The 288,358-nt window shown below is 43.9% G+C and overlaps 5 protein-coding genes across 6 annotated transcripts in view; 1 reads left to right on the forward strand and 4 right to left on the reverse strand.

Annotated features, from left to right (window-relative positions):
• Window positions 1-47,639, reverse strand: part of LOC132591535 (uncharacterized protein K02A2.6-like) — a 54,017-nt gene extending 6,378 nt beyond the window's left edge. The window contains exon 1 of the mRNA XM_060270570.1: window positions 44,761-47,639. Coding sequence (XP_060126553.1) covers window positions 44,761-47,554 — 2,794 coding nt within the window. The 5' untranslated portion in view covers window positions 47,555-47,639. The remainder of the gene's footprint in view (window positions 1-44,760) is intronic.
• A 54-nt stretch (window positions 47,640-47,693) lies between these two features.
• On the reverse strand, window positions 47,694-48,461 carry LOC132591521 (uncharacterized; the record flags this gene model as incomplete). The annotated part of the gene is made up of 1 exon (XM_060270403.1): window positions 47,694-48,461. A coding segment is annotated over exon 1 (669 nt), but the record flags the coding sequence as incomplete, so codon positions are not given.
• A 14,360-nt stretch (window positions 48,462-62,821) lies between these two features.
• TRPC5 (transient receptor potential cation channel subfamily C member 5) lies at window positions 62,822-230,648 on the forward strand. Its single transcript, XM_035112475.2, has 11 exons — window positions 62,822-63,105; window positions 108,239-108,637; window positions 144,613-145,134; window positions 170,913-171,249; window positions 178,858-178,997; window positions 191,364-191,686; window positions 201,252-201,447; window positions 217,325-217,531; window positions 218,788-218,829; window positions 228,209-228,298; window positions 229,657-230,648. Exons 2-11 carry the CDS (start codon window positions 108,260-108,262, stop codon window positions 230,386-230,388), a joined length of 2,967 nt encoding a protein of 988 aa, XP_034968366.1. The 5' UTR covers window positions 62,822-63,105; window positions 108,239-108,259; the 3' UTR covers window positions 230,389-230,648.
• Window positions 230,649-242,426: 11,778 nt separating this feature from the next.
• On the reverse strand, window positions 242,427-252,889 carry ALG13 (ALG13 UDP-N-acetylglucosaminyltransferase subunit). 2 transcript variants are annotated; one of them, XM_035113906.2, is made up of 4 exons: window positions 252,753-252,889; window positions 250,809-250,971; window positions 249,582-249,720; window positions 242,427-247,877 (listed from the first exon to the last, which is right to left on the reverse strand). In XM_035113906.2, exons 1-4 carry the CDS (start codon window positions 252,831-252,833, stop codon window positions 247,769-247,771), a joined length of 492 nt encoding a protein of 163 aa, XP_034969797.2. In that variant the 5' UTR covers window positions 252,834-252,889; the 3' UTR covers window positions 242,427-247,768. The 2 variants fall into 2 exon arrangements, with proteins under 2 accessions (XP_034969797.2, XP_034969798.1); XM_035113907.2 differs by lacking the exon at window positions 252,753-252,889 and adding an exon at window positions 252,602-252,743.
• A 10,596-nt stretch (window positions 252,890-263,485) lies between these two features.
• On the reverse strand, window positions 263,486-275,171 carry SERTM2 (serine rich and transmembrane domain containing 2). The gene is made up of 2 exons (XM_035112456.2): window positions 274,436-275,171; window positions 263,486-268,601 (listed from the first exon to the last, which is right to left on the reverse strand). Exon 2 carries the CDS (start codon window positions 268,073-268,075, stop codon window positions 267,797-267,799), a length of 279 nt encoding a protein of 92 aa, XP_034968347.1. The 5' UTR covers window positions 268,076-268,601; window positions 274,436-275,171; the 3' UTR covers window positions 263,486-267,796.
• Window positions 275,172-288,358: the final 13,187 nt, after the last annotated feature.

Here is a 288,358-nt window from a genome sequence, read left to right on the forward strand (position 1 = left end):
CTAGCAAGAAGACATTCAACCAGAGATAGACAGGAAAAACTACATCAGAAGTATGCAACCAAATGGGGCACTGCCTACCTCCGTGAATGTCATGTCACTTTGACTGGTTGCTAAACAACATATTGACCCCTTTGGGTAGTTGGCAAACACTGGGAACAAAATTAACCTGTTACGTCACAAACTGAATGATCCCTGCTGTTGAACTTCAAACAACTGGGAGGCCTGCCATTCAATAAACCATTACACAGATTTTCCCAGAGACTGCGACAGAGACATCCCCAGGGATCTGCTTGTTGCGTGTTCACAACCTTACAAGTTGTGACGAATTGCTACACGGCAGGCAAAACCCAAATGGCAACAGCCAATCAGCCAAGTGGGTAAAATTCCTGCTGTGCCCCTGTCCCAACGACAGACAACACATGACAGCATAGCAAGGTCAAGTGCAAAAGCCCTAAATGTAGGGAGAGGTGGGCGGGTGTTCTGAATGTATGCACCAAAAGAGGAAGCTCTGGGTCACGTGCATGGGTTTATGTAGGTCCCTCGATCAGTTTAGACTGTGCCCCATTGGCCAGATTGAACCCAACATTGAGGGTTCTGTTTTCTAGTAGTTCTGGGAAATGCCATAACTGTGCCTCTAGGGGGGAAATGAGGCCAGAGGGGCAGGATATCTTTGGAGTTTTGTAACTTTAGCTAGGTGAGTACTGATGGATGTGCAACAGCGAGGATCTTCCAGTTTGTGGCTTAAGTGCTAATTCTGTTAAAGTCAACTAGTCAGAAGGGGGGTGGGGTAGGTGGAGGTGCTGCTCAGTAACCAGGCTGAACAGCATGATTTTCATTGAGGTTTCTTATTGGCTTTGTAGTTCTGATGAAGCTTTCCTCTGTATGTTTGGTATGATGTTTCTCTGCTATGTACAAGGCCTGCCCTGAGAAAGGCAAGATCTCCGCTTTCTCTTCTCAAATTATACCCTGTTGATTTTTGTCAGTAAAGTCAGGACTTTTCTCTGTGTTATTTAAGAAACTTTGCTCACAATTATGTATACACATTTTGCTTATAGCATCTGTAGCACTCTTCGGGCTGTGACATGTGAAAATTAATTTACAGTGTCCCTGCTGCTAATGCTAGTTATTGTACAACAGGCTAAATTTTGTTTCTTTTTCATCTGCTCAGACTTTTGCTCTATGTTGCGATGATGTTTCTGTTTGTTTCAGCACATTAAACTGAAATCACTTCATTGCATCTTGCACGGGAATGTACACAGTGCTAAGACTGTTGCTCATGAGCCTTTGATGCCTGGGAGGGGAGGAGAAAGAAATATGAATGGCAATAGGAGGGGGAAAGGTTATTTGTAGGCTAGAAATACACTGTGCAGACAGGGTTTTGGGTTTTTTTGCTTTCCCCTTCTTTTTGTGCTCATGAGAGAGAAAGGTTAGAGAGTGAAACTTTAAACAAATGACATTTTTGGAAAGCCATTAAGTGATCCAGCTCATAGGAATCTGATGCCCCCCCTGGAGCCTGAGACAGGTGCGATAAATTCAGAAGTCATGGAAACAACACATGAAGACAGTCGAGCATGATGAACAGCAACAGCTGCTGTCAGGGTTCAGCCTGCAGACAAGGATCAATAAGTCACTTGCTGAGCAACTGGCTCTTCGGTATAACCATAGCCACAATGGGGATAGTGCTGTAATTTGAACCTGCAAAAGAAAAGAAAACTCTCTAAATAAACTTCACCTTGCTTTTCTTCCTCCCTCCCTTCCTCCCACCCACCCTTCCTGTCATTTTTCTTCTCATTTTTAAAGGTGCCAAAATAAATCTCGACATTTTGCAGGGGCATCTAAATCCAGAGGCCTGCAAGGGATGGTGCAGAATTTCAGATCAGTTTACTTACCTGTTTCACACTTTCTGAAACAATACATGAACTGAAACAGAGCCATCATTTAATCTGAATTTTGCAATACACTTCTCCAGCCGAGCAATTGTAGAAAAATGCATCTACTAGCATAAAGTGTTCTCTCCCTCCCTCTCCCTCTCCCCCCCTCTCTCTGGCATTTATATGCTAAGATCTAAATTTAGGGCAGGTACAGACATGACCCGGCAGTGGAGCAACTGCAGCCGGGTGCGAGGCACCTTGCAGCCAAGGAGTGTGGGTGGCAGCATTGCCACTGACACTCTTGCTTTCCGCCACCGGGTCAGACCTGACCTGGTGACGGAGACACTGCAGTCAGGCATGCCTCGCCACAACCAAGGATGGCTTCTCTCCCCCACTAGATCAGACGAGACACAGTGGCAGAGCTGCTGCCACTGGGCATGAGGTGTGCGGCAGCCAAGAAGGGTGGGCAGCAGCGCTGCCACCCACTCACCTGCTCTCCTGCCCCAGGTCAGGCCTGACCCAGAGGGCAGAGCTGCACCACCAGGCATAAGCACCACAGCTAAAGTGTAGTTCCTTCTGGAGTGGAGCCAGGCTCCAATAGAGTCCTCCACTGCACCTGAAGCAACAGGCCAGGTTAGGTGACGTCCTTTGTTCCTAAGCATGCTTTTTAGAAAGCACAAATAACACAACACACAGTTTGGCCAAGCAGTAAAGAAGTGAGAAATAAACCAATTTCTCTTGGTTGCTTCAGAAAATATAAAGGATAAAAAAAAGCAGGCCCTGGACCCTTTCTTGTTATGTACAAGGTTTCCTGCATGGAAGTAAGAATTTGGCCACGGATGTTAGGATAAAATGATTTCCTCAATAGCTGTTGTATCTGGCTTTCAGCTGAGCACTACAGCTTTCAATAAGATTTTTTCCCCTTGAAGATAAGCAGATGATTGTGCTGATATGCTTCATTTTGCATTGGCTGTTGCAGGCTTCTAAATATGGGACCTGATCAAAAATCTCAGTGCAGAAACTGCATTCAGAGTTACTGCTTGCTAAATTGGTCAGAGGCTCTTGATGTACGCATGCAGCATGTAGGCTGTGAATACTGCAATAAGCAAAATGCTATTTTGTTACCTACTTGCTGCCATTCGTAAAAAAAAAAGCCTCTTAGCTGTCTGTTACTGAAGGCCATGAGCTGGTAGCCTTCAGTAGCCACATTAGTAGCCACATTAAAATGGAGCTAAAATGGATTTGCTGCTAACATTTCCCCTCAAAATGTTCATCCTACAGATTTTAAGATCATATACTTATGGATGCTCAAACATTTACTGAATAACCTCCAAATATTTGCCATTTGTATTTACAATCCTATTGTATTTGTTCTGAATATGCTATTTGACAGTTTTTGATTGTTGGCATGTAATGTTCAGCATATTTCACAATATTAATTCACTAACAAGCAGCAATAGACAGCATCCAGCAGTTATTAGTAACGGAAATACTGTGGTAGCTGAATTTGACAGTATTGTTCTCAGCCACCCCAATCTCTGAGCAGCGCAAGATCCCAGGGATCCCAGGGGATTACTCCAGGTTCATGTTTCCTTTGGGAATGAGGCATAACTGAGGTTGCAACCTTGGATTCAAATTGACACCAAATATTGCTCTGTCTCTCTGTCTTCTCCCATATTTCTGCTTTTACTTCTGGTGCACATCATTGCAACTTTCAACTCTCAGCCCTTCCTTTGTTCTCCTTACACCTCACTCTTCCAGGAATAGAAGACTTGATTAGATTTTAACACTTGCTGTATCCAGGGATTAGTGGGGTCTGGCATATAGTTTAAGAAACCAAACTCCTAAATGTATTTAGCTGCTGAGAGTATTTACTTGTTGCCTATTTCCCAGCATTTAATGGTTAGCATACAGCAGCATTTAGGTTATCTGAGACCATTTGATAACTGACAAGCAACAGTATACTCATTCTTTGACAGCATTTGATACCTGATATACAGGAGCATTTAGAATTGCTCAACATTCAATAGTAGTTGTTTTAGCATTTGACTGTATTGCAGTTGTAGCCAACATGGTGCGTTCCAGTCTTATATGCTTGCTGGGGCTAATAGGAATTGTAGCCCAAACCCATCTGAAGGTCATCACACTGGCTATCCCTGTTGAACTGGATAGTTGTTATACAGTGATGTTTAGCACCTGACATCTTACAGCTCATAATGTTTCCAACAGCCAAATCTAGGCAGGTACAGTCAGAAGAATATATGAGGCTTGAGATGTAGTCCAATGTTATGTTCCAGTATTGGAGAGATTACAAGCAGGACACAGAAGCAACAGCTGTCCCACTGTTTGTTCCTAGTATCTAGTATTCAAAGGTTCATTGCACCTGAACATGGAAGCTTCAATGGCTAAAGCACACAGGCCACATTTAGCCTGCATACCTTGTATATTTTTGTACAGGGTGGTGTACAAATGTAGAGTGTTGGACTACGACTTGGGAGTCCAGGGCTCAAATCCCCACTCAACCATGAAGCTCACCAGGTGACCATGGGGGCTAGTTTCCATCTCTTAGCCTAACCTACCTCACAGGGTTGTCGTGAGGATCACATGGGGCAAGGAAGAACCGTGTGAGCCCCCTTGAGTTTCTTGGAGGGAGAAAATGTGAGGTCCAAATGTAGCAAATGATAAGCCAGGTTATCACCAACATGGCATGTGCTAGTTGTTGCCATACACCCAGGAAAACCTGGACATCTCCGGGGGGGGGGCATGCCCATCTGGGTGGATTTTATCATTTTAAAGGAAGTGTCTGGGGTTTTTTTTGGGGGGGAGGGAGTCTTGGGCTGCTTTGCACACTGCGGCTCCTGCTAGCCCATGCGCCTCTTTCCCTGGCTCAGGCTGGCAGTGGCTTTGGCTATCCTCTTTTTTGCTCTTCAAGAAATGGCAACCCAGCATGTGCAGAGTTCCATTTGCTCACTTAAAGGGACTTCCTCTTCATCTCCTCTCCCCCTACACCCTCAAAATTTGCTCCCAATCCTCTGGGGCAGATTTTGAGGAGGGTTTGTGTGGAGAGGGCTATAAGGCAGAGGACGTGGGAGCTCTGTTGCGCAAATGGGCAGGTGTTGCACAAGCTGAAAGGCTGCATTGAATACAACCTAATAATCCTTATCATCAGCATCTGCATCACAACAATAATAGTTTCCCTCTGCACAGAAAGCTCTAGCGCATAATGGAATGGATCTGTTTCTGCTTTACAAGAATACATGGAGTGTGTCCTTGACCATCAAGTATGAAGCAAAATCTGGGCTTGATTGCCATCAGTTTGCTCAGGCCTTTTCTCGGGGAGTCAAGTTTAAAGCGGGGGAGGGTCAATTCCAAGCTCTTATCTCAATAGGCTCACATTTTAAAGGATTTAATCCTGACACCACCAGCACAACAAAAGGAATCCATGCATTCACACTTCTGAATACCAATGAGAACTTAATCTCCTCCACAGCAATGAAATACAGTGTAGACCGGCGAAAAGACAGAGGAACCAAAGCACTGTGGATTCCTGAGAAGTGAAAATAATATTCTGCGGCTGCTGTCAAAGAAGAAAGAAATCAGATTAGATTTCAGATGACTTTCCAAGGGAACATGATCAAGGGAAAGAGCAGTAGGAACAATAATATATCAAGATGCAGAATCCCGTTTTGATATCAGGCGGTATCTATGGAGGTCATGATTGTTATAGCCCTGATTAAATTACCAAAGTCCTGGTGTCTGTTCAAACCAATTACCTTCAATAATGCTGCGAATCATCCTGTGGCCTAAACAGGATTTGCAGCCTAAACAGATCATGGCAGTTGTTCAACAATATTCCTTTGTATAGCAACACCCAACATCCAGAGATAGTTCTAATACAGCACCTGGTATTTTTGGGTAGCTGTCAGGGGGACCCTAAATGACTCTTTAGAGTTAGACCCCCTTTAAAAATAAATAAATAACAATTTGGCACTGCCATATGGTGCAAAGGCAATATTGAGGTCAGCTGGCAGAATGGAAAGGGAAGGTGTGGGGTTTGGGGGGGGGGCAAGGGGGTGAGGGATGAGATGAACCCTCTCCCACCATAACAGTACCTTCTGTCCATCCAAATATTCATTTTAGTCACTATAAAAACCTCAAGGAGGAGGAGAAGAAGGGTGGTCTGAGCCCTGACAGAAAGAGGCTGGGGTGCGGGGGGCTGCATTTGGTCCCTTAGCCTGGTATTCCCTACCCATGCTATAACCCAGCACCCTTAACAAACTGAATTTCTGGGGGTGGTGGGGGTGGGGAGCATTTTCTGGGTTGGCTCAGGCTTGCCTTGGACTGCTTGGGCTGCATACACAACATACGGTACATTTAAAGCACCAAAGAATCTGAGAAGTTCTGTAGTTTCTTAAGGGTGCTGAGAATTGTGACTCTGTGAATGGTTAACTACATTTCCTAGGATTCTAAGAGGACTGTGTGACCTAAATCTGTATGCAGCCATTGTCACATTCTTGCTTATGTCACTGGGAGTGCATAAAGATCCAGAAGTCCTTACTTATCATTTAAAGGGGGCTGCCATATTTTGAAGAGCAAAATAGAGGATGCACTTGCTGACTTCATCAAATCATAGAATTGTGGAGTGGGAAGGGACCACAAGGCTCATCTAGTCCAACCCCTTGCAGTGCAGTTTAGGAATCTTCTGCCCAAGGCAGAGTCTTGTGCTCTACCAACTGAGCTAGCAGCCAGCGTGAAGAGGTGTGTCTCTGAAAGCTGTACAATGAAGGTGCCAGGCACATCTCTGTGGGGAGGGAGTTCCGCAGCTTAGGGTCTGCCAAAGAGAGTACCTTCTCAGAGAATACCCACCAACACTGACCAAGGGTTGAGGAACTACCAAGAGAGCACCATTTGCTGATTTCCCGGGAAGGGGTGGTTTTGCAGATATTTTGGGGCTGAGTTGTGAAACAAGCTGGGAGGATCATCCACATATCCACAAGCTTCTGGTCTGGGCTGAGCTGATGTCATATAATAAATTTAAGCCTGAAAAGTTGGTTTGGGATAGATTCTGAACATAGGCAGAGGGAGGAGAAAATACAATGACGCATCATTTTCAGCCATTACTTTTGATGTTGTCTTAGGGTGACCATGTGCCCTACATTACAAATGAGAATATTCTATTTCTGCTTGAAAGGCCACCTGGCCAGGGTCTTTCCCACTATGGAAAGATCTATTTATCCTAATATAGTAATTATATATTTATTACTGTATTAGTTATATGTATTGCTGTGTTCATCATAAAGCAGTAATTATGCAATTGCAGCTGTGCATATTCACATAGGCAAACATTATGCAATTCTGGGTCCTCTTTTATCCTCTTCTTTTGGTGATAATTTTTCTCTTTTTCTGGTGGCCACCCTCTGTGGTTCCTGGACACCAACCACATAAATACAATTTCCTCTACTATTTCCTAAGCACTCAGAGTTCTGTCCGACAAATAGGTATTTTTTTATCAGCAGGTTTAAAAAGAACACTTAATGGAATTCAGCAATCCTTTTGTGGTACATCCTTGCCAGAAAGATGGCTTTTTGACAGTACAAAAATGATTAATTGCCTTTTGCTTGCAGATAGCATTTGCTCGCATCAGTGACACACAGTGCTTGTGGCTCTGTATATTATGAAGGAGAAATGTAGATGAGTCGACGAAGATGCAATCTGGTTTTCAACACGGGGCAATGGGAAAGCCCTAAAGCCAGCAAAGGAAAATAAATAAGAGCTGGAATACATTTTCTGATGGCTAAAGGGCACCTGTTTTCCCTTCAATTAAGCTTTGTGGAATGTCCTCCAATCCCACATGCTTTTGTTTGTAGTCTTTTAAATAAAGCATCATTATCTGGAGCATCATTAACTGCCAGCATTCTGACATAAACATGACATGTTATCCATATCAAACGCACAAGCAGCCCTTGTTGAGACTCACCAGCCTGAATGAGATGAGAAGCAGGCAGTAACAAGGGGAGACACTAGCTAACACAGGCAACTAAAAGCCATGATCTGAAACCTTCAGCTGCCTTCTGTAGATTGGCATAAATAAGGTTGACATCTGACCAATTGTATTTTGCTTAAACAGTTTTTTATTTTAAAAAAGTCATCAAAAATTGCTTCCATTTATTGGTTTAATTTATATGCCACTTCATATCTGAACAGAAATCTTTAAATCCACATTCAAAACCAAACCATGCAACAACTATTACTACTAATTCTTCATGTTAAGTAACATAGGTAATCAATAAATATCTCTTATTTGCTTAAGTAAAAGAGCTGGTGAATTTTCATGGACACTTCAAAAAGAAAAGAACACACTGCAAACTTGAGATTATAAAAATGAGAAACCAAAATGGACAGATTCAACTTTCCTTAACAGGATTCTATAAATTAGTGGCTGAAGAGTCCCAAATTAAAATGTGGATTCAATATGCCTAGAATTGATATCTTAATATGTGCTGACCTATTTCCTGTTTCCTGGCAATGTTGTATTTTCATGAGGATCCCTGCAACTCCATCTAGCTGAACAGTGTTATGATGATTTGGAAAACCCTTGAGTGAGGAAGTGTGTCAGAACACCTCGGTGAAAAGGCTCATGGCACAGCATGCAATTTCATTCACAAACCAAATCTAATTAACAGCACGTTAAATTGCCAGCTGTCCCTTCAAGAAGGTTGCCAGGATGGCTTGACGATGGCTCAAAACTGAGTTGCCAGGGTCAATTCTAACACATCCAAACATTGCAGACAGCTGAACAGGCAGCCAGCATTTTCAATGGGTTTTGAACAATGATTGCCACTCTCCAAAGAATGCAGGACTAGTTAGTTTGGAGAGGGACGGGGGGGGGGAGGTGTACATGCACTCTGGTGCCATCTCATGATTTGCCACCAACTCTAGCAAGTGTTTGTGATATATACTTCATGCAACAATAAATTGTGACCTTTCTCTGCTTACAACTGCCCCAGTGGTCCTTCCCGGAAGCCCTAGTACTCCATCACCAGACCTGAATTTGTTGACCAGCTTTAACATGACTGGAATCACTGCCTTTTTCTGCTTTGGGTGTCTCTCTGTGTGTGTGTGTTTGTGTGTGTGTGTGTGTGTGTGTGTGTGTCATCGACTATAATGTTATTTTAGAGGTAAGTTTTATTTACTGGTTTTAATGCCATTTTAATCTTATGGAAAGCTTTAAGTAATTTGCAAGATCTGGTAAGAGAGCTGTTTTTGGTGGCTAAGTGACAGGATGTAAATAAGGGTTAGGGAAACTTTTTTTTAAAAAAAAACAAACCTCAAGGACCACATTAACTTCTGAGCAACTTTCCAAGGGCCAAATACCAGTTGTGTGTGTGTGGCCAGAGATAAAGGTGAATGGAACAATGAATGCAAATTTTATTTCAATAAGTAGGCTAGCTGCTACACATATCACTCTCTGGCCTCCACCCAGGGAAAAAGTTCAAGGGTACATTGCAGTCAGGCAAAAACAATGAGAAATGTGGCCTAGGGAGAGCTCTAAGGACCAAACAGATAAGCATAGAGGAATGCGCGCACACCCCCCCCCTAGGCCTAAGATTCACCACCTGTTGAGTAAGGAAATGCATAGTAAATACTGCATAGCAGGGTAGGCTATGAAACTGGTTTGCACATTCTGCCCTCAAGTACAATAAAAAGAGTCAGAACAGCATTTCAGTTTTCAAAAAATAAATGAATCTTTTAAAAAAAATAAAAATAAAAAATACCTCTTGAGTTTGGCTTGAGATAGTGATGGAATACAGTAGTTTCATTCAGTGTTCCTGAAGGCAGAATAAAAGTGCTGGACAGGCAACAGGGCACATACAGCTTTCTCTCCTCCAACATAAGGGAGTCCAGGTAGAAGAATTATGAGGGTGCTACCACTGCCTCCCAGCATCTGCTGCCTGAGGAGGTCACTTCACTCAGCCTAATAGTAGGACCAGCCCTTGTCTTAAGTAAGACTAATCAAGTCATTGCAGATTGGTGATATAATTATCTGTCTCTTTCAATTTGTTTGAAAAGCAGCTTTGGGGTGTGTGTGGGGGGGATAAATTGTATTAGGACCAAGGTGTTGAATGTGTGTGTGTGTGTGCCTCTTTCTAGAAATGGGCAAACTGTGGCCCCTATAAGTTGTTTGACTCCAGGTCTCATCATCCCTTATCATTGGCCACGCTAACTGGGGCTGATAGGAGTCCAACAGCATCTGGAAGATCACAGGTTCCCCCTCCCTGCCCTATACCATTGCCTCAGTTGAAATGCTTCACCCCTCCTAAACTTCTATCTGCTTTCTGAGGGCAGTGGAAGAACCAAGAGGGCCGCCTCTGCCAATCATAGCACCCAAAGGAGTCTGTAGGGAAAGAGGCAGTCTCTCTGATATTTGGGGCCTGAGTCATTTAGGGCATTAAACACCAACACAAGCACCTTAAATTTGGGGCAGAAACTGGCAGCAGATGCAACTGTTTTAGAAAAGGGGTTGTAAGAGTTCTAAAGGCAGCCCCAACTAGTCCCTAGCTCAGGCACGTCATTTCTCACCCAATATTCTGGGTGCCCGGCATGTGTGTGTGACTTCACACACACATATGACATATCACAAGTCAACACCGTGGTGGTGGGGGGCCTGATGGAGCACCTCATCACAGTGCATGACACGTTGGGTCACCCAACCAGCTATCCACAGCACCCCTCCGCCCGAGATGGCGTCTATGACCTGGCTGCTGCAGCCTCATGTAGAGTCCGTTGCGATAATCCAATCTGGAAGTTACCAGAGCATGGAATATTGTGGCCAAGCAATCTCTGCCAAATAGGGGCTGCAGCTGGTGACCAAGCCAGTGCTGTAAACAGGCACTCCTAGCCAGCAAGGCCACCTGGGTCTCAAGTGACAGTGTTGAATACTGGAGTACCTCCCCCCACCCCCACCCACCCCCAAGCACTGAACTTGCTCCTTCCTGGGATGTGCAATCCCTTCCAGAACAAGCTCTTTTTCTACCTCCTGTATTTGACAACTTGGAACACATAACACCTCTGTCTTTTCAGGCTTCAGTTTCAATGTGTTGGCTTACATCCAGCCCATCACTGCCTCCAAGCACCTGCCTAGCACTTCTGCTGCCTCACCTTGTTCAGATGGAACAGAGACAAAGAGCTGGGCGTCATCTTCACATTGCTGCCACTTCACTCCCAAACCCCTGATAACTCCAAGCGGTTTCATATAGTTGTTAAATAGCATGGGGGGGGGCAAGATGGGACCCTGAGGAACACCAGCCACCAGCTACCAAGAGGTCAAGAAGAATAAGCAGCGTCACACTCTCCCCATCTCCCTCCTGACAAATGTCATCAACCAAGGCTATCAAGGTGAGGTTGGCTTGGCTTTTCTTTTGGTATTCCTTTTTTAAAAGTTGTTTTAAGATTTTTAAAGCATGACATGAGTTTTGAACATTTGGGACTGGCAGCAACCCCTAACTGCTTGTGCCAGTTATATAGTCAAGTGCCGCATTAGTCATACTTAAATTGTCTTGTTTGGCAAACAAGAATACTAATGACTCTCCCTCTGCCAGTCTGCCATCCTGCTCTGGCTTAGCAATGTGCTCCTTGTAAAGAAGCCTAGCTGTTCATCTGTCCCTAGTCACTCCCATGGCATTAAGACATTTTGATAGCTGACACAACAGGGTGGAGGCTGTGCATGATGTGCTACTGCACATACGCTTGTGTTGGACTGCACCATTCAACAGCTCTTATCATGCTAGCAGCCATTGGTATGTTGATTTGGTATGCGCATCATTAGCTTTCCCCCAATGTGTAAAGGGATTACAGGATGCAACTCTTGAGCTGGAAATCTAAGCGATAGCAGGCAGGGATATTTATTTTATTCATTCTGCTCCATTCCCACGAAGCACCATAAATGAAAGTGATAAAAAACATCAAGAATAAAAATACACATAAAAACGATTTCAAATCCAGTACAGAGACAGACTGGGGTAAAAATCTCCACTTAAAGGGCTTGTTGAGATAGGCCAGACATAGGCAAACTCCAGTCCTCCAGACGTTTGGGACTACAATTCCCATCATCCCTGACCACTGGTCCTGTTAGCTAGGGATGATGGGAATTGTAGTCCCAAACATCTGGAGGGCTGGAGTTTGTCTATGCCTGAGATAGGCACTGAAAGCACATCTGATATGCCCCCTGTTTGATATGTAACAGGAGGGAGTTACAAAGGGTAGGTGTCAAAACACTAAAGACCTTTTTGCAGGAGTCCCTCTTTTTCAAAGGGCAGTGACTGGTTAGGTACCGGTACATAGCTAGTGAGACAAATTTTGGAGCAACGGTCCATCCACACTTCAGCTTAATGTATACCCTTTGCATAGGAACCAACTTCCAGGGGCTGAGGTCCCTTCAGCCCCCCCCCCCCAAATATTTGAACCTCCCCAGTTAATGGGCATTGAAATTTAAATGGTATGCATGTGCTGCATCTTGTGATTGATTATAGTAGTGTGAGTTGGGCTGATGCTGGAAGCTGGAGATAAACAGGGGGCAAGTCTTGATTTGTCCTGGACCCAAAGCTGAGTTTGGGACATCCTTGGAAATCTAATGGGGAAGCAAGTTCTATTGGGGTTTTAACACTGTGAGGCCCTCCATCCTATGCTCAGGTTGTGTGTGTGTGTGTGTGTGTGTGTGTGTGTGTGTGTGTGTAAATAAAACCATATATTCTAAAGACACCACAGTCTCCAATGACCTTCATTCCAAGGAAACTGAAGTCTGGGTAAGTACAGTCATCCCTGGAGTCTCTTGCCATGTGGACGCAGTGGCTGTGCACAACTATGCATCTTCATTACATAATTTTCTACTTGAAGTTGAGGGGAGGGAAACTATTTCAGCATCCACATCTATTTTTAAGGGGTGGGAATGAAAGTTGTAAGATACAGCTGTAATAGATGATAATGTGATGATATGAAGCACAGCTCCTTGAGCACTGTGGTTTGCTACTTATAGAATAAAGGAAGCAAAGATTGGAGGCAAAGTCTGTAACAGAATTATCACTTCCCACTCATGTTTCCCTGAAAATTTTTCATATGGAACGTAAGTGTGATTTACCTTTTTATCAAAGCTGCCATCACAGCTCTTGTAAATAAACAACAAAGGCACTCCAAGAGTAGGAAATAAAACTGGCTTTCCAAGTTTCTACATTAGAATCCCCAATGAACTTATCTTCCATTTATTCTCACCTGCTTAATCTCACATCTGGTGTCTGCTTTGCAAAACATCAATTCAAATCACACACACCTCTCTAAGCTGCTATTTGCTCCATTAGAGAAAGAATATAGGCACATGTACACCTTTTCAAATAGGCAGATACGTAGCAGTTTAGGAGGGGTGAAGCATTTCAACTGAGGCAATGGTATAGGGCAGCAATACTATGCATTTCCTTACTCAACAGGTGGTGAATCTTAGGCCTTGGGGAGATGCATTCTTCTATGCCTTTTTGGTCCTTAGAGCTCTCCCCAGGCCACACTTCTCATTGGCCATGCTTTGTATCCCAAATGTTTTTGCCTGGCTGCAATGTGCCCTTGAACTTCTTCCCTGGGTAGAGGCTAGAGAGTGATGTGTGTAGCATCTAGTCTACTTATGGAAATAAAATTTACATTCATTGTTCCATTCACTTTTATCTCTGGCCACACACACACACACACACACACACAACTGGTATGTGGCCCTTGAAAAGTTTTTTCCCCCAGAAGTTAATGTGGCCCTTGAGGTTTTTTTAAAGGGTTCCCTAACCCTGATTTACATCCTGTCACTTAGCCACCAAAAACAGCTCTCTTAGCAGATCTTGCAAATCACTTAAAGTTTTTCATAAGATTAAAAGGGAGAACAGGACTAGGGTTCCTTTTAACAAGCATAATGATTTTCAGAAATCAATTAAAATTGGCAGAACTATAGAGCAAAATAAATTGCACCATGCAATTAAGGTGGCGCTCCTGCCAAAACGCCAATGGCAACATCCTGCAAGAAGAAGGTACAAAAATGGGGGTCACGCTGTTAAGGGGGGGGGAGGTTCCCGGCCTGGTGAATTTCCTCACAGACCCCTGAAAAATAATTCAAAAAGGCAGCCGCTTGGATGGGGGACTCTCCCCAATTAATAAAAAATCAGCTTCAACAGGTGAAAGGTGTGAATGGCTGCACAAAGCCGTCCACCCAGTTAAAGGCAGTGGCAAGCTCCGAAAACTCAAGGGGCCGAAGCCCTGTGGGACAAAAGCCCCTCAGGGGAGGAAGGGGAAGGCAAGGGAAGGGGGAAATTAATTGGGATGGAGTAAACGACTAAAGGGGAAAACAAGGAAAAGAACGGGAATAATACAAACAGATCACCAAGCAGAATCATCAAAGGTAGATCGGATCTCTCTCAAAGCAGACACGTTGCTGGTGTTCCAATGCATGCACCAAAAGAGGAAGCTCTGTGTCAACTGCATGGGTATATACATTTAGCCTGTGTCCCATTCCTTGAATACATTTAGCCTGTGTCCCATTCCAAACCATTTTCAAAGGCAGCCCCTCATTAAGCATGTTGCAATGGTCCAACCTTGAGGTAACCAGAGCACAGATTACTGTAGCAACATTATCCTTGTCCAAATGGTGACAGCTGCATGGAGCCATGACTGAAAAGTTCCCCTTCTCTCTCAGTTTTGCTGCAGACAAAAGAAGATTGTGGAGCACAATCTGCTAGTACAGCGTTTCTCAACTGCTGTTCCGCGGCACACTACTGTGCCGCGAGACGGTGGCTGGTGTGCCGCGACGTGAGGCGACGAGAAGGGCGATTTGTGGCCGCCAGTTGGCAGTGCTGACCCGCCGGAAAGGAAGTCGGCCGGGTCCGTCTGGAGGGCGCGGGGGCGCGAAGGGTGTTTCTCCGTCATCTCCTCACGCTCGCTCCCTGAGCGAGGCAGCGCTTCATGGCCACGTGCCTGGGCTGAGGAGCCGGGCTTGGAAGCGGGAACATCGAGGGACGGGGCAGATCTCTCCGCCGCCGGACACAAAGCGCCGCCAACGCCGCTGCTTTCCGCAATCCCGGGAGAAGGAGGAGGCGGCGGCGGAGGCTGCCCCTCGGGTCTCTCTCTCCGGCCCTTCCTCTCTCCCTCCTTGCGTATGAGTCAGGTATTTCCCAGCCCGCCATCGGCGGCCAAGGCCGCCTCCTCGCGCTCTCCCCGCGTGCTCCATGGAGAAGGCAGCGGCGGCAGCGGCGCAGGGCGGCGGGGACTCCGGAGCAGCAGCAGCCCCGTCCAGCGGCGGCAGTAACAGCAGCAGCCGCAGCAGCAGCCGCCCCACCTCGGCGGGCTCCTCGCCGTCCTCCTCCGCCAGCCGGGGAGGGCTCTCGGGCTGCCAAGGAGCGGCGGCGGCTACACCAGCGGGGAGGACGGAGGGAGGCGGTGGTGGCGGCAGCAGCAGCAGCCCCAGCTCAGCCGCGGCCAGCCCAGGAGGGAGCGGGGGGCTGGCGGCAGGCAGGACGACGGAGGCGGTGCTCGAGGGCTCTCTCAGCAAGTACACCAACCTCATCCAGGGCTGGCAAAGCAGGTAAATGTTGTGGGAATGACCTCTCTCAGTCTCATTTTTTTGGGTGTGTGTGTGTGTGCGCCAGTGGGTCGACCTACTTCCTTTCCCCCTGTCTCCCCACCCTCCCTATTCCTCAGTCCCCCACCCATTCCCAACCCCCAGGATTTGCCCCGTCTTTTAATGGTGGTGTGCCGCATGATTTTTTTCACGGAACAAGTGTGCCGTGGCCCAAAAAAGGTTGAGAAACACTGTGCTAGTAAGCTTGCAAGTCCACTCAGTTCTATAACAGCGATTTCAATCAGAGGGCCCTACAGCAAAGGGGGAGAGGCTCAGCTTCCCCCCATTGACATAGCCCAATCCAAATCAGGTTCCTGTGCCATTACCTTTACAAAGGTGAAGTCACACTGGACGCTTGGGAGGGTTGCGATCATTTCCTTCTCCCATATTTTCCAATCTGGCTGGCAGAAGCTCTCCAGGGTTTCAGACAGGAGACATTGCTGCTGGGGATTGAACGTGGTACCTGCTGTATACAAAGCAGGGAATACACTGAGCTACAGTCCTTTCTCTATGAACTAGAAGCTCTCATTGAATTCTTTGCCCCAGGTTTCTTGAAGTCCAAACCTGCGAAGAGTACTAGGGCTTCAGGGAAGGACCACTGGGGCAGTTGTAAGCAGAGAAAGGTCACAATTTATTGTTGCATGAAGTATATATCACAAACACTTGCTAGAGTTGGTGGCAAATCATGAGGTGGCATCAGAGAGCATGTACACACACAGACACACCCATCCCTTCCCAAACTAAGACTTAATATTACCATGTTCTGATTTTGGAGACCCTTAGCAAAATTCCAGGATAGTCCTGCATTCTTTGGAGAGTGGCAATCATTGTTCAAAACCCATTGAAAATGCTGGCTGCTTGTTCAGCTGTCTACAATATTTGGATGTGTTAGAATTGACCCTGGCAACTCAGTTTTGAGCCATCGTCAAGCCATCCTGGCAACCTTCTTGAAGGGACAGCTGGCAATTTAAAGTGCTGTTAATTAGATTTGGTTTGTGAATGAAATTGCATGCTGTGCCATGAGCCTTTTCACCGAGGTGTTCTGACACACTTCCTCACTCAAGGGTTTTCCAAATCATCATAACACTGTTCAGCTAGATGGAGTTGCAGGGATCCTCATGAAAATACAACATTGCCAGGAAACAGGAAATAGGTCAGCACATATTAAGATATCAATTCTAGGCATATTGAATCCACATTTTAATTTGGGACTCTTCAGCCACTAATTTATAGAATCCTGTTAAGGACAGTTGAATCTGTCCATTTTGGTTTCTCATTTTTCTAATCTCAGGTTTTCCACATTTCCACACCAGTTTTCAGTATGTTCTTTTCTTTCCGAACTGTCCATGAAAATTCACCAGAATTTTAGTGCAGATTTCTTCTAATATAAACCTTTGCAGGCAATTTCCCCTCATACACACATTTTTGCAAATCAATGTTCCCTAATACATAGCAATCCTGTATGTTGTTTTTCACTGTAATATGCATTTCAATGAACACTTTACTGTAGTCTATGCATTTTTTGTGCACATTTCGTGAATGGAGCACTACAAATTTCAACGGTTGTCTGATGTTCGATTCATGTATTGTTTGGGAAAATGAGAATTAGGTAGACTTATCTTCAAAGGCAAACATAACCAATAACATAAGAAGAGCCTGCTGGATCAGGCCAATGGCCCATCTAGTCCAGCATCCTCTTTTCACTGCGGCCAACCAGATGCCCTATTGAGAAGCCCAAAAGCAGAACATGAAAAGTGTTGGTTGGTAAAATCAAAAATATGTTAGGAGATAATTTCCTAGCCCCACCCCCTGATGTTGACTGCCTAGAGGTCTGCAACCGTTACTCAAAGGGAAGTTGCTCCACCCACTTGATCACTTTGCTTGTTCTTTTCTCAAACCTTTCCAACTCTACAATATCTTTTTTTGAGGCAAGGGCACCAGAACTGCACACAGTATTCCAAAACGTGGTCTCTGATGCCCATTATGAGAATGACCTCTCTCCCCCCCCCGCCATTTTGCCCCTCTCAACTATTGCCTTTTCAAGCAATGTCACAAGATAGTAGACCACCTAACCCTAGTTAACTTAGTGGACTCCAGCTCCCATCAGCCTCAGTCATTATCAGTGGTCCCAACAACATCCAACATACCATCTCAGGACTATTTAATTGCTCATCCTCTAACATGGTCTAACGTGGTCTCTGATGCCCATTATGAGAATGACCTCTCTCCCCCCCCCGCCATTTTGCCCCTCTCAACTATTGCCTTTTCAAGCAATGTCACAAGATAGTAGACCACCTAACCCTAGTTAACTTAGTGGACTCCAGCTCCCATCAGCCTCAGTCATTATCAGTGGCCCCAACAACATCCAACATACCATCTCAGGACTATTTAATTGCTCATCCTCTAACATTGTGTATGCCATCAAATGCCAACAGTGCCCTTCAGCTCTCTATATTGGACAAACAGGCCAAACCCTACGCCAAAGGATAAATGGACATAAATCTGACATCAGGAACCAGAAGACAGAAAAACCAGTAGGAGAACACTTCAATCTCCCAGGACATTCTATACAAGATCTCAAAGTAGCTGTCTTACTACAAAAGAATTTCAGAAATAGACTGGAAAGAGAAGTTGCTGAATTGCAACTTATCACCAAGCTCAAAACCATGGAGGGACCTGGTTTGAACAGAGATATCGGGTTCTTATCTCATTATACATGATAAGCGATCTTCAGCCATCTCAACCCTTGCTTTTTCATGCAAAACCATTTGCAGTCGTTTGCGGTCATCAACAGCTATCAGTCAGTCAATCACCCATTTCCACCACCCTTCTGAGTGATCCCCCCTCCCCATCCCCACCCCTCCCCACCCCTTCTCTACATAAGTGCCTGGAAACTTCCATTTCACTGTATCTGAAGAAGTGTGCATGCACACGAAAGCTCATACCAAAATAAAAACTTAGTTGGTCTTTAAGGTGCTACTGAAGGAATTTTTTCATTATCAGTGGTTAGGGAACTCTGTATGTGTAGCTCTGATCGGATAGTTATAGCACCACCCCAGCTGTTGGGGTGGAACAGAAAGAGCTGGGAGAGGGCTGAATCCATTCTCCTGAACAGCTGGTTGCAGTATTGCCACATTTTTTTTCTTTCCCACTTTCCAATTATTTTTATTGAGAGATAAATAGTAATATAGCAAAACAAGTAACAAATAGCATATCAAATACAAGAAAACACCAACATTGCTTTTTGCAAAAGCAATTCACAGATACTTTTTGCAGGGAATGTTCATCTTTGGTGAAGGCATTACCCTTATGTTTTTACAATGTTCCCAATACAATGTTCAGTTCAGCATTTGTTTTTATTACAGTTTTATTACACCAGTACATAAAAAATGGTCATGATCGTTAATTTGTCTCCCTTCTCTTACTATCAGTGTCTTAGTTAATTTCCTCATTTGGGCACTGTCCCAGACCCTCATAATCCAACAGCCCATAACTAAAGCATTATTTTTTTTCTCTCCCCATGTGAAACTAATTGCCAAACTGGCTGCCTTCAGGAAGTGCCTTATCCTCTTTTGCATATAATAATAATAATAATAATAATAATAATAATAATAATAATAATAATACTAGTGCATTTACTGGTAGCACATATCCTATTATATACTCCATTTCTTTTAATACTGCAATCCAGAAAGGTTTTGTCTTGGGACATGACAATGTAGTATATCAGCTTTTGCAGTTTTGTGTTTAATTATGTGTGTATATTGTGTATAAATTATATGATTTTTAAGGATATTAAATTAAATCTTGCTGGGACTGTGTACCATCTGAAAAAGAGTTTGTAACATTTTTCTTTGTGATTTATGGTTTGATGGGGAAGATGTCTTCTTCTTCTTTGGCGATCACTTGTAGCCGAGTAAGATTGTCTTCCATAAACACGGTTTTAACAATGGGTCCGTAAGTGACTGTGGAGGCCAATTCTGGATCCACACGTTCTTCCACAGTGGGGACATTGGTTTCCAAGCGGGAGTTGATCATGGTGTGGATTTGCCAAGTGTGCCTTCCTCTTAGCACATTTCTCCCTTGCGTCCTGAGATGAGTTTCTTCAAAGCCCATGACACCTTTGTTCCCATTATACAAAGCACCTCACTCACTTTGTAGAGCATGAGACTCTTAATCTTGGGGTCATGGGTTTGAGCCACACACTGGGAAAAGGATTCTTGCATTTCAGGTTTGGACTAGATGATCCCTGTGGTACGTTCCAACTCGATAATTCTATGATTAGCTAGTCCAATTTTTCTTGTCTCTTTACCATCTGTTTTCTGACCATATTTATGCACTTGGAGCTCTGATAGCAGAGCTGGGGGAACACAGTACTGTTTTGCTAGTTACTGTAATAAATATATGGTTTTAGTGACTAACTGCATTCTACCAGGATGTACAGCAAGTTTGTGTGAAGTGCTGTTAGATAGATATATAGATAGATGTAATCCACACATGCATGCACACACATTTTTCACCATAACATATTTTATGTTTCAGTCACTATTCTTCCATATATTAGTCCTTCTAAGGAATTTATTCTTCCTTTTCTGTGTTAATAGAGGCCCAGCTCTTGACCCTGAACTAGGCCAGCAGCTCTGGTTTTCTGGTTATCTCCTGCTTAGACTACTGCAGTGCCCTCTAAGTGGGGCTACCTTTGAAGGTGACTTGGAAACAGCCAGCTGCCAGACTGGTGACTTGGAGCGGCTGCTGGGACCATATAACATTGGTCCTAAAGGATCTTCACTGGTTCCCAGTACATTTCCAAGCACAATTCAGTGTTGGTGCTGACCTTTAGAGTCATAGACAGCTTTGGTCCTACATACCTGAAAGAGAGCTTCCATCCCCATCGTTCAGCCGGGACACTGAGGTCCAGCTCCAAGGGTCTTCTTGCAGTTTCCTCATTGCGAGAGGTGAAGTTACAGGGAACCAGGCAGAGGGCCATCTCATTAGTTGCGCGCACCCTGTGGAACGCCATCCCATCTGATGTCAAGGAGAAATAATAATAATAATAATAATAATAATAATAATAATAATAATAATAATTTATTATTTATACCCCGCCCATCTGGCTGGGCTTCCCCTGCCAACAAACATTAAAATACATCAAATATCACAGATTAAAAACTTCCCTAAACAGGGCTGCCTTTAGGTATTTTCTAAATGTCAGGTAGTTGTTTATCTCTCTCACCTCTGATGGGAGGGTGTTCCACAGGGCGGGTGCCACTACCAAGAAGGCCCTCTGCCTGGTTCCCTGTAGCTTTACTTCTCGCAGTGAGGGAACTGCCAGAAGGCTCTCGGCGCTGGACCTCAGTGTCTGGGCAGAACGATGGGGGTGGAGACGCTCCTTCAGGTATACTGGACCGAGGCCGTTTAGGGCTTTAAAGATAAACAACCATATGACTTTTCGTAGCATCTGAAGGCAGTCCTGTTTTGGGAAGCTTTTAATATTTGATGTTTCGTTGTGTTCCTTATATTTTGTTGTCATTCATAGTAAATGGAGCAACACAGTAAGATGGGCAGGATACAATAAATTGTTGTTGTTGTTGTTGTTGTTGTTGTTGTTGTTGTTGTTGTTGTTGTAACAACAGTTTAGAAATTAGTCCCTGAGTTTTTATTGTTATTTTCTTCTTCCCTCCCTGTCCAATTTCCCTTGTGTGTCATGGTTATTGACAGTTCTTCTTTAATAGAAAAAGGGTGCCAGTACCATTGAGTACCACCAGAAAAAAGCACTGCTTATACATCCCATGTCTAGAATGGAAATCAGTCCAGGGAATACAATTCAGCCACCAGGGTATTTTAAGCTTACATCTGATTTTATAAACTTAGCTTAAGTGTAGCAGCCAAACTGGTTCATGCAATAGATTGTTGCTCTCCCAGAGAACATGACGATATGGAGCATGGAGAAAAAGCATCAGTTGTTGCTCAGGACCTGCTGATGGCTGAAGATTAGGGATGAGGGAGAAAGACCTCTAAATTCATATTTAAATGTGGATCCACTTAACTTGTACTCCTTGAACCAATAAACAACCAGAAACATAGTAATCCATCAAAAAATGGACTTTATGATTTGGCTAATCTACAAAAAAGCATCTACAGAAATGTGTATATGAGGGGAGCTTGTGCATGAAAAAATCAGCCAGTACAGCATGAGACTGTTAATCTCAGGGTCATAGGTTCAAGCTCCAGGTTGGGCAAAAGATTTCTGCATTACAGGGGTTTGGACTACAATGCTCCAATTCTAGGATTCTATTAGAGCAAGTAGCTTCCCCCCAAAAAAAAAACTGATGCAGAAATTCGGGCCAACTCAATTTAAGACTGGAAAAATGAGAAACTGAGAAACCAAAACTGAGAGATTCTTCTGTCCTTACTCGAGATGAGCAAATATGGCACAGCTTTCCTTAGACCGTGAACAATAGCCACTCTAAAAGGGCATGTGAAAGATGGGAACAGAATCTAAGACAAATATGGTGTGGGTCCGAAAGGAGGTGGTCGGCAAAGGGGAGAAGATAAAAGCAGCACCCAATGTTTTGATAAGGGGGTATGTTTCTTTCACACCATCTTCCGTGTGTGACCCACAGAGCCATATTGGCACATCCCTTGCTTCTCTGGTTGGCCACCAGCCATATTCAAGCAACAAATTGGGTAACTATAAGAGGTGATTAGGAATAAATAGAAGTGTCTGTGCAGCTTTTAATTAAGCACTTATTTCAGAAAACAGGAAACTTCTCTTTGCCCAAAGTCTATATTTCACCACAGGAAACCTTCTAGGTCAGCGTTATAATGGTAGGTAGAGTCAGAAGCAAAACGTGGGTAGGGCCAGAGGCAAAAAAAGTGGCCAGAGGAAAGGATTTAACTCTTACCTTTGTAAAGTAGGCAGGCCTGGCCTTACTATTTGGCAGAGTGAAGCAATTGCTTCAGGTAGCAGATACCGGGCTCAGCAACAACAGCCATTGATCCTGAGCCCCCTCATCATTCCCTTCTGTTTGAGATCAGAGCTCCATGTCCTATCACAGCCTGCCATGCTCCTCTACATTACTCTGCTGCCCCTGGGTACTGAGGGTCGAGGAGTGGAATGTTGTCCCATTGCCAGTGGTGAGATATGAGTCAATGACTGGTGTAGTCAACTTCTGTACATGGAGCAGAGGTGAGGAGGCCATGTTGTCCTTTCCTTGTTGACCAAAATGTCTTTGTTCAGCTCTGACAATAGGCTGCATTCCAGCCACCACACACCAGCCAAAGGCTTCTACAAAGCATCACCAGGCAAGGATGGATGGACTGTCACAGCTTAAGGGCAGATTACAGTCAGGCAGAAACATTTGACGAGGTTGAGCAGGACTAGTGAGGGACCTGGGGAAAGGACAAAGATGCTCAAAGGACCACAATCGGCCCCTGGGCCCATAGTGGACATCAGAAAGAAATAGCCACTACATTTCCCCAAGTCCAAAAATCAGTACAGATTTGCTTCTATAGAAATCTACCTCTCTCTTACCTTCCACTGCCTCTCGTGTGAGAAACAAAAAAAAACTTGACTCAATTACTCTAGCCTAGTGGTTCCCAAAGTGGATGGCATCACCCCTTGGGGGTTGGTGGGATTGCCTAGGGGTGCACTAAGAGCCAAGGGGGCAGCAAGGAGGACGTGACTAACAGACTTTGAAAAGCTGGTCTCACTGGATCAAGTTAATCACTTCTGTTGAATTAATTAAACTAAATAGTTTTAATTGGAGTTTGAAAAGATGTGCAATTAATTGTTACTGTTTGAATTTTATTGTGCTGTTATCTTCCTTAGTGGGTCATCCAAAACCGCTATTCTGAATAATGATTTTAATAGGGTGGGGGCACTAGGGATGAATTTATTGAACCAAGAGAGCAGTGGCACAATTTTTTGGGGAACTGCTCTAGCCCATTTCAGCTGCTCATGTTAATTAAAGCAGCCCTCATTAATCTTCTTTCCTAGCTGCAGGGCAGGTGGCTAAATTACAGGTGTCTTCACTGGCTCCCTGCAGAGGCAGCTCCTCTAATAGAATTCACCGCTAAGTATTCTCAGGCAGCCAATCATCTCTGCCCTACATGGTTCCCTCAATGAAAATCAGAGAGCTGAACTGACAACATTCTGAACTCAATAGATTAGCGTGGTATGGCACCGTTTTGAAGTCAATGTCTGATATGCATTCATTGGCATCCCTGCGGCTTGTTTGGCAGCTGTAAAAGCCACAGTACTTCAGTCCAGAAGCCACATTCTCTCTTAGGCAACTTTCCAGAGGCTGCACTCAAGTGGTGAGCAGGGCCAGTGGCAAAAGTTGGATGGAGCAACTGCCTTCAAACCCTGATGAAATATATTGTTTGGGTTATTTAAAGATTAGAGAAGCATCATGCAAACATTTGTATTCTTAAGGACGGCATGGAACCACCCTGAGACCTGTGGGCATAGGGCAGTATACACATTTAACAAATGATGTTGATGTTGTTGATGATGAGTACAATGCCAAGGAAGGCACATCTAGCAATGTTGCCCAAACTGGCAGTGCCTGGCTTGGAAATATGAACCTTGGGGGCTTGTATAACTGACTTCAAATATGAGACAACCTTTAAGACCACATTGTTCTTCTCCCATTCAAATTTTAGTCTGAACTGGGGCACAGATCAGTTGCTTTCTTACTCACATCCACCCTCCCTCCCAGCTTGCAGCCCCTTTCACGTTCACACACAACCCTCCAGGCCCCTTCTTCTTTCCTACTTTCCTTTTCCTCCTTTCCTAGCTGTTGCTCCAACACACCATGCCCTCCAACCTTTCTCCAATGAAAATAGGGACGTCCCATTCCATAATGATAATTCTACTATTTATACCCCACACATCTTACTGGGTTGCCCCAGCACTCTGGGCAGCTTCCAACATATTCCATAGCTGCCAAGTACCCCGTTTTCTCCGGGAAACCCCCGTTTTTACTTACCTTTTCCCAGTGGTCTCCCGTATCACTTCGTCTCCCGTTTTTCTCCGTTATTTTCTCCTGTCGGCGGCCATTTTTTTCTTTCCGATTTGTCCTTCTATGGGCACCAAAAATGGCCGCAGCTGGCTTCAAAAGTCGCATCTACACATGTCTGGAAGTGCATAGACGCGACTTCCGGTGCTGGCGACGGCCATTTTTGGTGACCATAGACGGGCGGACCGACACCGGAAGTTGCATCGACGCACTTCCTGACATGCATACAAGCGACTTTCGAAGCCAGCGGTGGCCATTTTGGGTGCCCATAGAAGGGCAAAGCGACACCGGAAGTTACGTTGATGCAACTTCTGGTGTCACACGGCTGCCGGTCCCGGATTCTGCAGTCCGGGACTTGGAAGGTAAGCATATTCCAACACAAGAAAACATTAAACATAAAAAACCCCTTCCCTATACAGGATTGTCTTCAGACAGCTCAGGGGTTGGATAATTCCTTACCATCCAGCATTTCTCCAATGAAAATAGGGACGTCCTGAGGAAAAGTGGGACATTTTGGGATCAAATCAGAAACCAGGATGGCTTCTCGAAATCAGAGACATCCTTGGAAAATTGGAGGGTCTGCAACATAAGCAAAAGGAAAGGAAGACAGGAGACCTTTCTACCTGAGTGTTCAGTGCATTGCAACGTTGGGTACACCACAGGCCATGACTTTGCGTGTATTTGGAATTTGCTTGATTTTCCAATCCTATTATTGTATGTATGTGTGTGTAATTCCCACCTTCATTAGGTCCTTGTTACAGTGGAGATTTTTTTTTACCAGGGGCCTAATCCGGCCTGAAGCAGACACATGCCTGATTTAGGAGCAAATGTGAAACTGCAAGAAAAACCCAATTGACCTTTGCTCCAATTCAGGTAAAGACAAGCAGGATGAGCCCTAAGGCTCAACAGAAGCAACAGCAATGGGTAATATACTGGAGCTTCAGGCTGCAGTATTTTCAACTAGCATCTTACAGAAATTAAAGCAACAAGGATTTCTTAGAAAACAGCCAGCAGGCACAATTAAGACTAGCGCTTAGTGAGATCTTACCCATTTTGCATGCAGCGTCTCTGGCTGTAATTATTTCACTTTCCTAGCACTCTTATGAAAAGCATTTAAAATTAAATGCCCACTTTTCTGATTAAAAATCCTGCTGCAACTCTCCCAGACTACAAGTGCTATTTATGGCCAGAAGCTTAATTTTTCCAAATTCTAGTCCCAAGACCCTAATGTTATCTCATGCAGAGAGGAAAAACAAAAAAACAGCTTGGCTTACTCAAAAGCAGGGTTTGGGGATTTCAAACTTCGCATCCTCACCAGAATCCCTTTCCCAGTTGATTGTCTGCAATTACCTCTTGCATAGTACTTGTGGCCTCACTCAGGGCCATAGCTGCCAAGTTATCCCTTTTTAAAAGGGATTTTCCCTTATGCTGAATAGGCTTCCTCGTGAGAAAAGGGAAAACTTGGCAGCTATGCTCAGGGCAGAACTGGACTGAGCAGGAGAGCAGGAATAGGAATCACTGACAAGGGGGCAACACTCAGTAGAAGAGCTTGTTTTGCATGCCAAAGATCCCAAATCAGTCCCCTGAGGTCTGTTAGCCTCCCCGTCACATTTTGTTGCTTTCCCGTTATTTCTGCACATCATTTGGAGCAGCGGTCTAAGTCAGGGCACACTTGCATTTGTGCCACCTTTTCTGGACAGAGGTCTGTGATTTCTGGGCACAGGTTCAAGCAGTTGTGTTTTGTAGTGCTGATAACACCAAGATCACAGATTGGATTCCCATGTGGGACAGTTATATACTCCTGCATTGCAGGGGGTTGGACTAGATGACCCTCGGGGCACCCTTCCAACTCTACAGTTCTAGGGTTCTGCCTGCCACTTTCCCCCAGGAAAACCCTCTGTTTACCACTCAGTCGGAACAGACATCAATCCACAGAAAACCCAACTGGCGTTTGTTCTGATTCAGCAGTAAACAGTGCCCCCCCCCAAGAGGAAAGTGGTGGTGATGGGTGGGAGAGAAACTCAACTCCTTGGACACATGCCTACACATCACAGACTTGCACCTAGGGAAAGCAACACAATGGTTCTTAACTTCGATTGGGTCTTAATCTTGTTTTGATCTAAGCTTGGTAGTTGACTATTATGTCTAATAGCCAGTGAGTAGGTGCATCCCCTCCCCACTTTGACACCCACTGCCCTGTCATGGGATTTTACTGGTAAGAAATGGCAGTTTGTGACTGCATCCACACCATGCATTTAAAACTCTGTGATACCACTTTAAACAGCCATGGCTTCCCCCAAAGAATCCTGGGAACTGTAATTTGTTAAGCATGCTGGGAGTTCCACCTGCAAAGCTACAATTCCCTCTGCACAATTCCCTCCGTAACTCTGAGAACTGTAGCTTTGTGAACTACAGTTCCCTGAATTCTTGGGGGGGCAGCCATGGCTGTTTAGAAAGTGGTACCAAAGTACTTTTAATGTATTGTGTGAATGTGGCCTGTGTGTGTGTGTGTCACTTGGAGATTTTAAAAAACAACAACATATATTAAGCTTAAATAAATAGTTTGAGCACACAGATGCATAAACACCTGTGTGTCTTTGTCGTAGCCTGGCTTCTCATTTAACCTAATTTAAAATCTCACCTAATATGGGTATCCCATCCTTCCACGATCTACACTTACCACCTTGTCCCTTATACACCATCCAGATCACTGCAATGATCAGGAGAAGCCTTCCTGCTTGCCCCACAGTTATCTTATATTTGTTTAGTTTCCATGTGAACTAAGGCTTTTAGTGTAGTGGCACCAGTCATCTGGAATGCTGCTCTTATTGAAATCAGGCAGGCACCTACATTCCTGATATTTCGTCACCTGCTGAAAACGTTTCTTCCACCAAACATTTTTAGACAGACAATTAATTTGATTCCGCGTTGATGATTTGTTCTGTATTTCACCATTTTATAAGTCCGTGAAGGTTGTTGTTTTTTTTTTCTTTTTAAAGAAAAGAATTATTGTACACAGCTGTGGCATTTCCCCCCCCCTTTAAAGGAGATGCCAGTTTATAAATATTCATGCAAATAAAATAAGATGGTTCACATACTCAGCAAGAAAATCCAGCCATACTAAAATCCAATTAACAGAGCAATGCAGTGCTCTAATTATATGAGAGGTGGTGGAAGGGCAGCAGTGAAAAAAGAGGGAGGGAGGGAGGGAGATGTTCCTGCTACTCTTGAAGAATGTGTCCTATGGGTGCTCATCCCAAGTGGTGAGGGAAAAACAGTGTATATGAACAGGTGAAGCTGCTTTAGACTGACAGGCTACTAATTCAATGCATTGCTATCTTTAGTGATGGGCAAAGTCTCCCAGGCTGAAATCAAATTGCCCCCCCCCCACCAATTCTATCCAATTCAACCCTGTCACAATACTGGTCAGGGTCATGATAGGGGTGCAGTTCTTACTTCACCTCCCTGTGCCTTTACCCTCTTGTGCCAACAATCTTCCACACACATCTGTTTTCTGGGTGCAGTTTCTATCTACAGCAGGCACCCCCAAACTCAGCCCTCCAGATTTTTTGGAACTACAATTCCCATCCTCCCTGACCACTGGTCCTGTTAGCTTGGGATTATGGGAGTTGTAGTCCCAAAACACCAGGAGGGCCGAATTTGGGGATGCCTGTCCTACAGTATTTGCACTTAAGCACCTGCTGTCAACAATGACATCGTAAGATGAAGCAATGTTTTGATACGAACTGTTTCTAGAATGTTTTATTTTAGAATGCTTTAAAAAAATAGTGGCTGTGTGTGCTACCCTGGACTCCTTCAGGAGGAAGGAAGGGATATAGATTTAAATGAAATCTATCTGTTCATTTAGTCTTTCCCTGAGAGGTGATTAGTATTGTTGATGTACTGTTCTGATGTTGTTCTGTGAATGTAATTTCATGTGTATAGTTTTTTTTTTGCAAAAGAATAAAATAAAAATTCAGAATCAAACTATCAAAATAAACAAATAAAAATAAATAAAACACTGAGCAGTATAATCTAAAAAGTAGCAGGAAGTGTTCACACGAACAAGTACATTTTTAATATGGTGGTACATCTGGTTACGAATTTAATTCGTTCCGGAGGTCCATTCTTAACCTGAAACCATTCTTAACCTGAGGCACCACTTTCTGTTCTCATCCTGGGGCAAAGTTCGTAACCTGAGGTGCTACTTCTGGGTTAGTGGAGTCTGTAACCTGAAGTGTTTGTAACCTGAGGTGTCTAAAACCCATCACAGTGCAGTGGGGAGGGTTGTTCCATATGCTTGTTGCCACTGCAAAAAATGAAAACCCTATTTCCGTATTATCACTAGATAGCAATCCACTAGCTAGAACACAAACAGCAGAGCCTCTTCCAATGATCATAAAAATCAATTAGATCTGTACAGATGAAGGCAGTCTTCCAGGTATCCTGATCCTAAATCGTTCAATAAGTTATGTCAGATTATGACTAACACCCTCCCCCCCACTGTATTTTACAGGGTTCCTGTGCGTGGCGCTGTGTGTTAAACCACAGAGCCTAGGGCTTGCCGATCAGAATCCCTGCGACGGGGTGAACTCCTGTTGCTCGGTCCCAGCTCCTGCCAACCTAGCAGTTCAAAAGCACAGCAAAGTGCAAGTAGATAAATAGGTACCACTACAGCGGGAAGGTAAATGGTGTTTCCGTGTGCTGCTATGGTTCACCAGAAGCGGCTTAGTCATGCTGGCCACATGACCCAGAAGCTGTACGCCGGCTCCCTCGGCCAATAACGTGAGATGAGCGCCGCAACCCCAGAGTCGGTCATGACTGGACCTAATGGTCAGGGGTCCCTTTACCTTTACTTATGCCTTCAGAAGTTTTATAACGGACAGAGATTCTGCAGGTGAAACTTCCCCCATCATGGAGCTCTAATGATGGGGCAAGCTTCACCTGCTGAACTTCTGCTTGTTGTGCAGCTAAAACCTCAAGAGCCCCACCAGAAATAGAAGTAGCTGCCTTCAGAATAGATGGTACTTTCAAGATGCATTTGTGAAGCGTCAATCATGTACCAAAGATAAATCAAACATGGTTCCAGCTGAGTGAACACCTGCAATCTAATAACACAAGCAGAAGTAAAGGGAGCAGTGATGTGATGAGAATCATGGTGTGGTGGTGGTGGGGAGGCAGGGGGACAGGGAAAATGTGGCCAGGTAATAGTATATTTATGGCACAGTCCAAATTCACAGCTAGCTTAGCTCCACTGACACCAGTAGAGTTAGCCAAGCTGATGACAACTTGACCTAATAAATTGCAGTAGCAATGATATAGTAAATTGCATTTATTCGCCCTTTGACCACATGCCCTGCCTGCTGCTCCCTAATCTATCTCTGCCAGGTCTCATCTGCGATTCTAATCTCTGAGCTGCTTCTGATAGCCATTAACATGGTCTCTCAGTTTGTTTGTTTGTTTGTGTATGTCTCCTCATGTTTTGCAGCCTAGAAAGGGATCTGCCAACCCCCATTCCCTAAATTACTGCTATGAGCTAGAGAACTCCTCAATGTAGTTATTGGCATGACCAGAGCTGACCCACTCATGAGGCAAGGTGAAAAACCACCTCAGGTAGTAGGATCCGCAGGGGTGGCAGATCTGCAGGAGTATCTCCAACCCCATTGTTCAGCCCAGACACAGAAGTCCAGCTCCTTCTGGCAGTTCTCTCATTGCAAAAAGTGAAGCTACAGGGAACCCGGCAGAGGCCTTCTCGGCAGTGGCACCCACCCTGTGGAGCATCCTCCTAACAGATGTCAAAGAAATAAACAAGTATACAACTTCCCATAGACATCTGAAGGCAGCCCTCTATTCTAGGGTTGTCACATGCCTGGAATTTCCCAGACTTAGCCAGCAATCGGCTGTCGAAAACAGTGTCTAGGTGTAAATCACTGAAATGTATGGGAAAATCTGGACGTATGGCAACCCAGGTTGAGATTTTGCTCAACAACTTTGGGAAAAACTTTTTAAAAGCTCAAGAACTATTCTGTCTGGATTTCCACCTTTTGAAATATGGCAACCCTACTGTATTGGGAAGTTTTGAGTGTCTTATGCTTCACTATGGTTTGTTTGTTTTTTTTTAAAAAAAAATCTGTTGGAAACCACCCATAATGGCTGCAGCAACCCAGTCAGATGGGCGTGGTACAAATAATAGATATTATTATTATTATTATTAGGCTGTCAAGCAATGCATCACCTACCATGGTGTCATTGGTAGCTGCAGCACACTCCTTGGGTGCTGGATCTGCTGCCTTTTCAGCAGCACTCCCTCCCCCAGTGCTGCCTCCACAGTGTCCTCTTGGTGAATAGGAGATACTGGTGGTCTCCTCCCACCTTGTTCACAGTGTTGAGCTTTATTCTCCCCCTCCTCTTGTTACTGATGTAGATCTTCACTCCCCTCTTCTTCCCTCAGGGGTGAGTGCACTCAGGTGCCAAAATATTTTGGGCCAGCCCTGGGCATGACCCAACTCTTCCTACATGCACACAACAGGAGATGGTCATTGTGCAGCTGCTATGTGGAAAGCAAAGGAGGAGGAGGAGGAGGAGAATAAAAAGAAGAAGCAAAATCCATGAAGAACAAGCCATGCTGGTTCTGTTTCAGCAACACATGCTCTTATATATCAGGGTACGGAACCTGTGGACCTTTAGATGTTACAGGACCGCAATTGCCATCATTGCCATCATTCCTGACAATTGGCCTTACTGCATGGGCCTGATGAGAGCTGGAGTTGAACAATATCTGGAGGGTCAAGGGTTCTCCCTCCCAGGTCTATATGCTTGGTTATTATAAATATAAATATATGAAAATTTTATTTTAAAAAGACCTTGGCTTGACTTCTGCAAAATCTTCTGACTAGTCCTGAAGAAAAATACAAACATAGATCGGAGGCAGGAGAACTGTGTGATGGAAATCGAAGAATGGAAACTAACTAAAGCTCAAACAGAAAGAAGCCAGCTCCAGCAATGATTCATGGGGTCAAAGCATCTTGAAAAAAGACAACTGTGTGTCATCCTTCTTGATGTGTCCTCCCAAAAAGCTGAACATCTGGGTTGCAGGAAAGGTTCAGTCATATAGGGAAGGGGCCTCTTAGCAGGTTTTAAGTGAAATCTGAAAGCAGATTTTGTTAATGTTTAGGATGGGCATACCATAGGAGTCATTTGATAAGAAAGCTCAGAGGTAGTGAGTTGTCCTAGCAATTAGCTTTCCTGTCATGGAATCACAGCAGAGTCAGGGAGGCATCTTCACGGACCAGAGTATGTTTTTAAAAGTATGACTTCTCAGGAAATGCAAACGAGGGTGCTCACTCTAATTAGGGTGGAATATGGTTGCTGGAAGGATTCCATTCCTCATAAGGGATAATTAATGGCCGAATTAGAGGCATTACTAGCACTAGTTTGGGGGGGATTAATTAGGCATGGACTTACTGTGTTAGTATGCATATTATTCACTGTGGAGAGATTTCCCCCTTACCAAAACCACTCCAGGGAGAAGCTATGCTGGGAACCACTTGAACTCCCTCTGCACTGGTCTTGTGCTCTTTACTCAGAGGGAAGCCAAATTAAACACACTTTGGCTGCATCCACATGGCAGTTTATTCCATTCACACAATGTTTCCTCAACTGTTATTTCCCACATGATATATGCACTTCCACATAATGTAAAGACCACTTTCTGAACTATAGTGGAATATAGCTCAGGTTTAGCACTCATTTCCATATGATTTGCAAATTAATTTTTTTTCTGGAAGCAAATAGCATGGAAATGGGCACTAAGTTGTGAAAAAAGGACATATACTGACTACTACTATATATGCCACCCACCTGGCACTAAATATGACTAATTCTGTATCCAACTAGTCACCTTTTAATTCTTGTCCCTTGGTACTCATGCATCCCACTGGAGTCCAACTACTATCTTGAATTTGCCCCTCTGCTGCAGGCATGTTCTCTTTAACCTACAATGCTTTTGTAAAGGAAGTTTTTGTATGCTGCATTAAGCCATCTAGCTCAGTATTGTTTACATTTTACTGGAAGCACATCTTCAGGGTTTCAGGCAGCAGATTTTCCCAGCCCTACCTGGAGACACCAGGGATTGAACCTGGGACCTTCCGAGGCAGATAATCATCCAGTTAGTGATGACCCTTCCTTTATGCAAAACTCAAAAACAGTGCACCTGTTGGAATTTGTAGTGCCCCAAGAATGAGGCAGAAAAACAGAAGCCTCTTTCACATGGGTGACTGAGTGGAAGCATATGCCCATCTTGATAAGAAAAGCAGCCATAACGTCTCACACAATTATTCTCTTAAATGTTACCGATTAGAATAATAAGGTTGTACCCAGTGTTTTTTTTTTAATAGAAAAAGAAAAATGAGACACCAGTCTTCATATACTGATAAAACTTGTGGGGCCTACCTCACAATCTTTTTGTTCCGAAATGCAATAATGACTCTTAAGCAATTCAACATTCCGTATGAAATTACAAACAGTGCAATTCTATACTTACCTCCTCAGAATGAAGTCTTACTGAATGCAGTAGGTCTTACTTCCAGGGGCAAGCCCCACTAAATTCAGCAGGTCTTACTTCTGAGAAGACATAGTTAGGGTTGCATTATAAGAATTGTTACTTCAAGGTGGAATGCAGTCCTTTCAGGGAGGGAAAGATAGAGGTTGGAGGGAGAGCGATCGTTGAAGAACTAATTTAATCATTTAATCATTTTGTTTGCTATTCTATCAGGTGATGATTTCATAGAAAACATCTTTAATATTTCATCTAGTTCAAAAACCCAGCCTTTGAAACCCTGCCTTACATTTACTGATGATTAGTACACTGAACTTTTATTAAGCCTCCAGACTGTTTAATTCATTTTTATTCCCTGTCCATCTGATATATCTTTTCTGCAGTCTTGTTTCTTCTTCTTATCTCTCACTGTCAGTAGGTACTTATCACAGATGCCTTTGGAAGAGAGGTCAGTTTGTGTGTGCATGAATCTCAGTCAGTTTAACTCTTTCCAGCCCAACACCATACATTCATAGGATGGCTTTATATTAGTGATGCCTCCAGAAAACAGATTTTGCCAGCAGATTCCCAATGGGCTGATTCTGGAAGGGGTTCTATAAGTCTCTTCACACACACACACAGGCTTCTTCTTAATTATATTATTAACCTATATAGGATTGAGCTGGGTCCACCTAGATCTAGCATTTGTATTCAGATATGACCAGAGTAAACAATCCAACAGGGCTCTTTATCATAATGACCCTTCACTCTAGTTGCAATGTTCAGAGTGTTGAGTCCCATTGCTTGTGAAGCCAAAACAGCTGCACTTGTGCACATAAGGTTTGGAGAACCTCTGAGGTTTGCAGAAGTACAACATTATTGAGGGGGAAATGCAAAACAGATTATTGAGGACCAAGTACATTCAGTGGCTATCAAATTCTGATGGACAGTTGAATGGCGGATAGAAAATTTATGAGTAGAATGGAATGGGTGGAATCCTGACCAGCAGCACACCACACTAACTCCAAGATTTTGTTGCAGATTCCATTTGTAGATCCCACTTTTCATTTCTTTTCTTTTTTCTTTACTTTTTGGATACTATTTTTTTCTTTCTGCTTTCATTTGTTAAGTTTCATAAACAGACAAGCATAAAGGAGTGATAACAGAGTACAGGTAAGTTAGAATACAGTTATTGCAAGTTCAAGAGCACAGTGTGAAGTTAGCAACAGGACAACCATGACAAAGAAGGGAAAACTAAAGGAAGAAGATACAGGATTCAAAGAAGAAATGGACATATTCACCAGCCAACAATTGTTATCTGTAAATCAGTATGAGTTTCAAGTGGTATAAAGTTCTTTTGTTAGAAACAAATTCAATAAAATGATAGCACCCCCCCCCCCCAAATCCTCTAATTATTTTGCTTTTCTCAATGCTTTCATTTTATGTGTTAATTTTTTATATCAGGGCAGTCAACCAGATTTCTTGGTACCAGACTCCCAGTAAATTAAAATGAGATGTTTTCCAATATTTTGCTAATTTTAAGACATCCAGTATTTCTGAACTGGATTTTGTGGTGATGAAGTGGTGGTTTATTTGTGTGTTTTCTAAAAATGGCAATTGAAATCATTAAAGTATTTTAAATTTTGCTCCAGTTACAGCCTAGTGCAGTGTTACGTTTCCTCAAACAATGTTAAATATGTATCAATGAGCAGGTTACATGAACCAGTTTTGTATCTTTTAACTACAGCAAGAGTCATATACAAAACTGTGGGAAGATGAACAGAAAGCATCAAAAAGGGGGTCTTTATTTAAAATCTGGGATACAATATCTTTGGATAAACTGACCAAAGATGCATTGTCTAAGTTTGGAGGCCAGTAATTACCTGAATGCCTTGTTCATCTTTAGTTACGGCTAATGAACATGAATTTGATAATTTGATTTGAATTAAATATAATACCTGCAATACTGAATGGAATTAAGTATTTAAATGTTCTTATGTATTATGAATTATGTATGATCAGCTAGTGTATTTAGTAACATTTTTTTCCTGAACGGAATGTGAAAAGTCTATGCACAAATGTTTCTAATATCTTCTTCTTCCATAAACACGGTTTTAACAATGGATCCGTAAGTGACTATGGAGGCCAATTCTGGATCCACAAGTCCTTCCATAGTGGGGACATTGGTTTCCGGGTGGGAGTTGATCACGGTATGGATTTGCCAAGCGTGCCTTCCTCTTAGCACATTTCTCCCTTGCATCCTGAGATCGAGTGTCTTCAAAGCCCATGACACCTTTTAACTCACTGCTTCCAAAACCAAGGGATAATTTTATTTCATGATCATGAGTTATGTCATCATGATGACCACTTTCAATATGGTAAATATCAAAGGCTCATGTCTGTAGATTTCAGAAATACAGTATTGGTGTGTGTGTTTAATTTATAGAGTCCCTTATACGCGAATGTAGTTTTCAGTTAGAAATTGCTCACGTATTTTGGATCTCCTGAATACCTATTTCTAAAGCTGCAACAGTAAGTAACATTGCAAGTCTGTCTGGTAAGGCTGGTTTCACACCTACATTGCAAATAAAGAAAATGGTTTGTGTAAATACAAGTGCTAAGAGAAATGAATACAATGGATTTAACTTGTGCCTACAGTTTGCTGTGTAAATTCCAAATTCCTTTTCACATGCTGGCTAGAGCTAGTGGGAACTGTGCACTAGGGTGGTGGAGACCAGTCTTGTTCCACATTTTACCACCAGTGGAATTTATTCTGAATTCACACCAATTTAAGCCACACTAGAATCCAACCCTTAACCATTTGATTCCTGAGAATATTGCATTTACACCACTCTTCCTCCAGATCACACTAAACACTATTTCTGCTTTAAGTCCTTGATATAAAACAAAAGGGTAGAGCTTGCAAGAAGATGCTCTGTTACGGGAATCTGAATTGCAGTTTCCATCTCCCAGAAAGAAAACGTAGCTTATTTTATGGTTTCTTAAGTGATGGGGGGAAATATCTTCCTGGGTGCTGCCTGATAGGTTTTGTCCTTTTTCTCTGCTCAAGATAAGGACACATTGTACTATGCTCAGGGTAGAGGAAAGAGATTGACAATTTCAGGAAAAGAAGTGCATAACCATGAAAAATTCTGTGGTTTGTGTATTTTGCTCTTACTTTTTTCTTTCATTACGTCCACTCCTGAAGAAGGTGGAAGAGAACATTATGATAAATGGGACCATTGGTCTATCTGCTCATACCTTGGTTAAATGTGGATTGTCTACGCCTGGTGTGTCCATTAATTCCTCCATGCCCAGGCATCCTTCACTGTATACAGCTCTTGTGCCATACTTTTTCTCAGGAAATCCAGAATTAGCTGGTGTTTGGAAAATCTGAAAAGAAATCTGACATGCTTAGCTTTGTGGCAGTGAAGGTAGGGTTGCACCCTGAAAAACCCCTAGGGAAAAAAATCTTATTGGATTGACTTGTCTAAGATCTAAGATTCACCAAGTCTGCCTTTGAAATCACAGTAATGGCAGCCCGAGTGAGGGTATAGTTACTAGAGAGGGGGACCACCAAGCTACACTTCCTAAAGTGCCATTTTTCCCTTGAGGCGGGCACTACTGGAAAAATGGAAATGTGGAAAGAGGACAAAATGAACCCAGTTTTCTAAACAGATTTCCAGAATATAAAGTGCTCAAGCATGGTCTTCCAGATGAGAAACCAATAAGAAAAATCTGAATTTTGCAGGTAAGTGTAGATGGGCCCCTAGAGATTTTTATTCTAAGCAGTTTAAAAATTGTATAAAGAAAGAAATGAATATGGTAGTTTTCAGTTGCACTCAGCTCCATTATAGAGAGGTAAGATGTTTGTCATTGAGTAAGGTGGGGCTACATATTTATAGTAAGACTGCAATTTACATGGAGGTTACATTCTGGAGATCATGCTTAAAGCTAAAATCACTATGGTCAAAACTCACTAGTTCAATGGTGGGTGGGGTTGCCAAAGTCGTTTTTCCCAGAACGTTGCTCATTTTCCACCCTATATATGCCACCTGCATAAAACTGAATATACACAAGTTAAATGCATGTTGTGGGCTTACTGTATTAACTTTTCCACAGGAATGGGAAACCTGTGGCCCTCCAGATCTTGATTGGTTACAACTCCCATCAGCCATGACCATCAGCCATGCTGCCTGGAGCTGATGAGAGTTACAGTCCAACAACATATGGAGGATTGAAAGTTCCTCATTCCTACTTTTAACATGTCAAGAAGATCTGCAATGATTCAGTCACTGTGTGGGAAGTGCAAACACTGCCTGGAAATAGGAGCCGCCTTGTGACCTCACAGTCTGAACTGAAAGAGCACGCCTGATCCATCCTTGCAGTGCATAAACTACTTCCACCCGACCTTGTTCCATCTCTCTTGGTACTGAAGGAAGCTGGGGACAGAGGAAGTGCCCTGCCATTGACTTCAATCCATAAGGTCCCTCCTCTTCCTCACAAGTAAAAAGGGGGAAAATATGTGTAAATATAGGGATATGCTCGTGATATTTGGATCGCACACATCTGTGCTAATAGCTGTTGTTCAACATGAAATGGAACAACTTTCATCTCTTTAGTGAGGCCAACCGTATATCCTGTTTTGCTTGCATCAGAGGGGCTACAGAAAAAGACCCCACTGTGAAAGACTCAGTAGGAGTACTAAGAGAGACCTAGCCGTATCCTTGAAAGGAAGTTCTGTGTGGAATGAGATAAAGAGTATAGAGCATGGAGAATGTGCTCCAAAAAGGAATGTATGCATGAATGTTGAATGCAGCACATCCACCACAAATGCATAGGAACTGGTACACACAGGCTTAGATTGGTAGCAGTAAATCATAAAATGCAAATGATTAATAGGCTCAAAAGTGGGGAGGGAGGACATAGGAACATAAGAAGAATCTGCTGGATCAAGCCAATAGCCCATCCAGTCCAGCGTCCTCTTCTCACAGTGGCCAACCAGATGCCTGAGGGACACCCACAAGCCAGACAGGAGCACAAGGACACTCTCCCCTGCCGCAGTTTCCAGCAGTTTCATAACCATACTGTTTCCAACCATGGAGGCAGAGTATAGTTTTGATAGCCTTCTCCTCCATGAATTTGTCTAATCCTCTTTTAAAGCAACCTAGGTTGGTGGCCATCGCTGCCCCCATACTTTGACTATGTGCTGTATGAAGTACTTTCTTTAGCCTGTCCTGTATCATCCAAACTTCAGTTTCATTGGATGTCCACACATTCTAGTGCTATGAGGCTTTTAATGTTTAATCAATTATTTTATTTTATTTTTCTGTTGGAAGCCGCCCAGAGTGGCTAGGGAAACCCAGCCAGATGGGCGGGGTATTAATAAATTATTATTATTATTATTATTATTATTATTATTATTATTATTATTATAGGGAGAAAAAACTCTCCTCTGTCCACTTTCATAAACTTCTATCATGTCACTTCTTACTCAAATTTTCTCTAAATGAAAAGGGCTCCAAATGCTACAACTTTTCCTCATAGAGAAGGAAGAAGGAAGAAGGAAGGAAGGAAGGTTGATGCTTCCTTTTTAAGGCAATGAAGAAAGGAGGAACAAGGAAAGTAATCCAGGGCTACTCTTTGAAAATTGTAAAGTACATAGGAGTGGAACCATAGTATCACCATGGTCTGAAACCACTGAGCTGTTCCACAAGGATACCATGCATTATGAAAAGCCACCAAGAGATAACAGAGAATTAACAGGGTCACACCTGTATACAGGAGAAATACATGCCATGAAACAGACCAGATGACACTTAGAGCACAGGTGGTGAAAGCTCCACTGTGAGGTCAACAAAATACAGGTTAGACATTAAAGTACATAATTGTAACGACCTTATGGCAGTGAAAGCACTGAGGGGGATCTACTTAGCTGCCTCTGTAGTGTTCTTGAATATTTGCCCAGTGAAGCACAGCTATTCTTTTAAATCTGCACTCCTGAACTCCTCTGAATTTTGTGGTGCAATTCTTACGCTGAAAAAGTACAAAAATGCATGTGTTAGGGGAAAGTGTGTATAACAAAAATGCATGTGTTTGGGGAAAGTGTGTATAACAAAAATGCATGTGTTAGGGGAAAGTGTGTAAAACAACATACAGAAATCCATTACACTGGCAAAATTGTTTTCCTAAATCTGTATGTTTGCATACAAAAAATGTAAACATACAGTAAATGAAAAGGCTGTAGCTTAGTGGTAGAGCATTTGATTGCATGCAGAAGATTTAGGTTCAATCCCTGGCATCTCCAGGTAGGGCTGGGAATGATGCCCCTTATCTGAAACCTTGGAGAGCTGCTTCCAGTCAGTGTAGACAATACTGAGCTAGATAGACCAGTGGCCTGATTCAGTATAAGGTAGCAGCCTCTATTCCTGTGAAAATGGACAGATCCATCCATCTCTTGCCTAGGCTCACATGAAGCCCCACAATGTTGTCCACTGGAATCCAGAGTGCTGTATATTTTGACACAGCTCAGGTTTGAAATTTGTTTGGAGCAATCATTGTACTTTGTTCCAGAGGAGTGGCTTGAAAGTAATGACCTGCTGAGAAGCATTAAGAGAAGAACATTTGGAAAACTCACCTCTGCGACAACCAACCTGGACCTTGTGTGGGTGGTGTGGGTGGGTGGGTGGGTGTGGGTGTTGTCCACTAGCTTCTCTCATAGGCAAAATGTATTAATCTTCAAATGCTCAGGAAATGTTCAGGGGAGTGGGGTGAAAGGGAGAGGGGAGCTTCTGGCAATTACTGAACTCTTACAGCATTTTAGAGTGGAGAAGGGTAATTATTGTCACTCCCCCCCCCCTTTCCTGCTCTCTCAGCGTGCGGACGGAACATTCAATTGAGTTTTGTTCCTTACTAAAAGCTCCCTTTATAATTTTAGTATTATGTTGATAAATGCCAGTAATGAGATGGTATGTGCTTTATTGCTGGTGTTAACGCTCAATTTCTGTCTGATGGTTTAATATCAAAGTATAATTTCTCCCCATTATTTAAAATGAGCATTTCAGAAGGGGGCTTTTGCAGCTCAGCTGTTCTTTTCAAAATGAAATGCACTCTTGGCATTGTCTGTCACCTTTGCCTTTTGTCCTGTGCTACAGAGTGGTTGGCGCTTGCATTCACCAAGAGGATGACTAATCAAGTCATTTCACAGCAGTGGCCCTTGGAAGGCTGACCCCCAAGGTGGCTCCACTCACAAAGCCTCAATGTTGACAACCAAATGTGCCGAATGAAAAGGGGGAGGGTAGGGGGAGAAGGAAAATTATCTCCTGTGACCCAGGAAGGCCCTTTCCTTTCACAGGAGTGAGCTGAATAAATGTTGTTTCTTTGCATTAGGAGAAATGCAAGTGGTTATTAGCATAGTTATCCACTATCAGTAGCCTTGGATCTGAAAGGGTTAGGTCAGGACTTGTTTTACAAGTCCATCTTCTGAGCCTTATATTGGTGTAAAAGCAGGCCTCTGAAGTCAAGTTCCACTCTTGATAGATGTCACTTAATTGTTTAGCTACTGAATCTGAATTGATGCTTTTGAATTATGCTTTTGAATTATGGTGCTGGAGGAGACTCTTGAGAGTCCCATGGACTGCAAGAAGATCAAACCTATCAATTCTTAAGGAAATCAGCCCTGAGTGCTCCCTGGAAGGACAGATCGTGAAGCTGAGGCTCCAATACTTTGGCCACCTCATGAGAAGAGAAGAATCCTTGGAAAAGACCCTGATGTTGGGAAAGATTGAGGGCACTAGGAGAAGGGGACGACAGAGGACAAGATGGTTGGACAGTGTTCTCGAAGCTACGAACATGAGTTTGACCAAACTACGGGAGGCAGTGCAAGACAGGAGTGCCTGGCGTGCTATGGTCCATGGGGTCACGAAGAGTCGGACACGACTAAACGACTAAACAACAACTGAATCTGATAGGGACTTGGAGAGCTCAGACCTACCTCTTGATTTACCTCCAAACCATCACCAACTTCAGTTTCTTTGCTGGTAGGTCCTGTCTGCCAGACTACAGTCAGAATTCCTGTCACCACTAACTCAACGGGTGTACCATTTGTGTGTGTGTGTGTGGGGGGGGGAGAGAGATAGAGAGAGAGATGTGGCAACATAATTTGTCAATGGCTTCTATATGGAAAAAAATAACTTGAAATGGGTTAAAGGTTTGATCTCTCAGTGGAGGTGGGTTTTTTCTGGGAGTGGGGGGATGTGAGGTGGGGAAATCCACTTCAGAACCTTTCTGTTTGCACCTGTCTATTTTACTTTTACTTCTTTTCTTTTACTTCATCAAACAGTGCATAATGGCCATCAACATAGATGAATTTAAAAGAAGACTAGACAGATTCATGGAGGAGGTGAGGGTTATTGATGGCTACTAGCCATGATATGCCTGTTGTCTTTGTCCATGGAGTTTTCCCAGTAGTGATGTATGGAAGTGAGAGCTGGACCATGAAGAAGGCTGATCGCCAAAGAATTGATGCTTTTGAATTATGGTGCTGGAGGAGACTCTTGAGAGTCCAATGGACTGCAAGAAGATCAAACCTATCCATTCGTAAGGAAATCAGCCCTGAGTGCTCCCTGGAAGGACAGATCGTGAAGCTGAGGCTCCAATACTTTGGCCACCTCATGAGAAGAGAAGAATCCTTGGAAAAGACCCTGATGTTGGGAAAGATTGAGGGCACTAGGAGAAGGGGACGACAGAGGACGAGATGGTTGGACAATGTTCTCAAAGCTACGAACATGAGTTTGACCAAACTGTGGGAGGCAGTGCAAGACAGGAGTGCCTGGCGTGCTATGGTCCATGGGGTCACGGAGAGTCGGACACGACTAAACGACTAAACAACAACTAGCCATGATGGCTCTGCTCTGCTTCCACAGTTGCTGGAAACCTCAGGAGGGGAGAGTTGTTCTTGTGCCTGAATCCTACTTGTGGGCTTCCCATAATGGAAATCTGGTTGACCACTGTGAGAACAAGATGCTGGACTAGATGGGACACTAGCCTGATCCAGCAGGGCCTGCTTATGTTTGTACTTCCACTTGTTTACTCTCTGTGCACTGTTTTTTTGTTAATTTGCACTGCAATCACATACAGAGGAGGGCATGAACTGTGAGGCATTGGACACTTGATCTTGAAAAGACATATTGATGAGCTGCTTCTCAAGGGGAAACCTGCTGATGTAGCAGGACCAATGGCTTCAAGTTACAAGAAAGGAAATTCTGACAAAACACCAGGAAGAACTTTCTGATGGAAAGAGCTGTTCGAAAGTGGAATGTTCTCCCTCTGAAGGTGGTGAACTCTCCTTCCTTGGTGGTTTTAAAGCAGGGGTTGGATGCCCATCTATCACTGATGCCTTAGTTGAGATTCCTGCATTGCAGGAGGTTGGACTAGTTGACCCTTGGGACCCTTTCAACTCTACACTTCTATGATTCTATAATTAACAGCTGAGTCAACTGACTTTAAAACTTTTAAAAATAAAAACAAATTAAAAACAGACCAAGGAGCTCAAAAGCAAACAGCCTTATTTGTTGACATCTTAAACTGGCAACATCAGAGGGCACTGCTTGTTTTACAATCCGGCTGGCTCTTGTTGGTAAGCCTCTATATCTAAGTTAACTCCATCCCTACAAGCTGAGACATTTTGTTTGTTCTTCTTCAGACAATATGTCTGCCGTTTCTTCCTCATCTCCATTAATCCTGTAAATAGTTCCTGCGTTAATAAAGCCATTGAACTCCAGAAACTGTAAGTTTCAACCTAATGCACCCAAGCTACAAGGTCTGTTAACATGCCTCTTTTGGTGCACCAACACAATTCTGCCCTGCCCATCACCTTGCTTCTCCCAGTTTCCCTTTGGTAAAACAGCAGTGATGGTGCTTCTGGGAAATTAGCACTGTGACTCTGCTTCATTGGGCAAGTCACTTCTGCTTACTTCTAAATTTCCTTCAAAGGCTAGAAAATGCCTTCTATCATGTTGTTGTTGTTGTTGCTGTTGTTGTTGTTGTTGTTGTTGTTGTTGTTGTTGTTGTTGTTGTAAATTGGTATAAGCATGTTTGGCATCTTACTCTCATGGAAAGATTACTGGTAACACAATATAAGTGGAAAGTGAGTGGTCAAACTACATCCAATCAATTTCACACAGTATTGTTTTTGTTCCTATCTTTTATAAATACTTTTCTTGAGAACTCAAGGCCTCTAGCTATCCAGGCACATAGTTGTTTTACTTGTTGTTTATCTGATCTTAATGTGTACCACTGTTTTCCCAATCATATTCTGTAGTAACATATGCAGCACATGAACTCTACCACAGCGCTTTCCTTCCCCTACACAACAGGTGTTTTGCTAGCATGTCTAGCCTAACAGTGTTAACACTTGGAAAATTAACTTTGCAAAGATTAAAAGGACTGCATATATCCACCCCTTCACCCAGATAGGTGCCCATTTATTTGTTCAGGTCTTGGGCCAATTTAATACCCTCTACTTATGGACATATCAATATTTTTGCAATGCAGTTAACTGAATGGCAGTTTTTTTTAGGCCCTGTGTGTGCACGGGGGAGAGTAGAGCATAGGAGATGATGGGTTACTCATTCACCACTTCCTCTCCCAATGGGAAATTTGTTCCCACGGCTAAGAGGCTATTCAGTTTGCACCTACTCTGTGTGAGAACTATGCAATTTATGGAATACGGTTTAGATAATGCAGCATACACCAACACACATCACACATGCACACACTGTCAGATGCCTTCATACTTTTAATGAAGTAATGAAAGGCAGGAATTCAAAGAAGGCAGTTTCCCCTATGCATAGTGAAATATACTCGGAGTCGAGAGTGAATTTCATGCTCTTTATTCAGCTCATATTCATCAAGGAGAAGAAGAGAAGACGAAAGGCTCTTTTCCCAAAACCATCTGCTTATATACATTATTTACACAATGGGCCTTGCGTGATTGGCTACTTCAGGGCTACACCTGTGGGCCAATTATATTGTGGATTGACTTCTGCCTGCAGCCTGATTGGCTGCTCCTACAGGCCAATCAGGTAGCAGATTCACTTCTGCCAGCCGCCTGATTGGCTGCTCCCGCAGGCCAATCAGGTTGCGGATTCACTTCCACCTGGAGTTGGATTGGGTAGCTCCCGCTGATTCTGAATCCTATTGTTCTAGGATTCAGCTCAGTACATAACACCCCTCCCCTCTAAGTTCCAGTCCTGCCCGGGAAGTTGCATTCGTAGTCCCCAAGGTCTGCTGGCCGCCTCCGTGTGCGTTGTGGCCTGGGGTGTTCCTTGGTCAGGGGTTCTGGTTCTGGCTCGTGTTCCGAGGCTGCTGGCTGTGCCAGGGCTGTCTGGTCTGGCGCCACTGAACCACTAGGTTGTGACTCTGGTTCCGGTGTCCTTCCAGCCTCGGGGCGCCCCTCTGTGCCTACTGCTTCTGCTTCCCCTGCCCACCCCTCTCGCTCTACAGGCCTCACTGCCCTGCTGTCCCCTTGGGACCCCTCTGTCCCGCTCTCCTCCCGGGTTCCTCCTGGGAATCATCGCCGTAGCTGGTCGCAGTGGCGGCGCCAACATTGCCCCCCTTCCGTTAGTACCTCGTACGACACGGGACCGGTCACCTTGGTGACTGTGGCGGGTTCCCATGCTGGGCCTGCCCCAAAATTCTTTGCATACACTGGGTCCTGGGCCACAAATGTCCGGGGGTTCCTGCCTTTCCCCACCACTACCTCATCCTGAGCTCTGTCGGGGTGAAGTCGGTCCAGTCTAGTTGCAAGGCGCCGGCCCATGAGTAGTTCAGCTGGGCTCCGGCCCGTCGTTGTGCTTGGGGTGCTGTGCTGTGCTAGAAGAAATGCGGCAAGGCGGTATTCCCAGTCCCCTTGTGTTATGCGGCGGAGGCTGTCCTTGGTGGTCCGCACCATGCGCTCCGCTTGGCCATTGGTGGCAGGGTGGAATGGTGCTGAGCGGATGTGGCGGATGGCGTTCTGCGCTGTGAAGGTCTGGAACTCCTCTGACGTGAATGCGGTTCCATTGTCCGAGACGAGGGTGTCAGGGAGCCCGTGGGTTGCAAACAGCTTACGTAGTACCCGGATGGCTGCCGCCGTAGAAGTGGACGGTACCAGTGCGACCTCCAGCCATTTGGTGTAGGAATCCACCACTATGAAGAATGTTTTTCCCTGGAAGGGGCCAGCGAAGTCCACGTGCAAGCGTGACCATGGATGTCGGGCGGACTCCCAGGGCTGGACTGGGGCCCTTGGGGGATCCGGGCGGGATTCTTGGCAGGTCTGGCAGTGTTGGACCCAGGCCTCTATCTCTCTGTCAATCCCCGGCCACCACACATAACTCCTGGCAAGGGCCTTCATCCTCACTACCCCTGGGTGTGTCTCGTGTAGGGCTGTGAGGACCCTTTTGCGGAGGGGCTGGGGAACAACAACCCTGCTTCCCCATAACAGGCACCCCTTGTGGGCCGACAGTTCATGTTTGCGGTTTGTGTAGCCAGCGAATTCTGGCCCGGGGCTGCTGCTGGGCCATCCTCGCCACACCCAGTCCAGGACCCGGGAGATGACCCTATCTTTTGTGGAATGGTGCGCAACTTCTTGTGCCTGAATGGGTCGGTCGGGAAGCAGCTCCAGGGTCATAACCTCTTGCGCAGGCGCTGGGTCGGGGCCTGTTTCTGGTAGTGGTAGCCTGCTGAGTGCGTCTGCGTGGCCCATCGCCTTCCCAGGGCGGTGGATTAGTGCATACTGGTAGCCGGCAAGGAAAATTGACCACCTGAGGACACGTGGAGACAACACTTGGGGGGTCTGCTTCTCGGGGGCAAACAGGCCAAGCAACGGCTTGTGGTCAGTCACTATGGTAAAGGGCCGCCCGTACAAGAAATCATGGAATTTTTTTACGCCCTTCACGATTGCCAGACCCTCCTTGTCAATCTGTGAGTAGTTTCGTTCGGCTGCAGCAAGCGTCTGGGAGAAGTATGCCACCGGCACCTCTCTTCCATCCGGGAGTTGGTGTCCCAGGACAGCGCCGATGCCATAGGGAGAGGCGTCGCATGCCAGCACCACTGGCAGCCTCTCGTCGAAGTGTGCCAAGACCGAGTTCGAGACGAGCAAGTCCTTGACTGCCTGGAATGCGGCCCTTTGTCGCTGGCCCCACACCCAAGGGGCCCTTTTATCTAGGAGTCTGTGTAGGGGCTCCGCTACCGCTGCCTTATGGGGAAGGAAGGCATGGTAAAAGTTCAATAGTCCCAAGAATGACTGAAGTTCGGGCTTGCTCTTGGGCGCTGGGGCCTCACAAATGGCCCGTACCTTGTCACCGGTTGGATGGACCCCTTCTGCGTCCACCTTAAATCCCAGAAAGTCCACCTGCGGCACTCCCAGTAAACACTTTTCCCGCTTCACCTTGAGGCCCGCCGTCTGGAAACGGTGCAGGACGGAGCGGAGGCGGTCCTCAAATTCCTCTGGTGTGGGCCCGGCGATCAGTACATCATCGAAGAAGGGGGTGACGCCAGGAATCCCTTTAAGGAGAGAGTCCATTAGATTCTGGAATATGCCTGGTGCCACGCTAACGCCAAATTGCAGCCGCTTTACTCTGAATGCCCCTCTGTGCGTCACAATCGTCTGAGCCTCTGCTGTGGCTTCGTCCACAGGCAACTGTTGATACGCTTGGGCCAAGTCCAGTTTGCCAAAGATTTTTGACCCAGCCAGGGTGGCGAGGACATGGCTGACCACTGGCACTGGGTATGCATGGGCCGTGAGAGCCTTGTTTATGGTGCATTTGTAGTCTGCACAGATGCGGACCGAACCGTTAGGCTTGACGGGTGTGACAATTGGAGTTTCCCAGGGGGCGTTGGGCACCGGCTCCAGCACTCCTTGCTCCACGAGCCGGTCCAATTCCTCGTCTATGCGGGGTTTCAGGGCGAACGGGACCCGGCGGGCCTTGTGCCTGATGGGTCGTACAGCGGGGTCTAGCTGTAGGGCAATGGGGGGTCCTGTATATCGTCCCAATGCCCCATCGAAAACCCCTGGAAACTCTTTGCATATGGCGTCCACGTCCACTTGTAAGCTAGTGCGGTTCACCCCGGTAACGGCTAGCCCCAGAGGTCCAAACCATGCCAGTCCCAGTAAGCTAACGTAGGGGCCCTTAACTACCAGCAAGTCCAATTGTTGCTTTCGCCCTCGATATTGCACCCTGAAGGTCCCCACCCCCATTGTAGGGACCTTACGTTTCTGGAAGTCCCGGAGGGTGAATGGGGCCGGCCTTAGTTTGGGACCCCCATTAGGGCACAGTTCCCTTAATGTTCGGGCCGAGATTATGGATAGAGTTGAACCCGTGTCCAGCTCCATGCGGCATGGGGCTCCCTCTATCTGTACCTCTATATAAATTTTCTCTGTGCTGGGATGGGGCAACTGGAATACCTGGTAGTCCGTGATCTCCGTCGAGTTGCCTTGGTGCATGGTGCCGTGTGACCTGGGGCTCCTGGGTCGGTCATCTGATGCTTGTCGACGGGTGAGTCGAGCCCGACACACCCGGGCGATGTGTCCCAATTTTCTGCACTGCCTGCACTCAGGTCCTCCTCTCGTGGTTCTCCCCGCAGCTTGCACAGTTCCCTCCTTCTCGTCGAGGCTGCTGTGGTGTGTGTGCTGCTTGAGTGCGCCGCTGTACTCGGTGTACTTCCTCCCTGTCAGATTCGGATTCGTCGGTGAGGTCTTCGTGGTAGACCCTCGGTTGGGATGGCGGGGCCGGTCGTGCCTCTTGCGTTGACCTCTCGGCGGCTTCGGTTGCCAGGGCTTCCTCCAGAGCAATCTGGAACGTGAGGTCTTTTTTGGCGTAGAGGCGTCGTTGCAACATCTCGTCCCTCAGGCCACCGACGAGGCGGTCACGAAGCATGTTCTCCAACTCTGAGAAGTTGCATAACCGGGCGGCTTGGCGGAGGGAGGTCACAAACCCAGTTATGGTTTCCCCCGGGGCTTGCCGCTTTGCGTAGAAGGCATTTCGGCAAGCTACCACCGAGGGCTGTGGTGAAAAGTGCTCCTTCAGCCGTTCCATTATTGTTTTGTAAGAGACGGTAGCGACATCTCTAGGTGCAAGGAGAGCCCGGGCGATTTCAAACGTCTCCTCTCCACAGACGCTGAAGAATGTCGCCCTCTTCATGGCATCGTTGGTGACTTCTTTCGCTTGCAGGAGGAAGTTGAAACGGGCGGCGTACCCTTCCCAGTCTCCTGATGCTGGTTTGAATGGCAAGAAGCTGCTGTCGGTTGCCATTCTGGGTTCCTTGGGTCCTGGAGCTGAAGCCTGGATGCACGGTGCGATGCAGCGGTGCAGCAGGTGGCGGTGCTGCGGTGCAGTGCGTGGTGGCGGTCAGCTCAGCAGGATCCCATCCTCGTCGCCAGTGAAATATACTCGGAGTCGAGAGTGAATTTCATGCTCTTTATTCAGCTCATATTCATCAAGGAGAAGAAGAGAAGACGAAAGGCTCTTTTCCCAAAACCATCTGCTTATATACATTATTTACACAATGGGCCTTGCGTGATTGGCTACTTCAGGGCTACACCTGTGGGCCAATTATATTGTGGATTGACTTCTGCCTGCAGCCTGATTGGCTGCTCCTACAGGCCAATCAGGTACCGTGTTTCTCATATTTTAAGGCATCCCCCAAAAATAAGCCATGACAGGATTTCTAAGGGTTGGTGAAAAATAAGACATACCCCGAAAATAAGCCATGTCGTGTAGCCCCGACCGAGCGAGAGGCGAAGGCGCGGGACCCAGCAGGAGCTCCCTGCCTGCTTCCCCGAGCCGTCGCGCATCGGGGGACAGAGCCGAAGATCGGCGGGCGCTCCTTGCTGGGCTTGACAAGCCTGGCAAACAGCGCCCACCGATCTTCGGACCTGTCCTGTGTGACAGGCAGGGGTGGGGGGAAGCGGAGATCGTTCTCCGCTCTCCCCCCACCCCCGCCTGTCACCAAAGATCGGCGGGCGCTCCTTGCTGGGCTTGACAAGCCCGGCAAACAGCGCCCGCCGATCTTCGGACCTGTCCTGTGTGACAGGCGGGGGTGGGGGGGAAGCGGAGATCGTTCTCCGCTCTCCCCCCATCCCCGCCTGTCACCGAAGATCGGCGGGCGCTCCTAGCTGGGCTTCACAAGCCCGGCAAACAGCGCCCGCCGACCTGTGCTGTGTGACAGGCGGGGGTGGGGGGGAAGCGGAGATCGTTCTCCGCTCTCCCCCCACCCCCGCCTGTCACCGAAGATCGGCGGGCGCTGTTTGCCGGGCTTGACAAGCCCGGCAAACAGCGCCCGCCGATCTTCGGACCTGTCCTGTGTGACAGGCGGGGGTGGGGGGGGAAGCGGAGATCGTTCTCCGCTCTCCCCCCACCCCCGCCTGTCACCAAAGATCGGCGGGCGCTCCTTGCTGGGCTTGACAAGCCCGGCAAACAGCGCCCGCCGATCTTCGGACCTGTCCTGTGTGACAGGCGGGGGTGGGGGGGAAGCGGAGATCGTTCTCCGCTCTCCGCCCACCCCCGCCTGTCACCGAAGATCGGCGGGCGCTGTTTGCTGGGCTTGACAAGCCCGGCAAACAGCGCCCGCCGACCTGTGCTGTGTGACAGGCGGGGGTGGGGGAGAAGCGGAGATCGTTCTCCGCTCTCCCCCCATCCCCGCCTGTCACCGAAGATCGGCGGGCGCTCCTAGCTGGGCTTGACAAGCCCGGCAAACAGCGCCCGCCGACCTGTGCTGTGTGACAGGCGGGGGTGGGGGGGAAGCGGAGATCGTTCTCCGCTCTCCCCCCACCCCCGCCTGTCACCGAAGATCGGCCGGCGCTGTTTGCTGGGCTTGACAAGCCCGGGAAACAGCGCCCGCCGATCTTCGGACCTGTCCTGTGTGACAGGCGGGGGTGGGGGGGGAAGCGGAGATCGTTCTCCGCTCTCCCCCCACCCCCGCCTGTCACCAAAGATCGGCGGGCGCTCCTTGCTGGGCTTGACAAGCCCGGCAAACAGCGCCCGCCGATCTTCGGACCTGTCCTGTGTGACAGGCGGGGGTGGGGGGGAAGCGGAGATAGTGCTCTGCTCTCCCCCCACCCCCGCCTGTCACCAAAGATCGGCGGGCGCTCCTTGCTGGGCTTGACAAGCCCGGCAAACAGCGCCCGCCGACCTGTGCTGTGTGACAGGCGGGGGTGGGGGAGAAGCGGAGATCGTTCTCCGCTCTCCCCCCATCCCCGCCTGTCACCGAAGATCGGCGGGCGCTCCTAGCTGGGCTTGACAAGCCCGGCAAACAGCGCCCGCCGACCTGTGCTGTGTGACAGCCGGGGGTGGGGGGGAAGCGGAGATCGTTCTCCGCTCTCCGCCCACCCCCGCCTGTCACCGAAGATCGGCGGGCGCTGTTTGCTGGGCTTGACAAGCCTGGCAAACAGCGCCCGCATGCACTTTATTAAAAAATAAGACATCCCTCAAAAATAAGCCATGTCGTGTTTTTTTGAAGAAAAAATTAATATAAGACATGACTTATAATATGAGAAACACGGTAGCAGATTCACTTCTGCCAGCCGCCTGATTGGCTGCTCCCGCAGGCCAATCAGGTTGCGGATTCACTTCCACCTGGAGTTGGATTGGGTAGCTCCCGCTGATTCTGAATCCTATTGTTCTAGGATTCAGCTCAGTACATAACACATAGAGATCCACTGATTGTGGAAACTACAATGGTTAAATTTCTGCCTGTGCACAACACAGGACCTCTGCTGTGGGCAGATGGGAAGGTGTAGGGAAGTGGGAAGCTTGGCTATTCTGGATATAATATGAACATAATAAACAGTGGCTAAAATGGAAGTACATAAGGGTTCCTGCCTAAGTGATTTCTTACATTTAGATGCCATGCAGCTTTTAGCCAAAATAAAAGTGGTTGCAATCGTATTATTATTATTATTATTATTATTATTATTATTATTATTATTATTATTATCACCATCATCAAAGTAGTTTAAGCAAGTGGACAATGTTTATTCAATGCTCAGCTCTGTTTCTTATTTGCCATTAAGTGATTCTGGAGTAATTTAGTCCTGAATGGCTGTATCTGAATGCAGATGAGATCCTTCCTAAATTTTGCTGTTGTAAGTCACCTTCCCTATCATTTGGTGCTATTGCATTAACAAGGTGCCTCTCTACTGATGTGAGGAGGAGGAGGAGGAGGAGGGATTTGTGTTTGCACTCTCTTCTCATTGAACATGCTGTCTCAGCTGTTTAATCAGGACAAATACAAACCATGTACACATATCTGGGTTTTCTCTTGTCTCATGTCTATGTTGTGCTTAAAAAGAATAGCAATTGATGGTTTAGACAGCTTCTATTGCAGAGAGAGAGGTGTCCTTATGTAACTGTACTTGAAATAAACTCTTATTTAAGGCAGCTTTATACTTATACAGTTGGTCAGTGCTTTGGGATTGGGAGAAGCCCAAGTGTATAATTCAGTACTGTTGTCTCTGGGCCTAACTAGATGTCACACTAAGGAGACATGGCACAAATCCACTCTTCTTTCCTTCTTTCATTTTATTTGTTTTGAATTTAATTTATTGATATTTAAAAATATACAGAAAAACATACCCATTACAAAGTATCTTTCTATAATATACTGAGATAAAAGAACCCCTTAATCTAAAAAAGAGAAAAGTCAGAAGGAAGAAATATACAAGAAAAGGAGAAATCTAAGGAAGCAGAAAGCCAGAGAAAAGGAAAAGAAAGAAAAAACTAAAGAAAGATAGAGTGAAATAAAAGGACTTCCAGTTCTCTATAGCTACGTATGATATTCATTCTTTAAGCCCCAACAATTCTAACTTCTATAAACCAATATTTTTTCAATCTTCTAATCCAGATATTACAAGTTCATTTTCTCTATCACACAAAAAGTTCATTAAAAATCTCCAATCCTTAACAAATGTTAGTACAGTCATACCTCTAGTTGCGTTAGGTTTGTGTTGCTGTCTTTCGTGTTGTGAAAGCAGCAAACCTGGCAGTGTATACTTCTGGTTTTCACAGCGCGCAGAATGCTTCACACATGTGCAGGAGCGCTCTATTGCATCACACACAGAAGTGGTGCTCTACTTGCGGACTTTTCAGGGTGCAAACGGCACCCCAGAATGGATTGCATCCGTAAGTAGAAGTACCACTGTACAGTCAAACCTTGGTTGTCGAACACAATCTGTTCCAGAAGCCCGTTCACCTTCCAAAATGTTTGACAACTTAGGCACAGCTTTCTGATTGGTTTCAGGAGCTTCCTACACTCAACGTTTGGCTTCCGAAAAACATTAGAAAACAGGAGCATTTACTTCCGGGTTTTCGGTGTTCGGGAGCCAAAACATTCCAAAACGGAGGTGTTTGGGAGCCGAGGTTTGACTGTAACGATTTTTCTCTTATTAAACATGTTAGCTTAGCCATCTTAGCCAAGTGCAATAATTTTATCAGTCATTCTTCTATAGTGGGTAAGGCTGTGTCTTTCCATCTTTGTGTACATAGCAGTCTCGCTGCAGTGATCATATTTTGGAGTAATCTTCCACAATCCTTTTCCATTAGCCCTAAAAGAAAGGTCCTTATTTTCCAGGTCATTGAGCGGTTTTTTGTTTTATTTTGTGGTCTACTGAGACTCCAATATCCTTTTCACATGTACTACTGGTAAGCCACGTGACCTCCATCTTATATTTGTGCAGCTAGTTCTTCCTGTCTAAGTGTAGATTATGATTTTGTTAGTTTGGGCCAGGTTTTGCAGTTTGTTAAGGTCTTCTTGAATCCCAATTCCGTCTTCAGCGGCATTAGCTACCCCTCGAAGTACCTCTCCATCTGCAAATCAGATGAGCATGCCATCAGCCCTTTCACCTAAGTTGGTGATAAAGATATTGAACAATGGTGGGCCTAGGACAAAGCCCTGTGGCACCCAACTTGTCCCTTTTTTCCCAGGATGACAAGGAACTGTTAGTTCCTCTTTAGGTTCAGTCAGTCAACCAGCTACAAATCCACCTAACAGTTAACTTACCCAGCCCATCTTTTACTAGCTTCTCCACAAGAATGAAGGATCACATTGTTGAATTATTAGCCAGACAAGGGTCATAATTGTTTCTAAGAATGAGCCCTTAGTATAAGAAAGGAAGCTGCTCTGTGCCACAGGGCAAATGGGTGGGCCCCCTCCTTCACTGGTTGGTAGTGAGAAATACATGGCCAGTGTTTGGGAATCCAAGGGTGTGGGTATGAGAGAAGCAAGACTCAGGAGATTGGGGTGGCATGCAAGAATAGCAAACCACTGTGCTGAAAGAGGCTAGTAGCATTACCTTATCTAACATGTTACTTAATGCGGCTGACCTCAATTTCCACAGCACTCTAATGATTATCACCAGACGATTCCACCTTATCCACCATCCATAGCTACATTAATTATGAACTTGCAGTAATTAAGCTATTACAGCTAATGTAGGCATGTTGGTACCATTAAATTAAAGCCTCGGCTGTAAATAAAGATGGAGTGATGGAATGGAAGAGGGTGCTGACAAGACTGGGATGCCATTAAAAAGGAGAGTAGGGGAGGGAAAGCACTACTGCATAAGCCAAAATCTTGGTATGAAACATTTGTCTAAAAGACGAGCTCTTGTTTTGCGGCTTCGCAGTTTCTAGAAGCCAGATATTCAAAGTGAAAGAAAGTGGGGGAAATCTGTAGTGAGAATACTGTTGTTTTTGCTAAAGTGCCTATTAGCCGTCATCACTTCCGCTAAAAGCAAACTCAGCTGGTGAATGCCAACAGAAAAAGAGCATTGTATGGGACCTCTGCAGGGATTAGACTTATTTTAAAAACTAAGGGAGTATCCCTCCCTGGGGAACCCCTCCTCCCCCCCCCAAAAAAAACAGTCCAAACAGGGCTGAGCACACTAAACATATAAAAATGTTGAGTGTCAACGGAAAAAGAAAACAGAAAACTGAAAAAAAATGGTTCTCTAAATAGGCTCACTTCTGCTAGCCGGATATGCAACAACAGTTTCTTGCAGGTCCCTCTTGTGGCAGCTAAAGAGGACCCTGGTTTTCAGTTGTGGCATTACAAGTGGATACAAGTTGCTGAGGATGGCTATTTCCTTCATGATCCCTCCTTTAGCTTTTCCTGTAGTGTGGACTCAGTAAAAATTTTTTACTTTTCAAAAGAAAATGGTTATGCTATGCTACTGTAACAAGATAGGTGCAAAGGGGAGGGACATTTTGTCCGTAATTTACTGTAATTGCTGCAGCCCAGAGGGACTTCCAGAAGCTGGTTATTTATGGCTCTTAATCAAATTTAGGATGTACAACTGATTAGTTTGAATCCCAAACTGAATTAGGCTGATTTGTACTGAATTTGGATCAGGTCAACACAGCTACAGATTACTACAGAATGGGTCAAGAGGACTCAAGTTGATTTGCAGTCCGTTCCAGAGCTCAAATTATAGCTGAAAAAGCCAGACAAACTGTCTCCTAAGTGTTGCAATTATTAATTACAACACCATATAAGGAAAATGTGAGACTGAGGAGGGGGGTGGGGGTGGAATTGTCTCACTGAGAGCTCTCCCTTTCAATCCAGTGCTAGAATCTCACCCAACAATCTCCATTCACAATGCTTGTGCGTTGAAGTTTTAAAATGCTCACACTGCCTTCACTCTAGCTATCTCTTAGAAAGTGTTAGGTGGCATTTGTTCAGCTGGTGTTTTGTTTCCTTCACAGTAGCTACCTAACTAATCCCAGTCCCACCCTTATACGGATAAAAAGTAGGTGTTGATTGTTTCTTATTATTAGTTATTTAATCAGTGTTACTCTCCTTAATCCTTCCACCAATTTTGCCCTTAGTTATTCAGGTTAGGTTTGTATTTTTAAATAGCTGTGTTCTGTTTTATTTGTCTGCCTTCATTACTGCTTCGTCTTGTGTCTGAAGGTCAATAAGTCAAGTGAGTACATTGAACACAGGTATATTATACATAGTCAGTACACAAGCAGCACACACAATGTAATATTACATATATCAGTGCTGTAGGCAACCTAAGGCCCGTGGGCCAGATGCAGCCCAATCACCTTCTAAATCCGTCCAGCGGACGGTCCGGGAATCAGCATGTTTTTACATGAGTAGAATGTGTCCTTTTATTTAAAATACATCTCTGGGTTATTTGTGGGGCATAGGAATTCATTCAACCCCCCCCCTCAAAATATAGTCCAGCCCCCCACAAGGTCTGAGGGATGGTGGACCGGCCCATGGCTGAAAAAGGTTGATGACTCCTGTTTTAAATAATTATTAAGAAAAAGGGATCTCTCTCCAGAACATAAGAAGAACCTGCTGGATCAAGTCAATGGTCCATCTGCTCCAAGATCCTGTTCCTAGACCCTGTTCCCCATGGCCAACTAGATATCTATGGAAAACCTAAAAGCAGCACCTCAGCACAAGAGCCCTCTCCCCTCCAGTTGTTTTCAACAACTGGTATTCAGAAGCATTTCTGCCTCCAACGTTGGAGGCAGAGCACAGCCATCATGGCCAGTAGCCTTCAATATGTTCAATATGTGGAAGAGGCCCAAACACAAGAGTCCCAGATTTCTCATTCTGTCCTCTCATCTACAATGATAAAACATCACAAAAAAGTCAAGCCCTGAAAACAGACTGAGGAGTCAATTGTGTCTGCAACAGAAGCTTTGGGAAATGTCTTTTATCTCCCTTGGAAAAAAAGAGAGTCCAGTCCTTCATTGTACAGAAGAGGAGATATTGTGTATTTTAATTAGATCACAAGAATCACTGGGGAAGGGAAACTGCTTGGCTGTCAGAAATATTTTAGTTTGGAATAAATTATTTAAACTTCAGGACAGGGGGAGTTCCATAAATCCAGTAGAACTCTAAAAAACAAACACAAACACAAACAAACCCCAACCTTTGTTTTATATCAATATATCAAGATAAAAGCTGGAAACCAAACATCAATATCTTTAAATACGGTAAACAAACAAACAAACAAACAAACAAAATATCCCTTACCTTTCTGGGGCTTGCTATCTTACCCTAGTTCTCATTGAGATAGTCAACCTGTTTCCTCTTTCTTATGCTCCCTGTTTTCATTGGAGAAATGTTGGACAGTATGGAGTTATCCAACCCCTGAGCCGTCTGAAGACAATCCTGTATAGGGAAGGTTGTTTTTTATTAAAGTTTAATGTTTTATTAAGTTCTATGTATGTTTGAAGCTGTCCAAAGTGCTGGGGCACCCCAGTAAGATGTGTGGGGCATAAATGGTAAAATTATCATTATGGAATGAAACGTCCTTATTTTCATCAGAGAAATGTCAGAGGGTATGCACTCTGTTTGTCCTGCGATTTCAAGTCACAAGCCTGAGAGGTTTTCCCCTTTTTCTGCCGCTTTCCCCAGGAAAACACAACTGTTTACTATTGAATCAGAACAAATATCAATCAGGTTTTCTACATATTGATGTTTGTTCTGATTCAGCAGTAAACAGAAGATTTCCCTTGAAAAGTGGCAGGGCAAACATTAAACTTCTCTGACCCAGTGAGTTGAAATCCCTTGAAGTGGATGGGCCCTCAGTATGGTTTGGTTTCTCAGGAAAAGAAAGAGAAATAAAAGCTTGTGAGATTAACTTTTTGGTAAGAATAAGGCAACAGAGCAAGTAAAAAGGCTGGGGCTCCCTGTTCAGTCTTGAGATTTGTTGGTTACACAAACCAACTTGGGAATGCCAGAGTCACTCTGATTTGTTATTTGGTGTAAGCACAGAGCCAATGCGTGCCTCCAATAGGTTCTGTTCAGCAGTCATAATTTTCTAAGTAGTCATAATTTTCTGTGAAGCTCCAAAATTTTCTATGAAGCTCCAAAAATGGGTGCTAATGCTGAGTGTTCAGTATATTTAAATGACCTGTATGCTTCCAATTCTATCATAGGAGGAAAATTCTGAAAAGGCTGACCTCTCAAGTTACTTTAGCTCAGCAAGGAAGGCTTTCCTCTTCCTTGCTATCCCTTCACTATTGACAAAATATTTTATTTTTGCAGTCAAGAGCCTGCAAACATCTGGAGGGCACTTCCTATAAAAGCACCATGTTGCTTACACCTGTTTGAAGAGGATAGGAATCAAACCAATGGAGTTCAAATTAGAAGACAGAAGATTTCAGCTAAACATTCAGGAGAACCTCCTGATAGCATGAGCAGTTTGATTGCATAACAGAGTACTTAAGAATAAGGAGAATTGTCCTTTATTAAATGTTTTTAACCAGAGATTGGATAGCTACCAGTCAGGGGGGCTGTAGCAGCAGGTTTTCTGTTTTGGCAGGGGCTTGGACTATATGGTTTTTGAGGTTCTTCTCACTTCTTTGTTTCTGTGATCCATTTTTGCTATCACTTTAGGTATGTTTCAATTTCTTATCTAGGGAACTGTCTTTCTTCCTTAGAATCTTACCTTAGTCAAAATCAAAGGTAGCCTTAACTTGAGAAAAGGTGAGTCATCCACCTCAAGCAACATATTTTGTATGGCATTAAGGGAAGCAGAGTGAGAGGCAGGCATATCATCCCTCTTGGGTTTAATTCACAGGACATCCTCCTGCACAATGGAACATTTCTCACCCAAGTTAATTTATTAACATGACAGAGGTAGAGGTTTGTTATTTATAAAGAAAATTCTTTTTAAAAAAAGTTTTTTTGGGGGGAGGGGCAAATGCTCCACTGATGTTTAATGATGAAAGAACTGATTTGGAAAGAGATAAGCTTCTGCCTGCTGTTCTTAAACTGACTCTTAAAATCACCTGCTCACATATATTTAGAATGAGCTTTGTACCTCAAAATAAAAGGATTAGACTTGCTAATCCCTAAAAGGTAAGAGAAAGAACAGCAAGCTTTGGAATTTTGTATATTAACATCAGCCTTAGCCTGTGTTAAATATAGAGGCACATGAAAACTTGTGTATAGCATGGCTAAAATATCCCACTTGGGATGGAACAATGATCTGAGCCATGGTAATTTTAATTCTGGTTGGTTCAGACATACTTTAAACTTCACTGGAGGGTGACTGAGTCAGAAATGATCCATCAAGCAGTGTTGGAGTAGACCAATGTTCTTCAACTTTGGACCCCAGAAAGTGGCAAATTACAACTCCCATCACACTCAACCATTTTAACTACTGGACAAGGATGGTGGTGATTGTAGTCCAGCATCAGGCGACCCTTGGTTGAAGAACATTCGTCTCCTCCAGCAGTGTTTCCATAGGGTCTGAGAGGGTCTTTCCAAAAACCTACTCCTTTTAACTGGAGACACCAGGGTTTGACACTGGGACCTTCTGCTTGCAAAACATATACTCAGCCACTGAACCATGTTTGCTTGCTCCTTTTTATATAAAGTAAGGGGTTGGGCTGGGTACATGTAGGTATCATGTTCCAACTTAGACCCTCCAGAAGGGATGTGGCCCTTCAGATGTTGTTGGGCTCCATCAGCCCCAGGGATGATGGGAGCTGTAGTCAAACATCCTCTAGAGGGCCACAGGTTCCCCATTCCTGGCCTACATGATAGGGTACTTCCAAGTTTTAACTGAGTCCAGGCTAATTCATGGGAGATCAGGACCATGGTCAGCTCACTGCCAAACTGGGTAAGGAGTCCTTCTGTATTCAAGGCACCAAAGATTGGCAAGCTTTAAATGTTGCTCCAGCATAGGAAACAGCCAGCTGAGAGCTTAAGTAGTCCTGCAGCCAAGTTCATGTTCCCCTCATAGTGAGCTAGAAATTTGTCCTGAAGTGCAGAGAGGTGTGTATGTGTGTGTATAGGGTTCTGTTACACCCACCCACATGTCCATTTTGGCATAAAAATAAGACACCCCCCACTTTCCCCTATATATATGAATGGGTCAGATATACAAATAAGCAAACATGGCTACCTACATCACATCCAATATGTTTCTGGGTATGTGTCTAAATGCATCTGGGCATATTTTCCCACCTCCTCTGACTTACTCTCCTATGCTAGTTTTGCTCCTCTAGAAACTAGATTTTAAAGAACAGCGCTGAACATTTTTTTCTGCCCCCCATATTCCATTAATTAATAAGAAAATATATTATGTTAAAATTAGGAAGGGGGGGGAGAGAAATTCGTTGGAATGTTCATGGGTGGAGTGTGGAGCTTGGTTATTTTTCAAGGTGAGAAGAGGGGTTGTGAATGTTCTTTCATTGCTGTTGTTTATTCAACAAATCATTGGGGGGGGGGTCTGCATTGTGCAGTCTTTTTTCTGTGTCTTTGCTCACCAAAAACCCCATGACTTCCTGTAACTGTGTGAATGAAAATAGGTTGTATACATTGAAGCCCTGACACAAACAATATCCTCAGCTGCCATAACGTAAACTCAACCCACTAACATCTGAAGTAAATTCTAAAGCACCATGTAACTGGGGGAGAAAAATAGAAGCTTATTTCAAAGGGGGCGGGATGGAGACAGATTTCAGCACAATACAACGTAACATCCAACTTAATAGTTATATGTTAAGATCTTCATGATAGGACAGAGAGCAATCTCTTGCTTATGGTATGTGCATTGATGGTGCAAGCATATGTGTGCGATTTTATTTTTTATCTTTTGTACAGGGTTGTGGCTACTTGGCAAGTAGGAAGGAAGATGTATTCATACAGGTGAGAAAGAGTCCCTGTCCTGCAACAACTGGGAGCAGATTTTCATTATTTCATACAGGAATAATGGAGATGCCAGGGATTGAACCTAGGACTTTCTGCATACAAATGGATGTTCTACTACTGAGCTACATCCCTATCCCCAATAAATCCTTGTTTCTCAGAGGCAAAGAGGGTACTATTCCCCTAATGATTTATGATGCCCTCTATAATTTCATGATTTTCACAGGAATAACAGGTCCACATTTTGCATTGCATTCATTTTCTTTTTGGTCATACCCAAGAGTTAAACCTTCATGAAATGGTTTTGCCTCAAAATTGTCAGCGGGGCTGATTCTTAGAACACTTAATCTGCATAGCTAAGTTGGGTTTAAAACTGATTACAAGGATACCTGGAGCCAATTTACACATTACATGGGAGACCCATGATTAGTGTTTAAAAACAACACACCCCTGAAAATGCAGTTTCGGAGTGGGGTGGATGACTGAAAAATTAATCAAAACAGTATTGTTATGAAGGGGGTGCTTAACGCTTCTCCCAAGGCCATATTTGTAATCAAAATGGCCCCATTTGCTTTCCCACCTGTAGGAAAAATAGGGCAAATCTGATTGCAAAAATGGCACTCAGGGAATGAACTCCACACACACACCCCAAACTGCTTCTGCAATCAAATTTCTTCCTCCTTGCGTTTCAGTGTTGTTGGGATATATGCAAAAGCATTTGGAGACCAATCAAGGTATCTAAGCATAATGTGGTCCTTGGCATGAAATCTATGCAGCTGAAATGTTCTAATTTTCTTGTTAGATGTAGAGAAATTTATTTTCCCAAAGTGTGGGGATAGTACAGTAAACCTTTGAGCCCAGCATGGTATTTGCCACATTGCATTTGTGTCTTGAGCCTCAGAGGGAGAAATTATATACTACTGGCACCACTCACCCAGACATCAAATGATACTGTGAATATGGAGCTTAAAGGTCCCAAATACCAAGTGATGCATGAAGCATGATGGCAGCTGTTGTGTGGCTCTTTGGTGTGAGGTTTGTTGCTGTCAGCTGCTAAAGTAGTGTGAGATGATTTTAAAAAATGAAGAAGAACCTATTGTGCTTATCTTCACTTATCATTTCTCTGAGCTGATGAGTTGACTTAGGGAAACATGGAAGAGCTACTGCATTCTTGCATGAGTTGAGTTCCTGAGTGGTTCTGTCCCTCGGCATCTTTGATGAGCTCACTTCCAGGGTGCCAAGATTTTGCTGAGCACGAAGCCTTGTTTGCCAGTTTAACTGCATCCTCCTGTCAAGAGCAAGTCTCTCAGCTCAGATGTGGCTTCAGAATTAAGGTGTACCAGACATCTGCCAGAAACTGCACCTAAGCAAAACTGTGAACAGAGGTTAGGAAAATGATTACCTGCCTGATATGGAGTCAGGTTGCTGGGCCATCTATATCAGTACTGTCTTCAAAGTGATGCACAGCAGCTCCTCAGGGTTTCAGCTGGAAAGTGGGCATTCCCAGCTCTTCCCTGAGATCACAGGGATCAAACCTGGGACCTTGTGCATAGAAAGCATGTCCTCTACCACTGCTCTAGGGTCCTTCTCAAACTTAAAAGATGTAGATTTTCAGCTGTGCTTTTGAGTCTCACCTTTGGTTCAAATGCAACCACTTTCTCAAGCCAGGAGGCAAGTTAAGCAGAACAGGAGCTTTTCCTTTGCTGCTTTCATCTATTTCCAGGAGCAGGTTAATGTCGTGGAGAACAGAGGTTTTTAGGAGAGGGCATAGGCCTCTAAACATAACATGCTGATTTTTCTGATTGCTACTTCTATCATAGACCTGCTTTGTTAAGACCAAGAGTGGTGTTTTGGTTAGAGTGCCAAACTAGCACCTGGGAGTCCAGGGTTCAAATTCTCACTCAGCCATGAGACACACTGATTGACTTTGGTCACCACTTCTCAATTTAAATTACCTTACAAGGTTGTTATAAGAATAAAATGGGGCCAAGGGACACCAGATAATATTGCGTTGAAATCCTTAGAGGAAAGGTGAGATATCATCACCACCTTGAGGCTTTGGGCATTCAGGTGCACCTTCCTGACTTCTTAGGAATTGACTTATATTTTCATTTGTGCAGCTGGCTTTGAATTGTTCTGATCTGCTGGTTTTCCCTCTGCTGCCTGTTTTCCCTTCTCTCTGTGTGTTGATTTTTTAAAAATTGCATTTTGATACTCTTGCTTCTGGTCACCTCTGACTTCTTAAAGAATGGAGGGATGGGGGATGTGGTACCCTCCAGATGTTGTTGGACTCCATGACCATTGGCCATGCTAGCTGGAGCTACTGAGTAATGAATGCCAACAACATCTGGATGGCCACAGGTTCCCCACCCCTAATATATGGTTTCCCTTACACAAACGCACGCCAAAACCAAATAACCACCCCCACCTGAATAACCCCTGCTATCCACATCAGGAACCTAACATGATCTTCCTTTTCTTTTTAAATGTTTTGGGCTGTGGTGGCTTTCTGGGGTGTGTGGGGAGTGCACTTTAAAAGGACTCTTAGCTAAGCGAGGTTGTGGATTTGGGCTGGAGCTTGCAAACAGTCTCTTCCTCCCCTCCTGCCCGAGCGCACCCCCACCCCCTCTGTCGATGGCGTTTTCCAGAACCCCGTGAGAAGCGAGCAAACGACCGAGAGGGCTGAATCCCAGTCCAGGCGGAGAAACGACTGGAGTGGCGGGTGGGGGTGGGGGCGGGGGTCGTCTCTGGTGGGGAAGAGGAGCCAGTGAGCAGCGTCTGCTGCTGCCGCTGCGGGCAAGACTGCTAGTCAGTTTCGCGCCTCTCTCCCCCACCTCTGCTAAGGTGGTGACACGGATCGCTCGTCTTCGTGCGGGAGGGAACGGGAGTCTCATCAGCAACCCTTTGCTGCTCTCTGCTCCCATCAAACCCGGAATTCAGGAGCAACAGCGAAGGTGGCGGTGGCTGTGGAGGAGGTTTGGGATTGTAGCCAATCCAGAGCGCAAAGAAGCGAAGACTGCGTCTGCCTGGCGCCCCCCCCCCCCCAATTCATTCTCTCCCCCCCCCCCACACCTTGTGCCCGCTTGGCTTGGGACCTGGCTTGGAAAAATGAAGATGCCTTGACGTCTAAAGGTTGGTTGCCCGATGGGCAAGTTTGGTGGGGCCAAGTAAAAGAGTCCGGTGGAAGAAGGAACCGCGGGACTCCTCTTCCCCCACCCCGCGCTCCTCCGTCTCCCCTACCCACGCCAACGGCCACGGGGGCTGGATTATTATTCCTGTTGTTGCATCCCTGCCAAAGAGGAGCGTGCCTCATCCACGAGGGAGCCTGAGGATCACAGTCCGGATCATGTAGAGCTCCAATTGTTTCTCGCTTAGGTGAGTCTGCTGGAGCTCGAGGGGTGCGGAGGAGGAGGAGGAGAGGGGTCGTGTGTGGAGGGAAGCGGTGGGCTTTGAACCCTTGACGGGGATCTGCTAATGCTTTGTCTGGCATGAATCTGATCTGTGCGTGTTCCATGGGCTGGAAAGGAGAACTAAATGTTGGGGTCATGGTGGGGGCCGTGTAGGGATGGTTCAGGGTTAGTTAGGGGTACAATATAGGGAGGGAGGGAGAAGCCCCCCATCGTCTCTCTCAGATTATGTGTCTTTCCTCGTGGAGCTCCAGAATCTTGTAAGGTCTGGGAGCAAAGTCAGCCACAGTCCAATGCTCTTTAAAGAGCAATGGTGCAGACAGGTGCAGATGGATTGCAGTTGTACCCCAAGAATAAGCTGTGGAACCTGGTGAAAAGTCCGCCCTCCGCAGCAACCTGATATCACATTTCTCTCTGCTCCCCCCCCCTCAAAATCGCACCTCTGAATATGGTGCACAACAACAACAAAAAAAGGCAGGAGGGAAGGGGTGGGTGACACTACCATTCCCAAGGTAGACAGACCTTGTAGGAAGCATGTTTCTGTTTTGTTTTCTTACTCCAAAGCAAATCCATCTTAATTCAACCGGGCTGACTCCCAAGCAAGTGTGCAGAGGATTTACAACTCCTTTAACAGCCCGATCCTATGCATGTCTTCTCAGAAGTGAGTCCATTTGAATTACTCCCAGGTAAGTGGGGATGGGATTGCAGACAACACCTGCCTTTATGGAGCAGCTATGTTTGACCTGGACAACACTTTGCTTTGTGGGGATGCACCTTGAAATAAAGGCTGCTGTTGTGGTCTCCAAAAGAGAGGAGGGGAGAGAATCAACCCGATGAAAGAGAAAAGATGTGTGCTGCTTCACATGTGATTTTGTTTTGGTGCACACTTACATCATTTATTTTGTAAGTGTGCATCCTAAAAATGTAATGTGTTGATGAGATAGAACATGTGTTTGGAGGAACAGGTGCCATAAGGATGCACCCCTCACAGGCAGAAGACTGGGTGCAGAGCCTTGCCAACTGGTCCAGCAGCAGCCCTCGATTTGCTTTTTTAGTGCTTGCAAAGGCCCTTGAGAAGAAGCCCTCTTTGCTGCTGAAGATCCCTGAAAGGCCATCTAGGGTAAAAGGGAAGATATTGGCTTGGTTTTATGATTTGCTCATAGCCTTGCAAGGACCCGGGCTTCAAAACCAGCCTCCCTCTCCCTTTCCCTTTTTAAAGACCTGGTATGATTGCTTTCTGGGCTTCCCCCGCCCCTTCTCCCAGGATACTGAGTGCCTCAAGTCTCCCTCTCAGACACTGTTTAGCCCTCAGAGAACTGTAAATCCAACACCTGTCACAGCAAAGAAAGCAGAATGGAGGGGATGCTGCAGGTCTCTTTCCCTCTCCCTTTGCTATGCATGTAATCAGAAAATATGTTGAAGCAGGGGATTCGGCAGGAAAGTGGATTTGACTTCTTCACCAGGGCACTCGCTATGCAGCAGTTAGAAAAACCAAAGTGGCCACGCATTGCCAAACTGGCCTCCATTCAGGACAGCTCAGGAGGCTGCGCAAACTTGCAAAGGTGCCAACTCCTTTGAATTTTATTACCAGAGAAGGGGCAGGGAATGGCGAGGTCTTAAATCTAAGTGACAGTCTTTAATTTACAGTAGGCTTAACTGTGTGCTCAATTTTTGTTTAATGTGGTGTGGATTTTATCCCTGGCACAGGTTAAATGCCAGTATAAATGCACACCTATATTTATACAAGTGAAGAATGAAGGGGTGTGTGTCTGCATTTTTAGTGTTTTGTCACACAAACAAACCATTGGAACCCAAAATGTAGACATGATGTATTTGGGAGGTATTCTGTGCTCTAAAGGTTGCACATCAGATGCAGTTCTCTTCTTCTCTACCCTCAGCTGCCAGCTGTTCGTCTATTTGTGAGCTCCCCTGATATTTTAAAATGCACACACTACTTCTTTAAGATTGCAATGACTGTTCACCTCTATTTGATTTCATGATACATGGGATTTAACTGCTGCCCTCTGATGCTTCAACAGTTTCCAAGCATTTGAACTCCTTGCTAGTGTTATTGACACAGATGATTCAAACACGTAGGCTCCTGCTACCAGTGCTCTTATCATAATTGGTGCTCTCTTGGGCCACCTAGAAACTACATGGACTTCCTTTTGTGTCCCAGGCTGAATCAAAGGGGACATTGGTCTGAACTTTATTTGCTGTTCTGCCTATTTCTACTGTTGCCATCAAATCTAGTTTTGTCTGAGAACCTTCCTGGAGCAGCAGGAGCCAAAGTAGGCTAAACATTGCATCAGGTGAAATTTAAATCAGGCATGTTTAGTGCAGTGTCCAAGTAGTGGTAATGGAGTAGGAAGTTTAGGGAGAAGGTCTAGGGGTCCTTTTCTGTAGATCTGTCAAGCCACAATATCTGTTTACTCTTTCCAGCAAAGATCAAGATTTCCCAAGTGACCTTTGGCAAATCTTTTGTTTTTTTCTGATGCTTTGCTATTTCTCCCCCTGCAAAAAAAAAATTGTTGCCGTACTTTGATGCTGGCTTTCTTAATCCTCTTTCAATAAAACTAAGAATTGGACATAGCCAGTTTTGTGGGATATTTTTCTAGCCCAAGTGATTTCCAGTGTAGTATGAAATTGATATGGAGTGGACCCAGGTGGCGCTGTGGGTGGTTCGAATCCCTGTGGGGTGAGCTCCCGTTGCTCGGTCCCAGCTCCTGCCCACCTAGCAGTTTGAAAGCACATCAAAGTGCAAGTAGATAAATAGGGTGGGAAGGTAAACGGCGTTTCTGTGCGCTGCTCTGGTTCGCCAGAAGCAGCTTTGTCATGCTGGCCACATGACCCGGAAGCTGTCTGCGGACAAACGCCAGCTCCCTCGGCCTATAGAGTGAGATGAGCACCGCAACCCCAGAGTTGGACACGACTGGACCTGATGTTCAGGGGCCCCTTTACCTTTACCTTTAGCATGAAACTGACACATGTAGTTTAGGAAGGGGGTTCTCTACCCCAAGCCAATTCAAATGTTCCCACCAAAGACATGTGTGTCATGTCAGATGAATAGCATTTATATCCTCCTTTGGACCAGATTTTGCTGGAAAAACTACATGGGGCTTTAAACAAAAAACACCTAAAATGGGCTGACATTATCTGGGGTAAAAAACAGATACGCTATGGTTAAGGTTCAGCTGGTTTTCTTATAATATTTTTTTTTTTGTAAAGTGGCTGAAATTCAGGGACATTGTGTATTCCTGTGCAGTTGACTAAACTAGGATGAATAGCATGGATTCCAAACTCATTTTCTTGGAAGAAGGTTTTAAGAGAAGTGCTGTATAAATGCAAAACATGCTTACTGCTGATATCAACCTGCAGCAGAAGCCACTGTGCTGTTGATTTCTTTCCCTAAAGCCTGAAATAAAAGAATCCAAAACTTGTACCATTTTTCTATATATGCGGATCAAAAAGGGCTTGGAAATCTAGCTTTATTATACTGAATAAAAAAGCACAGGGAAGAAAAGAGACACGTGCTCATTTGTTCTCTCTCTGAATATTCACATCCTGTTCTTTTAATTTGAAGTGCTTAACTGGGAGGTAAAGGAAACATCATTATTTTCCTTTCAGCTCACCTAATGAGCATTAACTGCATCTATATATGAGAGCAAGTACATGGTTCTGTTGACACAAACATGGGCTCTTCATGTCCCCTCTCTTCTCATATTTTGATTTGCAATTATTCTTAGTTATTGTTGTTCTTCTCACTATGCCAACAATAAATGGATGAGCAAGTTATCAGGGAAATGTAGCTCACATAATTTAAGATATTGGGTTGCACACACATTCCCTATAATGAAAGAGCCCAGGTGTTGGCTTGGTTTTGAGCTGTGAAAAAGTAAGACACATAATTGTTATAATGCACCCTGCTACTGCTTTTGATTTGATGTGCAGAAGATCTAGAAAATCTGGACTGCAGAATCTTGGTGTTTTCCCTAAACAATCACTTTGTTTCTATCTCAGGGGGTTATAAATTTGTTTTCCAAGTTGAGCTTCCCTTTGCCCTCTACTTGAAGCAGATGATCCTCCTCCCATCAGCTTGGAGCTGGGAGGGGTATTTTTGCTCCTGCATTTGTGATTAGTTTCGGATGCACCACGAAACCCTCCAAGCTGGCAAAGAGGGTAAGGGGTTCATCCCTGTTGTTTAAGCTTTGGAAGTAATCCAACTGCTTCCAGGTGTTCTACGCTTTCGAAGTGATATGGAGAGGTTTTAGCATGAGATCAGGGAGGAGACCCTACTCTTCACCCTCTTGGGAAAATTTGAGGAGACTTCTTGGATAGCTACTAAGAGTAATCCAAAATTGTGGGTCGTCACTTTAAATATATATTTGCCACACACATTAAAAATCGTAATAGGCTTAATATTGAGGGCATTGGGAATGCTTCCATTTTTTGGCCTTGGGGAGGAAGGGTGGGATATAAATTGAATTAATTACAATAACAACAACAGTAACCAACACCACTGCTTTCCACTTTGTTGGTTTTAAAATAAATTTCCAAATGGGGGCTCTTCCCCAAACGTATTAAACTATGTAAGAGAAGACAAAGATTACAAACCTTCCATACAAGCAAAGTTTCACCTTTATCCAAGTAATTAACATATTTAGTCACTATTTCTTGAGTTTTTTAAAAAATGAATTCCTCAATTCTATCAGAGTCAGTTGTCATGATTTAGTGATTTTTCCATGACTTTTAAAAACTGTTCCTCTACCAACATAGCATTTGAAGATCCCCAAGGCTTTGCTAGTTCTCTTTTAGAAGCTGTCAATAAATTTGCCACCAATTCCGTATCTCCATTTTCCTTGCAGCATAATTTAAAATATTGCATTTGATCCTTCAGGAGATACCAGTTCTTCCGAAGCAACATTTACTAAAAATAACAATGTGCGCACATTTATCCTTCATGAATGGCTTGTTTCACATATCCTGAAAAAGAACTAAAATGGAAATGAAATGAGAAAGAGGACTTTCCCCCCCAACCTAATATTTCTCAGAGTAAGGCTGAATATGATTTTGCAAGAATTTTTGTTATGTGCTCTTTTTCTTATACTTTAAGGTATGGATAAATCGGCCAGTCTATCAATTTTTAAAAATAGAATTCCATGTGCTTAAGCAAAACTAGAGTGCATATTTGAGCTCTTGGAACAGTTAAACATAGCTATTCTGTGTTCTTGAGTATATCCTCTTCCTTAAAAGCATTAATTAGTACATTTCTGGATAGGCTGGAGTGGGAGACCTAATCTAGCATTCTTCAGAAGAATGTCCTTGCAACCAGCAAGCATGTGGAGATCCATTGTGAACCTGACCATGATGAACACCACCTGTTTATTTATCTGCCAGGCCCCCACAAAAAAGTGCCCCAAATGGCTCACAACAAAACAAATGAACAAAAGTAAATAGAAAAATTAAAAACATATCAAGAACAATTAAAAATAATCACAATATCAACAAATGCAAACAATGTTAGCTTTACTCCAGAGTAGACCCATTGGAAGTTAATGAATATAACTAACTTGGTTTCATTAATTTCAAGGGGTCTGCTCTGGAGTGGGGCTAACATTGGATACAATCCTAAATCCACACAATGTTATATAAAACAATATAAACAAACCAATCTAATCCAACAGATTAAAACTGAATGGGAGAGAAAACTATGCCTGGCACACAAGTAAAATGATAGAATACAACAGCTAACCACACATCTCACTTGTGAAGTCCCTCCCAGGCTCTCACTTGGGTCTGCTCTCCTAAACACTTCCCCTTCTTTCACTTGTAGGGTTGCCAGACTCAATAGAGGACAGGACTCTGTGCCTTTAATTGCCCTGCTCTCTTTTGAGTCTGGAAACCTTAAAGAGAAACCAGCAGACCCTTTGTTTAATTTCCAAGCAATTGGAAATTGCTGGTTTCTCTTGAAGGTTTCCAGGCTCAAAAGAGAGCAGGGCAATTAAAGGCACAGAAGTCCTGTCCTCTATTGAGTGTGGCAACCCTATTCACTTGCAGAGGTAAATATTGCCAGTCCTCCTTCAAGTCACACATACCCTCACAGTTTTTATATTCTTCAATCCCTCTCTTGCTACAGCCCTTTCAGCACTATTCACAAGGCAGTTCCTTTGATGAGCCCCAACTCCATCTTGAAAATTAAAGCCCCAATACCACACTCTGATGAGCTGGTCCTATAGGGCTACTGTCTCTAGCCTTGTGGTTCAGCTTGAGACAGGGATGAGCAAATCATAGCTGCCAAAGTTATCCCTTTTTTACAGGGATTTTCCCTTATGCTGAATAGGCTTCCTCGCGAGAAAAGCGAAAACTTGGCAGCTATGGAGCAAATCTGTATTGGTTTCTCGTTTTGCCAATCTTCAGTTCGGTTTCCCATATATCTGTTTGAGAATCATTTTTATATATTAAAAAATGTCCAAGTGAAAATTCATTTTAGTATAAATGTCTCTTAATATGCACATTTTGCCTTTAAAAATGAGCAAAACAACTCCACATGGTATAATGCATTATTCTTTCTACTGCATGCATTCCATACGCACTCTTTACTTTAGCATTGGCATTATTACGTGGCTGGAGAAGTACATTGCAAAATTTGGAGAAGTGCACATTTCAGACGTTGGCAGTGTTTATGTTTGTGTATTGCTTCGGAAAGTGAGACTTAGGTGGGCTCACGTTTGAATGCAAACTGAGTTGAATTTCTCCCCATCCCTAATCCCCAACCCTACATGAAGGTAGCAGCAGTTCAACACGCTGTTTTTCAATCAGGATTAATTGATAAGGTATCAATGAATTCTGATTGACAAGCAGAATGTTGAACTGTCAGCTATCCAAAATATCATTGAAGATATCAAATAGAGAGCCAGCCTAAAAACCAGCAGGGAGACACAGCCAAGAAATTGAGATTCAGTCTAAAATATTCCAAGTGCCACAATATTCCCTCGCAGATACGCTACTTCAGAATTCATTGTAATGTGCTAGCGGGAGAGGGTGTTGAATGACTCAGATGAATGTAGCTCGGAGTAAACAAACATGTAAATCATTTTTGGCTACAGAGAAAGGGAGCCAGGGGAGGGTGTGTGTGCACCATATTCAGGGAGAAGGCACTTGTGGTGATATGATCTGCAAAGTGTCCCTCAGTTTCAGAGAAGCCGAAATAAAAATCATGCTCAAATATTCAGGAGCCAGTGTCCTTTTCATTTGCAGTTGGGATGTTGCTGCATCTTCTTCAAAAAGCTAGTCGTTGGAAATCGCACACTCCACATGATGCAAACAGATTCTGGTCCAGGTTTGAATTCCTGGATGCTGATAGTAATTGGTGGTAGATCAAGTCCGATCTCCAGGGCACCACAGGCCGGTGTCCCCCCCCCCACAAACAACCACCCAGAGGGCAGTACTGTAGATGATAGGGTCAGGAGCAAATGGGCTTGGCCTCAGCACCTGAGCCAGCGTAGACATGCTGAGGCCCACTGCGGCTATCACTACCTGCCACAGAATCCTTTCTTCTTATTTTGGAGCACACATACCTTAGAATGTACACTTTATAGATTTAGTGTGGTTTAGTGGTCAGGGTGTCAGACTAGGACCTGGGGGACCCAGATTCAAATCTCCACTCAGCTACTCAGCTCACTGGGTGACCTTATGCCAATCACTGCCTCTCAGGCTAACCTACCTCACAGGGTTGTTGTGGGGATGGCATGAGGTGGGAGAGAACCCTGTATGCCACTTTGAACAACTTGTGAGAAAAGGTGGAATATAAATGCAATAAATAAAATAAAAATAAATAATCGGGGTAGGCAGCCTGCATGTATGGCCATATATGCATTATTATTATTATTATTATTAGTAGTAGTATCCTTTTAAAACATCTTACCTTTTTCTACAACAACTATTGCTTTTTTGAGCACCAATGCATTTACCAACAGGGCAGCAGAAGCAAATCCCAATTTATTTCTATAGTCATGATAGTGCTATGTGTTAAGTAAGTTTATAATATGAAACTGCACATGCTCAGAGAAAAAAACAGTGCTGATGAGCTGCTCTTTCTGCTCTAATGTATCAGGGGTGTAAAAACAACTGTAAAGCATGATACAACCAGGAAAGTGGGCAGGAAATGAGAGAAATATGAATTGTGTGCTTCACAACTAAAGCAATTACACATGGCCATCTAAAGGATAAGGCAATTAGATTTCCTAGCTGCACCACTGATAGGAATGAACTCTTTCCCCTCCCACATTCAGACTTGGGCAGTCTTTGTTCCAGTCTTTGCTAGGTAGGAGAAAAACATAGCCAAAGTGGATCTCCAGGTCTTCCATCCCTTGAGGCCAGGCATGTCCAAAGTCCGTTTCAAGGGCCTAATTCAGCCCGCTGTTCTGTTTAATCTGACCCCTGTAGCAGTTTATCTCCTGGGGTAACCCCCCCAAAAAAACCTTAACAGCTCAACAACTTTGGTAAAATCCTTTAAAACAGCTCAACCAGGGGCGAAGGAAGGCATCATGACACCCGGGGCAGGTGTCACTACCTAGGGCGCCACACATGCCACTGAGCTCAACAACTTCAACCCTAAAAATAGGTCAACAACTTTGGTTGGCCCCCACGGCCCTTCACTTCATCAAATCTGGTCCTCTTTGAAAATAGTTTGGACACCAGTGAGGCAAGAAAGTGCATGCAGCATCATATCCTAGACTTGATTTCTTACACTGGGGTGGGAAACTTTTTCAGCCTGTGGGTCACATTCCCTTCTAGACAAGCTTCTGAGAGCAACCTATCAGTGGTAGGCAGGGCCAGAGGCAAAACGTGATTCTTTCTTTTTCTTTTTTCTTTTTAAAAGTTTTTTCACAGCGTTTTTTGTATATATCTAGATTCTACCACAGTCACGGTCAAGTTAGTAGTCAGATTTCAGATCAGGAAGGCAACCTGTTCACATTGAGGAACCAATCCTAGGACATCAGTTATATGTAGGTCAGGTAGGGCATTCCTTAGGGCATTTGTCTGGTGCGCTGAGACACATTCGTGGGTTGTGGCCTGATAGAAGGTGGGTCACAACAGGAACACTAACACTATGTAAATATATGGAAAAAGAATAAGAAATAAGACCTCAAATAAATGCTTGGGTTAAAAGTGGGCCCTGGGTCTGAAAAGGTTGAAGGTACCTGTCTTGAAGGGTTCCTGTCTTGGCCAAGCTGAGAAGCTGCAGTACCCTATCTGGCCACTATCAGGGTGGCACTGCGATCCAGTAAAAATTAGGCTAGTAATTCCTTTAGGCTGTGAGCTGCAGTGAGTAGGGTGCCCACAGTGGGTAGGGTGCATCACATAATCCCAAGTCTTGGCAATGGTGTACAAGAAACTGAGCCCAAGTCAGCTGCCAGACTCTGTTGGCAGAGTCCCTGGTTTGTGTTTCTTGGTGGCTTAACAATATAGCTACGGAAAAGATAGAGACTTGCTACCTCAACTGTTCCTCATAAGGCTTGGTTTCCAGAGCTGTAATCAACTTGGGTACGGTTGCCATATTTCAAAAAGTGAAAATCCTGTCACAAAAGTTGTTGAGGTTTTTTTTTTTATCTGCCCAGGCACTGTTTCCGACAGCTGAATCCCAGCTACGTTTAGGAAATTCTGGATGTATGGCAGCCCTAAACTTGGGTGCCTTCCTCTGCTCACCTTCCAACTTGTCAACATCCTTCTTAAATTGCAGCATCCAGAACTAGGCAAAGTGTTCCAGGTGTGGTCTGACCAAGGCAGAATAGAGTGGTACTATTACTTCACTTGATTGGGACACTATACTTCTGTTGATGCAACTTAGAATAGCATTAGCCTTTTTTGCTGCTGCATCACACTGTTGACTCAGGTTAAGCTTGTGGATCCTTTTCATATTTATACTACTGGTAAACCAGATGACCCCCATCTTATATTTGTGCAACTGGTTCTTCCTGCCTAAGTGTAGAACCTAACCTGTTTTCCTATTGAAATTCATTTTGTTAGTTTGGTCCCAGTTCTCCAATGTGTTAAGGTCACCTTTAATCTTGATCTTGTCTCCTGTGGCATTGACTATCCTTCCAGGTTTGGTGTCATCTGCAAATTGAATCAGCATCTCCTCAATTCTTTCATCCAAGTTGTTTATTAAAAAATTGAATGACAATGGGCCCAGGACAAAACCTTGCAGCACCCCACCCATCTTTAAGCTGTTAACAGGTTCACCCACCTAAAGGAATCAATATAATAAATATCTCTAAGCAATGTGCATAACTATTTGAGCCTGCCCAGGTGCAAAAATCCTCAGGTAAGCACCTTCTCACCAACAGACCTCACCACCTTTTGATAGCATGGATCCCTCTGGGTGGACCTATTCTGACCTGAAGTGATGTGCTGCCAAATCCCAGGTTGATCCAAATGGGCCCAGTTCAATTTAGGATTCAGAATCCAGCTGCATCAAGTGCCCCACCCTAACACCAAGAGGCTTCCCTGAGGTTATTTGTTGTTTATTACCGTATATAACTGAGATGTTGTCACTGTGTCAAACTTCTTTTTGGTAATTGTCCTATATATTAGGAAATCTGTGTACTGATTTCTGATCTGTTGACTGTAATGAATGGATGATGACAATGGTATGGAATGGGCTCAATTTGGGCTATGTCTGCAAGGAATGATTTTTCTTTGCTACGCAGGAGCATGGCTATAGGGGGCATGTGTATGAGACTTGCAACAAAGCGTGTCTGCACTTCAGAATTTACCACTGCATGATGGTTTGGATCGTCAGATGGGAGGGGGAAAGCAGAGAAAAATGCCATGGCAAAACAGAATCTATGTCTTTCCAAGACTCACATAGCTAGGTAGTTTTTTATTTTTTATTTATTTTAAAAACTGATTTGTTGGTACTAATATATAAACTACGATTAATTATCTGTTTAAAAGATGTAAGCCAAACACATGTTTTTACAATATGGCAAAGCAGTTGTCTTAGGAATTAAATCAGCTAAGAAACAAAAATGGAACGAACCCATTCATAGTTTCACAGCTGAGGCAACACTGTGCTGTAATGTTATAATGCAGCTATTCTTAAAACTGAATCGGGTACATGAATTGGCAGTAAGGACCTGATTTTTTTCCCCTCTAATTTGCTTTTCCGCAACAACATTATGATGTTAGATCCTGAAACTAAATCCTGTGCTGAAATTTTTCCTGTTGCTTTGGGGGACAGGATATGTAAACATTCATCTACCTATTAATGCAAAAACAAATTGCACTCAAGAATTATAAAAGGAGATAAAATTTCAGTGATATTTCTCAGGTTATATGCAAGGGTTTTCATGTACCTAACTTACATTTGAGGGGGGTGGGGGTAATTGTGAGTGTCCTTCTTTCCATTCTACAAATCATCTCACCAGTGGTCTGCACATTGCAGGCTTCCTGGGTACTTATGCTTTGATCAAAGCCCAGGGGAAAACCTAATGAGGCGACTCTTCCCATGGGACTTTTTCAGATCAGGGAGTTCAGGCAGCTTAGGAGGCTTTGGGGTGTTGGATAAATGTTTACTGGAAGGAAAAATATATAGTCTGCCCTTGCCCAGCCCATGAAACAAGGTGAGCTGAAAGCCACACACTGAGCAGAATTCTAAAGTGTCCTGAGATGCAGAAAAAATGAAGTTGCTTTTGCAGGGGAATAAAACCTTCAAGAAACCGGAGGACAGATTTCAGCAAAGCACTGAATGAAACAGCAGAGGAACAGCACTGCCCAAAACAGCCCTAGGGCAAGATGGCTAATGTGCATGCTTTTGCTAATGTGCATGCTTTGCAGGCTTTTTTTTTTTTTTGCTGGCCGTTCTTTATTGATCCCTAATAAGTCTGAAATGCATAGTGTAAAGCACTAGGATAGGGTTCAGCAACTGGAGGCTCCTAGGGAACAATCTGGCTCCCTGAGGATCACATGCTTGTTTTCCAGTTGTCAATGCAAATGCAACAGCTGCATGCAGGGAAGGAAAGCAACCATAAAACTGGCAAATACACAAAAGGCATGGGGTGGGGGTGTGCAAGAGAGAGAGAGAGAGAGAGAGAGAGAGAGAGAGAGAGAGAGAGAGAGAGAGAGAAACTAACTTCAGGTGCTTGCAGTAAAATTGACAGCGTCCCATTCATTTGGTGAGAATCGCTGCTTAAAATATACCTGCAAAGAAGACTTGTTGCAAAACATTCTGGGCCTGGAAAAATTCATTTGAAGCACCTGGAGATTTCCCCCCCTAATTTGTTATTTTTGTATGCAGGGGAGCTTTGGAAATATCACTTGTTTATTTACTTTTTTATTTATTTCTTTCGGTCAGTCGGTCCTGGGCCCTATGTTGTGCAACATCTTTAAAAACAATCCATGATCTCCCTGTGTAAAGCCCTCAAATTATTTAAATCAATGAGATCACACAAATACTGTATGTGAGATACAGAGGGGGCTATTCTTAAGAGCGAATATAAGTGTCATGGTGTGTTGAAAGCTTGGTTCTGCATTTTGCGTTGATGTTAGATGTGTGATGGTCAGCAATTAGCCTGAATCAGCTTTTCCAAGTTTCTGCATTTCAGAATGGTGTGTTTGTGTGTGTGTGATCTCCTTCTGCTTTCTGAGAAGTCCCACAGTGACTCTAGAATGATAATTTTATGTAGAGCAGAAGATGCTTCAGCTCCCATGACTCTATGAGCAACTGGTGCTTCCTGTTCCTCTTCCAAGAAGACATCTTGACTTGGTTGCTCCATCACAGCCAAACTACAGTTAGGAGCATACACGACTCCAACCTGATCTGAGGCCCCTGATTGGCCAGAACTGACCTGGGCTGATGCCAGAAACACCTGGTCCAACCTGGAACTAGTCTCAAATCAGTTCAAGGATGGGGCTAATCTGGGGCAGATCTTTAAAGCTTGGGCAGGTTCAAAAAAGACCTGTCACAATCACAGAGAAAGTGAAAGGTGGCATGGTCCAATTTTGAGGGGGGGGAGGTGACTGGTGGGTAAAGAGTGTAGAACTCTTCCCCTGCCTGATGCCCTGCAGCTCCTCTCTGCCAACCAAATGCACTTTTGATATCATGGGCTAAAATGAGCACTTGGCATCCTTTAGCAGTTGCCAGGGTTCCACTAAAAATCTGCTGATGCCTGCTCTGGCTCATTTAAAGTTTAGCTCCAATTTTTAATTCCCTATGGTGCCCCAGTGTAGCATTGCTCCATAAGTTGCAATGGGAACTAGATGCAACTATCTTGCACTACTCAGAAAAGTGTTGCTCTCCACTACCAAGTAAGCTCGACAAAGTCCACTGATGCAGAGGGGGGGGGGCACTGCATGACACTTTGCTTAGGACTCCTTCAAACCTGGAGTCAGTGCTGCTGGTATTGCTCTGGTTAAGCAAACACTACCCGCAAAGTGAGATCAGCCTGTGCGGAGGTGGGGGGGGGAATTCTTCACCCCTTTTGTTGTTGCTATAAAGCAGGGACGTCCAACTCCCAATAGACTGCAATCTACTCACAGTATAAAAAAACTGGCAGTGAGCTACCCAAAGATGTGGAGCTTTTTTGTAGGAAGCCAAAGTTGTTGAGCTTTTTTTTTAAGTAAGCCAAAATTGTTTTATTTTGTTTTTCTGCTTTTTTTGTAAGGAGATCGCTGAGGGGACAGAGGTCACCCAGGATCTACCAGGAACACCCCGCGATCTACCAGTAGATCACGATCTACCTGTTGGACATGCCTGCTATAAACCAAGCAACCCCCACCCCCTTCCATTGCTTCACTTGTTTATGCAACTGGGGCAAATCATTGCTTATATAAAAGGATCTGATGCCTTAACGTCCTGAGCCACATAAACAGTGAAGATTTCGATGTTAATTAATTAATTCAGAATTAAAACACAGTTCTACTAAGTGCTCAGTTATCTGAGGAGTTCTGGCATCGGGCAAAAGGAGGTGATAAATGGAATGCTTTGTCCCTATGACACTGAGATGGTATTAACACTGTTAGTCCCGGCTTAACTTTGCAACAGGTATCTGTAAAATCTGAGTTTGACGCAGATAGACAGGTGCTGGGCACATGGGTCCCAAGGCAGAAGGCATGGTCATGGATGTCCCAGAGGTTGGGTACCAAATCAAGCAAACGTGAATCAAGGGTCAGTGGCCGGAGGCATGGTGACAGATCAGCTCATGGTTAGACACCAGATTAAGCTGGTAAAGGCAAAAAAATGTCCAGAGCAAGCAGTTGGCTTGGAAAGAAAAGATTTTTATGGCTTAGCAAATCACCTTTGGTTTGTGAGGTCAGCTGAGCATCTGCACTGGGGGTAAGATAACAGGGATTGGTCATGGTTCAAAACATACAAACCCTTTACACTCTAAAAGCAGGATCTTTTAATTCCTCCAGAGGCACAATCAATCCTGCTCATTTTACCAACTGCATGTAGAATGTTTGTCTCAAGTTCCCCACCCAGCCCAAAAAAGATTCAAGATCTGTGGTCAGAAAAGGATTCATTGTCAGAAATTAAATTTTAAAAATACTTAAACATACTTGAAAAAGACCAGGGGGAATTTTTGTTCTTGCGGCAGGTAGAGTTTATTATGATTTGTTTCTTGTTGCTGGTTGTGGGAAATTGCAGGAAAAGGAATGCCCCCCCCCCCGGCAACTGCTTTACATTCACACAGGAAATTCAGAGGTCAGACAACAGAAAGTTAATAAACCATGAAAATACTCGTTGTCAGCACAAGATGTCAAAACATACCAGGTGAATATTTTTATAGCAACAACTTATACTGTACCTGTTTAGGCAAGGCTAGAAGTGTGCACAGGGGGAGGTTATGAAAATTCATTACCTTGGTTATCAGTAAATGCAAATGATTAGATGTGGCATAGATGAATTCAGTTTACAAAAATCAGCAGGACTTGCAAGCAAGGGGATTTTCACATGGTGCTGGAAATGGGGTGGGGCTTTGTTGTTATTGTTGTTCTTTGATTTGCATTTTCTTGTCTGCAATTTGAATAGAATGCCAACATATGCAAGAAGGCACGGCCAGATAGAAATTATTTCCCTTCTGGTCCATGTCCACAATGTTCATGCCAGTAATAAGAAGTGTGGGGCGTGTGTGTTTAACTTAGTTAATGGTTCTAACCATATGGCTTAAAAAAAAATTAAGAGCACTTGTACCCCTCTCTTCAGCCAAAAAGGCTTCTCGAGTGACTTACATGCAGTCAGTCATGTCAAGGCTTCCTGCAGGCTTACAACCTTAAACCCCACAACACACAAGGAAAAGGGGACAGGGAGAGAAGAGGAAAATAAAAACCAAAGCTCAGGCACCAGTCTCTAAACAGTTGCTCCTCTAATGCCCAGTTGGCCCAGGTGGCTGATGGAGCTGGGCTCTTCACCAATGGGATGGAGTGAGCCTCCTGCTTCCCGTCTCTCCCCCTGAGGCAGTCTTGGGGGGGGGGGAAATGAAGGCCTCCAGATGACACTTGAGGGGAGAGCAGGCCTAATGGGGCTGGCCTGTTACAGCAGAGCCAATGGAGGGGGCCGAGCTTTTCACCTCTCCCACTGATGAAGCTGATACTTACTTATTTAATGAAATGTTAGCCCTTCCCATATCGGGACCTTTTATTCTATAAAGAAGATAGTTTTAAGAAATGAGATTTAGGAATATTGATTCTATTCCCCTTTTAAAAAAACACTGAGGCTCAGACTTTGAGTGGCACGTTTCACTGATGCTGCACTTTAAAGTATTTGCTTAAATTATCTACCATCTTTATTTGTTTGTTTGTTTGTTCATTTCCCTTTTGAAAAATAAACCACAGGGCATTCAATCCAGATTAGGGCTGTGGTGCCTGGAGGACCCATGGGGGACTGACTACCTTCTTCTGCCCTCGGATTTTGCTCAAGTAGCTTCCCCTGCCCCCGCTTCAAAATTTGAGGTGCCAGTGAAATTATTCAGTGTTAGGTTCAGAAGAGAAAATCAGAGGCTTCTTTTAAAGCCCACCTCAAAGGAGAGGAAAGCTTTAGAAGTTTCTAAATCCTTCTCCATCTTAGATTAAAATCTGTTTTTTTTAAATTATTTTTTATTAGATTTTTCAAATAATAATAAAGAACAATCATGACAGTCATACTTCCAATTCCATATAACCACATCCAATGTATAACATAAAATGACAGCAAAAAAGGAAATACAAACACAGATAAGAAAAATAAAAAAAGAAATAACAATGACATATAACCTACAAAAAAGAATATTGTATTAAAATTTCATAATTGTAGATTTCATAGTTCCTTAATGGACCTCCTCGAGTCCCCTTTTTAACGGTTCCAATATCAGTTCCACTTTACAGGTCCCACTTTTTAAATCTCCTGTTTCATAATCTACAGCCTGTATGGTTGCTTAAAATCTCCCTCAAATGTCCAGTCTACAATACTTCTTAAAATATATTCTAAATTTCTTCCAATCTTCTTGCAACTTCTCTTCTCCCTGGTCGCGTAGTTTCCCGGTCAGGTCAGCAAGTTCCATATAGTCCAACATTTTCATCTGCCATTCCTCCACTGTAGGTAACTCGGATGTCTTCCAGTACTTTGCTAGTAAGACTCTTGCCGCAGTTGTGGCATACAACCATCTTAGATTAAAATCTGAGCAGGAAGAGAATTGCTGGTTTTCCTTGGACTTTTTAAAAATTTGACAAAGTAAGATAAAATTAAGAGGATGCAGGAGCAGCAGAAGAAGTTGTTGAGAGGAGGGAGCCTAGAGAACAGTGGATTCAACAAATCCCCAAATTTCTTAGCTGAATCTAGCAGTGGAAAACTTCACCAATATCCCTTTCTCCATTCTCCATTGTATTATTTCTTGGTGAGCAATTGGGTAGAATCCTGCCTGCAGGCTTTCAACTCACTCTTTTTTATTTTCCTCCACAAATTTGTATTTTGGTCAAATTAGAGGTGGGAGAGAAGCAGTTCCTAGGGGGATGTTTTTCCTGATTGCCATAAAGATGAATCTTTTCTGCAACCTCAAGCCTTCTGATCTCAGCAACTAAGCAGGCTGGATATATCCCAAGACACATACACCCCAAGAGCAGGGCCCTTCCCCTGTGGCTACAACCCTGAGGATGAGGAGAGAGTAATGAAGGGAACTACATGAAGAGGGAATTCAGTTCACATGGGAAGGCAACTCAGAGGCCACCAGTATTTTAATTTTTCATATTTCAAAACACATAGCTCATTATTAATCTAATGGAAACAAATTAGCATTGCAAATCACAGCAGTCTCTCGTGCAACAATCCCGTGATAAAGCTGAGGCAGGAAGATAAACGGCATTTCCGTGTGCTCTGGCACTCGTCATGGTCCTCCATGCACCAGTAGCAATTTAGTCATGCTGGCCACATGACCCAAAAAGCTGACTGTGGACAAACGCCGGCTCCCTTGGCTTGAAAAGCGAGATGAACCCCACACCCCATAGTCGCCTTTGACTGGAGTCCAGGGGGGGCCCTTACCTTTACTTTTACTGAATCAGACCACATGCCCTCCAGCTCAGTATCATTTCCACCAAGGGTGGGGAACCTCTGACCTATGTGCCAAGCTTGACCTCCCAGGCTTCCCCATTTGGCTGCAAGGACATTTTGGGCAAGCCATGCCCACCCACCATACAACAGAGGTCATGGGGGTAAGGGCAGGCCTTGGTTGAAAGTCTGGGGCTTACCCAAAGCCCACTTTGTGCAACTCCCTAAGCACCCAACAACCAGCTACACAAAATGGAGCATAAGCGTTAATCAGGATGGCTCTCCCTGCACATCAGCCAAGGCAAAAGGAGAATGATCTTCCTTAGCACTGGGCTCATTTGTGCAGAAGAGCTCTGTTCACTCACGTCCAGTGCTAAACAGTATTTTGCCCTCCTATTGGCAAACTCTACTCTATTGGCAAACTCTGTTCACTAGAGCTTGGGAGTGCTAGAAAGCTCCCTGCAGGAAGATCTCTGATTCTCCCCAATCTTGACAGGATTGCTCTCACAAAACCATAGAACTGTAGAGTTGGAAGGGACCCTGGACATCATCTAGTCCACCCCCTGCAATGCAGGAATATCATCTGCCAATATTGGGTGGAGTAGGGATCCTGCTGCGCCCTGGGCTCAGGCGTGCTTCCTTATCATTTACCATTGAGCATCTTAAGGCAGCCCTGTTTAGGGAAGCTTTTAATGTTTGATGGATTTCTGTATTTTAATATTTTGTTGGAAGCCGCCCAGAGTGGCTGGCGGAACCTGGCCAGATGGGTGGGGTATAAATAAAAAATTATTATTATTATTATTATTATTATTATTATTATTAAGTGGGAGGCAGTGCCACTGCTGCTGTCCATTCACTTAAATGAGAAGCAGAGCAAAGGCCTGCCTGAAATAAGTTCCTTCCAAGGGAAGGAAGAGCACTTTGTGTTCAGAGGGCACTTTGCAAAGCCTCAGAGGGAATTTTGGCAGATGGATGGTGCCACCCATTTGTGAGTCATGTGATATCATGATGGCATCATGTGATTGACAGGTGGATAGTCACACCACCTACCTGTCACATTTGGCCTGCAAGGTTGATTCTGTGAAGGAGCTGGTCTGTGGAGCCGAAAACAATTCCAGTTCTTGATCTATACTCACTGGCAGAAGCTCTCCAGGGTTTCAGGCATGGGGCATGATGGCAGAAGCAGACCCTGTGAAATGCAGAGCTTGTGCTCTGCCACTGAGCTATGACCCTTCCCCAAATAGGAAGTCCACTGATCCATGTAGCTCAGCAGCATCTAGAGTAACTGGCTGTAACTTCCATTGCTTTCAGACAGGCAGCCTGACCTAGACATGGCAGGCATTGAACCTGGAACCTCTACCATGCAAAGCAGATGCTCTGTCACTGAGCTGTGAGCTACAGCCACCCTTTCCCATTCTCATCCCCATGCATTCTGAATCCATTATGCACTGGACTGGACAACAAAAGTGTTCTCACTGTTCCTCCCTCTTTCTCTTTTCCTGCCTTATTTTTGAGGAAGGGGATTGCGGAACCAGGAGTGGGTATCAGTACTTCAGAAAATCACAGAAACACAGGGCCTTTGAAGGGTTCAGAAACGATCACATACAACCTTGCCAGGGTTCTTATTCATCAGTCCCTCCACAAGTTTAACTCACATAATCTCATACATTTCCAAGGGAGTTCCTCTTAACTCAGTACAGTTAACTGAGCAGAATTGGACCCCAGAGGCTCAGTTCTGCTTTCATTAGCATCAGTGCAAATTGGGAGTAACTGGTTAGATTTTAATGGGATTTCTACTTGCATTCGAGAAAATAGGACCCAATCTAGTGCAATTAAAGAGTTTAGCCTCTTTGTAGCTGGGCTGATGAAAAGAGCCTGCATTCATCTTGTGGTAGATTTTATGTGCAGCATTAAAAGGAAACTCCAAAGTGGAGGTGGGGGAATGGGAAGCCAAATTAACTTCAAAAGTTGTATTGAACAGAGTTATTTGCTAAATGTGTGTGGATTTGCAATTAGCAGCATTTTTGAAATGGAGTTGTTTGAAATCTAGCAAACAAGAATCCGAAAAGAAACAAAACAAAATGACTCCCACTTTTATTTTCCCCCACAAATTTGCATTTTGCTCCAATGGGAGGGGCAGCTCCTTAAAGGAATGTTTCATCTCATTGTGCAAAAGCCATTGAGATGAATCTTTTCTGCAGCCTCAAGCCTCTGATCATCTTGCTCATATATAACTAATCATAAAAATGATCAAATAGGAAAGTGCAACTGTATGTGTGTTAATGGACAACGTTTTCTAGAGTGGATTAATAATTCAATCTAATGAAGAAGCTAAAGAAGAAACCAGGGCTGGACTCCTGTTAATGGTGCTGCAAGCACCCCACTTCTAGTAATTTGGAAATTTAAGTAATTTTTATCCAGGTGCTATGTAAGGCAATTTTTCCCACTGACAATGCATTAGGACACAGATTAAAGGTAAGCAATAGGAAAAGGAACTCTGTTTTAAATTTATTATGTTTATTGTTGGAATAAAGCAAATGCCTTTCCTACGCTTAAGCTTCTAGTTAATGCACGTGTTCCTTTAAACCACACAAAGGCATTGTTTGTATAGCAATCTAGCCAGCACTTGTTCATATGTCTCTTTATCTAAGTTAACTCTACCCCTAAAAGCTGAGCCATTTTGTTTGCTGTTCTCTGCAGACAAGATGTTTGTTGTTTCTCTCCTGTCACCACTCACCCTGTAAATAGTTCCTGCATGAATAAATCCTTTGAACTCCAAAAACTGTAAGTTATTATTTAAATTTAATTCAGCCAAGTTGCAAGGCCTGTTAACAGCTGTGAGCATAAAATGAGACTGTTCCAATAATGATCTCCATTATTAATAATAGGGATGAGGTGGATCTAAGTAGTTAGGACATGCATGGAGATTTTAAAAGAAAATACAAATAGTTATTTTGCCTTCTAGTAGATGGCCAAGTCTGACAGGAACCCAACAGGGCTGCTACACATTAATGTCTGTTTTCAGTTTCTGTGCATTTCTTTGTAGTACACACATTTTCCTGGTGTCTGAATGCAATGCAGGAGTTGATTATGTAGCAAACCTAGACACATAAGCATGCCTGAAGGATTTGCAATTTCATGGTAATACATAACGCTTACAAGTAGAGTCACCTTGGTTTCACATTTATCAAGCTTATGCAAGCTCCAACCTTTCACCACCCTGCGACAGAAATGTCATCCTCATTTGTCTGAAGGTGACAAACAAATTGCTTGACAGTCTACAGTGGAAATTGTAGAGGCTAGCCAGAAAGAAGCCCAGTGAAAAAACAAACAAAACATCTTTGAGCATTGTGCAATGCCAGGTGATAGGACAATTCAAGGTGCACAGAGTTTGTTCAGAGAAAGGAATACTCTTTTTAAAGGGGAAAAAAAACTTACAGAGAAATTTCTCCACCCAAAGCTATGAAATCAGGATGCATATTCCAGTCAGCAGGGTACACTGTCCGTTTCCCAGGGAATAAAATTTGCAAACATATTCCATTTCTCCTTTGGGAATAACCTACCAATTTATTAACCTCAGTGATTTAAAAAAATGTTAATTTTTAAATCATCGTCATTATCCATTCCTTCAGAGAGCTCTCCTTTTTTAACAGTAGCCCTTGGATACAACTGGTATGTGCGTGCATGTGTGCCAAGCTGACATTATGAACTGAATCAGCTAATAGTGTACTTGCTAAATTTTGTGTATCATTAGGTTTGAACTATATTCAGGTCACAGTGCTCATGGTCTGAAAGTTTCATAGGAAGCTGTGCTATACTGAGTCTTATCAATGGTGCACCTATCTCAATATTGTCTACACTGACTGGCAGCAGCTCTCCAGGGTCTCAAGCAGGGAGTCTTTCTTGTCCCTACCCAGAGGTGTTCCTCTGCATACAAGGCAGATGAGCTATAAGCTTTTCTCTGAGCAATTCAGATGCAAGTGTAATTCTGTTAGAGTTCACAACATTGGGCTCTGAGTACAAAAACAATATCAGGTATTTTACTGATGAAAATACCAAGTCATCATCACTACCTAATACTGTATTTTTGCAAGGCAAAGACAATTCAGTTGATATTGCATGTTCAACAGTATCCCTAAAACACAGTTGCAGGAATGCTGAGGTAGCTCACAATTCCGATCATTAATGTGACCTCTATGTTTCCTGTTTATTGCAAGCTTTGTGTAGCAGGAAAAGGGAGTGTGGGAAGCTTTAAGTATCTTTAAGTAGGGTGGAAAACCTCCAGCCCATAGGTATCACCAGGCCTTGAGTCTATTTTGGTTAAGCCACACCCATTTGCCCTACCCTTGACATGGTATATGTTATCAGGTATGGATAGAAAGGTGCCCATTGGGGCTGGTAGGGTGAAAGGCAGAGAAGCCAACAGCAGGTGGTGTCAGAGCCAATGACAGACAGAGCCAACTCACTCTAGTTTTGTCCCCATTCTCTTCCTCCCTGCTGAATTATACAAAGGCAACACTAGTGAGGAGGAGGAGGAGGAGGCTGACAGGCAGTGCTGATACCCGGAACTGGTTGTTGTCAGAAAGATGGCAGGCGGGTGGGTGGTGGGTCAGTGCCCAATTCACAGTAATGGTCCAACCTTCACTGAATGTGGGGCAGCTTGGTCTAAAGGGGGCATCATGTATGAGACTATACAAGCTCTGACAATCAGCAGACCATCAGGGCTTCCATAACCTAAATGCAGCTTTGCTCAGGGTGGCTTTGCTAAATAAGTCTCCTGATGTCATTGTGCTTTCAGTTGATCAGCAGGGTCGGTGGCCCCACCTACCTGTCAAATTTTGGTCCACATGGGCTGGAGGAGGGAGAATTGATCTGGCTTGCCAGCAGGATTTAATTCCCCACCCCTACTCTTTAACCTTTCTCCCTGAAGTTATACAGGTTGCTTGGATACTAGCAATAAAATGAATTTCCATCAGTTAGCTTGAAAGCACGTTTCTTTTTTGGTTTCCGGTTTAATGTCATTTGCTCAAGACAAAAAACAAACAAACAATCAACGGAAGGAAAGGCAGCCTTTCTTTGATTCAATGATACCAAGTGCAACACAGAAAACAGTTATAGTAGTATAAATAACAAGGCAGAGCTGTAAGAGGTGATTTTTAAATTTGGATAACTTTTGCTTTATTAGTAATTGTCCCTCCTTTATTCTAAAAGGGATCAATGCAGGCGCCTTGGCCATAACTGTAGTAAGTAAGAGAGTGCTAACAGCAATTGCTTGTAAGTTTGTTTCCTGGTCCAACTCAAGATGCTCACATTGATGTTGAAAGTCCTAAACAACTTAGACCCCAAATATCTGAAAGACCACATCTTTCCCTCAGGACTCTCCCATTTACCTCAGTAATATCCACACTGACTGGCAGTGGCTTTGCAGGGCTTCAGGCAGAAGTTTCTCCCACCACTACTTGGAGATGCCGGGGATGGAATCTGGGGTCTTCCATGTGTCAAGCAAAGGCTCTACCACTGAGCTATAGACCTTCCTCTTATTTATCCTAGTGTGCTGGTGCTTATCTTTGGAGCCCTGCACGGGGCAGTGCCAGGTAACCCAAGGAATGCCAGCTGCCACATCAGCCTGCCCATTCACTGAGATAATCATCACAGGTCTACCACCACACCTGCTCCCCTCTCGCCTCTGGTGTGTGGTGACTGCCCTGTGTAGAGAATTCTCTGCTTAATAGGCTATTTGATGCCTAACTTTCCTCCATAATATATTCTGATACTGGAGCTCTTGCAAAGTGAGACAGTTAAGCTAGGGATTGGGATTAGATTCAGTTTACATTTATCTGATTCACACTTTTTGAAACAATGCATAAAGCACAGCTGTTCTTAAAAATTTGCACTTCTCTGGATTTTGCAATACAGTTCTGCAGCTAAGAAATGTGCACAAAAAGCATTCATCAGGGTAAAGTGTACAGATAAATGTATATATTAGTGAAAATAACTTATACAAATTCATTATACACCTTTAGGTGCCTGGTGAAAATGGTCCTCTTCAACCAAGCCTATATTCTTTTAAATGTGTTTCTGGGAGGTGTTGGCAGGTTATTGGTTTGTTTTCTTCTTGTTTTTATCATATATCTTGTGTGTTTTATCTTGTATTTTTATGCTGTGATCTGCCCTGAGATCTATGGACAGATCTATGGGTCTATGGACATGTCTATCTATGGTAGACATCAATTGCATTCACATGGCACTTTATCTTGTCTCCATGACTTTTCCCTGTTAAATTCTGCATCATATTTGAGACCGAACCTGCCTGCTGCTGGTTACATTAGCACATGTGGTTTCATTCACCATCTGGGCAAGACCTTACAAGCATGCAAAGGGAAAGACAAGCATCAAAACCACGCAAAGAACACAACTTCTCCCTGCTCTCCCTCCCCCACCAATGTCTGTTTAAGATAATTGGGCACATTTATACTTCCCAGATTCAATGCTCACTGTTTCTTTAATATACAATAAATCACCCTGTTGAGGCTCATTTCTGGCTTACATTTCTTGGGAAAAGCAGACACCAGAGCAAAGAAATGGTGTGCAAGTAGTGAAATAATGAACACCTTGAGCAGGCATGCTTTGAAACTTAAGCTTGTTTAGGCTATTGCCTAGTTTTCATTTTTTTCCTTCTTCCCTATAATAAAGGGCAGTTTCTCACATTTTAAAAATGTAGCCCAATAATAATTCTGTGTCAGAGGGTGGGGTTGTAGTTCAGGGATACAGCACCTGATTGCATGCAGAAGATCCCAGGTTTAATACCTGACATCCCTGACATCTGCATTTGAAGTTCAGGAGAGCAATTGCCAACCAGTGCCAACCAAACTGGGCAAAGTGATCTGACTTGGTAAGGGGCAGCTTCCTGTGTGGGACTGTTCCAGGTGGTGTCTCTTTCCAAGGTGTGGTGGATCATAGCTGGAGGTGGAGCTTTTTTAGGGTGACACCCTAGTTGTGGAATAATCTCCCCAGGAACACTTTGGTGGCACTTGCTTGATTGGCTTTTGTAGCCATGTGTAGGCAATTCTATCATACCAAGTTTTAAAGGGTTTGTGTATTTTATTCCAGTGTTGTAGGAATAACTCTAGAGGGGTATTTTTTTGCTTTGCTTTGTTCTTGTTTTTATTGTGTATTTTGTGTTTTTATCTTTTATTTTTATGCTGTAAACAGATCTATAAATGAAGGGTATACAAATAATAATAATAATAATAATAATAATAATAATAATAATAATTTTATTTGTACCCCACACATCTGACTGGGTTGCCCCAGCCACTCTGGGTAGCTTCCAACAACAACAACAACAACAAAACAACACAGGAAGACATCAAGCATTATAAAAAGAATTCCCTATAGAGGGCTGCCTGCAGATGTAAGAAGTTAGATAGGCGCCATTCCTGCTGAGTTTTATTTTAAAGATTTTAATTTCTTGAGGTTTTGAGTTTTGAGGGCTAAAACTGATGTTTTACATTTTTATATAGCGTAGGTCTCAAACCAGCTTACCAACATAAAACATACTATGTAAAATATAAAAATGTAAAACATCAATTTAGCACCCACAACTCAAAACCTCAAGAAATTAAAATCTAAAAAAAGGAAGTAAAATATCTGAAAAGCATTAAGGATAGAAAGACTTCGTGTTATAAAACAATTTTGACAAGGTATCTGAAACTCAGTGTTAGGGAGCATTTGGGAACATGTTTGGGTTCACTCACTCAAAACTTCTCTGTCCTGCACTGCAGTTAGGCTTGAAGTGAAAAGTGGAGAGCAGCACGCAGTGGAGGTTGGTCCATGAGAGTGAATAGGGCATTGCCCCAGCATCCACAGTCTGTTCTCCACCTGGCCCCACCTACCTGCCTTCTTCCTTGAAAGTAGCTTAGCAGGTGGCTCTGCCTGTCAGCTTCTTCAGTGCTTTTTTATCTTCTTAAAAAATGTTTAGGGGTACTCTTTTTTACCTACTCATATTGCCTCTCAATGAGGCCAAACTTAGATTCACAAAATGTTTAGGGGTATGCGTCCCCCTGTGTCCCCCCCAGAAAAAAAAGCACTGGTCCTCCTTATTAGTCTCAGTGCTGAAATTATTGAACTCAGCAGGCAGGAGGATGGGGATAAAACTAGAACCAGTCTCCCCCTGTCATTGGCTCTGGCTCTGCCTACTGTTTGGGCATCCTGCATTCTGCCCCACCAGTCTTGGGTCCAGCAACACGTAAAAGTTTTAACAGGGAGAGGTGGGTAATGGTAAGTACCCTTAGTACCCTTAAGAATACACAAGTGCCATTGAAAACAGAATCAGCAAGTTAGTGGGTGCAGGGATTTAGACATGAAGAGTTTTGAACAAGCATAGTGCTTTCATATATTTGCTGGATGTAATAAAGTGGAGAAACTGCAAAGCCCTATTTGTGTACAGGACACTAGTCTTGTTAACAATGCCTTTGTTAAGAGGGGAAAGGAAGGAAAGTAAGGCTGTGAAAATTTATTTAACTGAAGGTTATTTATTTTAGGGATTTATAACCTAATCCTTCAACATGTTTTCAGAGCATCTCATTTAAATCATTGATTGAATTCACCATGGGAGAAGGACCACTTTAAATCAATGATTTTAATCAAGCTTCCCCCTTTGTGATTCATAATGCTTTTCAACAAATTTGTATACCAGTTGGCTCTAGTAACAGGTTTTTTTGGTTTGTGCTAAATAGAGTTTTTCTGAATCATTATTTCGGAATCTCCGATCTTACATAATCATGCATATCTTGCATGCAAGAGGCTTGTGACTTCTATGAGACAAAGCGAAAGGTACTAAATTAAAATGCAATCTTATACCCACTTATCTAGGAGTAAGCCCTGTTGATCCTGGCAGGACTTACTTCTGAATAGATATTAGCATTAGTATTACCAAAGGTATTTATATACTGTTTTTTAGGTATCTCACAAAGCAGTTTGCGCAAGATTATTAAAATAAGCATCATTTTATTTTAAAATCACAATAATCTGGAGAAGACAATCTGTTTGTTTAGAAGAAGCTGCTACTGTGTCTTCTTCAATCCCTGCAAGACGGTTCTGCAGAGAAGCCCCTTGTTGAAAGTTGAAGGAAGGAAGGGCAGCTACTGGGAGCTGAATGGTGGCAGTTCACAAGGCTGTTTCTTTTTCTTCTCACCTCACCCCACAATATGGTTCTGCAATCACTGCAGCAACATGATTGTTGTTTAGTCGTTTAGTCGTGTCCGACTCTTCGTGACCCCATGGACCATAGCACGCCAGGCACTCCTGTCTTCCACTGCCTCCCGCAGTTTGGTCAAACTCATGTTGGTAGCTTCGAGAATACTGTCCAACCATCTTGTCCTCTGACGTCCCCTTCTCCTAGTGCCCTCAATCTTTCCCAACATCAGGGTCTTTTCCAAGGATTCTTCTCTTCTCATGAGGTGGCCAAAGTATTGGAGCCTCAGCTTCACGATCTGTCCTTCCAGGGAGCACTCAGGGCTGATTTCCTTAAGAATGGATAGGTTTGATCTTCTTGCAGTCCATGGGACTCTCAAGAGTCTCCTCCAGCACCATAATTCAAAAGCATCAATGATTAGAAAAGCAACATGATTAGAATTGTGCTAATTAGTGGTTGTCTCTGCACACATGCACTGAGCAAGATCCCAAGACTAACAGCACAACTTTATGCATGTTTCCTTGAAAGCTAGAGCCACTGTGTTCATTGATGCCTACTCTTAGATAAGTGTCTATAAGATTGCAACCTAATGGGTTGCAGTAGGGATGGGTTAATTTATAGATTTTTTGCATGCAAAATGAATCCTCTGTCACAGAGCTATGGCCCTTCTCCATCTGGAGAACCATAGATACCCTCCCTGTCTTTGCATTATGGGCAAAGTGTTTGTCCAAGTGTTTAAAGAATGGTGTGGATCCTGGAGTCACCAGAGACAGTTCACTAGGATAGTCTCTTTCACTGCTCATTGTAGTCCTTCATCAACCTGGTGGTCTTCAGCCACATTTGGACTACAATTCCCATCAGCTCCAGCTAGTACAACTGTGGGCTGATGGGAGTTGTAGTCCAAATGTGGCTGAAGACCACCAGGTTGGTAAAGGCTGCCATACTGAAATGAATGGGAGTTGCAGAAGAACACAGCAGTGCAGTGTCAGGTGTATTGTTCCTCTTTATCCTAGCAGAGTTCATGCTGGAGATTTCCTGGAGCATTATTTCATCTGTTTCCAGAAAAACGCATCTGAGATCCTGTTTCTCTCTCATTTTCTCCCATCACTTCAATGCAATGTGCTGGAATCTATAGGTGAAGGACTGTTATGAGGACTTAAGTCCTATGTTTGCGTTTTGTTTTCCTGAATGATTAGACAGAGGGTGTCATATGAATGTGTGATGTCAGATATTATTCTTGTCGTAAAGCTTAGTGGAATCTCCTGTTTCTTTTCCCCTGTACAAACATGTTATTTTGTTGGACTAACAGCGATATTGTTTGGGGTCTTTAGTAGGGTATTAATAAGAAGCAAATCCCACACCTTATCTATTTTCTTGTGTATAAGCAGCATTATTAAATGCAGGCCTTTCTGCATCTCTTGGCTGATGCATCTCTTGTGTGGCATTTATTTTGATTGCTAAATTCCTATCCTCAAGTCTTGAGATCATCATTTTATTATTTTATTATTCTACGTAGCTCTGTGATTTCCCTTTCTTTATACCTTTCTGTGAACCTTCAAAACCTCATAACTTTCTGATTTAAGCTTTTATCTACATTTCCATTTGAATTGTGGGTGATGAATTTTGGGCTTCTTTGATGCTGTTTTTTGGTGTGTGTGTGTGTGTGTGTGTGTGTGTGTGTTTTTAAAGCAAGAGCTCACTATGGCTTTGATACTGTTAGTTAAAGACAAATGGTGATCAGTGGAGGCTTGATTCTCTCTTGTGGTTTTTAAAGAAAGAGCAGCAGGGAAATCCAAGTTGTCCACTCGGAGCAACCAAGGCTATCATTTTGTGGAAACCCTTTCATGGGAGAACCAGTAAAGGTTGTCTGACTTGGGTCTAGGATAAATATTGGTTGTGCCAATCAAAACATTGTATTTTCAAAAATACAATGCCATGGTGGATGCGAGCTTGCAAGGGGTTTCATGATGGGAGCACTGTCATTTATCGGCATTTGCTGCATTCTAAATAACAGTGATGCTTCTGAAATGTTCTCATTCAAATTTCTCCCTGGATTTTAAGGTTCAGAATTACCTGGTCTTATTTCTGACTTAGAAATGATGCATTAGGAATTCCATTTTCCCCATTGTGTACATGTACACAATATAATTTACTCTATTCTATTCAATATAATATACTCTACTCTATTCGGCCCCTTATCCTTGTGTACACCTGCATTTGTTGTATAAACACTGCCAAAAAATAAGCAAACTTGATGCAGTTATATGCAACATTGCATGAAAATCATTTTTGTACAATCTTACCAATGCATATGGTCATTTGTTGTATGCATGATTGTAGCAATATTCTTTTTGTGCAATGTTTGCTAATGTGCGGGATTGCATGGACAATTCATTTTTTCCAAGGACCTCCTGTCCCCATTTGAACTGACCGGACCCTGCGATCATCATATGAGGCCCTTCTTTATTTGCCTCTTCCATGAGAGGTCTGGAGGGTGGCAACATGAAAACAGGCCTTTTCTGCAGTGGCTCCCCATTTGTGAAAGGCTCTCCCCAGAGAAGCCCACCTGATGCCTTCACCTGAGTCAGGTGAAATGTTCCTTTTCAGCTAGGCTTAAACATTCTTTTAAAATGTTTAAGGGAAAATGGAGTTGTGGGTTTGTTTTGTTCTTGCTCTTGTTTTTATTATGCATTTTGTGTTTCTATCTTGTATTTTTATGCTGTGAACTGCCCTGAGATCTATGGATGAACAGTGGTATTAAAATTTAATAAATGAATAAACAATTTTTTTCTGCAATAGAAATGTGTTGTGCAGGTAGATGATTAACAAAATCAATCCTCCTGTCAGACTGGGAATATCCCCTCACTCAACCAAGTTTAGGACATCCCACTCCTTTCCTCAGCAGAATTTCTCCTTCTTTGAGAAAAATAAGTGTCTCATGTAAATCTAAACTAAGCTTTAATAATAAAGAAAACTGTAAGAAAATAACATAATGAGAGAAACTAAATACAACCACATGGGGCAAGTCTGAGGCAAGAGGCAATAAGAGGCAGTTGGTCCCTCTTAACTGACATTCTTAAGGGAACACAGACTGAAGGGAGGGGCTGATTCTAGAGCAAAACACACAAGCCCCGCCCACCAGATACCAAACACTCTACTATTCAAATTAGGCCCCAGGGTTTTTCTTACAAAATGCATTTGCATGAAGAGTGTATTTTTTGTCAGAAGTTTGTCAGTGCACACATCCTTTGATAACACAGATTTGAAAGGGAAAGAGGCAAATGTCAATTATATTACATTACTGATGTGCTTGCTGTCCTAGGTTCTTTCAATGGGAAGGGCAGGAAAGAAAATGAATGAATGAACTGATCTGAAACCTCACAAGACTGTTCATGATTCATTTCTGGAAGATTAAAAATTTGCACCACCAAATTGCAGAAGACCATTGTGATTTTAAGGAGACTTAGACGGTATGCAGCAATACTCCTTTCATTTCTAGAAATCCTGCGGGCCTGGGACCTTCAAATGGTTCCGTCTTTCTCTTTTAGTATTCCATATGTAATATGTTGAGATGGCACCATGTGGGAGTTTAAGATAGGCTTCTGCCAATTCCATGCTGGCACCTGGAATAGGGAGCACTGGCTGGTTTTAGAAGTTATTTATGTGGGATGCCTGCCAAGTCTGAAGTAGTTTTTCACTTTGATGGGAATGGATGTGTCAACCAAACACCAGATGTAGCTTATACAGCCCAACAGTATACTGTATAAGCCTTGAGACCACCTCTGCTAGAAAAAAATCTCAGCATATGTCCTAAACTGCAGAAAATGCAGTCTTCTGGCCAAGCTCCAGCTCCTGCTTCTGGAGCCAAGTCCGTTGTTGATAGAGTTCCCAGCAATGGCAAGGTACCATTGTTTATTTCCTATAAAATCCTGTCTGTTTGATGTTTATTTACATTGCCCAGTTTGAAGTTGAAGGGCATGAACCTAGTGAGAAATGACTGACTGGTTGTCTTGTGTGCTTCATGAATCATGACTTTACTTTTGGAGAGAGATTATATTGCTGGTGCAGAACCCCTTCTTTCCTGGAGGTTGCAGTTTATCTTTGCTGATAACACAGGGTTATTTACCAACGATATTTACCAACGATAACTGCTTCTTCCAACAATCAATCCAGGAGCTGGCAGATTGGCCAGCTTCCTCCTCCTGAATCTCAGTATGATAATCACAGAATGCAGCAGAGATGAGGATCGGGGCAAAACTAGAATTAGTTGGCTCTACCTGTCATTGGCTCTGATTCCATTGGCTTTGGACCTTTCTGTTGCTCACCCTATCAGTATTAATGGGCATCAGCCACCATTGGATCATATGGGTAAAGTTTAGAGCATGTGGCGGGGCGTGATACCAGTCACTACTGGGGAGTTTTGTAACAAAAAACTTTCATATTTAAAAAACAAAGAGGGCTAATTGTGGTCCCCCAAATGTTGTTGGGTGCCCATTAGGCTCAATCAGAGATAGTGATGATGGGAGTGGATATTTAAATGGATACTGCACATTTGTAGTAACAAAGTGTCATCTGGGAGGGGGACAGAAAAATATAGTTGGGACAGGAAAATATAGTTGGCCCCTTGAGGACATGACAAAATGATTGTAACAGTACTTCTTATTTATTACAATTTTTAAAATTCAAAGATTTCAAAAACTATAAACTCTTCCAATAACTTATCCAATGAAGGATAAAAAAGGAAGCAAACCCATTAATATGACTAAAATTGACTAAAGTTCATGCAATTCTTTTTTCATCAATTCCCTTAGAGCAGTGGATCCCCAACCATTTTGCCCCCCCCCCCTGGTTCCATAAACATATCCCAGTATTCAGAATAGCAGTTTGCACAACCCACTAAGGAAGATAACACAATAAAATTGCATACAGTAAAAATTAATTGCACATTTATTCGAAATTCAGTCAAACCTATTTAGCTTAATTAATTCAACAAAGTTGATGAAAATTATCCAGTCATATCAGCTTTTCAAAGTCTAATAGGCATGTATATCCCCCGCACCCCCTTCCACCCCCTTAGCTCTTAGTGCCCCCTAGGTAATCCCACCACTCTGCAGCGAGCAGTACTGGCCACTTGGGAAGCTCTGAGCTAGAATGTAAATACATAAATATTTGCTATGAAATCTGGATTTATAGGATACTCTTTTAACTTAGATGTGGCTTCAGATATGGAGATATGGTTTCCATTAGAGTTTCCTTTAGCTTGTCTATTAAATTATGTTGATGGAGGAGTGCCATACCATTATAGGGAACAGCTATTACATTTTTTAACAGTAGCAAGACGAATGAATGCTAAGGCATGGAAAAATACCAACAACCTCAACAAACTGGACATAATCAGGAAGTAATGAGAAGAACTGAATGTAATAAAATGTATGACTGTGTTATGAAACAAAGATAATTATAATGAAATAGTGGACAAATGGAGGTTGACATCAGGGAAAGGACTGTCTCTCAGTGGGAAAGTGCATCCTTTGCATGCATAAGGTTCCAGGTTCAATCCCCAGCATCTCTAGGTATGGCTAGGAGAGAAGACCATAGCATAAGATCCTGGAGAGCTGCTGCCAGTGAGTGTGGACAATGCTGAGCTACATGTACCAATGATCTGACTCAGTATAAGGCAGATTGCCATATTTCTATGTTTGAGGAAGGACCATAGTTCACTGGTAGAGCATCTACTTTGCATGCCAGGTTCAACCCCCAGTGTTTCTAGTAGTGATGGACAAGTCCGCCGCCCGAAACTCTGGATAGTTGCTGGCAGTCAGTATAGACAGTACTGAGCTGGTTGGACCATGGCTCTGACTCTATGGCAACTTCCTCTATTCCTAGAGCAGCTGATTAAAAACAGAAGGTGGCATTGAACTGAGTTTTGCTCTGTAGGCAGGGTCGGGTTTTTTTTGTCCCAAAGCTGTCCTGAACAAAACTCATTGTTTTGCATGGAATTGGAACAAATGTCAAGTCTCAGAAAACATGATTGATGTTTGTTCCAATTCAGGAGCAAACAGTGGGTTTTCCAAAAAAAAAAAACCTTCTCAGACCCATGTCTACAAATCACAGATCTGTGCCTAGAAATCATAACACAAATGGAAGTGTTGATGAGCCCTGAAATGAATGAACCTATTAATTTCAATAGGTTTGTTGGCATACATCTGTCTCGAGAGGCAATGGAGTGTGCCTCTGGGGCTGTGTGAGTGGAGGTCCTGGGCTGCCCAGATGACAAGGCCCCCCTCTCGGCCATGCTGATGTGGTCCAAAGGAAAGCAGAGTGATACATTTGGTACCAGCTTAGCTGCAAGTTTGCCCTTAGTCCTAACTCTGGGTGGTATCAGCCAAGGTTTACTATCAGGAGAAGGGGTGGATTTTCCACTGCTAAAAGACATAGTGGCAGTCCTTAAAGATAGACACCCAGTTCTGCCAGCATCTTACCAAGTGCATTTACTGAAATAGCAAACAGCTCAACATGTTATTTGTGAACTGGCAGATGCTACATTTTGATGTCTGCTGCAGCCTGTATACTGCAGCTTGTCTGCTCACTCAATGTCCCAGTAGGCAAGGGGAGTTGGCAGGGGGGCTCTTGTGTATCGGATTCTGACTTTCCTTTGGTGAGGCAGATGGCTTTCATCATGTATGAGCAATGCATTTCTGAATCAAAACACATTATAAAGATGTTTCTTGTATGTTATCAAGAAGCGTTAGGGCTGATAGGCTCCACCAGCTATCAGTCATCAGCCGAAAGGAATCAATGAACAAGATAAAATTGGCTATGCTGCAGAATTTGATAAGGAATCGCACAGTGACACAGGTAGGTAGCCGTGTTGGTCTGGATCGAAGTAAAATAAAAAAAATTCCTTCAGTAGCACCTTAAAGACCAACTAAGTTTTTATTTTGGTATGAGCTTTCGTGTGCATGCACACTTCTTCAGATACAGTGAAATGGAAGTTTCCAGGCACTTATGTAGAGAAGGGGTGGGGAGGGGTGGGGATGGGGAGGGGGGATCACTCAGAAGGGTGGTGGAAATGGGTGATTGACCAAACAATCCATCGTATACAGCCAGGCCTTACGTTACAACCGCATCTGTTCCAACTCTACAGACAGAGAATCTCACCTAAGAGATCTACAGCAAACATTTTTAGAACTAAAATATCCACCTGATGAAGTTAAACAACAGATCAACAGAGCCAGACAGATACCTAGAGAGAACCTGCTGCAAGACAGACCCAAAAAAGAAAATAACAGAACACCACTAGTCATCACATACAGCTCCCAAGCTAAAACAGTACAACGCATCATCAGAGATCTACAGCCTCTCCTGGACAATGACAGCTCCCTTTCTCAAGCTCTGGGAGGAAGACCTTTCATTGCCTACAGACAGCCACCCAATCTTAAACAACTCCTCACCCACAATAATACACCACCAGACTTAACATGGACACTGGTACCAGAGCCTGCAATAAACCCAGATGCCAACTTTGCTGCCACATACACCCAGACAACACCATTACTGGCCCCAACAACATCCAACATACCATCTCAGGACTATTTAATTGCTCATCCTCTAACATTGTGTATGCCATCAAATGCCAACAGTGCCCTTCAGCTCTCTATATTGGACAAACAGGCCAAACCCTACGCCAAAGGATAAATGGACATAAATCTGACATCAGGAACCAGAAGACAGAAAAACCAGTAGGAGAACACTTCAATCTCCCAGGACATTCTATACAAGATCTCAAAGTAGCTGTCTTACTACAAAAGAATTTCAGAAATAGACTGGAAAGAGAAGTTGCTGAATTGCAACTTATCACCAAGCTCAAAACCATGGAGGGACCTGGTTTGAACAGAGATATCGGATTCTTATCTCATTATACATGATAAGCGATCTTCAGCCATCTCAACCCTTGCTTTTTCATGCATAACCATTTGCAGTCGTTTGCGGTCATCAACAGCTATCAGTCAGTCAATCACCCATTTCCACCACCCTTCTGAGTGATCCCCCCTCCCCATCCCCACCCCTCCCCACCCCTTCTCTACATAAGTGCCTGGAAACTTCCATTTCACTGTATCTGAAGAAGTGTGCATGCACACGAAAGCTCATACCAAAATAAAAACTTAGTTGGTCTTTAAGGTGCTACTGAAGGAATTTTTTTATTTTACAGTGACACAGGAATCTGTTTCAATGTCTCTGTTCTCTTCACCAGTAATATCAGTGATGGAAAATGTTTTGGCATTGTTGGTCAGGCTAGGGGGCTTTCATGCGTGCAGCTTGGGCTGCCACAGATTTGACACTTCTGCAAACTATGTTTTGTGCTCCAGAATATATTGCAGTGTTTCTGTCTTCTATGCTGCAGCTAATGATGGGATGCGCCATGGCACACTTTTAATGCTCCCCTCCGCGTGGTCAACATTCCCAAATGTGTAGTTGTTTCAATTCATTAAGTGATCATATAGAACAGGGATCACCAGCCTGGTGCCAGCGAAGGCCTTTGCTGGTGCTCATAGACACCATATTGCCCATGTGCACTGGGCTGGCTAGCTTCAATGTTTTATTTTTTTTTAAATGGCAGAGCAGCACAGAATAGTTGCTGGAGCTGCAATGGGTCCTTGCAGTGTGGTTGGTTTGGGAGGATGTTTGATGGTAGAGAGGGAGAAGTGGCAAGGGTGGATTGCCTGTTCACCGAGTGGCCCATGCTGTTTGCTTCTTGTTTGTTGCCTGCCTCCCATGTGGACTTGGTGGTGAGCACTTGTTTTACCCCATGAAGGAGCTCTGTATGTGTTTGGTTGAGAGAGATGCATGGCAGGAAGGGGAGCTATTTGTGTAGAAGGTCTGTTTGTGCAAAAGATGGGGGGGTGTATGAATGTGTGGCCTGTCAATATGTGTGGTCTGTGTGCAGGGGTGCAATCTTGAATTATCATTATATTTGGTGGCGGCCGGGTGTGTGTGTGTAAGTCCTGCCCTGCATAATTGATCCCAACATGCAGCACATATACACCATTTGAATGGCAATGCCCATTAACTTGGGTGGGGAGTGGCCCCCTCAAATATTTTATTGGGTGTAAAGGGATCTCAACCCCTAGTACTTGGCTCCTTTATGTGTTGGATGCAGAGGGGTGTGTGTGTGTGTGTGTGTGTGAGAGAGAGAGAGAGAGAGAGAGAGAGAGAGAGAGAGAGAGAGAGAGAGAGAGAGAGAGAGAGGCGGCATGTATATTTGTATGTGTGCAGTTATATATAGTGTGTGCTTTGTGAGATAGGGAGAGATGTATGACTAGCACCCACAGCACTTTCTCGAAATTCAAAATGTGTCCACAGGCCCCACAAAGTTGGCAACCTCTGATATAGAAACATCTTCAGCAGTGGAGTATCATGACCCCTGATTGTGCAAGGCCCACCTTTGTGCATCTCCCTCATTATTTGTTCTAAGGGTAGAATTTAAAGACACTCTTGTCCATCCCAGCTTTTGGTGGTTGAAGAAGGGTATTGTTTGGCAACTGTGAAGCTATTAGCTGTGAGGTGTTTTTTTTAAAAAAAATCTAATTGCCTTTTAAAAATGTAGTTTTTCTGTTATATCATGACATATTCTGGAGGAAGGAGGGGAAGTATATAAGTTCTGCCTGCACTGCATTGTCGGAGGCAGAGTGCTCTTGTGCTTGGATTCTGCTTGTGGATTTCCGCTTTTGGAATAGTGTGTGCAGTTCTGGTTGCCTCACTTCAATAAGGATATTGTGCAGTTGGAAAAGATCCAGAAAAAGGCAACCAAAATGATCAAAAGGATGGAGAGACTCTCCTATGAGGAAAGGTTGCAGCATTGGGGTTATTTTGCTTTAGAGAAAAGGCTATTAAGAGGTGACATGCTATAAATTTATAAAATTATGTCTGACACGGAGAAAGTGGATGGAGAAGTACTCTCTCATAACTCTAGAACTTGTGAATGTTGAATGAAGCTGAATATTGTTAAGATAAAAGAAGGTCCTTGTCAGGGTGCTGTCAGTGGCTCCTGGCTGGTTGACTAGGAAAGTTTAAAGGCAAGGAAAAGTTTCTTACAGTCCTTTTTTATTTCAAATTTTACAGAGAGAGGCTATAGAACCCAGCCTCTTGGATAATGTTATTGTTCCAAGTGAATCTCCACCCCCACCCCCCATCTCTCCCACTTCCTCATTCCTCATTCTCATCATCTCCTTTATGGGTGCTGCTATGTGGCCTCTGTCTTTGAGCTCTTTGCTCTCCAACTTTTGAGGCTCGCCGGGTTCCGGGAGATGGAGGGTCTGGAATGCTTTCTAATGACAACGTGTCAGTCAGCTGCTCTGGCTCTCCCATGATTTCCCAACTTTTCCCCTCCTCTGCCTCTGAGCTGCGACCTCCCTCAAAGCCCTGTTGCAAATCTATACTGTCTTCCTTTTCCTCCTCCCTGGAAGGGTCAGGCTAGGGAGGCAGTCTCCACCATCCCCCCTCTGCCCAGTCCCTGACAGTCCTTCACACAGCACATAGCTAAAACACGGAGCTCACATCCACAGGAAGCAGTGATGGCCACAAACTTGGATGGCTTTAAAAGAGGATTGGACACATTTACGGAGGATGAGGCTATTGATGGCTACTAGCAGCGATGGCTATGCTCTGCCTCTGCCATTGGATTCGTTAATGCATCTGAATACCAGTTGCTGGAAAATGCAGGAGAAGAGGGTGCTTTCATGCTTGAGCAGCTTCAGCAAGATCTTCTTACGTTCTTTCCATGGGTGTAGCCAGGATTTTTGTTAGAGGGACAAGCCTTTTGTAAGGGGGCTATAGGCCTTTTCTTAGGGGGCAGAATCTCAGTTAGCTATGTATTTTTATTTATTTATATTTATTTGGGGGGGGGAGCTGCCCCTCCCTGCTCCCTCCCTTGGCTACGCCCATGGTTCTTTGTATAAAAATCTAATAATCAGAGAAAAATCTTAATGCTTTAAAGTAAGCATTGAGGTTCACTAACCATGGCAAGGTGGAAAATAGTGGCTGCAGGGGGTTGGCACAGATTCAATTGATGTCTTGCAGAGGAGTCAATTTCCACTTGCACCCCATGAGCCACACACTGAGAAGTTGCATATAGAAGTGCAAATCTACATCTGAATTACTACGGTTCAAGAGTCCTAACACACAGCTCTAAAATTAACCCGCAGAGCTGAACAAAGGCATGCCATTAATACTCTTATTTTACAAATGAGGAACACTGAATCTGAAAGAGAGAAATGATTATCAAAAGGTCAACCATCCCAGAAAATAAACCAAATTAACATACTATTATTTAACTACTAAAGTAGGGAACCCTTGTAGCTCTACTACAAATCACCCAGGGACCTACCAATAGATCCCAATATATACTCCCCCACCTATGCTTTACAGCAGCGGCATAGCTAGCCCCGAGGCACCCCGCCGGGGGGCGGGGTGTCTGTTGCGTGCATGCATCGCGCGTCACAACACATGCACACACAGGAGGGATACGCCACGGTGCCACGGCGACACAGCAGGCAGCGGCAGGCGGTGTCCGGCAGGCCTCCCCCTCTCCCTCTGGCCCTCCCTCCGCCCGTCCTTACCACGCTCGAGGCAGTTCTCCTCACAGCCAGTTTGTGCTGGCTCCACAGGGGCTGGTCCTGCTCGTCCGCTGCCTGGCTTTCTTCAGGGCCATTGTGGAGGCGGGCAAGGGCTGCGCTGCCGGCGGAGGGCAGGGAGGAGGCGCAGTGGAGGAGCCGGGCTCGGAAGCCGCGGAGCTCTTTCTGCAGTGCCCCCCGGCCTCTTCTCCATGTGGGCAGCGAGGGGCGTTCGTAGCGGCGGCAGCCGTTGGAGGTGGTCACCCCCGCCCAGCCTGCTGCCCCCCGCACAGCCTGCCGCCCGGGGCGGCACCCCCCGACCCCCATCACTACACCACTGCTTTGCAGAAGAGTTTTCCAAGCTTTCGTCCTTCAATGAATCTTTTCCACATTGGCTGGTCTATGTTGTGGGACGGAGCTATGAGGCCTCCTACAACTGGCATTGCTGCAGCTTACCTGGACTGGGCTGGAGCAGGAGAGGACATTTGTGAGGTTGGGTTCACAGGCACATCAACTTGGAGTGCTGGATTGGCTCTGCTGGTGTGCTTGCGCATTCCAAACTTTACCACCTCCCTGCATTGTCTCAGCCCAATCCAAGAAAGCTGTAGCAATGCCATTGTCCAGAGGGCAGTTCTTTGCCTCCTCCCTACCACACAGGTTGCCACTGTAAAAACAACAACAACGATCCGTTTCTTGAAATAAATAAGAATACAGAAACCACATTCTGTGTAAAAATTCACTTGGCTGTGGTTCAATATGTGCCACTACAATCAAGGCAATTTCATAAGCTGCATAATTTGGGTTTATTTATTTCTTGAAATTTCCTTTTCAAGATTTATACTAGAAGCATCAAAGGTGGCTTGCAGGAAGACGCAACTGCAGAAAAAAAAGGGTTTGAAAAGCATAATTACAACAAATGAGAGAGTCCATAGAATAATTTGCAGCAAGTGTTTGGGGGTGGGGGTGGGTAGCATTTGCTCCTAATGGTCTTCAACCGCTTTGTATTTATTTGGCTTAACATATCCTAAATAAAATCAACCTATAAACTCCGGTTACACAGTTCTTTTTTATTTTTAAGAAGATTAAATCTTTTAAAAAGCTTTTTAAAAAGGATCAAGAGGGTGGAGTGAACCCCCTATTTAGAAAGTAGCAGCATTTGAGATTTTTTGTTTTAGTTTAGAGAAAATACAAGTAAGAGGTAAAATAATACTGTAGGAGTTTGTAAGATTATGCGTGGCCTGGAGAAGGTGTTTAGAGAAAAGTTTTTTTCTCCCTCTTTCATGACGTTGGAACTTGTAGACATCTGATGGAGCTGAATGCTGGGCCCACTATGGGTTGAAGCCCTGGATGGTATAAATGCATGCTGGCATTAACATGGAGATGTGGGCCAGAGTGCATATATTTTAAGAAACTCAGAAATGCAAACTATAAAATATGTAGATGCAACCCAATTAAAGTCAGCAAGGAGAATGTATCCACTCAGGGGCTTCTTAAGGTTACCTCTATGGCTAAGACACGCCTGTATCCACTGGGCATACAACCGAGAGAAATTGAGATAATTATACAATATGGATCCTTTCACTGTTGGTTCCCCCCTCCCCTTTATTGTAAAGCTGCTGAGTACCATTTTTCTTTCTGGATTTATTTGTTTGAAAATTTGAATAGTTTTAAACCACTTTGGTTGCATGCCTGGATTTTAGGGTAATGATGAAGAGGGGATGATGCCTCTTAATTTCCAATAGTCAAATGACATCTACAGACCAAATTCATCATTATTCTCTTTTCAACATGCTGGTGTTCATTTAAGTTAAAAAAAATAGGAGTCTGTATCTACAGCATTGTGTAAGATGCTTACTCTTTACAGGAATATTTTAGATGAAGGCTAAAGTTAGATTAAAATGTCTGTCTGCAAATCCCTCATTGTCTAGTCTAGAGCAGCCATTTCTGATCAGATATGTCAACTAGCAGCTTGCATAAGTTCCTTAATGTGAAGACTTTCAGGAAAGAGAGTATCTTGGACATTGCATGTGACTGTTTCCACCTAGCATCAGCGACTCGTAGGGGAGAGAGAGAGAGCAGCCGCAGGCTATTTTGCAGAGATGAATGAATAATTCACAGCAAAGAAATTCATTGGACAAATTGTGCCCCTTCTGATTCAGTGAGACTCCTCAAGTGCTTCTAGTTAAGCAAGAATGTATAAGCAGTGCTGTTTTTGTGGATTTAAGGAGAAGAGAAGAGCCCCATCAAATCAGATCATAGGCCTATCTTATCTACAGAAGTGGCCAGTTACATGCTTCAGGGAAGCTCACCTGAATTTGGTTAACATCTGACATTCAGAGATATGCCACCTGGAGGCTCTGTCTTCTTACTGCTAGACCTACCCTGCTCCATAGATTTGTCTGACTACTATTTAAAGCCATCAGTTACCACCACCACTTTTGGCAGAAAGCATTTGCCCTTCTAGATCAATTGGGCCAGACCACATGTGTGTGAGTGTGCAGTGGCAGAGTTGGGTATTATGGCATCCTGACCGAGCCCAAAATTTGCCGCCCCCCCCCTCATGCTCCCTTCCCAAAGCAGCATGGGAATGTGCTAACTAGGCTTTGGGAAGGAAGCGGGAGGACTCTATCATACCCTATCAGAGCCTCATACCTCCTTCCCAAAGCCCAGTGCCTCACTTTACTGGACTGTACCCAGTGCGTGCTCACACAGTCCTAAATCTGCCCCTGGTGTGTGTGTGTGAGTGAGTTTGCTTTAACTTGCATGAGGCTTGTCTTTTTTGCTGTGCCACCTGGGCCAAATATGCCCTTTGATATTGTCTGCCCTATGGTTGAGATTCACTGATGACTGCCTCAGGGGGAAGGTTGCATCTTACTCCTGTGAACCTGTGGCAAGTACCATAACTTTCCGTGTATAAGGATGTCCCCTATTTTGGGGGACATGACTTTAAGAAAATGGGGGGGGGAGAGATGGCACAAAGTTGTTGAGCTTTTTGTGAGAACAAAGGCTCACCCCTTTGAGTTCAGACTTTGGGAGGTTCATGTATCTCCAGCGGCATTCGAGTTGAACCTCCACATGATATCCTTTTATGATTGTGGTAATTTTAATCTGTTTCAATATTTCAGCTTTCGTATCTTTAAAAAGTAGGGTTGTTAATTGTTTTTTCATCTTTTTGTAAACTGCTTTGAGGTTTGTTTGTTTGTTTGTTTTTACAATCAAGTGGTGTATAAATTTATGAAATGAATGAATGAAGATATTATATCGAGTATCTCTAACAGGAAGTGTGTGTGTGTTTGTGTGTGTGTGTGTGTGTGTGTGTGTGTTCTGCAACACTATACAGTTTAGTTATGGTGCTTCATGGGGAGAAGCTGTTGCTTTAGTTCAGTTTCATTTCCCATTCCGTCTGTTAACAGGGTTGGACCAGGCAGACTGTCTATTACAGGGCTCCATAATATTGAAAAGAGTTTCCCAGACTTGGGACTCCAGTTGTTTTTGGACTACAACTGCCATCATCCTTAGCTAGCAGGACCAGTGGTCAGCAATGAGGGCAACTGTAGTCCCAAAACAGCTGGAGACCCAAGTTTGGGAAATGCTGATATAGAGCAAGGCAAGAGGACCTTTTTCTAGGGTTGCCATATATCCAAATTTTCCTGGATACATCTGGAATACTGCAGTCAGCAGGAGTGTCTGGGTGGAAAATTGGGGAAAGTCCAGGAAAATCCAGGTGTATGGCAGCCTACGTTGGTGAAATATACTCGGAGTCGAGAGTGAATTTCATGCTCTTTATTCAGCTCATATTCATCAAGGTGAAGAAGAGAAGACGAATGGCTCTTTTCCCAAAACCATCTGCTTATATACATTATTTACACAATGGGCCTTGCGTGATTGGCTACTTCAGGGCTACACCTGTGGGCCAATTATATTGTGGATTGACTTCTGCCTGCAGCCTGATTGGCTGCTCCAGCAGGCCAATCAGGTTGCGGATTCACTTCCACCTGGAGTAGGATTGGGTAGCTCCCGCTGATTCTGAATCCTATTGTTCTAGGATTCAGCTCAGTACATAACAGTTGGCAATGCCATTTCCCCACCCAAATAGCTCAAAAACAGCATTTTTTTTGCAATTTTGCCCAAAAACCTCAACAACTTTTCTGCCTGGATTTTCACTGTTTGAAATATGGCAATCCTACCTTTTTCATCCTAAGGGCCACAATCACTTCAAGGGGCGTATGCCACTGGTAATTGGGGCAATGGATGCAACTTATCTTTGGGTATACGTTGCAGTCATGTGAAAGTCAGTGTTTCCTATCACATGCACACACATGAAACACACTCACTCCCATCTCTGCATCTTGCATCTGGGCAAGCAAGAAGCATTATCACAGTTCAATGACACTTTTCAGTCAGGCAACTGCACTTAAGGAGAGCACAGAGCTCAGATGGCCTGCGGAGTGTTCTGAGGGCCAAATAGGGGAGCCCCCAGCCACATTCCTGAAACAGAGGACTGTCTGCAAAGTAGAGCTCATGGCCATCTCATGCCCTGCCTGAAATGGCAGTTTGTTTCTTCAGGAATTGGACTGGCTCTGCAGCAACTATCTTTATACAGTGCAGGATTGTGATAACATGGAACACTGATCTGATTTCAGATGTTGACTGGTGACAATGATCTCATTGGTGGCATGAATGTGAGAGAGTGGTCTCAACTTCAGTGTCCCTAGAGCCATTTTTCCTCTGTCATTTCTTCCTGCAAACACTTATCTTACCACCTAGTGGAAAACAAAAATGAGAAAGCATATTCCAAGGGCACCAGCAAAGAGCAATTCTGCTTTGCCACAGCTGGATTTGTTTAGAAGGATCTACCGGTATGATATTCCATTTGGTTTGGCCACAACTTAAAGGAAATAACCATGGTACTTAAGGACTTAACTCAATACTCCCTGGAGGTAATGATTCCCTCCACCCGTCTTCCTTCCATTGTACAGTCTATCTTGCTTGTTGGTTGGGGACCTTTCATTCCCCAGGGGACCTAATGGATACTTAGAATTGAAATTCAATTTTCAGCTTTTTGCTCAAGGGAAGAGCTTATTTCAGTAGGGAGGCCATGGGGAGCCAGTGAAGCTTTTCCTTTTCCTTTTTTTTTGTACACTCAAGCCATCTTCAGGTTTATTTATAAATTGAGAAAAGAGAGAAGGTTGCACTAAAAATAATTAAACGTGTCAGAATGCAAATAAAATGATTGCAAGGTCACACAGAGCACACTGGGGAAAAGTCAAATCCGGTTCTTCTGGGAAAAAGTAACAGAAGAAACGTTTGCTCATTAGAGGCGGACTGTGCCAGAACATGGAACTCTGAAGTCATTAGTGCCCATTACTGTGCACCTGTATCTGGCTTGCTCAGGAGGAGGATCTGCCCCAGCTGCTCTAAAACCAGAGGCACTGGGCTTATGCACAATTTACCCACATTACACTCATCATGGGAGTAGGAGTCTGCAGCACTCTGACTGCAAAGTTGGGCTCACTTGATTTGTTCTGAGCATATAATGAGCCAGATTGGATCAGGACTCTACATTAGTCATCTCTAGAAACAACAGTCCTGTGGATCCTGGGATGGCTAGCACAGGGGGCCTTCTTGCTACAGTGCACTTTGAATAGAAAGGAGCCCATCACCCAAAAGCAATAGGATTTGATGACATTCCATCAAGAATGAATCGTACCTCTGGGAGTAGGGCTGGGCTGTTCTCATGTAAAAACCAGCTGCCAATAAGCTACTGAGCCTGGTTTTGACTACTGCTTTTGACTTATTAAATCATCATCATCACCATCATCATCACCATCACCATCTACCTGGTCCCTGGAACAGCTAAAATAGTTACATAAGTGTCTATGTTAATATAATGTTAATCATATCATGTTGGTGTATGCATGGCCCCATAGCTCAGTGGCAGGGCACATGTTCTGTAAATAGAGGAGGGGTGGCTAGCCTGTAGACCTCCAAATGTTGTTGTGGGGCTATGGCTCCCATTCTTCCTGAACCTTGGCCCATGCTGTGGCTGATGGAGACTGGAGTCCAGCCATGTCTGGTGGGTCACAGTAGTTAGCCACACAGAGAGTCCCAGATTCAATGCCTTGCATCTCCATTTGACTTTTACCTGAGATCTTGGGGAGTGCTGCCAGTCAAAGTTGGTGGCACTGGGGCATATGTACCAATGTGCTGACTTACTATGGCCAATTATGGCCAATCGTATGCCTATTAGTTTTGTGGCTGAGCAGGAATTTTAACTTGGGTTCCCCCAAGTGATGCCCCAAACTCTAGCCCAGTGAAGGGAAACCTCTAACTCTCCAATGCTGTTGGACTTCATCTCTCATCCTCCCTGACCATTGGACATGCTAGTCGGGGGCTGGTGGGACTTGAGGTCCAACAATTTTTAGGGAGCCACAGATTTGCTACCCTTGCTTCAATCAATGTACCACACTGGCTCAGAATTATTAGTTGTACACACGAAGAACCTCCCCTCTCCTCTTCCACTGCAAATCAAGGGGGTGAATGTGCAGTATGGGGCACACACACATACTGAGTTGTAGCTCAGTGGTAAAGCATCTGATGTCATATTCAATCCCTGACATCTCCAGGTAGGGCTGGTAGTTGTAGGCGACATTGAGCTAGATGGACCAATGGTCTGACTCAGTATAATGCTGATCTCTTTGTTCCTGCACAAGATCATACCCAAGTAACAAATTTTGAAAGAACTGCTCTCTTTCTCTCCCCCCCCTCCCAGGTCACCCAGTTGCTATGAACTATGGCTCAGCTGTACTACAAAAAGGTGAACTACTCGCCCTACAGAGACCGGATCCCCTTGCAGATTGTGCGGGCAGAAGCAGAACTGTCATTGGAGGAGAAGGCCTACCTCAATGCTGTGGAAAAGGGGGATTATGCCAGTGTGAAGCATGCCTTGGAGGAGGCTGAAATCTACTACAACATCAACATTAACTGCATGGACCCTCTTGGACGCAGTGCCCTTTTAATAGCCATAGAGAATGAAAACCTGGAGATTATGGAGATGCTACTGAGCCACAGTGTCTACGTGGGTGATGCTCTCTTGTATGCAATAAGGAAAGAAGTGGTGGGGGCTGTGGAGCTTCTTCTGAACTATAGAAAGCCAAGTGGGGAGAAACAGGTATGTCAAGAATGAAAAGAGATGCTGCATACAATTGTTTGTCTAAATTGAATGGAGGAGAATCCTAAGATAATTCTATGAAAACTGGGCCAAGACCCATCACACCAGTTTCCTGAAAATATTGTTCCTTTGTGAAAATGGAGCCTTAATTTTCTGCAGCTTTATTGGGGTGGAGAAAGAAATTCTCCCCAAATATTAAGGCAGTTGTTTCTACTTAGTTTAAGTGAATTTAGGATCAGCACTGGATATTTTGAGTCAAGCGGTTTTCAACTATTCTTGAGGGAGGGGGAAAAATAAATTGTCCCAAAATCCAGGTAGAGAGAGGTTAAATTTATGATAGATTTAAGGATGTAGGGCTTGAAGCTGAGGGATCTCCTTTTAACTTTCTTTAGTGAAACATTTGTCTGGCTTCCTGTACCTCCTTTTAATGTGAAATAAAGCTGTCCAACTCTCAGGTATTGCAGATACAGCATTTCCAGGTGAAAGCAAATGAGGAGCATGGGAGGCTGCTTCTGGAGTGTTCAACAGCTGGGATGGTTTTCCTGATGTAATGTAAAAAGGACAGCATTAGAATTTTAGGTGGGGGTGGAATCACACTCTTCTTAGGCCACAGGTGGGGAAACCTCTGGTCCATGGACCAAATCAGGCCTTCAAGCCCCTTCCCCATTTAGGCCAAAACACACCCACCCTGTCCTTCATTTAATATCATATACAGTAGCAGATTGCACAGGAAGTATGAAGGTGGCTCAGCTGAAACAGAGCTTGCAGAGGCACTGCAAGATAGTCCAGCCTTGCTGAGCCCGTTTTCAAAGCACTATCTCCCAACTGCTGGGCCTTGCAAAATCCATTTAAAAGCAATATCTCGCACAGCACTTTGAAAGTGCTTCTCAAAAGAACCTGGAACCTTCTTCATGTAGCACTGATGTCTACGACCGAGCTGTGTCCCTCCCCCATGCAGTGGAGTGGAATTTAGCATCCTAGTATTTGCTGCCTAAGGGCTCACCAAGACTTTTGCTTGTCCCACCGCTTTCCCCTTGGGAAACCTTCTCTTTACCTCTGAACTGGAGTAAACATCAATCAGGTTTTCAGTGGACTGATGTTTGCTCCAATTCAGGGCTAAGGAGCAGGTTTTCTTAGGGAAAGTTGCAGGGCAAACAGAAAACCACTCAGACCAGTGCCTGGAGAGCACAAGGCAAGTGGGAAACCAATAAAAACATTATTAAGGGAAAGGAAAGGAAACCATTCAGACCCATGTTTCCAGGCATAGGACAAGTGGAAGTGTGGATTAGCCTTAAGACTGCAGTGTCAAGCCGCTTGATTGGATCGTAATAATACTGTTCACAATGCAGTACATGTGTTAGAAGAAAACTCCCACAGGCTTAGGGCTATCCCTTCTCCTATAGACCATGCCTCTGTGCCAGCAGCTGGCCTTGCAGAAAGTTAGGCCTTTTCCTGGCATGGACGTAAATATAAAGGAAACTGTCACCTGCTACATTTTTTTAATGCCAGAGATTTGGCACAGAAGCAGAGCCAAATGGAAAGAGGCACATTTATTTAGGCTTCACATTTTTTAAAGAAGAAGATAACAATGCTTTATTTTTCCAGTTGAATTACAATTCTGTTGCAGATCATCCAACTTACTGTTGAAAGGTAGTATTTGTAGGGGAAATGGATATGTGTAAATATTTAATGCAGTGTTTTACAAAAGCAGAGCAGGAAGATGTGCTTTAGTAAGTAACACATAAGCTTTTAAGATCCATTCCTCTATATGATTCTCGCTTTCCTTCTTCCACACTCTACCCTACCGGTTTACTACAACAATGGTGTGTGTGCAGTGATTTTTTTCCTCAGCTAGATAGCAAAATACCTTGAGCCAGCCCTGGGGAGAAATGCATTTCCTCATCATTTTAAGTGCCGAAAACCTGCCATTTCCTCACCACAGAATAACTTCCTTCAGGGAAGAAATCAGGATTCCTTGCAACAACTAGGCAATTGCAGCAGAGGTTGGTGGGAGCCTGGCATACAAATGTGAACAAGCAAATGGACTGAAGCATGTTTAAGTCTCTTGATATTGTTACAACAGTCGGGTGCCTGCCCTTCTCTATGTTGAGCAGTGGCATGAACCCATGGGATCCCAGACACCCACATGGGGTTTGTGTCCCTTTGGAGAATGAAATACACTGTGCCGAGACTGTTGTAGCTTTAAGAAATATGGTTTATTCATTTATTTACACCTTCAGTCAGCATGGAGGGAGTCCAGATCTTACAGCATGGCTTGTACCCCACAGCAGCGCAGGCAGCCTTCAGCCAGCCTGCCCAAGATGAATCTCAGCTCTTCCTACTCCTCTTTCTTCCACCTAGAAACCCTTTGTTCCCAGACTCCCTCAAGCACACAGTTACCCTGGCAACCTTTCAAACCCCTGTCTCTGTTCACACCTCAGGGCAGGGGGGAGGGGGTTCTCTTGTATTGCGAATGGCCCTCTGTTGTTCTTTGATGGCCCTAGCTCAGCCAGGTTGTTTTGCATAAGCTAGCCCAGGACTTCCTCTTCAGCTTGCATTCTCCCGTCATATCCCAAATAAACAGAATTCTAGAATTTACTAATTTCTAGGATTTATGGGAGTCTACCCCTTAAATCTGCCCACCTAGCAGTTTGAAAGCACGTCAAAGTGCAAGTAGATAAATAGGTACCGCTCCGGCGGCAAGGTAAACGGCGTTTCCTGGTTTGCCAGAAGCGGCTTAGTCATGCTGGCCACATGACCCGGAATCTGTACGCCGGCTCCCTTGGCCAATAAAGCAAGATGAGCGCCACAACCCCAGAGTTGTCCGTGACTGGACCTAATGGTCAGGGGTCCCTTTACCTTTTACCCCTTAGATCTATAACAACAATGAGCTGGATGGACCAAGTGTATTGGATAGCTCAGTTGATTAGAGCATGGTTCTGATAATGCCAGTAATGCAGGTTTGATCCCCTTATGGGACAGCTGTATATTCCTGCATTGTAGGGGGTTGGACTAGATGATCCTCAGGGTCCCTTCCAACTCCATGATTCTAAGATTCTATGACTTGGTATAAGGCAGCTTCTGATGTCCATGTAGTCAGGGCCCTCAGGCTAGATGACAAGTTTGGTGCAAGCCACAATGTCACTGAGCAGTGATGGATTTAGGGTGGTGTAGGCAGTTCCCCCACCTAGGGCATCGAGCCAAGGGGGTACAAAATTGAGAAGATACATAATCAATAAGATCCATTTGGGGCACAGGGTCCCAAATTGTAAAAGATTACAGAAGTCTGCCCCTGCATTGAACGATACAGCTGGGAAGCAATGTTGGGTCTTTTAGGTAATAACCTGCAACATAACTGAATGCTGGAAAAGGAGTCACAGCCAAACCACTCATTATCTCTTTGTGATAATGTGACTCAAAACACCTATTAGTCACATTCACATATTAACCCCCCCGCCAGTATGCAACATTGTTGTTGTTACAGTATTTAAAATCTGAGGTCTAAACCTATGGAGCACAGTTCCCTTAGGCACTTCCAAATGGGAACAATTTGTGAATGTCAAACTGTCCAAATCATTCAATATTCCTGACACCCAGAAGCCACCTAGTATTTGTCCCCAGCCCTGTGGTGATCAGACTGGCAAGATAAGCCTAGGAGACTGAGCAGCCATCATCACACTTAGGAGTGGGGGAGAAGTTGGATTTTGTTTGCGCTGTAATGAGAAACTATCTAATTTACACTTCTCGAACTATATGAGAACTCAAACACAGCTATCCTTCAAAATTCACACCTCTCAGAATGTTGCGGGGCAGTTCTCACACCAACCAATGTGTACAAAAGTATACATACTAGGGTAAATTGTGCAAAAAAAGGCATATATGAGTGAAAACAACATACAAATGTATTTATTAGGGAAGATTGCTTTGCAGAAAATTTGTATATTGCTCAAAACTGATACAAAAATGTGTGTTATGCTGACAAATTTTCATGAGGATTTTTATAAAATTAATAATAATTGCAAAAGGAGGTTAACTTAAGATTGGAGGTGGGAAATGAGAAATGGAGAGAACCAGAGCTGACAGCTTTCTTCATCCCTACCCCCAATGATGGATCCTTCAAAAGAAGAGTGTCTCATTTTATGTTATGTATTTTCATGTTTTTTTTGTTTTGTAAACTGTCCTGTGATCCTCTGATGAAGATCATTATGGAAATTTATTTAATAATAATAACAACCCTTCCTTGGAGGTTTTTAAGCAGAGGTTGGGATGGTCATCTGTCAGGGATGCTTTAGCTGTGTTTCTGCATTGCTAGGGGTTTGAGTGGAGTGCATTGCAGGGACCTGGCTCTTTCCATCTCTTCCATCTCTACACTTATGTGATCTAATGATTCTATAATCTGTGGAATGTTTGCATTCAGGTCAGTGCATTTTATTATGTATGTAAGTCCCCCACATCCTGCTCCCCAATTGCCAAAATGCACCCCAGTTTCAAATGGGACTAAAAATGTGGGAGAAGGGACATTGGGTGTCTTACATGAGCACAACATGACTAGGGGATGCAAATGTATGCTTGCCAATTTCTGCCCCTTCTGTCTATCAACCTGCTCATCATTTTGCCCCAAATTATTACCAGTAGTTTCCTTTCTTGGAATCAGCTGAAGCATGCTCACTTTTGTGCCAAAGAACTGAAGGATTAACTTTATTTAAACACAGAAGGCACATTTCTTTTTCATTAACAGGATCTGTGGTGTGTGACATTTTGATAATTGTAGTAAATAATCCAAAACAAGCAAAGGAAACATGTGCCAGTTCATCATAACAACCTTGAAGTAGGTTACATATCAAAAGCAACACCTTTCTACCTCACAGTGCAGCCTGTCTGAGGTCTCCTTTATGCTAACAAGGACTTGGTAGCAGGGAAAATCAGATTGCACACCCAGTAGGTGCTCATCGTTATTGCCATCTCTTGCAGGCTCTGTGAAAGCACACAGCTGTGAACCAGAGTAAAGTATTGCAAGGTTATGTGGGATAGCTTCACGAACTGAAAAATCCAGGGAGGGTTTTTTTTTTTTTTTTTTAAAAAGGGCTTCACCACAAAACCCAATTAAACTATGGAACTCTCTCCCATAGGAGATAGTTCTAGTATTACAAGAGGGAGAAAAACTTCTCACTGTCCACTTTCTTCACACTTGGAGAGCAATTATATGAGACTGAGGGAGGGAGAAGCTAACATGGAGCCAAGCTGCAAAAGCCAAGCTCATGAGAAGGAGGGGAATACATTTCTCTTATTATTATTTTTGGCCATTTAAATCCTCCCCTCATGGGAAGGAAAATAAGCATGCCACCTCCATGGCTGGTGCATTCCACCACCACCACCACCACCAACCCTTGTGAAAAAATGTTCAGAAAATGGGAGGATTTGAATCCAAAGCCTCTCCCGATCTGTATTCCACCTTTCCTTATTGCTGCTGTCTGGGTTCTAGAGAGCCAGTGTGGTGTAGTGGTTAGACTCATAATCTGGGGAACCGGGTCCGCGTCTCCGTTCCTCCACATGCAGCTGCTGGGTGACCTTGGGCTAGTCGCACTTCTTTGGAGTCTCTCAGCCCCACTCACCTCACAGAGTGTTTGTTGTGGGGGAGGAAGGGAAAGGAGAATGTTAGTCTCCCTTAGGGTAGTGATACAGCGGGATATCCAAACTCCTCTTCTTCTTCTTCTTCTTCTTCTTCTTCTTCTTCTTCTTCTTCTTCTTCTTCTTCTTCTTCTGGCAGAGAGGTTATTCGTTCCCACAACAGGGTGATTAGCAAGGGCAGACCCACCTGCCTGCTTGTTCACTCCTTTCTCTGGGAGCATAGAGGGAGCTCCACTCTGTCCCATGACTGCTAGGATGCCTTAGGTTTTTGCTGTAATTTACTCAGCCAGGGGTGGGGAACCTCAGGCCCAGTGGTCAAATGTGGCCATCAAGTCTTCTCCACCTTCTCCACCTCTACCTGAATTTTGCAATGCAGTTCTCCAGCCAAGTATTGCATGCAAAAAGGGGGGTATACTAGAGTAAAGTTTTCATAAAAACCAACGTGTTTATGAAAGTAACATACATTTTTTTATTAATTAAATTTATATACCGCCCTATACCCAGAGGTCTCAGGGCGGTTCATAGAATAAAATCAAAATATAAAACCACAAAAGACATAATCAAATAAAAACAACAACCCAATAACTACCCCTCCCCCCAAAAAGCCACATTGTAAATGAGCATAGGATGTTGATCAAATCAACCAAAGGCCTGGTTAAAAAGGAACGCTTTTGCCTGGTGCCTAAAGGTGTATAATGAAGGCACCAGGCGAACTTCCCTGGGGAGAGCATTCCACAAATGGGGAGCCACTGCAGAGAAGGCCCGTTATCATGTTGCCACCCTCCAGACCTCAAGGAGGAGGCATACAAAGAAGGTCCTAAGAAGATGATCTCAGGGTCCAGGTAGGTTCATATGGAAAGAGACAGTCCTTGAGTTATTGAGCTTCTGAGCTGTTTAAGGTTTTATAGGTCAAAACCAGCATTTTGAATTGGGCCCGGAAACTAATTGGTAGCCAGTGCAATTGGACCAGGATCAGTGTAATATGCTCAAACTGTCCTGCTCCAGTGAGCAACCTGGACATTGAATTCTGCACTAGCTGAAGTTTCTGAACCTTCTTCAGAGGCAGTCCTACATATAATATAATCTAACCTTGAGGTTACCAGAGCATAGACAACAGTACTGTAGTTAGGCTATCCCTACCCAGATAGGGGTGTAGCTGAGCCACCAGCTGAAGCTGATGGAAGCTCTGGACCACTGAAGCCACTTGAGCCTTGAGCGACAGCAAAGGATCCAGGAGGACCCCCCCCCGCTACAAATCTGTTCCTTCAGAGGAAGTGTAACCCCATCTAGGGTAAGCAACTTCCCACCCATCTGGTCTAGGGAACCACCCACAAGCAGTGCCTCAGTCTTATCTGGACTGAGCTTCAGTTTGTTGGCTCTCATCCAGTCCATTACTGAGGCAAGACAATGGTGGAGGACATTGACTGCCTCACCTGCAGTTATAAAGGAGAAATAGAGCTGAGTGTCATCAGCATACCACTGACAACATACTCCAAACCTCCAGATAACCCCATCCAGCAGTTTCATGTATTATAAATGCATTATATTACTGGAAATTGCATACAAAAATGTGTAAGTTAGGAGAAATCAGGGCTAAAACGCTGGTGAATTTTCATGAGGCTTTTTTTGCGGGAGAGGATTTAAACTGGTGTGGAAATGTGGAGAACTGATATTAAAATTGGGAAAAACATGAAACTGAGAGATAAACTTGGTGACTCTGGTGCTTGAGGCAACTCGTCCAAACATGTTATGATTGTTTTTGTACCATGTTGCCACTTGGGCACATTGAACGCAGTTCTCTGAAAAAGTTGCTGCAATAGCTATGATTCACATGAGAGTAACTATAACAACCTGGCGCACCACTTTGCTTGAATTAGAGGTGCTTGACAAGAAAAGGAAGAAGAAATTTTGTTTGTATCTGAAGCTCCATGAGTGAACAAAAGGCCATTTGAGGAGAGCTCCAGGGGTTCTTCATCAAAAATGTCCTCAGGGCTCACATTATGGTAGATTTCTTTTTTGGAGAGGGGACTTTTAATTTCCAATATCCTTGTGCACAAGGTCCCAGGTGCAACATCTCCAAGTAGGGCTGGGAGAGGCTTCTGCCTGAAACCTAGGAGAACAGATGTCAGTCAGGGTGGACAATAATGAGTTAGGGCTTACCCGCAGTTACCTTTCTTCTGCTCTTTCCAGACATGGACTGCGATTTAAAGTTCTGGGTGCCCTGGAGCAGTGTGCCCCAAACTTGGGTCTCCAGTTGCTTTTGGTCTACAACTCCCATCAACCCTGGCAAGCAGGTGCAGGGATGATGGGAACTGTAGTCCAAAAACAGCTGGAGACACAAGCTCTGGAGCTTCCCCTGTGAAAACCTGTGTGGAGCAAATAGCAACACACAGAAAACCAAAATTGATGTTTGCTCTGATTGAGCACTTAAGAGTGTGTTTCCACAGGGAAAGCTTGGGTCACAAAAAGCTACACAAGTGCTCAGACATGGCACTTTTAAGTGCAGACCTGTGCCTTGAAAGAGTGGAAGAAAGGTAAGTCTAGCACACAATGAGAATATGTCTATCTTCTGTGAATAGTGGAGAGGACTCTGTGAATAGTGGGGAGGACTTCAACTTTTGAGTCCTAGCCACCTCTCTCTCATCTCTCATGGGAAGGGCTGTGACTCAGTGGTAGAGAACATGTTTCAAATGCCAGAGGTCTCAGGTTCAATCCCTGGCATCTCCAGTTTGGGCTGGGAATGTTCCCTGTTTGAAACCATGGAGAACGGCTGCCAGTTAGTATGGACAATACTGAGCTAGATGGACAAATAGTCCAACTTGGTATAAGGCAGCTTCCTACATGGACCTGCTTCAAGCATGGTCACTTTTTGAGGGCAGGTGGATTGCTACTATCGGTGGGGCTTTTCCCCTGCTTGTGGAATATTCTTCCTAAAAGTGTTTTCCTGGCACTTACTTGATTCGATTGTTGCTGCCAAGTATAGACAGTTTCATCATACCAAGCTTTAAAGGGCTTATGTTATTTTATTCCTGCAATTTACTCTTTTTAGTCCTGCTTTTCCAGCTGCTTCACGTAGTTTGCATGCTAATGTTTTAGTGTATAAACGCTGAAGCTCATACTCTTACTTCTTCTGCCTTTGAAGTTGGCCAGTGTTCACCAACTTTCTGCACATACCTAATTTATAGAACAATCTTATACTGCAGGAGAGGATAATCTTTTTTCAGGCCATGAGCCACATTACTTTCTAGGCAAAAGCAGGTGGAGCAAAGAATCCAACTTGTATATTTGCACAGCAGGCTAGTTTGTACACACAGGGGTGGGGCCAGAGGTCCAAGGTTCAATCCCTAGCATTTCCAGGTATGCCTAGGGAAAACTGAAGCCCTGGAGAAGCACTGCCCACTTGTGTAGCAAATATTGATCTGGATAAACTCATGATCTATCCCAGCAGGTTCCTATACTTCCTAATTGGAAGGCCAGCAACGAGGCAGTGAGAGATCTGGGTGGTATCCCTTGAGTGGCCAGATATAGTTTCTAGTTTGCCAGTTGCTGAACCTGCCATAGACAGCACTCTCAACACTTGGATTCATAGCAAGTGGTATTTAAGAAGCATGCTGCCTCCGACAACTACTACTTGAATTTTAAGTTATCCACCCCCACCCCCCGCTTTAAGCCACAGAGTCTTTTCTAGCTCACGTTAATTTCAGCTGATAGCAAATGTCTTCATGGCGGTGCTATCAGCATCCTTTTATCTGTCATCAGCAGCAACTTGCCCATGGCAGATGGCTGCAAATTAATATTTGGCTCACAGATGGGTCTTGGATAAGCAGAGTGTCTCCTTCAGAAAATACCAAAAACAAGAATGAAATTCTTTCCAATATCATTTATGTGTGTGCATGCGCGTGCTTGAATTTTGCTTCAAAGGTCAATAGGTCCCTTGAGTGTGTCATCTGGAGCTCAGTAGAGAGGCCTGTCCATGTATGATCCGGTCTAGAGGATGCACAGTTCCAAGATAAATGGAGGGAGGATGTTTGTTTTGCAAAGGGTACTACAGGGAATCAAAAGGTGAACTTTGGCAGCCTTATTGCAGATAATCCTCTAGCACTTATTAAAAGGAGGGCTTCCATTCAGTCAGTAGTGCTGGGTAACTAAAACCCGACCTTTAGCTTCAAATAAGCTTATTTGTATTGAAAGTGAATCCATCTGTCTTCTACAAGAATATTCCACAAAGGTGTGTGTCTGTGTCTGCTTCTCCCTCCTAAGCTTCTTCACTGCCAGATGAAGAAGACCCTTGGCATTATTAGCTATAAGAATATGTGACTAAAGTTTTTAACAAATTGTATTCTGTACTATGCTGTACTCACAGTGGACCCACTGAAATTAATAGTCCTGTATTAGGCCACATTCACACCATACTGTTAAAGCACTATGATACTATTTTAAGCAGTGATGGCTCCCCAAACTATGGGAGCTGTAGTTTGTAAAGAGTGCTGTGAGTTGTTAGGTGGCCTCTGTTCACCTCCCAAGGTGGTTTACCAATCAATCGTTCTTCACAAGAAACTGCTCTGTGGGGTCCAGATCCTTAATAGCATTACATCCAGCAGACTCTTCTTATGCTCTTATGAAGAGGCATGGGGGGGGGGGGGGAGAAAGAGAGAGAGTTAGCCTGGTTGCTACCGCTCAGTTTCCAAACAGCCATGCCAACTTCATTTTTTAAAAAAATGATGCAATAATAACTCATGGCTACATATAATGATAGGCTGTTGTCACTAAACGCTGCCCTGGAAATGTATTTCATCCCATTAAGCCAACAGAAAAAATATATAGAAGATCACCTAATTTAATAATCACCGATGCAGCCAGGAAGCACAACTCATCAAGTGCGAGATAAGTTAGGAGAGCAAAGATACCGTAAGTTAAGAGAGCGTTTAGGGGTTTTTTGTGTGTGAAGCACCTGGTAAAAAGGTAAAGGTACCCCTGACCATTAGGTCCAGTCACAGAGGACTCTGTGGTAGGCCACAGTAAGTGTCTGATAGGCTATGATTAATTGGGTGAGTCACAGCTTGTGCAGGGCTATTTTATTGGATCTGGACAGTGCCAGTTAACAGTAGCTATGAACTAAGAAATTCCTGGTTCAGATCTTACCAGTGACATGATCTTAGCTTGCCAAATCAGTTACCCTTGGTCCCCACCCCATGGGATAATAACACTGACCTACCTTACAGCCTTGTTGCAAAGATAACTCAGATAATGCTAGTGCTGTATAAATGCTGTGTAGGATTATTTAGGGTTTGTCCACATTTACCTTTCCTCTGTGCTTTCCAGGCACAGTCCATACTTTAAAGCTTCATGTCCAAGTGATCTTCTTTCTTTCTTTCTTTGCTCTTGAGATTTCTATGCAAAAACTCGCTCTTTACCTCTGAACTGGAGAGAATTGGAGCAATACGCAGAAAACCTGGATTGCTGTTTGTCACTCGGACATGGAGTTTTAAAGTGTAGGCCTATGCCTGTAAAAAGTGGGGCAAGGGAAACACATCTTCTCTAACTCTGTATTTCATTTAGTTATGGTACTGCAGAGAATGGGGACAAAGCAAAGCTGCTCAACTTTCCTTCCACACACCTCTCATGTAAGAATTAATATAACTTATCAATGAGGAACTGATTTTGCATTTTTTGACATTGGCGTGTGCAACAGTTGCCAAGTTTTAGAAGGCTTTTGCTGCCAATAATCTGGATTATTGGTATTCCAAGATTTGGCAAAGAGCCCTTCGGGTTGTGGGGCAAGGGGGGGGGGGTGGAATCTTGCCTCAGCTAATAGTGTCCAGGGGCCAAAGTGCTTGAAGTTGCTTATTTTTCATTTGTTCTGATTTCATTTTATACACACAAACAGTTTGGTTCAAGAGCATTAAGTACCAGGGATCTTTGAGGGTGTCTGGGTTTAGTCCAGCCCAAGGTTATTTTTAAAAAAATCTTTTTTGAACTACAAATTTGCAAGTTTTAATTTAGAACATGGAATCATTTCTAATTATAGACGGCACATCCTTCCCCTCTTGGTATGTTTTATTATTGACTCTTTATTGGCAGTTGTGACAACCTTTATTTTAAGGTATTTTTTTCTTTATTTCATTTTTTTCTGAAACCTGTTTGTTGTTATTAAAATGCAATAAAAATATTCAGAAAATAAATAGGTATCAATCAGGTTTAGGGAACCTCTGCCGCCTCACAGTTTTGGTCAAGCCACATCCAGCTTTGTCCTACACCTGACATGATAAATTATGTCAGGTGTGGGGCAGGTAAGGATGGGGCTTGATTGAAAGCCCCTTGAACAGAGATGATCAGGCATTTGGAAAGTGCTGCAAAAAGAACTTGGCAACCCTGGGCTAAGGATTCCCAGGGGCAAAGCACGTAAGTTTAGGAAGCACTACAGAAGGAGCTTTGCAAGTTCATGTGGAATGAAGAAGAAAAAGCTACATTTCTTAAATGAACATTTTTTTTACTTTCTAAAAGAATCAGTGTGCATTCAGAACAGTTTCCCCAGTGCTTTGAATACAAACTGCTTTTTCTGCAGAGGGGGAAATGCTGCAGGTTTCAGAGCATTTTCACCTCTGCAGAGACTTCAAATTGGCTCCCTCTTACCCACCATCAACTGATGATTGGTTAAGGGAGCCTCTTTGACTGGAGATGGGAGCAAGTCTTCAAAGAAAGCTGCTCCACAGTGTCCTACTTTGAATGTTGACAGGTGTCAATCACCTAACACCATCAATGACATTATTAGATGATTGACAGGTAGGTAGTTCCACTGGTCTGTGTTGGCTGACAGCAGGCAGAGGAGAAAAATATTTGGCCCCCATTCCTGATATAATCATATAGTATTTATAATTTATATAAATGTGTATATAATGCAATATCATGTAAAATAATCAATGATTAATGCAGTGTTAGTTATTAGTTAATATAATGTAGGGATTAACATACATTGCCTTCAATTATTAGTACGCTGCAGAAATGAGCAAATATTTGGCATGGGTTGTTTAATTTTTTAATACAGTTTATCAGTGTTCTGCTCATACAAAAATGATTTCTAAGCAGCTTAGTGCTTTGCAAGCATGAAATAATATCAAAACTTCAAAAAGTAATCATCACAAGTACTGGAAAGGCAAGCTGTGCCAGCAGCAATTTATAGCATACACCTAAGCAGCAACATCAAACATTTATTACAGCAATATTTCATATGGCATCAGGGACAGCTTTTGATTATTTATTTTTAGCTGTCAGCAGAAAATGTAGACTGTCTTCTGGGCGTTACATTCAAGAAGTGGGTGGAGCCAAAGGCAAAAGTGGGTGGAGCAATGAATGTATGTATTTTCCCCTTTGTACAGTGGATGGGTTTCTACAGATGCTCACTCGCCCATCTTTATCCTCCATCCGGGCAAGCAAAAGTCATGGTCAGACATTCCATCCAGGCAAACGATACAAAGCAGAGCCAGATGAAGAGTGTGACCTGGGGAAAGTCCCGAAGGCCAGATAGACAGCCTTGGAGGATCCCCAACCCTGAAATATAGACAGATGCATCTCTATTCTTTGAGCCACAGCCACAATAAGTGCAACTAAGTTTGTAATACCTGTTGAGTGGGTAACTAAAGAAAACTGAATGCCCTTTGATCTTCTGATGGTAGCTTCTTTAACAGCCATTGAATCTCAACCATAGTGGTTGGGGAAACCCAGCCAGATGGGTGGGGTATAAATAATAAATTATTATTATTATTATTATTATTATTATTATTAGGCAGATGAGATCAAAGTGCATATGAATGTAACTTTTACTTTTACTTAATAGGCTGGATTCTACACCTCCTCTCTGTCCTAGGCAAGCAAAAGGCACCATCAGAGTTCAAGGACACATTCCAGCCTGGCAAAAACCTTTGGGGAGATTGTGAAGCAGGCTATGGCCTAGGGGGAGTCCGGGGACCACCAGATATAGAGGCCTGGAGGGCCAGATTCAGCTCCACACCCCTTCTGTGGAGGTTCACCTGCTGATCTTAGTAGATAGGCAAGAGACCTCAGAATAAGACCTGCCACAAGGGGTCAGTGCAAGAAGATTATAAAATACAGATCTGCAATGTGTAGTCAATTCAGTGTGTATACCAGGGTGGCGACCCTTCACACTGCCCTCATCTCCCATCATTGAACATGCTGGGTAGAACTGAGATTGACTGTTTGGAAGTGTATTGGTAGACTTCAAAAATGTCTTAATAGTTTATCGTGCATCTTTTAATTTTTTAAAATGATTTTAATACATTTGTACATAAGAGCTGCCCCATTTCAGAAGAGACTTCGTTTCCTGTGTCAAAGAGATGTCACCTAGAATTGTAGAGTTGGAAGGGACTCTGAGGATCATCTAGTTCAACCCCCTGCAGCTGTCCCATACGGAGATCGAATATGCAACCTTGGTGTTAGCACTACGCTTAAGCTCAAAGTGATTTCTGTGATTCTCCCCATCATAGGTAGGTTGGGCTGGGAGATGGTGAGTGGCCCAAAGCCACCCAGTAAGTTTCACAGATGTATTGGGATTTGATGCTTAATCTTTCAGGTCCAATGCTCCAATCACTACCACACACTGTTTTTTAATTTTTTTTCCATTTGATTCAATGGGAAGGGATTAACATTGTCTACATTGACTGGCCTTGGTCCATAGGCTGATTCCCCTCTTCTGGAGTACGGGATTTCTCCATAGATCAGGGATGGGCAAGAACATAGATCAGGACCCAGCAGTGGACAGCTGGCCAACTCCAAAAGGCAAGAGAGAGAGAGAGAGAGAGAGAGAGAGAGAGAGAGAGAGAGAGAGAGAGAGAGAGAGAGAGAGAGAGAGAGCTATTGAACTTGAACTTCAGCATATAAACACTAAATCATTAGTATACAAATGATGTAAAACACATGGAAAAGAGTAAAATAGCAACATGCAGGAATAACATAATAGCATAACATAAAGCATTTAAACTTTGGAAGCATAAAACTGTCCACACTTGGCAAGAAAAAAATCAATGAAGCAAGTCAATGAGACTATTCCACTAGCAGGGTGTCAAAAAAGCCCCACCTTTTCTCTACCACTTTCTCTGTGCCATGCAGCACTATTTTTCTAGAAATAGAGGTGCTGGAACTCACCATGAATGCCTCCCTTGTTCTCTTATACTGGCAATGACACCCACCTGAGAGCGGCCAGAACTGAGTTCTAGTAGGTTCTGGCTGAAAAAGAGCCCCAGTGCCATGCATAATTTTATAGACCTCTTATCATGTTGCCTCTTACTCACCTCTTCTCTAAACCAAGAAATCCCAAACACTGCAGCCTTTATTTTGATTGCCCCCCCCTACAAAACCTCCCATCACTTTGTAGTGAATAAACCACAATTATATTTTCCGTCTTTTCACCACAAATTCTGTAGATTGGCCCTTACCGGGGTATGTAGGTCAGAGAAATGGAAATGGCTTTAAGGAACTGAACTTTCTCCCCCTGCCCAGAATAAAACAATTCCTTAAGAAAGCTGAGTAAAACTTCTGCCCAATTGGATACATATTAATGATTACCACTGGTACTCATAAAATTGCTTTATTGAGCATGTTTTTCAATTTAAAAGCCGCTTATCTGTAAAATGTACATTGTGTAAAATACAGCTATGGAAAGCATTAAGGGAATCTGAGTGAGTAAGCTCTTTAGGAAGATTAATTTCCAGTCTTTTAATATTTATTTAAATGTACTGTTGGTTCTTTAGTCATTCTTACCAGCAAAATGCAAATTCCCAGCATTTAAATAGCTGTTAACATCATAACGAGCAAAAACAAATAAGGTTTTTTTAAAAAGCTACAACAAAGCACATACATTCTATTTTGTGGCTTTTTGATGAGAGACATCACATGTTCATCAATATTAAACATTTATAGGCTGTTTCACCCCCTTTATCATCAGTACCAACAATGTTTCTGAAAGGCTCCCCCCCCCCCAGGAAATTCTGCTCAAGAATTCTGCTCATATTGATCCAAAGCAGAACTCCAACGTACTGTATAGTTAAGAGTGAAAACTTAAGCACATTGCAGGATTCCGCCCCCCCCCCCTCAAATAGACCAGAGGCAATTGTATTTCATCCAGCAGAGTTTACTACTGCTACTGAAGGTAAATGAGCATAATGGTCACAAATCCATACATTCAGGATTGGCACTGTCCATGAGAAATCCAATTGCAGCAGACATAACCTAAACTTACAATAACTTATAATAAGACTAAAACTTTAACACGAAGGATACTATGTACAGAACACACCAGAAGGAAAGACAGAAAGAAAGTGAAACTCAGGCTTCATCTGGCCTATTATTATAGTCGGCATAACCCTGAGTGAAAGAGATAACAGAACCAGTTTAAACCAGCTGTTCAGCTTCTCTGAAGGAATAACCCAAAACATCAGTAACCTTCTGCTTGTTTCTAGGCAGAATAGAAACTTGCTTGTCAGCTAGAAATCTCCAGCTTGTATCACACAGAGAAGCTTCCAGAACCCTCCTGAATCAATAGGAAATATCTTTACACATCACCAAAAAATGCAAACTGACAGAAATGAGGCCAGGTGAGCTTTTGGCTAGATTTTCAAAACAAACCAGGTGTCCCAGTCTCCTGAGACAGGAAATGGAGCCTCTATGTTCACTGGGGCTGGGGGAGGCTGACACTATTTCCAGGGAAAGGGTTGCTGCTAGAAAAATGGGTGGAGACTAACATCGTGCAGCAGTTCAGGTTCGGAATACGACAGATAAGCCAGATGCCAGAAGTTAAAAAACTACCATCCCACCAACAGCTGTTGGAATTAGTTTTGGGCTGCGTCTTGTAGTGAACAACTGAAGTGCAGAAGGCAGGCTTCCGTTTACCTCAGAAAGTAAAGAACCTTCTGGAATGACTCCACCTACCCAGGCTCACCTTGTTATCAGTAGGTGCAGGGATGATATTATAAAGGGCTTCCTCTTACATCTTAGCCTTCCTCTAGCAATACATTTGACACCAGCTTTGCTGCAGGAGTTGCTGGGTGGAAGAGTACAAGCTGTCTTGAGGACTCTACTCCAGAGTTTAGCCTTTTCTTCTCATGAAGATATCCCAAAAGACAGTTGAGGTTTAGGGTCAGAATTTTCCTTCTAGACGGGCTACCTTCCCAGGTTGATAAGCCCCATTTGCCCCTCACTTCCCTCTACAGCATGTGCAGAAACCGCCTCCTTGATTGTTGGACCCACTACTCAATCTGAGTCTATCTTTGCATGAGGGTTTGAGACCCATTGGCTACCCCACCTGACATGAGAAGTAGATGTATAGAGTCAGTGTGATTGTGTGCTGGTGATGGGGAGTCACTTTTGCAGTATGTATCTGAATCATAGTTGCTGAGAGTCACAGGTGGGGAGAGTGCTGTTGCATGTAGGGCCTGCTTGCAGGCTTCCCATGCACATATGATTGTCGACTGTAAGAATGGGATGTTGGACTGAATGGGCCATTGGCCTGATCTAGCAGAACTTGAACTCCAGTAATCCTTCTTGGTTACTAGGATGAGGGATAGAGTGTGTGTGTGTGTGTGTGTGTGTGTGTGTGTGTGTGTTTAGAAACTACCCTATTGAACAAAGGTGAAATTTATATTCATTGCTCCACCTACTTTTCTCTCTGCCTCTGTCAACCACAGGCACTTGGCCTCCAGAAGGTTGCTGAGATCAGAATGTGACTCTCAGTCTGAAGACGTTTCCCCACCCCTACTCTAGCATGCCTCATGTCTCTAGTCATGCTGTTTGGTTCTGAATTGTGGCTTACCCTCTGATCTTAATTGCTCATCTGTTCTGACCACTGACCTATTTTACAGTTCTTGCTGGTGCTCAACTCATTATTACTCCCAAGAGACTGTTGCTCACAGCCCAACTCTGCAGCATCTGCACAATTTTCAAGTTGCAATCCTGGGCATATTTGGTGAGAATCAGCTTCACTGAAATAAGACTGTATATATCTCTTCAAGATTGATCTGAGACTGTCTTTATATTCTTAAAGCTTGCATTATTTTGAGTTATCGTACGTGTTACATTGAGATATTTGCTGTACAATATACTCTTATTTCATATACAGAGTTGTGCTTGATGAGGTTCTACTCCATGTATTCCTTCATTGTTTGATACTGAGCTACAGTTCTTAGCACCCTTAAGAAAGTACAGTTTCCAAGATTTTTGGGGAAGAAGTAATGTGCTTTAAAAGTGTAGTGTTATACAAAAGTGTGTTCCTATACAATAACTGTCCTTGGTTGCTTCAGATGACAGTGCAAAACCAATGGGTAGAGATTGTAAGGAAACATATTTCAACTAAGTATCTGGAGAAAAATTATAATGGTAGATGTTCAGCTGTGGAACAGACTGGTAATATTTAAGCAAAGCCTGGATGTCCATCTGTCTTTGATGCTGTACATAATGCACCGTTCATCTTCACTGCAGTGAGCACCAGGTTGAATTAGATGATCACCGTGATCCCTTCCAAATCTTTGCTTTTATGATACCATGAGTCTTAAGACTGTTGTAGAAAAGCAAATACATTTACTTCTCCTGAACTTCTGGCTAATGCATGTGTTACTTTAAACCACGAGAAGGTATTATTTGGCTAGTGATCTAGCCACTCCCTGTTTATAGCCACTTTGTCTAACTCTACCCCTAAAGACTGAGCCATTTTGTCTTTTTCTTCCCAAACTTGTTGAGACAAGTTGTCTGCTGTTGCTCTCTCCCTCATCACTATTCATCCTGTGAATAGTTTTTGCATGAATAAATCATTGGAACTCCAGAAGCTGTAAATGGTTGTTGTTGTTGTTTAGTTGTTTAGTTGTGTCCGACTCTTTGTGACCCCATGGACGTTTGTCTGCAGACAGTTTTTCCAGGTCATGTGGCCAGCATGACTAAGCCATTTCTTGTGAAACCAGAGCCGTGCACAGAAACATCGTTTACCTTCCCACCGGAGCAGTACCTATTTATCTACATGCACTTTGACGTGCTTTCGAACTGCTAGGTTGGCAGGAGCTGGAACCAAGCAACGGGAGCTCACCCGTTGTGGGCATTTTTATCGCCGACCTTCCAATCGGCAAGCCCTAGGCTCAGTGGTTTAGACCACAGCACCACCCGCATCCCTAATATAATTATAAGTGACCAAAAGTAAAGGATTTTTACTTCTCTCGATCTGATTCAGTGACAGCAAAGCAGATCGAAACAGTTTTCTGAATGTGTGACTTTCCCCTTCCCAGATCAAAAAGAAAAGAAAAGAAAGAGCCAGGATGCACAATACACATACACTTCTTTAGTCCTTGTTAGAGATGTGCTACCAGACACGTGCTCACCCCGAAAAGCATTTGCATCCCTAGTTCCCCTTCACCAGCAACTGTATTTTGTGGTACCTGTCCTTACTAAATCACTGACACTTTGGGAGAGGGCATTTATTCTGGGTTTGTTTTTGTGGGGAGCTTTTATACATGTTAATGTTCTTGAATGTTTGTTTCTACCTTCTTCCCCTGTTCCCTTCAAGTTAAATCTCTGAGTGGGGTGGGTGGCAAATGAATCTTGATTACAATACACATGCATGCGAAAGGATACACAGTAACCTAAAAATATCACCGCCTCTTCATACAACCACCTAGTATATAGATAGCAAATGCTACTGAATGTGTCTGAGTAGAAATTATTCTATAATAAGTAAGCCAGGTACATTTAACAGTCCATTAAATTTTCTTACTTAAAAAAAAAAGCCCTGTTATGGCTGGGTTGCTAATGCAGCATAAATGATGCAGCATTCAAGATACAGAATATTTAGCAAAGTGTGGGTGGGATGTGGGTGGTGCTGTGGGTTAAACCACAGAGCCTAGGGCTTGCCAATCAGAAGGTCGGTGGTTCAAATCCCTGCAACGGGGTGAGCTCCCGTTGCTCGGTCCCAGCTCCTGCCAACCTAGCAGTTCAAAAGCACGTCAAAGTGCAAGTAGATAAATAGGTACCACTCCGGCGGGAAGCTAAATGGCGTTTCCGTGGGCTGCTCTGGTTCGCCAGAAGCGGCTTTGCATGTGGAGACCCTCTATCCCAGGCCTAGAAATAAATTCAGACATGACTCATATTTTTGGTTTGGTTTTTGGTAGAATTTGGGCCATAACTTTATTGATTACAAATCAAATGAATGGTTGCATAGGCTCTGGTTCGACTAGCTACCTAGGGTAGCACTGACTCAGGGCACACCTTGAGTTAGCAGCCAGGTACACACCTGGGACGGGGTTACCTGACTGGCATGTACCAGCCAGGCCCTGATTCCCCCACATGTGCCCAGAACACTGGATTAGGGCAACCCCACTTGGGGGAATACCAACCATAGGTCCATGGATTCCCTTAAGAGGAATACCCGAATATATAAATATAGGGTGGTAAGGGATCATACCCTCCTATCAGCATGAACCATATCCGCTAACCTTACAAGTTGTGACGATTTGCTACGCGGCAGGCAAAACCCAAATGGCAACAGCCAATCAGCCAAGTGGGGAAAATTCCTGCCGTGCCCCTGCAACAACGACAGACGACACACGACGGCATAGCAAGGTCAAGTGAAAGCCCTAAAATTAGGGAGTGGTGGGCGGGTGTTCCGATGCAGCTCAACCAGAGAAGGAGGATCTCTACGGTGAGTCCAGCGTTTAAATACTGGTCCATCTGACTCTTTGATTGGCAAGCCCTCAGCCCAATTGCACCCTGTCAGATGGACCACCAATAAGGATTGTAGCTGCTCCAATTGTCCCGCCCCAACACCTAGACCTGGTCTGCTGGGACCCACTGCAACATGTGCCCTCTCTTGCAGGGAGTACCTGATTTGTCATGCTGGCCACATGACCTGGAAGCTGTACGCCGGCTCCCTCGGCCAATAATGCGAGATGAGCGCCGCAACCCCAGAGTTGTCCATGACTGGACCTAATGGTCAGGGGTCCCTTTACCTTTACCTTTAATAGTGTGTGTGTGTGTGTGTGTGTGTGTGTGTGTGTGACTGCTGGTATAAGAAAAAGGGTGCAACAATAATGCCCCTAATCTCTTACATGGCACATTGGATCTAACACTGGATCTCTTCTCTCTCTATAGCACTTGCGGTTAATTGATTTCTCCATTATTCCGAATCCTCTGGGGAAAGATTGTGGTTCACTGGCAGAGCACCTGCCTTGCATGCATGAGATCCCAGTTCCAATCCCCAGCATCCCTGGGCAAGGCCAGTACAGACACTGAAGGACCAATGGCTGCTTCCTGTGTTTTCTACTGAGATGAGCAAAATATAGCAACTGCACTACTGCGGTAGGCAGGAGAGCTGAAATGATAATTCTGATAGCTGAGGGCCCAATCTGTGATTGGTTGCCTGGGTGCCATTTTCTTCTAAGAGCATCCACCTACTTCCCTGATTTGGATTACAGCTCTGGAGCAAGGGGTGTGTATAGCAGCATAGCTCAGTGGCAAAGCACCTGCTTTGCATGCAAAAGGTCCCAGATTCAATCCTCTGCACTCCCAGGTAGGTCTGGGAACACCTGTTGCCTTGGAGAGAGATGCTATCAGTCAGGATAGACAGTTCTGAGCTAGATGGACCAATGGTCTGACCCACATTCTTACAGTATGTCCCTTATTGTGTGGGGAGGCTCATAGTGAAGCAAAGCCTTCTTGTTAAGAAAGCTACACTAGACAAGTGTGTGGGGAAGCTGGCCTGAGCTGCTCCATGGTGGGGCAAAGTTAAAGGCAGAGCCTTGCAACCCTTAATATTCATGCTGTCTCTTCGTGCCTGTGATGCCTGAAAGGGGGTTGACTTCGAAAGTTCAATAGCCTTCCATGTTGTGTAAGCTCACAGGCTCTTACATGAGCACATAAGAAAAGTCCTGCAGGGTCAGGCTAATGGCCCATCCAGTCCAGCCTCCTGTTCTCATAATGGCCAACCAGATGCCCATTATGGGAAACCTGCAAGGTGGACTTAAGTGCAATAGCAACTCTTCCTACCTGCAGTCTCCAGCAACTGGTATTCAGAGGTATACTGCCTCAGACATTGGTGGGAGAACATAACAGAAAATAACACTGTAGCATAACTTGGGTTATCCAAGTTGGTGGCCATCACCGCCTTCTGCTTTTTTGCTATACGCACAGCACCCACACTTCCACTTGTGCCATGCCTAGGAAGCAAAGGTCAGGGTATTCTTCTGCTTGACCCTCACTTTCTAGGCACGGGTCAAAGTGGTTTCCTCCTAACCCTCCTCCTTTTGCAGGAAAAACCGCTCTTTAGCAATTGTTGTTGTTGTTGTTTAGTCGTGTCCGGCTCTTCGTGACCCCATGGACCAGAGCACGTCAGGCACTCCTGTCTTCCACTGCCTCCCGCAGTTTGGTCAGACTCATGTTGGTAGCTTTGAGAACACTGACCAACCATCTTTCCCAACCACTGTCCAACCATCTTTCCCAACACTGGGTCTTTTCCAGGGAGTCTTCTCTTCTCATGAGGTGGCCAAAGTATTGGAACTCAGCTTCATGATCTGTCCTTCCAGTGAGCACTCAGGACTGATTTCCTTAAGAATGGATAGGTGTGATCTTCTTGCAGTCCATGGGACTCTCAAGAGCAGGCATCCCCAAACTCCGGCCCTCCAGATGTTTTGGCCTACAACTCCCATGATCCCTAGCTAACAGGACCAGTGGTCAGGGATGATGGGAATTGTAGTCCAAAACATCTGGAGGGCTGAAGTTTGAGGATGCCTGCTCAATAGTCTCCTCCAGCACCATAATTCAAAAGCATCAATTCTTTGGCGATCAGCCTTCTTTATGGTCCAGCTCTCACTTCTATACACCACTACACATCTTTAGCAATAGAGTGGAACAAATGGTAATTCCGGGGGAACCTAAATTGCCATTGGGTCCAGTTGAACACTAAAGAGTAGTTTTTCCCAGGGAGGAAGTAGCAGGACAAGAGGAAGTACAAATAAGCCTGAAGATCTGTCAGGTAACTGGAGTCCTGCCTGCCTACCCCCCCCCATCATTTTTATTTACAGACATTTGCACCTGTGTTCAAACTGAGAGGCTATCAAACAACATAATTTTCTGTTACAGCGAACAGCAATAATATCCAAACTATGCAACAGAGAAGTATATTTTAATAGGTGGCTGTTGCTGTTGTTGGCATATGTTAATAATCTGGTTTTGGGGCACTGAACTCTTTTTACAGTCTTAACAGTAAAATGGAGTACATACTGAAAAGCTATTTTCAGCTATCTGGATTTATTTGAACGTGGTCTCGTCTGCTGTTCCTATTTTTATGTTACCTCCCCCCGTGCAGCCTGCACCCCACTATCTCTACATTACATAAAGGAAATATAGCAGAGGGCTTTAATAACTGGAGGTGTGGTACTATAAAGCATGAAAATTGTCACTGTAATAAACTTCCCTAGTTTATTACAACCACTAAAATTAGAAATCATGAGCAGAAGAGAGGGTTTAGCTGTTCTGTTGCTTTAAAGCATAAGATGAGGTACCTGCTACTTTGTAAGCTATGGGCCCTGCAGTGAAATGGAATGAAATCCTGCAAGCCTTCCTCTTTATTGGTGAAGAACTTCCCAAGTAAGGCATAGAGGGAAGACACACAAACCTAATGGAAAATGTTAAACTAAAGTTTATTATGATTGGCCCCCTTTGGCAGTGGAGGCTGCTCCATCCGGGCAAATAGGGTGCCGTCCCACCAACTTCAATCTGCCCTCTGACAGCTCCACCTGTCCTGCCTTCTTCCTTGCAACCAGCCTAGGGAGCAGCACTGTCCATCAGACTTCTCATCCTGTTAATGTGTTCCTGGTAGCCTAGTTGCTGTGCTCTGAGCTTCCATACAAACCTCAAAGGCAACTTCACATAGAGCACATTACAGTACAGTAAGCCCACAATGAACAGACATTCAGCTTTACTGCTTGGCCAAAAAAATTAAAAGGAAAAGGGACGGGCACCTGGGGCATCACTTGCTATTGAACCCAATGGCTTTTTAGTGTATACATGATTTTGGCTTTAGACACAATCCCCGGACTGTAGCCCCTGCATAAATTGCAGGCTTACTGTAATTCAGTCTTGAGGTTATCAAAGCTTGGGCCACTGTGACCAGAGCATTCCTGTACAGAAATGACTGTGGCTGGACAAACCACCAAAGCAGACAACAAGGCCCTCCTAGTGCTAGAAGCCCCCTTTTGTGTTGTGTTGCAGTTAGCAAAGCCCCCCTTTTGCGCCCATCAGAAACTGCTGCACTCTGTCCCCAGGTCCTCCCCAGTGGTGGGAGGGAATGCTCAGATTAGAAGGTCCTTTCACGTGGCACTTCATTGCATGCATGAATTTAGAGCACCCCAAATGCTGAAAATGACTGCCATGTGTAGAATGGATCTTCTAGGTAATCAGACTTTCAAATCTGCCCTACTTTGCAGAGAAACACCCTCTATTTCAAGGGCTGTCCAGTGGTCTTTCATAAAATGTAGCTATGTACATGCAGGTGTATGAATGCAATTTTTTAAAAAAATCTTGTCAATTAAAAATAAATTCAATATATCTCACTGTACTGAGGAAGACAGTAGCCAGGCAGCTTCCATGCCTTCTCAATCTGCTGACCAGGTGCCAGCTACTTTGAAACTTCAATGCTATTTCTACCCTCTGTTCTTAGGGGTTCAGAATCTTTAAACTAGGCCATGCCTTACAATGAAAGCACAAGGGGTTCCCCCAATGAATCCTAAGAACTGCAGCTTGTTAAGGGTTGTGAGAATTATAGCTCTGTCAGAGGTAAACTGCAGATTCCAGGATTCTTTGGGGGGAGCCATATGCTTTCAATTCAATATGGTTTAAATGTGTGGTGTGGATGTTATCCTAGATTTGGATTGGGTAGCCGTTGAGGATGCCTTCAATATAGGACTGACCACTGGGAAGTAGAATAAATGAGCACCCTTGTTTCTTGTCAGATGTAATGGTGGACTGGTTTAAGTCTTTCATTACAACATGTGAGAAAAGAGAAGGAGGTGCAGAAGGGAGCATATGATCACAAAGTTCACTTTTAGTCCAATAAACCATGGTTTGTTGGACTGAGATTGCTATGTCTGATCTGGACTGAAGAGAAAGAGGGAACCAGACTTTAACTACATAACTCATTTAGATGCCACAGATGAGTACATAAAGCTACAGTTAACTCCCCAGTGTAAACCTTTCTTGACTTTTAAGACTCTGTATATACTGATAGATTAAGTGACAAGCATAGCTGCCAAGTTTTCCCTTTTCTCGCGAGGAAGCCTATTCAGCATAAGGGAAAATCCCTTTAAAAAGGGGGTAACTTGGCAGCTATGGTGACAAGATCCAGTTCTCAGAATAGTGATCCAAATGAGTACAGATGGCACTTGCTATTCCTTGATGGTGTAATGAATGGAGCAACCTTGCTTGTGAAAAGGCATAAAGAATCCCATTAGACCCATGGACTTGTTTCAAATGTAATGCCAAACCATGGTTAGGCACTACATATATGGACTTTGAATGGAACTTGGGCTCATACACATACCCCCTTAGAATGTAGACACTTAGAGATTGCTGTTGTTGAATGGTATGAAAATTGTTTAAATAAATATACAGTACAAAATTCAAATAAATGAGGTGCTTTCCTTGTTTTGAGGCAAACCATAGCATACCATTTTGTTTTATCCTGCAAGTCAGGAGTGGTCACCAGTGTTTGGTTTTGGTATCCAATCCTGCTTGACATAGCAAGCACAAACCATAGTTTGCTAGCATGGTTGAAACAGTAAACCATGAGTTGTCTCACAGCAGCAAAGTAGGGACAGAATTACCATGCATTAAGAGTGGGTGTGTGAGATCTCAAGGCTCCTTTAAGGCCCATTCTCAAATGCAAAGCTTTTTAGGGATTAAATCTGTACAGTTAAGGTATCTTTAGGTTTCAGTCATTAGGCTGTTACTCAGCACAAAACATCACAAATGTGAGTCTGAAACCTGCTTGGTGTCTAACAAGAAATGATGGTGTGATCACACCTTTAGCTTGCTATGATATCATTTTGAACCCCTCTGGACTGAGTCGTGTGATGTGTCAAACTACTTTAAGAGAATAAAGATGAGTGTGATAATAATAAACCACTTTGTGTACAGATGGCAAAAAATAATAATTGAATGCAGAGCTGCTAACATTTCTAAAAAAGGTTTGTCCTCTTTTTTTTAACATGAGATCTGACTGTGTCATTCTCTGAAGGTTCCTGCTCAACAGCTCATGTCAGGAGAACTGGCAAAAAGAAAAGAAAAGAAAATCTTATTCAGGTCATTCATTGAAAATAACCTTGGGAGAACTGTGCAGTTCTTGGAGTAAAATAATGTATTCCTCTGTCTCTGTAAAAAGAAAAAGAAAAGAAAAAACTAAAAAGGAAAATGAGCTGCCCTAAACACAAGCTAAACCTGTCAGAGCAGCATGGATCCATGCTCTGTTAAGAACTGAGAATTAGCAATTTACAAACCATGCTTTGTCAGATGTTGTGTTATCAGCAAAGGCTTTTTCTTTGTAATGATGGCTTTGCAACCAGGGGAGTCATTAACTGAAAATTGTGTTTGCAAACTGTCAAGGTACGACATAAAACCCTCAAAAACGCCAGAAGTGTTATAGTTTTTGACCTATATGCTGTCCTTACCTTGTTGTCATGGCCCCAACCATAGGATTTTACTGGGTGCGGTGGATGACGCTGCTGAGGGCAAGACTCAGGCTACTTCTTTGGAGTGAGAGTTGTCAGTATCTTATTTACTGTCCTACTGCCTAGATGCAGGAGATGTGCCCTGTGCAGTACTTGCATCTTGCCAGCCTTGCAGGTCAGAGACCTCAAAAGCTGGCAAAGTGCTTTTAACAACTCTACCTGCTCCTCCATGAAGGCAGAGTGAACTAAATTACAGATCTTGTCATCCCTTATAAAGCTTTAGCTCCATGCTGAGACAACATCTTCTGATAACTACCATAAGAGGAGAGAATTGCAGCCAGCAGGGCTCATTTGGAGCTGTCCAGCGTTCTGTTTTTGTTTGCCTTTGTTTAGGAAAGCATTTGTCAAGACTTCCCTTTCTTTGCCCAACTTTGCCTGCTTTAACTTGGCTTTGCCTGACTTGGCTAGGCTTTAGCTGCTGGATCTGACCTTTCCTACCTTATCCATTTACTCACCTTGACTTGTCTTCACCTACATGGTTCCCCTGTAAGTATCTGACTTACAGCACTTGGAAGACAAAAGAAAAGCAGACAAATATGCAGCCATACAATCACCTTAACTAACAGGGAAGGACTAACAGGAAGTGGGATGTGGGTAGCACTGTGATCTAAACCACTGAGCCTAGGGCTTGCTGATTGGAAGGTTGGTGGTTCGAATCCCCGCAACAGAGTGAGCTCCCATTGCTTGGTCCCAGCTCCTGCCAACCTAGCAGTTTGAAAGCACATCCAAGTGCAAGTAGATAAATAGGTACCGCTCCAGAGGGAAGATAAACAGTGTTTCCGTGCGCTGCTCTGGTTTCACCAGAAGCTGCTTAGTCATGCTGGCCACATGACCTGGAAAAACTGTCTGTGGACAAACGTCGGCTCCCTCGGCCAGTAAAGTGAGATGAGCACCGCAACCCCAGAGTCGTTCACGACTGGACTTAACTGTCAGGGGCCCTTTACCTTTTTAACAGGGAAGGAAGCTGCAAAAGGGAAATGGATTCCACTGAAGTCCAAGATTAATGTTGTAGTAAAGGAGTGCCATGTCTTTTCTGACCAAGTAGGGGTTTCATTTAGAGTGCACTTCTTCCCCCTCAGCCCCCAAATGTGTCTGATCATATACAATGGGGGTGCATCTGACTTTGCTGTACACATGGAATAACTGCTGTTATAAACAATTCATTATGCAATCTTATAAGCATCTGATCAAAAAGAAGCCCATTAAGTTCAAAAGGAGTTATTTCAGCATTGTGTGTATAGAACTGCAGTCTAAGGCTACAATCACATACCTACCTACTAGGGAGTGCGCACTACTGAACTCAGTGAGCTTACTTCTGCCTTGCATGCAAAAGGTGCCAGGTTCTATCTCTGCCATCTCTAGGTAAAACTGGGAGGGACTCCTGCCTGAAACTCTGGACAGCCACTGTCAGTCAGTGTAGACAATACTCAACTAGATGGACCAAAGGTCTGACTCATACATATCTATGTTGCTAGATATGTATAGGATCATGCTGCAAATGATCATCTTTATCAGGCTTGCACATACTCTGAAAGTGCACCAATGTATCACAACCTGATCCTGAACATAACTAGTCTTAGCATTTGGACTTTGCTGAATTACACATTTCTCCCACTGCTGTATTTTCCCTCTTCAAAATCTGAAATGACCCCTCTGCTGAGAAGTCTCTATCCCCACTCCCTGCCCCCATGCGTAGGCAGACAAGGTCAGTCTATTAGTTAAGCAGAAGCATGCTTAACATCAAACGGCAGGCTTGGACAACAGCCCGGATTGGAATGACTTAACAACATGGGAGTTGCTGCGTCATTAAACTCTAAACGATAGACTTGGACAACAGCCCGGATTGGAAGATTGGAATGAAGTCAGGAAAACCTGCACTGGCAAATAGTTGAAAAAATACATATTTACAAATAAAGCTGTATTCGATGGATGAAAGGATATATGATTTCTGACATGATTGAGAATCGCATAGCCAGGGACGGAGAACTTTAAAGTGTTGAGATCAGAATGTAGAAAATATGAGAACAACAAGAAGAAGGCAGGAATGAAGATATTGGAGATATACTTCAAGAGGTCCAGACTATGGGGAGCCTGGAAAAAGTAATAATTAATAATTTGAACTGTAATTTGGTTTTTTAAATTTTAGTTTATTGTTTTTAATTGGATTATGATTATGGATATGTTAATTGGATGTTTTTATTGGAAAATTAATAAAAATGATTTTTTTAAAAAAGGAGAACTTTTCAAAGGCTTGTGAACAAGGCAAGATTTGACTTATGAGCTTCTTGACCTTCAATTCATACCCTAAGCCACTATGCTTCAGAAGTTCTCAGTGGTCTTTTTGATGGGCCCTCCCTCCATCCCATCAGCTCCAAAGCAGTCACAAACAAGCTCTGTGTCAGAACACTTTTCCTGGACCTTTCTTTTTTTACCGTGTTCTACACATTGTGTGAAGACAACCCTGAGGTGTACCCTATGGGGTAATCCAGCTAATCCTGACTCTTTCATGAATGTAATTTAATTGTACGCATATTTCCAAACATGCTATTTAGTGTAGAAAAAAGGCAAGTAATGAGGGAAATTGAATATTGCACAGTGTGGGGAATGTGGATAGAGAGAGTTTTTTCTCTCACTCCCTCATAACATTAAGAACCTGGAGCCATTCAGTGAAGCTGAATGTTGGGAGATAGGTTTATTTTTATTTATTTAGTTTATTTATGTACGACTGTCTGCACAAGCCCCGGGGCAGTATACAACAAGTCAAAAAAGTAAAAATTCATTAAAATTGCACAACCCAAAACAGCATGTGCTGACAGATCAATGAATGACAATTACTAATAGTGGCAGCAATCAACTTTCTCTTCCCCCAAACACCACCTGAAAAAGGGGTGTCTTGACTAACTGCCTAAAACCATAGAGCACTGGGGCCAGGTATACCACAGTAGGGAGGAAGTTCCACGTATAAAGAGCCACCATTGAAAAACGTCATTTCTGGTTCTCCACACCACATACCTCAATATGTGGAGGGACCATCATGAGGGTTTCATCCACTAATCCTCAATTATGAGCAGGTTAATATGCAGAATATGTCCTTGCAAATATTGGTGTCCCAAACCATTTAGGTCTTTGAATGTCAAAGTAAGATTCAGTACAGACAAAAGGAATCACTTATTCTTGCAGCACATGGTTAAGCTATAGGATCCATTTTCACAATGTGTGGTAAAGGCCACCATCTTAGATGGCTTTGAAACAGAATGAGATAATTTCAGAGAGGGTGATGGGTCTGTCTGTGGCTACCAGTCATTGATGCAGAGGCCCCATCCAGGTGCTGTTGCGGAATGGCAAGATAAATGGCTCTTGGGGATTCTGCGGAAATGCCACGATTGTATTTGTTGTCATTTGGTTTTAATATTATTTGTAAGCAACCTTGGGAATTTTATACCAAAAGGTGGTGAAAACAGGTAGATTAAAGATCATCAGGTTTCCAAAGGGATTCCTATTATTATTATTATTATTATTATTATTGTTATTCCAATATTCATTAAAACAATACAAAGCATCTTCAAATCAATCCAAGTACATTCGTTTGCACTTTTTACATATTCCATTGCTTAACTATAGAAAATCAAAAATCAAAATTGCGAAACATCAAGAAAAAAGAAAAAAGAAAGAAAACAGAAAAAGTATAAAGAAAAAAAGAAGACAAAAGAAAAAAAGAAATAGAAAGAAAGAAAAGGGGGAAAAATTCAAGTAAAAATAGGTTAAGGTCCATACAGAAAAAAAGTTCATCTCAAAACATAAAGCTTCCACCGCTTTCAGCACAGTAATTCATATTACATCTTAATCCTCCTGTCAAGTAATGTTTTAATATGAATCCAACCTTTAAGCCTATCCGACAATCATAATCTTCATAAACTTCTCATCCTTACAAGGTTATTCTAAACATAGCCGTGTTTTAGTCCCCTTGTCTGTTTTCTTTAGATAGTCGTTTAAGCATTCCCATTGTTTTTTAATCCTGTCTTTTGGTTTTTGTCGTATTATATCTGTAAGTTTCGCCAGTTCCAGGTATTTGCATAGTTTATTTATCAATTCTCCTTTTGTTGGTGTAAGGGTTCCTTTCCAATTTTTGGCAATTAACATTCTAGCGGCTGTCGTCGCATATAAGAATATATTAGTTCTATCATGTGGTATATTGCTACCTAGGATGCCCAGGAGATAGGATTCTGCTTTTTTAGAGAAAGATATTTTTATTAGCTTTTGAATTTCTGTATGTAGCATTTGTCAGAACTTTTGCACCTCTGGGCATGTCCACCACATATGGAACAGAGATCCGACCGCACTTTGGCACCTCCAGCATTTGTTGTTCATATTTTTTATTCATTTTCGCTAGCCTGTCCGGTGCCAAGTACCATCTGTGATGGAGTTTCATAAAATTCTCTCTTAGAGAATAGCAGGCTGTAAACTTTATACTATTCATTCAAAATTTCTTCCAGTCATCTAATTCTATTTCATATCCTATATCCTGTTCCCATTTGCACATATTTTTATTTTTCACTTCATGTTTTATTTCTGATTCTTCTAGGAGCCTATACATTTTTGAAAGTAATTTTTCATTGCAATTCAAAATTTCTTTTTCAAATCATGTTATTTTGTTTTCGAATCCCCTTGTTTTGTTTTTTTCTTTCTCAAATGTTGCCTTAATTTGAACATATTCCAACCAGGATACTCCTTTATCTTTTAATTCCTCATAGTTTTTCAATGTAATATTTCCATTTTCATTTTCCGTTATGCTCATTTGTATCATTGATTTGGAGGGGATTAGACAAATTGATTGAGGGTAAAGCTATCAATGTCCACTAGCCCCAACGGTTATGTTCCACCTCCATTGTTGGGTGGCAAGATGCCTCTGGATGCCAGTTGCTGGGGATTGCAGGTAGGGAGGGTGCTGTTGTGCTCAGGCTCTGCCTATGGGCTTCTCTTAGGCATCTGTCTGGCCACTGTGAAAGCAGAATTTTCTACTGTGATGGGTCCATCATACTATGATGGATCTAGCAGGGTTCTACTTAGGTTCTTATATGTTGCATTTTTAGGTGTACAGCTAAAATGGGTGAGGAAACACAGGCACTTCTCTTCTCAGTGATTCAGGCACTGAGGTGGGATGTTCTGCAGAAGGCTCTCCATAGAATGCACACTGGGAGGTGCATCCAAATGAGTGCAATGGGAGTAGAACGGCAACACCTGAACATTCAAATATGCACCTGAATGTGGATCAAAATGTGAATCCAAACAAGCGTCCCATTAAGAGCAGTGGAGTAACTAGATGCAATCTTCACTTTACTGTGCATCCAATTTCCACCCCCTGGAAATCAATAATGTATCTGAGGAACCTTGAGTTTCAGCAGCTAGTCAAGGTTGTGGGGAAGCAGGAGGGGAAAGGAACAGATATTGCACATCCCAAGTCTCAGCGATTTATATATTTTTACAGATTAAATAGCACTCTGCTGCCACTGAGATCTTTTTGACAATGCTTCCCATGAAGTACTTTTGACAGTCACAAGGCAAATGTGTGCAGCATTCACCTGCAATTAGTCACACTTCAAGGAGATGTGGCTGTTTGGTTGGAGAGGTCAGGTGATGTGCAGAGCTCTGTGGATATTTGTCGATGCTGGCAGAAAACTGAACTTGCCAGGTTACAAAATGGAATTGCTTGGAAAGGTTGCTGTGCGCTTACGTTTCAGCATTCTGAGCACCAGATGTCGATAATAAGGCCACAACAGGGGATGCATTAAAGCCTCAGCCTTAGCTGCAAGGTACATTGATAGCTTAATAGCACAGCACTGTGGTGCCGGCAGCTTTTAGACTATTTACATCTCGTTCTCTTTCAAGCGTCCCTCCCTCTACCTTTTAAAGTGGAGGTGTTCAGGCAACAATTCCTTCTAAATAACAGCTTGAACTTAACACTAAGAGAACAATAAGAGTGTAAAAGGGCTGTGTAGACTTTTTGATTGGCCATTTCCCCAGGTATTGTGAAGCTTCCAGTCTGATAAATCCCAGATATATTTTTAACACTAGAACATGCAGACGTCCAGTGAAGCTGAATGTTGGGTGGTTCAGGACAGACAAAAGAAAATTCTTCTTCATGCTGAGCACGGTTAAACTCTGGAACTTGCTCCCAACTTGGAGGGTTTTAAAGGAGCATTAAACAAATTCACGGAGGAGGAGAAGGTTACTAGCCCTGGTGAATATGTTCCACCTCCACTGTTGGAGGCAGTATGCTTCTGAATACCAGTTGTTGGGAACTGCAGGATGGGAGAGACTTGGGTCACATCCACACCATGCATTTAAAGCACTCTTATACCATTTTAATAGTAATGGCTTTCTTAAAGAATTCCAGGAACTGTAGTTTGTTTAGGGTGCTGACAGTTGTTAGGAGACCTATCACAGGGATACAATTCCCTGCACCCTTATCAAAGTCCCAAGATTCTTTGGGGAAGCTGTGATTGTTGCAGTAGATAAGAGTGACATAAGAGTGATCTAAATGTAGAGTGTGGATGTGTCCTTGTTCTTTGCTGCCCTGGAGAGCAGGGCTAGATCTAAAGGGCTTAACGTACAAAAGGATAGGCTTTGAGTTGAACACTGGGAGAAAGTTATTGATGCTAAGACCTGTCCAAACAAAGCAGGGCTGGGGAACATGTGGCCCTAAATATGTTGCTTGGCTAAAACTCCCACCATTCCTGACTATTCACAACAACAATATTAATAGTGCATCCCATGGAAAAAATGGGTGTATAACCTAAACACCAATATAAGATAAAGCACCACCTCATGAACCCCTGCCAGGACTGGCATTTTGAACTCCAAACTCCATATCTTCTCTGTTCTACATCACACTGTCTCTGAACTTTGAGCTGCCTGGTAATGAAATGTCTCTTAATTTCATCAGCTACTCCAGACATTGCTTCTGCTTCTGTCAAATCAACTTAATATTGACTGAAGTGTTGAGTGAATATTCTGCAGTAATCCATTCAGGTCTTCGGGTGGCTTGGTGTTGAGATGGCTAGAGGCCCAGGCCATTGTTGGAAGGTGTTGAGAACTCAGTCCAACCTCTCTGGAGGCATATTATGTTGGTATAACATTAATGAAACTGGCGGAAGTGAGCAGTGACTGAAAGATGAGTCTTACTTACAGCAATACTTCAGTCTGGAGATTTTGTACTTCCTTGGCCTGTGTGAATGGCCTGTTAGTCTGCAGCGTACTTGGCACATTGGTCCCATTCTTTCAGTATCTGTTTTATTTTTATTTTTTTTAAACATAATTTTTATTGATTTTACAAATTACAAAAGATGGTACATACATATACACCTTTTCCACCTTCTTCCCACCCCCCTCCATGGGTCCTCCCCTGCCACAGAAGTATCCCACGCAGGTGAACAGTCAGAAGTGGTCCATTTTATGATTGGATTTCTGTCCTCCTCCCCCTCCCCTGCCCCCGAAGCCCCCCCTGCCACCAGGGAGCTCCAGTGAACCAGGGCAGTACGCAGGAGTTCATCCATCCAACCATCTATTGTCATACCAAAAAAAAAAGAAAATACAAAAAGAGAAAAAGAGAAAAAAGAGAAGAAAAAAAAAAGACAAAAAGGAAAAAAGACAAAAAAAAATTCATCATAATTGTTAAATTCATAATTGTTAAACCATATTTTGTGGGCTTCCCCACCCTCCCCCCTTCCCCGGTTTTCCTCCCTTATTTATCATCTTCAACAGTTTCATAATTCATATTTTATAACATACACCTTTATATCTTGTACCACTTTTAAACTAACTATTATCATTTTCGCCTATTGTCCAATCACTGAGAAATCAAACTCCCATTTTTTCTTCCCGTGCCTAATTTTTACCCCTCTATAGGCCTCCATATTTTCACCTTTTTCCAGAATCAATTCACTTTTTAAACCTATAATTATTCCCAAACTAACCTTACACCCCCCCCGAGTACCGGCTCCACCCCACCAATCCAGCAAGTTCCATAGTCAGCAGTCCAGTTATAGTCCTATTAACCCATCCTTACAATCACAACTTCACTTTCCCTTCACCCCACCCCCTGTTTACAGTCTTTTGCCATCCAGGCCTCCATATCAGACCCCTGAGCTTCTTCTCTTCTCTGCTTAATTTTTCCTTCTTCCCTGTGGTCATTCTGGAGTTCCAGTAAGTCCAATCGTGCCCCCCTCGAAGGGGAGGCACTCCATCCAACTTTTTGTAGAGTAAAATCATCATTTTTTTCGTGATGGGCTTCATTTTGTGTTAAGTCATCACAGTCCTCATCATTGTCATTCTCACATTCATCTTCTTCAGTTTCAAAAGCTTCATCTTCTAAGAAATCATATTCTGCCATAATCATCTGGAATTGTTGCTGTAACACTTGCCGTTGTGTCTCCTCTTGACATAGTTCTATTCTTGCTTCCCACATTAAGGTCAAAACAGTCCGCTGAAACTCAGGCGGGTACCTTTTTGTTGACATAGTTCAGTCCTGTCAAGGTCAAACCTTGTCACATGGGGTGGAATATAATCGCAGTCTATTTTCTCGACTCCATTTTAACAAGCTGGCTGCATTCTTAAAAATAAAGTTCGAACTCACATTTCAAAAGTATATAAACCAAAAAAGAATTTCCAAAAAGTCCAGAGATAAAGATAGAAATAGAATTTAACTATAAATCCTGATCAACTCACTGGATTGTCTGGGCTGCCGGCTCCCGAGGAACAGAAAGGTCTTTCTTAGTCTTAACTTCTTTCTGCAGGGCAATCACAGCCACAGTCTCTCTCCCCTTTTACCCTGCATTTAGGGGAGATTCTCTTTGATGCCTTTGAGGAATCCTTTTAAGTTGAAATCTTCTGTTTACGGCTTCGGGTTTCTGTTTACTGTCTCTTATGTTACCGTAGGGGGGGGTGGCTTCCTCTTTTCCCCTCTCTCCCAGGTCCAAATTGTTGCCTTAATTTACATTCCAAAGAATCCAAATTACTCACAGTCTATTCATTTGCTGAATGTTCTTTGAAGAATTGGCCACCTCCACTTCCCAGACTCGCAGCTTCGCACTCTCAGAGCAGCAATGTCAGCCTGTCCGCCGCGGTTCACCTCCTCGCTCTCGGGGGCTTAAACAAAGCCGATCCGGGGAGGAGATAGCCCGCTTTTGGCGCCGCCAGGCAAAATCTGTCCCCAAAAAGCTCGATTTGGGGCTTTTAAGGAGGTTTCGCTTCGCTGGAACGATTCCCTCCACCTCTGAAGCGCCGAGGTCCGCTCCGCTGTGCGGACCCCCGTCTGAGCAAGATGGCGTGGTCAACCGGAAGCCCCTTTCAGTATCTGTTTTAAACCCATGAATGAATGAATTAGTTATTCTAAATTTATTAGAGCTATTTCTCTCTGGGTGTCACACAGGAAAATACCGAGACATAAAATCACAAAACCCAGCACAATACTATATGTCCTTTATATCTTTTTGATGTCCTTTATTATGCATGTTCCTGATCTGCCATGATTTATACGGTTTCTGAAAGAAAGATCTTAACTCATTTATTCATTTTGTGCAGGTCCCCACATTGATGATGGACACTCAGTTTTCGGAGTTCACCCCTGATATAACCCCCATAATGCTGGCGGCTCACACCAACAACTATGAAATCATCAAGCTGCTAGTCCAAAGACGGGTCACGATCCCACGCCCACACCAGATCAGATGCAATTGTGTGGAATGCGTCTCCAGTTCTGAAGTAGACAGCCTGAGGCATTCCAGGTCAAGGCTGAATATTTACAAAGCTTTGGCCAGCCCTTCATTGATTGCCTTATCTAGTGAGGACCCAATCCTGACGGCCTTCCGGCTGGGTTGGGAGCTAAAGGAGCTCAGCAAAGTGGAGAATGAGTTCAAGGCTGAGTATGAGGAGCTTTCACAGCAGTGCAAGAGGTTTGCTAAAGACCTTCTGGACCAGGCACGGAGCTCCAGGGAGCTAGAAATCATCTTGAACCACAGGGATGACCAGAGCGAAGAATTAGACCCTCAGAAATGTCATGACTTGGCAAAGCTAAAGGTAGCAATAAAGTACCATCAGAAAGAGGTAAGGGCTGTTTTCCTACTTGGGGGTGGTCCAAAACTCTATGCATATGTCATGGGCTAGAAGAGCATTCCCCAAACCAATACCTCCACCCTGAAAAGTTCTTGCTAGACTCAAACTCCCATCAGCACCTGCAGCCTGCATGGCCAAGGTTAAGTAGTTATATGAGTTGTGGTCCAGTAACATCCGGAGGGCACCAGACTGGGGAAGGCTGGGACAGCATGTATTTCCAGGCGGGATGTAACATGCTCTTTACAATCAGTAAATGAAGAGAGTGGTGGTCTACCATCAATAAATATTCCCTGGGCAGATTATAACAAATGTAAATAAATTCATGATTTCGAAATTTACAATTTCTTTGGTTTATTGTAATGGTTCCTTAACTTGGGGTTCTTGGTGTGGTCTTCCTGAGGGAAAAGTCATAGTTAATTAGTCAAATTTATCCAGCAGCACAGTGTGGGTTGCTGGTGCCCAGGGTGGGATAAATGTTGTGCCCCCATGGTGGACTAGGCAGCTCGGGGGGGGGGGGCACATGGAGCCTGCACGGAGGGAAAATAGAGCCCTCCTCCATCCAACTCCTCACCCGCTGCCTCCATCCACCTTCCCTGCCACGCCTCTGAATTTACCACCTGTGTGGAAATCTACTGTGAGATTGCTGTAAGTCATAGTGACTACAAAAATCAACTCAACAGCTGAAGCTTACACCCTCTAATGCTGGGGGGAATTAGGCCCTGGGCGATTTAAGGAAAAATCTACCTTCTATCCATGCCTTTTGGCATTAAAAAAACCTGGCTTCTGACTTGGTCCTGGATAAAGTATCATGTTGCAGCAACCATGGATGCTTGGTGGGTCTGTGACTCTAATGGTTCATATGATAGTGAGGCAAGCTACTTTTGTTATCCCCCCCCCTCTGAAACAGAATTCCTTAAAGTGTCTTTTGCTTATTAAGCTGTATTTTCATATACAAAGGGTCCTATTTGGCTTTGTACTGGTAGTCTCTTAATAAAGGATTTGTCATTGTATATTGGTGTGGATTCTTAGGGCAGGCATCCCCAAACTGTTTTGGCCTACAACTCCCATGATCCCTAGCTAACAAGACCAGTGGTCAGGGATGATGGGAATTGTAGTCCAAAACATCTGGAAGGCCTGTCTTAGGGTAAGCTTTGTCTCCTTATCTGGCACCTGGCTGTTTGGTTGTTGTTACTGAGAAACTTGTGGGCTTGGGGCTCAGGGGACCTTATCTTGATTGCTTAGTGGGAATTTAAACCCTAGGTGAATATATTTTTATTCACCTAGGTCAGGCATCCCCAAACTTCGGCCCTCCAGATGCATAGCTGCCAAGTTCTCCCTTTTTTAAAGGGAAATTCCATTATGCTGAATAGGCTTCCTCGCGAGAAAAGGGAAAACTTGGCAGCTATGTCCAGATGTTTTGGACTACAATTCCCATAATCCCTCACCACTGGTCCTCTTAGCTAGGGATCATGGGAGTTGTAGGCCAAAACATCTGGAGGGCCGCAGTTTGGGGATGCTTGACCTAGGTCATATACATTGTTTTAGGCTATATCTGTTGCAATTTTGGGGTGGGGTGGGGGACAGAGTCTGTCTTATTGTTACATGTTAGTTTGAACTTTGCATTTTTTATATTGCTTTGTGTAGAGAGCTAGTGTGGGTAGTAGCTGGGAGTGTCAGACTAGGACCTGAGAGAGACTAGGGTTTAAATTCCCACTAGGCAATCAAGATGACCATGGCTCATCACTGCCCCTCAGTGACCATGGGCTCATCACTGCCCCTCAGACCAACCTACCTTACAGGGTTGTTGTGAGGAATCAATGAGGAGGGGGAGAACCATGTACACCACATTGCACTCCTTGGGGAAATGAGTAGGAATATAAATGAAATAAATAAATATAGGGAGGACAGGGCATGAATAAATTATTATTATTATTATTATTATTATTATTATTATTATTATTATTACTGAATCAGAGCAAATAACAATTTAGGTTTTCTGCAAGAAATGGAACTCTCTTTAAGGCTGAATCAGGAAGTGTGGATGCCCAGAAGAAGCCCATAGGCAGAGCCTGAGCACAACAGCACCCTCCCTCCCTCCCTGCAATCCCCAGCAACTGGCATCCAGAGGCATCTTGCCACCCAACAATGGAGGTGGAAATAACCATTGGGGCTAGTGGGCATTGATAGCTTTACCCTCAATCAATTTGTCTAATCCCCTACAAATCAATGATACAAATGAGCATTAGGAATCCCTTTGGGGACCTGATGATCTTTAATTTATCCGTTATCACCACCTTTTGATATAAAATCCCCAAGGTTGCTTACAAATAATATTAAAACCAAATGACAACAAATACAACCATGGCATTTCCGCAGAATCCCCAAGATCCATTTAATTAAAACCACTGCACACCAATTAAAAGCCATTAAAAGCCTGGGGAAACATAATTCTTTTTGACCTAGAGCCTAGTAGTAATTGATCATGGCATCACACAAGTGTGTTCCATAGCTAATGTGCTTTGACAACAGTCACATCCACTCTTATGGGCCATTTTAACAGTCATGGCTGCCCTCAAAGAATGCTAGTGCAGCCATGAGTTGTCCACAACTGAAATGGGTTTTGAACCGCAGGTAAACTGCTGCAGTCCATATCAAGATACTGAATGGCTTCACATACACTGTAGCTAGAGATACCCTCACAGGCTCAGATAGGAGCTTCATGGAAGAGGCATGCATTAGGAGTCTGAGTGCTCTTTCATTTCTGATTATAAAATGTTTGTTTGGTGCAGACCTTCTGTTTGTGTCTTCCCCAGCTGTTAAAGAGTATTGCACGCATCTCTCTCTCTCTCGCCTCCCTCTCCCCTCCCCCCCCATCTTTCTTGCACAGTGCATGGAGCACAGGAAAAATTGCTATCCCATCAGTTTACTCATAATCAGTAGTGGCTGGTGAGGTGGTTCAGGTGGGGCAAGGTGAGCTTGGCATGGTGCAGTGCATTGTGAAGGAACCACTGTGATGCTTCTGCTGCCATGCACTACACCACACTAACTGAGTCTCACTCCTTCCTCTCAGTAAGTACCAGTGCTCACTGTGCTGGGAAGCCAGCAGAGCAGCCATGCCCCCCACCCATGCCACCTCACCACCTGCTACTCTTCATAATAACAAATAAAATGAATATGCTTAATAGTGCAATTCTATAGGGTCTACTTAGAAGCAAGTCCTGTTAAATTAAATGGGAATTAATCCTGAGTAAATGCATATATGTTTGCAACCATGGTTAATTTATATAATTTATTATCTCAATAACTGGTGCCAGCCACTAACTTAGATGGCTTTTAAAAAGCATTAGACACTGTGTGAAGGTTGGTGTTTTAGTGCCCCACTTGAAGGCTCCCTGGATACATGGCTGTTGTGAGACACAGGATGCTGGACTAGATTGTTGCTCTGGTTTGAGCCAACAGGGCTCTTGCATTCTAGTGGAGGTGTAAATAAGCAGGAGAATTGCTATCTCTGGTACAAGGAAGTAGTTGGGGTTCAGAGCTTCTCAGAGAAAACAACATGCCCTGTGAATGATTCAAGTTATTTCAGCTGTAACCCTCTAGAATTCCTTCCTTGCCTGTGAGCAGATAAGAGAGTGTTGTCTCCAATGTGGGAACAATTCCCTTGGAGGTGCAAGATCTCTGTGTAGCTCCAGATCTACGATTAGTATCCAATTAGCATCAATTGTTTTGAACTTCAGTCAGCTCTAAGAATGTGTGAGAACATTGAAATGCACGTACAGAACATGGCCAGATGGCGCTTCCTGGTCACACTTACAGTTTATTCATGTCTGTGCAACTGTGAAAACAAAGAGTAATTATTCTGAAGTGCTTCTGAACTGTAGACCAGGTATTTAAGATCACGTTAAACATATGCTGTATGATTTCTCTGGGACTTCAGTGGAGCCTGACAGATAAAGTGTAGTGAATCAAAGTTCAGGATCTCATGGGGTGGGGCTTAGTGAAGCCTGGGGAAGTGGGGTCAAGGGGTGGAGCCAATAGGTCAAGGGACAGCTCCTGGCATCTCAGCATGAATATGGGAGCAGAGGTAATAATGAAGTTGTCAGTCAGGGCTCAGCCCTACCCAGACCTCATATCTAAGGCCAGCTGGATCCTCCACTGATCTCCACATTGCCAGTGATACTAAGAAGCCATTGGGTCTGGACATCCCTGCCCCAGGACTGGAGATCCTTACTCCGGTTGCCTGGGCAGCTCTCCTTTGAAATTTACACTTCTCCAATTTCTGCAACCCAAGAAGGCATATAAAAATGTGCTTATTAGTGAAAAGCACATGAGAACATATTTATATTAGTGAAATCTACTTTTTTTTTGGTGGGGGAGATTCTTACAGAAATGCAAGCTTAGGCAAAATGGTGTACAAAACTGCATATATTATGAGGCATGTGTACAGAAACGCAAATGAATTTTCACACAAACTTTTTTTAAAAAGGAAAGATCCACAAATGTATGTGGACATGGAGCAAACTGAGCTTGATTGGAAACATGAGAAACTGAACTGAAAGATTTGTTCACCACTATCCTCAGATCGGTTTCCCAATGGAACAGCCTTGGAATGAGGGCACAGGGACAGCTTTGAGGGGCAAAACTAATTCATGCCCTTAGAGTTAAATGGTTTGGGGGAGTTGATTTGGACATGAAGTGTGTAGTGATAGGACAGCGACAGGGACTTTATTGATTCTAGTCCAGAGTGAGGATGGGAGCTTGTCCAGAGACACTTGCCTCTTAATAGGAATGGTTGCCTGGTGAGAATAGTGATTAGCTTATCACTTGTTGCAGGTCTTGTTGAAGTTGTGATCTATGTCACCTGAGAGCTTGTGCCTCAACTCTTTTTTTTACCTTCGTCCCTGCAAAACACAATTGTCCAATTCTGCTGGTTCCTCCCCATTAGGCACCAGTCAATCTGCATCTATAGTATGGTGTTCAGCTCTGGGTGTCGTAGACCAGGATAGCAGAACTTCAAGCCTGGGGGCAAAACACAGCCCTCAGTCTAGGACTTTCTATATGGCCCTTGGGACTCTCCCTGGGCCACAGCCCTACCAGTCCTGCTTTGTGCCTTCCTTGAAAGTTCTTTTGCCAGGCTAGAATGTGTTTTTGAACTCTCATAATGCTTCTTCCATGCCCAGAAGAAGGGTGTGCGTCCAAGGGAGAGTCTGGGTATCCAGACTTTGTCTGAGTTGGGTGGAAACAGCCCCAGATTGTCCCAGGCTGCTTGGAGCAATCTAGGGCTATTAGGGATTGGGACCTCAGTGGGCAGGGAGATGTCCGCGGGAAGCAGTCACACTGCATTCCCCTGCAGGAATTGTGCTGGAAAAGCAAAGTGCAGAGTGCTCCTTTGGGGGGGGGCTGTGCATAGCAGACCCTTCAAATGTCCTTATTTTCCAGAGATGTCCCTGATTTAGAGAAGCTGTTCCAGTTTCTGATTTGATCCTGTAATGCTTTTCCTTAGGACATCCCTATTTTCATTGGAGAAATGTTGGATGGTATGGTAGGATGTCTCTATTTTCACTGGGAAAAATTTGGAGGGTATGGAGTTATCCAATTTCCGAGCCGTCTGAAGGCAATCCTGTATAGGGATGTTTTTTTAAAAAAAATGTTTAATTTTTTAAAATGTTCTTACATATATGGTGGAAGCTACCCAGAGTAGCTGGGCAACCCAGAAAGATATAAATAGTAAAATAGTATAAATAGTAAAATTGCATGCCCATTCTCCATGTCATTGGAGAAATGTTGGAGGGTATGGCATAGCCCTAGAACACATCCCCTTAAATATGCCTCCATTTCATTGGATGCCAGGATTGGACACTCACCCTTCCTTCCATTCTGAGGAGAGGTGAGGTACAAAAGATTCTTTCTGTGGGTGAGCACAGTGGTGCTTGATATAGGTGTCTTTCCTCCCTTGTATATCAGAGTACTTAATACAGAAGGGGTAGACTCAAAACATTTTGTGGTGCTTTCTATTTTTCTGCTCTGTTTCTGCCCTTTTCTGTTATGCCCCTCCCCACAGCAGCCATTTTGTGCTATGCCACACCCCACAGCAGCCATTTTGTGAGTGGTGACCATAACACTTCCTCAAAATTGCAGTGTGCCCACTGGCCCCAAAAGATTAGTGACTCATGCATTATCATATGCAGCATCCCTTGCAAGACTCAATGGGACAGGGATTCACTAGGGACAGGAATGAGGGACGGACCTTGCTACAAAGCAATATTTAGAGAAAAGGCTTTTGGGTTTTCTTTCTGCTGCTGCTGTTGTTGTTGCTGCTGCTGCTACTTAATTGAATGTTTTGAGTATCGTGCTTCTAATGGTTTGTTAGTTTTTATGCTGTTACCAGTCTTCTGGCACTTTAGATCCATAGGGAGGATACAAATGAACGAAAACATTTACGGTACACACATGGGTACAAAGGCACCACCATGTAGATCACAGCCTGCAGCTGGTGAAGTTCATTTTGATCTGTACAGCACGACAACCTATTATTACAGGGCAATTTATGTTATTATAACACATTTTCAACCAAAATAGCAAACACTTTCATTTGTTTTCCAATTGCAAGACCCAAACCAGTCTATGGCTAGGCTGGTTGTTGCCAGCTTGTCTGGGTACAAAATGGCAGCATGTCAGAATCCTTCTGCTCCCACCTCAGCACAAACATCTACTTAGGTAGTAAATGTTACAGGTAGGTAGCCGTGTTGCTTGAGTTTATCATTTTATTCTAACAAGACTCCTGTCTTGGGCCTCAGACAAGCTCTGCATGAGCCTGATTGGAGGTTGTATGGTTCTGAATACCAGTTGTCAGAAACTGGAAATGAGGAGAGTGCTGGGGCACTTACGGTACATCCTGCTTGTGAGCTTCTAATAGGCTATCCGGTTGAAACAACAAAAAAAAAATCCTTCCAGTAGCACCTTAGAGACCAACTAAGTTTGTCATAGGTATGAGCCTTCGTGTGCATGCACATGAAAGCTCATACCTAAGACAAACTTAATTGGTCTCTAAGGTGCTACTGGAAGGATTTTTTATTTTGTTTAGGTAGTAAATATTATTATTATTATTATTATTATTATTATTATTATTACCACCATTGTTTTTGTTTTATTAAAGCACCATCAATGCACACCAAGTTTTAAAAAGTTTTGTAAGTTGGAAAGACAGGTTCCCTATGCATGCTCTTTTCTTTATCATCTAAACTTCAGCAGTGATGGAAGAGTTGAGAAAGGAGACAAACAGAAAAGCTATGGGTACATATGGTCAGACTGCCCAAGGATTTCAGAATTCTGGGCCAATGAGATTTCTCTAATGACAAATCAAACTATCATGCCCTCTCCATATTTGATGGTTTTAAATTTATTCTCTGAATCTTATAAAGACCTTAAAAATAAGTTCTTTTCTATCTGCCTGTCTCATTTCTCTTCTCGTTTTCGCTTCTTACTTCTGTATGTTTTTAGCCTTGACCTACCTGCAAAATGCACTGAAATTCCTCTGCCCCCATGAAAGAGGTGGAAAAATGACTGCTTTTTTCATAAGCGTGAAGGGTTCGATGGAATTTGTCAGATGGAATTTAGCAGCACAGCACTTTCAGACCCTCTAAGTGTCCCTATTTTCCAGGGACACCCCTGATTTGGAGAAGCCGTCCCTGTTTGTGATTTGATCCCAGAATGTCTCACTTTTTCTTAGGATGTCCCTATTTTCATTGGAGAAATGTTGGAGGGTATGGAGTTATCTGACTCCTGAGCTGCCTGAAGGCAATCCTGTATAGGGAAGGTTTTTTTAAAAAAAATGTTTAATGTCTTATTATGTTTTTATATTTGTTGGAAGCTGCCCAGAGTGGCTGGGGCAACCCAGTAAGATGTGTGGGGTATAAATAGTAAAATTATCATTATGGAATGGGACATCCCTATTTTCATTGGAGAAATGTTGGAGGGAGAAATGTATAGCAGGATAATGTTTAGTGTGAGGATGGGAGCCTTACAAATGTAATGCCCCTATTTTTTTCTGTGAGCTTTTGAAGGATATATTAACGAACTGCTGTGTTTTACTACTACAGACCACAGCAAAATACATTTAAAAAGTGGGTTGCATCTTATTCCCTGGCTCAAAGCAATGACAAGTCCTTGACTTTCCATCAGTAAACCCGAGGGTTATTTTTGTGCATGAAAGACACAGTGTGTGCCAAAAGAGTTTCTATTTCCACATGCCCTGAACTTATTCTTCATGTGTCACTGGCATTTTTTAAAGCCCCCCCCCTTTTTTAAAAAGTGGACCAAAGTGTTCCATAGAAATTCTCCAGCTTCCCTCATGCTCTTTGGGGGATGCTGTACAGCCAGGAGTAGTGCCACACTTGACAGATTCAATGCACCACAGAGCATTGGAATAGCTGGTAAGACTGTCCATATACTGCTAGGGAATATATTTCTCTCTGGTGGTTTTTGTCTTCTTAAATGTCTCCAGCAAAAATTATGGCTCAGGTATTTTATCTTTGGAAGTAAGCCTTGAAATATGCTTTGAAGAGGGGAGGGAAGTAAACAGGGGGGGGGAATGAAAGCAGCAAAAATGTATAACAATCCAACAAAATTTAGTTGGTTTCAAACTGATGTTGTTGCTGTTCTGCCTCTTGAAGTCGGAAATGATATTTTACTCAGTAATCTAGCATCATTCCCCTCCCCCTCCCCAATCCCCATGAAGCACCAGAGAGGAAGCACAATTCAAGACTGGAAATAATGCAAGGCATATTTGTGCAGGATATGATAAAGATTTAGCTCAACTTTGAGGGAACAAATAAATACATTAAGGCAAAAGGGCTATCTTACTATATAATATTCTTGTAAGGGAAAAAATAGTTGTCATGCTGCAGTTAGTGTGGCTTCCACTGGGGGGCCACACCAACAGCAGCATGGCAGCACAACACAAACCGCACCTCAGCGGCACTGGAGGCAGAGGAGAAAGAAAGGGGCCACAAAGAAAGACAGTAGCTGTGGAACTGCCCAGGCCAGTGAGCAGCCTAGGAGACAAGGAGGAGGTATTTGGGAACAGGCAGGAAGATAGTGTGGGGCAGGTTTTTCAAGCCTTCCTGCTCTTCCCCTGTTGTTGTTGTTGTTGTTGTTGCTGCTGCTGCTGCTATAAAAATACTTTGTCTTCTTCATTGCCTTCTCACCTACAGATGGCAGTGGTCCTGCAGGAAGGGGGAAAGGAGAGAAAGGCTTTCTTCTCTTCACACCCACCTCCTGTCAGTGGTGACAGTGGCAGGGAGATATTAGTAAACTGTGGGGTTTGGGATTTGTAGTGGGGTGCATATTTAAACCATGGAACTCACTCCCCAAGGAGGCAGTGAAGGCCATCCACTTGGATGCCTTTAAAAGCAGTTTAGACAGATTCATGGAGGAGAGGCTATGGACAGCTTCTAGCCATGATTAAGACTGGGCGATATATTAATATATCATCCAAAAACTGGTTTGAAGTCTGTATCGTAATAGTATCAGTTTCATAGTGTTTGACCTGGCAATACATTGTGAATCATGATGTGTATATGTGTGTGCATGTGCTCGTGCATGTGTGTGCGCGCAATACAAAAATCAAATTGGGGGGGGGGCGACTTGGGAAGCCAGCCGATGCCTCTTCACAGCTCCATCCTTCTTTCAGACATTATCATATATTGTTATATCATGGTGTTTAGCTGGTGAAATATCACAATGTTGAAAACCAGATATCTCCCAGGCCTAGCCATGATAGCTATGCTCTACCTTGTTGGAGGAAGCAGTGCTTCTGAATTCCAGTTGCTGGAGGCCACATGAAGGGAGAGTACTCTCGTGCTTGGGTCCTGCACGCAGGTTCCCCATAGGCAGCTGCCTGGCCACTGTGAGAGCAGGATTCTGAACTACATGAACCATTGGTCTGATCCAGCAGGCTCTTTGTATGTTCTTAAGAGAGGAAAGGAAGGTCAAAAATCGGCTGGTCTAGAGAGAGGATCAATGAGGAAAGTGTGTGTTGATGCTCAGGGGCTGTTGAACATCTATTGGAAACCTAGAAGAGGGTCTTTTCTATCTATCTGTCCTTTGAAATCCAAATAAATAAGGCAGTTAATATGAATGCAAGATGTGCTTCAAACCTGTTTGCCTCTTTTAAGAATATTGTTATATGGCACCCCAATCTCCACAACCGTGATCAATTTCAGGGGTTTCAGGTACTTGCCTAGGTTTGTGTTTCCTTTGGAAATGAGGCGCAGCAGAGATTGTGGTGTCTTTATGATATATGGCTTATTTACACACACATATATACAACTTGAGACTATGATGCAGGGGCTTCCAACATTACACTCCCAGAGTGTTTTGTTTCTCCCATAGCTGCAGCCTTGGATTCAAACAGTCAGCCCACTTTGTGCTCTTCCTCTCTTCAGCTTGCTGTGTTTAAGAAGAGGAAGAAGAGTTTGGATTTGATATCCCGCTTTATCACTACCCGAAGGAGTCTCAAAGCGGCTAACATTCTCCTTTCCCTTCCTCCCCCACAACAAACACTCTGTGAGGTGAGTGGGGCTGAGAGACTTCAGAGAAGTGTGACTAGCCCAAGGTCACCCAGCAGCTGCATATGGAGGAGCAGAGACGCGAACCCGGTTCCCCAGATTACAAGTCTACACCACACTGTACTGCCACTCTTTTTCTTCCAGCCCATATCATCCACAACTGCAGTCCTAAAACAACTGCCCTCCTTCCAGCTCTACAAACTCTACTTCAAAGGCTTTGTCTTTCTGACAGCTAACGACCAATCTAAAGCAGGCCATCACTGGGCTGGCTCCTGTCTTTCATGTTAACATGCTGAATCCCGTGTCTGGCACCCAGGAATTAGAAAGGGGTTCCAGGAGTTAGAAGGGGACCCTAGGGACCCCACAACCTCATAACAACATGATCGCTTGATCTTATGGACTTTAACTAGTGGAGGAAATAAATATGTGTTCACAGATGCACAACCAACTGATGAAACAAAAGGTTTTGTACTGTGCTGAAATTGCCTTATTTTTATCCACAGCATGCATAAATATATCACAAGCAATTATGTCCCTCCCATCTTGTAAATAATTCATCAAATGCCCTTGGTATATTTGAAATTCATGGTGTGCATCCATCCTGCATAGGGACAGAGCTTCCAGGACCCGAAAGGCAGGGAGATACTGAGCGTTTCATTTTGAATTTTGACATTTATAAACAATATTCTACCAAAATCACTGTAGGGCATATTGTAATATTTCCTGTATAATTAATTCTCCGCCAGTTGCATGAAAAGACAATTTGCCTTCTATGATATATGGAAGCTTTTTTATTTAATGATAAGTATAAACATCTATAAATGTAATGCCTTGCCTTTCCCCTTCCTTGCAAGCTATCTTTTTACACCTGAGCTAAATAGTAGTACTGTATTAATGTATCACTTCGTAAAGGAGTTTATCACTTTGCAAAGTATGTATAGATTTAATACTGTACTAAAAGATCACTGTGGGCAGTATGCCTTTGTTAGGAATAAAATGCTAAAGGGGAGAGACATCCCTTGCAGGGAGTATGTATTGAGAAAGTCCCCAGAGTGCTGCTTCCAGTCAGAGTATGTAATATTGAGTTAGATGGGCAATCTGGCCTGGTATGCTGTAGCTCAGTGGTAGAGCATGTGCTCTGCATATGACAGGGAAATTCAGGAAATAAATAAATAAATAAATAATAAATAATAATGATTTATTTATACCCCGCCCATTTGGCTGGGTTTCCCCAGCCACTCTGGGCAGCTTCCAACAGAAAAATAAAATACAGTAATCTATTAAACATTTAAAGCCTCCCTAAATAGGGCTGCCTTCAAATGTCTTCTAAAAGTCTGGTAGTTGTAATTCTCTTTGACATCTGAAGGGAGCGTGTTCGACAAGGCGGGCGCCACTACCGAGAAGGCCCTCCGCCTAGTTCCCTGCAACTTGGCTTCTTTCAATGAGGGAACCGCCAGAAGGCCCTCGGTGCTGGACCTCAGTGTCCGGGCAAAACGATGGGGATGGAGATACTCCTTCAGGTATACTGGACTGAGGCCATTTAGGGCTTTAAACATTACATATGTTTATGTAATTATCATAATAGAATCACAGATTTGCAAGATACCACAAGGGCTAGTCTAACCCCCTGCAATGCAGGAATCACAACTAAAGAATCCAAGAGAGATGACCATCCAGTCTTTGCTTTAAAACATCCCATGAGGGAGAGTCCACCACTTTCCAAAGGAGTTTGTTCTACTGCATTGATAAACCTAAATTCAATTCCTTTGTGAGAAATCAAAATATGGGCTCCCAGGCCCAGCCATTGCTGAATAGGAGCTCCAGGGCAGGCTTCATTGCACTGGGTCCTTGGCAGTTACCCATGGTTGCCACCTGCTGACACCAGGCTTGTTTGCAAATGCAAAAGCATTTATTAAAATAAGCTTCAGTATGATAGGTTTCACACACACACACACAAAAATCAGTGTAAGTCCTTTCTTCTGCAGCCAAATTGGAATGGTGATCAGGATCATCATTTGCAAATGACAAGGAGACACAACGATCTCGTGGCTCATCTCTTTAGGAAAAGGGTGAGCCAAGGAGACTGATTCATCAGAAGCCCATTAGGGATTTCGGTCAGAGGAATTGTTACGATTCCTGGCTGCAGTGGTGGAGTTCTCATGGCTGCTGTGTTTTTTGTATTGTTTTGTGTGTGCCATAACCCCCTGTTGCTTCCGCACCCCACCACCCACACTGTCCTCTTGCAATAGCCATCAATCTGTCATTTCACAGTTATGATTCACCCAGGCCCAAAATGAGACAGCCTGGACCCCAGACATGGCGAGAACTGCTTACCCGTTTTCGGAGCCATGATATCATTAAGTGCTTTGTCCATGGGGGACAGAAAGGAGGAAGAAAACTAGGCTGCTGTCAACATGATTGCTGGTGTTAGTAATGGCAGGGAGGAAAGAGAAGAAGGTTGGGTTTTATTATATTCAACACACACACACACACACACACACACACACACACAAGTTTAATGCAAGTAGTGTCAAGAGGTGAGGCTGTAGGTCAGGGGCAGAGCACCCACATTGCATATAGAAGGCCCAGGTTCCATCACCAACAGCTCCAGGTAGGAGTGAAAATGCCCCGTGCCCAGAACCATGGAGAGTGACATGGACTGGCTGGATGCAGAGGAGGGGTGGGAGGCACTAACCAGGGGGTTGGTGGTGGGATGACGACGAGTTGTCAGAGGGAGAAGAGAGAGCAGACTGGGAGGAGGAGGTGCCAGAAGCTGAAGAGGTAACAGGGTTTAGTGAGCAGGAAGGGACTGTGGCAGAGTGGTCCCAGAAGCAGAAGCAGGGTGCGGGGGTCAAGAGGCAGTCTGCAGGCAGGTTGCTAAAGAATCCAGGGAGTCTTCCCTGCTCCAGTCTCCCAGATTACATAGAGCAAAGAGAGAGAATACAAAGGAGTCTCAGGTTGCTGGACCCAGGGGAGGAGTCTTAGGGGGCAGTGCAACTGCTTCCTTGGGGCAATACTTACTGGGAAGGGTAACTGTGACCACTAGAACTGAGTTGTTTATTTGAATATAGAGTTAACGTCACTGACATCAGGTGCTTTATTGTTTAATTTCTGACCTATGCCTGACTCCAACTCCTGACAGAGAGCCACTGCCAGTCAGTGTAGGTAATATGAGGTAAATGAACCAATAATCTGACTCGGAATAAGGCATCACCATATGTTCTTATGTTGTTCCTATAAAGTGGGACAAGATGGTAGAACAGGGCCGTCTCAAGCAGGTCGGGCACCCTGGCGCTGAGGCACGGAGATCGCTCCGACGCCCCCGCCCTCGCAGCGTGCAGCATGGCTTCCATGCGGCTTTGCCACGAGCGCCCACCGCCGGCCCGGCACCCTGGCGCCCCGCGCCACCGGGACCTTACCTAGAGCCGGGCCTGTGGTAGAACAACTGTTGGAAAATGGGATTGAACTAGAAACTCTTTTCTCTTTGCATCAGTACTTAGAGTTTTCTACTTGTAATCCAAAGTCCTCCGTCTACCACCCCAAGTCTTCTGGAGTCATAGCACCACATGCATTGACAAGGACTATTTTGAAACAGGGGTGGGGCAAGCTTGTGTGGCCCTGTGACACTGCTCTTACATTATTTCAGTCTGCAGGTTGGAAGATAATAATGTGATCCTCTATAACCTCAGGTGTGTGTGTGTGTGTGTGTGTGTGTGTGTGTGTGTGTGTGTGTGTGTGTGCATATGCCTTACAAACACATATAGCTTTAGTTGTGAAGCACACAGTCTTCTTTTCCTCCCCACTGCCCAACACCACTGCATGTGCTATATCTTTTACTACATTCCTACTGTTAGAGGCAAACAATAAACAAAAAAACCCCAGACAGAATCTTTAAATTAAAAATAATAGACCGAACATTTTAAAAACTCGCTTCAATTCTACCGTAGCAACAGCATAACTACAGGAATAACATTGGGTTTGTTTGCTTCTGTTGCCCTGATGCTAAGGACATTTACTTGGGAATCAGCACCATTTTGTTGCAGAATAAGATAATAAAATGAGCATCTGTAACCAGGCATGCGCCCAGCTGCTTATTCCCTGACTATAAAATGTTTTTAGAAATAGGAATAGGCCAGCTCCCATTGGGCCTCAACATGCAGCCCAGCTGCTTAAGCAGGGCCTATTTGCTGCTGGCCTCGTCATCTGTCCCATTTGAGTGGTGGTTTGGGGGCCTCGTGGGCTACAAGGCCCTGGACCTGAGAGGCACCCCTGTCTCTGCTAGGGATGGGTGAATCTGCCAGTTTGGGTTTCTCTGAGTTCCCTTTTTGGCAATCTTGCCCTCAGTTCCCCACATTTTTACATCAGCTTACAATTTTAAAAAAGTCCTCATGAAAAGACATCAGCATTTTAACACAAATTTACCCTAGTTTCTCCATTTTTGTGTGTAATTTTGCCTGATATACACATTTTTGCAAAGCAATTCTCCTAACATAATGCAGTTCCTATGTTAGTTCATGTGATATGTGCATTTCTATGCATACCTTACCACAGCATATGCACCTTTATACACACTACTTGTCTGCAGAACAGCACTGCAAAATCCAGAAAAGTGCCAGATTTCAAAGGGCAGCTGCATTTTGGTTTGCAGATTATTTCAGGAAGAAAAAATTAGATTTGCCTTTAAATGTCAACTGAATCAAAATTCTTCCCCATCTCTAGTCTTCACCTACCTTTTCTCTTTCCTCCTAAGATGAACCAGCATGAAATGGATATCGGCAATAAATTAAGGACATTTAAATGTAATCACAACTGTAGAAATTTAGGGCCTGCAAATCCCTATATTTGGCTCAAGATATTCATTGAGAGTGGAACCTTCCCAACCCTATAAAGATAAGATTCATTTACCTGCCAATAGTCTATATCAGGCACCCCCAAACTTCGGCCCTCCAGATGTTTTGGACTACAATTCCCATCTTCCCCGATCACTAGTCCTGTTAGCTAGGGATCATGAGAGTTGTAGGCCAAAACATTTGGAGGGCCGCAGTTTGGGGATGCCTGGTCTATACTATACTGGCTTTTGAAGCAGGTTGCGTTAAAAAAATTAAAAAGGGGAGAGAATGCATGATTATACAATGGACCAAGTTGAGCTTATTAAAAAACTGTTGCAATTGTAACACAAGACTAGATGGAACCTCCATGCCCAGGAGCAATATACCTCTGGATAATATTTTTAAAGCAGCAGACACAGGAGAAAACTATCATCTTCTTGTCCAACTTGTTGGCTTTGGGGAGATAGCTGGTTACAATGCTACTAGACATGATGCTGGAAGAGATGGGCCTTTGCTCTGAAGTGGCAGGGCTCTTTCTCATCCACCTATTAATAGTCAGCAAAAGTTACTATCTGGATAGTTGGCTACAGGAAAGATGGAAGTGGAGCAGCACTCTCAAAACCCATGAAGATGCAGGCACAATGGAATCCAGAACTACCTGCCCCCCCCAACCTGGTGCCCTCTAGATGTCATTTGACTCAACTCACACCAGCACTAGCCAGCATGGCAGGGATGAAGTTATACAGCAATAGTTCTGCAGCATCTCAAGGGCACCAGGTTGGGGGAAGGCAGATTCCCCTCACCTCATCTTCAGGATTCAGCTTTTTTCTCAGGTTCTCCAGGGAGGGACTGAATCTCAGTATCAGGTGCCATGAGGTATCCAACAACGACCATACTCGGATTAGACTCATGAAATTAATGGACATGGCTAATTTAGGGACATCAATTTCAGTGGGGCTACTCCTAAGTATAATTGAGTATAATTCAAGTATAATTGAATGCAACCTGGGCTTTTACCACTTGGCTGATAGCAATTTTACCATGCAGCATAGCTGCCAAGTCTCCTGTTTTTCACGGGAAACCCCCGTATTTTAAACAGTTTCCCGATGGCAGCCCGGATTGAAAAAAATCCTGTAAATCCCTCGGATTTCTTACGTGCCAGGGAGGCTCCATTTTGGGTCCTGGCGTCACCCAATTTTCGGTGCCCATACATGGGTAGCGCAGCACCGGAAGTCGCTTCTACGCATATCCGGACATGCGTAGAAGCGACCTCCAGTGCCACACTACCTATGTATGGGCACCGGAAATTGGGTGGCGCTGGCACCGGAAGTTGCTTCTACACATGTCCGGACATGCATAGAAGTGGCTTCCGGTGCCGCGCCGCTGCTGATCCCGCATTTTTCGGTGGGAGAGTTGGCAGCTATGCCATGCAGTCTTCCTGCCACTCTCCCTACCGATCATGCTCCACCCTGAAACTGGGAGAAGCAGTATGTGGGGAGCAGGGGGAAGGGGTGGAATCAGAAGCAGACTTCTACTGGGACAGGATATATGTCCATCAAGTCCATTATTGTCCACTCGGACAGCAGTTTTCCAGAGTCTCAGGTGCAGGTCTTTGCCATCAACTGCTCCCTCGTCCTTTTAACTGGAGGTGACCTCCTGCCTATAAAGCATATTCTCTTCCTCTGAGCTACACTTCCTTATCAACTCTAGTTCATCCCTGTGCATGTTAACACATACATGTGCATGCACCCCAAAGTATCATTTCAATGTACAAGAAAATAAGGACCATTTCCTTGGTATATAGGAACAATTGGAGCACATGCATTAGTAGAACATGTTGTTCAAATTCAGATTGGGTTAGCCTCTCTTTCCTGTTGGAAGGCTAATGCATAAGAGGCTGCCTGCTGTGATTTGTGAGTCAGTTCCAAGAAAACAGTGTTTTGAGAAAATATTACAGGAAACAACAAGGTATTGGGGCAGAAGTATTCGACGATGTTAGCCTTCATCTCATTTAAATAGCAAGCAAATGGGTTGTGCAGAGTTTTCAATAGCACTCATGATTCTTTGAGCAATGCTTCCAACTGTCATCTTCAGGAGTGAACAATGCTAATTTTGTTGATATTTATTTATTTATTTAGTAATTTGGTTAAAGAATAAAAGGAGAATTCCCTGGATGCTTAGATTCAAGTTTTGGAGCAGGCACTCTTTGGTGAGAGAGAGCACCTTAAGAAATTTAAAATCACAAAACATGCAACAAAGTAAAGTATGGAAATATAGGTTATTACACCTTTAAAATATCCTCTTCTAGGTTCTTTCCTAAGTTTCCAACTTTCCTTGGCAAAGAAAACATTTTTGGTAAGTTAAAAATGGTTTACTTACAAACTCTTCAAATGTCAGATTCATGTGCTTTTCCATACAGCACCAAGAAAAGACAGGCAGTACAAGTTTCAAAAATGGAAAGAGTTTCTAAATTATGTTTATAGAAACACAAAGATGGCTTGCTAATCTGGTTCTTTGAGAAACCAGTCCAGACATCCATACTGGTTGGTTCACATTGTGGAAAAAGGCTTTAGTAACCCTTCCTCCCAAGGTGAGGTTTGTTAGCTATGTAGGCCTGACAAGATAGCTTACACTATTGTCTTAACACCTTCATGTATTAATTTAAGCATGTTGAATAAATGAGGCTGGATATATCCCACATATTTTTGTTTTAAGCTTTAGGTTAGTACTCGGTCTTAGCTCTAAAGCTGTGAAATCAGGGAAGTCTTTACGGTCTTCATTATTCTTTGCAGTCTTTCCTCCTCCGAGGAGCCATTTTCACACGTTACAAAACACTGTGAGGCATGAAGGACTCTAAGGTAGATTAATACTTTCACAATTGATGTGTGTAATGCATCCTGATGGCCTCAGGGGCACACGAAACATTTGGCTTGTCTTGGAACAGTTTGAATAAGAGGAAAGGACCATTTATTATCCACAATTTCACTACCAGAACAGGGCATGGAAGGAAATGTTATAAGTTTCACATAATGAGGAGATTTTGAATAATGAAAGTTTAGGCTTATCACTTTTTATTTCATTTTAAAAGAAGTATATGCTGCCTCTAATTAAAATAATATCATGGGCAATGCACAATAAAACAATTTAATACAAAACAAAACAACATTTCAAAGACAATTCAATGTACAGTGAAAACAACACAATAAAAACAATATATAGCATTTACGGTAGACAGGAATCATTCATTAGTACCAGCGGGCAGAGAAAGCTTAAGGATGAGCAAATCTGTAAATTTTGTTTTTTCTCAGTTTTTACAATATTGTGTTCAGTTCTCTACATTTCCCCATTAGTTTGTGATTTTTTTTAAAGTCCTCCTGAAAATTCATAGCATTTCAGTAAGAATTTATCCTGTTGTGCTTGTTTTTTGCATGCAGTTGCACGTTTTAAAGAGCACCAATAATAAAAACATAATAAAAAGCAAAACTACAGACAGGGCCGGCTCTAGGTAGAGTCCCGGTGGCGCGGTGCACCAGGGGGCCGGGCTGGTAGGCGGGGCGCTTCGCTGCAAAGCCGCACGGAAACCATGCCGCGCCCTGCGAGGGCAGGGGCGCCAGAGCGATCTCCGCCCCTCAGCGCCAGGGCACCCGACCTGCTCGAGACTGCCCTGGCTACAGACAGTATAATAATAAAACAATCATAACAACACACACACACACACACAGAGAGAGAGAGAGAGAGAGAGAGAGAGAGAGAGAGAGAGAGAGAGAGAGAGAGAGAGAGAGAGAGAGAGAGAGCCTTAACAGGCCATATATTATTTAATGGCCAAAGGGCCTAGTAAAGAGGAATGTTTTTGCCTGGTGCCTAAAGACATGTGATGAAGGTGCCAGGTGAACCTCTCTGGAGAGAGCATTCCACAGTTAGGGAGCCACCACAAGAAAAAAAACACCGTTCTCATGTTGATACCCTACAAACCCCTCAGGGAGGAGGGACACAGAGAAGGGCCTCAGATGACAAGCACAGGGTCCATGACAGTTTGTATGGGGAGAGGCAGCCCTTAAAGTATTGAGGTCCTGAGCCATTTCAGATTATATACCCCTGATTTTCACTTCCCACTGTTCATAGCCCAGCATGCTAGATTTCCATTTAAAAGAATCACTCAATATCGTCACCCAAGTTCACAATTCTTAGGTCACAACTAAGAAAAGCTGCATATAAGCAAAAGTTTTACAGGCTCTGGATTCAAGATTCAAAACTTCCTCATTTCTGTGATTACCTAATTATTACCAACACCAGTTCTTACTACTCTCAGGACTTGTTCACACTTCACTTGCCCCATGCCTGGAAAGCATGGGTCCAAGTGGTTTTCCATTTGCCTCCCCACCCCCTATGATTTCCCCTGGAAAACACGCTTTTTACCACTGACCTCAGAACAAACATCAATCTGCGGAAAACGCAAAGGATGTTTGTTCCAATTCATTAGTAAAGAGTGGCTTTCTCCAGGGGAAAATGGCGGGGCAAGTAGAAATGTGAATGAGATCTCACAGATTTTCCTCTAATAAGTCTTATGCCATGCCCTGGCACCTAATTATTTGATCAGCATTACTCAGTTTATCTTAGCAACTGGTCTCTCAGGAACTTTCGCTTCCCTTTTTCTTCTCCTAGCCCTTCTAGTTTCACTTTGCATTTCAGCCTTCTCCTTTGTAAGCTGTCAGGGACTGGGCAGAGGAGGAATGGTGGAGACAGCCTCTCCATCCTGCCCCTTCCAGGGAGGAGGAAGAGGAAGACAGTTTAGATTTACAACAGGGGTTTGCTGGAGATCACAGCTCAGAGGCAGATGAGGGGGGAAGTTGGGGAATAATGGGAGAGGAGGAGGAGGAAGAACCAGAGCAGCAGCTGGCTGATACATTGTCATTAGAAAGTATCCCAGACCCTCCATTTCCCAGAACCCGGTGAGCCTTAAAAGTAGGAAAGCAAAGAGCTCAAAGACAGAGGGCATGTAGCAGCACCCGTAGAAGAGATGATGAGAATGAGGAATGAGGAAGTGGGAGAGACGGGGGTGGAGATTCACTGGGGACAGCACCATTCTCTAAAAGGCTGGGTTCTACAGCCTCTCTCTGTAAAGTTTGAAATAAAAAAGGACGGTAACAAACCTTTCCTTGTCTTTATACTTTCCTGGGCAACCAGGTGGGAGCCGCTGACAGCATCCTGACACAAGCACTTAAAGATGTAAGCAATTAAATCAATCTTGTAATAATCCAACAGTCCCCCTGAATAGTTCAATTAATAAAACCATTTCCCCCTCTCTGACTTTTCCGAAGTCTAAAGTACCTGTAATATTATCCCATGCCTCTATGAAATTGCTGTCCTATATGCTATGCAGAACATATATCCATCTGCCGAAGTATACTGCATACCACCTATAAAACGTTTAGCTCCAAGACTCCAACAATATCACCAGCGTACTGAAGAGTCTACCAAATTGCCCTTCTTGAAAAGATATCTCAAAAACTAAAAGTATCTGAAGGGTAGGGCTCCAATGATCATTGGTTGTTGTTTTTCTATATGACATGGTTTTATTTCTTATATGAATATTGAGGTACATAGTCTTTCTGTGCCAGCAGTATGTACAAACATTTGGCTTATCTAAAACTTTATAGAACCTTTAATCTTAATATTGATGGAGCTCAGAGGTGGAGAATGATTTCATTTTTATATAGCTTTATTATTTGTAATGGGGAGCTTTGTATGAGTTAATACATTATTGTTACTCCTTTGGTGATGCACTGCATCTTTGAACTTTTGTCATTCCAGGCTATGGTGCTTTATGGTTTACATTTTAAATTCTTTGCTTTCTTTCTCTTTGCACTTAAAAAAAAATACAAATCCATTTTAAATTAAACTGCATGCCTCCTACAAAATCATTAACCCCAAAATTCCAAAGGCATCATCAACATACAGAGGGTACCATTCTCTCAACTTCCTTTTGACCACTCTTAGTGGCTTCATATGGATGTTGAACAGCATTGTGGATAAGTTGGTTACCTTCAGCATCCCACAGCATAACTGCCAAGGGGTCATAAAAATCACCCATGGTTGCTCTCTGAAACCAGTTTTATAAAAAGGAGAGAAGGCACTGTAACACAGTGCTTCAATCTCTCATCCCACAACAGGTGGTCCAGGAGGATACCATCAAAAGCTGATGAGATAGCAAGAGTAACAGTTTTGAACTCCCCATGTCCCTCTCCCAGCAAAGGTCATCCATCAGGGAAACCAAGGCCCATCCCATCCCCAATCTGGGTATGAACCCAAAGAGAAATGGATCTCAATCAGAGATGGAAAACCTCTAGTCTGTAGGCCAGATTCAAGATGCCTTCCTGGCATCTTGATTTGTCCTGTCCTGCCCTACCTAACTGCACCTATGATATAATATGATGTCAGGTGTGGGGCAGGTAAAGTCACGTCTGTAGAAGAACAATCGGGAATCTGAGAATGCACTGAATTCTAAACCTCCCTATTCCCAATGATTCTGTTGCAGTCACCCACCATGGCTTTGCTTGCTTCACCCATTGTGTTTTCATAGTTTATAGATCAGGGAAGTAATACCCTGAGAAGTGTCACGGTCTGCCAAATGATAAGCAATATCTTGAGCTGTATATTACGAGGTCTGTGCCAAGACACCTGTGTTTGCAAAGATCTTCAGCAGCACCAGAAAATGCCTTGCCTCTTCCGTGATTTTTCAGCTCCCTTTAGCAGAGGATGCTCACTTATTCATAAAGATTCCCTAACTCTCAGTTGCCCTCAATTTTATCAAAGTGATGTCACCACATGGCCAAATATGATAGGCTGTGTGGTGTTCTGAAGTTACCCTGAAGGAACACGTGGGAAGAAAACTAATTGCAATAGAAGTAGGAGAAACCATGACACCAAGCGTGACCTTTTAAATCATGACTATTCGCACAGAAGAAGGACATTACTTGCAGTGGAGTAGTACAAAGCCACCTCCTAGACCAGTCTTACCTAAGTGAGTGTCTGCCATAAATTTTGCTCAACAATTTCCATGCACGGTAGCCAACATGGGCAATGACCAGGAATCATGGAGTCCACCCAGTTCTAAACACTTGGATTCTGAGTTCAGATTTGCATAACCACACAAATCTCACAATCTCTACAATGAACCTCTTTTTGTATGTACCTACAAGCATATGCCAAGGAGGGGACCTGCTTTCTAATGAGCCCTATGATGATCCTTCCATGTATGGTCATTGCATCTGCAGAAGGTTGGATCATAGCCTAAGGCTGGTGGTTTTCTGTTTTTCATTTGGGGAAAAGGGGGTTTAGGAATTTCTGGGTTACCAAAATTTTTGATTTCTACCCCAAATTCCTTTCAGTTAAACTATTGTGATGGACAGTGAAATATTATTTTCCTTATCCTTGATGTTTTTCTTTCCTTGTTGTAAAGTGTTGTTCGGGAAAATCAAAAAGATGTAAAGATAGGGAGATACAAACAAACATTACAAAACTATTACCGGATTATACACTTTAATATATTTTCCTTGATCTTGGTTCTTGAAATTGCAAGCATAAGAAAAGTGTTGTGGAGGGAGCTGAGTTTCCCTATAATTTTTTGCCCAAAATGTCATGGCTTAACAGATTTGCCTAGCCTTCTAACACAGCCTGATAATAAAGAAAAGATGGTGCTGGTAGCTGCTTTGATACAGGGTGAAAGTACATCATCTCCTCACTGCTGATTATTGAACATGTATAATTAATGCTTCATCATTTCATTGTCGCTTAAAAGAAAAAGAAGAAAGGGCTAGGGATGCAAATGTAACTGTGGCTATAACAAAATGCAGTTTGCCCAAAGCATGATTGATGGAGGAAATATAAAATGAAGTATGCTCAGCATTTTTTAGTGCTTACGCTATGTCCTCCTTATTTCCTCTGCGCAAAATATTCAGCTTATAGTGAAGCCTGACCCATATGGCAGATTCACGTGAAGAATAATAGATGTGATGTTTGCAGTCATTCTTCCTTTTCCACGGCAAATGAGGAAAAATTATAGAACAGTATGAAAATCATGTTCAGAACTGACAGTGTTGGGAATAACACCAAAAGCATCAGCAGCACATTGGCTTATGACCACAAGAGAAGAGGCAGACATGCAGGGTAGTGGGGTGATACCATAGTATTCTCAGGCCTGTGGCTCTGGGGCCAGCGCCAGGTTTTATCATTAACATGACATGCAAAGGCTTATTTCAAGAAAGAACTGTGTGTGGGATCATAGGTTTGTCTGCAAAACACACCCCAACTTTTCAAAGCTCTTTCCCTATAACCCAAAGGCACGTGGCTTTGATGTGGAACAGAGCAAGCTGTCTCAGACTAAGTCAGACCAAAGGTCCATCTAGCTTAGTATTGTATACTCTAACCAGCAGGAGCTCTCCAGGGTTTCTGAAATGGGACACACCCACTCCTACTTTGACACGAGTGCTCCAGTTGGAGAACATCCTTTATCAAAGGTGTCATGGGCTTTGAAGAAACTCGATCTCAAGACGCAAGGGAGAACTTGGCAAATCCACACCGTGATGAACTCCCGCCTGGAAACTAATGTCCCCATTGTGGAAGGACGTGTGGATCCAGAATTGGCCTCCACAGTCACTTACGGACCCATTGTTAAGATTGTCTTATGGAAGACAATCTTACTCGGCTACGAGTGATCGCCAAAGAAGAAGAAGAAGAAGCTCAGAGCCCCACATAATATCATAGAATTGTAGAGTTGGAAGGGACCATGTGGGTTATCTAGTTCAACCCCCTGCAATGCAGGAATCATTTGCCCAACATGAGGCTCAAACCCACAACCCTTGAGTTGTTGTTGTTGTTGTTGTTTAGTCGTGTCCGACTCTTCGTGACCCCATGGACCAGAGCACGCCAGGCACTCCTGTCTTTCACTGCCTCCCGCAGTTTGGTCAAACTCATGTTGGTAGCTTCGAGAACACTGTCCAACCATCTCGTCCTCTGTTGTCCCCTTCTCCTTGGGCCCTCAATCTTTCCCAGCAGCAGGGTCTTTTCCAGGGAGACTTCTCTTCTCATGAGGTGGGTTATGCTGTACCAACTGAGCTATCCCAGCAGTCTATGAGCTGAGTGTGGAGGAATATAAGCAGCCCCCTCCTAGGGGCCCGCTCTAGGTCAGCCCCCCCTCCCAAGGCACTGTGTCAATGACTCTGAGATTTTTAGTAGAAAATGCAAAACTTGGAAAGCTTCTCATATGGTTGAAATAACCCTGCTTAAGTTGCCTTTGTGATGGCTTTCATTTTATGGTGATTTCATGCACTCTTTTTTCCTTAATATTATGCCCTTTGGTTTAAAAACAATGTGTCATGATATTTAAATGAAAGCCTACTGCCAGTGACGGCCCAGAATCATGCAACTTAAGTCAATAGAGGGTGTCATTTAATGACTAGAGAGTAATTCAATTGCTTTCCTGCTGTGATGTGCATATTTAGTGACTACTGCTGTTCTTGGGAGTGGGGTGGGGCAATATCACTGTTGCTCATGGCACCTTTTGGTACATTTTCTCAGTAAGACCGAGATAAAAGTTTGATTAAAAGTTTAAGTAGCTATGGTTTGGTTTGGTTTTTTCCCCTAATGGCTCTTCCTCTGGGTTAGCACAAACTAGAAAAGGAAGCAAGATCTTGAAAGGATTTCCTGCTTGAAATATGAACCCCCTTAAGTTTTAGTAGCAAAGCCAAGTCTGTAAAATGAAATCATTTTACTGAGGACAGATGCAGGGAGAAGAATTGTAGAAGAGTCACATACACCTGCTGTTGCGGGTGACACAATCTATGTGGCCATGTGCCCTGCTTTACAGAGTACAGACCTCTATTTCAACAGCTGTCAAGCTCAGTCCTATATTGGAAAAGGGCTCTTTGGTTCCAGGAAAAGAACTCTAAGAAGGGAAACCCAAACCCCCGAAGCTGCCCATCTGTAATTAGCACTTGGACAACAGACTGAGCAGGCACTCAGTAGGTCATCATGGCATCCATACTGGAAAAAGGGTAGTGGGGAGGTGGGGGGAGAAGAAAACAGTGCAGGCTGGAGTCTCTGCCTACATGGGCATCTGTGTTGAAAACACATCCAACACATGGAGGAGAGGGCTATCAATGACTACTAGCCACAATGGCTATCCTCTGCTGCCACAGTTGGAGGAAGCAATGCTTCTGAGCACCAGTTGCTGGAAACCACAGGAGGGGAGAGTACTCTTGTGCTCATCATCCAGAAAATCTCTTCTTTCATTCTTGTGCTTATCCCTTGCTTTCCCTCTTTGCAATGTTTCTGTTTCAGATTCTCCCTTTCTCTTTCCTCTTTTTCTCTCCAGTTTGTTGCCCAGCCCAACTGCCAGCAGCTGCTAGCGACGCTTTGGTATGATGGCTTTCCCGGATGGCGGCGAAAGCATTGGGTGGTCAAGCTCTTGACATGCATCACCATTGGACTGCTGTTTCCCGTGCTTTCTGTGGCCTACTTGATTGCCCCTAAGAGCAGGCTGGGACTGTTCATCAAAAAGCCATTTATAAAGTTTATCTGCCACACTGGCTCCTACCTTACCTTTCTCTTCATGCTCCTACTGGCATCGCAGCACATTGTCAGGACTGACCTCCACATGCAGGGACCTCCTCCAACCATCGTTGAATGGATGATCCTCCCCTGGGTTCTAGGTAAACCACTGAATGCAAAAGCATGTGAGGGTTGATGGGATTTGAATGCAGATTAATTTGGTTTGGGGTGCTGTTTCCATGCAAATAGGTGTAGCACCATAATTTCCAAATCAGTAGCTGTTGTCTCTTCTGCAGGTGAAAAATGGTCAAATAGTCTCCTGGATTTAGCCTTTCCCCCCTGTTTTTGCTACCAGTTTGGGATGGGGATGAGGGAAGAAGATAGGTATAATTTTTCTTTTCTTTTCCTCATTTGTCATTAGTTTGTGCTTCTGATTAGGGTTAGCCAGATGGTACAAGTGAGTTAAAATATTTATAGGGGCAGCAGTGAAATGGTGTACACTACAGTTTGTGAGGCACACTCTTCACTGTCACACTTTGGGGAAGCACTGTGACAGAGCACATGTTTCACGTTCAAAAGGTCCCTGGTCCATTCCCTCACAGCTAATAACCATGAGTAATGAGTAAGATCTCTGGAGAGCTTCTGCCAGTCAGAGGAGCCAATGCTGGGCTAGATAGCTTATACCTGAAGGAAGGATTTAACGGTGAAGTCTCTAGGTGCAACAGAATGCCCTAGATCAAACCTGTCTTTGATTTCTGAGCCTGAACACATGGCTGCAATACAAGAGAAAATAGCTATTTACAATCTTTGAGTTATTTAGCTTATTCTCTATGTTTATTCAAATGTTATTCTCAATATTATATTTTTTGTCGGGAGTGGGAAATTTGTGGCCCTCCAGATGTTGCTGAAATACAGCTCCCATCATCCTTGACAACTGTCTAACAACACCTAGAAAACTATTGGAATCTGCTGATTTTTAAAGTGCCACCAGCCCGTTAAGTACGCTTCTGTATTTGGGAAAGGAAATGAGCTAAGGTATTTTGAACCTGGGATGGGAAACCTGCAGCCCTCCAGATGTTGCTGGGCAATCCCCCCTCAGTCCTAAGCTATTGGCCAGGCTGGCTGGGACTGATGGCAGATGGAGTCTAGCAACCTATAGAGCCCCACAGGCTCCCCATCCCTTCTTTAGGCAAACAGATACTGTATTTCACCGCATAATGATTGCATTTTTGTGCTGATTTTTCCTTTCCGGGGGGGGGGGGGGGGATGCGACTATTATGCAGTGAATTACGTGTTGGAGGCAGAGGGACAGATTGGGGATGGGTGGCAGAGGTGGTTGCTCAACCGCTGCTTCCCCCCTTCTTGGCTGGGTCCCAGAGCACAAGCCCAAGGTTAGCGGCAGCAGAGACAGCAGCAGCAACTTTCTCAGCCGCGCCTCCTCCTGCTACCTCTGCTCAGGCAGGCGGGCGTGAGCAGGCTTCTTGGCTGGGTCCAGGCCAAGGCCAGAGTGCACGGTGAGAGCCAAGGGCACTGGTTTAAAACAGGAGCCCCTCGGCCAAGCTGCCTCCTTGCCTCTCAACTCAGTGCGGCCCAAGGTGGCTGGCTGCAAGGGCAGCAGGAGCCCAGGCCTGGCATTGCCTTGCCTTGCCTCCTCCAGATACTGTACCTCCGCTCAGGACCCAGACTCCCAACCTCACTGCCTCGGGAGCCCCCATGCTGACCCCCATCTCACCTCACAATTTCCCCTGCGACTATTATGATGGGAAATGCCCTGGGACCGATTTCAGGGTCTGAAAAAGGGGTGTGTGACTATTACACGGTGGCGACCAGTATGCAGTGAAATAAGGTTGATACATTTGCACAGGTGCTGTTTCCAAGGGCTGCACCTAGAAAACCAGCAAAGAACATGCTGGGTTGGCACAGTGGCATTCTGTGCCTAACAGAAGCCTGCAAACAAACTGTAGGGGAAAGTTTACTCCCCTTTGTCTCAAGCTTTCCCTGTAGGAGATTTTTCCCTACAGGTGCATCCTTTGAAAACAGCTCCTCTGCAGATGGATGGAGACCATCACGCTCACTTAAAATAACTCATCATAATAATTCTGGCAAAGGTCAAATAATGGAATGATAATGGATGTTGTTTTAACTAAAGCTCTCAAAAACATTTTACTGGGTGAGCTGGATGATTCAAGTGGGCAAAGTGGGGAGGGTTTTTGTTTTGTTTTTCCTTTTCTTCCAATGATTTTTCTTATGTCCACTTCAACCTATATGAAGCACTCGTCAAATATTAAGAGTCAAAAGCTAAGCTTTCTCAGGGATGAAGTGCTAGATGGTGACACTGTCTCTTTTTGTCCTGCTGCTCTTTATCAGGGGATTAGCTTAATTGGGATGAGCTTGGCAAATAAGCATGCTTCCATAAACACACATATTTCTTCCCCTCTTTCAGGTTAAGCTGCCCTGACCTCAAAGCAGCTGTGGGCATATAGGAGAACTCAAGCTATGAGGAAAACATATCCAGTCATTAGCTCCTGGACTATTAGCATCATGGATGATTAGCAAGCTTTCAGCCTAAGAAAGAATGCTCTCCCAGCATTATTAGAATGTTCCAGCAGCGGCACTTTTATTTGGTGGACATAACAGTCAGCCACATATGGATTTCCAGCTTATTTCATGCACTTCATGAACCTTTACGCAGGAAACACAGAGGGTTGCTAGACAATTTGACAGATTCAGTCTCCTTGCTGCTACACTAAACTACATCAGTGAAGAAAATGTACTGTAGATTGTGGCTGCAATTTGATGTCACTGTAAGCCATAGTCTGTTGTGACAGGAACAAGCCTAGCCTTACCACGACTGCAAAAAGAGGTTAAGAATGCCTCTGAGTCTCTACCTCTGCTATGAAAAAAGCTGCCTGTGAATAAGAGTCAGGCTATCAGGAGCTTGTGAACAGGACTAGTAAACAGGGGTGTTTGCAAGGGCATTTAGTAGTGGAGTTGGAGAGGTGAGGCCCCAAGTGCTGCATCATGGTGTACGTAAGAACAAGAGGCATGAATGGTGAGGGAGCTGCTGCAGTGACCTGCAGCACCTGTGCCATGTTTCTTTTCTTGCCTGAGCATGTACGAAGCTATACCTGCTGCAGGTGTAAGTTGGTTGCCTGATCAGCTTTACAGGAAGCTACAAGGGGAACAACTATATTGAACCTGATCCTTACCAGTAAGGCAGAACTGGTTTATGAGGTAGAAGAGTCTGAAACCCAAGCCCTTTGACGGACAGTTGAGGGAGTTGGGTATGGAGAGAGGTGATATGATAGGCATCTTCAACAAGCTAAAGGGCTGCCACATGGAAGATGAAGCAAAGTTTGTTTTACACAGCTCCAGAGGGTAGGACCTGAACCAATGGATTCAGATTACAAAATAGTAGATTTGGATTAAACATAAGGAAGAGCTTTCTAAAGTTAAGAGCTGTTCAACCATGGAATGGACTGCTTCTGAAGGTGCTGGGATTTCCTTCCTTGCAGGTTTTAAAACAGATGTTGGATGACCATCTGTCCGGGATTCTTTGGCTGTGAATCATGCATTGTAGAGGGTTGGAATAGACCAGGGGTGGCCAACTCCCAAGAGACTGTGATCTACTCACAGAATTAAAAACTGGCAGTGATCTACCCCCTTTTGGGGGGGGGGGGTTTCAGGTCAAAGTTGTTTAGCTTTTCTTAGGGAGGAGGAAAGCCCCGGTTTTTGAGAATTCAAGCCTAAGCTCAAGGGAGAAAGGGGAACACACATTCACCAACAGATTGTTGGGGAAACAAACAGCCTCACTGAGTAAACTCAGTCTTCTGTTCTGCAGATCGTGCAGCAATGGAGGGTGGGACCAGATTTTTTTTTTACCAACACTAAGGAAAGGGACCCAGCGATTGACTGCGATCTACCAAAACCTCCCGGGGATCTACCAGTAGATCGCGATCGACCTGCTGGACATCCCTGGACTAGATGCCCCTTGGCGTCCCTCTAAGGGTCATCTAGTCCAATGCATTTGATGCATTATTTTTAAAACAGAGTTTTCCAGCTGAGTTGTATACAGAGTAGACCCACTGAAAGTAATGTATCTAATTACAGGTAGGTAGCCATGTTGGTCTGACGTAGTCGAAACAAAAAATAAAAAAAATTCCTTCCAGTAGCACCTTAGAGACCAATTAAGTTTGTCATACGTATGAGCTTTTGTGTGCATGCACACGAAAGCTCATACCTATGACAAAGTTAGTTGGTCTCTAAGGTGCTACTGGAAGGAATTCATGTATCTAAGTTAGACATGTCCATCAATTTCAGTGAATCTACTCTGAATAGGACTGATGTTGGCTGCTACCCAGAGTAATAGCATCGCATCATCCCTCAGATTTAGTGATGCAGCCAATCAGATATAGCCATGTGATGACACTACAAAGCCTGTTCAGAGTGAATACAAAACTTCACTCTGAATGGGAGAACATCTCTCTGTGTCAAAGCCCCCACATCCACACACACAATTATCCCTGAAAGGTTAATTCTCCTGACTGCAATTAATTTCACATAGCTCTCATGGGACCTAGAGGCAGGGGCGGACCTAGGGGTTAGTTAGGTTGGCCCCCATCAAGGGTGCAGGCCCAGTGGGGCACAAAAATCCTCTCACTCTGGATTGGAGTATCCAGGAGCCTTCCCATCCATGCACTCCCTGGGCCACTCTTATGCTGCTCTGGGCAGCTGGGCAAGGTGCACAGGCTCCTCTGGGTGCCTTGGCAGAGGAAACCAGTTGCTGTTATAGGACTTTACAGCAGTCCTGCAGGGGCCCCTCAGTGGGCCAGTGGCAAAATTCAAGTGTGAGCGGAGTGCCCTGTCAGGCTTGGAGCAAAGAAAGACAGAGAGAGCAGGATGAGGAAAAAGGGAGGGGGAAGGAAGCAAGCAGAAGGAACGGACCAAGCAGAGAGAGGCAGGCAGGCAGACCGATGGAAGAGGAAGAAGAGGAGGGGAGGAGCAGAGCTCAATGGCGCAGAGGAAGTCACTGTCATAATGTGAAAGGCAACAAAAAATAAACTCCTTTAGTTTCTTGTCCGTGGTCTCTCCCAGCTTTGGAGGCACCGATACATCTCCTTGTCAATGGTGCAAGGGAGCCTAGGTACGCATCTGCCTACAGGCAAGCTGAAATTATGAATAAAGAAGACAGGTTGATTTTAAAAAGAAAAAAAAGACAAATCATCCAATTGCAGCTTTGCATTGTATTCTTACAGCACAGCTACACAGCTTCTAAAAACGAAGGTGAGAGTGATTATCTGAGCTGAAACACCAGAACAGTGGGAACTAGTCATTGCGTAAAAGAACGTGCTCACAGCACATGCCAAGCAGGCTCCTAACTAGGTAGTATTTCTTAATGCCCCTCTCTCTGTTTCTGCCTTTGAGTTTAAATCGTGCAAAACACCTCTGGAGAAACAAAGGAGGTTTCAGGGGAACTAACAAGCAAAGGATGAATTGGTTATAAATGAAATGATGGTGCTTCTTTTGTTTCGGGTGTCTTTGTACTGTTGCAATCTTGTCTTTAATAGTCAAAATAAATTAAAATATTAAAAAATGGTCCAGTAGCACCTTAGAGACCAACTAAGTTTGTTCATGCACACGAAAGCTTATACCCAGAACAAACTTGGTTTCTAAGGTGCTACTCGACAATTATTTATTTATTTTATTTATTTCGACTGTGTCAGACCAACACGGCTGCCTACCGGAATCTTGTCTTTAACAGGTTGTGTTTGTCCCCAGAAAGCAAAGATATAGTAGGGCTATTGGTTAAACTGTGAAGGGAAGGCATTGTTTCATTGCAAAAAAAGTATTTCCTTATTTAAAGGGGGGGAGGGGGAGAAAATATGAAATGCCTCCTCCTAAAAAAGGAGGGAGACAAACGGAAAGAACAGTCACGTTCCATGCAGACAGCATGGCAGTAACTATAGTAACAATTCTAACAACGATTACTCAGAGTGAATGTAACATATGGGATTCTTCATCAGAATCCACTCCACTGATTTGTTTGAACAGGAAGAAGAAGAAGAAGAAGAAGAAGAAGAAGAAGAAGAAGAAGAAGAAGAAGAAGAAGAAGAAGAAGAAGAAGAAGAAGAAGAAGAAGAAGAAGAAGATTTTTGTAGAAAAATAAAACATTCCTTAACCTGCATGATGATGATACTGAAATCACAGTTCAAAAGAATCTGAAAGATAAGATTTTGTTAAGTTTTCATGAGGCCAGGATGCATCCAAAGAAGTTTCATTAGTACAAGGATCTACATTTGCACAATGAACCTTCCCACCTCCCTCTGCCCCACCACACGCTCCTCGGGTCTGTTCTGGGGGGCTCCCCCAACCCTCTGGAGCAGATCTGTAGAGGGCAAGGGATGCGCAGAGGGAGGAGAGAGTGGAAAGTTCAACTGGGCAAGCAAAAATCATTGCACAAATGGAACAAGTGCAATGGATGCCACTCATTGATTCGACTCTCTCCTTCCCTGTTGTTTAGTGACCATAAGGAAATGGAAGGGTCCAACATGGCTGGTTGCCTTTTCTTTTCTTTTTTTCCCATTTGCTTGTCTTGTTCGTTGTTTTTTCTTGCTAGACGACTGTAGATAGAATTGATATTATATTTCAATAAAGCTCAATTAATCCATAAACAGGCCTGTCAGTGATAGGATAAAAAACAAAAAAACTGGTATTGGCGCAGCATATTATCCCCTTTTTGGGTCTTCAAATTCTAGGCAGAATCAATGTTTGGATGGTGAGGTGACACTCAATTTAGGAACATAGGAGGCTGCCTATTTGGTCTATCCAGGCCGGGGACATTCCCAGTCCTTCCCGGAGATACCAGGAATTGAACCACGGACCTCCTGGATGCAAAGCAGATGCTCTACTACAGAGCTATATAATAATTTGCACAAAAAATGTTAATGCATGGAAATCAGGGAGACTGATGAGTACAGTCCCAGTCTCCCTCTTTGTATTGACTCTGCATGGAATTTGATGGGGATGAAAAGGGATATAAATGGACACACATATATGGATAATGTGTAAAGTTACCTTACACAGAGCTGGCTCACTGAACTGGCCTATCTCACCATCCACTGTCCTTCTTTAACTGGCAGAAGCTCTTCAAGGTCTCAGCTTGGCAGGGGTTTTACCAAGGGAAAGGACAATGACTCAGTTGCAGGAACCGAGCACCAAAGGCTCACTTCAGCATGGTCCACTGTCACGTCTCCAATGCGCAGCCTGAATGCCAAAATGGGGAAATCAAAAGCCACTATTATGCTCAGGTCAAGAGGGGTGGCATGAACAGTCTCTAATAACTTAGGAAAGAGACTGTTTCTATTACAAGAAAAAAGGAAAGAGACACTTTTCCCCCAAATAGCTTTTTTCAAAGTTAAACTGAAATTTCTCAAAGCAAACTGCACTTGCTGCACTTCCATCTTAATATAAAAATGGTTAAATGTACGCTTCATCCAGGGGCTTTTAAGCCTTTTCCATTTGAAGCGGCGGCTCAGCTACTTAGGGTTGTACTAGTCCTTCCACATCAAGCCATATTTCACATCCTGTCAGAGCAGACTACTTAAAAGCAGCATCATTATGTTTTTTTCAGAAACAAAGGAGTGGAAAGAGGGGATGGCTGAATCTTGCTTCTGAGCCACTGTTTTTAAATACTGTTTTCATAACATCCTGTTTACTCTGCTTTGGTGGCCAGTGAATGTGTCTCATGGAAATGAACTCTCTTTCCTTAGGTTTTATCTGGGGCGAAATCAAAGAAATGTGGGACGGAGGCTTCAATGAGTATGTGCACGACTGGTGGAACCTGATGGATTTTGCAATGAACTCTCTCTACCTGGCAACGATCTCTCTGAAAATTGTTGCATATGTCAAGGTATCATTACCATGGAGCATGTATGTGCACTCGTTAGCACTGGGGTGGCTAACCTGTGACCTGCAAGTCATATTTATACTCTTAAGGGTTTTTTTTAGCTCCCCATAGCCTTCTCCCCATTTGTCATTTTTAAATTAAAAATGACTTACTTTAAAAATAACAATACATGTTTTTACTGACCGCTTCCATGTGTAAGTAAATGCCAAAAGCGTCTTGTGACCCCCTCCAAATCTTATTTTTTTTAACCATCCACTTTTGCAAGTCTTGACATTGGGGCCCCCCCAAAAGGTTAGTCACTCCTGCTTTAGTGTCAGGGTTCTCCAAGATAATGCATTTCTTTCTTTCTCCCTCCCTGCCTTCCAAAACGTCTAACACAACAAATTCTCTGTGAATTCTATGATTCTATGATTACATTACAATTTGGGGTTATGATCAAGTTCAGACATTTCCTATTTGCATATCTGGAGTCTTGGGGGTGTCTGCTTCTTCACCCTTTGAACTCTTTGACACAGACACACCTCCCCCCCCCCATTGGCCTCATTCATGATTCTTAACATCTCGTCTGCACTAGCACTAACCACATCAAGCTCTTAACCAGGGTTTGCAAACTCAGTTCAAATAAATGCTGGTTTCAAATCTTGATTAGTAGTGGAATCCTATACATGTATGATCAGAAGTAATCCTGATTTATGTGAGACTTACTCTCAGATGTATAGTATTGTGGTCTGCAGTGTGAACTTGGTTACCATCAAATGCAGCTGTAAATGATAAACTATGGCTAGGGTGGCCTTGGAAAGTGAGGATGAATGAGTAACCAGTTCCTGATCCGACACCCACTTTGCAAGCCATGGTTTTCAAGAAGCCCTGCTGGTGTTACATGCATCAGAAATGTATCTTGCTTGTGCACCAGGTGCCCAAATAAGGATTTTTCTTCTACCCCAAGCAGCTGTGTCACTCTCTAAATGTATTGATGATGGATGGTGCAAGGTGGGCAGTGGTACAACTGCATTTTAACAGTTTTAGAATTTAGCAATGAAACATCAGAGGATTGCCGCACCAAGAGATCAAAGGCAACAAAAGAAAGAGGGGGGGATCGGAAACCATGCAAGTCAACCTTTACTAGATAATTGTGGAGTTTGAGCACCAACCTCTCTTCAGAAGTCAAGGCAGTGCTCACCTGACCTCCTATCACTGGCATCTCCGTACATTTCCAGGAGGGAGAGGAGAAGGGACATGTTGGCTGGGAGGGTGAAACAGTGCAAACACACCAGCAGGGTTGGCTCTACCTGCACCTTAGCACCTTACCAACCACCCCACCACTTATCCCTCCTGGTCAGGTGTAGTGACACCAGTGATGGAAATCAAGTAAGCACAGCCACTCTTCCATACTGACCGCTACTGTACATGTCCATGCTCACATGTTACTTGAATTCATGAGTTACATGTGCTACCCTGGAGGTGTGACATTTGGCATTTTTTATGTGGAACCTGTTGCTTTGCAGGGGGTTGGACTAGATGACTATCTTCCAGCTCTACAGTTCTATTATTCTAAGACATTGGGGGGGGGCAATGGCACTGTGCCATTATTTGCTTTAATTATTTGTGAGGTGTTATCCAAAAATCACCGCATCCTAATTTTGGACCTAAACATAGGAAAATATTTGTTTATTTGCAGGATGAAAATGGCAGTCAGCATCTAAACTGGTTTTTGACTTGGAGTGCCAAATGCAGTTTTACAGGAGACTAAAATGCTGAGAGCAAATGGGGCAGAGTGGGGATGGAGGGGTGTACGTACACTTGAATGCAAATGACCTGTGTTTGGATTGTGTGAGGGCCGGCCGGAGGATGGAAAGACCATGGCTCAGTCACAGAACATGCAGAAGGTCCCAGATTTAATCCCCGACATCTCCACATAGAATGTTTCCTTCCCCAAAAATCTGGAGAGCTACTGCCAGTCAATAGACAAAACTTAGCTAGATGGACCAATGGCCTGACTCAGTATAAAGCAGCCTCATTGTTTGTTGAAGGGCTGTAGCTCAGTGGTAAAGCATCTGCTTTGCACTCAAGAAGATCTCACATTCAACCCCTGACATCTCCAGGTAGGGAGATCCAGAAATCGTGGATGTCCTCTGCCAGTCATTGTAGGCAATACTGACCTAGATGGGCCATTGGTCTGACTCAGTATAAGGCAGCTTCCTGATTTGATTGTGGACAAGCCTGGACAGAAGGGACACTGTAAAACAGTAGTTGCATTTGCTGAGTCATGGCTGGTGTGACAATGCACATTTCTCACTGTAGATTGATTGGGCAGTCCAGGGTGTGTGTGTGTGTGTGTGTGTGTGTGTGTGTGTGTGTGAATGTGAGTGGCAAGAGCTAACAGAGGCCAAATTGTCTCAAGTCTGTGCCATATTTGGACCTTAGTGACAGATCTGTCCTGCTTGGGAAACAGATATAAAAGTGTTTCACCAAAGGAAATTCCAGCAGGCCAGTGCTATTCAGAAGAAGGCTTATATTCTTGCCATGGCCGATGAAGACCAAATTGGAGCTCATGCTTGCATTGGCAGTTGGCAAAAAATCAGGTGCATGAATAGACATTAGAATATTCTCAGAGTTCTCACACCTCTTGATCACATCCATTAGAAGAAATGTCTTTCCAATGCCAAGTTTTCCTTCCTCCGTGTACTTGCAGTGAGGATGCACTTGCTACACAGTTTCCTGCTGAGCAAAGTCAAAGGAATCATATACTTCAGCCAGGGATGGCCCAAGACATTTTGGAACCTGAAGCAGACCTCAAAATGGCACCCCCCTCCCTACCAGGGAAGAAGGGGTAAGGGAAGATCTGCGTCAGAAACAAGGGGCAGGATGGAAAGATCTACATTTAGATCTGCTGCCCTGGTGGCTCCTGCCAACTGAGGCAGTTTCCTCACCTTGCCTCATGGGTGGGCCAGCCCTGATGACAGCAGAACCAAGCTCTTAGGTACCAGAGCTCTGCTCTTCACACATCAATCCTTGCTTCAAGGTTTTCAGACAATACAAAACTTGCAGCGTCCAGATAAAGATGTGTCCTCTGAGAAGGAGAACAAAGCTTGAAATATATCAGGATTTTCTATTGGCTTGCTTAATTATGGCTTGTTCCTTTCTTTTGCCGAGTCTTCAAAACCTCTCTGGGAACTCCTTCATTGGTGTCCTAAGTAAATAAGTGTGAAGAAGATGGAAAAATGCTATTGGGTGACAGAGAGAAGGGTGAATTGCTTAACACCTGCTTTGCCTCTTTCTTCACCTAAGGAAAGCAGTGCCCAATCTGGTGATAACAGAATAAATGATGCAAGGAGGGAGCTGCAGCCCAAGATAGGAAAAGAGGTGGTAAGGGAACACCTACCGTGTTTCTCATATTATAAGTCATGTCTTATATTAATTTTTTCTTCAAAAAAACACGACATGGCTTATTTTTGAGGGATGTCTTATTTTTTAATAAAGTGCACGCGGGCGCTGTTTGCCGGGCTTGTCAAGCCCAGCAAACAGCGCCCGCCGATCTTCGGTGACAGGCGGGGGTGGGCGGAGAGCTGAGAACGATCTCCGCTTCCCCCCCACCCCCGCCTGTCACACAGGACAGGTCCGAAGATCGGCGGGCGCTGTTTGCCGGGCTTGTCAAGCCCAGCTAGGAGCGCCCGCCGACCTTCGGTGACAGGCGGGGATGGGGGGAGAGCGGAGAACGATCTCCGCTTCTCCCCCACCCCCGCCTGTCACACAGCACAGGTCGGCGGGCGCTGTTTGCCGGGCTTGTCAAGCCCAGCAAACAGCGCCCGCCGATCTTCGGTGACAGGCGGGGATGGGGGGGAGCGGAGAACGATCTCCGCTTCTCCCCCACCCCCGCCTGTCACACAGCACAGGTCGGCGGGCGCTGTTTGCCGGGCTTGTCAAGCCCAGCAAACAGCGCCCGCCGATCTTCGGTGACAGGCGGGGATGGGGGGAGAGCGGAGAACGATCTCCGCTTCTCCCCCACCCCCGCCTGTCACACAGCACAGGTCGGCGGGCGCTGTTTGCCGGGCTTGTCAAGCCCAGCAAACAGCGCCCGCCGATCTTTGGTGACAGGCGGGGGTGGGGGGAGAGCGGAGCACGATCTCCGCTTCCCACCCCCACCCCCGCCTGTCACACAGCACAGGTCCGAAGATCGGCGGGCGCTGTTTGCCGGGCTTGTCAAGCCCAGCTAGGAGCGCCCGCCGATCTTCGGTGACAGGCGGGGATGGGGGGAGAGCGGAGAACGATCTCCGCTTCTCCCCCACCCCCGCCTGTCACACAGCACAGGTCGGCGGGCGCTGTTTGCCGGGCTTGTCAAGCCCAGCAAACAGCGCCCGCCGATCTTCGGTGACAGGCGGGGATGGGGGGAGAGCGGAGAACGATCTCCGCTTCTCCCCCACCCCCGCCTGTCACACAGCACAGGTCGGCGGGCGCTGTTTGCCGGGCTTGTCAAGCCCAGCAAACAGCGCCCGCCGATCCTCGGTGACAGGCGGGGGTGGGGGGAGAGCGGAGCACGATCTCCGCTTCTCCCCCACCCCCGCCTGTCACACAGCACAGGTCGGCGGGCGCTGTTTGCCGGGCTTGTCAAGCCCAGCAAACAGCGCCCGCCGATCTTCGGTGACAGGCGGGGGTGGGGGGAGAGCGGAGCACGATCTCCGCTTCCCCCCCACCCCCGCCTGTCACACAGGACAGGTCCGAAGATCGGCGGGCGCTGTTTGCCGGGCTTGTCAAGCCCAGCAAGGAGCGCCCGCCGATCTTTGGTGACAGGCGGGGGTGGGGGGAGAGCGGAGAACGATCTCCGCTTCTCCCCCACCCCCGCCTGTCACACAGCACAGGTCGGCGGGCGCTGTTTGCCGGGCTTGTCAAGCCCAGCAAACAGCGCCCGCCGATCTTCGGTGACAGGCGGGGGTGGGGGGAGAGCGGAGAACGATCTCCGCTTCCCCCCCACCCCCGCCTGTCACACAGGACAGGTCCGAAGATCGGCGGGCGCTGTTTGCCGGGCTTGTCAAGCCCAGCAAGGAGCGCCCGCCGATCTTTGGTGACAGGCGGGGGTGGGGGGAGAGCGGAGAACGATCTCCGCTTCTCCCCCACCCCCGCCTGTCACACAGCACAGGTCGGCGGGCGCTGTTTGCCGGGCTTGTCAAGCCCAGCAAACAGCGCCCGCCGATCTTCGGTGACAGGCGGGGGTGGGGGGAGAGCGGAGAACGATCTCCGCTTCTCCCCCACCCCCGCCTGTCACACAGCACAGGTCGGCGGGCGCTGTTTGCCGGGCTTGTCAAGCCTAGCAAACAGCGCCCGCCGATCTTTGGTGACAGGCGGGGGTGGGGGGAGAGCGGAGAACGATCTCCGCTTCCCCCCCACCCCCGCCTGTCACACAGGACAGGTCCAAAGATCGGCGGGCGCTGTTTGCCAGGCTTGTCAAGCCCAGCAAACAGCGCCCGCCGATCTTCCGTGACAGGCGGGGGTGGGGAGAGAGCGGAGAACGATCTCCGCTTCCCCCCCACCCCCGCCTGTCACACAGGACAGGTCCGAAGATCGGCGGGCGCTGTTTGCCGGGCTTGTCAAGCCCAGCAAACAGCGCCCGCCGATCTTCGGTGACAGGCGGGGGTGGGCGGAGAGCGGAGAACGATCTCCGCTTCCCCCCCACCCCCGCCTGTCACACAGCACAGGTCGGCGGGCGCTGTTTGCCGGGCTTGTCAAGCCCAGCAAACAGCGCCCGCCGATCTTCGGTGACAGGCGGGGGTGGGCGGAGAGCGGAGAACGATCTCCGCTTCCCCCCCACCCCCGCCTGTCACACAGCACAGGTCGGCGGGCGCTGTTTGCCGGGCTTGTCAAGCCCAGCTAGGAGCGCCCGCCGATCTTTGGTGACAGGCGGGGGTGGGGGGAGAGCGGAGAACGATCTCCGCTTCCCCCCCACCCCCGCCTGTCACACAGGACAGGTCCGAAGATCGGCGGGCGCTGTTTGCCGGGCTTGTCAAGCCCAGCAAACAGCGCCCGCCGATCTTCGGTGACAGGCGGGGGTGGGGGGAGAGCGGAGAACGATCTCAGCTCTCCCCCCACCCCCGCCTGTCACCAAAGATCGGCGGGCGCTCCTTGCTGGGCTTGACAAGCCTAGCAAACAGCGCCCGCCGATCTTTGGTGACAGGCGGGGGTGGGGGGAGAGCGGAGCACGATCTCCGCTTCCCCCCCCACCCCCGCCTGTCACACAGGACAGGTCCGAAGATCGGCGGGCGCTGTTTGCCGGGCTTGTCAAGCCCAGCAAGGAGCGCCCGCCGATCTTTGGTGACAGGCGGGGGTGGGGGGAGAGCGGAGAACGATCTCCGCTTCCCCCCCACCCCCGCCTGTCACACAGGACAGGTCCGAAGATCGGCGGGCGCTGTTTGCCGGGCTTGTCAAGCCCAGCAAACAGCGCCCGCCGATCTTCGGTGACAGGCGGGGGTGGGGGGAGAGCGGAGAACGATCTCCGCTTCCCCCCCCACCCCCGCCTGTCACACAGGACAGGTCCGAAGATCGGCGGGCGCTGTTTGCCGGGCTTGTCAAGCCCAGCAAGGAGCGCCCGCCGATCTTTGGTGACAGGCGGGGGTGGGGGGAGAGCGGAGAACGATCTCCGCTTCCCCCCACCCCTGCCTGTCACACAGCACAGGTCCGAAGATCGGCGGGCGCTGTTTGCCGGGCTTGTCAAGCCCAGCAAGGAGCGCCCGCCGATCTTCGGCTCTGTCCCCCGATGCGCGACGGCTCGGGGAAGCAGGCAGGGAGCTCCTGCTGGGTCCCGCGCCTTCGCCTCTCGCTCGGTCGGGGCTACACGACATGGCTTATTTTCGGGGTATGTCTTATTTTTCACCAACCCTTAGAAATCCTGTCATGGCTTATTTTTTGGGGATGCCTTAAAATATGAGAAACACGGTAGCTACTTCAAATTTCCAGGGCCTCATGAGCTGTACCAAAGGAGCCTGCGAATGTAATCTCACAGCCTTTGTCTGTAATCTTTGATAATTATTGGAGAACAAATGAGCTCTTCAGAGGCACACTACCTGGAGGTAAACTATAGCCATCGTGTCCCAAAATAGAGGACTCCTTGCAATTAAGGACTGTCCTCTTGACAGCCCTTTGCAAAGCAGGACACTCAACTCTCAATATCCTTAGCCATTCACCATGGTGGCTGGGGCTAATGGGAGTTACAGTTCAACAATACCCAAAGGTCATCAAACCAGTTTCCCAAGAGGCATGTTACATCACTGGGCACATGCAAAATATCACTGTTTCAACAGTGAGCAACAGTGGTGGACCTTATGGTCTCAAATTTCAGTGGCACCGTCTGCAATGCCAAAACTTGGAGCCTCCTACATTTTGCCTTCCATTCTGCCTCATCGTTGTGGCACTTCCTGCAGCTGCCCCAAGGCTCTGTGCCCAGTGTGGCCAAACCAGGCATGCTCCCTTAAATCTGCCTCAATGAACAAGCACAACCAGAACCTCATGAGGCAGAGATGGGCAGCCTAGCAGGAAGGGCTTCCAGTTGAGAGCACACCGTGTGCAAGCCACTTTGACATTCACTAGTATTTGGAAAGCTGCCTTTAATGATTTGGCACAAGATGGCCAGAATTACTATACAGGACAAAAGAAGGATGCATCATTGATTTTTGATTTTTTTTAATGACCCAGTTAGAATTTGCCCTTGAAGATGCTGAAGGATATAGATCTGGCCAATTAAATTACTTTGTCAAGTTATTCTTCTCAGGGGCTTCAGCACAAATGTTGGCTAAGAGCCTCATGCTTTGTGGGGGTTTGTCAAAGAAGCTAAGCCATATCTGGCACCCACTGCTTCCCTTGGGCAGCTGTTTTCCAGGCAAACTCTACACTCATAGCTTCCAGTTAAAGGTCTAGTGAAGAGTTAAATATGAGCATTGTAAGGGCTTTCCACAAATCAAGTTGACTGAGTCTCTTTGTGACGCTCGTGGATGTCTAGAACAGTTTGAAATGTCAGAAACAATCAGAAGCCATGCAGAAAGGCATTTGTGCAGGACTTCAGTACCTCTGTACTTTGGGAAAAATTATCCTTTTTTAAAAAAGAAAAGAAAGCTTTACACAATCCTTGGTTTCTGTAAACCAGTTTAATTTATGACATTTCCCCCCCAAAAGCATGAAAATTCTATTAATGTAGCCTGCAAAGGTACAGACACAACCCCAATTTAAGAGGCAAGCAACAAGTATTTACTGTTGGATTTTATCGCATGGAGTCATGCAGCAAAATAAGTCCTCAGTGTAACACCAGCAAGCCAGCCACATTATTTTCTCTTTGCAAGCACCATTACCACTAGGTTCAACCTGAAGCTGTCTCACAAAATGACACAGTGGTGAAAAAGACCTGCCATTTCGAAATCACTGGGATGTCATACAGCAGGGGCAGACCAAACATGCTGCTCATGAGGTGCTGTTGGACTACATCTCCTATCATCCTGACATGGCTGGAGCTGATGGGAGTTGTAATGCACAACACCTGGAGGATACCATAGAGACATATTGGCTAGAACATGAGGCAGAGTGCGCCATGGGGTTTCATTATGTTTGCTACACCACATAAAGAACACACTCTTGGTTTGGTTTGGCATTTTGCTTGGGCTTATTTGTTTTTTTTGTTTTGTTGGCTTACTTGCGTGGCTTCAGGCCAGTTGCCATAAAAAGCAAGGGGCAAAGATATCCCTCCCCTCCCCTCACTCTGTACACCTCTGATGATGCTATCTAGTAGGCTTTAGACTCAGACTCATCAAAACCCACTGAGCCCCTCTTTCCTCGGCCGTGCCACCAGGCTCAAAGTATTCCACCACAAAGCCCTGCTTGGCTTTCCCCAAGTGCTCTGGGACTCAACTGAGCACCCCTTGGCCTGAGGCTTGGGCATAGCCCAATAACTAGGCAAGGGATGTGTCTTACATTATAGAGCACATTTTGCTAATTTGGTGCCCTCTAGATGCTTTGAACTCCCATTTGCCTAAGCCAGCACAGCCATTTTGGCTGGGGCTGATAGCAATTTCAGTCACTGGGAATCCAGCTTCATCCTCCTCCCCACCCCTTTTGGCCCAGTCCACTTCACCCCCCAACCCAACCTGCAGATCAAAGTCCTGCTCCAAGTCACTGTCTAGGGCAGGCATGTCAAACCTGCGGCCCTCCAGATGTTTTGGACTACAATTCCCATCTTCTCCAACCACTGGTCCTGCTAGCTAGGGATCATGGGAGTTGTAGGCCAAAACATCTGGAGGGCCGCAGGTTTGACATGCCTGGTCTAGGGGAACCTTCTCAAGAACCTGTTGGCCCAGGCCCTTCAAGTTGGTGGCCAAAATTCCACTCTCTGTTTACTCCCAGCTTTTCTGGAGCACTTTGTGGGGACAAAGAAAGACAAGTAGCCCTTTTGGCTGCTCTTAACTCCCAAAATCATGGTATCCTGGGTGACCTTGGCTGCTATAGCCAGCACAGGGACAGGTCCCTAACCCACAAGACCATCTTGACACACCCAATGGTGTGTCACCCAATGGGCAAAATAATTGGGGGGTTTTATCTCAAAAATTCAGCAGAAGCCAAATCAGCAGGAGCCACCACTGGTGGTGCATGCATACCATCCTCTAGCTGCTCCTTGATGTTCTCCACTGAAGGAAACACAGCCATTTCATCAGTCACAATTGCCCCTGTAGCACCTCTTCTTCTGGCACCTCATCAGGCACCAGCTGGACCTTTTGGGTATCCACATGCACATCCAATTCATCTTTTTCTACAACAGGCTCCCAGGGAGTAGAGAAATCAATCAGAAGCAGCTCTTGATTTCCAGCCAGCCAGCTCTTCTCCGCAACACTTTCCTCCTGCACCCCATTTTCCCATGGAAAATTAGCAGCATGCTCTCTCCTCCAAGACATCATCTTTCCCCCTTCACCTACTGACTGCATCTCCCCAGACAAGGCTCTCACCTCACATGGAGTCACACTTTCTTGATGACGGAGGCTTTCTGACAACTTTGCCAGCAGCTAGTCTGTACTATCAAACTGCTGGTTCTGCTCCATTTTGTCAGACACCTGCCCTGACCATTTGCTCAAGCTGCCAGCTCTGCTGTTCTATCATCAGCTTTATTTCTTCCATGAGTGTTGCTGCTTCTCCCCTCTTTCTGGCTTCAGGTGCACCTCGCTCACAGGCCTTTATGGTAGTGAGACGTGGGCAACTTACAGCCACCAGGAACAATGCCTCATTACTTTCTACATATGGTGCATCAGGAAGATTTGGGGCACTACATGGCAACACAGGGTCTCAAACAAAGATGTGCTCTCCCAAGCCCACATTCCCAGCATGTTCATATTCCTATCTCAGCAACATCTATTCTGGCTTGCTCATATCTACAGAATGGAAGAATGAAGGATCCCCAAGGACATTTATTTACACATATATACAAGCCTGAGTCTACGATGAATTGGAAGCCTCCAGCTTTTCCCATAGGTGTTGTCCTGAGTTCAAGCAAACATTAGACATCCTGCCTGCTGCCCTGGCTTTCCTGCTCACATAACTCCTAACTGTGCACTCAGCAGCCATCTAGATTGCTTCTCCATCACTGCTTACTAACTGAAAATATTTTCCTGTCGAGCACAGAAAGGCAAACTGCAACCCTGAACTTCTACTCCTAGCCTTTTTATTCTACCCAACCCCAAGCTCAGCGATGGGCTTCAACCATTTTCCAGCTGCCACAGGATCTCTGCTTTGCTAATCGCCCATCTCTCTGCCCTTTTTTTTTTTACTTAAGGACTCAGACATTATCAGGCTGGCCTGGAAACAGGAAGCTGAGCCTCCAGCTATTAAAGGTCTGGTTTCCAGTTCAACTCTCCAAGCAGTGATTAATTTCTAGCACTTGCTAAATCCAGGCACCCACAAACCCTTAACAGTATCTTCTGCCTAGGATGAATCCAAAGAGGTGAGGCCAAGAAGGCAGATGCTGCATCATCGGAGAGCTGTCCCTCAGAATCCCTTTTGCTGCTGTATAGAACATGCTCAGCCAGAACTCTTTGGCTGTATGCTATTGGTTCCCCATAATCTTTTGTGACACTGCAGGGGCTTCTCTGATGCACCTTGTGCTTCACACCCCATAACCTTTGCCTATGCATATAGCTGATGGGAGACATGTGGGTCTACTGTAAACAGATCAGTACATCCAACTGGAAAGTATGCTACTTTGTCTTTTCCCTGGAATAAATTCTATCTTCCAGGGCCACATTCTGTCCTAGGCAACCTGGGGGGGGGGGGCTGCATGCTAGTAGGAGGCAGAGGAAGAGGCAAACAGTGGGCAAAGCAGTAGATGAGATCATTACCTTTTGTGCATTCCAGCAACACAAAAAACAAGAGATTTCTACACGCATGTGCCTCCTCCATCCATGCAAGCAAAAGGCATCATAGTTCAAAGACAAAGGCCAGGCAAAAGCACTCAATGAAAGTGAAAGAGTTGGGCTAGAGGAGGAGCATGGTTTGAGAGAGTCCCAAGGGCCTTCTCCTCCATAGATTTATCTAATACTCTTTTAAAGCCATCCAACAACTGAATAACTGCACTATGGGATGGAGTACTTACTTTTGTCCATCCAGACTCTCCCAACATCAGCTTCATTGGATGTCCCCAAGTTCATATTATGAGAGAAGGAGAAATTTCTCCCCCCCCCCACTTTCTCTACTCCAGAACTGTAGATATAGGGCTCTTCCACACTTAGCTTTTGCCCCATGCTTTCTAGGCCCAAAAGGAAGTATTGGGGGGGGGCTTATTGTTCCAAGTGTGGCCTCACCATAGATTTGTACAATAGTGTTTTGATACTGGCAGTTTTATTTTCAATCCTTTGCCTAATTATCCCTAATGAAATAGGAGGGGGGTAGACTCTCCTGCAGTGAAGGCTGGTTGTTAGGGAGAATAGGGCACTGCCTTACCAAGCTCGTTCTACCTTCAGCCAACCCCCAGCTGCCCAGCTTCCTGCTTGCAACAGGGCCAGAGGGTGGCACTGGCTGTCAGCCTTCTCTTCCTCTATAGTCTCAATGCTGTCCTTTGTGGAACTCAACAGAGAGGAGCAGGATGGGGACAAAACTAGAATTAATTTCTTCTGACTGTCTTTGGCTCTGGATCCACCTATTGTTGTTGACCTTTCTGTCTTTCACCGGACAAGTCCCAAAGAGCATCAGGTACCAGTGCTCCCCTGCAAGAGTAGCACCTTCTACTCAGTGAAATTTAGCATGCATGTGTACGTGTGTGGATAATGTTCTGAAAAGTGAAATGATGTCATTTGACGTGTTGACTGCAACAATTCACCTGTATTCCTTTCCCCCCTTCCCTATTATTTCTTGCAGTACAATGGTTCCCGTCCAAGGCAGGAGTGGGAAATGTGGCACCCCACCCTCATTGCAGAAGCCCTCTTTGCAATATCAAACATTTTAAGCTCCTTGCGTCTCATCTCCCTGTTTACAGCAAACTCTCACCTGGGACCCCTGCAGATCTCTCTGGGACGTATGCTGCTAGATATTCTCAAGTTCCTATTTATTTATTGCCTGGTGCTGCTGGCTTTCGCCAATGGACTGAACCAGCTTTATTTCTATTACGAGACCAGTGCCTCGGAAGAACCCAACAATTGCAAGGGGATCCGATGCGAGAAGCAGAACAATGCCTTCTCCACGTAAGACTCCTTGCCTCTCTTCTGTTGGTTTGTTTTCCTTCTTCTTTCTGCTCCCTGAATGCTGCTGTTTCTCCCTGTGGTGGCCTTGCCATGCTGGCCACTGCTCCTGTTGGTGTTGCAAAAATTCCTTTATCTATTCATAGATGAGTGTCAGTCCATTTGTCAGGGGTTATGTAAGCCTGGCCTGAGTTATCTCAGACAGACAGTCTGCAGAAGGACAAAGCTGAACTTGAGCTTTGCAAGGGACTTGGCAAGGCAGCCGTCAGGGTGACAGGACTTTACACCCTGGCGCTATAATTCCCATTGTTAGTATTTGCCTATCACAAAAGAACAAAGCTGCAGGGACTCTCCAAGGGCTTATTCGGGGAGTAAATGCTGTCCTAAGTGTTTCCAGCGCTGCTCTTCATCAGGACTAAATCCTTAAAATGGTATATCCATTGTCAGTTAAATCACCGTAACATTCCTGTTATTGAGTCATGCAAAGAATACAAAATTGCTCAAAGGAAGTTGCCCTTTAAAAATCAGAGTCACTGTGTTTGACATTATAAGCTGTTTTCTTACAAGGGATCCTGGTGTGCTGTTCCTTTCTTAAAAGCTGTATTTTGTAATGTTCCGATAAGAACGTAAGAACCTGAACCCTGCAGGATCCAGCTAAACTGGCGTACTTCCCCCAACCAAAGAAACCCAAAGTAGAAAGGGAGGAGGAAGCATTCAGATCCGTTCATGTAAAAATCAGACAGCACCTGCCCAAAATTTATATGAGAACAAAATAATAATCATAACAATAATAATAACAACAACAAAACAACAACAACAACAACAACATATTTACATGCCACCCACCTGACTGGGTTGCCCCAGCCACTCTGGGTGGCTCCCAACAAAAAATAGTAAAAACACAAATACAACATCAAACACTAAAAACACAAGACCAAACTTGGCTGCCACCATCTAGCTTAAGACTGTCTGCACTGCTTAGCAGTGGCTTTCCTGAGTTCCCAGCCCTACCTGGTGATGCTGGAGATTGAATCTGGGACTTTCTACAAACAAAGCAGATGCTCTGCCACTGAACATCAGGAGAACCTCATTGCTGGATCAGGCTAAAGGGGCCCATTGAATCCAGCAGACTTTTCCCACTGAGGGCACACTCTCCCTACCTGCACTGACCAGCAACTGGAATTCAGATGCATGCTGCCTCTGACAGTGAAGATAGAACAAATCACCCTCATTGATAGCAGCCATTGATCCTCTTTGTATTTAATCCTCTTTTAAAACCATCCAAGTGGTTAGCCATCACTATATCCATAGTTTATACAGTGTGCAGAGAAGGACTTTCTCTGCACCTGAAGGACTTTCTCTGCACCTGTGCTGATTCTTCCAACATTCAGCTTCATGGGGTGGCCCCAAGTTCGTGCACTATATGCATTTCCTGTTTAGCCCTGTTTAGTACCTGCAGCTTTGTTCTCCTGAGATGTTCTTTGTCACCACTGCTGTGGCAAAAGCTCTTCTTGGGTTGATCAGTATTTGCATCAGCCTGGGCCACACTCCTTTGGGTCAACTCAGGTTATGCAGGGGCAGATGAGTAAACAGGCTTCAGGGACAATGGCATATCACATCGAGGGCTCTTTGCTCTTGGCCCAGGAGCCCATTTCCCCTTTTCTGCTTTTCTAACACTGTCATGACCTGGTACAGTCAGAGGCATGCAGCCTCAGAAGGTCAGTGCAGGTAGGCAAAGAGCCAAGGTCCAAATGCAGTTGCTGGTGTCTTAAGAGAGGATGGTGGTCTGATTCCAAGGAGGATTCCTTTCCTCAGAGACCAGTTTCTCCAAGTGGGGAACCAAGCATGGAGCAGTAGTAGTTATAGAGGGCTGCCTAGGCCACCTGTCTGACTGAGAGGACAGGGTTGTAGTACAGCAGCAAGGATAAGGTTGGAAGCTAGAGCTGTGCACAGCCCCCTCAGATCTGCCCACAGCTCTGATCTGAGGGCCCCCAATCAGGCCACCCACTCTACCCCCAAAGCAATTAGGGTCAAGGGGCTTACTAAACCCCATATGGTTGGGAGGAATTGGGTAAAGGAGGAGACACTATGTCACCTTTTTCCCTTGGCTGTGTGGGTTCTGTGGGGTGCTGCTCCTTAACGAGTGGCTTCTCCGCCTGTGGGGAAACCACTCGTAAGGATGAAGCAACCAGCAACACACAGGATTGAATCTTCCCAATAACCAGGTGATAAGCTGGAAGAGACTATCCTGCAGGATGCTGCTTCTTCATGAGCAGCTTCACTGCATGCAAGGAAGGCATTTGTGAAGGAACAGCAACTGGCACCGCACAAATTGAAATGTGAGGATTCAGTCTTGTGTGGTGCTGCTTCAGGGGGCAGGAAGAAGGAGGGGACTGACAGAAAGGGAAGGTTGGGTTGCCCCCACCCTTATCTTAACCCAACTTGGTAGGCCCTTCCATTTCATGGTTTCTCCTTCCCATCTCTGCCTAAAACCTTGGCCTCCCTGAAAACCCTAGATCTCTCTGGGCCACCCAACACAGCCTGTAGTGATATAGGACTGTCTCAACCCAAATCAGTTGGTGCCTGGAGCCCTCCAAATTAGCCCAATTTGGCTAGGACCTCATCCTAATCTGTTATACAGCCCTACTGGAAGCATCTAATTCCCAAGAGTTTTCCAGGTGGCGGCAGGGAGTAAAGCCAGAGTTAAAGAACCCAGGCCTTGTAACTCATGACTTGCAGAAGCATCTCTCAATTCCCTGTTCATGAGGCCCCACACTTGAAAATCCAAGAATGTTTGATTTATTAATGCTGTTTCTGTTCTTGAAATCCCCATTTCTTGACCAGGCTGCTTGATTCCCCAAAGTAAAAGCTATGAAACCCCAAATTTGATATTTAAATATTTTCACCATCTCACAATCCTCAATAGGATTGCCAACTTTTGAGTTCTGGAGTATGATTATGTGATTATTTTATTTTATTTTATTATACTAGATTTATATAGAGTACTGGGGCCCAAGGAATAGTCAGGGAATATAGCCATATACTTTTCAGAACCATGGATCATAATATTCTTCAGAAACATTTTGTGGAAGGCTTCAAAGGCTGAAGAACTGGGGAAAGGCCACAATGCTTGTGAAACTTGTTAATAAAAAAATCATTTAATAACTTTCACTCTACAATGGCTTCTGCTGCCATTTGTACACACACACAATTCCAAGCATGCCACCCGTATTTTCTAATTGCCCCATTCACATTACTTATCCAGGTTTTACCTTCTTTTAGCTCCCTGTTACTTCCTTTAAGAAAGTGGTCGGGAACCTCTGGTCAGTGGGTCAAATTAGGATCAATTGGGGTTATTTCCTCCAAACAGTGGCACTTGCCCCACTGCCAACATCTTATCTGTACCGAAAAGGAACAGTTGGGATCCTTAAAGTGTGTTCTTTGGCATGTAAGATGCTGACAGCAAGCCATGTTGGGATTGGTTGCAGTACAGAGTTTCCAGTTGGGAACTCCATAATGCAACCAATCTCTGTCCTAAGCAGAGCTTGCTGTAAGAGCTTCATTTATGCAAACTTTTAAAGGTAAATTGCAGAAATCTTGCTCCATCAATCAGTAGTTGCACCTGCAGTAGTGACCACACACCAGTGCTACCAGCCAGGAAGGCAAAAGGTGGCAAGTGGTCATATTCACAGGGATACTGATCCCCACTCCCCCCCAGTAGAGCCATTTATCCATCATTGCCATGCCATAAACTGATTACCTAGCTCTGAAATTTTAGAACCACACAGATGCATCATCATTATCTTAATCACCATCGCTCACAGCAGCATTCGTCTAGTTCTTGTCCTCCTAAGTGCTTTACATGCATTTTGGGTTATCCTTATAACAACACAGTATGGTAGTGTTATGCAACAACACAGTATGGTAGTGTTATGCACTCCACACTTCCCTATTCAAGTTTAAAAATTCAGAGGTAGTGCTTCGGAGTTTTGTTTCCTTTGGATGAGAGTTGCCTTCATAATCACTAGGTATTTGCAAACATAAAAACAGAACCAATTGGAAGCAAGTGGGCTCCCAAAAACAAGCAACACAACCACTAATCCAACATCAGATTCCCAAAGAGCTGCAGCCGAACAATACTGGGTTCAGTTTTAGCCAACACCAGCTGAAAACTCTCAGCCTTCTTTCACTGCATAAATTCAAGCAATCTCCCTCCTTGATTGCTCTCTGTCCCTCCTTACAGACAGCATCATCTTCCAAAGGCTAGAGCCATCAGGGAACATCCATCTCTCTTGATAAGTCCCTTGTCACCCATCATGTTTGTCAGGCAAAATGGCAATAGGCCCATTCAGGCTAATCAAGACAGCCAACCTTATAACACCAGACTAGAAGCATTATCTTCACATTACAGACAGGAGCTGGGGCAGCGGGATAGATAGTGGCTTGCTTAAGGCCGCCCATTGAATCAATGGCTGAGCACAGATTTTAAACAGGGATATGCAGCTTAGAGTTTATGCATTCAGTTGATAGATTACAGTATCTCTGTCTCAAAAGCCTATATTGGTCTTGTTGTGCTGAAGGCAGCCCGTCGGCATTTGAGTTTTCTGTACTCCAGCGATCTTCCTGGAGACCTATGTTTCTGGAGAAGATGTACCATGAACTCTTGTACTGTGCTGCCATGGAGCCACACGGCTTGAATCCTGACATTTCATTATAACTATAAAAAGCCATTTTCGTATCTCCAAGAAGGGCGTCAACACACAATAAAGAGCTTAAGAAAATGTACGGTGAACCGCTTGACAGCAACAACACTCAATGACTTGACGACAGCCTTTGAACACTCACAAGCCAACTCCGCAAACACAGGAAAACTGCCGCATAAGGCAATGTGAGGGGGCTCAGACTCTGGGGAGGGGGGGAGATTTGTAGGAAACAAAGAAGCAGCAGGGGGAGACCATTAGAGTGGTAGTCTCTTTACAGGCGAGGAGAGAGCGCGGCAATTGCATTTTTGTTGGAGCCTCGCTTCAGAAGCTCACTCTACCTTGTCTTAAAAGCTGAAACAGTCATTATTAACACCCCTGGTGCCAAGTGACATTTGGCTCTTCGAACAGATGCTCAGCATGAATAACTTGCTAAGAACGGGCAGCCTGCAAAATAAGAAATTATATCTGTGGGCCGGTGTGAAGGAGCGGCATTGCAATGGGTTTGCAATCGGCCCCCAATGCCACTTTGAGTTTGCTGCATTTAAGTCACCCTTAATGGAAGAATGCAGCTGAGCGGCTTCCGTTGACTCCTCTTGGATCTGAAGAGTAGCAGCTAATAAGCTCTAGTTCTATAAGAGACTCAGGCAAGGGCTCTTGTTCCTGTTTGCACAACTTGTTTAAAATAGGACACCGTCGTACTCTTTGTTATTGCTTCCTGAAGGATAGTCTTAATCCTTTTCCCCCCCCCCTTTTTTTCTGGAGAGATCCACCTCCTGGAACAGTAATATTCTGTCGTGACAAGCAGGAGGTCAAACCATTAATAAATCTAGCTTTATGGTCTGGCTTTCCTGTTCTTGGCAAATTCTCCCTTGCTTTGATAGGCCATCTGCAAAATATATTTGCAACAGAGCTGTGGGTCAGAACATTAAACACACAGGGACTGCAGAAAGCTATAATGTCACATCTAATCTTCCCCTGGCCATCCACAATGAAGGGCAATGCTTAAGCCAGTTTTTGCCAACCTGATGCCCTCCAGTTAGTTATTCATTCATTCATTCATTCATTCATTCATTCATTTATAGTTTAATTAAAACTTTTCAACATACAATAAAAAGCAGAAACTAAACAAGAAAGAAAGGAAAGAAAAAACTCCCATCAGCCCTGGTGGGAACTGTAGTCCAAAACTTCTGGCAGGCACTAGGCCAGTGGAGGCTGGTTTAACCCATAATAGTGCTGCATCCATTGGCAGAGAGGAAGTAGGGGACTGCTGAAAATTACAACATATAGCCTCCTCTTGCTCATCAACTGCATAAAGAACAGGACGGTGCTGCATGCCTCCTTCCTTCCATTGGCAGGAGAAGTAGGGGACTGGTCACATTTAATCTCCCCTTGGATACCTACAACTTAAAGAACAGCTCTTAACTCACTAAAGTGCTGTGTGTCTCCCTGCTTCCATTGGCTGAAAACATTACCCTGTGGCCATCGTCAACGCACTTAACCCATTAGAGCACTATGCATCCTCTCTGCATCCATTGGCAGCGAGACAGTGGGGAACTGCACATTCCAACAACACAGGGACATGGGTAAAGGTATGGTAGGATTAAAATGTGCCCTTGCTGATGTACTTCCAGTCATTGATTGCTGTCATAGGTTGGTGGCAGTAGCAGGCAAGAATGGGCAAGCATCCCCTCTGGAAAAAATTACTCTTCCTTTTCCAGAACATTATTTCCATCATAGTTTTCCTATGCACAGCAGGGTGTACTCCTTCAAACCTACTTTAACCTCTCTCTTCTTTCCCTCCACCTTCCTTTTTTGGTAGTGCCATCCCTGGTAATAGGAAGGAAGAGCCTGCCTTTCCCTTCACACCATTTTTGTGTGTGAAGTGTGACGGATAACTGGAATGGGTTTTGTTCCAAAGCCAGTAAAAAGTAGAAGCTAACTGTGCTATTGAAATGAGATCTGACAGTCACTTTGCTCTGGGTATCTTTAGAAGGCAGCTGCAGTTTGATTCCCCCCCCCCCCGGCTACTGGAAGTTTAGTCTGTAGTTCCTGTGCTAGCTAAATAGATCTGCTGTGAACTCCTTGAAATGTACTTGCGTTTTGTCAAATTTAGGCCAAATTTTCCCATTTTCCAAGTGTTAAGCTAAGGGCCAAACTGCACATTATTATTGTAGCTGTTGTTGTTATTTCTTTACTGCCCTTCCTCCCATAGCAGCCCAGGGTAGTACAGTGCACAGCAACACTATAATAAAACATCAAAAAGCATCAAATGAAAACAATGAAAAACTTCATTTTTAAAACAAAAATTCCAAATATACAGATCAAAACAGATTATTGCTATTATTGTTTGTATTTGCACCCTACAGGACAGTTTAGTGCACACACCAATGCTAAAATGAAAAGATCACCTATCAACAGGTCAAAATGTCTAAAAACTGCCTATCGAAAGCAATAAACCCAAATTAGCATAGAAATCCACCCTACCATCTGCTGGATCCTACGAGATACTTACATACAAGAAGTCTGGACAAATAGGCATCAGTTTAATTGATGTCTGAAGATTATCAATGTGGGGGACAAATACAGCTCCCTAGGGAACAAAAATTACATAATAAAAAACAAACCAATATTCCCCCCTCCCACAAAAAAAAACCACATTAAAAACGATATAGAATGTTAATCAGCTGAAGTCAAAGGTCTGGTTAAAGAGAAACATTTTCATTTGGCACCTTAAGATATGTACTGCAGGTGCCAGGTGACCCTCCCTGGGGAAAGCATTCCACAAACAGGGAGCAACTGCAGAAAAGGCCAAGTCTTGTGTTGCCACGCTGCAGATCTTTCTTGGGAGGAGGCATGTGATGAAGGGCCTCAGATGAACAGCTCAGGACCGCAACACCTCAACAAAGACCACCACTCTCCATATGAACCTACCTGGGCCTTGAGATAACCACCTGAGGCCCTTCTTCATGTGCCTCCCCCATGAAAGGTCCATAGGATGGCAACACGAGAACAGGACTTTTCTGCAACACCTCCCCGTTCATGGAATACTCTCCCCAGGGAGGTTTGGCTGGTGCCTTTGTTATAAATCATAGCTGCCAAGTTTTCCCTTTTCTCGCGAGGAAGCCTATTCAGCATAAGGGAAAATCCCTTAAAAAAAAGGGAGAACTTGGCAGCTATGTTATGAATACACCTTTAGGCGCCAGGTAAAAATGTTCCTTTTAAACCAGGCTTTGGGCTGATTGACATCCAATGCCCTTTTAAATGTATTGTGGAAGGGGGGGTGTTATTGGGTCATTTTGTTCTTATTTTTATTATGTATTTTGTAGTTTTATATTGTGGTTTTATGTTGTGAACTACCTTGAGATCCATGGGTATACAGTGATATACAAATCTGACAAATAATAACATGATGGCGATGAGGATCACAATTGGGGTGCCACCAATTGAGAAGGCCCTGTCTTGGGTAACCACCTCACAAGCCATAGCTGGTGATGGAACCACAAATTGTTCTTCCCCTATTGATTTCAAATCGCAGGCCAGCAGGTAGTGGAGAAATACATTCTGCCAAGTTCATAGTGCAGCACAGTGATAGGATCTCCCCCCCCCCCCGCCTTAAAGCAGAGGTGAGGGAAAAGTCTGAATATGTTTATAGCAGTGGCACTGGGGGAGGAGCACATAACTCTCCCCCACCCCACATACCGTTTTCTTGATCAAAAACAGCCCTCTCTGTGAAGCTACAGGGGGATATTTCAGCATTAAGAAGGAGAACAGGGGAATATATTCTTTGTGTACCTCCTCCACAAGAGGACCAAAGGGTGGCAACATGAGAACGGACCTTTTCTGCAGTGGCTTCTGATTTGCAACATACTCTCCCCAGGGAGGTTCAGATGGTGCCTTCATTATACACCTAGAGGCGCCAGGCAAGAACGTTCCTCTTTAACCAGGCCTTTGGCTGATGGACATGATCCAATGTTCTTTCAAAATGTGTTGTGGAAAAAGGGATTATTGGGTTGTATTTGTTTATATTTTTATTATGTATTTTGTGGTTTTATATTGTATTTTTTGTGTCTATGGGCATAGGGCGGTATGCAAATGTAATAAGTAATAATAATAAAAACAAAAACGCATCAGTTGGGAAAAGGACTAACCTACCCACCGCAGCACCGCTTCTCTGATAGACTTTGGAACCCCTATTCTGCAGCTGCTTTTAAATAAAAACATTGGGAGCTCTTCTGAATAATGGACAAAGGAAGAAGTAGAGAAGGGACAGGCTGGCAATTTGCATATTTTTCCATGGGTCTTGGGGAAAGAAGGTAAAATATCTGGTTATCACATAAGGACAAGGATGGAGGAGAACTTTGTTTTAAATGAATTTATACATGGAATGTGGTGGCTCCAGTCTCCTCGAACTTTGCATGCATCGGGTGTACTTAGGGGTTGGTGAGGTTAGCTCCTGCCAAGGGTGCAAACTCGGGGTGGGTGGGTGCAAAAACCATGCCTCTCTACTCTGGCACAAAGTGGCTAGAATCCTGACCTGGTCGCTCCTCCACTGTTCGGGCGGTGGAACAAATACATCTCCTTGCCAAGGGCACAAGGGAGGTGAGATACACCTCTGATTGTCAGGTGTGTTTAAATTAATTTGTCAGGTGTGTTTGATTAATTATATGAAAAATTGAGGATCTCGGAGTTGGCATTCAACAACATCTGGGGCGCCCTGGATTCTGCCATCCCTGCTTTAAAACATCTGGAGTATTCTCGAAGGCAACAGCTTTGATCCTTAGCATGCCTCTCTCTGTGTACTTAAAATAAACGAAGGCTTTAAATGTCCAACCAGCAATGACAAATGTGGCATTCCTCTTTTGCAGGCTCTTTGAAACTCTACAGTCACTCTTTTGGTCTGTGTTTGGTCTGCTGAACCTCTACGTCACTAATGTGAAAGCCAGGCATGAATTCACAGAATTTGTTGGGGCCACCATGTTTGGCACGTACAACGTCATCTCCCTAGTGGTCTTGCTAAATATGCTCATAGCAATGATGAATAACTCCTACCAGCTCATAGCAGTAAGTCAACTGATGGACTTTCTTTATTATTTTCTTTGAAATATGCATTTTGTGTATATACGTGTGCCTGTGTGGAAGAGGGACAGAAAAGTGAGATTCTGCCTGGCACCCAAGAAACTTCAGCTGCAGGTTGGAGGCAGAAAAGTCACCCTTAGGGAAACATGAAAGTCTGGATTCTTTATATCCCTCCCTTTGTAACATTGAGCAATTGACCCTTGAGAATCACCTGACTTCTGAAGCAAAGAGTAACATGGATTGCTGTTGCAAGCTGAAGATGAGAACGACTTATGACCCCACCTTCTTCTGGCCAAAAGCAAAAAGTCGAACAGGACCTCATAGTTAAATGTATGCAGGGCTGGCCCAAGACATGTTGGTACCTGAAACAAACCACAAAAATGGTGCTCCCCGCCCCACCAGGGAAGAAGGAGTGAGTGGAGATCTACATCAGGAACGTGGCAGGAGGGTGTCAAATCAACCTTACTTGGCAGTTGAAGTGGGAATCAAAGGCCATCACAGGGCACTCTGAATAATGCAGGGCCAGTACAGAGCCCAGGAAATCCCCGAGGGCAGCTCCCACCATTTCCTTCCTGCAGTGGGAGAAAATCAGCAGCACCTCCTATTCACTGAGAGGCCACTGTAGAGGCGGAATCAGGGGTGGGGAGCTGCTGAGGTGGTGACACATCCAGCCTTCAAGGAGTGTGCCACAGCTCTTGTTGCAGCAGCAGCTGCAGCAGCGGACAATGAATCCTGGCACCTGAGGCAGTTGCCTCATGTTGCCTCATAGTATGTAAATGTACACATAGAATATGCTGGAAATTCCCAGATCAGTTGCTGTGTTCTCAGATGACACAGATCATTGCAGGGGGTTGGACTAGATGACCCCCAGGGTACCTTCCAATTCTACAATCTTATGTTTGACACTTCCTAAAAATGGACAAAGAGAAATGCCTTGGAGAAAGAGAGCTTGCTGCCGTAGATACCTCAGCCATTGGTATGAGATGAGGTTTGCATCAGAAATTACAAATGCCTACCAGTGAATTGAATGCTGCTCAACTGCCCCCTTAGCATCCGTCTGCCATGCTTCAGGCAGACTACTAGTTCTCTCTATCTCTCTTTCACACACAGCACTGCGTGAATATTCTTGTGTTTACCTGTTCATTCATTAATGTATTAATTTAACAATGGAGAAGGGAAATCAAAACCAGGGGTTGAGAAGAGGTGTTTTTTCATGACATCACAGAAGTTCTGCCAATCAGTGCTGATTACAATTCACTTCTGTTCTGGGGATTGAGACTGTCTTGTTCGTTTCTTGGTAAGATCACAGAAGGTCAGTAAAACACTGCTGCATGCAGTTGGTGCCTCTTATTGGATTAAGGGTGTGTGTTTCTTGGTAACATCATAAAAGGTAAGCCAATCATAGCTGCATGCAGTTGGCTTCATTCCAGGGATTGAGGGTGTTTCTTGATGACATCACAGAAGGTCAGCCAGTCAATGCTGTGGGCTTCTACTGCAAGACCAAAAATACATGCTGGTTTGTTTGTGTTTGCCCACCATTCGCACTTAGAGAGGAATAGAATATGTTTGAACTTAACACAGTGAGACTTGCTTCTAATCCGTTATCACAGATATGTTATGCCAGGCTTCTCCCTATTATGAGATTCTATACCAGGGGTCAGCAAACTAAGGCCCGTGGGCTGGATCAGGCCCAATTGCCTTCAGGATCTGGCCCGCGGACTGTTCATGGATCGGTGTGGGGAGTCTGTTCATTCGGGCTACGTCTTTTTTTCTTGCGCCATTCCATTTCCCCCCCACACACACACACCGTGGCGGTGCCTCCTCCCTCCCTCCTCCTGGCTTCTCTCCGCCCTGCCAAGAGGAGGAAGAGGGCTGGGCTGAGCTGGCTGAGCACTATTTTAAGCAGCCCCTCTCAGGAGCCAGCCCTTTCATGCCGCTCATCTTCCCTCTGCCATCACCACCCTGGTGCTCCTGTGGGCCAGAGAGTAGAGCAGATGAGCTCGCTCTGCCTACTCACGAGAAGCAGTGGCGGCGGCGGCAGCAGCCCCAGTGCAGTGGCTGGGGGTGGGGAATGGGGAGGACTACTTGCCCCCCTTGTCTCTTCTTCCACCCCCACCCCCCGGTGCTGCTTCTCCGGCCTGCCACAAGGTTTGAGGGATAATGGACCGGCCCACGGCTTTAAAAAATTGCCAACCCCTGTTCTATACCTACTAAGTTGCTTCCTGGAGGTCCTGCTAGTGCAGGGGTAGCCAATGGTATCCCTGAACATTGGCAATACTGAGTGGGACTGATGGGGAGTTGAATTGCAACATCTGGAGAGCATCATGTTGGTGACCACTTGGGTAGAGAGAAAGAATCAAAAAGTACCTGGTGTGACTCTTCCCTCTTCCTTACTGGATGATTTTAGAGAAGCCTCAGTCTCAGCCTTCCTTCTGCAATATGGGGATAACAACACAAAACTCCATTATAGGATGGTAATTTTAAGGATATTGCTAAGATATTGTGATACTGTAATGCATTTTCTACAAGCTAAAAGTTATATACAGTATTATGAAATTTCCAATGAAATTCCAGAATAGCAAGATAAACTTCATTTTCCTCCACAAGCTAGAGAATAGGAATGAACATGAGTCTTGCAAGAGAGCTACCCTAAAACCATCCTTATTTCAATGCCTGACGGCTTGCTTGCATACCTTAAATGCAGAACTGGGCAAGGCATCCTGTACTCTTGGTGACTTTGGGCATCTGGCAGGACTTCAAGAACAGACAAAAGAAATACAATTCTCCCTCTATCCCTCCAAGTGACCTGGAAAGAGCACCTGGCTCTGATTCATTATAGCCCTGACGTTGATGTACAGGCAACCCTGAAGAGATGCTAAATCTTGGGAGAAAGATCATTAAGCTCTTTGGAATAAAACAGAACATACACATTAAGCCTCTGTGGGTTTTAGACCTTGTGGAGTGATGATGGAATGTTATCCCTACCTAAGAGATAACTGCAAAGGCACCAGTCCACATCTGTGTCTTTCAGGCAAGGTAGACTGAGTGGTATCTGTACAATTTTACTGGGGGCACTGTCCCTGCACTACGGTAGTTAGCAAACTTAAGGAGTTATTTGGTCTGATCTTCCCTGTTCTGCAGTGCCACCCTCATAATGGGCAAACAGAGTACTGCAGCTTATCAACTAATCCTGACCTGAGTGCATTATTAGCAGGAGTGCCCAACAAGACCAACAGCAGGCACAACAGTCAAGAAAGCAGTTTCTGCATGTGCTGTAGAGAGAAGTGAGGGGCAGATGGAGCTCATCAACCTGGGAAGGTAGTTCATCTAGAAGAAGGAAAACCCTGATCTGAAACCTCCGCTGCCTTGCAGGGTATCTTCCAAGGGAAGAAAGGACTAAGGACAAAATCCTACACAAATCCAGAGTCCCTAAGACGGTTGGATACTACCTTATATGCCACCTCCTGGCAACTCCTGCAGCTAAGCTGTTGCCAAACGTATTGCTCTGCTTTCCTTTGGATCACACCCAGTGAGGCTGAGGGTAGGGGGTCTTGTCGTCTGGGCAGCCCAGGACCTCCATACACACTGCCCAGGCGTGCATACCAAGGGGGTCACTTTGATGCTGCTAACACAGGAATTTGGTTTCACCTCCGGAGGCACGCTCCATTGTTCTTTGAGACAAATGCCATCAACAATATGTGCACATATTTTCCCTTTAAACAGAACTCGAAAGCTTAATCCCTATTTAAAGCCTGCCCTGTTTTGCCATTGTCTTTTGGTTCTGCATTCTAAGATCTTTGTCTACCTTTTCACCTGATGGCTGTTTGCTGGTTGCACATTGTAGTGATGGCACAGAGCGGCTGAACAAGACCCAATAAGAGAAGCAAGCAGCATAACCCCTGCCTAGCTTAAGGGGAAAGGCAGCTTACTGAACTGCAAGATTTTTTCTCTCACTCTCCTTTTTGGACAAAAGCTATTTTAAACTTCAGTAGCCGTCTGCTCCCTTCAGGGCACCTTGAGGCAATGTAATTATTGAGCATTTCACTGCACCAACCTGTATTTATCTTCTCTTCTCATAGAGTCAAAATATAGTCAATATTCAAATACAGAAATCAGTGGCTAAGAAAGCAAAATGCCGCCTTATGCTGTGCTTCAGTGATAAACTGATACTGAGGGGCTTAGTCAATCAGCTGAGATCAAGTCCTGTAGTAGCAATCCCAGCATCAGGATATCTCCTCACTATGGGCTTATCCACATCTAGCTTTTGCCCTACTTTTTCCAGGCACAGGTGCACACTTAAAATCTCTGTGTCCGAGTGGTTTTCTTTGCTCTGAGCTTACTCTGCAAAAACTTGCTCTTTAAAACTCAGTTGGAACAAATTCAGGTTTCCTGTGGTTTGCCGCTTGCTCCAATCGAGCTTTAAAAAGTGGTTTTTCACAGGGAAAGCTCCAGAACCTAAAAAAAGGACACAGAGCAGGCAGTGCCTAGAAACAGCAGAGGAATTGTAAGTGTGGATAGGTCCAGTGTTTTCTGCAAGGATAGATTTCCTCATCTCAATATTTTCAAGGCATGACAGAAATAGATTTGCATTTTGAACACAGATGAAAATTGTCATGATGTCTAAAAGCACAGTGGGATTTATCTCCATGTGGTAGGGATGGCCAAGTGAATCTATTACTCATCATCAGCAACAATGCTTGTAATTATAAGACTTCCTCCAGACTGAAGGCATTATTCTTTGATGTCTGGTTTGGCAACTTGGGAAAGGGTTCTCTATGCTCCTGGTTACTCCAAGAATTCTAAGTGTGTGCCTATACTCATTCATAAAAATGCACTTCTTTCAGTGTTACCAACTGCAATAGATTCAGTTGGGCATTTTCTTTCTTCAGTTGCAAAGACATCAAATATGACATTTGCTGCAGTGCACCTATGGGGACTAAATTTGGGCTCTCATAAGAACATGTGATGGGGTGAGCTCCCATTGCTTGGTCCCAGCTCCTGCCAACCTAGCAGTTCGAAAGCACGTCAAAATGCAAGTAGATAAATAGGAACCGCTACAGCGGGAAGGTAAATGGCGTTTCCATGTGCTGCTCTGGTTTGCCAGAAGCGGCTTTGTCATGCTGGCCACATGACCTGGAAGCTGTATACCGGCTCCCTCGGCCAATAATGTAAGATGAGCGCGCAACCCCAGAGTCGGTCACAACTGGACCTAATGGTCAGGGGTCCCTTTACCTTTACCTTTTAAGAACATAAGAGCCTGGTGGATCAGGCCAGTGGCTCATCCTACTCTCACCAATGCCCATGGGAAGCCCATAAATAGGCCACAAACACAACAGCACTCTGCCCACCTGTGATTCCCAGGAACTGGTATTCAGTGGACAATGCCTCTGATGGCTATTGTAGAACATTGCCGCTGTGATTATGAATTTGCCCAATTCTCTTTTAAACCCATCCTAACTGGTTGCCATCACTGCTTCCTGGAGGAGTGAGTTCCATAGTGTGCTGCCTTTTCTTCTTTGTTAATGTTTTCATTTACAACACATGTTTGTGTCTATTTATGAACTGTCTGATTTGAGCACTTTGGCATCTCCTAAATTGTTGGAGGGAATTTTTTTGTCTTCTCAGAAAGCTAAATCCATGACTGCTGTTTATAAATACTTTTTTTGCCCTTTGTAAAGCGGGTGCGCAAGAACTGGAGAGTTGCGGGATAAGGAATTAAAATATGCTGTACATGCTAAACAACGGAAAAATGTTTAGAAACTATAAGGAATGTTGCTTTAGATTTGTAACTGAGACTGATTCAGCAAAAAAAATATGTTTTAGGTATATCTGTACAGGAAGGCACTGTCAAATATAGATAGATACTGAAAATGCCTCATTGGAGTAGGGGATGTGGGCATGTCCAGTGGTACATTCTTTTTGCTTTCAATATCTATTTTGGATTGGTGAAATCTTTAATATTTGCAGATATTCAAGCACTTTTAAACTATATTCCTGTAGTATGGAGGTTAATAACACAGCAACAAAAGTGGATTCTGAATGGCAAAAATGACATAAGGAGAGCCTACTGGATCAAACCACTTCTGGTCCAGCATCCTGTTCTGTGGTGGCAAACCAGATGCCTGTGTGAAACCCACAAGCAGGATCCGAGCACAAGAACACTCCTTGCCCATGTGGTTTCCAGCAACTGATATTCAGAAGCATACTAAATCTGACAGGTAGAATGTAACCATCAGGGCTAGTAGCTGTTGATAGCTTTCTCCTCCCTGACTTTGTCTAATCCTCTTTTAGAATCGTCCAAGTCAGTGGCCCTCACTGTTTCTATCATGTACTTAGCCAAGGCTTTCTCTTTCTCTCAGACTACACACACACACACACACACACACACACACACACACACACACACACTGTGAGGAAAACAAAACTGACCTTCCATGCATGGTTGTGATAAGGACTGCAACAAATTTCTATGGACCCATGAGAGCACCATACTAGTGTTGAGTATTATTCATTATCCGTGCCCAGAGATGTGTGACTGGTTCAGAGGCTTCTAGATCCCTTTGTGCTCCTGAAGACGCACACACACCTCATTCTTCCTGGTACTATCCAAGGGGCAAACCTTTTTCTTTCTTTTTAATCGTTAGCAAGTTCATAATTATATCCCACATACTCACCAATGCTTTTGACATGTGAGTACTGCATTTGCCTTCAGAATTTCCTCTGGGGCATCAAAGACATGTCAAGCGGCATCCTGAGCAATGGAAGGATCTCGCTGTGCAATCTGGCTCTGCATACCTCACTGGAGTCTAAGGAGGCTTAATTGTTTCCCTGAGAGCACGAGGACGTCATGCATGTGATGAAGAAGAACAGTCTCTTTCCTTTCTTTTCCTTTTCCTCTCTTTAGCCTAACTATATCTCACCTGTAGACTTGAACTGAGCTTTTAATATTCATGGGCTGTTTGCTGAGCATCCAAATGCATCCAGGGGATGTATTCTGACTTTATACACTTGTGTTTTGCTTGAGCCCCACAGGGATAAGCAAATATGGGTTCTCTCTCTGCCTCTCTCCAACTCTTTTATCACAAGTGGCCAGTTGTATTTTTATTAATATTTGGCATTGTTTCCAGGTTATGAAGTACCTCAAGCAAGAAGCCTTCAGTAGGTCCCTAACCTCATTTTCCCCGCCCCTGTCCAACCCCAACATGCACACACCATAGCATTGCCGCCTCCTCACTTTCAGAACAAGAGCATAGAAAGTTACTTTTATACTGAGTCAGATCATTGATGCTTCTAGCTCAATATTGCCTCCACCAGCCTCCCCCAACTTGGTGCCCTCCAGATGCCCTGGGCAACTACTCTCACCAACCCCAGCAGGGGGAGGCTGTAGTCCATAACATCTGGATGTCACCAGGCCAGGAAAGGCTGGTCTACACTGGTTTGCAGTAACTTTCCAAGGTCTCGGAGATGAGACATTTGAAACCCAACCTGGCAATGTCAGTGATTGAACATACATGCATAGCAGATGCTCTACACACCCTTTACTGTTTTTGCTGCCTATTCAATTCCCCAGCAAAGTGGTGGGCAAACAAGCAGAAGAGCAAGTGGGGGTGAAGAATGGCAACAGTTGTCACCTGCTCTGGGAAAGGGGAGGGGGGAGGGGAAGGTGAGTGCCAAGAGTCCATCACTAGCACATCCCTGCATAGAAGGCGCCCTCCAGGTGTTGTTGCTTGCTGCACCTCTGCTGGAAGAGAGCATTCAACAGTGTGGGACCAGTGACACTAAGTGCCCAACTTCTAAGTTGAGCCTAGTCAGGCCCCTGTAACATGGGAGACAGCTAATGGCACTCCTCTGGGGATTTGCAGAGAAGTTATACAATGCTGTGTTTCCAGTACTTTCCCCCTTCCACTTTCCTTCTTGCAAAAGTCCAGTTTTAGGGGGAAGCAGGGTTTGTTGTGCAAGAGCCCTAAATCAATGTTAATTGTACAACCTGAATTTGTCAGTACACGATTGAATCCCACCAGAAAATAGCATCGGTCTTCAATGCTTTAGCAATGTGCTCCATAGCCTTTTAACAAGGCAGCTGAGGTTAAGGATCAGAGTTTTCCTTCTCCTAGATGAGTTACCTTCCCAGGTTGACAAGCCCCATCTGCCCCTCACTTCCCTCTACAGCACGAGCAGAAACCACATTCTTGACAGTTGGACCCACTATTGGGGAAAAAGATGAAGAACAAGAAAAGATAGTGAGAGAAGTTCACCCTAAAATGCTGATGAATTTTTATGATGACTTCTTTTTAATTGCCAACTGTTGTGGAAAACAAAACTTAAAACTGGAACAATGAAGAACTGAGAGAAATGTTACAAATAAGAGGTTCTTTTGATCCATTTTTAGCTGGTTCTTTAGGAGAAAGGAAAATTAGACCCAGAGAGTTGCAACTCAGCAAAACATTTTTATTGTATACATTAAAATCGCATTCCCTAGCACATGCACACACACATTCTCAGTCATACTCACCAACTCTACACCAGTAGCTGATCAGACCATGACAAGAGGACAGGTGGCAGGCGTTGCAGTGCTGGGAACATGGCACACCTTTCGACTGGAAAGTCCCTTCTTTATAGACTTTCAATCAGACATTCCAGCTCTGGTGATTCACCACCATCTGTTCCTTGTCATAGTTGTTCATCACGTTCTAGAGTTCATCACATCCTCATTAGTCAATCTTGCACAACACCCGTCCTTTGTTATCAGCCTGTTTGTACCTCAAATCTCATGAGCTCAGCACTTCTTCCTCACTTCACTTGCCAACCTTATCACTCCCACAAGTCTTAATGAGACTCCATTTTAGAGTGGTGTTCTTCAGCCTAAAAACAGGCCTACACTCATTCCTTCATTCATACCATAAATCTCTAATGAATGTGATTGTTATACTCATTACAGGAACCAGTATTGACCAAGATTTGCTCATCCTTACCAACACATGCCTCAGTCCCAGAATTAAGGTTGAAAATTAATGGAAACTCACTGATAGCTCTTCTTCTGCCATTTGTGCTTGTAGCAATAAATTTCCTCTCCCAGTTATTGAGGGTGATTTCCTCCCCTCCTGTGTGAGATGGGCCCAACCTGCTTGCATAGCTTATTTGCCAAGTGACAGGCAAAATGGCATCCCAAGAGGCCCCTTTAATGACACAGTGGAAGCCAACGTAGCCAGAGGAAGCAACAGAGACAGCAGCCTAGTGCATCCTCTCATCCTCAAGTCAGACCTGACAAGCAAAATTAACGTTCTCTCTTGCGGCTGAATTAATTGAGCAAAATAAGATATAGAAGGCAAGCCAGCTCCTCCTTCATGCTTGCATTTTCCTTCACAACCTTCCCTTCCTTCTCTCCTAACCCTGAAAATCAGATCTATATAATTAAAGAGATTCGCCTGGGAAAGTGGCCAAATGCTTAAAAGAAATGCTAAAAATACAATTGACAAGCGGTGTTACTCTGCACCAGCTATTATTCATGATGTTCATCAGGGTTGCAGTAATCAAGGTGCTCGGGAAGTAATGGCACTTACAAAAATTTGGTCTGGCTACTGAGTAGCTGATGGCCACAATGTTCAGGGAAACAAAAGACCTGGCAGTTTGCAATAAGACTCAGAAGAAGAGCCTGCTGGATCAGGTCAATGGTCCATCTAGTCCATCATCCTGCTCTCACAGTGGCCAAACAAATGTTTATGGGAAGCCCCAAGCAGGACCTGAACACAAGAGCACTCTCCTTTCCTGTGGTTTCCATCAACTGGCATTCAGAAGGATTGCTTCCTCCAGTTGTGAAATCTGAAGGCTCATCCGCACTTTTTTTGTCCCAGCACTTTCCCCTCGAAAACCCACTCTTTAACGCTGAATCGGAACAAACAGCAATTCCTGTTTTCAACAGATTACCCTTTGCTCTGATTCAGTGGTAAAAAGTGGGTTTCCGAAGGAAAGCACGGGGGCAAAAAAAAAAAAATGAGAGAACTGCTCAAACACAGCCCTTTAAAGGGTGGGCCTGTGCCTAAAAACACGGCACAAAAGGAAGTCTGGAGTAAGGGCATGATCTGTTCAGTGCAGTATAACTGCCTTAACTCTCATGCATTTTCAATATGTAATTATCAGTGTCTGCTTCTCAATCTCTCTCTCCCATGGAAAGGAGAAAGATCATGGAAGATGCTAGAAAAGAGGATAGATTAGCCACTCCCCATATGTGACTGCATGCCAACAGCCCCAGCCAGCATGGCCAATGGTCAGGGGTGATGGGAGTTGCACTATAAATACCTGGAGGCCACTACTCCCTTGAAACACTAGACTGGGGGAAGAAGGATGGAAATAGGCCTTTTGCCTTCCATCTTTTGGAAATTTAAATTGTTTCTCTGGAGACACTGAGGGCAAAGCCCATGAAAGATCCGGTCAAGTTCTGAGCCCCGATGGTCCTATGGGCAAACTACTATCAGGAATATGCTAGAATGAATGGACAGTCTTATCTGACAGAGAAGGTACAGTGATATAGAGAAGATGTATTCAGCTAATCTATTTCTCATATGAAATTCCCTGCTGGTGCTTTCAAAGCACCACTTTTTTTGACCTGCGACCTTCACGGTGCTCTGATTTATCTGGATTTTGCAATCAAAGCAGAACACATTTGAACTGAATTCGGACAAATCAAAGAGCCACTCCAGGCTTCTCATATCAGGCAATCTAACAGAAGAGATTTTTAAAAATCCTGCTCTATTCTACACACGTGCCTTCTACCAGAGGTCCTCATTAGCTGTCGTTGTTTCATTTCATGGGATCTTTGGCTACAAATGGATGAATCTGTCAGTTTTGACTTCTCTCTGGTTTTCATTTCATTTCATTAGGTTCCATTCAGTTCAAGGCATTCACACAGCAGTTTGCCTTTTAAAAAAATATACTCAAATATTTGTATGCATTTTAATTACATTTCTATCAAGAAACACCTTTCATTCAATTAACACAGTATACACATTTTGCAAGCCCTAATAGAATGAGTTTTTGCATGTTACTTTCACTAATCAATGCATTTCCCCTTACTACATTTGTGTCCACATTTTTTCATTAGCAGACTGCATGGCAAAATTCAGGGAAGTGCTAATTTTAAACAATAGCTGTGTTTTGCTCTTCATATTGGTTCAGGAAGTGCAAATTTGTTGGGGTCACATTAAAATTTGAATTGCTACATATTGTCCTTCATCTCTACTGGGGGTTGGGGGGGGGCTTGTTTTGCTTTTCATGCTTTTCATAACCTTAATATTCAACTACAGAATGCATATAGACAAGAAGTTGGGGAACTAAAGCCCAAGAGAACTGGAAAGGCTACAAAATACAACATGTGGACAATAATTTACAAAACATTCAAAATCCTTACAAAATGGGCAGCACTGATCTTCCTGTTATTTTTACAAACTAAAATTCAGATATCAAACATCCCTCCTTTCTTATTTTGAGGGTGCCACACTTTGGAATGTTGGAGAATTCCATGAAAACAGAAATGGGAGCAGAAATTGTCAGGAATGGGAATCAATTCAGTGAATAAAATTAATATTTGCTGTTGTTTTTGCTTTCAGTCCACAAACAATACAGGATTGATTATGTTTTTTCTCCTTTTGCATTGCATTTTCTCTGCATTAAAATGAATGGGGTGGGGTAATTTACATAATTTGTATAATGAATTCCGTATGCTCCATAATTTCACCGCAGCAGACCATGATATGAATAATGTAGATTTTAGCAGAAGTCGAACTGGAAGAATGGAAACAGTGCTGCATGCAATCAATACAGAATGGGATTTCTTTTACATCCCTACCACCCCTTCCCATTCAACAACCCATTCCCATTCAACAACCTACAATTCCCTCCAAAGCAAGAGATGCATTTATGTAAAGTACTTATCAACCGAACCATTACTATTATCATTGCTGTGTGCAAGAATGGGGGTGCATGTGCTAATAATACTTCCAGGTGGCACCTGGCTTAATTTTTGGGAAGTAAGAACATCTATACATACAAATATCCCCCCATGGAATTATTTGCATAGGCTTTAGTCCCCTTTGGCGCTAACCTGTGACTGAAGTGGTTCTGTGGCTCTCATGGCAAAGGCTCAAGGTACAATGGTTGTGCACCTTAAGATCCATCCAAAAGCCCAGAGTGTCTCAGGTACTCAGAAAAGACCCCTGCCTAATCTGGTCCTCACAGCTAGAGAACTTGAACTTGACTTCCTGTTTCAGCCCATATCTTTAATATGTATATCTGAGTGGTACATAGGCAGTGTAGAGGGCACAGCAGGTGAATTGCATGGCTGAGCACAAGATGAGATCTTGTTCCAGTAATGCTCCTGGCTCTTTTATTTGAAGAAGTGGGTGGGCACAAGCCTTAGCGTGGCAGTTGTCTTGAGACTGGGAAAGCAAATGGGCATCCCTGTAAGTGGGTTGGGCCTGTGAGATTTGTTCACACCATAGCTGCCAAGTTTTCCCTTTTCTCGTGAGGAAGCCTATTCAGCATAATGGAAAATCCCTTTAAAAAAGGGATAACTTGGCAGCTATGGAAGTTCACACCAGCACGGTCCTTGGAGATGGAGGTGGAGTCAGTGCTGACTCAGTATCCAACTTATTCTCAGGTGCCTTCCCAGAAGGTGGAGACTCCTTACAGACAGGAGGAGGAAACCATGGCAGCTCCACTTAGGAGGTACCTGATGAGGTGTCCAGTAACACAAGGGGGGGATGCCTTTCTGCCCACCTGCTTAGACCCTCCAGGGGATGTCCAGTTGCAACTACCTGATCTCCTCCCACTCTGCCTCAGGATCTGACTATTCCTTTCATGATATCTCCACAGGGCTCATGACACTGTCTGAGGCTTTGGATGGCCATTGCCAATACAAATTTGCAAATAATCTTTATCTACCCGCAGGCAGAAAAGATACCTGGACTCAATATCTTTTCCCCTGCAAGGGGAAAAACAGTTTGAGAGGGCACTTTGAGAAGGGGAAATCACCTGCAGGGAAAGGTTTAAGTATTCCCCCTCCTTACAGCCACTCCGGATTTCTAGCCCCCTGCCTCTTGACAATGGCATTTGAACAAGTAAGAAACCATTAAGACAAATCATGTGAGATGAACTGTGGGTCTCCGGGCATCCTTTCTAGGTTGGCCTTCAAGGACAAATCATGAGATAGGTGTTGAAAGCATCAGGGACAATCAGGGTACCGTTAGCTGGTTTGACATTTTGCACACTTGGAAATCCAATTCAAGTTGGCTCTTATGAACTTTATTCTTTTGCGAAAAAAACACCTACAGTTGCAAAAGCAAGGGTATGGGGGAAATTCCACCACAAATAGAGAATACAGCATTAAGAGCCAGGGATTTGCTGAAGGGTGTCTTGTGAATTCTGCTGTCGTTTCTTCACTATGAAGGAAAACAGAGGAGAAATTAGCATTTTGTGTGCATTTTTTTAAATGTAATAGACTGACTAACACTGTCCATTGTTTATTACTGAAAGAACTAAGATGAAAATATCTGAGTGACAGCTAGGAAGAAGTGTGATGATGTTCATGGGACAGAATGGGAATGTGGTCTGCAGGACCTTGGAGAAAGGGCACTAGAATCAAACCTTGGGGTGATGATGACAATGTCACCACGGAAACAAGCCCATAGTGCAGAATATGTGCAGTAGGTTCAATGGTTGTTGTTCTTTTAAAATCAGGAAACCGAGCAACCTTTACAGAAGGAAGTCAGCATGTATTTGCCCATGTTTGAATGCTATATAAACACATGAACTATGGAAGGGATGGGGTAACTTTCCCCCCTATTGATAACGACAGTCCCTTGGGGCCATCAGTTGGGGCCAAGGGCTGAGAGTGAGTAGGGCAAGAGCCAGTCATGTGTGGGCTCCTTCTCCCCCCCCCTCGGCTAGCCCTTCTCCCACTCTTTCTCTGTCACCTCCTTTCCCCTCTTTTTCCACCTGCATGAAATTAATCCAAGGATTGCATACAATGACTGGGAGCAATTCAAAACACCAACCGCTGATATAGGACATATAATGCATTTGAGAGGATGGGGTACATCTTACTGTAACAGCAATGTTTAATGTTGCAACATGCCCTGGGGCCTTAGGGCGAAGGGCAGGTAATTGACAGTAATAACAGCCATAATTTAGCATTGTTCAGAAGTTTATTTCTGTCTTAGGAGGGAGTTGTATTCTCCCATTCTCCCATGCTGTGGAAGCTGTTATGAGAACCATCTGCACCACAGAATTTACCACTCCTAGTGGAAGGATAATGCAAATGAAAGGGTTGAGCACACATGCAACACTGCAACACTATATGTATGTATGTACACAGTGTCTGTACAGATGCTTCAAGATGTTTTGCATGTGGTGTTTATCCACACACATTAGAAAAACTAATCATCTTATAGCCATCTGTACTGTCACCTCAAGATTGCTTTTTTGCAGTGTTTTGTCATTGTTAACATGTGCATCGGTAATAAAGGGAAGTAAAGATTGGAGAAATGAAAGAACATAAAACTGCAGCAAACTGGTAATTTATAAAAACAAAAACCCAAAACACCTAAATGCATTGGTTTCACTTCAAAACATGTTCTTGCAAAAATGTATAAACTTTTGTTGAAAGTTGAAAGAAGAAAAAAGGTTAATGGGTGCATGATTAAATGGGCAAAAAAGGAACAGTTGGAACATATGTGGACTACGGGGTTAAAATTTACATTAAGTTATGATCTTAAAGAGAATTTTTATAAAATGATGTTATCATTGGTACTTAACTCCTGAGAAATTATTTAGAATGTATAAAGATGTTTCAAATGTTTGCTGGAAATGCCAAGAACATGAAGGAACATTTTACCATGTTTGATGGATGTATAAAAAGGCTACAAAATATTGGATACAAACACATACATTGATACAGCAGGTGTTAGAGGTTAATATTCAGTTGAAGTCAGAACTTTTTCTTTTAGATTTAATGGATACACAACTGGAAAAGGACTATGAGAGATTATTTCAATATATGTTCACAGCTACAAGACTGTTATATGCACAAAGATGGAAAGATACAGCCCTACAAACTATGGAGGAATGGTTTATACAATTATTGGATGGCAAAGTTAATACTTTTAAGTAGAGAAAAATCATTATTGTCATTTATTAAGGACTGGAAACTTCTTAGGGACTTTTTTGCAAGAAAGAGAAAATGAATTTGTAATATCTGGATCTGAAGACTGAAAAAATATTGGCTTATAGAAAATAGTATTCACTCATTAACATCCAACAATTCTATCTTTAGCGGCAGGACAGAGAACCAGAAGTCTTTTTATCTTTTTTTTATTTTCTCTCGCTCTCGCTCTCGCTCTCCTTTCTTTCCCTTTTCCCCTTTCCCTTCCTCTTTGCTTCTATTCCTTTTTAGATTAAATTTTAAAAGCATTTATTTTGGGTATGAACTTTGGTATATCTTTTGACAAGTTATCAATAAAAATAGACTTTAAAGAAAAGGAAATAAGGCTAGGTAATCAGGAACTCCACAATCAGGGGGAGATAGTGGGTTGAGGAGAATTTCAGAAATTTCCAACTCCCATCAGCTCCAGCCAACCTGGCCAATAGTCAAGGATGGTGGGAGTTGGAGTCCAACAACATCTGGAGGGCACAAGGTTGGGAAGGTTGTGGCTTTCATTATGTCATACACAAGTATAACCTCCAGGGCTATTCTTAATATTCAGCCAGATAGGTTGTTGCACAGTAGCTTAGGGTGTAGGCAATTTGCTGTCACCAAAAGCTGATAACAACTTTGCTGCTACTGTTTTCTTGACTTTCTCTCCAAACCCAGGACCACGCAGATATTGAATGGAAGTTTGCACGCACCAAGCTCTGGATGAGTTATTTTGATGAAGGTGGCACTCTGCCACCTCCTTTTAACATCATCCCCAGCCCCAAGTCCTTCTGGTATCTTTGCAAGTGGATCCACAACCAACTCTGCCCGTTTCAGGACCCAGAGAACGATCAGAAAAAACATGAAAACCTGAAGACATTCACGGTAAGGAGGCAGTCCCTGCAATCACTCTCAGGAAACTCTGCTTTATCATTTGATTATCTGCTTTTGAATGGCAGGATAATGTTATAAGTAGGGATGGGGAAGAAATTTTATTCAGTTTCCATTTAAAGGTGTATCTCCCTAAGATGCAATTTATAAACAATATTAGAACTGAAACATAGCTGGTATTTGAAATCTGCAATTCTTCAAATTTTGAATGACAGTTCTCCAGCTCAGTGATGTGTACAGTAATGCACTCATTAGGGTAATGTGTGCATAAAAATGCATATATTAGTGTACATAACATACAAAATGCAGTGAGGTTTAGTGGTTAGGGTGTTAAACTAGGACCTGGGAGACCAGGGTTCAAATCCCCACTCAGGGCTTTTCCAAACCTAGCTTTTTGCAGAGGTCCACACTTTAAAGCTTGTGTCCAAGCACTCTTTTTTTGCCCCAGATCTTTCCCCACAAAAACCCGCTCTTTAAAGCTGAAGTGCAACAATCACTTGCTCTGATTCAGTGGTAAAGAGCAGGTTTTTGCATGTGATCTGTGCCTGGAAAGAGCAGGGCAAAGGGTAAGTGAATAAGCCCTCATTTTGTTAGCTTGCACCCAGTTCTCCAATCTGTTAAGGTCATTTTGAATTCTGATTCTGTCTTCTGCAGCATTAGCTACCCCTCCCAGTTTGGTGTAATCTACAAATTGGATGAGCATCCCCTCAGTTCCTTCTTCCAAGTGGTTTATAAAGATGTTGACCAACAATGGGCCCAGGACAGGAACCCTGTTGTGGCACTCCATCTGTCACTTTTTCCCAGAATTAGGAGGAACCATTAGTGAGCAGTCTAGAGTTCAGCCAGTCAACTAGCTACATATGATGTTGTTGATGACCACTGGCTTCATAGGCTTAAAAAGGGGGGTCAGATTCAGAGGCTGCATATACACACACCCAGCCCTGTTGTGGGAGGACCTGACTTTTGAAGAAGTGCTGTAGCACAGTGGGTGGGAGGACATCTGCCTCACATACAGAAGATCCTAGGTTCAATCCCCTGTCTGAAACCCTGGAGTGCTATTGTAGAACAGACTGAGGTAAGAGAACCAATAGTTGTGGCTCACCTTTACCTGCACAGTACCCTGGACTTCCATCAGCAACTAGCTAACTAGTTCTCCTCCAATGGGGCTCTTTTTGACAAATTGCTTACAGCAAAAAAGTTGAAAATATGATGGTCACCTGTTTAATATATATGTGCCTCTTTCATTTCAGGAACGTCATGCTGACAACTTGATTCAGAATCAGCACTATCAGGTAAAATACATTAATTGATGAAGCAGTTTATTTGCATTTCCTTGCTCTGCAATGAGCTTAGAGCCAAAGAGTTTCTTTATACTTTGCAAAAACTTCGGGTGTGGCCTGCAGATTTTTAACAACTTCCCCCTCCCCCTATTTAAATGACAAATCTGACATGCACAGCAACACCATATCATCAACTGCTTTAGAAGCATTTCTCTGTTCCAGTAGAGGTTTGTCACATAGAGTAGTGGGGTCCTGCCAAAAAACAACAACAACAAAGCTCCCATGGGTAGACAGAATTGAGTTCCCTCATTGTTTGGATCCTTTCTGTTATACTTTCTTTTGGCATCTGGTTATAACTACAAGGAGTATTCTTAGTTCGTGAGAGTTAATGCAAAAGTGTGATGAGATTCAGTTTGCATTAAAATCTTAGTGTTTCTAAAATTAGACTGTAGAAGTGAGTATGTGCAGTTTGCAGCAGGTTTCAGGTCACTTGGTTCATTGCATCTCTTTACCCATGTGCATTGGCAAAACACTGCAAAAAGCCATCTGGCTGTGATCACGCAAACCGCAGAGGCATGTACTGGTAAATTAAGAAGTAATTTTTTATTATAGCAGTCTAATGGCACAAAGTCAGTGGCCAGAAAGGAGCAGGGTCCAGGTGCTCTTGCAAGACAAAGTAATAGCAATGATTTATCTGGTTTGAGAGCAAGGCCGAAGACTCAGGACAAGATTAGTAGCAAGAGTTCCAAGACTGCATGGGAGCTGCAAAGCTGTCCAAACAAGTTTCCCCACCTTCTGCACAAACCCTGTTGAATGCACCACAGTCATGCTATTAGGGCAGGGATGGGGAACCTCAGGCCCATGGGCTGGATGTGGCACTTCAGGGCTCTCTACCTGGTTCTTGGGACTCTCCCTAAGTCCCTCTGTCCTCTTGCCTCTGACCCCGATCACCACTGGTATGCGGTCCTTGAAGGGTTCCCCATATAGCCTCAGCATACAGAACAAGCCTTGAGGATTTGAGCATTTTCCATCATAGTTTTTTGCAACCCTAAATTGCATGTGTAGCCTGTTTGGCATTGTTAATTCTTCCAGTTAAAAGATTTACTAAGATTAAAGGATTTACCATGCCATCAGCTCAAACACATTATGCTAGATTTTTGAAAATAACCACTGAGATATCAGAAGCTCAGATACACTTTTAGATGTGGCTCCTTCTCTGTAGCTGCAGCAGGTTGGAGTCTAGCTTTTGCTTCTGGGGCAACCTAGGAGGAACAAAATGTCCATCCTGGCCTGGCCTGTTTTTACCGTTACTCATGGGGGAAAGGCTATAGCTCAGTGGCTAGAGCATCTGTTTTGCATCCCAAAGGCCCCAGATTCAATCTGCAGCATTCCAGACTGGGAAAGGATCCCCATATGAAACCCTGGAGAGCCACTGCCAGAGCTTAGTGACCAATGGCCTGACTCAATATAAGGCAACTTCCCACATTATTTTGCATTCAAAAAGCAATGCTTGATTAGGGAGAAGTAGAGAGTGACAGGTTGTGTGGGAAATACTTTGCCCCTTGCTTCTGGGTCCTAAATAGGGTTGCCAGGTCAGGTGTATCCCACACCCTAAGATTTCAGGACCCAAAACTCAGACCTAGGAATGGTCACTGGCGATGGGCCCTGGAAACAGAGCTTAATTGGTGGACAAGTGCAGGAGGGAAGACACACACAACCCAGAGTATCTATGTTGTAATTGACAGGGCTGAGGCTTGCAAGTGGCATGCACTGTCTTGCTTTTTATCAAAGGCCCTCCCACCCAGTTGGAGGTGGCCAGGCAAACTGGAGACTTCCCGTGGTGGGCAACCTTTTGAGCTTGGTGTGTCAAAATTCACCAAAAAACCGAGCATAACTCGGTTGGTGTGTCACTTTGAATGAAAAAAAAACATAATTTCACAATATTTACAGTTTAAATATCAAAATGTATACTTATAATATATTACTGTATTTAATAAACCAAAAACTAATTATTTAACCAAACCAAACCCCAAACCCCTTATTTATCACAAAGTACCCAGAGTTGTTGAGCTTTTTGGGGGGAGCTGCTGACCAAAGTTTTGGAGGTTTTTTGGGGAGGTGCAAAAGTTGCTTTGCTTTTTGGGGGGAGGGGGGGAAGAGAACAGAAATAAATGATGAATAATACCTTCGCTGGAACTAACATGCAGCACCGACATAGTCTGCCAAAGCGCCAAAAAATCCAGCACAGAACGGGTTAAAAAATGAACGCTGTTATACCCAATCATAGTCTGCGAAAGCGCCAGAAAAAAGCAGCACAGAAAGGGTTAAAAAACCAATCTCTGGCTACCAGCAACAACAATTACAAAAAGAATCCGGGTTTTAACAGCGGAGACAAGCTGTAGCAGAGACAAGCTGTAGGAGGAGCGGGAGAACAAATGGGGGGTGGACAACAACAGCATGAATGGGCCAATGGGGCGCGTGCCAGCAGTGAGGGCTCTGCGTGTCACATCTGACACACGTGTCATAGGTTCGCCATCACTGCTTCAGGGACAACCTGAAGGTCCTAGCCACAGTATTTAACTCCCTACACTTGAAATCCTGAATGCTGAAAAATATGTGGGGAGAAGTGGCAGCTGGATCCTGAGATCCCCCACTCCCTATAGGCCACTCATTAAAGATACTCTTATTGAATTTTAACAGATACAATACATGCAAAAAAAACTTAGCAACAAATTAGGATTTACTGAAATAAGACGTGCTATCTTTCTACAATAAAGAGTTTTGACTAACATTTTTTGCATTATTTATAATCCCACAATATGAAAACATGCTGTGCACCAATTAGTTTTACAAATGTGAAACCTGCAAATAACCTCTCCATAAAGCATCTGGGATAGTGGTTATTGTAACAAAACTTCAACCCACATATGGCAAAAAGCACCTCAAAAGCTTTCAAATTTGTTCTTTTTTGCAGCTCTCTGCAGGCCATTTTGACAGGCAGTCATCTGGCTTCACCAACATCAGCAGGCAATGGCTCATAGACATTTACAACAAGCCCCATTTGGAGCATGGACTGGGACACTGTACTACTACCAACCCCTGCAGGGCTTGCTGTCAGCAACTGTCAGCTGATCAGCACTTAAAGCAAGCCCCACTTTGGGCTGGAATCAGGCATACTTAGGGTTGCCAGACTCAATAGACTTCTGTGCCTTTAATTGCCCTGCTCTCTTTTGAGTCTGGAAACCTTAAAGAGAAACCAGCAGACCCTTTGTTTAATTTCCAAGCAAAGGGTCTGCTGGTTTCTCTTTAAGGTTTCCAGACTCAAAAGAGAGAAGGGCAATTAAAGGCACAGAAGTCCTGCCTCTATTGAGTCTGGCAACCCTAGGCATACTACAGTACATAGTTCCCAGTTAAGAATGCCTTTATGCAGCTGACCACCGAACAGCTGATCAGTTCTGACAGGAAGCCTTGCCTGCCAAGGAAGGGCACTTTAAGGCTCCCAATTGTTCCTTTCTAGTCATGTCTTTACTTGATCCGTGAACTCACATCACATCATATGCGATGCATATGGGTGTTGTTTGCAGGAAATGGGTTTATGGACCAAGTTAGGATCTCTGCAAGGCCTAATTTGGAGCACAGGCTGTAGGTTCAACACCTACTGCCGTAAGATGTGATAAGAGATAAGGATAGGGAAGAAAGTCTTTACAGCTAGTCAACCTGGGAAGGTGGCTCATTTAGGAGAAGGAACACTGATCTTAAACATCTGCTCTCTTGTGGGATATCTTCAGGAAAGGAAACAACTAAGGAGTAAACGCTACACAAACCTGGAGTGCAGTCCCTAAGATGGTTGGAGGGCACCTTGTGTGCCTCCTTCTAGCAAGTCCTGCAGCCAAGCTGGTGCCAAACATATCACTCCACTTTTCTTTGGAAATATGCCAGGACTACATTCTGCTTCTTAGTTTCTTGCAGACCTTTCACATTAAGACTAACAACCTTCATATTTGCACCTAATTCAGCCCATTAATCAATTCTAGTAACTAATTAATCCATATTTAGAAATATATAGGATCTAATAATATTTCTAAATATATTTAGAAATATATATTTAGAAATAGAAATGTATTTAGAAATATATAGGATTGAATATATTTCAAGGATAAAAATCTAACATATATGTTTAAAGTAGAATTCAATAGATATTAACTATATGTAGAATCTGTTTCCCAAACAAACACTATGCCTTAAAACAATAATTATAAAATAATAATATGTACAGTATATAAATCACAAAGATACAAGTTGGTTATTGAAAGGGAAGAAATAGATGTAAAATCAAAATCAATGTTGATAAACGGGAAGGTATGAGATTAATGAAAGGGAGGAAATACAGAAAGTAAGGGGGGAAAGGAGAAATAATTACAAAAAACATGCACTCACACTCACACGCACGTGCTTATATGAAGCAACAAAAAGGGGAAAGAAACAAGACTAAACTTTGTAGGGAAAAAATACCTAAAATGAAAAGGGAACAGGGGAAGAAATAAAGAGGGGGGAGGGACAAAAAAAAAGACTTCCTGCTTGAATCCATCTTGTAGCAGCTCTCTCCTTTTAATAATGAAAATTATGATTCATTCTTATCAAAAAGAAGACAAAGAAGAAAAAATGCTGTTGACATCATTCTAATATGGTAACCAAGGGGGGGGGAGGATTTCACTTTGTTATTAGCCTTAGTGACTTGTTTATTTTTATTATTTTTATTATTTTGCTAAAGAAGGGGGAAAGAAAAAAATCAATGAATGCTATAAAGCCACAGCTGTTAAGAGAGAGAAAAAGAGAGAATTTAAAATTGTACATCATAAAACCTGGATAAATAAAATAAAATAAAAATCTTCTTGTGCTCTGTTGGTAGCTCCACTTGGCAGACTTTTTGCTGTTAGTGCTTGGATATAGGCTTCTGCATTCTTTGGTACTGCAAATTTGTGTGTTTGCTTGCCCCTTCTAACACGGAAAATAGCAGGGAATCTGATGTAGAACTGCAGATTAGCTTCTACTGCCATGCGTCTTGCTTGGAGGAAACAACATCTTTTATCTGCAAGTTTTTTGTGGAGTCTGAAAATATGGAGATTTTATTCTTCTCCCAAATTAGTGGAGTTTCTGAGGACCGCATGCCATTCTTATAATCATAAATCTGGTTTCAGTGCAGAGAAATAGGGGGGGGGGCTTGTCATCTGGGCAGCCTAGGACCTCCATACACACTGCCCAGGCTTGCACCTTGAGAAGGTCACTCCAGTGCTGCTAATGCAACAGTTGCACTTCACCCCCAGTGGCACACTCCATTGTCTCTTGAGAAAGATGGATGACAATAAAACCCAATATACACTTCCAAAAACAATGCATGAACCAAAAAACACAGTTGTCCTTTGGAATCTGCACTTCTCTGCACTCCCAAAGCATGTGTATCAAACGAAAGTACATGAAAATACATGTATTGGTGGGGAAAAGCATATAAAATGCATTATGTTAAGAAAATTGCTTTTAATTTGCTGGTTCAGATCCGGAGACCTTCCCCCTGAATAAATTCACACGACTCAAATTTTAGTTTGGTTTTTGGCAGAATTTAGGCCACAACTTTATTGATTACAGAAAGTGAGTGGTTGCATAGCCTCTGGTTCGACAAGCCTCTCTGCACTCTTGCAGGGAGTGCTGACCCAGGGCACCAGCATAGGTTAGCCAAGGGTGGGAAGGCGGAAAGTCAGGAACAGACTATGTCCACCACCCAGGTGTCCACCACCTAGGTGTCCCCAGGCATGGGCACAACCCCCTCTCAGGGGTTGACCAAACCATTTGAGTCCCTGGGTCCTTTAATGGAATACCCTTTACATAGGGATGGCGAGAGCGTTCTCCCATCCCTATCACCTGAACCAGAGCCTATCCGCAACCTTACAAGTTGTGATGATTTGCTACGCGGCAGGCGAAACCCAAATGGCAACAGCCAATCAGCCAAGTGGGGGAAATTCCTGCCATGCCCCTGTCCCAACGACATACGACACACGACGGCATAGCAAGGTCAAGCGCAAAAAAAGCCCTAAAAGTAGGGAGAGGTGGGCGGGTGTTCTGAATGTACACGCCAAAAGAGGAAGCTCTGGGTCACGTGCATGGGTATATATAGGTCCCTCGATCCGTTTGGACTGCACCCCATTGGCCAGATTGAACCCAACATTGAGGGACCTACCAGTCGGGTGTTGTGGCTGATCAGTCTTACCCACCCACAATACAGGAGGCCGGTCTCCAGGTCTCAACACTCCCTCTTTGAGGGAGGACACGATCTAATATATTAAAAGAAACACACTAAAATGCTGGTAAATTTTTCTGAGGACTTTCTTATGGTGAACTCGTGCATTAATGTGTGGCAAAGTGAATTTAAGACTGGGAAAGTGAGAAACCTGAGGGTAACTGACATACTGTATTCACCCATCTCTATTGGTAGTGCCAAGGTGACTTTTTAAAGGGTTACATAAATTCATGGATATCAGGTGACATCAATGTCGATAGCTAAATGGCACTCCCGTATTCAGGGTCAGGATGTCTCTACTACTGAATTTTTCAAGTACGGGTCATTACCTTAATATCCTGCTTGCAATGATGGACTATTTGGAGGTTAGTCTCATCCAGCAAAAATATACTTATCTTATGCTCAGAACATGTTCCGCTCCTTTCACAATTCCACTCCTATGCAATTTTATTCAGAAGCAAGCCCAACACATTTTGATAGCATTTGCTTCCTAGTGACTGTACATATGATTGTTGCAGCCCCAATGAGTGTGATTTAACAAATGCAATAAACTGTGCTATATCCTAATGTAAATTAAAGCACTTAGTTTGCATAGTAAGTTCATTTGACAAAGTACACCAATAAGATAACTGAAGGGAGAAATCAGTTTCACAAAAAAACTGTAAGCCTATTCATTAATCATTTATATTAAATTACTTAAATTGCTCTAATAATCAAGGTTTTTTAAAGCCTGTATAATAATTTTTTATGCAGTGCATCCAGTTTATTTATCACTAGACTCACAAATCAATTAGGCATTTCAATTAATGTCCATCCCATTAACTTCACAGCCCTAGTTCAGGTTTTACTTGCAAGAATCATTGCAGTTAATTTAGCATGTTTAAGGTGGCTTGCAACATGAAAAAATACATAACTACAACACAGCAAAAGTAGTCATAAACAATAAATAAAACATTACAAAATACACACAGCAAATTTCCATGCAAATCATATGATACAAAATAAAGATATAAAAATTAATATCAATAACAGCAACAACACACATCCTCAACAAAAACCCATAAGCATTTCCCCAGCCCAAGAGTCCATTCAACAGTCTCAGTTTTGTAGCTGGAGTCAGTCTGGGCCTGCCCTTCCAGGCCTGGTGGAAAAGGGCCTTCAAAGCAGGGGGCAGATCTTCCAGGACTCACAACCAAGGTGGTCTCTGGCTCTGTATGGTGTCCCCTTCCGGTATACCTATTAAGTGTAGAAGAACACTGAAATGGAGAACACTTCTTGTTTGGGTAGATAAAGATTTCCAGGATAACGCTGGGAGCACTTTCATTTTTCCATAGATCTTTCCAAGGGCCACACTTAAAGACTTGTGTAGCTGCTCCATAAGTGAACTCTTATGGAGAAAATAATCTATTCCTTGTTTTATTATTTATTTAAAGTATTTTTAGCCTGCTCTTCAACAGGTAGAAGGGGTTCCCAAAGTGTCTTACAACAAACAGTATGAAGGCCGGAAGTTCAAGGGGTTGTATCATGTAAATGACCTAACTGAAAGGGACTACTACATATCAGAGGCAGCCCTACACAATACTGTAAATTAGGTTAACGTAAACCCTACTTGGGTCCAGGTGACCCACATTAGACCTTTCATGAGCTCTGTACTGTCCAAGAGGTAAGGCGTTCATTCCCAAACCCTGTTTGAATACACATACTTGCAACCCCCCCAGGGCAGCTGAAAGGCTGAGAGTCTCAGTTATACAAACTGCTTATTGATATCTCTGTAGAATCCTCAGAAGGCTTGAGAAGGGTGTGGGAGGGAAATATAGGGATACAAGTAGATAAATCCACTTGGTCCTGCCCCCTTATTAAGACAATTTCCACCAAAATACAGGAAGCCTCCTTCAGGGTTTTGCTAGGCTAGCATCGGACCCCTGTTTGGCTGCTACATATTCTGAAAGATGTTGGCAAGCCTGTGGTCACAATGGCACTTTCATTCATATGTGGTGGGAATGTGAAAAATTATCAGCAGTTTATATTCACAGACCATTCTAGAGAAACAAACATATCTCTAACCAAAGACTCAGTATTAGCTCTCTAGGCCATCAAATGTGATATAAATCCCACCCTTGTTCACAAGGAGCTGCTAGCTCTCCTGCTAGCTGCAGCCAGCCTTGACATCCCCAAACATTGGAAGTCTGCATTAGGACCCTTTAGGGATGGAGGGCTTGGAAGGGTGTGGGGTGTTGCCTTGCCTGAGTATTTGACCTCTCATAGGAGGGTACTAAGAGGAGTTAAGAAATGAGACCATTTTGTAGTACATGGGCACAGCTCAGCTGGGCAGTCTATTTTCTTTGCAGCTCACTGAACACTAACAGAGGTAAACAGGGCTGAGCTTTTGCCCACTCATATCATCTGTTACACTTCTTTTGACTGAGTGTGCTTTTCTTTCCAATAAAGCAACCAATACAATTTATGGCTACCCAGCCATTCCATCGATTATTGCTAGTTAACCGCCTAGCATGGATCCTAAGATCAGTTAGTGTACATTCCCAACAGGGAAGTCTTTCCTGCCTTCCCTCTGCAGCCAACTGTGCAATTATAATTGTGGGAAATTATCCCCTCCACAAGGAGGAGAATCCTGCAACCCTCCAGAGTAGCTTCTCGGGAGCACAGATGGCTTCAATGAGCAGAGGGAGACAAACTAGAAAAACAAAAAGTTAAATACAGTAGCATGGAATAACTTTAGAGTGATGTCTTCTCTGTGTGGATTGTCATAGGATGAGTTAGCAGTGAACATTCCTCACATACTTAAAGACTGTGGATTAGTGGTGGAACATTTGCTTCACATGATAAAACTTCCAGGCTGATTCCTGTGTGTCTCTTCAGAGATGCTATGAATGCCATTCACTCTGGAAGGTGTCATTGGTGAGTGCTCTTTAAACAGGTTAGAAAACAGATTTTTTTTAATTTTAAAAAAACACCTATGAGCATTCAAGATGGATTTGGACTTCACATCTGAATTACAGGAAAAACAGACGAGGGATTGAAGTCTTGTTTTTGGAAATTGCCTTCCAAGGGAATTATATTTCTTGTGCTTTTTCATTACAGGAAGTGATCAGGAACTTGGTGAAGAGATATATTGCAGCAATGATAAGAAATTCAAAAACCAATGAAGGACTAACCGAAGAAAACTTTAAGGTAATGATATGATACTGTCATTCCCCAATTAGTGTATTATGGCAGACGCAACATGAAAATTGTTTGACATTGTAAATATTTGCAGCATGTTCCTATGCATATCAACTCAGGTGTTAAGTCCCACTGAGTTAAATTAGACTCGCTCCTAGATTATTGGGTATTGTCACTTAAATGTTTTCAATTTTTTATTATATTTGTTAGGTGGGTTTCTCACAGCAGGACCCAAAGTGACTCCTCACCTAAGAAAATCCAATGAAAAGATTTTTTAAAAAACAGATGAATGGGGGAGGGGGGAGATTAGGATTTACCAACCCCATCCCTTTAAAAGAGGCCTCAATGCCACCCTTCTAAATAAGAACCAAAAACCCATGTAAAGAGAAAAGTATTTGCCTGGGGAGATAAATCCCTGGGTATAGGAGGGATAGGGAACCTGATGGGAACAGGCAGCACTCTTAGTAACATAGGAAGCTGCCTCCCACCCAGTCAGATCATACTGCCAGCAGTTCTCCAGTGTTTCAGTCTTACCAGGCATCTTTGGGATGCAATGCATGTTCTCTGCCACCACTCCACAGCCATTCTTCCTAGTACCTTTCAGGGCTGGCTCCAATATTGCCATAGGCTTGTGTATGCTTTACCACCTACTGGAGCCAAGTGGTGGCTATGGGGAGGAGGCAAGGAAGGCCCTGTGAAAATGTTAAGTGCCGGTCATGTGGTGTGTGTGTGTGTGTGTGTGTGTGTGTGTGTGTTCTTCTAAATGTTAATCTGCCCGCATCAGCTCACAACCTGTGAAAAATCAAATGGTTTGGGGATACTAAGGTTGCAAGAACCATCTCACAAAAAGGTTTGTTTTATGCAATGTAGAATTTGGGCATTTAGTGTGGTGGTACCTACCCTTTGGAACTCTCTCCCATTACACATCAGACAGGTGCTGTCTCTTACTGTCTTTTTGGTGCCACCTTTTTCCACAAGCCTTTTTCAGTTGAGATTTTTATCCAATCTGTTTCTGAATTTGTGAGACATCTTTGCTGGTCCCAGGTACGCTACCCTCCCCAGCAAGATTTGTGCATGAACGACAAAGGAAGTGCATGGTTAATGTTTAGATGAAGGGGCTAAATCATATTGCAGATTTTCTTTTCCTCAACAAAAACTGTTGAACTTCTGTTCCTGATTCTAAATAATGAAAAAGATTTGTTTGCAATTCTTGTACACAGTGATGTGGAAAAATTCATTTGCATAACTTTGAACTTTGCATAGCTTCTCTCAGGAGAGTTCAAACTCTCTCTCTCTTCCCCCACCCCCGTGACAGATAAATCTTTAGAGTTTAACTCATTTTTTCCCCTCCCTGTCTCTCACCCTAGGAATTAAAGCAGGATATCTCTAGTTTCCGGTATGAAGTCCTTGACCTCTTAGGTAACCGAAAACCCCAGCGGAGAAGTTATTCCACCAGCAGCACAGAAGTCTCCCAGAAGGATGACCCTAATGAGGACACTGCTGGAGAAACATCCAAAGCAAAGAGCGTTCCTTTTGGCACAGCCAACAAGAAGAAAGATTTCAACGTGTCAGCTCTGATTAAGACTATGTCTGGGTTCGAAATGGTCAACGAGAAGCCCAAAAGCAATGGGATCAACAAGCGCTCCTTCATCCGCAACGGAAACAGGGTCCAAAGGCTCTCTAGCTCCAAGAAAGAGTCCTTCAAGCGCCTGGGCCTCCTTTTTTCCAAGATGAATGGCCACCTCCCAGAGCCAAACTCAGAGCCCATGTATACCATCTCCGATGGGGTTATCCAGCCACATCTCATGTGGCAAGACATTAAGTATTCTCAGATGGCTAAAGAGCGAGATGAGAACTGCTCCAAGAGTGAAATTAACCTCAATGAGGTGGACTACAGTAGGAACGTCAGACATACAGGACAGACCCAGTGCCCTGTGGTTTGTTCCAGTTCCCTTCACTGTGCTTCCAGCATCTGCACCTCCAATTCCAAACTCATAGACTCCTCTGAGGACGTTTTTGACTCGTGGGGAGACGCCTGTGATTTGTTTAGGAACCAATGGAAAGATGGACAGGAGGAACAGGTTACCACTCGCCTATAAGTACAGCTATTCAGTAACCTGCTGCAGAACATAACTATTAATAGAAACTGTTTGCTATCACAGATTATTCATAGTTAGGAGGTCTCCCCGCCCCCCTTGTCCCGCCATTTTGTCTCTACTGATGAGTGCAGAATTCATATTGTTTTAGCAGCATTCTTAATTCAAATGGCCCAATCCTTTGAATAACACAAAAAAATCTATATAATACATCCTAAGGTTGCTTCATACAGGTTCCTTTCTTTCTTCTCCTGCAATCTCTTTAGGATTTATATATTTTTGTTACAGAACACTGGAGAACCTCTCAAAAGCATTTGCTACTTTTCCAACCTCACCTTCGTTAGTAGCTCAGCTTTGTGCCATTTTACATTCCTTTTTTTTCTGGCCGTTTACTGCTCACTGGGATCAGCAAGTGCTCAGTGACTTAGTTGGAAGTCAAGAGCCAGGCTGAGACTACAGGCAAGGCTAAGGGTTCAAATATATAATGAGCTTTTCGCTTTCAAGCAATACAACTTCCCATGATTTCAACTCAACTGTATGTCTTTTATTAAGGTTGCATATTGTTTTATTATTGTAAATTATTACCACAATGAGTTAAAGTTGAGTTCTGGAACTTACTTGCTGTTTTCATGCATCAGATGTTTTTCAAAATATTCTGTTTTCTCATCCCTCCGTGCGCATCCCTCCATCCGGATATAGTAGTATGCCATTGCAATTGTCCCAGGGAAATAGCAACCCCACCCCACCCCACACACAAATGGTCTTCAACATGTTTGCCATCCAAGCACACGTCTATATTTTACATAACAATGGAGTTAGTGTGGATTTAAGCAAATATACTACTTCATTCACACATCCTAAAACAACATGTGAACCAAACCACAGCCGTCCTTTGAATTTTTCTGAAATCTCCAACCAAATAATGTGTACAGAATGCATATACTAGGGGAAATTGTGCATATAAATGCATATATTAGTGAAAACACAACACCAAAATGCATTGTGTTTGTGGAAATTGCTTGCAAAAATGTGTGTATTAGGAAAATTTGCATACAAAAACATGTATTAGGAGAAATATGCACCAAAATGCTGACAATTTTTAAAATTTAAGAAACTGATGTAGAAATGTGAATAACTGAACTTTAGATTGAGGAAAAAATGAGAAACTAAAACTGAGAGCTAGTCCCACCCCTAAGTTGACACACCAGCATTTTTAGGCAATGAGCTAATCAGTGCATCCAGACCAGAGGACCTCTTGCAAGTGATTATTATTTTATTGCATTTGTTAGTCATTTTATACAAAAATGTTTCAAAGTGACTTAACACCAAAATAAAATACACACAATTTAAAAACAAAGCACCATACCAAATTCCTAAAATGCTCATCCATGAGTACAATAAGGACAAATCCTGCCCTTCCCCACTGAAAGAAAAGCAAGGCAAGCCAAACTTAACCAACAGAAGCCTGAGCAAATGAAAATGTCTTAGCCTCATGCCTAAAAACTAACAATAATGGCACCAAGCACATTTCCCTTGGGACAGCATTCCACAAGAGTTGAGGGCACCACCGAAAAAACCTTTTACAGTATTGTGTCATCAGCTTCTGTACCTACCTTGAACATATAGTAAGGTTGGTAGTACAATAGCTTTGTAAACAAGCACTTTAGCTTCCCTGTGAATATCCCGGTCCTCAAACACTCTGCACTTCAATCGGGAGAAAGCCGCACTCGCAGAGCTCAGGCGATGCTGGATTTCGGCATCAATGTTGACCCTTGTGGACATGGGAAACAGTGTTATTCTGAATCAATTTCTTACCCCCATTGTTGAGCAACTCTATATAGTGGCCTTCCAGTCCCAGAGATCTGCCTTTCCTGAAAGTTGCATGGCAAGCATGCCTATATTGCTCTCATTGAGTAGGTTTGCCAAAGTCTTTCAGATGACTGCTCCATTTTGAACCATTCATTGCATTGATCAGGAATGGAGTCAGGTCCTGTGCTGGCTTGCATTCCTTGCTATATTGATTCTAGAACAGCATTTCAATTCGTGGATATTTAAGGTACTTGTTCTGCCACAGTAGCTTACCCTTTCTGAACACTGATATTCACAACAATATTCAGCTGGCGCACTTACAACATTACAAGTAAAGTTATTGCCATGTATCCTTCTCCAGTTCTGCAAGCTGTGAGAAGCTCCAGGGCTAATACCTCAGGGTTTAGTTTCCTTTGGACGAGAGCACACTTGAGGCTTCAGGTGCCTTTGTAATATTTGCTTTATTTGCAAATATATAAGCAGAACATAGTGAAAGCAAACAGCCTCCTATGAGCAGCTGCAAATCCTGCATCACATCCCCAGAGGACAAATTGTTCAGCCCTACAAAGCTGCATCTCCCAGATGCTTCTAGAAATGCTCAGATTTCTATTTCTCTCCGTCCAATTTAAATTGCCAACTGGATTTTGTCCTCTTCCTGTTATTCTTACACCCTCCTGCAAGAACCAATAGCAGAAGCCACCCCTGCAGGTAAATTACCCATTTAGGAAGAAAAAAACATTCAAGATATGACACAAGGGTACACCTAGCACACATACTTCAGCCCATTGACTGCTGCTTCCAGGAGTGAAGAAACTCACCGTGTGATATTCATATATTCACACATTTTGCATTACTAAATATGATTGAGGGATGAGGCACCAGGGAACTGGAGAGATCTGTAGCTTCCTGTAGCAACCAAAATGCAGAGTTCTGATTAATACAATTTCAATAGCCATGGTAAGAACGACGCCAAATGTTTCAAATATCCATTTTAGTATTGCATCCCAGAATTTATCATTAGCAAACACTCTTTAATGGGATTACAGTGTTGTCTGCAACAATTTCTGAGACTAGCTTGATAACAAGATCAAACACATCCAATGTTCAACTTCCCTGCAGGTATGTGGCTTTTTTTTTCCTTTTTACATTCTTCAAGGAGTAGATGTAGTAGAATAGGTTACAACAATCTTGCATTACTTTTGCATTAATGGGAATATTTAGAGTTGTCTGTGTTGCCATTTTCTAAAAACCTACCAGTTTTTAAAATAGGGATGCCCCATTTAATAACAACAGCAGCAGCAATAATTTTATTATTTGTACCCCGCCCATCTGACTGGACTGCCCCAGCCAATCGGAGTGGCTTCCAATGTATATAAAAACATAGGAAAACATTAAAAATAAAAATCCTATACAGGGCTGCCTTCAGGTGTCTTCTAAAGGTTGTATACCTCCTTATCTCCTTGGCTCAGGATTTACATAACTCTATACCCTCCAACATTTCTCCAATGAAAATAGGGGTGTCCTGAGGAAAAGTGGGACATTATGGGATCAAATCAGAAACCAGGACAACTTCTCTAAATTAGGGGTGTTCCTGGAAAATAGGGACACTTCGAGGGCCTGCAGTCAGTGTAGGCAATACTAAGCTAGATAGATCACCTGTCTCACTCAGGATAAGGCAGCTTCCTATGTTCCTATGTTCATGAGCATCTGGGGGCTGTTAGAACTGCGGATGTACAACTGGAGCATAGAAGTGGAAGGTACAATCTCTTTCTAAAAATGGCAAGAGATCAAATTACAAACCAGTACATCTCATCTAGATTGTCCACCTGTCACATATGGTCTGGTCTGGATTCAGACCTGGCCCACGTCTCCCAGCTCACCAATATGACTGTTCCTATGGTAGGCATTTTCACAAAAAAAGAAAAAACATAATCTGGTGGAATACAATGGTTAATTTCCTGCTTAGTCCAATTAATAGATAGCTACATCCTTAAACTCTGTGCATTTACTACAAAATATACCCAATTGTACATAACACATTTTAAGCTAGAATTTGGACTAGGAACATGGTATATTACTTAAAACCAAATCAAATCTGTCAGGGATAATACTGTCTACACTTATAGCAGTTCCCCAGGGTTTCCAGATAGACCTGCTTGGTGATATTAGGGAACTGAAACTGGCACCAAGTTTTCCCCCCACAAAGCATGTACTGTACCCTTCCCATGATGCAGTTTATCTGAAGGTATCACAAAATCTCTTACTTCCTGAAGGCCAAAATAATCTCTTCTCACTGTTCTGTTGTGAATAGCCCTGTGATCTTTGAATGAAGGGCAATATACAAATTTGAATTAATAATAATAATAATAATAATAATAATAATAATAATAATAATACCCAAGGGGAAAAAAGTCACCTCCACAGCAACTGTGTAAGAGTGAATGCATAACATTTGACCTTTCAGGTCACCTGGTTTGGCTGGGCCCCAAGAGCTTTACCTGGCAAGCTAACAATGCATTATATGGGGAGATGAATCTTGCAGCAGTCAGAACTAGTTGTGGATAAATTCCAAGGCATCTGAATTATTAAGCACCTCACTGCTCAACAAGAACATCATGCAAAGCCGAACCAGCCAAGAGGCTCAGAATGCTGTTGCTCCTAGATGTCAAATGAAGCATCTTGGTTTTTTTGTCCAGAAGCCTTGCTCAAGTATCTGTAAAATCTAGAACAACTCTCTCCACTCCCCCCGGCACATTCTAATTTTTTCAGCAACCCACTGCAAAGTTATATTTAAACAAAAGAATTAGTGGGCTCAGTGTAGTGTTTAACAAGAAACTTTAGAACAATTTTTCATGTCTTTCATTAATTCCATGTTTTCAATAATTAATTTCATTTCATTCATTTCATGTTTTTCATTAATTCCAGAAATTAATAAATGCTGTAGTCTAACAGCAAACTTCAGGCTCAAGTTTTAAATAGACCATGCACTCTGCTGGGATGTGAGGAACGTTCGTACTCATCTACTAGGTAGAAGGCAGCAGAAACTGGTTGCAGAGCTCAGTTCTTAAGGAATCATCTACAGCTGCTAAGTACTGAAGATGCTATTGTTTATTTAAAAAAATTACCTCCCCCCCCCCCACGCCCTTCATCTGAGGATCACAGGGTGGTTAACACTATAAAAACACAAAAATACATATCATTTAATAATAATAAAAAGGCTGGTGGAGGAATTTCTGGCCATTTTGATTTTGGCAAAGGAGGAGCCACTTCCTGGGCAGCTTTGAACGATGGACAGACACCATGGCAGAAACAAGAGGTTGTGTTTACATAAGGACTTAAGGAGGGAGTTGGGCATGGGATGTAAGGGTAACTTCTTCAGGGAGGTAACAGGCCAGATGTAGAAGAGTCTGTATGTAATCATCAACAACCTAACTCTGTGTTAAGAAATGCATTGGTATTTCTTAAACTCTGTGTTAAGTTTCATCAACAACCTAACTCTGTGTTAAGAAATGCATTGGTACTTATGAGGATGGGGGAAGCAGTACAAATAGCACAAATAGCCCTCCCCTCCCACGCATCCAGTTCCTTTGATTCCAACAGCTTCCCCAGCTGCATCCATTGGGACCCACATTGAGGAGCAGCTGAGAGTTTCACAGGACCTTCAAAATCTTTAACAGAGGGGCACGGCTGTTTTGAGTCAGGCATCCCCAAACTGCGGCCCTCCAGATTTTTTGGCCTACAATTCCCATGATCCCTAGCTAACAGGACCAGTGGTCAGGGAATATGGGAATTGTAGTCCAAAACATCTGGAGGGCCAAAGTTTGGGGATACCTGTTTTGGGTGCTCCAGGGGTTGTGGGTTGTGGTTTTGTGAAGTCCTGATCTCTTGTAGAGACGCACAAAGCGAACTCCCATTGGGAAACCAGTTACTGTAACCCAATAATTAATCAATATTGGAGCATCTGTAAATGTTTTGAATCCAGCTTGGGTAAACAAAGGAAATTATGCAGGAGCAACAGTCAACCTAAAAGGGTAGAGGGGTGAGTTTCATGGATATTCTTAGCCTAACTTACTTCACGGGGTTGTTGTGAGGCAGGGAAATGGGCAGGAAGAGCCATGTACACCCATTTACCTGCTTCGAGGAATGGTGAGATTTAAATGAAATAAATGCATACTTTAGCTTAATTGTAAACTCTAAAACCAAGGCATTGTCCTGGCACAGAACTGAAGGGAAGACCACCTTGGCCTCTGCCTCTGGCCTGATGACTATATACAGACCACTGGAAAGTAGGGTTGCCAGCCAGACTCAATAGAGGACAGGACTTCTGTGCCTTTAATTGCCCTGCTCTCTTTTGAGTCTGGAAACCTTAAAGAGAAACCAGCAGACCCTCTGCTTGGAAATTAAACAAAGGGTCTGCTGGTTTCTCTTTAATGTTTCCAGACTCAAAAGAAAGCAGGGCAATTAAAGGGACAGAAGTACTGTCCTCTACCCTACTGCAGGGGTGGCCAACTCCCAAGAGACTGCAATCTACTCACTGGCAGAGTTAAAAACTGGCAGTGACCTACCCCCTTTTTGGGGGTTCAGGTCAAAGTTGTTGAGATTTTTTTAAGGAAGGAGGAAGGCCCATTTTGGGGGGGTTCAGGTCAAAGTTGTTGCGTTTTTTTCAGGGAAGAGGTAAAATGTTGAGCTTTTTTAAGGGGAGCCACAGTTGTTCAGCTTCTTTGGGGGAGCCAATGATCTACCAGTGATCTACCGCAGACATCCAGTGATCTACATGCCTGCCCTACTGGAAAGGTGTTTCTGGGAAGAATATAACAGCAAAGGAAAAGACAAAATGGCCCCATCCGTTGCCCAAAGGGGAAGCTGCAGGGAGCTTGCTTTCTCACTCGCTGCCAAAAAAGAACAATGTGCTCTCAACAACCACCTGGCCTGGCTCTGCAGACCTAGTTTAAAATCTAGAGACAAATGAATGAAAACACCACATAGGCATGTGTCCTGCAAACCCACAAACATTTAAATTCTTCAGACGAAGTTGCACTAAGGCAATTCTGTACAGTATCTTACCCAGAACAGTGAATTACAGCTATAAATACAGCTCAACTATATATTCAAACTTGTTCCAGTAACTATAAAACAAAGCTGACACCAGAGTCTTGCTGCCAGTTCTGTTACTCTGGAGCTTCCTAAAATAGGAAGGACTTAGTTTTTTCTGCACCCCTGCTAGGGATGGGGAGAAATTAGATTCAGTTTGCATTTAAAGGCAAACCTATGTAATACACACAGAAGCAGGAACACAGCCATCCTTCAAAATTTGCACTCTAAATCTTGTACTTTTCTCCATCCAAGCATAGCTGCCAAGTTTTGCCTTTTCTCGCGAGGAAGCCTATTCGGCATAAGGGAAAATCCCTGTAAAAAAGGGATAACTTGGCAGCTATGCATCCAAGTAATGTGTACAAAATATGTATACAGCAAGCCTGCAACTTATGTGCATTTAACGTGTACACTAAAGCTTTAGGTGCTTGGCAAATTAAAAAGGGGGAAAGACTTCCAGGGGTGGGTGGGAAGACGTTGGCAACCCCACTCGCCATTGCAACCAATGTGTTTTTGACCAAATATTATGCTGGCTTTACATGCAATTCCTGGAATGCGACCTCTGTGTAACTGTACTAAGGCAAAGTGCAATGGGTAAAAAAATGCATCTTAGTAAACATGCAAAAATGCATTATATTGGGAATAATGGGATTTGCAAAAAATGTATTTTAGACAAAACTGCATTTACAGATACAGTGGTACCTCGGTTTATAAACACAATTGGTTCCGGAAGTCTGTTCATAAACTGAAGCGTTCATAAACTGAAGCAAACTTTCCCATTGAAAGTAATGGAAAGTGGATTAATCCGTTCCAGACGGTCCGCGGAGTAACCGTTCATAAACTGAAGCGAACTTTCCCATTGAAAGTAATGGAAAGTGGATTAATCCGTTCCAGACGGTCCGCGGAGTAACCGTTCATAAACTGAAGCGAACTTTCCCATTGAAAGTAATGGAAAGTGGATTAATCCGTTCCAGACGGGTCTGCGGAGTACTTAAACTGAAGCGTTCATAAACTGAAACATGGGTGTAATTGGTTCCGGAAGTCTGTTCATAAACTGAAGCGTTCATAAACTGAAGCGAACTTTCCCATTAAAAGTAATGGAAAGTGAATTAATCCATTCCAGATGGGTCTGTGGCGTTCATAAACCGAAAATTAATAAACCGAGGTGTTCATAAACCGAGGTTCCACTGTATGTGCATTAGGTTAAAATAGCACTAAGATGCTGATGAATCTTCATGAGATTTTTTTAAAAAATTATCAAACTGATGTGGAAATGCGGAGATCTGAACTTATGTTTGGGAAAATAAAACTAAAGGTGATAGATTTGCCCGTCTCTCACCTGCTCTTTCACCATTCAGAAAATCCAGGTGAATTTCTCTTCCAGGCTCCTTCACTCAATGAGACAGCCAGACTAATTTTGGGGTTTTAAAAAATTTGCTGCTTATCAGTGCACTTTAATCCCCAACCATTAGTGCAGTAATTCCTCCCGGCAATATATATAGGCTTTCCCGTCCTCTATATAATAAATCATTACATCAAATGAAACATAAAAAAGAAACACAGGAATGTTTGGCAACCGGAAATTTATTCTTTTACAGATGCCCTGGATCTGACTTCATGGAATGGCACAGCATTCTCCAAGAGGGAAGGTTCATGATGCAAATGCATTAGCTGGTAGCTGGCATCATGCTGTGGTACAAAAATAGGGTTCTGGAGTTCTTTGAAAAAACTTGACTATGAGCAGGAACTTGCGGTTCTGACAAGGATCTTGCACCTAGGAGAGAGAGAGGCAGGGGAGAGAGATATTCAACATATAACACTGGATAGTATTTCTCAAGCCTTTTTATTTTGTAAAAGAAGCTGATAATTCAGAAAAGCACTGGAAAACTATCTACTTTGTCACCGGAGATGCAAACTGATTAAATAGCTTTTTGTTGATTAATTACCTAACTTTTAAAAGTAAAACGTTCATATGAAGACGCCAAAGAGAAATGTGGTCTATCAGTTAACAAAAACTACAAACCAGTGTTAGAGGCAGACTTCAGCTTTTTTACATCCCCTAAACAGCCTGAAAAAGACATGCACTCTACTCCCAACTGCCCCTCATTAAAAAATCGCCTGATGGATAAGCTAAATTTGGTGAATTTATCTGATTCAATCTTGTAGCCCCATGCACAATGTATTGTAATTTGCATAGTAGAATCTAAGCAAGGCTTTATTATTATGATTATTAGACAAAGCCACAAAATTAGTTTGTTTTTCGTAATGGCAAAGTACATAGCTAATACCCAATCTAGTCACTCCAATGATTTGATGGCTCTATGCGCTTTAAGGTGTGCCAACATTTCCCTTAACATACATTAAGAGAACTTTCTTTGGGTCAACTGCTGCCCAGTTGCATGGATGTTTCTCCCAAGGATTTTCTTGGTTTTTTTGTCTCTCCTCCCCACACCCCGGCTATTACTCTTGATAGAAAACGCTGTTTTCTCCTCCCAAAGAGGAACAATATGGATAGTCTTAGAAATCAGAAACTAGCAAGAGTCGTAACTGGATAATACAAGTGGGCCTCTAATTCAAAGTAATTACTCCTCATAATTAGCAAAGTCGGACTGCTCCATTGAGTGTATTGTAGCATTACAGATTACCAGGTTTACCCCTGGTCTTGTGCTCCCAAGAGCAGCATTGCAGAATCTCAGGCTCCTCTGCCCAGTGCTTGGGGGGGTGTCTCTCCACAGGTCACCTTCCCCTCATTACCCCAGTCCTAGTGCTTTTGCTCCAGCTTGAACTGTGATCATGCCCCTTTGCTTGCCAAGAGCGAGAGACAGAGACAAAACCAGTGACTTCTGCATGGCTGGAATGTAGCCTACTTTAGAAATGGGAAGAGTCATGCTGATTGTTCTACCCACCTTTGCCTTGCGCCCTGCCCATCACTGGCATGCAGCCCTTGCACCTAGATCTTGTCCTAGAGTAATCTGTGACAAGTTATTGATGCTAAATGTTGTCTGATCACATAAATACTAGCAGATTTGAATTCCTCACACCCAAAACCACATTTTTGAGACCCCTCACTGAAGAAATTTTCGAAAATTAAGTCTCACTGCCTAGAATGGCATGCCCTACCCCAGAGAGGTTTGCTTGGCCCTTCAGCCAAGCCATCTAACAAGAGTTGACATTTTCCCAAACCCCTCTACCAGAGCTGTCTTCTGAATAGACCTGGAATAAAAATGTGATTATAAGGAGGAAAATGGTGCAGAGGTACTGTATTGAAATTAAAACTGAAGTGAATATTTTTAAAGCACTTACTTAAAGGCCTAAATTGTTGAAGAACTGCACAACTTTCGGGTCTGAAGAGGATGCAGTGATTAGATATCCCCCCCCCAGTACATGAATGAACGAACAAGCTGCTTTAGAGATCCAGTGAGGTGCAATGGTTAGAGTTGGTTAGAGTGCCAGATTATGACTGTGGAGTCCCAGGTTCAAACTCCTACTCAGCCATTAAGTTCACTAGGTGACCCTGGGCCAGCTACATACTCTTTCAGCCTGGGATCCTAACACAATTATATGACCCTACATGTGAACAAGCAGGAGGCTTTCCTAAAAACATTTAAAGTGGAAATAAAGATGAACCAGTACTTGTGGTCACTTTAGTAACCTAATATAATAAACTCAATGTCCCCCACACTCTGTCCTACATTAACAAAAAAAAAAAAGATTCTCTCACTCCTTGATAAGGAGTTGGATTAGAGGGAAATAACTATACACAGAAATGCTCTCCCAATCGTCCTCACGCACCCCACCAGCAGCAAAGTGAGGGACTGTGTAGAAAGCGATTAGGCAGCAATAATTTCACTAGGTAATTGTTTTGCTTTTACAAGAAGGGGATGGCAATTAAGAAACTTATCTGAGGACTTAATGGGAAAATGCACAGGGAAGAAAAGTAGGATGACCCAAATGTATAAATTAACCCGAAGATGGAGAATTAAAAGGAATCTCAGATAGTTCTGGGCCAGCAATTTGGAAACTGCTATATTGGGTGCAAAATGTATAACTCAATTAAGGAGATTTCCTGTGGCTTGCCTTTAAGAAAGCTAGAGAGAAACTATGGGTACCACTGGTATATAACTCAAGTAAGATTAAATAAGGTCTTTAAACACTGATGGAAGAAATCATCATAATAACTTGTCACAGATTTAATGTTCTCTCTTTGATAGTGATGCCATCATATTCAGTCTTGCTGGGTTCAAGGGATTTGTTTCATTTGTTTGTTAGATTTTTATACTGAACCATTGAGAAGATAATCATCAAGGTCAAAATACTATTCAAAATCTTTTTATAGCCACAAAGGTTATTCTTTAGTTAGTTCTGGAGGTCTGTATCAATAGCAACTAAAAAGATGGCTTAGTAAAGTACTGTACCGTGTTACACAGAAACTGGCAAGCTGAAAAGTTAGAAGGCATAGATTTTGGATTGGAAAGAAATGAATTTTTACACGGTGTGAAAACAATGTGTGATAACCAGTGTTAATCATACTCAGAGTAGACACACTGAAATCAACAAATGTAAGTGACTCAATTCAATGGGTCTACTCAGAGTATCATCTACCGGTAGTTCAATATGCCCAATAAGCAGAGAATCTCCGTGATGAAAGCAATCAATAAACTGTTTGGATTGCTGACTGCTTGTGCCCAACATAATCCGAAGCAACCAAATTCACTCATTTTCCTTGAACTCACTGACTGTTTTCCCTATCAGAAATCAATCTCTGCCCTGGATCCAGGAATTAAGCTTTGTTAATCTTTGGTTTTCTTAAGGAAATGTTCTCCACCCAGCAGAAAGAAACCATTGGTGAATTAAACCACTATAAACATGGAATTTATCTAAATAATGGGATGTGTGAACCAATATAGGTGCACTGATAAACAGAGATAGACGGGAAGCCTTATTCTTAATGTGCTCCCCATTTCTAAGGGGCAAGAAGTCCCAGGGAACATGGTGTATAATATTCATTTTGTTTACAAACACAGAAGCAGAGCATATGAGAAGCACATCTGCAGCAGGCTGCCGTTTCATAACAACTGCATCCAATTCCCAGGGACAGCCCCTACCCCCTGCAATTGTTTAACCTTTAGCCAAATCCCATATTCAAACCAGCAAAACTGACTTCACAGGCGAGGGCAGCTGCTGCTTTCCCCCTTTATTTAGTGAGTTCATGGGAAAAGGAAGAACCTAACAAGGAGAGGGACGCAGCACGTGTTCGTGGCTGGATTCATCCTCTCCAGTCCATGCTACCTTTCCCACAATGCCATTCTGTCTTGATCTCTCATTAATCTGCAAATTCTCCTTACACAGACACCTGCATTTAACTGTACATACTTTTTAAAAAATGCATACTTGTCTCCCAAAACATCCACTTTTAAATGTATTTTAATACATTTGAATACTCGGAAAGTGCCGAAGCTGGCAGGCAACTAAGTTTGAAACCACACGCTAGTCTAGAAAACGTAGATCGGTTTGTACTGGAACTCACAAGTAACAAGTTCTTCAAGCCCTCCAAGGGGTTATTCATTTGTTTGGCTTTGCTTTATTATATATTCTGTGTTGTCAATTTTGTATTTTTATGTGCAAGTCTGATCTTTTGCTACGCTTACAGATCTAGCCTCATGTTTTGATCTTGTGAATGGCCCTGTGGTCTTCGAATGAAGGATGGTATACAAATTTAGTAAGTGAAATAAAAATAAATACTTCCCCCACCTAAAATTGTCTCCATCCTCCACCACCCCTCCCCAAATGGAGTTTCTTACCCTTGGGCCAGTCGCATGCATTTGGGTGGCAGGAGAGGAACAATAACCCCCTCTCTGTACCCAGCAACACAATCAGATTGAACAGAAGGTGGTTGATACTGGGAAGGCACAGGAAAAATATGTTTATTTAAAAAGAAAAGCATAAACTCAGGTTGATAAAGCATACAAGTCCATAAAACAGATCCTAACCCATATGCACAGAATATTCTTTTAAAGCCCTAAACAGTTTAGGCTACCTGAAGGATGGCTTACACCACTGACCCTGCTTGTGATCTGAAGTTGACATCTGAGGTCCTGCTTGGGTGCTCACTGGTAACATCAGCTGGTAAGTACATAAGACAGTGTTGGCCCTGCATTGTGCAACTCTTTCCCAATTAGAATCCACTTGGCCCCTTCATTTCTGTCATTAGGGCAGGCCTTTATTTAAGGAGAGGAGAGGAGCTTTGATACTGCCTTTTCTTAAGTGGGCTTAGGTGAGTCCCATGCATCTATTTGTCTGTATTCACTCAGTGCTTCACATTCTGCCAGGTGTTGTATTATTTTTACCAGGGCTTTTTTTCAGCAAGAACTCAGTTCCAGTACCTCAGGTGGGCACCATTGCTAAGAGAACAAAGGAGGCATTCGTGGTGAGTTCCAGCACCTCTTTTTCTAGAAAATAGCAATGATTTTTTACTTTGTCTTTCACTGGTAAGAGTAGAAATCCTGACAGGTCACGGTTCAAAAAACAAGGTCGGCATAGTTTTTGGCATATGTGCAGGGGAAAGAACTTATTTGAAAATGCGGGAACGAACCTCGCCACTGCAGAAAGTCAGGTTTCACTGGAAACAAAAAACATTGCTGGAAAATGTAGCATAGAAATCACTGACAAAGGAAGTCCTCCATTCACAACCGTTTTTTGCCTACTTGCAACTACTGGGTATCTCCTGAAAATGCATATTTTAAACTTGCCAGAAACAAAAACATCACTACAGTGCCATCCAGTGGCAAAAAATATGCACACACAAAAAATGGTGGGCAAGAACCACAAAGCAGAGGAGAATGTACTATCTACATCCAGTGCTTTTTTTCTGGGTGGATGCAGGGGTACGCATACCCCTAAACATTTTATGAATCGAAGTTTGGCCTCATTGAGAGGCAGTATTTCAATATGAGTAGGAAAATTAGAGTACCCCTCCTAAACATTTTTTTAGATAAAAAAGCACTGCTTACATCTGTTCCTGTACAGTAGCAGTAAGTACTACCGGTACCACCATACACAATAATGCAAGGAGGGAATCATGGTTTGGATATATAGTGGTACCTAGGTTCTTAAAGTGTTTGCTCCCTAACAAATCTGCAAACCCGGAAGTGTTCCAGTTTGCGAATGTTTTTCAGAAGATGAATGTCCGACACGGCTTCTGCTTGACTGCAGGAAGCTCCTGCAGCCAATCAAAAGCCACACCTTGGTTTTCAAACAGTTTCGGGAGTCAAACGGACTCCTGGAAAGGATTACGGTAAGTTCGGAACCAAGGTACCACTGTTAAAAGGTAAAGGTAAAGGGACCCCTGACTGTTAAGTCCAGTCGCGGACGACTCTGGGGTTGCAGCCCTCATCTCGCTTTACTGGCTGAGTCATGTGGCCAGCATGACTAAGCCGCTTCTGGCAAAACCAGAGCAGCGCACAGAAACGCTGTTTATCTTCCCGCCAGAGCCATACCTATTTATCTACTTGCACTTGACATGCTTTCGAACTGCTAGGTTGGCAGGAGCAGGGACCGAGCAACAGGAGCTCACCCAGTCAGAGGGATTCAAACAGCCGACCTTCTGATCAGCAAGCCTTAGGCTCTGTGATTTAGACCACAGTGACACCCGTGTCCTTAGGTACCATTGTATTCATAGCTAAAGTTTATGGAATGGAAATGAGCAGATTAAGCGATAAGAAGTAACTAGAACAACCTGTGGCCATTCAGATATTGATGAACTACAATTTCCATCACCCTTGACCAGTGGTTGGGGCTAATCTCCTGTTTCAATTACTGTGCTGTTTTTAATGAGGTTGTTTTATTGCATGTTTTAATTACAGGTGCTTATATTTTAATATTTTAAACACACAAAAATATACCCTGCCTCCCACTCATCAAACTTTCGCAGTACGAAATGTGATAAGAAATGCACTCGGAAATGTGAGATAACAATTGCTTGATACTTATTGAGCATTCATTCCAATTTGTTTACAACACACAATATGCCCCCTGCAGATACTTTAGCTGGCATCTACACTATGACTTTAAAGCACATCCAATGCACATTTAAAGCATATGGCTCCCCTGAAAAATAATATGGGAACTGCCCAGCCCCCTTAACAAATTACAGTTCACAGGATTCTTTAGGGGAACTTTAAATGTGTGTTGGGTGTTTTAAATGTATAGTGAGGGCTGCACTTTTCTTTGCCCAGCACACCAAGGAACAGGGATGCTGTTGGGACTCCAACTCCCATCAGCCTCAGCTAGCATGGCCAGTGGTCAGGGATGATTGGAACTGTAGATCAGCCACATCTGGAAGGTGCAAGCTTTGCCACCCATACCATAGTTCTCTTATTGATCAAGCCTCATGTTATTTTATTCTAGTGTATCTTTAATGAAAGCAGAAAGGACCCTCTTTTCTTTAAATTCAGTGGAGAAGCTTCTTTAGAGCAAATGAATACAGCAGTTAAAGTGGCCTTCAGCAACATGGTGCATCATAACGGGGGAGGCTTGGGCTGTGATCTTAGATGTGGGTGTTACAAGCAGGTCCTGGTTTTCATCTGTGAACTGTTGGCAGGTTGTGTAAGCAATCTTTTCTTTAAGCAGTTGATAGAGCTGCATGATATATTTCAGGGTCATTTTCTGTAGAAAATTGCCAATCTGTGACTGGTTTGCACTGAAGGCTTGGCTAGCTGAACTCAGGCTTAATGTTCACGTTAACATGAAAGCTGGTAACATCATGAAAGTCACAAAGATTGAAAACATTTACAGTGGTACTTCGACTTACGAACGACTTGACAACTGAATTTTTCGACTTACAAATGGGGCAAATGGCCACATGCTTACGAATTTCTCGACGGAAACCGCGGCGGTTTTAGATAGGGTTTTTCCAACCTACGAATTTTTAGATGGGGTTGCTTCGACTTACGAATTTTTCCGTTTCCAATGCATTCCTATGGGAAATCACATTTCCAATGGCGCTTTTTGACTTACGAATTTTTCGACCTACGAAGGTGCCTTCGGAACGGATTAAATTCGTAAGTCGAGGCACCACTGTATCTTCTGAAGACTGCAGGTGGATTCAGATGACCTGTTACAAACTCATGGGTAGAGGGTAGACATAACGCAACCCAACTGTGGTATGATATCAGTATTTTCCTCATCTTTTCTCCTTGGATCATCTCATTTAGTTGTGATTCCTGCATTGCAAGGGGTTGAATTAGATGACCCTTGGGACCCCTTCCAGTTCTGTAATTCTATTATTCTTCCTCTCAGAGCCAACTGTGCGAAAATTCACTCTTAGCCATAAAACTGAGCAGTTACATAAGAGGCTTAGCCCAAAGTACAGTATGCAACTGCAGCTGGAAACAGGGGTTAAGCATGAAATTATGGCACTTAGCACTTCTTTCGCAGACAACCACACAGAACATGTGGACATTGGAATGCAGGGCTAACCCTTAGGGTGAAGGGCAGGTAAAAGGTTAAAATCAAATAATTTTAAAGTCAGGGCAATGGCTCTGAGAGCTCTACAGGTGAATAATGCATGAATAAGGCTCATGCCTGCTGCTAATATATATTTAACAGAAACAGTTTTCATAAGAGATCCTACTAATCTTCATTGAGCTTCCACTTCAGGTATTTATATAGGCTTAATGCTGATGTACAGGTAACTTGCAACTTACACTTATTTAACATATGTGCTCAGAGATTTAAGCACGTTGCCAAAATAATATAAAAAAATTCCTTCAGTAGCACCTTAAAGACCAACTAAGTACTACTGAAGGTGCTACTGAAGGAATTTTTTTATTTTACTTCGACCCAGACCAACACGGCTACCTACCTGTAGCCAAAATAATAATAATAGTAAATAAAAATGATGCAGAAGTGGCACAGGAAGTGAAAAATGAAAGCCAGCAGCCTTCACTGAGTGTGTTTGGGTGCAGAGGAGGCCATGGAGACGAGTAATTTTTTAATGGTTTTAAAGGGGTGTTCTGGCTTTATGTGATTTTGCTTATATGCATGATGGCCAGGAATGTAATCTCTGGCATGTTAAGTTGCAAGGTACCTGTATGTTATAGCCCCCGTTATCAAATCCTGTTGCCCCAAACATTTTCTTATCCAAATGGACACCGTCTGCTAAATGGTTTATGGCAAAGTAACCTCAAGCAAACTCAACACCGAAATGGAATCAAAAGTCTTAAAACCTGAATGACATTGTGCCCTATTTGAAATAGGGCTGAGCAAAGAAGTGTGTGTTTAGAGGTGGAGGGGATTTTTGCTACTGCTTGTTTCCTGGACCACTAATGCCATGTCAAAGCTACAGGTCAGTGAATTGGTTTTCTTTTGCAGCAAAGCAGTCCATAATTTAATTTCATTTGCCACTGCAAGCACACATGTATGTTGAAATTATATGTACAGGAGTAGTTTCAAATGTGTGAGCTTCCTTTTACAGCTCATTTATTCAAATGCCAATTACTTTGTCCAAGAATGCAGCAAATTTTTCGGGCTGTCCAGGAGGAAAAGGCTTCAGGGTTGAAAAGTCTGATGTTTGAAGTGTCGTCACAAGGGTCCTATAGAAAAATAACAAAAAACAAACAAACCACACACAAAAAATATGATTTTGGAAGAGGCAGTTCATTCAGTTATTTTACCCTTATAAATAGCCCTGCAAGATACAACAGATTACGTACATTATAGTGACTTGCCCAATACTACCTGATGAGCTTCCTGACTGAGCAAATATTTAATCCCCAGACCAAGACTACATCCACTACACCATGCTGGATCCCATGATCAATTTCACAAGCTTTCCATGAGTTGGATTTGCACATTACAGCAGATGTGCAGCTACCATTTAAAATAAACAGTAGTCCGGCTTCCCTTCTTCCTAGTAACAGCCAGTAACACAAAATGTGAGATACCACTCTATTAAGCAGCAGGTTTTCCCGCCCGAGTGCCACTTCACTGGCCACACTGGGAAACTCACAGTGGCAATGATTCTATATCATACATTTTGCACTGCTAGTTCTAGGTGGAAGAATGAAATGTGGAGGCTGCTTTTTTTCAGTGGTAGTGGTAGTTCTGCATCTACTATAACATTTCAGAAGAACACAGAACAGAAAAAAATGTTTTGCTTGCTTGTTTGGGTTTTTTTCCCTAGAGAGAGAACTGAGGGATTTTATTTATTGAAGGGTTGGCTTCAAACTGCTGCTCTTTCTCACATATCCCCCTAAATACGCACCCGGGTGTTAGGTTCAGCAGGGGAGTCCATCTTGGTAGTTCCTCTGCCTTCAGAAACTTGGGTGGTAGTGGCCTGGGAGAGGGCATTCTCTGAGGCAGCCCCTAAGCCGCGGAAGGCCCTCCCCACAAAGGTGCTTCTGGTATCTTCATTATACAGCTTCCAAGTGTGGAAGTCAAGCTCAGGAGGCTGAGGTGAAGTGACCTTCATGAAGTCTCAGCTTCTAAGTCCTGTTTCAGTGTTTCATGGATTTCCTTACATTTATACCCTCGGCTTTCTTCCATTGTGAAATCTAAAGCAGCTTACATTGATTGGTTCTCAGGCGGTCTTCCATCCAGTCACTGCCTGGAACCAGGCCTGCTGAAGTTCTGCAAGGTAGGTGGGGGCTCATGTACCTTCAGAGGGCTGACCCAAAAGGGGTCTTGAAGTTTCAGAGTGAGTACCCAGCTCCCGCACAACAGAAACTGTATGAACATGCTTCCTACAACATCCCCTCCCTGGAGTCCTCCTGGTCTAGGTCAATAGAGTCATGACACCACCTGGACTCTGTTTCCAAAGCTAACGAAGAAGGGATCTCTGTAAGGATTAATGTTTATTCCTTGAAGCTGGGTCTCTGGCTTTAGCCAGAGAACGCAAAAAGTGCTGTATCTTAATGGCAGAAAAAGGACTCCTTGATTGTGAACATTCTTCCTCCTGCCACAGTCCATTGGTTTGAGACATGCATTGTTGCTTCCTTACTTCCAGGAAGGTCAACATGGATAGTTCACAGAAGGGCAACTAAATGGTGTTGAAGAAGAGCCATGCCTGCAGGTTAGGGAGAATGAGATGCACATTGCTTTAAACAGCCTCTGCATCAGGTAACTCAAGAGCCAGTAAACAAGATGATTAAGATCTGCAGCACTAAATTGATTTGACAGTTTTTGTAACTTTGTGTTGTGAACTGCCCTGAGACCTATGGCTATAGGGGGTATACAAATTTAATAATAAAGTAAGTAATTAAGTTTGCAACCAAAACAGTGTTAAAGAAGATCCATACCTGCAAGTGCAGTAAAAGAGGTGGCCGTCCCTGCACAGCTGCCTTGCCAGTTCTAACTGGTGATTGTCCATAAGCTTGTCATTTACAACTACTAGTAGTGGCTTCCCTGCTTCCAATACTTCCAAGCAGCTACCTGCACCTGTAGTAGTAAAACAGTAGTGAAGAATAACTTCTTAATTACCCACCTTTCATGCTAAGATCCCAGGGAAGGTGACAACAATCAAAGCACAATGCTAAAAACAGTTTACAACAACTCACAATCAGCGAAACAAGGTATTTACACATCCCAAGTGTCAAAAGCCAGGGCAAAGAGGTGTGTCTTCAGCAACAACATTCAATTTCACTTAGCAATGAACAAGAATTCATGCCAAGGACCACTAGGGCTAGAAATGCATATCCAGCAACATCTATGTTTTGAGGGCTTTTGTTCCTCTGAAGACTGCCCTTGTCAAATATCCATACTCCCATTAATTTGATGCATGTAACATTACACTGAGAGGCATAAAACACATATTAAGGAAGCAATCCTGTGTTTGGTGGGAGGGTGGCTGAGAGCCCATAAGATGCTGTGGACCTCCCTCTCTCCAGACAAAAGGCCCCTCAAAAGGGCACTGGGCCAGATCTGGGGAGGCCTTTGATTCACCAGATTAAAAGCCCCATGTTATCCTGACACAACATCAGAAAGGGTGTGAAACTATGCCAGCCCTGGAACCCTCACTAATGTGGTGGAGAGGATATAGCACAGTTGGTTTAACATCCCATATGTGGTGGGATACGTAAACATGTGTAGCCATTGTGGAAGAGTTTTCATGGAAATAAGCAATACAAGTGACTCCCCTTTTATGCAGGGATTATGTTCTGGCCCCACACGTGCATATGCAAAACTGAGAAAAATGTAGAGCACCCAGGAGAGTTCTTGCTCAGGAGGAAACCCACCTCTGAGGAGGGTCTCCTTGCAAGCCAGCAGCTTGTTGAGAGTGTTCGGCTGACATGCAAGGCGGTATGTTATAGACTGCTCTGTTTATAAGCAGAATATTAAGCCATCAAAATTAGGTCGTGCAAGGGAAGACAAGTGATTTACACTACCTTTTCACATAAGGGAAACACTTATCTCCTGAAACCTCACTGACGTTAGCCAAACAAAGTGAGCCATTTGGTTGATCTTGCCATTTTAGAAGTCTGTGTTGATGCCAACAAAGACTTTTCTCATTGAAATAGAAGTTTTACCTGCATGACTTATGACTAGATCGGCTGTTTGCACATCTTCAGAGAGTGAGTTCTTGAACCTGAACACTTCCAGGGTAAATGTAGGTGTGCTGATTGAAACAGGGCAAACTGTGCCCCTGCCAACCTGAAGGACAAGTCTGCTGTAGCCAAGATCCTGTAAAACCTGCAGAGGAAAGGAAAGTACAATCAGACTTTGTACTGACTTAAGTTAAATGCAAGAATAGCACATCAGATGCTGTGAGTGTGAACTAATTTGCCTCTTCAAGTACATAAAGCCCAGCCAGAAGCAAAAATATATAGGAGCATTTGGCAACTTATCAGTGTGCTTGTATCCTCTTGGTGAGAAAGTCTTTATGTATAAACAGTAAAATGAAATTAGGGTGCATCACGCATGATAAAACTTTCATTTGCATTAACCTTAATTAGGTAATGCAATCTTGTATCTGTAACCCATGTATTCAATATCATTTTCTGTGAATTAGTTACTGCTTGCCTTGGGGCACTTTGTATTGCAAGCAGAGTGGCTGTGCAGGACTGGGACAATTTGTGTGCAAAAGTGCAAGTTTCCCCATAATCCCACTACATTCTTAATGGTGGGGATTTTGCTGTGCAATTGTACTGGGCTCTTACTAATCCTATGCAGAATTAAATTCCCTTAAGCCCATTTATTCCATTAGGCTTTGGTGCATTCATCCCTGCATGGATGGGAGGCTGCTGCTTGACCAGGCAGTTTCATATTTAAATAAGGGCCACACAAGCACACATAGGCTGATAATACATTCCTGATAAAACAGAGATGGGAGACCTGTAGCTGCCCAGATGATGGACTGCAGCTCCCATCAACAGGCCCATGAAGGAGGCAGCCAGGTACACTTGCCCTGGGCCTCAGACAAGCTCTGCACAGGCTTGCCCATCAGCCCCAGCCAGAATGGCGTATGCCTGAGAATGATGGGAGCTGAAGCCCCCAGGTAAATCTGGAGGGTCACAGGATCCCCAGCCCTGTATTAAAACAATAAAGGTAAAGGGACCCCTGACCATTAGGTCCAGTCGTGACTGACTCTGGGGTTGCGCGCTCATCTCACGTTATTGGCGGAGGGAGCCGGCGTACAGCTTCCGGGTCATGTGGCCAGCATGACAGCCGCTTCTGGCGAACCAGAGCAGCACACGAAAATGCCATTTACCTTCCCGCTGTAGCAGTCCCTACTTGCACTTTGACATGCTTTCGAACTGCTAGGTTGGCAGGATTAAAAGAATAGTAGTGCTTATTTGTGGGGATAAACGTGACGTGGATTGCACCACTGAGGTACATCCCACCAACACTACCACCCCCCAAAATGGGAACTGTTAAGGGCGCTCAGAGTTGCTAGAAGACCCCACTCTCATGTTTCCCCTCATGGACCTACAATTTTTAGAGCGGTTTACCCATTACTGTAATAATACCCCCTACCCAGGAAAGTCTAGCTCTGCGAGGGAATAGTGTGCACCTGTGTCTCCCAATAACTCTCGGCGCCCTTAACCAAACTGCTGCTTCCAAGACGTTTTGCGGGATGAAGCTATGCCTGCTTTTAATGTAAATGCACAGCGCAGTCTCCTCCATGGAGCACTGTGGAAATTACTTCCGAGTAACCCAAGCTAGAGGACGGGCGGGAATCATCCTGCATCTTTGTCTTTCTTCACCTATCATGATCTGTCTCCACCATCCTTCCATGCAAAGTGCGGAGCAATAATGGGCTTCCCTTTCTTATTGGAAGCAACATTCCAGACAGGGACTCAGAAAAACGCAAGACGCGCACAACTCCTAGAAGACGCCGGATGTGACACCACACTGGCTACACGAGCCGTTTCCGCCCATCCATCGGTCGCCTCCGGCGGTTGCCTAGCAACGGCGGCCAAAGTCGGGGGAAGCGGGAAGAGAAAGGGGGCAAGAAGGTGGAAGAGCCTCGCCTGCAGAGCCTCCGGTGCCGTCACGGCGGCGATGAGGTCGTCGAAGCTGGTTGTGCCCACGGTGACAAAGGCAGATTTCATGGCCGGCGGAGAGGCGTCGTGACCATAGGGAAGGAAAGCTAGAGCGGAGGTCACGTAACGTCTTGGATGGGAAAAACCTCCCTCCACCCCACGCCCCCGAAAGCCGGCGTCCTTCTGGAATGAGCAGTATCTATGGTAATCCCAGTATGCTTTGCGAGGGAGCCAAGCGTAGAAAAATCGCCCAGAGATAGGAAGGGGTAGAGAAACGCATCTCCTTGTTCAGTGATTTCAAGACCGTATTGTAAACCATTCTTTTAGACGCAGGTTGGCGGTGACAAAAGACGGTGGTAGGGTAGCGGTTAGAGTTTCTGACTAGGAATCTTAGAGAGGAAGGGTTCGAATCCACTCGGCCAGGAAATTTATTGGATGACCTTCGACGCCACTCACTGTTTCTCTCAGCTTTACCTACCTCACAAGGTTGCTGTGAGGATAACAATGAAGAGTGGATAGAGCCATTTTGGAGCTCCTTGGAGAAAAAAGAATTAGCCAAGTTTGACAGGTGGGCAGGGTTGACCACCTCTTTGGCGATTGCTCATAGCTGAGTAAGATTGTCTTCCATGAACACAGTTTTAACAGTGAGTCCGTTAGTGGCTGTGGAGGCCAATTCTGGATCTATATGTCCTTCCACAGTGGGGACATTGGTTTCTGAGTGGGAGTTGATCATGGTGAGGGTTTGCGAAGTGCCCAGGGCCGGCTCTAGGTAGACCCCCGGTGATGCCGCGAGCTGCGCCCACCCGGTCTGCCGGTTCGACAACCGCGCTGTGCCTGCCCAACATCCGCGCTGTGCCTGGGAAACGGGGCGGGGGGGGGGCGCCGGAGGTATCCGTCGCTCCACGGCGCCAGGGGCGCTTAAGACGGCCCTAGAAGTGTCCCTTCCTCTTAGCGCGTTTCTCCCTTGCGTCCTGAGTTTGAGCGTCTTCAAAGCCACTTTGGTAAAGACTGTTCTCCAATTGGAGCACTTGCAGGCAAATGTTTCCCAGTTGTTGGTGTTTTCTTCTTTGGCGATCACTCGTAGCCAAGTAAGATTGTCTTCCATAAACACGATTTTAACAATGGGTCCGTAAGTGACTGTGGAGGCCAATTCTGGATCCACACGTCCTTCCACAGTGGGGGCATTGGTTTCCAGGCGGGAGTTTATCACAGTGTGGATTTGCCAAGCGTGTCTTCCTCTTAGCATGTTTCTCCCTTGTGTCCCGAGATCAAGTTTCTTCAAAGCCCATGACACCTTTGGTAAAGGCTGTTCTCCAACTGGAGCACTTGCAGGCCAGTGTTTCCCAGTTGTCAGTGTTTATACTACATATTTTAAGATTTGCCTTGAGACAATCTTTAAACCTCTTTTGTTGACCACCAGCATTACATTTTCCATTTTTAAGTTCGGAATAGAGTAGTTGCTTTGAAAGACGATCATCAGGCATCCGCACAACATGACCAGTCCAACGAAGTTGATGTTGAAGAATCATTGCTTCAACACTGGTGATCTTTGCTTCTTCCAGTACACTGATATTAGTCGCCTGTCTTCCCAAGTGATGTGTAGATTTTTTCGGAGACACCGTTGATGGAATCTTTTGAGGAGTTGGAGATGGCATTTTTAAGTGGCCCATGTTTCACAAGCATATAGTAAGGTTGGTAGTACAATAGCTTTGTAAACAAGCACTTTGGTTTCCCTGCGAATGTCCCGGTCCTCAAACACTCTGCACTTCAATCGGGAGAAAGCCGCACTCGCAGAGCTCAGGCGATGCTGGATTTCAGCATCAATGTCAGCCCTTGTGGAAAGATAACTGCCCTGGTAGGAGAAGTGATTTGACACTTTCCAATGTTACTGCATTGAGTTGGATTTGTGGTGCTGCAGAAGGATTGTTTTTGTGCTTGTTGGTGCAGCACTTTGGTTTTTTGGATGTTGAGCGACAGGCGAAGCTTTTCGTAAGCTTATGCGAAGATATTTAGGATGGTTTGGAGGTCATCCTCTTGAGTGTGCACACTCATCAACATACTGAAGCTCTATGATGGAAGTTATGGTAACCTTACCCTTTGCTTTCAGCCTATTCAGATTAAAGAGCTTTCTATCTGTTTGATATATGATTTCTACTCCGGTGAGGAGTTTCCCTTTGACGAAGTGTTGGATCATGGCAATGAAAATAATGAATAGAGTTTGGGCGATAACACAACCCTGTTTTAACACCTGATCCCACTGTGAATGGTTCACTTTTAGAGCTATTGTTGTCTGTGATTGCTGCTGTCATATTATCATGGAGGAGCCGAATAATGTTCACAATTTTATTTGGGCAGCCAATTTTCAGAAGGACAGTCCACAGTGCATTACGATTTCCAGTGTCAAAAGTCTTACTTAGGTCAATACAGGGGTTGCTTTTGCTGTCTGCATTTTTCTTGAAGATTTTGAGTGTTGAGTGGTGAGAATCATGTCCACCGCCCCCTAGAAGGTCAAAACCATTTTGTGATTCAGGAAGGGTACCCTTGGATATTGTTAGAAGACGGTTTGCTAAGATCCTTGCAAGAATTTTGCTGGCCGCATCTAATAAAGAGATGCCTCAATAGTTTCTGCAATCCATTCTATCACTTTTTTTTTAAGAGATTGATAATTATGGCATCCTTAAAGGCTGCTGGGATCTCCTCTCCCAGATTTTTTCAATGAGCTTGTGAAGTTGTTGTGTAAATTCAATTCCACCCACTTTGAAGACTTTGGCAGGTATCCCATCAGGTCCCGCTGGCTTTGTTGTTTTTCATTTGGTTAATAGTTGTACACAGATACTGTGGAGATACTGCAAGCTCATCTCTAATTTGTTTTTGCAGAATTTGTAAGAGGACCTCAGCAGCTATGGGGGAGTTGTGGTTAAGGAGATGTTGGTAATGTTTTTTCCAGCGCAGTGCAATAGCTTCATTATCTTTTAGAAGTGTGGTACCGTCTGTTAAGCATAGGGGACATATGCCATGAATTACTGGCCCATAGAATCGGATGGTCTTTGTGGCTTTAAAGAAATTCTGTGCATCATGAGTGTTGGCTAAGTGCTGGATCTCTTGAGCTTTTTTTTTTTTTATCCACCAGGTGTTATTTAGTTCTTTGGTTTTTCTTTGAACCTCAGCCTCAGCATTGGCATATGTTTTTTTTCTTAGTGGTACAGTTTCTTTCTTCCTTTTCTTGTCAATCATGCGTTCAGTCACACTGTCATTCTCATCAAACCAGTCCTGGTGTTTCTTGCTTTGGTATCCAATAGTTTGTTCACAGGCTGCAATAATGGATGTTTTTAGCTTGGTCCAGTGTTTCTCATTGCTATCAGGGAACTCTGAAAGCAGATGGTCCTTAAGACTTAAGCAATCCAATCACCTAAGTCACCTGACATCACATTTTCCTGACATTACATTTTCCTTGCCTCTGTGGTTTGAAATCATGGCTGCTGTTGCAAAGGCACCACACTAACAGCATAACACAGTAAATAAAAATAAAAAGTCAATGGTTTTTGAAAGTTATGAAGATAAATATATACTTTCTTCCCTTTGAAAAACAAAGGGGCACCTGCAAACAGCTACTGGTAATTGGTTATGATAAATTAAAGATCTTGGGACAGAAAGTACATAATTTTATCCATCCACTAGATGACAGTGTTTGTACACAAGGATAAATCCAAAACCAACAGAGGTATGGTAATGTTACATGGACCAACTGAAACATCACAAAATAAATAAATAAAAATAAACGAGCAAACCTTTACTTCAGAATAATTATTATTCAGTCTAAATGTTGTTGTTGTTGTTTTAAGATAGATTTGTGGTGTGGAGTAAGAATCTGAACAAAAAGTCCAGACTGCAGACTTAATAGATGAAGTATTGTGAACAATAATGTTCACACTGAAGCTGGTCTAAACACCCAGTGGCAGAATAAAGTAAACACATTTTTTCAGTCCTCCTGGTGTTAATTACTCTCTTCTGCTAGAAAACTAGTACCACAGGGAAAGGGTTGAGTTAGAATCCTCCTTTCTCTCTAGACATGCTAGTTTTCTATTTCCAAGTAATTTGAGTGGGCGGGAGGGATCTATCATAAGCAGCATACCCCAATTGTAGCCTTAAGTAGTATCATTCCCACTATTCCCAGTGTTTTGAGTTGTGAGCTCATTTACTTATCCAAGCACAAGTGGGAATTAGCAGCAAGCTTGGGGGGACCTCCAAGTTTGCAGAAGTACAGAAAACCTTAAAGAAAATCAAGTTTGGCAGGGGGTTGGACTGGATGGCCCATGTGGTCTCTTCCAACTCTATGATTCTATGATTCTAAGTGAGTCGGCTTAGAACTGAGCATGCTCGCAGGCCACAGAGTGCTGGTTGACTGTTGAGGGGATGGGGGGTGATGGGGAGGATATGATGGCTGGCTGGCTGGCTGAAACAGCGAAGAAACCCAGGACTTCTCCCTGCCACAACATTTGGTTGTAGGTAGAGCTGGCTCGCCCATGAGGCAAGTTGAGTCAACTGCCTCAGGCAGCAGGATCCATAGGGGTGGCAGATTCATTTTTAAATATGTAGATCAAATCAAATTCCTTCCCCATCCCTACCTAGTAGGTGTGCATTGCTGAACCGATCATCACAGTCTTCATACACCAAGTGCACAAAACATTTTTTTTCCCTCTCTACTCATTTGCCCTGCCACTGCCTCCTTATAGCTTAGGTAAGAAGGATTGATTTTCAGTGCTGGTGTTCAGGCTGCAAACATGTGCAAAAGTTACTTCAGCTCTTGTCATCATACTCTGAAGGGATCGTTCTTGTTGCAGTGCATCCTTTTAAAACTGGAATGAAAAGTGACAGTTCTTGATTCAAATAGAAGCAAATTGCCTTCTGTTAAGGTTTAGAAGAGCTTGATGCAGTTACTTGTGGTTTTTTTTTTAAAGCAAGTCTCACATGTGCATTTTGGGTTCTGAATTGGCAGCTATAAAGAAAATGTTATTCCACAGAACAGCAGTCGCTCACGTAGCAGAGCAAAGTTAGCCTTAGACAAAGTGTCAATCAGTGGCCTTTCTCCCTTGACCGGATTGTGAAGCCCACAGTGACCCTGTTATCTGTCCAAAATACATTGGGGTATGCAGCCTTATATGTTAACTCACTTGCATTTTGGGCTGTCCTGGAGTGGCCATAGCTCAGTGGAGAGAACATGCTTTGCATGCAGAAGTTCCCAGGTTCAATTCCCCACAATGTTAGCTGGAGTTGGGATTGCCCTCCATCTGAAACCCTGGAAAGTTGCTGCCAGTCAGTGTTGACAATACTGAACTAACAGGGATGTCCAACCAGTAGATCATGATCTACCGGTAGATCCCCAGCTGATCCTGGTAGATCGTGGGATCCTTATCATGTACAAAAAGTTAGGGGGGGGAGCTAAAAAAACCTCTGTGCAATCCTCCCCCAAAAAAGCTCAACAACTCTGAGCACTTCCCTCCTAAAAAAAGCTCCACAACTCTGGGTAATCCACCCACCCCATGCACGCTCCTTCTCCCTCCAATGAAAATGAGTAGATCACTGCCAGTTTTTTTATACTGGGAGTAAATCACAGTCTCTAGGGAGTTGGACATGCCTGCTAATGATCTGACTTGTTATAAGAAAACTTCCTGTGGTCCTGTGTCCCATCACGTATCTGAAAGAGTGGGCTAAGCCTGGGTAAAGCCTGTAGAGGTGTAGCCCAAGCATGGCTGACCTGTGGCCCTCTGGGCAATTTTGGACTCCAATTCCCATCAGCCCCAGCCAGCATGGCCCATAGCTAGAGATCTGCATGAAGGTGGTCCTTGGTTCAATCCCTGGCATCTCCAGGGAGGGCAAAGAATGTCCCCTGGAGTGCCACTACCAGTCAGTGTAGACATCACTGAGTTAGATGGATCAATGATCTGACTCATCACAATATAAGGTACCTTCTTATCTTCCTTGGGGCGTGTGGGAGATGCCATCTGTATGTTGGCTTCTGAAGGTAAAACGGGGAGAGGGCACAATCTTGCCCTTCACTTTGGACATGAAAATGTCTTACCCTGATCTTGCCGAAATGGAGCTTGGGGCAACTTTTGAGCAGATTCTCTATGATTCATTCCTTTAAAAATGGGGAAGGCCAAAGACATAGCAAAGAAAAAGATCTGGCTGACTTCGGGATTAGTAGCGCACAGTGCACTGCTGGGGATATATGTCACGTTCCTTATTGTTTTCTGTTTATAAACAACTTGCCCCAAGGTGCTAATTAGCTTCAAGTGTTACATACCGTGATGTGTGTTTGTTTCCATACACAGACCGTGGTGGTCAAGGTGAGTGAATCGGTTTAGTTCATTAACATTCCAGATTCTATGGTGGCTTGTCACTGCTGATGAGGCGATCTTATTTTGAGGGTGGTTTTGTCCCATATCAGGAACTCTGCTCTTTCATCAGAGTTAAGACCCTTAATTCTTCACCATGATGCTACTTACTGCTGATGTACTAAGCACAGAAAATCAGACTCAATAATGGTGCATTACTTCAGCTTTTGGGGGAAGCACCCTCTCTTCTGTGTCTCTTTCGTGTGCATGAAGAAGTGTGCATGCACACGAAAGCTCATACCAAAATATAAACTTAGTTGGTCTTTAAGGTGCTACTGAAGGAATTTTTTTATTTTTCTTCCGCATTCGTTATCCCAGATAAAATTTGCCTTGCATCTCTGTCAAACAGATGCACACCATGCTGCATTCTAAACTGGCTCCTTGTCTGTGCATGGATCCTGTGCAATGTACTTTAAATGCCCTTCAATTGCATGGTTCCCTCCCCATCTTTCCCCCCTTAAACCCCAAGACATCTCTGTCTGTGACCATCTCTTATCCTGCTCCACCAGCCTCAAACACCAGAAAGTGCCATGCTTCTTTCTGTCTAAAAGCCCCTTGCAGTAGGTTACATTCACACAAACATTTAAAACATTCTTTTACACTTTAGCTGCCCTCTCTAAGAATCCTGGCAGTTTGGTAAAGAGAACTGAGAATTATTAGGCACACACACCTGCAGTTCCCAGCACCCTTAGTTCCCGAGCATCTCCATGGGCTGTTGAAGTGGCATATGAATGCTTTAGTAGGGGTGTCACCATTGTTGTTATAACCATCTTCCTCCCATATTGTGGAAAAGCAAGGTAAATGTGTTAGAATCGTGCATACTCCAACACAAGGGTAACCAACGTGGTGCCCTCCACATGTTCCTGGACCTGTACTACAACTCCCATCAGCCCATAGTTGGCATGCCCGATGGCCTGGGGTTCTGGGGGGTTGCATCATGTTGACTACCCCTGCTCCAGCAATTGTTTTCAATCCTGCATAAATGTAGCACAATCAATGAGCATTGTGCTTTATCATCAAGGGACAGGTGGATTGCAGAATCTACTTTGAGCAGTGAGCTCCACCAACCAAGCTTGATGCAAAACGGTAGAGGCATTAGTACACCCCATGTAAAATGCTGTGGAATAACCTTATCCAAGTATTAATCTACATCTGTGTGATGGCAGATCAGAGATCCTAATGCAGAACAACAACAACAACAACAACAACAACAACTGCATCAAGGCCTGCCCGAAAGCAACCAATTTATACTCCCATTTCATCGGCTAGGAACACTGAGACTATGTAATAATTAAACAAAGAAACCAACAAAAAACTAACTTGCAATTTTATGAAACAGAAAGTTATGCCAGCACCCTTGAGCATAAAGTTCTAGTTTAAGGGAAGGCAACACTGAGGGATCAAAGAATAGACAGTTTGTCTATGAATCAGGCTAGTAAGCTTGCGTAGGAGTGTGTCTTAGTTGTTGCTCTGCTTGTGATCTACTGCAAATTGCCCAGAGATCTTCCAGTAGATTTTGATGTAGCTCCTGCCCTCCCCTACCAAAATGAAAAATCCCTACCTGAAAGAACTAAGCTGATGTTATATGAGAGATTCTTCCCCTAGTTTGGCCTCTCCCATTAAAGTGGCTGTGATGAAGAGAACAAGGATATTGTCTCTGTGGATTTATCTGGCACAAATGAGCACCAATTACAGTGTTTACTCACCACTGGGGGTTTAAGCCATCGTTTTGTCTAATTATGGTGTGAATGGCACACTGAAAAAAGCCATCCTTCTTTAAAGAACAAATCCCCCAGGAAATCCTTAAAACCTTGAATACCAATTATAAAACAGTTCCCAGCCTGCCCATCAGAGAAAATATGTGCTAGCCCAGGATCACCTTTGTCCCCAGGTCTATGTGAGCATCACTTGAAGAAGAAGAGTTTGGATTTGATATCCCACTTTAGCACTACCCGTTCCCCCTCCCCTGTGTATTTTGCAACATGTTATTGATGCAATAAAAGTTCATTAGAGGTATATCTATACTGGATCATCCACACACCATTCTGCTTTATTAGTTGTTCTATGTTGCTTCTCCAAAGCTGTTTGATTATTCCAGTCTGAAGGGTCACCATTTATTTATTTATTTATTTATTAAATTTATATCCCTCCCTTCCTCGCCAAGGAGCCCAGGGCAGCAAACAGATAAACAATTTAGAAGCAAAAACAAAGTAAAACATTCTAAAGCTGTCAGATCGAGTCTAAAAACGACTACAGTACAATTAAAAACATCGAAAAGGAGTTATCGTTAAAAAACATTCTTCCATTCCATGATCTTGCCGTTGCCAGGATCAGTATACCTCAACCTCCAAATGCCTGGGTAAACAGGAATATTTCCATATTCCTACTGAACATCAATAATGATGAAGACAAGAGCACCTCACTAGTGAGGGCATACCACAACAGGGGAAACCACATCTGAAAAAGCCCTGTCATATAGGACAGTGGCAATACACATTTCATTCTGCAGAAAATCTGCCCTGCAATGGAGTACAACCAACAGTTTGATGGTAATTTACATTTACCTGGTTAAGAAGCCCCCAGAATCTTCAGTGAAAAGGTTCAGGTAGCCTGTACCCCTGGAGAGCTCCTGTCAGGCAGGGCGGACATGCCTGTGCAACATTTCCTTATTATCCATTATTTATTTAGAGCATTTGCTTTCCACTCTTTGGCTGAAAGTGGCTTTTAAAAAGGTAAAGGACCCCTGACAGTTAAGTCCAGTCACTAACGACTCTGAGGTTGCAGCGCTCATCTCGCTTTACTGGCCGAGGGAGCTGATGTTTGTCCGCAGACAGTTTTTCCAGGTCATGTGGCCAGCATGACTAAGCTGCTTCTGGCGAAACCAGAGGAGCGCACAGAAACGCTGTTTACCTTCCCGCCGGAGCGGTACCTATTTATCTACTTGCACTTTGATGTGCTTTCAAATTGCTAGGTTGGCAGGAGCTGCCTGGAACTGAGCAACGGGAGCTCACCCCGTCGCGAGGATTCGAACTGCCAACCTTCTGATTGGCAAGCCCAAGAGGCTCGGTGGTTTAGACCACAGCGCCACCCTTATCCCTGCCAAAAGTGGCTTACATGCACTCAATTAAAGCAAGACAGCCCCTCCCCTGAAGGCTTTTAAAATTTATTTTTAAAAAAGAGAAGGGAAGGGAAGGGGTGGTGGAATCAAACTCGGGGATGAATTCTTCAGCAGTTGTTGTTCTTCTGGCTGGCACAGTTCACAGCTTCCTGATGAAGCTGGTGCCCCATTAAAGATGATGGAACGAGCCTGCTTCCTATCTCTGCCACCAGTGACAGACTGTGTCTTCATGGCGCCCAGGGCAATCAGACAGATTGGAAGGGCACATGTCTGTTGTGTCCTCCTCACACCACCCTGCCAGTGTCCCCCAGAAAAATGTGTCTGGGCCCATCGCCCCAGCAGCCCCCCCCCAAGCTACACCCCTGTCTTCCACTGAGGCATTTATCTCTGCTGGGCGACAGAACTAACCTGCTGCCTTGGGTACAGCCTTTTCCTACCCAGGATTCACCTTTAAATCAAGCATGTATTTGAGGACCCATTTCTTTTTTCTTTTTAAACCAAGTGTTTGTATGGTGGTAGTGCTGTTCTTGCAACCCACCTTACTTCAGGTCATTCCCTAATAGTGGCCCCAACCTACCAGTTGAAGACCAGCCCAGTAGAGGTTGCCATCTTGTCTGTCCCTAGTGTTGAAGTAAGATTCAGCTTTCTGCTTGGTTGGCTTCTGTCTGTGGGCACAACCTTATACTTCCTCTTAGGCAGAAAAATAGTGTGTTGAACCGAAGTGAAATGTTCCAGAATGCCTGCGAAATGTCTATGTCTTCTTGCTTTGATATATGCTAACTGGCTTGCTTTGATACTGTGGTTATCTGTGGACCTTGGGATGCTGGGCTCTAGGCCTAGAGAGGGGAAATGTTTTGGATAGCTACCACCTATGGCCTCACGAACCAGGTGTGATGGGAGGTTCTGGGCAAACTGAGGTATCCTTCTCTGTGCATAAAGGATTTATGAATGTTTGCTTGGGTGCGGACAAGTGATGACTACCTCTCATTGTTGCAGCGCCCATCCCGCGTCTGTAAAGGCAGCGAAGCTCTTTTCTGCCTTACTCAGAAAATACACCTGACACCTTCTTACAATTCTCCACCCAGCTACTCCCTGCCCGCCCAGATTGGTTAAAACAATCCAAACCTTGCTGCCAAGCCCGTTTCTGATTGTTTGATTTCTTTTGTGGGCTTGTATTTAAATTCTGTTTTAAGCTGCCCCAAGTGATTGCAAATGCATTGGAAGGGCCAGGGCCAGGGTGGGGTGTGGGTGTGTCAACATTTTCCAAATAAAGAAATGATAATAATAAACAACAACAAACTGTCCCAAAGGAAAGGTGAACGTTCTTTGGAAGTACATGGTGGATTCCCAATGTAAGGAGATTCCCATCCTAGCACCTCATTGGAATATACACAAAAGACTGGACTGAAGAATAGACCTTGTCCATATACAGATCAAGGGGCAATATTGGTCCAGGTGCCTTGAGCCCTTGGTTGATTTTTCATCCTAACCTGACATTCCCCAGCGTGGTGTTTCGAAGACTCATACTATGTGGTGGCCAACCTCCCCAAATCACTAAAGGACACAATACATTAGACAGAAAAATATGGATATTTATAATGATAAATAGGATTGTAATTTCTGACAGTGTTAAGTATTAATCCTGCATACAATATATAGTTCAATATACAATCAGGTGTTTTTTTAAATTTACAATAGGAAAAAAAATCTCACAGGTAATTCTCTGATGGTTACAGTATATGAAAAAGCATTCCTTGGGTTGAACCAAGGAACTCCTGCATGCAAAACAGATACTATGGCCCTTGGCTTTCTTTCAGTGCTTTGGAGCTTAGGTTGCACAGAGGTAATTGCTTATCAAAAGGGTTGCATAAAGCTGGTGCTATGGATATAAATAGGAGCAGCTGTATTCTAGTAGTCCCCCACCCCATACACAATATTAGCCCAAACTCCCAAGAGAAAAGAAGTAACACCCCACCAAGAATGAACCACGTGTATGTGTGTATATTAAAAATAGTGGTTGAGGGGAAATTAGCATTTAAAGGCAAACCTGCCCCATTCCAGTTTTCCACAACAATAAGCAAACCCAGTCATCTCTGAATTTTGCAACACAGATCTCCAGACAAGTAATGTTATACAAAACTGTGTATACGCAGCAAAGTGTGCATGGCAATGCAAATATTAGTAAAAAATAATATACACAAACATATTAAGTAAGGGGAAACTGTTTTGCAAAAAAAAAGTATTGGGCAAAATTGTATACAAATGTGTATATTGGGAGAAATTACCACAAAAATGTTGGTGAATCTACACGAGGACTTTAAATAAATAAATTGCAAACTAGTATGGACATGTGGAGAACCAAACTTAGGACTGGAAAAAAATGAGAAACTGGGAGGAGAAATTGAAATGGACAGATTCACCCATCTTTTGTTTGAAAACAAAACAAAACACACCATAATTTCCAGAGTGTTGGATGAAACATGGTCTTGTTATTGACATAAGCAAGAGTGTGTGTATGATTGCTAATTTTAGCATGGCTCGGGTTTGGGGAATTTGCACTTCATGGAGAGAGGGGAATTGGCAGATGAATGCTATATAGTAGAATACCCTCTGGGATTTTATTTCTAGGTTAGATTGCAAAATGGAGCTGAGATTAGTTCATGTCCCTGAAATGTTACACACCTAACACAGATGGCTTTGCAGATATCATCTTTTAATGAAAAAAACAAAGAGGACTGTGTTAGCTGATTAATTAGTATAATTCATAAGCACACGGCTATACAGATGGATTCTGTTGCTGCGTAAGCTTCAGGTGCTCACTCTGAAAGAACACTTAAAAGAGATATGCCTGTATATTGGCAATATCTCTTATCACCTGCTAAGAATAACCTCCTGAGTGCTGCCCCCCCCCAAGACCCATTATGGTTTAAAGACTTTTCTCCACCTTGTATATTCTTTTATTTGGCAGTGCCAAATTTGCAAGGTAGGCATTGTTGGGTGCTTATCAGGCCCCATTCCCCACAAGGGACCCCATTGCCCACTTTTAGAGTCCCCAGGCGCTCTCGTCCCTTCCTTTTTGCAGTCACTGCCCATTCATCTTGTTCAGCTTGCTTGCCAGCAAGAGGTGACTAGTCTTGCACTTTGATGTAACATTGTGTTTTTATTTTTTGGAACCTGCCTAGAGTGGTTGGGGTAACCCTGTCAGATGGGTGGCATATAAATAAATAAATATTATTATTATTCCCTGTGTCTGTTTTTATGACCAGGGTCCACACAAAAGAACACATGGACAGAGAGTTGTAGCAGTAGCAAGGTGGAGCGCCAGCTGTGGGGGAAGAAGGGGCTTCAGCTCCCTCAATATTTCTAGGCAGGAGGCTGAGCCCCCCCCCCCCAAAATTGAGGGGGCCGCCATTCCCCGCCGCCCCCAGGCAAGCGCTCACACCAAGCCTCAGCTGTGCTCCTGCGTCAGGTCTGACCTGGGAGGCAGAGACAAGCAGGAGAGTTGCAGCTTTTTATTGTTTCCAGCATCAGAGGTGGCATGCCAAGAGGGTGGGGTGGGATCACAAGTGGTGAGTGTGCTGTTGTGCTCATGTCCTGCTCTTGGGCTTCCCATTGGCTGGCCACTATGAGAATTGGGTGCTGGATTAGATGGGTCCTTGGTTTCATCCAGCAGGGCTGTCCTTTCAGAGGAAACCACAAGGCACCAATTGGTACCATAGTCACACTGAAAGCAAAGAGGCCTCAAAGATTTTGGGAAGTAACCTGAAATAGAAGGAATAGTATTCAGATGGATTAAAGAAAGGATGTATTTTAGCATTATTACTTTTCAATTGGAGCCAGTGGGTGTTGCCCAACTCATTGATAGACTGGCAAATTAGTGTCCCAAAGTGTGAATGTTAATTTTGCCAATCCAGAGATCAATTTGTGTCCTGGTGCATAGGACACATGCATAGCAGTTCCTGTTAATTTTAGTGGAACAAACTAATCTTTCCAATGGCGATTGGCTCCTGCAGTTAAAGTGAACCAGTTAAATAACTCATTCTTTAGAGTTGTTCTGGTCTTGGAACAGATTGCTGTACTGGAATGTGTATATTTCAGGAAAGCTAGATTTTGCAAATCATTTGAGAGAGAAAGATTTTGGACTTCCTTGCTTTCCTGGGGTGAGCCATGCAGAATCACTAAGCCACGGTTCATGTTTGTTAGCAGAGACAGAATCTTTGGCTGCAAAGATGACCTTCAAGAATACATCTCACTCACACTTTAGTTCATGTATTATGCACTGGTTCTGATTATAACCAAGAAAAGCTATGGCGCTATATAGTATTTAATCTTGTGGTTAATGCTCATATTGTTTCTCATGCTCTACTGAAAAATTCTCCTGCATTTCTGCCATCTAAGAAATTGCATTATAAAGAATCTGTGGGGATATTTGTTTTTGTTGCACTTACCTTCAAGGTGACCTAGAGCTGTTTGTGAGTGTGCTTTATATCACTCTACAAATCATCTCCCCAGTAGTGTGTGCTCTGCAGCCTTCCTGGGTGCCCTTCCTGACAACACCATGACATCATCAGCTGGGCTTTTCTTAAGGTATGGGGAGGTGAGGATGCTGCCCACTGTGCACCTGACAACTGTTGTTTTTTTAAGTGAAGTCTTTGTACTTTTAAAGAAATCAGTGTGGAAAGGTTAAAAAGGAATACTTCTCTTAGAAATAAAATCTGCAAGCACAGCAGGTACTCAGTAATAGTTTTCCTAGGTTTCCCATGCTTCAATTAAAACCCAGAAATAAGTCATGAAGTAGTTTCTCCCATGGGGCTCTTTCAGAAGCACAGGCAGCTAAGGAGGCTGCAGAAGCACCAAGAAGTGTTTATTGGAATGAAAAGCTCCCACACCACCAAGGCCACCTCCCAATAATTAGGGTGTTTCAATCCTACAGCTACCAGAATTCTGAAGAAGTGCTCAAGTGTCCTGAGAATGAGGCAGATAAAACCTGCAACCTCTTTCACAGAGGGAGAAATAGGCAACAGGTTTTGATACAGTGCTAGTTCCTTCTATTGCTTTTATTCATCGTTAAGTCCAGGAGTCCTCTATTTTCTCCTGCAAAAAAACAGTTCTGTTGAGTCACCTGGGCTGTTTTGGAGAGCTCTTACCAGTCCAGAAGGATGAGTACAGGGTCAGATTATACCAGCTCATTATAAAGCAGCTTCATTTGTCTATATGTACGGTAGGTTGTTTGAAACCAAACGTCACAGCACATGCTGCTTACAGCTCTTAGTGTAAAGCTAAGCTTGCTGGATACTTGTCTTGCCATTTCCAAGGCAAACTGACTTCTATGTAGAATCACTGAGTTGGAAAGGACCTCAAAGGCCATCCAGGCCAACCCTCTGCCAGTGCATCCCTCAAGGCTGTCCAGAGTTTGTACTCCAGAAATCTAGAATGCCAGAGCAGAATCTTCCACCATATGAAATTGGTTTCTTACTGCAGACAGTCTTTTTTTTTGCAACCAGTTGCTTCCCAGCCCACTAAGTACTGGGGATCCTGCCATGCATTTCAACATCTGTAAACTGCTGGATGTTCTCAGTGCTCTCTGGAGATGTGGTAATAGGGGAGATGACGTGTTTCAGGCGCAGGAGCATGGTGAAAAGTAGAATGAGTAGGATGGCCAGTAGGGTCAGAAACAACCCTACATACATATACAAGTTGGAGTATTTATCTGCATTTGCCACTCCTGTAGCCAGGGTTGGGGGTGGGTGGGCACGACCAGTAAGATTTCCACGGAATCTGAAATAGACCTCAGTCATTTCTTACTCAGGCCTTTTCCATTTTCTCTGTTCACTCATAAATTCTTTATTCCTTCTTTGATAGTGTCTTAAAGATTAAATTAGGAGGTAATTCATGCATCAGTATTGGATGGACTGAAGTCTTTGCCTTGTGTAGAGGAATAGTTCTCATCAGAGGGTCATCTCACATGGCTTTGCCTAAGGAAATGGCAGAATCAATCAAATGTTCCTTCTGGGTGGTGGGTTTTTTCTACTTTTTAAAAAACTTTCCTGGCTGAAAAATATTTGTGTTCTCTTCAGTAAGGAATAAGCGTCTCAGTGGAGTTTGGGGGTAAAGATCTCCTACCAACAGTGTCACTCAATGGCTCACAGATCCATGAGTTATCTTGCAAAAGTCTGCTTTGGTTACTTTTGGAAGCAGACTCCTGTCTTCATTAGAAGGCAAACATCAGTGACTATATTCAGAAGAACTAGAGTCTGGTCTTTTTCCACTTCCCACCTTCAGATGACCAAAATGACAGCAGTACCAGTAGCCAACATGATATTTCTATAAAGAGAGAAAGACAGAGAGAGAGACTATATTATTAAGCAAACTTTCACATAATATATTTGATTGTAGAAAATCTCTTGGTAATAAAAGGAAAAATTACTGCGTTGCCAAAATCTGTACTCGCAGTTTCTCATAAGTTCTCTTCCTCTGCAAATAAGGCTTCAATTTCTTTGCTTCATTCTCACAGTAATTTTTAATTCCTTTAGAACTTCCTTAAGCCTGGGGTTTTGAGCTTCCCTTATCACTGCAATGTGGCCAAAGGCTAAATATTTCTCCAGTGCTCTGCAGGTTCCCATGCTGCCCACAGTTCCTGATCTGAGAAAGCTGTCTAGGAGGAGTTTTCTCAGGGTATTTTTCCCATGAGCTTTGACTGAAGCATGAGCACCCTAAGAAACCCTGTTTAGTGCAGACAACAGGAGGAATGATTTGCAGAAAGGGTTCCATCCAACCGAGTTCTCAGAGTAGGCCTGCTGAATTTCATGTCCTTAAGTAAGCAGTCTCCATTAACTTCAATAGTCTACTGTGAATAGGGCTAGCATAAGATACAACCCAAATAAATGACACTTGCACCTCTCAGCCACCTCAGCAATAACAGAAGCACAGCCAAAGCAGGCTGATTGGATGAGTGAAACTGACCACCTGTCTCCTTGATCCTTGCCCATCCTGGCTTATAAAAGCAAGCCAGGAAGGGCTGGGCGATGGGCTCCGTGGGGTGGTGAATGCTTCCCTCTATGAGGGAGCCTTCTCAGACCCACTGAAAGAGGCGGTCATTAAACCACTTCTTAAAAAAACATCTTTAGACCTGGCCAATATGGCCAACTACCGCCCAGTCTCAAATCTACCATTCTTGGGCAAGGTGATTGAGCGGGTGGTTGCTGAACAACTCCAAGCACGCCTGGAGGAAGTGGAGAAGTGAGGTTACAGGGAACCAGACAGAGGGCCTTCTCGGTAGTGGCACCCGCCCTGTGGAACGCCCTCCCAGCAGATGTCAAGGCAATAAGCAACTATTTTACTTTTAGAAGACAACTGAAGGCGGCCCTGTTTAGGGAAGTTTTTAATTTGGTGGTGTACTGTTTTTAATATTCGGTTGGAAGCCGCCCAGAGTGGCTGGGGAAACCCAGCCAGATGGGCAGGGTATAAATAATAAATTGTTGTTATTGTTGTTGGGGAAACCCAGCCAGATGGGCGGGGTATAAATGATAAATTGTTGTTGTTGTTGTTGTTGTTGTTGTTCACCTTTTCTTTTGCACTGCACTAATTAAAAGATTCCAGTTCACACTTGAAAATGAGCACCTTTAGGAGGGATGGGAATCACCCTATTGTCCTTGCTCTTGCACTCTTGTGTGTACAGTATTCAGCACACATACAAACTGTTCTGTATGTAGGCTTCATACAAATGGTCTGTTCCCCCTGTCATACTGACAGAGCCCATGGATGTACAGTCTGTACATGTATAAGCTTTTCCAGATGTTTTTATGAATGTCTGTAGGAAGCAGGATCAAATATGTGCTACCAAGGAGTTCAGCCTTGCTGTCATTTTAAAAATGCTCTTGAAGATTAAGCACATACTTGGGACACAAAAAACAAAGTTATAGTTTGAACTTGTGACCCTCCTTAGTGCATAAACCAGGATTGAGTCTTGGCAGTAATACATGAGAACTCCTGGACGTAATAGTACTTTGAATTGCCTGCTCTATACCGCAGTTAAGTCATCCAAGGCACAATCTTAATTACCTAATCTAGCCCTGCCAGAGAAAACTCCGTTTGCCTTACTTAACACACTGGTAACACATTCTATACACACGGAGTCAGCCATCAGCAGACTTAATCATTCTTCAAGGTGTGGCTCCTACAGCTCAGGTAGAGAGTACTATATCTACTCTCTGAGATCTACAGTAGCAGTGTACTAGATATCTAAGGACTTGCACAGATCATTGAATTACTGCCTAGAACATGCAAGTTAAAATGGCATAGATAAGTGTACCCATTCAATCTGGTGATCAGACTACAGAAGTTAAGTAGAGACAGCAAATGGGATCTGCAACTAAAGTTTGCAGTATTGCTCCCTAACAGGAGAATGCTTGAGTCCTTTTCAGAGTTGCAGCCAGGCATGCCTTTCTCCATCATACCCCAGCTGTGATGGGCTCAAGCCAGCTCATTCACATTCCTCTACACCTTAGCTGCCACTGATAATGGCCAGTTGACCTTAGGTGGTTGTGGTTGTGGTTGTTTTGTTTTTTTGTTCCTTCTGCAAACTTCAAGGTTCCCTTGAGCATCCTCGTGTCTCCCTCTTGTTTTCCCTTGCTAGCAAAGGGGCAGCAAGTTTACTATTGGAGGAAGCAATTGGATCCTATTGAATATCATGATATGGGTTGCAATATAGAGAGGTTGAATGTGGTTGCAAGGTTCAGGTGTTTTTGTACATTATAAGCACATATATCAATAGAGCAGGGGTGTCCACCTCCCAAGAGACTGCAATCTACTCACAGAGTTAAAAACTGGCAGTGATCTACCCCCTTTTGGTCAAAGTTGTTGCGTTTTTTCAGGGAAGAGGTAAAATGTTGAGCTTTTTTAAGGGGAGCCACAGTTGTTCAGCTTCTTTAGGGGAGCCAATGATCTACCCGTGATCTACCGCAGACGTCCAGTGATCTACCAGTAGATCATGATCTACCTGTTGGACATGCCTGCAATAGAGTAACTAAGGTAAATACATTGGTAAGCATAGGTAAGAGCCAGTGTGATGTACTGGTTAAAGGGTTAAACTAGGGCCAGGGTTCAAATTTCCACTTAGCCATGAAGCTCACTGGGTGATCTTGGGCCAGCCACTGCCTCTCAGACTCACCTACCTCACAGGATAGGAATGAGAATTAAATGGGGGGGGGAGAGAGAGAACCACCTTGAGCTCCTTGGAGAAAATGGTGGGATATAAATGCAATAAATAAAGAAATAAATGAAATTAGAGGAACTAAGATAAGAGGGAGGGGTGAGTTTGGCATGCTGGTAGTGAGCGGTGATTGGTTGGGAGTTTTGTAAGGGAGTTTGAATACTAGCCTGAGAGTTGAGTTGACAGCGGAGGTGCATTTGGGCGTGGGTGGTAGATTGTGTGAGAGTTGATGGCAGATGTGAAGCAGGGCTAGTCATCTAATATCGTATCAGTATTATAGCAGCTACCGTTGTATATAAGATAAAGCAGCAAATAAGATAAACAGATTGAAACCATGTGCTTAGGTACAATCCGCAATCGCACAGCCATTGTTTATGATTCCTCTTCAATAAATTAATTGCTTTACACCACATGCCTCATACTTTGCTAACATCAGGGGAATTATTATTATTATTATTATTATTATTATTATTATTATTATTATTCCCCACCCATTTATTCAGATAAATATTATTTATGGTGGAAGCAGGTTATAGAATTACCCATAAGAAACACAGCTCAGAGCCATACATCTTGTTAAAAGTGAGAAGTGGCACAGGTTAGTTTTGGGTGGTGGCAGAGCACCCCCTGGCAGATGAGGGTGTGTGGCATGACAGTGGTGACGGCCACCTCTCTTGTCTTCTGCAGCTCTTTCTGCTGAAAAAGGCAGAGCTCACATCGAATCCTAACAGACCATTTTGGGTAATGAAATAATATGCGTCACAGATGTTACTTCTGAAAATTATGTGGCATTATGTTAAAGTTATTAACCTGAAGTTCATGTGTAATAATCAATTACAAAACAAGAGCCCCAAATTAATGAGCCTCTACAAGGCACTTCTAATAAATGGAAGAGATTAAGAAGTGGAGATAATTCATTGAGGCTGGGAGTTTAGCATGGATGACTGTGGTTAGTTTTATGCTCCAGTCTTAAGAGTAGTTGCTCAGTTCCTTGCAAGGGAAGAATCTGATTTGCTCACAAAACTTTGTGTGTGCATTGACTTCCTGCCTTGTATTCTGTGTCAGGGAATGCTCTGTGATGAGGGCAAGAGGGAATCTTCATGCAGAACCCCTCCTGACTAGTAGAAGATTATAAGGAATACCACGGGGAGGCGTTGCACATACAGATCAGATAAATTATGGGGGAGTCAAATCGATTTGAATGAATAAACCCAGCTGAAAAGTCTATGCATGCTTCCTTGCACAAGGGCTTCCTTGTTTTCTTTGCCAAAGAGCCCATTTATTTGCATACAGTAGAGGTTTTTTTGTGAACAGGGAAGTTCTTGTAGGGAGCATGCTAGGGCTACAGATAAACCCACTCTGCAAATGTTCTTTTCTGCAGAGGAGCCAACTAGATCAGAAGGGCCAGGGGCAGAAGCCATAAGGGTGCTGGATCCATACCCTGTCACCAATCCTGAGCCAGAGGCAGAGTCTGTTAACCAGAAGTGCCTTGACCCACAGGCACTCACCTTGGAACCCCCTGAGCCAGATCCCCCGAGGACAGTATAGCCACATGTCCTACTTTGCATGAGGAGTGAGGAGTCGAAGTGTTATTGGACTCCAAGTCCCATCATGCTTGACCATTGGTCATTCTGGGGCTGATGGGAGTATTTACTTACTTACTTACTTACTTACTTACTTACTTACTTACTTACTTACTTATTGTTTCCGTCTATAAACCACTTGTTATCAGAAGATCTTGAAGTAGTTTATAGTGAATAAAACACACACACATTCTAGGGGTCCCAGTGTTGAACTCGGAAGAGATCCAGGTTCAGATCCTGACTCAGTTATGAATCTCACTGGGTAACCTTGGACCAGTGACCTCCTCTCAGTTTAATTAACCTCATGGACTTGTGAGGATAAAAGAGGAAGAAGTATGAATACTACTACAACATCCCATATGCCAAGATATGTGGATCTTTCCACAAAAGTAATCCTCAGTTAAGCAACTCACTGGATGCCTAACTCACTCTATAGTGAGAATGCAGAACCTGGGACCCTCCAGATGTTGCTAGATTCCAACTCCCAACATCTCCAAATGTTGGCCACACTGGCTGGGGCTGAAGGGAGTTGGAGGCTTCCTTCAACATCTTCTGGAGGTTTGCAGGTGGTCCACAACTCTGCTTTAAAAAGATCACAGTTTGCTGTGCTCCTGAGCTAATTGCCCCTGAATGCCCCTACATACAAGTGAAGAGGCGGAATATGATTCCTGCATTGTAGGGTGCTGTAATAGATAACCCTTGGGGTCCCTTCCAACTCTACCATTCAATTTATTTATCCCCAGCTCTAGAGCTTGAATAACAAGACTCTTCTTGTTAGCTAAGCTACTGCAGTAAACATCTTTCTTGCAGTTACAAACAAGTCAGCCTATCATGTCTTATTCTCACCAAACACAAACAAATTAACCATCTTTTTAAAAGGATCACTTTCAACATTTTAGGTTAACTCAGATTGGGGTGATTTTTAGAGTGGACAGCATGGTATTATTGTGAATATTCGGGGGGCTAGGAATTAAGTCGATGCTGCTTGCAGAAAAAGTTAGTCAAAACACTCTGCTGTTATAGCATTTAGTGTGTTTTTAAAGGCCACCTGTTCCCAAAACAAGCTGTCTGGGCTTAATCTGACTACTGAAATCAATACTCTTGCTTAGCTCATTTGTAGCACACATAATCTCTTTACTTCCCACTGAAAAAGCACAGACACCAAGAAAATTGATACCTTAATGCATGCTTTTTAAAAAAGAAGAAGAAAAGAAACCATCAATTGGAAGTACTAGCTTTCCTTTTTTGGTGGCAGATAGTCTATTTTCTCCTTTCATATCAAATGCATAAAATAGCACATTCTTCTAACTAAGCCTTGGCACAGAGATAAAAACAGTTGGATTTTGACAAGTGCAGCCAATTACCTTTCATCGTAAGCAGGAGCAGAGGAGTGACCCCTCAAGACACCTCCTTGGTTGGTGTACCCTAGACTGCTTTCTGCAAGGTGTCCTGGAAGCATCCCCTCTTAAGATGCAGGTGCTTTGGAAGAAGGACGAGACCAGCTGTTGTTTTGTCACTTGAGCTGGAAGACTAGGCTTTCCAAGGAGAAAGTACACTTTCCTCTCGTCTCCTTTGCACGCCAGGGTTTTGCATTGCGACAGGCAGAGGGGTGCTGCTTAATTCCTTAGACGCTAGTTGATGGTCCTGCTCTCACTGTGCTGGTGATAGTTTTCCTGCACGAGCGAGACAGATCCATATATCTTGTAGACAGCTGAACCACAGCAGCCTCCGTCAACCGTCTCTGTCTCTGTCTCTCTCTTTCTCTCTCCCTTTGCTTCTATAGGCAACAGACACAGTAAGCTGGGAAAGGTATCTCTCCAAGCGCAGCTATGCTTCATCAGTAGGGAGAGAGAGAGAGATGGAAAAAAAGAAAGCTGCCAACAACACTAGTCGCAAAGTTTCTATAAGCCTTTTTTAATTCCTTCCATGCTGCAGGCTGTTCCTTTTTCCTCTAGGCAGCCAGCCACAAAGCAGAGGCTTAGATTTGAAAGCAATGATCACTCATTATGATTTATTTTTTAAAAAAACAAAACAAAAAAGGGGTTTTAAAAAACATTTTGTAGGATTGGAGGCAATCTTTTTAAATATATAGTCAAACAAGGCATGCAAATAAAGATGCTTTTCAGGGTTCCACCCCCACCCCCAGGGCTTTGAAAACCTTCAAAATAAAGTAACTGCAATACATCACAGCCAATGATATTTGTGCCATATTACCTTCAAGTTTCCTCCCCTTCTGTTTGTATGCAGCCACATTTGACAGAATGAAATCCTGATTGCTTTCAGGAGTAGAGCCCTTTTCAGCTTCGGGGTTCCCAGTTCACTGCTATAGCATAGCATGCAACTGGTTCAATAGGAAACACTGTGGGGAAACATCAACAGACCAAAAATTCCCACTACATGTAGACACCTATCTGGACACAACCCATTGGCCTGGTTTTGGGGAGGGGAGTTCAGAAAAGGCTGGCCCAAGGTATTTTTCTGCCTGAGAGAAGGGGAAACAAGTAGGGCCTGGTGGCTCTGGGAGTTGGCAACGGATCCATGGCAGGCGGCGTATGGACTTTTGCAGGTGCCCAATGATGCTGACCATCAATTGGAGGGTGCAGGAAAGAAAGGGAGGAATGATCCTTGATTGTGCTCAAATGCCATTACGTATACATGTAGATGGGTTACTGCGGGAAATGAAAAAGCCAAGGATTGCATTTGATAAAAGGCCATAGCTCAGAGGCCAGAGCATCTGCTCTGCATGCAGAAAGACCCTGCTGCCATTCACTATGGACAATACAGGGCTAGGCAGACCAAGAGTCTGACATCCTGTGTTCCTATGAAATACAACATGGTATCCCCTCCCATTCTATGTGCAAAATCGAACCAGACTGGCACTAGAATCTTATTTCAACACTGGCAAAATGTGATAATAATATCCCACATCACAGCTGAGCGCAACAGGCTAGTGGGAGCTTAGGGGACTCAGGAAGAATGGTTAGGGGCTGCTGCCACTTCTAGTATCTATTGCCTGAGGTAGATGCCTCATCCTGCCTAAGGGTATGACCAGACCTGCTTTCAGAAGTAAGAGACTGGTACAGGCTCAGCCCAAATGTCCTGCAGAGAGCAGTCAGACCAAAGTGATGTCCAACATTGCTCCCAGTTTTATTGAAAGCTAGCTGAGATTAGGGTGGTATCGTGATGCCTGAGGTATTCTTGTTAACATGCAAAAGAAAAGAAAAAAGAGGTTATCTCACAGAAATCAGAAAGTAAAAATGATGCACTTGAGGTAACAAAGGAGGAATATGCATTCTGTACAAAAGTGACACATAATGACAATTTTACATTAAATACAGACCAATCCAGGAGTTCTTGTTCACAGTAGGCAATATGTCTCCCTCAGTAAAAACATAGCAGCTCATTGGAAGCTAGTCACATCACCTGATTCAGAATCTCTCTTCATCATCCGCCCAATTGCTCGGCAGGGGGTTGGACTGGATGGCCCTTGTGGTCTCTTCCAACTCTATGATTCTATGAATTGTCAGCAATACATATTTCATATGGTAGGAGATTCTACAAGTATTTATCATATATTTATTACATTTACATCTCACAGTTTATCCAGGGAGCTCAAGGTGGCATGCATGGTACTTCCTCCCCCACATCTTACCCTCACAACAACCCTGTGAGGCAGGTTAGGCTGAGAGAGAGCCCCAAGTTAGCTGGTGAGTGGGGATTTGAACCATGGTCTCCTATGTCCTAGTTCAGGCATCCCCAAACTTCGGCCCTCCAGATGTTTTGGACTACAACCCCCATCTTCCCCGACCACTGGTCCTGTTAGCTAGGGATCATGGGAGTTGTAGGCCAAAACATCTGGAGGGCCGCAGTTTGGGGGTGCCTGTCCTAGTTCAACACCCTAAGTACCCCTACACTGGTTCTCATTCAGTGTGGTAGCCATCCTGTGCTGGCAAAAAATAAACCACTCCTCAGAAATTATTCATTTTTTAAAAACTACGACATTCTTCAGAAGATTGACTGTCATCAACAGGCAACCTTTGGAAATGATTTTTGTTCACTCACAGATTCAGTTCAGTGGTTGGATGGCTTTTTAGAGCTCACAGATTCCTCAAGGAACAAAGTGTACCAACTGATATGTTTGGTCTTTTGGGTGTCCATCTGTCATATTCTCTCTCTCTCTCTGAATATAATCAGCCTTTCCTGGTGAGTTTTTGTTGGCATTGCCGACAGACCTGTATGGTGATTCAGGAGCAGGAATACTCCAGCACCCACTTACAGCCAGTAAGTTGGTTGAAATATAAGTATCATTCTTCTTTCCTTATTTCAGCTGCAAACCCACAGTTTCTACCCACAATGATAGATTTGTGAGTTCTGAAAGCCTTCAGTTGCTTTTTCCTTGACATAGAAGAAGAAACAGGGTAGCCACCTGTCCTAATGTATGGAGGGCAGTCCTTTATTTCACAGAGTGGTTTAAAGATGGGGAAAGGCCACTGTAAGCCACACCAGGAGACTCTGTAAGTCTCACCAGGAGGTGATCTGACCATGACACACGGACTGGCTTAAAGTCCCCCAACTTTAGACCACCCTCTCCCTGCCTGCTTGAGAAAATGAAATCCAGAGTGTGCTAAGCTATATATACTGCTCTGATGAAATATTGGGATGTTCCCATGATTGTCCTGAACTACTCCAAACAATATGGCATTAGTGTAAATGTTGACATCTCCGAAGACAAACAGTCTTCCTTAGTAAATTATTTTTATTGAAAACAAAATAAATTTTCTTCTTCCAGTATCACTTTAGAGACCAACTAAGTTTGTCATTGGTGTGACCTTTCGTGTGCATGTACATGAAAGCTCATACCAATGACAAACTTAGTTGGTCTCTAAGGTGCTACTGAAAGAAAAGAAAATTTTATTGTGTTTTGGCTACGCCAGACCAACACGGCTACCTATCTGTAACTATTTTTATTGAGTTTTGGAAAACATAAAATGAACATAGAACAATGTAGACAAAGTACATTAAAGCAATGTCTATAACCTCACTTGAGGTGGTACTACAAAAGTTCATATCACAGAATATCAGAGGAAGTATACAGTGAGTCAGAATATAAGAGAATTTAGAGTGTGTGTCCAATATAAGCAAAAGTTCTTAGGCAGAATTTTGGCTATTTAGATATAGCCTTCACAGTCTAACCTGACACATTGGAGGTTGTAGTAAATATCTGTCCTTATTTTATTTTATTATTTCATTTCATTTCATAAAATTTATACACTGATTGATTTTAAACAAACAAACTCAAAGCAGTTTACAGAAAGTGATTCTTATCCTTGTTATAAGAAAACAAGGCCAGAATATTGCATCAAATTTCTCTCTCTTTTTTAGTTATTCCTCAAACCACATGATTCTGGTAAGCTAATCTTTCTGACAATGCCATATTTTGTCCAGACAGCCTCTTACAGAAAGTCCAGCCAAATTCCAGTGACTGGCTATTTCCAATTGTGATGCTGCCAACAGAAGAACCACCAGATCAGGTTGGCTTAGCTGAGGGTCATCAGGAGATCAAATAATTAAAAGCTGTAGTGCTGGATCTAGTAGGATAATACTGCCTGTGATATCTGATTTTTTTGTGCAAATACTGCCACCCAGAAGTAAGACTAACAGTCTTGATGCCTGAGATCACCTCCATCACTTGGACAAGAAGGCTGTTGAGCATGAGGAGTCAGTGTGGTATAGTGGTTAAGAGCGTAATCTGGGGATCCGGGTTCGCGTCCCCGCTCCTCCACATGCAGCTGCTGGGTGACCTTGGGCTAGTCACACATCTCTGAAGTCTCTCAGCCTCACTCACCTCACAGAGTGTTTGTTGTGGGGGAGGAAGGGAAAGGAGAATGTTAGCCGCTTTGAGACTCCTTCGGGTAGTGATAAAGCGGGATATCAAATCCAAACTACTACTACTCTTCTTCTTCTTCTTCTTCTTCTTCTTCTTCTTCTTCTTCTTCTTCTTCTTCTTCTTCTTCTTCTTCTTCCTGATCCCATGGCAATAAATAGGCACCTGAAAGCATCCCCAAAGACTGCACTGTCACAGTTGTAACCTTATTGGGTTCTACAAGAAAGAAACCCAGGCATCACTCTTTTATCTGGCAGAGGGCTGATGAGATTGCAAAATATTGCAACCAGATATATATGCACACTGTTTGCTGCAAATTGTTTTTATGCTTTGTTAATGTATTTCCCCACCTTCTGAGCAGGGCTCAGGCACTGCACTCTGCACCTTCAAATACAGCTATCAGCATAGGTGCAATTCACTGAGGTATCTGTGCAGCTTCCAGGTCTTTGGCCTTTCTTGCTCTTCTCTTTCAATGGTTTTGTTTTACACTCTCACACAAAAGCAGAGCTTCAAATGTGTGTTTGGGAGGCTTCTTTTGCAGCTGAGAATCTTACTCTCAAGTGAGAATCACAAGGCTTTGAGGCACTTACATCCTCAGAGCTGTAAAATATGTCAGGTCAAGTGCTGTGTTGTAAACAAGAAGAGTCGTCATTTGGCAGAGCTGAGGCTGGGAGAGACACAACACATCTGAGGATCTTTGCCCAGCTTGCAGCCTCAATCTCTCCTTGTGCCGATGCCCCCAGATGCCCCCAAAGAGAGCTGGCACATATTCCTCAAGTCACCAAGGAAGATTCTCAACAGCAGAAGCTAACCCTGGCATACACAGGGGTAAGGAACCTGTGTTCCTTAATGCCTTGTTGGACTCCAGATCTTATAAGCCCTCACCAGCAGGGCCAATGGGAGTCCAACAAAATCTGGAGGGATACTGGTCTCTGATTCCTGGTATAGACAGTAGCCATAGATCTGTCAGCTGTACTGGTTCCCTGTTGTTTTCCGGAATCAATTTAAGGTGCTTACTTTGATATCTGAAGCCCCAAACAGCTTAGGACCAGCGTGGTTAAATAATCACAGACCCTCCAAGTGTCCCTATTTTCCAGGGACAGTCCCAAATTTACAGAAGCTATCCCAGTTTCTGATTTGATCCTGGAATGTCCCACTTTTCCTTAGGACATCCCTATTTTGATTGGTGAAATGTTGGAGTGTATGGAATTATATGACCCCTGAACCAAGGAGATAAGTAACTATACTATACAACCTTCAGAAGACATCTAAAGGCAGCCTTGTATTATTATTATTATTATTATTATTATTATTATTATTATTATTATTATTATTATTTATACCCCGCCCATCTGGCTGGGTTTCCCAGCCACTCTGGCCGGTTTCCAACAGAAAAATAAAATATAATAATTTATTAAACATTAAAAGCCTCCCTAAACAGGGCTGCCTTCAGATGTCTTCTAAAAATCTGGTAGCTGTTTTTCTCTTTGACATCTGATGGGAGGGCGTTCCACAGGGCGGGCACCACTACCGAGAAGGCCCTCTGTCTGTTTCCCTGTAACCTCACATCTCACAATGAGGGAACCACCAGAAGGCCCTCGGCGCTGGACCTCAGTGTCCGGGCTGAATGATAGGGGTGGAGACACTCCTTCAAGTATACTGGACCGAGGCCATTTAGGGCTTTAAAGGTCAGCACCAACACTTTGAATTGTGCTCGGAAACGTACTGGGAGCCAATGTAGATCTTTCAGGATCGGTGTTATGTGGTCTCGGCGGCTGCTCCCAGTCACCAGTGTAGCTGCCGCATTCTGGATTAGTTGTAGTTTCTGGGTCACCTTCAAAGGTAGCCCCATGTAGAGCGCATTACAGTAGTCCAAGCGAGAGATAACTAGAGCATGCACCACTCTGGTGAGACAGTCCGCAGGCAGGTAGGGTCTCATCCTGCATAGCAGATGGAGCTGGTAGACAGCTGCCCTGGACACAGAATTGACCTGCGCCTCCATGGACAGCTGTGAGTCCAAAATGACTCCCAGGCTGCACACCTGGTTCTTCAGGGGCACAGTTACCCCATTCAGGACCAGGGAGTCCTCCACACCTGCCCGCCTCCTGTCCCCCACAAACAGTACTTCTGTCTTGTCAGGATTCAGCCTCAATCTGTTAGCCGCCATCCATCCTCCAACCGCCTCCAGGCACTCACACAGGACCTTCACTGCCTTCACTGGTTCTGATTTCAAAGAGAGGTATAGGAAAGTTTTTTAATGTTCGATGTTTTATTATGCTTTCATATATGTTGGAAGCTGCCCAGAGTGGCTGGGGCAACCCCATCAGATGAATGATGATGATGATTATAGAACAGGACATCCCTATTTTCATCAAAGAAATGTTGGCGGGTATGTAATCAATCCCACTTCCAAGGGAACTCTGGGAATTGCAGCTCTGTTAAGGGAACAGGCCCCCACTAAGAACTCTCAACGCCTGTAGCAACTTGGGTACAGGAAACCTTAAGGACTGCCTGGTTCCTAATATTCCTGCCTGATCACTGAGATCTTATGGAAAGTCACTCTTAACAATTCCTCATGCCTTGGACACTCAGCTCAAGGAGCTGTATGTTGTGCATTGTGGACCCAGTTTTGTGGAACTCCCTCCCAGATGAGCTGAGACATGCCCCCTTCCTGTTGAAATTCTGATGTTTGGTGAAGACTTGTCTATTTTGGCATGTGTTTTAGGTAATCTTTTCTTACTGCATTCCTTTTCTAACACCATTGTATGCAGCTTAGAAACCACAATGTTAAGCAGAATATAAACGTTTGATATAAGTAAGTAAGTAAACACACACCAATGAAATCTGTGGGCATTTTGCATTTTTGAAACTTAGCCTTTCAGCATATGGCAGTGTCACTGGAATGTCACACGGACATCAAAGCAGGGCAAATTAATTAACAGGAATTTATGGAGTGCTCTTTGTTCCCCAGTTTGTATATTCTTCTTTCATCTCCTGGTTGTTATTATTAGATGTAAATGAACCCCACAAGCCTTAGCAAAGAACAACCAGAATCTTCAAGTTTGGACTAGTTTCAGACCAACTGGGTTTCCTGTGACCTCCAGTGTGACCCATAGATCAACCCAGACTTGATGGAAAACTAAGCCAGAAGCATTTCAGACACAGACTGCCCTTTGACTATCCAATTGTCCAAGAGTCATGCGTTGAGTCAACTCTGAATGAAGCTTACAGTATTCTTCCCTGTCCTGCAGTTGAGTCATTTCTGGCTAACAGCATATGATTTAATTCTGAATATGCCTTTATATCCAAACCCCATAAAAAACCTGACATTAAAACACAGACTAGTGTGTACTAGTGTGTCCCAGAGGACTGTATCTGGAGGACTTAGATCTATACTTCTATATCTGTTAATTCTATGTATGATACTTTTCTTTTAAAGGCTCTGAAAGGATTTTATCCTGTTCTACCAAATTTCATTAAGCCCCATACCCAGTACTACTCAGGAATTCTATGAAATCTATGAATTCTATGTTTTCCTTTCCAGCAGATTTTTATTCCTTTCCCATGGCTCTTCTTATCAAGTGATTTATAAAACCTCTATGTACTTTAACTTACCAAAGATAAGAGTGCCAACCAAATCTGTTGTCATATCCTTCCAAATCTAATAAGTCTCTATTTTCCAATGTAATACATTCTTTCAACCAGCAGAGACAGGACGCCTCATAGTAAAGTTTCAAGTCTGGCACAGAGAATCCACCTCTTTCTTTCTTATCTATTAGTAATTTAAATTTTATCCTTGGTTTTTTCTCTTGCCAGATGTTGAAAGTATCTTTTGCCATTTTTAAAATTGTCCTGTTCCCTTGATTATAGGAATCATTTGAAATAAAAATAAAATCTTAGGTAATACATTCATTTTACCTCACATATTCTACAACAGTACAACTTTAGTCTATTCCATATTTCCAAAATTCTCTTAATCTCCTTCCACACCAATTGTTAATTATCATTAAATAAATTAATATTCTTTGCAGTCGGCCAGATTCCCAAATATTTTACTTTCTTTGCCACCATAATTCCGCACCTTTGTTGCAATTCATCTATTTTTTCTTTAGCCATATTTTTAATCACTATTTTAGTCTTGGTTTTATTCAACTTAAAACCTGCTAATTGCCCAAATTCTTCAATTTCCTCCAATGCTTCTGGTACACTGGAACGGGGCGCTTCTAATGTTAAGACCAAATCATCTGCAAAAGCTTTTAACTTAAATTCCCTTACACCAATTTTTATATCTTTCACTTCTGAGGCTCCTCTTAACCTACTTGTCAATACCTCCAATACCACAATAAATAATAATGGAGACAGTGGACACCCCTGTCTAGTACCTTTTGTTATGTCAAAATATTCTGTCAATACATTGTTCACAATCAATTTTGCCTTCTGTTCAGAATATATTGCTTCTATTCCTCTCAGAAAAGATCCTCCTACTCCCATCTTTTCCAAACTTTTCTTCATAAAATGCCAAGAAATATTATCAAAAGCTTTTTCTGCATCTATAAACATTAATGCTGCTTGTTTATCATTCCTGATCTCCAAATATTCTATTATGTCCACAATATGTCTTACATTCTCTTTTAATTGTCGACCAGGAAGAAAACCTGCCTGATCTTTATGAATCAACTCATTAAGAGTTTCTTTTAGTCTGTTTGCCAGAATTATGACCTGAAAGAAAATATACTTAAAATGCAATACAGATGGTATCTGACCCCAGCGAAACTGGCAAAAATATATAAAGGTAGTGACAATACATGCTGGAGGTGCCTTGAAGAGACGGGAACATTTATACATATTTGATGGCACTGTAAAATAATTAAAATTTTTTGGGAGATTTATATAGAATTGAAGAAAATGCTTAAATATTCTTTCAAGAAAGACCCTGAAATATTTCTGTTAGGAATGCTAAGTAATGAAATTAAGGGGAAAGATAGGTGTGTAGTAATGTATGGAACCGCAACCGCCAGACTCTTATCGCTAAAAATTGGAAAAGTGGTTTCATACTTAGTATAGAGCAGGCATGTCCAACAGGTAGATCGTGATCTACTGGTAGATCACTGGACGTCTGCAGTAGATAACTGGTAGATCATTGGCTCCCCGCAAAGAAGCTAAACAACTGTGGCTCCCCTTAAAGAAGCTCAACATTTTTCCTCCTCCCTGAAAAAACTCAACAACTGATCCAACTACCCCAAAATGGGCCTTCCTCCTTCCTAAAAAAAAGCTCAAAAACTTTTACCTGAACCCCCAAAAAGGGGGTAGATCACTGCCAGTTTTTAACTCTGTGAGTAGATCGCAGTCTCTTGGGAGTTGGCCACCCCTGGTATAGAAGATTGGCAAATCAAATTGATAAGATATCAAAATTGGACGAGGAAAACAGGGGAAATTAAGGGGATATCAGAACAGAAAATCGATAAAGATTGGAAAATGTTCCAAGAATATTTAGCAAATTTTGTGGAGAAAGCTGATCTCTTAGCAGACAGATGAAGGACTCATGCAATGTAAATAAAAAGAAAATGAAACATGTAAATAGGTATACAAAGGAATTTGGTTACAGAAACCGAAATAGAGAAAAAGGCTGGAAGTCATCACAGGGTAGAGGGGGTGGAGGGTTGGTAGGGTTTTTTCTATTGTTTGTAATTATTCTTTAGACTTTTTTGATGTTTAGTATAGTATATTTCATGTATAGATTTTACAATTGTTATTTATTTTTATGTATTCCTTTTTTCTTGTTGTCTTTTCCCCCTTTTTTGTAAATTTTTGAAAGAAAGAGCAATAAAGATATATAAATTTTTAAAAAAAATTAAAAGAAAAAGGTGGGATATAAATGCAGCGAGTAAACAAAAGATAAAGTGGGAGTTCAAACAATCATCTAGTTAGTCGCTGTGAGGGCAGAATGCTGGGTGAGGTGGCCTGACCTAGCAAGCCTCGTGTTATTTTCTGGATCTTGAATAGTTGGAAAGGCAGGTCTTTCCATTCTCTTCCTCATCCTGCATCCAGGGCCAGCCTGCCCATAAAGGTAAAGGGTAAAAGGACCCCTGACCATTAGGTCCAGTTGTGACCGACTCTGGGGTTGTGGCGCTCATCTCGCGTTATTGGCTGAGGGAGCCGGTGTACAGCTTCCAGTTCATGTGGCCAGCATGACAAAGCCGCTTCTGGCGAACCAGAGCAGCACACGGAAACGGCGTTTACCTTCCCACTGTAGCAGTACCTATTTATCTACTTGCACTTTGACGTGCTTTCAAACTGCTAGGTTGGCAGGAGCTGGGACCAAGCAATGGGAGCTCACCCCGTCGTGGGGATTTGAACCGCTGACCTTCTGGTCGGCAAGCCCTAGGCTCTGTGGTTTAACCCACAGTGCCACCCGCGTCCTATAAGACAAGCTAAAGCAATTGTGTCAGTGTGGCTGGTTGGAGACAGAAAGGAGAAGCGGAAGATCAGGGCCTATGAGGACCTCCGCCACTTCCTGAGCCACCACCCCTGACTCCTCTGCCCTCCCAATGCCGAATCCTCCCCCACTGCCATCTTCTCCCCCTCCCCACCGCTGCTGCTGACTCCCGCCCCCATTGGGAGACAGAAGAGTCGGTGGAGCAGGGGATGAGTCAGTGGCGGCAGATGGCAGAGAAGGAGTTTTAAATATGCAATGGCTTTAACTATCTTCATATATGTAGATGTTTTATTTTTCCCCTATACAGTATTGTTATACTGTACCTCAAGAGTAATTTAGGGCTGGGGATGTTGCTATCATCTCCCTGATCGAAATGCTCAGCGAGCTCTTGAGATGAATAATGAAATCAAGGAAGCACCCAAAAGAAGAAACATTCTTGCAATAACTTTAGAGTTCAATAACTTTAGAAAAGGGTCTCTTGTAAGGAAATGTCTCCAAATCACTGCAGGTTGCAATGGGTGACTTCAACTACCCTCACATACACTGGTTACATATGTGTTCCAGCAGTGCTGTTTTTCTAGAAAAAGAGGTGCTGGAGCTCATCATAAACTTCTCCCTTGTTCCCTTAGAATGGCAATGGCACTCACCTGAGAGGTGCCAGAGCTGAGCACCAGTGAGCACTAGCTGAAAAAAATCCCAGTGTTCCAGTCATGGCAAAGAGGTAAGAGGCCTAGTTCTTCAGGTAGGACCATAGCTGCCAAGTCCGGATCGTAAAGATCCGGGATCGGCAGCGCGCGCACGACCGGAAGTTGCGTGACGCAACTACCGGTGGCGCTTCGCCCTTCTATGGGCACCAGAAAATGGCGGCGCCAGCGCCGGAAGTCGCTTCCGCGCATGACCGGAAACACGTAAAAGCGACTTCCGGCGCCGGCGCTGCCATTTTCTGATGCCCATAGAAGGGCGAAGCGCCACCGGAAGTCGCGTCACGCAACTTCCGGTCATGCGCGGAAGCGACTTCCGGCGCTGGCGCCGCCATTTTCTGGTGCCCATAGAAGGGCAAAGCGGCACCAGAAAAATGGCCGCCAGGAAGAATCGAATTTAAGGGACAATGCCGGGATTCTCTGCCAAACGGGAGACCGCCGGAAACGGTGAGAAAAAAAGGGGTTTTCCCGGCGGATACGGGATACTTGGCAGCTATGGGTAGGACAGAAACAGCCTTCTCCCTGAAGCCCAGGAGAACTGCTGGAGGGTGTAGAGAGTTTAGCCAGGGATAGCCAGCATGCCCAATGATCAGGGATAATGAGAGCTGCAGTCCAGCACCATGTGGAGGTCACCACATTCTCTACGCATGGCTTAGGAAGGATTGAACTAGATGGGCCAGTAGTCTTGTTCAGTATAACACAGCTTCCTGTCTTTCTATCTGGCTCAGTGGTGAGATTTAGACAGAGCCAAGATGTGCTATTTCTGAAGACAAATGAGAAAGGTTTGATGGAGCTCCTGTAAAAGTGGGCATGTTCTTTGCATTTCATAAAAGGGAAACAGAACAATGCAGAGACTGGTAGTTTCCAATGGCATCTGTTAGCATTCAGTACCTTTGAAAAGCAGGTATCAGTTTTTCTGGAATCCTCATAAATTAAATCAGCCACAGAACCCGGATAGGGTTGCATATTCCCTTAGTACTAATTCTGAGCAACCTTCACATATCTCCAGCCACATCTGCTTCTCATGTGATTTCCAGCATAATTGCAAGACAATTTAAAAAATATATTTAAAAAAGCCCTGTGGGCTTCTCTTTGCCTCTTCTTTGTTGCATGACCAGCACTAAATGTAGCCGCATGATACATTCCTAGCAAAACAAAGCCCCTTCATTTTAGTTGCATTGGAACAGGCAGAAATACCAAGTTCTGCAGCTCCTGATGCAAATGTAATGGGAATGCTGAGCACCCTTGCATGCAGGGCAGTGTGGTCCAATGTGCAGGACAAGGGCCACATGCAGCCCTTGAGGCCTTTTTTGGTGGCCCTCTGCAACATTTGATGCCCTGCTCCCAGCTCTCACACTGCCTTCCCAAAGCCGGATAAGTGAGGTGCTGGATTTTGGGAAGGAGGAAGGAGGGTTCTGACAGGGTCCTTGAGACCCCTTGCCTCCTTCCGAAAGACTCTATTCCACAATACAACATTCTGAGAGGTGATAGCCAGCTTCAAATATTTGAAGAGCTGTCACATGGATGAAGGAACAAGTCCGCTCACCTTTTCTAGGAAACAGAGCCAAGACTAACTGTCCAAGCTGCAGGAATAGCCTTCTTTTCAAAATGTTTATTTTCCATCAATCCATGCTCAGGTTTCTTGGTTAAAAAGGTTTTGGAAGGATGTCATAGACTTAACCTCCCAGCTCCTGACAAGCACAGACCTATAACTTTTGACATTCTAAAGCAGATTTGGAAAAAGCAGCTGGCTATTTGCTGGTCCTGCTTTGAGCATAGGTTTTTCAGGGCAGCATATTCTGTGGCATTCTTTGGAGCACTAAGAGTGGAGGAATGTGTCTATGAGCAAAATAGACCGGTCCAGGTGAGACAGAGCAGTCTGGAGCTGTGTAATATTGCTGGTACCCAGGGGTAGCGGCGGAGCTTCATGTTCCGCTATCGGGGGCGGAGAGCAGGCGCGCTGCCCCCAGTGACGTGGTGCACGTTCTGGGGATGGGGCGCACGTTTTAGGGGCGGGGCGCAGTGGGCACAATGACGTGGAGCGCGTTTCGGGGCGGGGGTGGGGCGTTTGGGGTGGGGCAGTGGGGTGACTGGGTGATTCAGCAGCCCAATATTACATTCTCCGAAGAGACTCTGTTTAGGCCTGATGTCATGCACATTTTCTCCACAGAAAATGATATTTGGTTGTGCGTGGAGGTCCTCAAAACCACCCCTCAAAATAATTCACACCACAGACAGAATTTTTGTTTTGGGTTTTAGGCATGAA

This window comes from Zootoca vivipara, chromosome Z, assembly GCF_963506605.1.
Source record: "Zootoca vivipara chromosome Z, rZooViv1.1, whole genome shotgun sequence".
Classification (NCBI taxonomy): domain Eukaryota; kingdom Metazoa; phylum Chordata; class Lepidosauria; order Squamata; family Lacertidae; genus Zootoca; species Zootoca vivipara.

Bases quoted from the DNA above. Each gene is read 5' to 3' on its own strand.
- SERTM2 (XM_035112456.2), bottom strand. From the start codon at position 268,075: ATGACTGAGGTCTATTTCAGATTCCGTGGAAATCTTACTGGTCGTGCC.
- ALG13 (XM_035113906.2), bottom strand. From the start codon at position 252,833: ATGAAATCTGCCTTTGTCACCGTGGGCACAACCAGCTTCGACGACCTC. The intron at 250,972-252,752 runs GCGAGGCTCTTC...TTTCCTCTGCAG, and splicing joins CGGCACCGGAGGCTCTGCAG to GTTTTACAGGATCTTGGCTA. The intron at 249,721-250,808 runs GTAAAACTTCTA...TTACTACTACAG, and splicing joins TCTAGTCATAAGTCATGCAG to GTGCAGGTAGCTGCTTGGAA.
- TRPC5 (XM_035112475.2), top strand. From the start codon at position 108,260: ATGGCTCAGCTGTACTACAAAAAGGTGAACTACTCGCCCTACAGAGAC. The intron at 178,998-191,363 runs GTATCATTACCA...TATTTCTTGCAG, and splicing joins AAATTGTTGCATATGTCAAG to TACAATGGTTCCCGTCCAAG. The intron at 228,299-229,656 runs GTAATGATATGA...CTCTCACCCTAG, and splicing joins TAACCGAAGAAAACTTTAAG to GAATTAAAGCAGGATATCTC.